Source organism: Anser cygnoides, chromosome 2 (assembly GCF_040182565.1).
Source record: "Anser cygnoides isolate HZ-2024a breed goose chromosome 2, Taihu_goose_T2T_genome, whole genome shotgun sequence".
Classification (NCBI taxonomy): Eukaryota; Metazoa; Chordata; class Aves; order Anseriformes; family Anatidae; genus Anser; species Anser cygnoides.
This window is the reverse complement of record NC_089874.1, coordinates 33981753-34192750: the sequence shown is the minus strand read 5'-3', so window position 1 is coordinate 34192750 and position 210998 is coordinate 33981753. Positions and strand designations below refer to the sequence as shown.

Sequence of the window (210998 nt, the reverse complement as noted above, 5' to 3'; positions counted from 1 at the left end):
TGTCACTGCATAGCACGTTCCTGTCCCTTTTCTGTCTTTTGTGTCAGCTGTAGGTTTCGTGTGATGGGCTGCATCAGCCAGCTAAAATAGATGAACATTTTTTACAGTTAACTTTCAGGTGGATTAGTTCTGATTTGGCTCATGTCATGGCCAGCGACTGTTGGTACTAGCAGGAAGGAGGTGGCAGCAGAATGTGGCTGGACAAAACCAGCCCTTTTCAGGAGTACCCGGCTCAGCCTGCTTTGCACTGCTCATGAAGTCACATGCAGAGGATGCAGATGAGCTGATTTAATGATGGATGGCTGCAGAAAGGAGTAATTCTGCTTTCCCTCACTTCCAGGTTGCTGCCTGCCCCAATCCTGCAGCTGTGTGGTCACAAGGTGGATCAGTTCAGCTCTCTGGCCAATGGAAAACTCATTATTCTCTGAAGTGTAATTTTTCCACCAGATTGACCAGCTGACTGGAGTCAGACAGGCACCAGATCCAGTGTAAGGGGTGTGAGGGGAGTACACGTCCAGTGGCTGCAGGCAGGATCACCTTTTTCCAGCAGCCTGCTGTCAGGTCAGCATAGGCAAAAGGCCGGGCTGCTGCTGTTGCATACAGAGGACAGACAACCCAATGCCACACTGGTGCCGGAAGCGGCTGTTATGCACCTCTGCACCCTGACATGGGCTGTGCACGTCTGCACATCTTCTGCTACCTCTGTGATCCCAGCTGAGTTGGTTTAAGAAGCACAAGTGAGGAGAAAAATATTTTATTTTTTGTAGGGTTAGTTACATGGTTAAGACAGCTCCTTGTGAGGGTGGATGAGTGGTGGAGCTGGTCCCTGAGACATCTGGACCTCACAGGTGGGACAGGGGGACAGCTTTCTGCAATGTCTCCGTGAGAGTGGCTTGACTATAATGCCATTTATTGAGACTTTTAGGCACTGGTGAATTCAACCTGGAAGAGCAGGTCAGCGTTTTTTGTAGCTCTGAGGCAGAAGATGTGTGCAAGCGGAGCCCCACCTTACACTGAGGGCTCTGAAGGACACAGACAAGAAGAGTCTGGCAGCAAGGGAGCGACACCTGCACCACTGCGAGGGATCAGGCAGGGGTGAAACACAGCGCCAGTAATTGAAGGCACTGGGTTCTCGATGCCTGCCTCCTCCCTGCGCCAGGAGTGAACGGATCGGCTTCTGGCACCGAAGGCTCCCTCCTCAGCTCTTCCAGGGATTACCTGAAGGACTGCAAGCCAGCCGCCCCCCGGGACGTGCCGCCCGCTCAGCAGCGCGGAGGCGAAGGGACGGCCACCTCGGGTCCCCCGGCAGGACGTGAGGGGACCCCCTGGCCCCCCGCAGCCCACCTCCGACCCCAGCCGGTCCCAGCCCGGCGCCGGACCTGAGCGCAAAGGAGTTAACAGGACTTTCTGCCTCTTCCTGCCCGCTCCTCCTCCTCCTCCTCCCCATTACCTGCACTTTATCACCGCCGGAGCCGCGGCGCGGGGCGGGGGCGGTGAAGGTGGAGGGGGGCCGGCGGCTCCCCCAGCTCCTGCCGGGGCTTTGCCGCCCGGCCGGCGGGGCCGAGGCGTGCGGGGGCCGCGGGGCTCCGCGCTCCGCTCCGCTCGGTGGGCGGGGGGCAGGCGGAGCGGGGCTGCGCGCCGTGAGCCCGGCCGGGATGCGGCATGGCTGGGGGCTCCGTGAGGATGCCGCCGCCTCCGCCGTGTGAGGCTGCGGAGCCGGCCCGCGGCTGGAGGAGCCCCGGCGGGGGAGCCCCCGACCCGCCGCCGCCGCCGCCGCCCGTGCAGCTGCGGCAGAAGCTGCGGGAGCTGCCGGCGCTGCTGCGGAGCGGGCTGACGCTGCGCAGGAAGAGCGCGGCCGCCGCCGGCCACCGGGTGAGCGGCTGAGGGAGGATGGAGGGAGGGATGCGGGGAGGAAGGGAGGGATGGAGGGAGCCCGCGGGGTGCGCCCCCGCCGCGGCCTGCCCACCGGGGCCGGCCCGTGGGGCCCGGGGCGGTGCCGTGCCCGTGGGGCCCCGGCGGGGCCGTGGGGATGCGGCGGGGGCGCTCCGCGGGGGGGTGCGGGGGGTGCCCGGGCGGCGGTGGCGGCCCCCTGCCGACAAACGGAGTAGCGCCCGCCGCTGCCCCCCGCGGCCGTGCTCGTCCCTCCTTCCCCTCCCGGCCTGGCAGGACTCGCGTGGGCCGGGCACGTGTGGGAGCCTCGGGGCTGAGGTCGTGGCCTCGAGCGCTCGAAGCTCGGGTGGGTTCTGGGCCCCCACTGGCAGTGAGCGGGGCCGTGGGGAGGGGGGCTGCGTGGGGATCCCCGGTGTGGGCTCGTTTGGTTTGGGGAAGGCTGATGGAACGGCTTTACTGGGCTGGAAAACCAACCCGCTTGTGCTTGGAGATGTATTGCGTGGGACTGGCGTCAAGTCACCGCAAAACTTACACAAACCTGGCCTCAACCCCACCGTCTGGTAGCCGAACCGAAGGGGTTGGCGTCATCCCCACGGCCTTGGCTTCATCTGCGTGGGGAAGCGGGCGAGCTGCCGTGGGGCTGCGGTGCACCGACAGCCACCTCTGTAGGCAGCGGGGAGAAGTCTTTACGATGTGTGTCTGCGCCCGAATCAACATTGCAGCACTCTACCCATGTAAATAAATGCTTTCTCTGCACGGGGAAGTTGTTGTGAAATCTAGCAGGGTGTGAATTTAAAATGAAACTTGCTGTGTGACTGCTTTGTTGTAAGAAGATGTATGTGTAGGGAAGATAAACGGGATTAAGATAGTACGTATTTTTACAGGAAAAGAACTATTTCTGAGCAATGTTTTGTTTCAGAGCCTTCTTCTAGAGTAAGTTACTTTCCTCAGGTGAGTTTAACCCACAGAATAAAGACTAGTCAGTGTGTAGATGCCTGATGATTTTTATTGTTCGGGTTAAATTTTAATCCACTTGGCAAGTGTCCATCCGAACACAGGGCTAAGGGGATTCAGTGAATGTTACATGGCCAAGTCCTTTCTGCCCTAACAGGAAGTTTACTACAGGTGTCCATCTTCCAGAGAAGAGGAGACCTTTTCTGAATTCTGCGTTGAGCTTAATTTATTCTAAAGGACCCCAGGAGAGCAGTGGAGTGAGCCCTCCTGTGAGGAGAAGAGAAGCAGTGCCCAGCAGCTGCTGGTCCCTGTGCTCGTTTGGAGCAGGTCTAAAACACCATTTTAGCACAAGGGATTTGTACCAGTTCAGGGAGATGTTGTGCAGAGCAGGCCTAGGTCGATCATCGTGGTTACTCTCCACTGCTACCGAAAGCATTTGATAAGTGATCACTATGAGCATTTGCTCTGTAAATATTTGGAGTGGGTGAGCTAACACCTCCATGAGAAGCTTGGGTGGCTCCTGGGTCATGCAGTTCCTCAGTCATCCTTGATGAAGCCTTGCTCCTGCCTTGCTTCCTAACAGCTGAGGTTCTGCCCTTCTGTGCTGATGTGCCCTGTTATGGGCTGGCAAATTTACTGGTGGTATCATCCGTAGCTTTGCTTTGCCCCGTGGTTCACCTTGCAAAGTTTTTCTTCGCCTGTCTATCCTGACAGGAGGATAGCTGGAGAGAGTATGGCAAATTTGTGAGCTTGCCTGGAGTCAATCCAGCAGATCTTGGATCAATGGGCAGTGCTGCACGGAGATCCCGCGTGGCTCCAGGGGGACCTTCTGGCTGGTGGCTTGGTGCCATGTGGAGGACAGGACTGCTGTGCTCTGCCAGCTCTGGGCTTCCAGGGATTCTACCTCTCCCCAGGACTCAGCTGGAATTACTCAGCGATGCAGGTCTCTAGTGGTGTGTCATGGGGTGCAGGCAGGGCTGGCAGCCCAGTAGGGGATGTCAGTGTTGCTCGTTCCCTTCTGAAACAGAGTGAACACTTGGGGTGCACGGATGATCTTTTCCACACACATGATTCCCCAGGGAGAAGTCTGGCTCCGTTAGTAGTGCCCGTGTTGATTCCTGCCTACACCCTTCTCCACGTGCCTTTTCCCCCCAGAGATGAAATTTTAGGGGAATGGCACTTTCCATGTATTTCCACTTCATTTGGAGAATAAGTTCAACCCTGAAAATGTCAATATTTGGGACAGGGAATAGATATGTTAAATTAATAAAATAAAGAGCTTTTTTTTTTTTTTTTCTTTTCTTTTTTTTTTTTTAATTATTCTTTTCCTTTTAAACCTGACTGTCAAATTGGAAAAGCCTTAAAATAAGGTTGGGAAAGGGTTGAATAAAACAAATATGCAACAAAGATTTATAATTCCACCTCAGCAAAGTATTCCAGGTTAATCCAAAGTTCATTTTTGGAGGGTTTTCTTTTGCTTGTTTATGAAATATCCATTTTTCCCCCACCCCAAAAAAATTTTTTTAGTCTGATCTTAGTCTTGTGACTTTTTCTTTGTGCCTTTTTTGTTGTTTGCTCAACCACCAAGCTGAGAGTCTTATTTGTCCAGCTGGATTCATCAGGAATGTTGCTCACTTAGGTGAGCTGTTTTCAAATAAATGCTGACCAGCTGAAATTCTGGTTTGTTTAATTTCCTAGAAAAATATTATGACCTGAAGAGGGGGGGTCTCTCTCTGATGCTGACTTGCTGAGGGACCGCCTGCAGTGCAGTTTGCTTCCTCATCTATAACACAAGGATAATCTGCATGCATGCATGCTTGGAGGGCATGGATAATAAAGTATAATGGAAGTGTTAAGGGTGCTATAATTATTTTAAGGATGTACTTCACTGCATGCTGTTAGAATACTTCCTGTGGTGCAGGCGAGGGGGAGAGCACTGAGTAGTATACAAAAAATGGAATAAATTTTGCAAACCAGTATGGGGTGGAATAATATTTTTTAAATCTGTTTAGGCCTCTCAGTCCTTGGCACCAGGCTGTTTGACAACTTGTGACCAGAGATGGGGATAATTGAACAATGTGGAATAAAATAGAGATAAAACAAAGCAGGCATTCTTCTCTCAGTTCAGTGAACCCCAAAACCAAAGTACAGGAGGGCGTTTTTGGCTTTCTGTGTCAGAATGTGTCTGATTTTAATACACTTGAAGAACTTTGAGACGGAAAAGCACCTTGTAGAAAAGCTGCAGCAACCATCCTGCTTGCACTTTCCCAGGTAAATGGGAAATGTGGACCCAGGTAAACACCAATGCTCTATAGTACTCTAGTCATTTAGATAAAGCTAACCTCGAATCCCTCTGTTGGGGAAGCCCAATGCTTTTTTTTAAAGCTCCTGAACTTTGCAGTGGATGTTGGTGTTGTCCTTGACTGTGGATGTTGTTAAATTAGGTCTAAGGGCAGGTCTAGCACAGATGTCTGAGATGGCATTGAAGGTTTGGTTGCAGTTTCACAGGGAGCTGAAAGAGGGGTGGGTTTTACTCCTCTTCCTCTGCTTGGTGCTTTGTTGTTTCTGCTGGATAAAATGGCAGAAAATCATCCAGTCTTTTGCTGTGTTAGTTTTATTCATATATATATATATATATATGTTTATTTATTTATTTATTTTTTGGTGGGGTGGGTGGATTCAGCTGGGTTCCTTGCCTAGTAGACATATTGCAACCCACCAGAGCTTGTGCAGAGGCAGAGGAGGGATGTGTTATGTTGGCTCAGTGTGTCCTACGGAGCTGTTTCCCTCTGCCACATGCTTTCTGAAAATCTTTGGTAAGTAGGAGCCTTCTGTTTTTCCAGTTTGCCTCCTTGAAGCATGTGTTATGTGTACAAGCAGTAAGCATGCGTACACAAGTCATGAACTGGCCTTGCTGTCTTTTCCGGCGCTCAGAAGTCAGAGGGATAGTTACCTTGCACACATACACAGACACATACACATTTTAAATGACCTCTTCTGCTTTCTAGGTTTACACTCACACACAACCAAAACAGCATTGTTATATGTGAGTGGTGTAGATGTTTTTTGTCACAGTAGTGCTGCTGGAAAATCTTCTGTACATCATGGTGCTGCTCTGATACAGTGTTTGATACTGCGAAATTTTCACCATGGACCATGCTGTTTGACTTGCTTGAAACTGAAGAAACACCATGACTATTTTCTCTTCTGAGATCCTGTAATGACTTTTGTGAGGTTCCCAGGGGTCTTCAGCCAGGCATATGTTCTCAGATGCCCTTCACACTAAGAGACCCTAGCTCTGTTCTGAGTGACAGCTTTGCCCTATGTGTATATCAACATGTAAACTGGACGTAAGGCTACAGATTGAAAATAAACTAAGGAGTTAGGGTATGAAAGCTAAGAGTTTACAAGAGTTCAGGGGAGACTAGGGAAGCTCATCGAAGTTTATTGAACATAAATAATCCTCATCAGGCACAGAAAGTTCCCAAGCTGAAAATAGTTGGAGGTTTGGAGGGTATTAGAGAGATCTGTCATATATTCTGGCACTGGCAGCTGTCGTGCTATTGCAGAGAACTCTTCTTTGGCAGGGAAAAACATCAAATTATATGCAATCTGTTTTAATTAAATGAAGTATCCTAACCCCTCTTAGCCTACATTTTCGTAAACTTTTATTTGTCTCTTGTAAGAAGCTTTCAGTTGCTTACCTCATTCAAGTTATTTTCCTTGAATCAGTTCATGCTGCAATTGGGGAAACCATAATGTTGTAAATGAGGTTTTGCTAGGACATTAGAAATTCCCTGCTGGAAATATTCAGAATTTCCAGTACTTCTTTTCATGGCTACATTGTATTGGTAGTTCATAGTTACCCTTTGATTGAGACAAGCATACAGATTTGCCTTGTATTCAGTTAATCTCTCATCAATGACTGACATTTATAGCAGTCCATATTCTTCTTCTTTGAAGCTTTTCATCTTGTTATTGCCAGTGACCTTGTATCTCAGGCTGCTAAGTATATCCTGCTCCTAATATTTTGGTCCTCAGAGTCACCTCATCTACCTGTATGCCATCCTGTTCACATTTGTTTTGACAACGCCTCCTGTTTTATGTGATCAACACATTTCATTAGAACATTTATCCTTGTTTGACCCTTGTTAATGAGAAGGGTAGGAAAAAATTAGAAGAACAATTGTGCTGGTACCTATATTTACACGTGCTACAGATGCTTTACTTTTGGAGTTTCTCCTGCATTAAAAAGATGTGGTGTTGTGGTACTGATTGAAATCAGTGCACAGAAATACTGAATTGGCTCAGTGAATCGAAAGTTTTACTGTCACAGCTATTATTGAAGTGGGCTGATTGATATTGGTGACATTTTGCTTTAAAGCCTTCCATAAGAGTTCTACTCAGTAGCTTAATACCCTGATCATTTTGGCAGTTATTATGGGGCTAAAAATAGTTTCAGTAAGTAGTCTTGAATTTTTTCTATTGTAATCAGGCTTATTATGTATTCCTACTAAATGTATTTGATTAAGATAATTGTCTTTCACAGTATCCTTTAGCCTGTCAGGTCTGTGACTGGTGACACATGAAATGTTGAGTAATGAGTAAAACATCTTAGCGACAGTGACCACAGTAGCTGACAGGGAATTTCAGTGTCTCTTGTGTTTATTTGCATAATAATTTGTTTCATAGTCACTGTTCAGTGAATTACTAAATTGAGAATACTTCTTAATTAGCCCATGTGTTATGACGTGAGAAATTGTGCCTGGCCTTTATTAACTACAGCTGAATGAGACCTAAGGCAAGCCCATTCCTCTGCCCTACAGAGTAACCCAGGAAGCTTTGCAGAACCCAAAGTTATACTGCCTGTGGCTGCCCTGGTACTGGAGGTGCAGCTGGGAGTGTCAGGGCTGGCATTTCAGCTGCTTTCTGGCACCCCTGATGGGTGCAGGTGCTGCTGCCCACACACAGGGAGGAGGTGCCATCGTGTGGCTTTTGCTCGTGGAAGATGTGCAAAATTTCTGCTGAAGCAGAAAATGCACCAGCTTGTTATAGGGTAGGTTCCTACCTAGTTTCCTTTCTCTGTTTTGGCCAGATTGTATCGTGGTGAGTCCCTCTTTGATCCATACTCAGCTGCTATAAAACATGGTCTTGTCTTTAACCCCTGCTGCAAATCGAGCTCAAGCTGAAAGCACCTGGAGTAAATTTTGCCTATGCTTAGTCTTTAAGTGCTGCTTTTTTTTGTTAGTAATAAATTTTTCAGTCAGGGACTGATGAAAATATGGATTGGTCGTGCATGTTTTTGTAATTCTGGTTCAACAAGGATATCCCTACTTTTACTTTCAGCTTTGCCCCTGTTTCTGCAGGACGTGGCCTGTAGATTCTCGTGTGGGATGCTGCATTGTGTGGCTTGGAAATCCATCAAGAAAATTTCTGTATAAAATAAGATCAGCTCAGTTGAAATTAAAAGAAAAGTATTCAAGTATTTGGAAAATTTCCATTAGTGTTGCATCTTGAAGAGAGGAAGGTTTGATTTATAAGTGAGCCGACTGTCCTCTTATATATATATTTAAACAGAACTAAACAAAATTCACTTTGTGGAATAGTATACTTTAGTTTGCTTGGTTGCAAACCTGCATTATTGGATAATCCACACTAGATTTCCTAGACAGTAAGGTGAGTGAACAAGCACAGCACTGTACAATTATGACAGACTGTGTTAAGGTTTGTATTCAACTGTTGTTACTTGTGGCCCCAGTGATTTGAATGCCTTTCTGTACCGGGAGAAAATAACAAAACAAGCCGTGCATTTTTATGCTAATGAAAATGCTGAAAATAGGAGGCAATGGCTTTTTAGAAAGGGAAAATAACAGAAAAGCAGAATATGCCATCTTTTCAACATAACTCATGGAAAGCCATTGCAATAAAACAGATGTTTTATCCTTAATGTAAAAAATTACAGTAACTTTTCACATACTGGAAAGGAAGTTGATCATTTTTTATGTAAACTTATACTTAAGATTCCATATCTTTAAGATGGTTTATGTTTTCCTTTTGTGCTCATTAAACCCAGTTTTCTCAGAGAAACTTGTAAAGCTGGCCATCAAGAGGTGGAGTACTTACTGCTGCAGAGTTACTGTGCCAGTAGGCCCAAGAAGTGGACAGAGGTTGCCTACGTGGTTATATCTGAAGTGTTCCTGTCCATCCATGGTTTCTGACCTTTCCTCAGGCAGGTAATGAGTGTTGCAGTCACCGTATGAAACGATGGGGTTCAGAACATGGACTTCTGGCCTGATTCCTCCCAACTCCTCAAGATGCTAGATGGGTTCTCTCCGTGTTTCTGTGTTGGATCCCCAGGCCAACAGATGCTGTAGTCACTTGGGGATGGGAGACACCTTTTCTAAGTATTGGTTGGGGCTCAGGATGGTGCTGTAGTACAGGAAATAAAATGGGGCACCCTCTAACCCTGGGCAGTGTGAGACTGCCCTGTTTTCGGTAGACCTAGGGCTGTCTTAGGCAGGTTGCCCATGACCTTGCTGTGCTGAAGGTGGCTGACTGCAACTCTTCACGCACAAAACCTAAAACCTCTTTTTCCTTAAGTCTTGCAGATCTCTTAGGATCCATACACATGGATTGATTTCACTGGAGTGTTTTATGTTACTTTTTATATTTGCTGCATAAATGTTATCTATGTACCACCTTTTGATTTAAATATTTTTCATTGTATCTGTGCTTTTGGCAAGAGTTTAAGGATAAAAATGAAGTCACCGAGGCTCTAAAATTAAAAGCCATGGAAGCAGGATCTGAATATTATCCTTTCAGTTTTCCAGGTGTAAAAGACAGTGCCTATTCATAATTGTCATGACGTCTTTTATCTTGGTTAACTTACAGTTTGACTTGGGTTAGTCTGACCTTGTAAAATGATCTACATATGGCTGTTGTATTAAGCTATGGTCAATTATTAGTATTTAAATCCTATGGTATACTTTTTATTTTGATGAATTCCTTTTTCACGAGATATTTTCCTGGAGAGGACACAGCAGGCTAACTGATTAAAAGTCAATATATTTTTTTTATAGTGCTAAAAGAAAATATTCTGCTGATTTAGGAGAAAATCCTTCAGTGTATATAAATATCTACCAGTAGAGACGCATTCATATTATCAGTAATGATTTTCTGAGTTCAGTTTTTAGAACTGAATTAACCCAATGAATCTTAAAGTACAGAACAATTTCTAGTTTGCCCTTTTAATTGGCTGGTTATGAGGAACGAAACTTTCTCCCCCCCCCCCCCCCCCCCCAAATTTGGCTTCTGACTTGAACTCTTCACACTTACCATGCATCACCAGAACACAACAGTTGATCTTTTTGAGTACAAATATCTAATAATAATTTTATTTTCAAAATAAATTTATTAGTAAATATTTATTGTAATGCTGATAACTTATACATCTATAACTTAACTTCCTGATTGGTTATGCATATTTTTTAACAAATCAGAATGGAGTTGTCAATGTGTGAAAATACTTGGAATGCTACCAAAAAAGTCATGACAGCATACCAAGATTAAGATGCCACAGCTTGTGTTGTGCAGTTTAGATACTCTCTCAGTAAACTGAACGCTAAGTACGCCATCCTTCTTGGATTTCTGTTCACTCTGTACATCTAATTCCTTTTCAGAAGCAGTCTGTTTCTCCATGGATTGTATTATCTAAGCAGGTAGATGCTGGAAAGATGACATCAGATATGTGGAGACAAAGAGAGAGGCTGTCCTGTTTTGAGAGTGCTCTTTGGTTTCCTTTGATCGAAGTGGGCTGCCTTTCTGTCCTTGCTTCCTGAACCTCCTACCGCAGCCCTTGCATGACTGTGAGACAGATGGATTGCGAGAAGTAAGGAAAGAAATAGTTCAGAGGCCAGAAGCTTCATTGATGTTTCATTATGGAGTGAGTTTTATATTTGTGTGTGCTTCATCTGCTGGTAGCTTCTCCTAGTGCTGTTTTTTCTGAGCATCTCTGCAGGTTGCTTGTCAGTATTGTTACTGGGACAGTGGAACAAGCAGCACCAAGGAAAGGGCAGTGGCTGTTTGCAAAGATATTACTGTATGTATGGCAAACCATATCCTTGCAGTAGATAGTATGGGGTCCACAGGTCAGTGATGAGGAGCAGCCAATCAGTGGAAGTACTGCATTTCTTTGAATTAAAAACAAACAGAAAATTGAGGTCCAGACCACTTTTGAGCATTAAGAGTTTTTGATGTTGCTCTGTTGAGGGAGAGGGAAGCAGACCAGGTGTTTGGGTTTTGCTTGCTTACGTTTTTTAAGAAGTTAAGCATTTAATTGTGGTTTTCTGGCCAAGTCTGGCTTCGATAGTTACTCAGTGATCCTAAAACACTTTTTGATTTCAGCTGAATGTGGTAATCGTTTACTGTCATAGACTGCTACTGCACACTGTTAAGCAAATGGTATATTCATCCCATAGGTGAATGCACTTTGGTGATGCATAAATTGATCTTTTTAAGTATGGAAAGAAGGGGAGAAAAACAATACGGATGCATGGTTAGCTCTGAAAGTCACAGGACAGCTGTTTGTTTACTGGCTGGCTGAAGGAGTGAGCTGGAAGAATCCATTAGATCTGATGGGGATCTCAGCTCGTGTGCATCCCAGCGCTTTGTTGCAGTGTGTCATTTCTGCATCTCCTGAAGCCACTTGGCAGAGAAAGCAAATCTGGGGTGTGTGGGCTGCCAGGCTGTTGCTGAATCTGTGTTAAGGGATGAACTGAGGCTTGCAGTGTTTGTCAAGGTAGGCCAAGCTCATGGGAGATTCAAGTCCTAAATGAACAAAATCAGAATCCAGCAGTTAGCTGCCAAAGAGGAAAGGTGAGAGCACAAGTATCCCATGCTTCATGTTTTGGCTTAACTGGTAAACTGTAACATCTGTCCGTACCAGCGCTGAATTGTGCTCACTGTAATCATAACACAGGAATTCTGTAAAGTAGTCTTCCTCAGCACTTTGTTTGAAGAAATCACTTAAAAAATATAATAATCCTGCTGATTTGTTATAAACAAATTGAAAACTTAACCAGAATTTGACTTTTGTTCACAAAGAATGGCACTAGCATGTCCAGAGATAGAGCCTAGATACTTTAAAAACTTATCCTATATGTGCCTTCATAAAACTGTAATCTGTTTTCCTGAAGAGTATTTACAAGTGATGAAAAGACCTGTTCTCTTTATACCTCGGTACCCATGTGTATGAAAGAGATTGATAGAACTGGTCAGCCTGTTAGAGTGTAGTCATTCATAAGCTTTGTCTCTGTAATTGTCTTTGACAGCAATTGCTGGAACAAAATACATAAAATGCAAAAATAATAATGGCAGTTAAATGAGTACATCTATTTATATTTTTTTATTGTGTTCAAGAATATGAAGAAGAACATTCAACAGATATTTAATTTCTAGTTTTATCTCATTAAACAGACAGTCCCAAAACAAATGAGATTCAGATTAGTTTTACCAAAGCTATTTATCTAATTATGGCTTTCACTGCACTTGAATGAATGGCTGCAAATCAATAGGTCTCTTAGGTTGCCAGGACATGCATTAGGACTGGTGAGTTTCTGAGCTGAATAGCAGGAGTGATGTTTCTTGTTTTGTTTATTTCCATTGAGATGTCCGTTCTCAGTTCATACAGTGTATGCATTAACTGAGAATTTATCTGAAATCCAGCTTAAAAAGTCTCAGTTATTATTTGCATTTCAATGTGGTAATAAATATTTACATAATGTTGGTAGAAGTTTTATTTAAATAAAATATGATTATTTCAAAGGAAGCTAGTGTAGATATGAAACAGTAGTGGGTCAAGATGATAGCTCATCTGATTGTACATCCACAAATTTTAAAGTTACTCTAACAGGTAACAATAGCCACAGATAAGTTTTTTTCTCTCTCATGCGAGTATTTGGGGCAAATGTTATATAGTCTTCCTGACACGTTGTCTTTTTCTGGACTCAGATAGCTGGAGATACCTTATATTCTGATGGTGGCTGTTACTGTGAACTGCTGTAGATACAGCTGTTCATATTACTCATAGAAATCCAGCCTGTTAATGAATCTGGTTGGTATTTTGGCTTCAGGCTCATCTTGAAACTCACTGTTTCAGAGCTTGAGTGAAGGGTTTGGTGATAGTGACATTACAAGGGAAGGAAAATTAGCTTTTGTTTTCTTGTGTTAATGAAAATGTTTATTTTTGATTGGTTTTGAATATCCCACCTTTAATTTCAGTGACCATTTTGTTCATTTCTCCTGACTTCTGCACAGTTAGTTAAGTATTCTTTTTTACAACTGTCTTTTAAAGATAGCAATCCCAGTCTCTCTAGATGACTATCTGAAAAGAAAAATCTCCTTTTCAGAGGTGTTTTTGTTACCTTGTTTTGAACTCTCTGGTTTGGCAATGTCCCCTTGAACTTGTGATGGCTTGTGCTGAATGTAATATAGATGAGACTGCATTGCTGATTTATACACATTGTGAAGTTTTCTCCCTCTCTCTATCATGTGTGCTTTTCATTCTAAAAAATTATCTTTGTAGAATTCCTGGTGGCATAGATTAGCTCTTCACTGAAATGTCTTCACAGCCGTTCAGATTGCTTTCTTTACATTGATACATTTTAATTTAAAACCACAGAAGGTGTCAGCATTTTTTCCATTCAGTGGGCATTTCCATTTGATATTGATGAACATAATTTAATGTGGAGTTGTCCACATACCTACCTTGATTAGGGCCACATGAAGTTGTTTATAGACTTCTGATTGCGACTGACCAAAATAATAAGCAAAATTTGCTTATCTTGCTACTATGTTTTATTAAAAAGCATTCACCCTAAGATATAACATTGAGACATCTTCCTATTTTCCTGTTCAGAATTGTTTAATCTTGTTCTTGTCCTTCATTACTTTGCTATTGCTTGATCAGTTACAGTATTTTGTCTCTTCAGAATCGACTGCTGTAGCTTCATTAGGGGAATTCTCTGTGTTAGCATGAATCTGTGCTATCTCTTGAAGCTGAGGTAAAACAATAGGGTATTGCTACATAGACTGGCTCTGAACACATGAGAAAAACAGCTAACTTCATATCAATTTTAACCTTGTTACAAAGTACTGTGTCAAAGACTCTATTGTTGTTTAAAAATAATAACGAAAGAAGATTTTGTGAATGGTGAAACTCCTATGAAATGAATGCTTGGAAGGTGCTATGCAGACTGCTAACCAAAAACTTTGTCAAATAATCACTGAGCAGGGCTCTGCAAGAGTATGTTTTGGCTCTGCTACTATCAGTATTTTCTTTAAAAGCTGCAGTGATGGACTAGAGAATATGCTTACTAAGAATTAGCTACCTGTCCAGTAAGTCAAAGAATGGGTGGGGAGGGGGAGGAAAGGAAGTGTTTTGTTCTTTTTTATTATTCTGCTTTGGCAACTTTAGGGCAAAACTGTTATTTGGAACAAAACTGTCTAACAGAAATCAGTTACCAAAGACTTCTGAAGAATGCTGCATTACAGACAACTGTTCTCTAAGCTTGCAAATCTCTATTAAAATCAGAGACATAAAACATCTCTGTAGTGGACTGGTGCATCTAAGAACAAAAGGTAGCTAACATAGCTACATTGCTATTAAAAGTTGTGCTCTCATTAAACTTAAGGTCTTTGAAAACCCATTTGTCAAGGCTGGGGAAAAGGACCTACTTCAGTTTCTTATTAATAGCAAAACACATTACAGGAAAATTTGTGGCAGGATGATGGTAGTGGATAAGGAAATATTACATTCTTTTGTTCTGTAAATAAAATTAATTTCTAAGAAGCTATCCAGAGACAATAATTACTCTTTATAAACCTGAGTTAAAAACTGTCACATGGCATTTAAGAGGTAACAATAAGGTTAGTAAGACTTCCCAAACCAAAAACTTGCTTTATTTCTGTATTTGTTATTTACCTTGAGTTAAGGAAGAAAACTGACTGACTCTTCACCCCTTGTTGTAGCAGTTTCTGGTGTTATCTGACTTTTAGAAACAAAGCTAAATACTGCGGGTCTGTGAGTCATCTTCTGTTCAGCCTGAGCCAGCTAACTCCAGTTTCAGTGTGTATGCTTGTTTCTTTATACCATGACTTTTTCCCTCGTGAGTCAGTCATTGTTATCTCTTGGCACAAATGGAGAAGTTATAAACGTCAACAAGCATGAGGCATGTGAAGAACATGCAAACAAACCTCCCATGTAATCTCCCAAACCCTGGAGTGTTCCCGTTTCTACTGCTTTGTTGTTGATGAACCCATCTGATCTTTTGATCGTATCCTGGTGGATGGAGCAGGGATGTGAATTCCAAGGCAAAATTTGCTTACCAGAAATGAAGTCATCGAGGCCCTGCAGCTAACTTCTGCTGTTGTGTCCAGTGCTTCTAACAGACTAGCAAAACCTGTGGGTTTCAGCATAGCAAATCCAAACCCAAGGAACACCAGGAATGTCTTGATCTCCTCTCTTCGGTGAGAGGAAAAGCGTCTTGATGAGGTGCTCACAAGATGAGGATGATGATCACATCTGTTCTGTACCCAACACTTCCCAAATTCCTGCATCTTAATTTTCCATCCCTGTTCTCTTCATTCCTTGTCTTCACATCAGAAGCATCTGTGTATGTATACCAGTACCAAGAAGGTGCTGAAACTGTTTATTTTGTTAATTTCTTTTGACAACTGGGAGGTGACCAAATAGATATCATACTGCTGGCTTAGGTGAAATTGGTGAAGCCCATGTGGTTGGTGGTATTGAAACACCAACTGGTTTGAAGTCATCCCCAAAAAGCTGGTGTGGGAAAGGATGGAGCAGTGAGTAAACTGATTAAAGATGGTGTATCTCAAAATGATGGTCTCTTACAGTATGTCTGGCAGTTTGCCATCAATCTGCCCTAGCACCAGAGATTAGCTGATGGCTTAGGTGTCTCTGCTACAAAACTGAGGTGGACAGGCTTTTGAGATTGTCATGGCGAAAGGGCTGGAAGAGGCTAAACAGGTGTAACCTACTAGTAGGTGTAACCTACTAACACTAGTAGGTTTTACTTTGGTAGGGCATGAGGCTGGCCCAGGCTCATTTGGTGAACTGAGTAGGGAAAGCTGTTAAGATGTCACTGACGTCTTGGGTATTGTTAGTGTTTATGGAAACGTCTGTAGAGTACGACTCCTAGTTTCAGACAGATAGGTAACGGCAGTGGGGAATTCTACAGTGTATTAAATATTTGTATCATTTTGCTTTCCTGATTTCAGTCAAACTTCACTAACAAGTTAGCATTTTTGTGAACATATTGCATGCAGTTGCATGAAGCAACTTTTAAAGACAGCAGGTCCCCGGCAGCTCCTCTCTCTTTCTCTCCCACCTCAAGCTTCGCGTAGGTCAGAAAACATTTGTTGACTTAAAATTGTATTTATTACTGACTTTTAAATCTGGGTGGGCTGGTAACCAGGATACGGTGGGCAAGGGGAAGGAGGATAACAGCATATTGAAGAGATCAGAGTTGTAAGCGTGGGCTATGATGCAGAATATTAAAGAGTAGGAAAATTAATTCTCGTTGACCTTAGACCTGAAAAAATATGGTCAGTCTAATTCTTTAATTTCTAGGGGACAAAGCATCCATTCAGGGATCTCACCATTCTATGATTTGTCACTCTCTACAGCTACCCAAAAGGAGGCTGCGGTAAGGAGGGTGTCATTCTCTTTTCTCAGGTGACAAGCAGTAGGGTGCAAGGAAGTGGTCTCAAGTTGTGCCAGAGAAGGCTTAGATTGGGTATTAGGAAGAATTTCTTCACAGAGAGGGTGGTTAAGCACTGGGATAGGCTGTCCAGGGAACTGGTAGAGTCCCCATCTCTGTACACACTTAAAAGATGTGTGGGTGTGGCACTAAGGGACGTGATTTATTGATGGGACTCAGTATGTCAGGTTGATGGTTGGACTTGATGATCTTGAAGGTCTTTTCCAACCTAGATGATTCTACAATTTTGTGACTCCTTCTGGTGAAGCAGAAGAAGGTGGGTCAGGTCAGATCTCCTGCTTCACATAGGATCCCGGAAGAGCCTTGGATAGTTGTGCATGTGGTAGGGCAAGGAGGATGCAACACCAAGCAGGACAGGGAATATTTGACCTGCTGCTTAGTCTGATGGTCAGAAGTTCCTCAAATGTACTTTTCCTAGCACTGACCAGGCCTGACTGTCCTCAGGTGGTGGACGTGTGACCCTGTAGAAAGGCGGTGATGTACAAGTTCTTTCCTCTGACTGTACTACAGCATCAGCAGACCATTTTGCTGGCTCCTTGAGGATGTGTTGTTCAGGATATGTTCAGCTATACTTTGGCTGTGAGTAATGCAGAGGCTATTCTACTTTTGTTTTTTTTTTTTTTTATGTGATGGCTTACACAATTGATAAGCATGCTTATGTTCACTTTATATTCTTCTGCTTCTCTGTTATGTGCTCTAATGAGTACAATTTCCTTAAATATAGTTGTACTGCTACCACTGATGTTTTTAGTGGAGGAATGGGATACTCCTCTGAGCTGTAATTTCAGATTCTGTAAGTGCAGGCTCTCGTTATTTCCTCATATATGTTTTGAAAAGGCCTTTAAAAGGTGAACCACAGCTTGCAAGGCAAAAGACAAATGCAGATAAACAATTGAGTAGGAAGGCTACTCACTACAGTTTTAACTGGACTGTGCTAATTCCAGTTAAACATTTACTGTGATCTTCTGATCCCTGCTCTGCTATCATATTCTGGACTTCTTTTTTTTTTTCACTGCACACATTTACCTCTTCTAATGCTAATTTAGACTGTAGCACTCTTCCTTTTTTTTTTTTTTTTCTTTTTACATATGCCTTTGAATATGGGAATAAGATTGACTAGGACGTTCATAGACATCATATGGTAGGACTTCTGTTGGGATGCTAAACTAGATAATAATTGCAAATGCAGTTAAAGGTTAATGAATTCAGATCACTTAATCAGATGTAAAAATAGAAAAATCTTCTAATCCTTTTACTCTCAAACTGGTTTTTTTCCTCATTAAGGAATGAAACCTTTCTTGTAAAGGGGAAAAAAGTGCCTATATGTTTAAAGGGCTCCTAATACATATAAGAAATGAATCGAAGAGAGAGGAGCCCTGTGATCTAACTATCAGATCTTGGTTTTCTGGAGGTTTATTTTGTTTTTTCTTGTTTCTGTTTTGTTTTCCTGAGGGCTGGGAGACTGTCAGGTTTAATGACCTGCTGTGGGACCAGCTGAAGGAAGATATATGTATTTATTTAATCATTTAGAGTTTAGGCTTTGTAAAAATATATTTTGTATATATATACAGTCTCCAGAAATGGTTTAGTGCTCTACAGTTTCTTTCTTTTCTCAAGAATTTGAGTGGGGCATCATTAGAGGGCATTAATCTCACATGAGTAGTTTGTCAAATTTTGTGACTTTTTGCTTAAAGTCAGCTTGGTTGAACACCTGTGCTGTGAAGCCTGATGAGAGTGCTGGCCTTCTCTGATCTGGCTCATACTGTGTAGAAAATAAATGGTGAATGCAGAGAGCCCCCGTAAGGGTTCTTTAGGGAACCCTGGTAAGGAGTGTATCCCTTATCTTTTCAAATGTCTCTTGATGGAGCAAGGTTTTGCCCTTCAAAACTGCTGATTGAAAGGGGAAAACTTCAGGGTGTTGACTCCCTGCTATCAGCTGTAAAATCTCAAGAGGTCCCCAGCCCTAACGCAGAGAGAATGTAATTCCACAGCGCCAAAAGGAAGGACTTTGTCTTTAAGATGTAATTGTGCATTACTGTGAGTAATTCAGAATAATGTAACATAAATAAATGATGTACCCATGTGCTTTAGTAGTATGAAATGTGTGCAAGAAATTGTTATATGAATAAAAAATGAAAATAAAAATGTACTTCGGGAGAAAGGCAGGTAATTAAAGTTAAGGGTAAGGAGTATCATCAGGGAAATCTGCCTCTTTTGGGCAGAAATCTTGCCTAAGTTCAAAGACTTTTGTCCTTGAACCTGTATTTGTGAAGGAGGTCCCAATCTAAAAATGCCTGAAATGTTTGTGACATTATGGGGGTGCTGAGCACATCTTTTACTTTAGTAACTTAATCAGCACTAGATATGTCACTTATATTATTTGGATATGATCTTATCATACTTAACTAAAACTTATATCCATTAAGTACTTGGCATTTGAGCTGTTTTTTCCATGCTCAGAAATTTGCAAGACTCATCTGTGTCTTTCATCTATGCTATTTTCTGGTCAAAGTCTACTGAAAGCTGAATTTACCTAAGCTGCTTTTAGTAGTTCATGTATGTTAAACTGCTATTCATGTTCTAACCCTGTCCTAATGGTTATTGCACACTACATCCCATGTTACTCTAGATACTGTATGTTCAGGATGAAATTACAGGTGAACTGCCTTGTTTTTCAAGTCTCTCCTCATCTCAGTGTTAACAAGTCTCCCTTTGGAGATGGAGTGCACTTGAGTTTTCATTTGTTCCTGCTTCAACAGGACTGACAAACCAAAGGTTTTCAAGCACAAATAATGATGTCATCAAGGTTAGTGTGATCAGGGTGTTTGAGGGTGCTGGTCACAGATCTCTAACAGCACAGGCTGTGCCGAGAGCAGGTGGGGAGTTCCTGGATCTACTTTGCGTAGAAATTGTGTGATTCAAGGGAACACTTCTTGTTTTACATATTTGTTTTGCTTGTGTATTGGATGCTTTTTAAGCTTCTTGTACAGTGAAGCCTTGGCTGCCTTGTGAAACTAAAATAGTAGAACTTCAATAGTTTTTCGACAAACAAGTAAATTACAGCTGTTCTTCTGGAAGTGGTTAAGAACTCCCACTATTCAGTCCATAGCAGGTTGGCACTGACTTGTGCCAAGAGCCACTGTCAGTGAAATTAATATTGTTCCCCAGAGGTCATGTAGCGGACTGTTGCCAACACAAACAACACAACTGCAGATTTTCCAACTGTTAAGATTATAATGTGAGCTCCTTTAATCATAGCTTGTTCACATAGCTTGGAGGCTGCTCTCACTCTTTGCAAATGTAAAAAGTAAGAAAAGCGAAAGCCAATAGTTTTATTCGAGCCCTCAGCACAGTTGATCTTGACCAGCATGTCTCAAAGTGCTTTGAAAAGCAAAGTGGTCATCATTGTTTCCACAGCAGGTCATTTTTCCTTCCCATGCAGAAAGTTGGTACCAAACCAGTGAGAGATGTAGGAATAAGGCAGAGATGCATCGAGCGGTCTGGTGCTTTGTCCAATAGGTCAGTCACTCTGCAAAATCAGAAAATCAGTTTTTGTTAGGAACAAGAAATAAAGATCATCAACGTTTTGTTCAGGTGTCTCAGCTAGCAAATGTAGAACATGCATCTTGTACCTGAAAGGAATAATTGCAACCTATTTCAAAAAAAAAAAAAGTTTGGGAAATTACTTTGAGACCTATGTATGCTGCAGGCAGCGGTAAATGCAGGGCTCTCTGAAATAGTGAAGAACAGGGCCGTTAAAACATACTTCTATATGCTTGTAATGTAATTCATGGACTATTTATGTGCAGCTCATGGGAAAAAAAATCACAGATATAGTCATTTTTCAAATAATAAGCTAAACTGATGCAATTTACTGCAAGTTATTTTCATAAATCATAATGAAAGCACGGAATTTTAACTTTGTCTTTTTGTATGTGAAACATTAAATATGCTGTAGTTATTGAAATCTATAAAATTGTTTCTTTATTTGTAAATTGCTTTTGAATAAATTAAGATTTTAATGGATTTTCTTATTCAATAATATATACTTTGTATTGACATTTTTGCTATTTATTCTGTCAGGATTGTTCACAGTTGATTTGCTGAATATTTGCTAGTATTTGAAGTTTTATTCCTGTGTCTGTGGACAGGCATTCACTGAAATAGCTGTAGCAATTTTAGATATATTTGCCCTTCAGCTGTGTTTTACAACTCTTGTGGCAGAGGTGAGCATCCTTGCAGCAGGGTCATCAGGGCAATTCACAGGGATGCTCCTGAGTCTGAAATGAGGAGAATCGGCTACCTAACTCTGCCGACTTCATCAGATACCACCACAGAGGGAGCGTTAGAATTTTCATCTGCATGATGGGTGTTGTAAGTGATGGGCGAGATGAATCACTTGTTTAATTGATTGTCTGCTTTAAATTTTTATTATATTTAATCTCTGACAAATGTGAGCTGCTGAGGGCGGAGTTCTGGCACCTATATTATCTGCAGCAGCATTGATAGCAGAGGTAGGTCCGTTTACAGTGACCCTCAGCATACCCAGCAGACAAGACCTGACACATTGGGTAGTGTATTGAGGAAAAGTGTTGGTGAAAGGCTAACGTAAAAATGTGTCACTTTCAGAATCCTTTTTTTAAATGCTGGCTGTGTCTAGGAAAGTGTTCACCTTTGAAAAAACTCTAGCTCTGTCTTCTCTGTAGCTTCTTTTGGATAGTGGAGGGTGGTATTAGAGACATCTTTGCATTCCTGTCTTCTGGCTGGACCAACCCAGTTCCCTCACACAACAAGTGCTCTGAAGGCTTTGCTCTTGGTAGTCAATGCATTCCAGTGCTAGAGTGCCCAAAATTACTCTGTGCCCCAGAGGTAGTCTCATGACCCACAAATAAAGGGGAATAATCACTTCCATCCACCTGTGGCTAACTTATTCTTTGCAGGGATACCCTACTGGTTTCAGCGCTCTTTGTCCACTGGGATTACAAGGCCTTGGTACCAGACAGAGAACGCGAGAGACAGAAACCCAGTAGCGCAGGACAGTGGAGAGAGTCAGAGGGCTGTCATGTAGGAAGCTGTTAAATTCTACATGGGTCTGGTGGCTCACTTTGTAATCTCAGAGAATGTCTTTCTGTAGGTCTCAGCTCTGCAAAACCAACATCTGCCAGCCTCATAGAATGGCTGCCACCTTCCCAGACTTTCCCAGCATCCTCCAAGAACCACTAGGAAATTTAATGGGTTTTCTTGTTTTGGCAGGTTGGGCTGATGGCAGGAGAGGCTATGAATAGCAGTTATAATGACTGTATGAAATGCGTCAGCCCTCTCTGACTCTGAAATCCATCCCCCTGAGGAGGCAGGGGCACAGAGGTGACTGTTTTTTTTTCCCCTTTCCCCTTCTTCCCTGAAAATTTATTTGCAGGAACCTCTGTACTATTTGCACATGCAGCTGCTGACCTGCACAGCAATAGTCTGACTATTGTAAGCATGACGATTATTTTAATTTTCAGTCATTCTAAACTTTACCCATACTGCTGTGACAAGAAAGAACAAGGGGAACAAGTGTGACAGTTTAAGTTATCAATGTATAAGCACGTGTTTGTTGGTTTTATCAAGTCAATAACCCGAGCAAGTATTCGCATTAATGAAAACTTTAGATAAGATTTGCATGTCTCAAGAGGTGATGGTATATGAGTTTTAATATAGCTGTTCTGAGAGAGAGGGGAGCTTTGGGGAGGTAAGGAGCTTGCATATATTGTATGTATTTTTTGGGATATTCAGCTTTCCCTCGTTTTTTTTGTAAGTGCATTAACTGAGTTTCTGAGTGCTTACGTTCTGCATGTTGTTAAGCCTTTGTCCTTCTCCCCCACCCCTGTTTATCCTAAATTTGAGAATAGAATAAATTCAACATTTTTATTATATGACTTGCATGTAGAGTAGTACACAGAGTGAGAACAAACTAGATAGATGCTTGTGTCTAAATGAGATGCTGTCTGAAGTCATTTGATTGAAAATAAGAGCTGTACAGAGGTAAAGTGCTTTCAGAGGATGCACCTCTGTAAAAGTGGGGGCCATGCACTATTTTTGATAAGTGATCTTTATTTTTCTTCCACAATGCCATTTTTCCTTACTAATGATGAAATCCTTTACCTTGTTTTTTCCTAAATTTATTTTACTACTGTGTGCTTGTGAGTCAGGCTGCCTGGCTTGCAGAATTTCTTTGCCAAGCTGTTGTGCCATTTTGCCTTTTTTGTTGTTATTTTTTATTTGGAAATGTCATGAGAAAGTATTTCACTGGCAGCACAAGAGATGTGGCAGCAGAGGTACTTTGTCTGCATATGTAGAGCTTTTCAGTCTACATTTTCCCACTCCTGATCTTTATTTCAATGTTTTGCTGACATCTTCATTTAGATCTCTGTGAAGAGAAATTGGGAACATAGTTTATTTATAGTGTGAAATATCCAGTGTGCTTTCTTTTGGAGGCTTCAAATAATTTATTATTAAATTATAGCATGTACCACTTAGAAATATTAATTGTTGTATAATATTTTGAGAATCATGAAAAAATACCCACTTGCTCTTTTGTGGTATACTCCAGGTTGAAACCAAACCGGATGCTGATGTTCTGGAACATGATGGTAGATTACAAAGAACATCTATTGTGTTTATTAAGTGCTAAGGTTTAAAGATAAATAAATACAGTGATATTGCTCAATTTTTACTCTACAGCACCTGTTTTGTACTGAAAAAAGGGAGGATGCTGCTTTGCTGTAAAATGCTGATACTCAGGAAGAGTGAAATGCACTGGGAAGATTTTAGGGAACCTTAATGAATGGTATGACTGAAACTGAAAGTTGGAACACAAATGCTGCAATAAAGTTAGAATAATGAAGAAACACAAGTAGTCAATTAAAGATATTATGCATATTTTAACATTATATAAAACATGATAAAAGCAGTAAAACTGACTTTCTGCTTTTCGTATTTAAAAAAAATGCTCATTGCAAGCATTGCATTAGCATATAAATTTAAAATATTCACTATGTTTTTATAAGAAAGAATATCAAACGTTTAAGCTCTGTTTTTATGTTGTAAACTGTGCTTGTAGCATACTCAGTTTACAATAGCTTTATGGAGTTAGAGGTGAGTTTTTTGTTTTACTGAAATGATGTACTCATGTGAATATGCAGGTGGGAGGTAAAGTTCCCCATTACTAGTGCTGAGCTCTGACACATTTGAATTTTGTTCACGTTAACAGGGCAGAGACGTTAAGGATTTATTAGATGTATTCCATGCCATAGTTCCTTGAACAGCTTTAATTCTGCATAAACAAGTGCTTCCTCTGAGCCCAGCTGTCCCTTCCTGCCTCCCTCCACATTCCACTGCTTTTGCCTGTGCTCCCTCTTACCTGTCTTGCTAGGAACAGCAGAGTGAGGTAGTCAGGATTAAAATCAATCATACTCATTAAGCCAGTTTTAAGCTACCAGTACTTTTGCTTGTTTGAGTAACTGGCTTCACAAACACGAGGGGTAGCCCAAGGCAGAAGGGTGGCAGGGATGGGAAGAAGCAGCTGGAGGTGGAGGAGAGGTGCACACAACCTGTTTGTCAGCAGCCTCGTTTTATGAACTGCATCATCACCAGGAGAGTGGTGGTCTCCTTTCTTGTAAGGAGCATAAAGTTTGTCAAGCCCAGCCATTCCCCACTAGCGGTTTAGCACTCTTCTCTTTCTCTTGAACTGATTTGGTTTCACTGTCAGCATCCTGCCACCGTAGTTGAGGCACAGGGTAGGTATAGAGGAGGTCTGGGCATTTATCAATGGCTTCCTGAATCTGGAATTATCCAGGGCTTTCCTCCCATGACAGGACTGGGCAAGAGGAAAGAGAACAACTGACCCATCCTTCTATATTTTCTTCTGTCACCTTTTATACCTATTCTTAACTTATTTTGGGTAAAGAAAAGGGCTTTGCAAACAAAATTGGCTATTGTGCAGTAAATTACAGTCCTTGCTAGGATATGGAGGCTTTAAAAGTTTTAAAATATCTTGTGCAAAATTTTCTATGCTACAAAAAATTTTTTTAGTTACATTCAACCATACTTAGCTTTTTGGGTACTGGAAAATACAGAGATGCTTCTAAACGTATTGCTATAATGACTGTTGTTGTCTCAGAAATAGGCCTGTAAACCTGAAGTGCATTGCTTGTCTTTATAAGTAATAGCCATTTTCTTGGTTCCCTTTCACTTTTGAGGGAGGCAAGAATGAACCAAGGTTAGTAGGCTTCCCTTTTGTGAAATAACTTATTCAGATTCATGCAAGTATTTTATACAGAAAACAGGCGAGAAAGCACTCCTCTGTTTCCTTTCACTAATGACCCATTTGGGTGCCTCCAGAGAGTTCTTCGGTCTCACCTGGGAACCCTAAATTGCAAGCTCTGCTGATACAGATGTCTCATTTGATAGCTTTTTGACCTTTTTCTGATACACCTAAGTATAGGAAGTTTAAGAAGATCAAAGCAATTTCCTTTATAAAGAATTTTATATTTCATCTTTAATATTAATGTGGGAACTTGTTCCATCAGTTGTTCTTCATTATCCATGGATTCTGATGGTGACTTTTGAGAAGAGCAGTGGGGAAGATTGTTTGCTATGATATTACTTGGCAGAAAGTCAGGCGTATTCTACATTTCCTATGAACGGTATCTGCTGAAAGTCAGCTAGCTGCAGAACCAACTCTGCTTGCTGTGCCTTAGCAACCATGAGTAAAAATCTGCTGCCACATGGAAACGGATTGGGATTCATGACAATACTCGCTATATGCAGCCACCGTCAAACAGCAGTAACATTTCATCTGTTAAACGCAATGCCTATATCTAGTTTCTGCTCAGAAACCCTGTAGAAGTGAGTGATATCAAATGCAAAAATGTGAAGTTGGCCAGGAAATAACCCAAACTGTGCAGTGATTTTTCTTTCCCTTCCCCCCTCCTTGCCTGGAATGACCAAGCACTTGGATTAAATGAGCATTTTACTCGTGCAGAAATTGCTGCCTTCTTGTATTGCACATTGGGGATGGATTATCGGGAAGGTATAGCCCAGCTTACTGCCAGAATTCATTTTCATATCAAGGCTGGAATGGAAATTCACTTATTATTTAGGTGCTTGCTTTGAGCAAATCAAACAATTTTTTGAAAGAAAAAAAATACCGACTTCCATCAGTTGAATGTTTACAGTCCTTTCTATTGTTATTAGGATATTATCATTTTCAGGGTACATAATGAGAGAAAGAAATCTATGTAGGAAAAAAAAATAATTACTTTTTGAATTGTGTAGAGTGGGAGAGAAGCCTGAGGGAAATTAATAAATACCCCTGGTGGATTTTTATTTTTTTTCCTGAGCAGCAGTGTTAGATTTGAATGATTAGTGGAGAGAGAAAAGCACAAACGTATGTTTGTTTTTGAAAGTGAATTTGGATTCGGCTATATGATCATTTTATATACACTATCTCTCATGGTTGGAACGTGAGAACTTTCCAGTGTGAATACTTGTGAAAGTGTATTTTAGGCTTGGATGCTTAAATGCTTTTTGGAAATCCATCTGAATGTATAATTCCCTTTGTGGTCACATTATTCAATTTAGGATTCAGGTTTTGAGCAGTTGCAGAAATCCCCCTCTTAGGGAATAGAAATGATCTCATTACCAGGTAGTCTGGGCTACACCACATGTGTTTCCAAATTTGATGTTTTTTTTTTTTTAGACTATTTATATTTAGGGAAATAAGTCCTGATAGAGCACAGTACTGAAGCATTTATTTAATTTTAAGCACACCAAGTAATCCAATTTGGAATGCACAAAGTACTATGTTAAATTCTTTAGGGACATAGTGATAGTGCCCTGAAACTACGAACGCTCAATTTCTTATATTTATACACAAACATGTTCTTAGAACTGCTTATCAGCATGAGGATGATCATGGGCATGTTTGCAAACTAAGGCCCGATCAAACAGACAAATATATATGAATGTTTTAAGCTGCAAACTGTTAAAATTTGATTGTGTACTGCAAACTTTTAATCCAGATTTTAGTAATACAACTAGTTGAAAAGCTAATTATTTTAAAAACTTGAAATGGAAGTTTACGCAATTTGCTGGGGGGAGAATAACACTGATTCTGCCTGTTCTTGTTTCTTTGAGGTTTAAAGGTGCTTAAAGGTTTAAATCCCCTTATTCCTTCTTCTAAATATTTTACAATCTTAATTAATAAAAAAAAAATCCTTAATTAATAATAAAAAAGCTTTATTTTCTTGCTAGCTTGAGAATACCAGAACAGAAGAAAGGCCAAACTCTTGAATCCTGTATTTGAAATTATTTCCCTACAATTTCCAAGGCCTCTTCTGTAGTGTTAGTGTGACTTCTAGTGTAGACAGGTTGCTGGCTGCTACCACTGTACTAAATCCCAGCAGAGGAAAGCACTTGAATTGGAGCTCCAAGCGCTGTTGCTTTGTGTCTTTCTGAGCATGATGGGGATTAAATTGCTAGCAGATGTATGGAGCATCGCTGATGCTACTGCGACTGCATTGCTGGCAATGGCAGAAATATCAGCAGTTGTTGGAACAGCTTGGGCAGGAGGGAAAGCACAAGCAGCTAGTAGACAACATCATCTGAAGTAGAGATGAAGCCAAATCAAAATCCCACATTTAAAAACTAGGAGAAAATTCAAATGTGTCCCCAAAAGGCATGACTGAGAACATGCTCTGTGGTATCTTTATCTCGTGGTTAGAACGTTAACCAGTTTCTAGGAAATAAATAGGGAATTGCTGTCATGGAGCCAGTTCAATACTCTGTCATATAAAGAACTAACACAATGTCTCACAGTGATGCAATGCCTGATCTTTCAAATGAAGACTGAAAGGTGCCCTCTTTTTAGTACACTTCATCTTGTATGATATGCTGTGGGGGAATTTTTTTCCAAACCCTTCAAAAATCAGATTGTGCTCATATATTAAACTATTTTCATCAATAGCTTTACATGTTTAGCTTTATGTAATGGGAGAGATTCTCAGCTTGTTTGAAAATAATTGTCCAGTTGAAGTGGTATAATTTTAAACCCAGGTATAGGCCAGACTTGGTAACATCAGTCATTTAATTAGATACTGCTTTTAAAAATCTAGCTGGAATTTTAAAAATCTGCTCTGCTCCCTGTGTTTCTAGTGGTTTTAAATATCACAGCAACAACCTTTATAACGTTGCCCAATTTCAGACCACATTATCTGTGGTGTACAAAGATGCGGATCCTAGCAGTGCTATTCCAAAACATTTCCTGAGCCACCTGTCCCAGCTGTGCCCTCCTATCCCATGTAGGCCGTGTCCCCAAGCTGGGCTGCCAGCCCCATGCCCTGTTTGTACTTCACAATCACGTAGTCCAAGGTGCATCTCCCTGTTCCCTCCTTCTTGCTTCCCCTATGGGGAACCTGAAGCTCCCCCTGTGTATACCTGCTCATGTATTACAGAAGAGCCCTCCCAGTGGGCACCCAGCACTCTGGGCCTGCTCCTTCCCCATCACAGGACCAAATGTGCCACCACATCCCCATCTCTTCCCCGCCTCGTGGCTTGGCGCAGATTCTCCTCGAGCTGGCAGAGCGTCTTGGCACAGGCCCTGGTGCCTCTTCCAAGGTGGTTGTCACTAGGGACAATTTGTTCGCTTGATGGCTAATGGATTTGCTTTAAAAGCATGTTTTGGCTCATTCTAAGAGTTATTTGCAAATGTGTTTTGAATTGGTGTTTGTGGTGGTGGTGGGGAGTCATTTGGGAAAAGCAGCCTGTATTTACTAAATACCTTCAGGGAGGAGTGGTGCTTCCTCCTTGCTAGCATCAATAGCAGAGATTACTTTTCTTTATTCTATTCCGGAACACCACTTCTTTGGGGGTCTTGTGGCTCTCCTATGCAATTTCTATTTTCTTTGTAGAATTTCAGGTATGTAGGTTCCTGCCTGACATGCGTAAATGTACTCTCTTAGGCTCTGTTTTTATGCTTGCTCTGGGCTGATCTGGGTTCAGGCTACCACCAAAAGAAGCCGTTGTCCTGTCTCTCCCTCTCCTCTTTCAGGGCTGTGAATTCCTTCTCTCTCCCCTGCACCAAAACTAGCACCATGTGGTTTGAAGGGTAAATTAGAAAACTTTTTTGCTCTATTAGTTTTCAACCTGAGTCACCTTTTACAGATTCTTTGGAAGTAATTATTAGCTCCAGCCATCTTCTGACGGCTGAGTACATGCCAAAGTGGGCAACATGATTTCAGTTTTCATGATGTTGTAGGTCTTCTGTGGTCTGGTGGAAAAAGGGAAAATGCCCTCATGGCCATTTTCTCTGTTTTGTGAACCGACTCTTTTTGTTGCGTGTAGTGGCTTAGTAAGTGCAACCCAAAAGAATGTCTGACTTTGAATTGGAAGTCAAAGTTTTACTGCCTGATGCTTTTTCACTTCATAGGATGTAATTAGTGGCTACTGATGTGTGCTGCATAAACAAGACTAGTTATCTTGGTGCTAGGGCAGCAAGCTCTAGAAAGTGACAAATTTGGACCTAGTCCAGCCTCTTAAAACAGATATGAAGCAGCAAGTGTAAAGGTACCAGTTTCACTTGAAATTAGCACAGAGAGAGCACCTGCAGGCCCAGATGAAACATGACTGGACACACGTTGTGTCTGAGGTACCGGGGTGCGTGCAGACCCAGCTTGGGGGTCCCCCGGCTCCTGAGTGGGTCAGGCTCCCTGCTGCCAGACAGGGGAGCTCTTGCTGCCCTTCTCTGTTCTCCTTCCCCTCGTCTCTACTGACTCTCCTATGCAGCCTTACGCTGGCTCTGGAGCTCGCCCAACACTTTGAGAGCTGCTCCAACTTACTGAAATGCCGTACCTTTATTTCCAGTCTTTTTTTACTGAGTTTTTGCCCTCCTCTTTAGTAAACCGGACTGACAAGTGACATGGGTGGTACGAGGTCAGTGGTGAGAGCCCAGCAGAGGCAGGGGGTCTCAACTCACTTCACCTCACAAAACCAGACCGCTGGGTTGTTGTTCCCACCAGCATCACTGGAATTGGCTTGCGGATGATAACAGCGTTAGCGCCAGCCTGCAGGGAGGGGTGAAATCGATGTCTGAACTTGGACCGTGCTGCTGTAATGAGGCTTGTTGAATGAAAAGCTTGGACACAAATCAATTGAAGCGTCGGTATGTAAGGCTGCTGCAGCATCGAGGTGTTAATGACGTGCCTGCTAGAAAGAGTAAGTGGGGCCAGAGGCAACGTTGCGGTCTTATGACACATTTGTTGGGTATGGGCGAGGGAAATGAGGCTTTTATGTTACACTATTTCTGTATGGGTCTGCTGTTATGCATGGAACTACACTAACATTTTTGATGGGCATGGGAGGGTAAACACTGTTTGATACTTCTGTGATTCCTTGTCACTTCCCTTCCCTTTCTAAAAATACAGTACTATGAATACGGGGGGCAGGGTGGAAAGCAGGTGGCCTTACTGAAATACGGATTCTGTAATTCTTATGGTGTGTGAAGGATGATTTTCCTGCGATTATAATGTACCATGTGTGAATTGGATCCTTCTCAAAGTGAGGAATTAATTATCTTGCCTGCAAGTTGGAATAATGTAAGCAAGCACCACACAATCCTCCTATTGTTCTGCCAGTGCACCTGCACGATTTCTTCTGTTCCAGTTCCAGGCTTCTTTTAGGCAGTGTTTATTTGTGTGTTGTATGGCTTGTAGTGAAATAGAAATTATTGGTAAGCATCAGAGTAGGCCAGGTCACGTCTTTCAACACTGACAAGATATGGAAGTACCATGGTGAATATGGATGAGATAACCTGACTCTTTATGGATGTTTATCTCCAGAATTCCACTGTTAATTTTATAACTTTGAATCAACAGTCTTTACTGGACATCACTAAGATTTTGCCACTTGCATTTTCCAGCAGTAAAGAGTTGTCATTTTTCTTTCTATCTTCAAATATGAAACCTCTCTAATTTCACAGAGCGATCTGTTATTCTCACATTATATAAAAAAGGGAACAGAAAATTTGTCTCTTCTCTGTGCTATTTCATTATTTTGTATAATGGCATTATTTCTCTTGTAATTAATCTCTCCTTTTTAAGGTTACTAATCATAGTCTTTTCTTTCTCTTCTAATCTTATATTTTATCCAAATCCTTTATTATTCCCAGTAATATCATTGTCTGAATCCCCTCTAAATTTGGAGCATCCATTTCTGAGATGCTGTTACCAGTGCAACACGTGGTATGACAAAGGTAATGCTAATGTCCATTAGAGCAACGATACATTCCTAGTAGTCACCTTTTGATTCCTCATTTATCCCAATACAAGGTAATATTTTTTCCCTGTAATTAAGAACTTCATTTAAGAAGAATGGTATTCCTTGAGAAGTTCTATGACCCTAAGGTGTCTTTAGTGAATCGTTAGTTTGTTTTAAGAGGTATTAGGGCCCACATAATTACATTTTTCCCTCCTCTAGTACACACTGCTTTCATGATACTGTTTTTTCACTTCACATTTTGTAGGTTTATCTTGAAACTCTTCATTTTCATTTCTGTCCTTTCCTCACCCAAATAATTCTACAGAATTTGCTTTATTGCTAATCTCCTTTTCTAGATCCAGAGTAAATGTAGCAAACAACTCAGAAGTGAGTTTACCAAGCTTTTTTTTCCTTATGTGAAATGTTTTAGTTGGAGACTTACCTAAACTACTCAGATGACTTGATAAATTCTTCTTACTTATATCGAATAGCTAAAAGACCTAGATTGCTGCTAGGTTTTTTTTTTGTTGTTTTTTTAATACAAAAAGCAGAACAAAATTAAAGCTCTACCAAACTGTCTTACAGACCCTGTCCAGAAGAATTTCAAATCCATACCTGGAAACTCCTTCAAACAAGGTACATGTCAAGCTTCATTTTAATTCCATTTCATATAGCAACATATTAGGAACATCTTTGCTTTATTTCAACCCCTTAGTCATAGTTTTGAATACACTTCTAGATGTGGCCTGCAATTAAATCCAGTTAACAAATTACAATCTCTGTGTTAGAAATTGTTAATTTCTGTTACTGAATTTGCCAGCAAAATTGTTGTGAAGTCTGACGTGAACATACTTCCTATTCATTTACACTATTTTCACAGTTTAACTTATTTTTTCAGTATTTCAGAGTGTGAGAACTCTATTTTTGTACCTCATGTGACTTCACTGTCTCGGATTATTTTTTTATTCCTTGAAAGATTCAAAAACAAAAAAACCAAAAGAGGTGAAACTGTGGCATGCTTTTTCTTTCAAATTAGTTGTTCGTGTTACTGCTGTGTTTTGTTAGTACTGGGAAGAAATGTGAAAATGTATGCCTGAGTTAAACTTGTCAGTAAGTAGTCTGTGGAACCCAGGTGGAACACCTTTTTAGGAAAGATGGAATTATGTCCTGTTTTGATAGACCCATCTGCAGTCTTAAGGTGTAAAGTACAGATAGGCATGGGGGAACCAAAACCTGTAGCCATTCTCCCAGCAAGGTGCAAATGATCTGACCTGTAGCTGTTACAGAATACCCGCAAAGTTCCTAAACAAAATGGAAAAAACCCTATAAAATGGCATTTTAGTATGTATTCAATTATTTAACACAAATACACGTGGAATAATTTTAGTTTCAACTCTCTTTATGGTTTTGCAATGGTTAAGTCTTTCTTTTTCACTAGAATAATTTTTGTTTTAATTTAGGTGCATCTGTTGTTCAAAGGTAAAATTGACACAGTAAAATCTCTGCTTTTCTAGGCAGACATAGTCATCCGGCCCATGGGGGCAACCAGTGATGACAGTAGGTATGGCAGAAGTTGGGGTGCATTTTCTATGAGGCTTTGACAGTTTGCTAGTCATTTATCAAGGGAGAAGTCATAGCTCAGAGGGAGGGAGGGGACAGTGGCAAGGCAATTTATTGCAATGGGAATAAATCCCTGTTTGTTAGTTTTCTATTTCTCTTTCATTCAGATTTATGGAGAAAGTTCCTCCTGTGCTGGAAGAGCTCTCAGGAATATTTTCACACTACAAGCTTCTGACCTGATTAAAGACCGGGTGTACCTTACTGGAATTTGCAGGTAACCCAAGATCATTCATTTTAATCAACTGGATGGGTTTTATTTGTATTTGTCTACCTCCTTATTTAAAAAGAGACTAAATATCTAAGTAAGATCTTGTGTGTGTGTTACTAAGAAACTAAAATATTTGCTTAAAAAAATTAAAAACCTCATGTATTTTAATATTTTTTTCTTATGTCATCTTGTCAGTTTTTAGAAAGCAGTGATGGCCTGCCTGTCTGTATGTCCACTAATTTAATTCCTTACAGTTTCATGTAAAATGGTGTTTATTTTGCTGAAAAGAATGGTAATTCAGTCCTGGTCTGGAGTTATAGAAGAGGTTAATTGGATTCCTAGGATTTAGTTACACAGTGACTTTATTTTTGCATATAATTTATGGAATATTTCAGTAATGAAGTGATTTTCGATTTGTTACGCTACAGAATAAATGCTATTTTTAGTTATGCCAAAATATGTAGGTCTCGATTGTAACACCATTTATTTATATCCACATTTGAGGAAGAAGTTACAATTTTTTTTTAAGAATTAAAAAGAAAAGTTTAACAATCGTGCAAGATGAAGTACATCCTAGAGCAACAGTCAAGGTCTTGCATATATGTTGTGTAGCTGTGTTGCTTATGCCTATGCGCTGAAAGGAGATAAAATCCTGAGGCTAAAAGCTGGATTTTATTTAGTTCTTATGTGTCTTCGGATGACTATATGCAGCACAAAGTGATAAAAATATTTTATATTGTGAAGTGTGTTACATGAATTAGGTATGTAAGGGAACTTACTCATCTAACATGAGTTTCCTTGTTGTAAGTAGGGGCATGCCCCTGAGACTTGCCAGAATAATTCCTTTCCTTGAAATGAATAGGGTTGCCTAAAACAGTAATTGAGACAAAGGGTTTGTTCTGTTGAACAAAAGGATTACCTCTTTAAAAAATTAACACACAAACAAAACTACAAAAAAACTGTTTTATAGAATTTGCATTTTAACTTAACTTTAATTGCATCTTATACTACAGAAATGCTTTGTCTATTTTCAGGAGAAGCTGTGTTGGATCAGAACTGGTAGACTGGCTCTTGGAGCACTGCCCATTTGTTAAGTGCAGATCTACAGCAGTTGGAGTGTGGCAGCTGCTTCTGGATATGGGCATTATATTATCAGGTCAGTGTTGATAGCATAAGGAAGGCTATCAGTTTCTTCTGCATGTGGTAATATTCTTTTTTTTTTTTTATGGGAGAGGAAGAAGGGGAGGGGAAGCAAGTTGATCCATGTTTAGTTACACTTGTTTATTTTACTACCTCTTCGGTAGGCTTACCTCTGTGACCTTTCATTTCATAAATGTCAAAGATGAATCTCTCTTTTTAGGCAAGTTCCTTCCGTTCGCTTTTGCAAATGCAATTGCCTACTGCCAAGTTACAGATAATGTGTGTGTCTCTTTGAGCCTTTTTTTCCCTCTCCTCAACCTCTTTCAGTTTTTTCAGAAGACAGCAGCTGTTTAGTCACTGCAGATCACAGATTTGCCAGATGACTTCTCTAGCAATTAGTGATTTCCCCTTCCTCTCTCTGTTTTCCATAGTTTTAGAACACAATGGATTGCGAGAGCATTCTGCTTCTTGAAGTGGCTGTCATGCCAGGTTCTTCCCAGCTGCCTCCCCTTCCACCCCAGGTTTAAGGGTTTGGTCCAAATGATGTCATTGGTGATAACCACACGGATAACCAACATCTGGAAACCTGAGGGACTACAGTACCACTGTAGTTGTTACTACTTGCATAGCTTAACTCAGTGCATTCACAACCCTGGGGTCTGTGTTACACAATTCCCTTTCCTCCTTGTGAGACTGTGAGGTGCTGAGGGAGACTTCTCTGTGTGCAAGCTGACACTGAGTATACTTCAAGATTTTCTGCTGCTACAGCTACCCTGATGGTGTGTCTGATAATGCGGCATCAGCAAGGATTCAGTGACTCCCCCAGTAGGAACTTGTACTTTTGGCTTTGGAACCTGTTGTTTGAACCCAGTTCAATCCCAGTTATGCCAGGGAAGATGAGGGCTCTTCATATCACTACATTGTCTTACCTGGCTTTATTCTACAGAACCAGTATCCTTGAATTTGTGCAGAGGCTGGGATAAAGATGTGCTAAGCATCAGCTGAGTGGCTTTAAAAGTGGTGAATCTCTGAGTGTGCTATGAATACAATGTTAGACATGAAACTGTTCTAACTCTTTTTCAAACTAGAAAAATTCTATTGTGTTTTTTTTTTTTTTTTTAGCCTGGTGTACCCTTTTAATCTGCATTATTGAACTTTGTTCACCAGTGCCTGGCCATTAGCAAGAACAGATTAGAAGCTAATGGAAATCAAAGCTCAGAAATTTGGCAAGGGAAAGTTTTTTTGTTTTTTTTTTTTTTTTCTTTTCAAGCCAAACCCCCCTAATTCCAAACTGATTTCAAAATTGATTACTCAGCAATCTTAATGCTTGAATCTCAGGAACTTGGAGATCTTCACACTGAGTTTTTGGTATTGTTCTGTTTGGATGTGTTGAATTAATACTAGAGGACAGGGTTGCTTCTATACTGTTTGTGATTCTTTTGCCCTGTGTGGTGGTTCAACTCAGAATTAAAGTCGGATGTAATACAGAAGGTGTTAGGGACACAGAGCCTTCAAATGCAAAAGGTTTAAAGGATATCTTTTTCTTTTCTTTCTTTTTCTTTTTTTTTTTTTTTTAAACAGTGGACAGACAACTCTATTTTCAAGATGCTCATGCTTTCTACCAGTTCTCAGCAGATGAATGTACCTACCTTTTCTGTGAATTTGAGAAAGAGGAAGGCTGGAAGAATGGTGTAAAGCTCCTACTTCAACTACTGCCATTGGCTCCTCCCAGGATTGACATGTGCAGTCTGTAAGTAGGCATATGCAGCTGTTTTAAACTTTTGCTGACTGTTTTGTAAGTGGCTGGCTTATAATGACACTGTTTATGCCACAGCTACCAAGCAAATGAGTCAGCTTTCTTTTCAGGGTTGCCAAACTTTGAAGAGATGGGCTTTTCTGTGATCTGCACTGTGACTAGTATCTGAGAAAGTCAGGGGTGCTAGATAAATGAGGGCACTCAGCTTGGGGTTGTTGAGATACTGTGGTTCTTATGTACTAGTCTGCTGCCTGTAGCTTGCTCTTTTAGCTGGGCAAGTTGCTTTATTTTTTGCGGGTCTCCTCTTGCATTTGGAGGTTTGGCACTAATTTGGCAGCAGACATGTTGTGTAGCTGATTGACTAGTAGACCAGATGCCCTTTTCCTGGTTGAAGGTCAGCGATCAGATGGATAGAGAGGGTGACTAGGAATGTGGTAGCTTCAGTTGTCTGATTTTCAGTTTGCTGTTGTGTGTTTGTCAGAGCCCTGTAGTCTCTCATTGCTATTCCTCATGCAGAATATGCCATTTAAGAATTTTCCTTCCCATATATCTGCTCTTATACCCGACTCTTGGTTGTTAACATACCCTCTGTGCTGATAGAGCTGCACTCTAAACATTGTCTATTTAGAGCAGCTAGAAAGAAACCATACTTGTTTTTTCCACAGTGAGAGGCCAAAATACAGAGGAAAAAAAGACATCAGTGAGGTCTGGAGGCTTGTGACCTCTCATGTCTTGGCAAAGCTGCAGGAGCTGGCCAGCACAGACAAGTTGGGTTAAATTCTTTCATCGTCACTAGCGTGATGAAGCCTTAAACATGATACTTATGTTGTGGAGAATTATTACTCTGGCAGCAGGAGGATTATTTTCTCTTTGATGCCAAAGACAAAACTTTTTTCTGCCAGTATTTTTCTTTTCTACACAGTAGATTAAAAAAACTACATTCTCTCAAATATGTGTCTAACAGAAATCTTTTAAAGGAGTATAAAGGCAAAGTCGCTGAAGTGTCTCAATTCCAGTTACTTAAATTCAGATGTTCAGTCTGAATCTTAAGTGTGGTGAGCTGGCTGAAAAAAATCTCAGTGACTTCTCTATGTGGCTCAGGTCAGAAACTTGATCCCTGCCTGCAAGTCAGGGATCATCCCATATCTCTTGCTGACTGACTTTACCAACAGGAAATGGGCAGTTCTGGTGTGGGGGTTCCCTTGAAAATACATTTATTTGGTCAGCTTGAGTGAGTGTAGACAAGTGACAAGGCTCTAAAATTGGCAAAAACAAGGGGTTGAATGTGATCTTCTAAGCAGATGACTCATATGGGACAAAATCTTTGAATATTTTTGGAAATATAAATTCTTGTTTTCCAGCCTACTATGGCATTAAACAGTTTGGCCTTTCCTTAAATATCGGTGTGATTTCATCCTGATTTCTGTGGGAATTTGTGGTTTTCCTCATTTTCACTGCAAATCAGGTCACTTTTCATGGTTCATGACTACCTGTACAAAGGCTTTGCATCAAAAACACAAACCAGATAGTTTGTATTGATTTGTTACATGAAGGATGCTGACTGGGTAAGAGAATAGATTGAAGACTTTTCAGGTTCTGAGTTAAAAATGTGTCATGCATGGTGACCTTGGCCAGAGAGTTCCCCTATTTTACAGTCTGCTTTGCTATTTCATTGTTCCAGTGAAACTGTCATTTTGAGTGGAGGCTGCTCCCTGCTACATGAAACGAACAATTATTCATTAATGTACCTTTCCAGCTCCTTCCTGCTCACATTATTCAAATTTTAGTCAAAGTTGGATTCCTTTTGGGAACATTGTCACTGAAGAATTATTTTTTTGGAGATTGTGAGGGTGCCTTTTTTAAAATACATGTTGAAGGAGCTGAATTTTAAGTAATGTTATAGTCTCCAGGGAAGGCAATATTAAAGGCAAAGGAGGCTTTTCCAGTTTCAAAATTCTCTATGCCTGATGCAAGTAATGAACTGCTAAAACACTATCTGAAAGGAAATAGATGTGATGAAGTGCGTGTTAGTTATCTCACCAAGTTAAAATAAACCCATATATTCTTTCTTCATGAAGAAAGAAGCGATTCTAAAAACCCTTCCTTGCAATGAGTGTTCATCTTCTCAGTTAAATATATAAGTAGTTTTTCGTACCATTAGATGATTTGTCTTCCTTGTACTTTGATATTTTTGTATTCATTTTTCTGTTGTGTTTTCTAATAGTCTGTACTGTTAGCATTAATTCCAAATGTACACAGGGAAAGAGAAATTCTTAATGTATTAATTAGTTTTCCTGCTTCATCAGAAGTAACCACCTGCTTGTGTAGCAGGAGGCAATGTTGGGCATCTCACAGAATGCCCAGGTACTTGATGAGCTGTCTCCCCTGCAGCTGGTGGGCAGTAGTCCTGCACTTGCCTGGGCTTCTGGGTGCATTGGTGGGTCCCTGGAGTACCATGCACCTGCTCACCCAGCAGCAGCCTGTAGACTTGATTAGACAGCAGCAGCTCTGGAGACTTCCTTCAGCACTTCTTCTGGAAACAGGCAGGGCTCTGGTCCTGCCTTGCTGTGTAAATTTATTTTGAATTTTTATTTTTTGAATGGATTTGTGTTTGTTTCTTGGCAGTATTAACAGTATTTCCAAATAATGCTGGACTAAGTTCAGCAATTAAAATAGTACTCTGCATGCTGAGGTGTGCTTGCAGTTCCCGAGGAAATGCTCCCTGTTGCCCTTTGACAGTGTCAAATTGCCTGTATTAAACATGGCATTGGCCAGGAATCTCCCATGGAAAACAAGACAGGTCTGAAGGATATTTCAGTAGCTTGTGCTAAACTGAGGGCTGCTGTTATTATGTGTATTTCACAACACAGAGCCACTGTAGATATTGCCAGATGAGGTGGGACTGATGCTGAGGCCTCTTGGGGTCATTAAACACCCGATGGTAATCACAGCCAAATTCTACTTGAATAGAAAAGAAGTGAATATTGGCTTAACATGGGAACAAAAGATCTGTATTCAGAGCCCTGCCATGGACTTCCTTGCAGCCTTGAGCAGTCTCTTAGGCTCTCATCCAATGCCTCCTGAATTCTTTCCCAGTGACTGCAATGGCATTGTATCAGACATTTAATCTTTATGTGCTTCTATTTCCTTCTTAGTAAATGGGGGTGTTTATACCAACACCTAATTCCCAGTGCTACATTTCTAGAATGCATTGGGTGCCCAGGCTACTGGAATATTTCCAACGATTTTTGTAATTATTTGAAGGAATGTTAATAGGGGACTCTTTGTCCTTTATATTATATTGTTTATTTTCTTTCCAGAAGTTTTATACTATATTTTGTATCTTCTGTCTGAAAATAATACACATTTATTTAGATAAGTAACCTTTTTTTCTAAGTTAAATTGTTTTTAATGCAAATGTTCAGGATGGGATATTTATTTAGTCAGTATCTTTTGAAGTTCCTGGAAAGCTTTTGCTGAATGCGAATTGCCCTCAGGTATCTTTGGGTCTCTTATTTGCATTGTAGGTGGATTGTAAAGCCAGCGTACAGTACATGTGGCCCTACATCGGTTATTGGAGGTGCTGTCTGGGCACGGGACTTGGGCACAGCTGTATTGCTTCCTCTGTCAGCAGGTCAGGAAGCAATGTATTTGATTTCAGGTGACGCACAGTAATAACTGTGCCTACCTGTCCTGCCTGCCTGAAGATTTAAGGCAAGCATCTCTGCATTTTGCTCTGCTCAAGTGTGCCTATACTGAGCCGTACAGGTATTAGGCTTGTTTGTCTGGGCTTTGTACCCCTTGTTCAGTACTAGCCCTACTAATCTTGGTTGGTCCCTTTAAATAAAAAATTGCTAACTGTCCTGATTCTGTTTCTCAGTATCCATTCTGTCTTATTTTTTCCATTAGCTTGGTTATCAAAATACACTTCCTCTCTGATTCTGGAAAGCTTACTATAATTTTTAGTACATTAGTGTTTCCATAAGTGTTTGATGCACATATGCAGATGAATACTGGGAGTATTTTAAAATAGAAGATGAAGTGATTAAAAGCCCAAGATGGAAATAGCTGTGCTGTATGCTGTTCTGGGCTTATGGCTTATAGCTGTGTCTGTGTACCAAGCTGCTGCCTTTTGCCTCCAATTCAGAAGAACCTGGTCTTCTCCTGGTTCTGAGAGATCAAAGAGATCAGATGTGTAGGTAAATGTAGGCATCTAAAGAGGTCATCTATTTTCATCTCATTCCAAATTATAGAGACCGAATCAGACTCTGTAAACAGAACTGTTTATTTCTTTTGGGTAGTTTATAACACTTAAAGTGTTAAATCACATTTTCCTTTGAATAGGATGGGCAGTTGTGAAAGTAATTGTGATTTCTAAACCAAATTACCATTGTGTTTTAGACATGCTTGCCCCCAAACAAATACATGTGTCATTCTTTGCTTTCTGACCTTAATTTTTTAATTTGGTAAAGAAATTTTTGGACATGGGATGTAAGAACCACAAATACACCAGCTGCATATTCCAGACATTGCCAGCTCTCTCCCTAAACACAAGTCATGTGAGCAATTAAATAATTTAGCCAAAGATAGAAGCTTCTGTTAATACCTGGGATTTATGCTTATTACAGCAGCTGGAGTTTTGCATATCTGCTCGGTTTCCTGGCACACCACACTTCTTGAAAACCATGAAAAGTAAAAATCTCAAGAGTTTTTTTTCTTTTTCTTCCCATAGTAATAATCCTATCATATTGGTATCTTTCTTCCGATTGTTCTGTTTTGTTCTGAAAGGCTCACAAGTGGTTTACTGCTGGGATTTAGACTGTTTTAAAGAAAAACAGTTCTGTCCCACAGCAGCTTTAGTGTGGCTTACTCCATGTGGGCCAGAGTTCTATGACAGCTTCTAGAAGGGTTCTTCCTGCAGCGCCCCATTTTTGTAAAGACAAAGTCTCTCTGTCTTGTGAATTAATGTCAGTGCAACTTAATAGTGTTCTCAGGTGTTGCTTTAGTTTGCTAATTTATAGCTTCTTACGTGTATTCTTTTCATGATTTTTTTTTTTAATATCAAACTTCATATGTCCTGTATTGATTTTGATGTTGCCTGCTTTTATCTACGTGAGGATGCATTCTATTGAAGGTGTTGCTCCACAGTTGAGCAAAGCTTGTTAGCAGGCAGATGGAAAACTCTTTGCTCTGTTGATGGTGTACATTTTAGCAGAGCAAAATATGCATTCAAATAAGCAATGATGAGTCAAAAGGGTCCCGCGTTCTTCAGTTCTTCGTCATGTTTTTATAGCTGAAGAATTCTCTCACTGTTTTAACAATTCAATCAAAAGAGTTCTTGACAGCGAGGGACAAAGAGTATACTCTGTCATTCCTGACACAATTAATTATTGTCATGTTGCAGTCATCTTTTTGATGCAAAATCTCAAAAGCCCTTTTACATTAGTGCCCGTGGCCACATAGTTCTGTGCTTTCCAGGAATCAAAAGAAGTTGAAACAGAATGAAAGAAATAATATAATCTTATTTTTATTTTTAAGGCCTGATCAAAAAATAGAAGATACGGCAGAAACCAATGCTGAAATTCTTGCTCGTCTCACTTCTGCGGTAAGATCACTGCATCAAAGTTTGTAATGATCATGTTTGAAACATTATCATGTTTTGGATCCTTTCAAATTAAAGAGCCAAGTCTTAGTGAGCAGGTGTTTATAATGCAAACTACTATTTTTTGGCACTGAAATGAGGAAGCTTTACGTCTTAGCGTGTAACTTTACAGCTATTAAAATCAGTCCAAGGAAGGATCACTGCTGTCTGTTTTTTTTATAATAAGAACTGGGAATATAACTGGGAAATACCAATTTAGAGGATCACGATGATTTTTCTGCCAGCTAGCTTGCACTCAGATCCTTTTGGTCAAGTGAACATTGGTGTGAACACAATGATGAGCTGGGGGGACAAGGGGAGAGTCATAAGTTCTGAGGAATCTCAGCTGGGTTATTTTGGGATTTGGCTTCCCAACTGTGTTTAGCCTCAGTAAACTCCATCATAATAAATGACACTTTTTCCTTTCTGTGCTGGAATTTGGTGCATCTTGCTTATCATGTAAAATCATTGTTCTAAGAAGACTGGACTTCAGAAAGTTAAACTAGATTCACTTGATCTCATGTAATATGATGACCTAGATGATGGGAGAGATCGTACCATCAGCAAGTCTGCAGGTGATGCAAAACTGGGAGGAATGGTTGATACAGTAGAGGAGTGTGCTGCTATTCAGAGGGGTCTTGGCAGGCTGTAGAGATGGGCCAACAGGAGTCTCTTTTCGCCAGAGGGTAATGCAAAGTCCTGCATCAGGGGAGAAATAACCTTGTGGCCCTGTACAGGCTGGGGGCTGACTGGCTGAAAAACAGCTTTTTAGGAAAGGGTTTGTGGTGGACAGTAAGTTGAATATGAGCTAGCAATGTGCCATCATAGCCAAGAAAGTCAACTGCCTCCTGGGCTGCATTAGGATAAGTGTTAGCCTTCAGCTTAAGGAAGGTGATCCTTCCCCTCCTGTCAGCACTGGTGAGACACATCTGGAGTGCTGGGTCCAGTTTTGGACTCTTAGTGCAAGAAACACATAGACGTACTGGGATGCATGCTACAAATGACCATGAAAATGATAAAATGATAAACGGATTAGAGTATCAGACATAAGAGGAAAAGCTGAGAGAACTGGGAGAGACTGGAGAAGGCTCAGGGAGGATCTTATGAGTGGGTATAAATGCCTGATGAAACGGAATAAAGACAGAGCCACCTCTTCTCAGCAGTGTCCTGTAACAGGACAAGAAGCAGTGGGTACAAATTGAAATTCAAGTAATTCCACTTAGACATAAGAAGAAAATTCCTTACTCTGAGGGTAATTGAACATCCAAAGAGGTTGCCCAGAGAGGTTGTGGACTCTCCATCCTTGGCAATACTCAGAACTCAACTGGCCATGGTCCTGTGCAACCTGTTCTAGTTGACCCTGCTTTAAGCAGGGGAGCAGATCAGATGATCTACAGAGGTGCCTTTCAGTCTCAGCCAATTCTGTGATCATAAGGTTCAACAAACATCACACCTCTAAATCATAATATTAACAAAACTTAGAATTAGTGCTAGTTCTGTTTTCTGTACCTGAGAAGGTACTGAGATGACAGTGAACCAGGCAGGGTGAAGAAGTTTCCATGAAGAAAAGCATGAGGAAAAGAGCTATTTTAAGTAAAGTGAATAAAGTTATATGATGAAACTCTGAAAAAGGGAAAGGAAGGAGAAGTTGTACTAAGTTTCATAAAGGTAAGTGGTTCTGAATGCTCAATACACAACGCAAAATAATTTAAGATGTAAGATTAGAAAATTCTGTGGCCTGTATTCTTTATTTTTTAAATTTTCTTTACATTCAAATTCCTTTTTTCTACTTTTTTTTTTACCCTGACACTAAGAGTGAGAGAAGAAAGAACTCAGAACCTTAGTTTCCTCCCTTTTTAATTTCCTCCATTTTTAGCTTTAATGGAAGATAAAATAGAAAAATACTTGTTGCAAAGTCATATCTTTAAAACAAACAAACATAAAAAAAATCACTCAAAACCTACCAACTCTATAAAACTTTGTCACTATACCTCAAAAACATCACCTCTCAAAACTAGAATAATGTATTTTTATCAGTTTAAGAAAAAGAAGTACTCAACAAAACACATTGACATGCTGAGTTTAAGCACTGGATCTAACTGTTTCTGGATACACTTGAGGAAAATGCGTATCCCTAAATGTGTGAGTAATTGACAGTGAGTTCAGAGTACTTCACATCTATCTTGCAAGGTCAAAACTTTGAACTACATCCTTGGTGATTTCCAGCAACAGGGCACATGTTCAGTTTTGTTTTATTTTTAATGAGCTGTTTTGTGACTGTAGCTAACTAACTGAAGAAAAATTAGGCAGTTGCATTTCCAGATGGCCTGAGGCCCATTCATTGCCACGGTGGTGTCAAAAAGACTGATCTTTTTTTTTTTTTTTCCTGCATTTTCTGTCTTTTCAGAAAACTCTACAAGCTTTCACAACGCTTTTCTAGTCCAACCCTAGGAAGAAAAAAAAAAACCACCACCCACACAAAAAAATTGAGATCAGAGCAGAATCCTTCAAATATTAACATTTGTGTATGAAGTTCTCCCTCTAAGAGAAAATGGCATATAATATGGAATATTGCTCTCCCCCTTTTCCTCCATCCAATTGGGTAGGATCTGAAATACTCTCTAAGACTTCTTTATGGAGAGCCTTCATGTTTCTCAAGACATTTTGAACCCTCAACTTTCACTGTTCCACAGAGTGCTGTCCTCACCAAGGTATAGGTTCTCAATATTTTTGGCTGACAGCCTTAGAATTTGTGTTGGGGGAAAAAAAGAGTCCCGTGAGGAGGAACAGGAAACCAAACATGAGGTTCTTAGCCATGACTGAAAACTTGTTCACACTGTCTTGCTTTTTGGCTCACTGAATATCCTTGTGTTTTCTATAGAATCAAACCACTCTTACTTGAAGAATCTGTACTTCAGAATCCTGCTCACAATACTCTTCAGACTAGCATTTCAGAAGTGAAAAACTTTGTCTACAGACCAGCACTAAAGCAGTTGGAGATTAGATTTGACTTTTTAATGTATTTCTAGGTATGGAGGTTCAAATCCCAACAGGGAACAGGGCATACCAGCCTGTTGATACTACTGTTTCTCCTACTTTCTCTTTGTTTTTCTTGTAATGGACTGCAACACTCTGTATCAGGTCAGGAGGATTCCTCTGTGTCAGGTTTTCTCTTTTGCAGATCAAATTCCCAAACTTGCAAAACTAAATTGATTGTGAGGATACACCCTGAGCAACATTGGAAGTATCTGTGTGCCTAAAATAGAAATTACTGTTTTAGCGTCTGAAAGGGCAGGGAGAACTTGTAAGCATGCATGCGTGTAAGGTCTAATTTTTATTTCTGTATCCCTGTAGAAGCTTTTGTTGTTGCAAAATGTGGAACTCACTTCACCTAAATATGTGTGACCATATGGCAGACATCTACATCTGATCTAGTTTTCCAAGGCACTCCATACAGTCAGTAGAAATAGGTGTTTTTAGGATGCTGAATGTGTAATTCATTTTGGAAGTTTGCTTCTGTGAATAATAATCATTTCTTAGGCTGCAATGGTAATGTATTTACTCTGTATAAAGGGACTATCGCGTGATTAGCATAGACACAGGCACTTGCAAAAGTTTGGCAAATTCCTTATTCCACCTCTTTTTCTTTACTGTGGTCTGTCTGTCTTTGTTGGCCTTTCCCTAATTACTTACTCCCTAGTGTTCTTTGTTACCAGGTGTTTTTTCTTTTGTATAACTCCACTTTTCGTGTTCACTGCACAATTTGACATTTTTTTGATGATTCAGCCTGTCTCAAATGATTAGTTAGGGAAATGCACTTTTGGTTTCAAACAATGGCTATTGAGATCATAGAAGATAATAGCGATAGCTGTGGCAAATGATGCCAAGTCAGTAGGAGTGTAGGGGAAAAACTGCAGAGGTTTCTTTCTCATCTTAATTTGTGCATAAAGCATGCAATACAGCTCTTTGAAGAGCAGAGTATGATATAAAAGACAAGAAATTAACTTGCTGGGCTCTCATTTTTTCTTTACGCTTTGTCCTGCAGTGGAAGAAGCAGAGTCAGTGAAGGTAACTGAATGTAGCCCATCAAATTTTATGCTCGTGTCATATGCTCCATTACAATGAGGCACTGACAACATCGAACTTAACCTGCAAGGACAGTTGACATGGAAGCAGTGTAAAATGCCATTTGAAATAGGTTTGCATTGGATAATCTTCTGAACAATGAATTTTTAAGAAAAAGTACTGATTGTTCCTGGGTTTAAAGAAGCATTCCAGAGCTGTCATGCATCCCACGTCACGTCCCAAAAAGCAGCTTCGTATTCAATGTCTTGTTGTATTGTCTGTTAAAACCAGAGCACTTTGGGATGGCTATGAGTGCTTCTCTGCAATGCTGTTATATCACCTTGTGATAGTATAGAAAAGAATATCAGGGTGTTAATGCAGTGCACTTGGGAAATACAGTTTCCTGGTACTTTAGATAGTCACCCAGGTACTACATTTATTTAGAGTCCACCAAACTTTCGTTTCTTAAGGTGCAAAGAGTGAATTAAACTCTTTTTCAAAACCCCACTGCTGAGCGCTTTCTCTTGCAGGATTTCATTTTGAGATTCCCTAAGGATTGCCACTTTGTATCTAGATCTGAAGCACACTGAGGTATGGAATACTTTCACAAAAGACTGCTCTAGACAGAAAAAAGTAGAGGTGGTATGCACTCTCCACTAGATGCAAAAATACGCACTCTGTGATAAAATGACCAGATTCCTGGATAAGAGAAGAACAGTATAGGATCACCATAGAATGGCTCAGGTTGGAAGGGACCTCAAAGACCACCCAGTTCCAACCACCCTGCCGTAGGCAGGGACACCTCCCACTAGATCAGGTTGTTCAGGGCCCCATCCAACCTGGCCTTGAACACCTCCAGGGATGGGGCATCCACAGCCTCTGTGGGCAACCTGTTCCAGTGCCTCACCACCCTCTGAGTGAAGAATTTGCTCCTAACCTCTAATCTAAATCTCCCCTAAATCTTTTAGTTTAAAACCATTACCCCTTGTCCTGCTATTATCTGATTGAGCAAAGAGCTGTAGTCTGAATGGCTGGACAACCAGACAGGTTTAAATCTGCTTCTGTGGTGTGGCTCAGAGGTTCACAGCTGACAAATTGTACTCTACCTGGAGGCTGGCAACAAGAGGGTTGCTGCAGGGCTGGTGTTGGTCCTGTTAAGTGTCTTTGTCAATGACCTGGAAGAGGTGATGAAGTCTTGCTTGCTCATGAAGTTTGCAGAGGAGACCAAGTTGGGGACTGTATGCTGGAAAGCAGGGCTGCCATCCAGAGAGAGCTGGACCTGCTGGAGAAATGGACCAACAGGAACCTCATGAATTTCAGCAAGAGCAAATGCTGAGTCCTGCACCTGGAGCAAGCTAGCCCCTTGCACAAGTTCAGGTCAGGGTCTGCCTGACTAGGGAGCAACTTTGCTGGAAAGGATATGGGAGTCCTGGTGGATACCAGTGAGCCAGCTGTGAGCCCTGGCACCAAAGACAGCCAAACAGCATCCTGGGGTGTACTAACAGGAGTATAGCTAGTAAAGTGATGGAAGTGATTATCCTTCTTTAAATGGCATTCATTAGACCATGTTGAGATACTGCATGCAGTTCTGGGGCCTCAGTACAAGAGACACTGACAACCTAGAGCAAGTCCATTGAAGGTTCGCCAAGGTGTTTAGGGTTGGAATACTTGTGTAGTTAGGAGAGGCTGAGGGAGCTGGGCTTCTTCAGCCTGGAGAAGAGAAGGGTTCAAGAGGACCTAACGACAGCGTGCCAGGGCCTTTGGGGAGCATATCAAGGAAATGAAGCTGGACTTTTGGATTGATTGAAATGAGAGATTCAGACTGGATGCAAGGAAAGAAAACTTCTCATTGTGAGGACACTACAACAGTGGAACAGACTTTCAAGACAGATTGCATCCTCATTGTTGGAGGCTTTCAAGATTAGACTGAGAAAAATCTGAGCTACCTGGTCTGTTCTCATAGCTGACCCTGCTTTGAACCAGCGATTGGACTAGAGACCTCCTTAAGTCCCTCCCAACCTGAATTATCATATGATCCCTATGAAAACATCACCCCAGCTCCCCAGGTTTCACACTTGTGTGACTTTTTTATTATTATTATTTTTATATATATATATATATTTAAGAAATCTCCATCTGCCATTTAAAGGTAGGAAGATTCACCATATAAAATATAATTTGTATTTAATCAAGCAAACATAAGTGGGTACTTATGTGAATAATTTTGCTCTTTCTTATTGCAAAAAGAAAACTTAGCAAGATGTGGTAATATGGTTACAACATATACACAATGTTCTCTTTTTGACTGGAATAATATGTCTGTAAACATGTTTTGGTAAGCTAGCATTTAAGCTGAATCAGTCTTGACATCTGCATTGCTACTCAAAACAGGATGCTATTTAGACTGTTTGCTTTGTAGCAACAAGCTACATGTATAAACCATTTTTTTTTGTATTTAATATCTCAATTTATTATGGTAGGCATAGCTCTTGTTTGAATATATGTTTTACTTTCAGTCTAGATTATTATCTGCAATGTGACGCGCAACTATCGATTTTGTCAAACAGGCAGTAACTGAAATCCTATTAGGAAGAAGTATGATAATGTGTGGCATGTGTGCAGTGAGGAATGAATGTTGTACGCAGATTTCCATCGGTGTAATGATGCATAGGAATTGCATGTCCAGCAGAGATGCCAAATATGCTTACGCTAAAACAGACAAAAGCACATAGATTATGAAATCTAGGGGCACCAGGCAAAACCAGAAGGATGTTCATCAGTACCAATTCTTTGTGATTTGTGTGAATCCAATGAGAGGGAGCTCAGACAGGGTGAAACCCTTTGGTGAAGGAACGTTTGCTTAATATTAAGACTAGAGGGACATTTTTTCCTACTGTTCCAACTTTTGTTTTTGCTCAGATCAAATTCAGTGCTAGCTGCACACTTGGCCTACAGCAAAAAATTAGATATTTTGAATATTGTGGAGAAAATACAGAAAAACTGTATTATTGCATGTGATATTAGCACTGTCTTTCAAACACTTAGAATGTACTATGTTATAAGCAAAAGTAATACTGTAAATGTAATCGCTGGATGGCACAATGCTATTTTTTCTTCTGTTTTTGAGAAGAGGGCATTTTTCCAATTCTATTTGTTTGGGTTAATTGGAATGTTTATAACTGTTGCAGATTGTAGCGTCTCCCAAGGCTAATCTTGAGATAACGTATTTTTAAAACACTAAAAGATAAAGAAGAGACATCAGTGCACTGTTTTGTACTGTCAGTAACCTGGGAGAATAGACCAGGACTGGGGCATTGACATTGGTACCTCCTGCTGAGTTTAATGAAGGGAGAGATGTCTGAGCAGTTTAGCCAAGAGAAATTCTGGTGTTGTTATTCAGAAACAACTTGGGCTTTTATTGAAAATCCCACTCTAACTCTGGATAGCATGCATGTATCATTACTAGTGTATATTAATTGCTGCAAGTAAGCACACAATTTGTTTTGCCAAAAAAAACCCAAATGTTCTTTCCCATTATACTTGCAGTTTGTGCTTACATTAAACATGATTAACAGTTCTCCAGACATGGGAATGAGTGTACAGGAAGGAAGGAAGGGAAGGTAATACTGCCAGCTTGCACAATTGTACTGGAAACAGGACGACATTTAAGAAATCTGTGGCACTGCCTTCATATTTTCCTGCTTGGAATGGCAGAAAACTCCATCCCTCTCCAAGGGGTAGTATCAAGGAGTAGAAAATATCCTTGTACCTTGCAAAGGCAGCAAAAAACCTCCCTCGTCCTTTGCCATAAGGGAAGGAAGTATGCAAGTAGAGGAAGGATGTGGCCTCTGGTATGACTGCTTTCTGCTCCATGTAGAGCACGTTCCTGGGTGGCTGCTGTGTATCTGATCAGCAGATGCAGGGGTTACCATCGTACTGAGAGCTCCTGGGCAATTTTGTCTTCTCCTAGTAACCACTGCACTCTGTCTTTTTGCTCAGACCAATGTAAGATTAACTGTTCTGGGTTCATGTTTTCAAACTTTTCTTCTGAGTGGTGAGAGTGGGATGTTGCCAGTTGTTAGTGATTGTATTACTACAAGGACTCTTCGTGGGACTAATGCCTTATTCTGACCATGCCCAATGTCTTGCAAATGATGTTTTAAATTTCAGATGCACTCAGAAACTGTATGCCAAAACTTCTGCTTCAGAATAGTGTTGCGCTGTGCATAGGTCTGCTAGGCAAGATGGCTGGTATGCAGTGCAGGAGACTTTGTACAGAGAGATAAGACAATCCCTAGAAAAACAGTTGGAGGGTCCCAAAGTTATTTTGTTAGACTAAGGACAGGCTGCCTTGGGGAATGTGGGAAGGTGAAAGAAGCTGCTAGGCGTACAAAAGAGCCTGAGAGTATGGATAGGGCAGAGGAAGGGAAGAGTTGTGGTGTACGCAGGAGAATATCTGGGGTGCTGCAGGTCAGATGTAGAACACTTGAGGCAGCTGCAGGGGGGATAGACGATGGCAGCGAGAAGTGCAAAGCATAAAATTAATGCATACTGTGGAACTTTACTGATAGAAGAAGGAACAGACCTACAGAGGGAAGTGGGTATAGGGCTGAGCTGGGTAATGAGACTGTCTGACAGTGTAGAGATTATAGAGAAAATAAAGGGAATGCAGAGGCAGGAGGCTGAGGAAAGGAGCTGGCTAGCATGGCAGGGTTATTTCATCACAGTCTAGTAAGATAACCTGTAGATGTGGAAACATTATAGCTCCTATTTCTGCCTGTTCATTTGAAGCTCAATATTGGTCCTGAAATACTCAGTCGTGCTATTTGGAGAGGTTGTTCCCTCCTGAAGGCTCCAAAAACGAACTTTGGTTATATCCACAAACCTCAGCATGGAAAATGCACCTATGTTGGAGTCGCACAAAAGTCCAGCATTACAAGTGTGCTCAGTAGAGGTAGAGCAAACATTTAACAAGGCAGGGAAGAAGCTTTAACTGTGTGCTTGTGAAGGAGATATGCTGCACAAATAAATTGCAGGTCAGACTACTGAATTGCCCACCTCCCTAAGGAATGTGAAGTATTTACATTAAATTAAAGTTAAAAAAAAAAAAAAGACACAGAATTCCCATCTGAAGAAGAAATAGATTTGCTAGAAAAAGTGATTTAGTTTCAAAATTATCTGCATAATTCTGTGTGCAGTTTACTGCTCCAAAAGCTTGATAGCCTGTATCTTACCAATGTTGCTTTTTTTTTTTGTGTGTGTGTGTGTGTCTGTTTGTTTTACTATGTATCGGTAACAATAACCATCATTTGCTTTCCTGGTATTTTAGGTACAGAGGGAGCTGGCTGCTGTCATTGCCTTGAAAGCAAGGAAGTCAGGTGAGTCAGATTGGACTTTAGAGGGGTTTTTATAACATTGTTCCCTTTTCTTATTGAAGTATTTGAATTTTCACTGCTGTCTCATTAACATTGGGAAGCAAAGATAGCAGACCTCGTTCCTCTCTCACTGGAGAATCTGTGTACACAGCACAGTGCAATTACTGTGAAGTTTTACTTCCCCTCACTTGTCACATCTAATGGCCTAGTTGATAAAATCTGAACGTTATGGTTGAATTGAACTTGGGTCTCTTTCTGGCCAATGTCATCTTTATCTCTGGGTTTCCACTTTATAAAAGACCAAAAAAAAAAAAAAAAAAAAGATAATTTTCCTGTGTTTGCTTTTATGGCCCTGTATCTCACGCCATCTTTGCTGTATTTTACCTGCCCAGTCAGATGAGTTTATTTATCCTAAAGCAAAAGGCCAACTTTATGTGTTGAGAACATGCTTTCCTGAAGACTCATCTGGTACATACAGAGGGCTGTAAAGGCAATTCTCTGTTGTCAAGGCAGTAGAAGGGAAAAGGCAAATGGATTACTGAAAATCTCTCAGAATATAAGCACTACATCATACGTTGGTGATACAGTGTAAAGAAATACTGAGATACATGGTCATCTCAGCTTTGTCAGGGTTTATCAGCACAACCACTTCCTTGGCTGTGCCTGAGAGTTTTAAAAAAAAAAAAAAACTACTTCACCAGAGTAAAGAAACCTACTTGACTCAATACAGAGTTAACTCTCCAGTGTCTACACCTGTAGGATAGTTCATCTGCAGACAGGGCGAAATGCCTGTGGCAAAGGGAGAGTTGAATGTATTACTAGAGTAAACCAGAGGTGGAGTCGACTTAAATTATTGGCATGTTTCCAAAGCTGTTGAGGTCTCTGGGGCTATTGTTATGAAGTATCTCTTGTGACTTCAGTGATTTTGCTAGAAGTTGAGATCACGGATCTTGGACTTCGAGCTATTTTCTGACTTGTAACCAATATGGTGTCATACGATCTGTATGTCTGTCTATCTGCTGCTTGCAAGCACAGCACAAAAGTTATTATACGCAGCACACTCTCTACACACAAAATATCTTAAACTAAAGACACCAGAAGATGTGGTTGGCATATCTGAAAATATTTCCATATGCAAATGTAAGTATTACAAAAATATTCCAGATAGTGTGATGCCTGTTGGTCTTGAAATAGAAGTACCCATAGGTTACATCCATTGTCATCTGTAAATGTAAATCCACAGAAGGTAATCATAAATCGAAGCATGAATTCAGACCTGAGCTGCTTCTGTGAGTGTCACAGCTTTGCTTCTGGGCCTGCTATAGTAGTCCACAACATCAACACCCCTCACCTGCTTACCCTCACCTTGTGTCACCCCAGTCCCACCTGAATGTTAATGGCTGAACATGGAAATGCTTCTGCTCTGGTTTAGTGCAGAGCAGAACAGGTTATTTTAAGGAAGGATTGGAAGATTCCTTTTGTTTTGCCATAAAATATGTTAAGAGAGTGGTTCCACGTACCTTGCAGTTAGCCATTATACAGCTCCAAGAAATCTCTGTCCCTACTTCTCATCTTCAGTTGTGTCGGCAAATATTATTACGGCTACTGTTAACAAACAAAACCTTATTCCCCAAACAAGTTGTCTTTAACCTGAATTAGCATCTCATTTCCTTTCAGTGGATGGCTCCATAAGCAGTTTTGTCAGTACAAAATGGGGGCAGCTGGGTCGGGAATGAGCTGCAGGAGAGTAGGTAGAACACAGTGAGCAGGTAGACATATTTTAGTTAAGAATCACAGCCTTAAATAAACAAAGATCCCTGTAGAGCTGGGAAGTGCTGACCAGGCTTTCCTAACATATTAATGTAAACACCAGCAATATCGGTTTAGATCTGAATAAAAGATACCTCTTTAGTCAGTTTAACTAGCACAAGCTTGTTTTTGAAATTTGCATTTCTTTATTCCTCATCTTGGACGACTGTAAAAAAAAAAAAATATATGGCTGCTTGAGCAGGCATAACTGTAAGGACTAATTTAAGTTAATGCCTTTACTACAGTAGGAGTGAAGTAAATTAGGGTGGTTGATTATGCTTATTTGTGTTATTGCTGATGGTTAAGTTCACAGCATAGCAGTTATTGTGAGCAATCAGGTTATGGTATGCCGTGCCTGGTGAAGTGAAGCATATTTCACAAAGTACTTCTGGAGCTAAAAGCCACAGTATCTTTCTAAGATATTGTTCTTCTAACCTTGTCCAAGACTCCATATAATTCCAGGAAATAAACCAACACAGATCAGACAGTTGATTTTGGCATTAAAAGAGCGGCACATGGCTATTGGGCCAGCTGCCTTGGTTTGCTTCCAGGCTGGTGTGAATAATACGGGTGCCAGACTTGTATGCCCTGGGTTTGATGAGGGCAGGCTGTGGGCATCGTCCTACCCGGCTGGGTGGAACCTGAGTGCTGATTTTTTTTTTTTTTTTTTTTTTTACATCAGCGTCCGAAAGCTTTCCTAGAGGTCTGCAGCAAGAAAACCAAAGCTGTTGTGCAGAAATTCCCGTACTGCATTTTGATGGCTCGGTGTTTTTTAAATTACAGTGTTTCAAAATGTTTTCCCTGGACAGCTGCTTAGCACTACCAGTAAGAGCAAAAAAAAATATGAGTATTTTCCTTCTTAATATAAAGACTGTGTAATACGTTTCTAAATTACTTTAATTTCTGAATATACCTCTGCCCTTAGAGAGGCACTTTTCAGTGATTTAATTGCATTAGAAAAACTGGCTGATAAAAGTTTTAATATTGCATGTCAAGGACTATTGTAGTAATCACTGGGTTGCATGGCATGAAAAGTGCTATACAAGCACCTCAGCTTCCTCTGCAAGAGGTGAATAGGGTCCAACCACTAACGTCTGCTGTGCTTGGAAACATTGCCTTTGGTTATCAGGGTGAAACAAGCAGTTTGTTTTTATTGAAATGAAGTTTGGGCTGCTACACAGTGCTAGAAGAGATTTGGTGTATGAGAAGCAGTAATTACAGCTATTTAAGTTCTTGGGTCAGAATGGCTGCTTCAGCTCAGAGATTTAGATGCTGTCCGTATCTACTGACAAAATGCTTTGAAAAACAAGGTAGAGCCACGAGCCTGATGTGGGGTAGGGCAGAGTGTCAAATTCGTGCTAGCACAGGATCTGGCTTGATGGAGAATGTCAGCTAGCAGAAAATGAAGCCTGTAGGGCGTGGAGGAGAATGCTTTTCCTCCAGAGGTATTCTTTAGTCTTTATTGTGGGGTGGGAGAAGAAGAGAAGAGCACAAAACTGACAGGTGGCTGAAGGAAAAATGCAGAACCTGAGGAATGAAAAACTTGTATGCTGTGAAAAAGACTTCCCTTTTCTTATTTCAAATGAACACTGCACATATACCACTCCAATAGCAAGGTGAAAGCAGATGGATAGGTACTTGAGAGCCCTCACGCAGAGGGAAATCAGCATCAGTATTTCCTTTGTAAATAGAACTAAAAAGTGGGGTAAAATTGATGTCTGTAATCCTGAAGCCTTGATGGAACTCAGTAACACTGTTGACCAGAAAGCACATTTATATTTCACTAGAATAAAGCTCTCATGATAAGGCTGACCTAAGAGCGGAAAATGAGCTTGTGCACTTCTCTGTGGCTTATAAAAAATGCATTAAAAATGTTCTTGGTTAACATCAGAAATAAATAGATTAAATGCTGTCAACCTCAATTTGGTAACTGGTATTGGGGAAGCAAATAACTGGAGCAGAAGAGAACTTTGTTTTTAGTTGCAGGCACTTGGCATTAGAATTGCTTTGTTTACTTACACCTTGCTGGTTTCTGATCGCTTCCACGAGTGTGCTGGAACACATGTAGCCTCTGTTCTGAAGGTTTACAAGGGTTGGCATTTATCTCAATTGCTTGTCATGGCTCATGACATGTTCCTTATGTGTTACAGACGGTGGCTAAAACAAGGAGAAAATGCAGCAAACAGCCTAAGGCTGGAGACTCTAGCCAGTGGTGTAGCTACACAGGTACATCAGAGCTGATCAAAGTCTGTCAGGTGGATGCTCTGAGCTCGAGTTAATCCTGTCAACAAGCAGGAAGCCTTGCATCTCTGTGCATGAGCCTAGCTGCACTCCTGGCATTGCCCAGCAAATTCCTTTATATCTAAAGGAAGCAGCCGGCAGGGGGTCACTTCTCCCTTCCCTGCAGGGCAACCGCAAAAGCCCTTGCTCTTGCGTGCATTTTTGCTTCCTCTTAAGAACGTGATTCAGTTTTGCATAACGTAGTTAGATACTTTTTGGTCATACCATTCTTAAATTGACAAGCAATACTGATATTTTTATTTTTTTTTTTAATTTTGTTTATGATAATATGACTTTAATATATTAAACTCTATTGAGATCTCGTGGATTGCCTCCCCCTTAATTCAGATTTACATCTATGCGTATCCACCCTTCCCCTTTATTTTTGTATTGCTTCTGTCAGAACTCGGTTGTCTATGTGGTGTGCTTAGTATTTTTATATTGGGGCAGGCAATTCAATGTGAACCAGTCACTAGGCTTGAGCTTTGCTGACATGAATGGAGAGCAAGCTGTGAACAGCTCTTCCTTTCTCTAGCCGCAGTGCCACCTCTTGAGCACGGCTGTCAGAGCTGTTTGCACGGCTGTACTCGAATGCACTCCAGGCAATGTCAGCCTGGTGAAAAACATGCAAGCAGCCAGGCTGGGTCAGGTTAAAAGTCCATCCAGCTCTGATCCCGCTGCGAGTGATGACTCGAGGATGCTTAGGGCAGGGAAACAGAACAAGTACAAGCAGTCCTTCTGATGTGCTCATTCAGCATCCACCAGGCTGTGGTAGAGGTATCTTGCTGTACCCACACTGTTGTGATGGGCAGCCCTTGGTGGACCTTCTTTCCATTAATTTCTCAAATCGCTTTTTGAACCCACTTATACTTCAGACCTTTTTCACATCTTGTGGCAGTAAGTCCCACAGTTCATGTGTGCAGTATGTGAAAGCATATTTTTTCTTAATTGTTTTGAGCACATTCCCCATGACCCTCAATGTGTTCTGATACAACTCTTTGGTTATGTAAAATGTTGAATAATCCATTCCCAGTCCATCGTCATACCGTTCGCTATTTTGTGCCCTTCTGTCATAACCCCGATGAGCTGTCTCATTTCCAGCCTAAAGCACTAGTCATTCCTTATACTAAATCTCTTCCATTAAAACTGATAATCTTTGCATCGTCTTTTGTTATATTATTTTGAGATGGGGCAACAAGAGCAGCATGCAGTATTTAACATGTGGAAGCACCCCAGCTTATGCAGGCAGGAGTTAATACTGGTGTTAAAATGGCATTGTATTTTGCAACATTTCAATTAATTACTAATCCTCTTCATTTTTTTTTTCTTTTTTTTTTTTTGATCCCTGTTAAATGTTGAGCTAATATGTTTTAGAAAACCAAACTGTTCAAAGTTGTGATTGAGCACTGCTTGTTGCCCTCATACAGTTACATCTGATTTTTCCAACAGGCATTATTTTCCATTTGTCAGTATTGGATTTTATGTGTGATTTTTCCTCCCAGGTACTCAGTGTCTTTAGATCCTCTCGGCAGTTCTGCACAGATGGCTTTAGACCTGACTACACTGAGAAGCCTGTGTGCCGCCAGGCCATGTTGGTTTGATGTGTGGCTTTGCAGCAGAGCAAATTGGACAGCTTGGTGCTTCCAGAAGGGGTGCTCCTGCTCACCTTGCCCTGAATGTGGGTGTGAAGAGCTCACACTTTGTCAGATGTGTGTGCAGTGCTGTTCTGCAGGGCTGAGAGGTGCTGGAGTTGGTGCAAAGCAAGTGTGGCAGCTTCTTATCAATGGGGTGGGGAGGTGGATGTGGGAAGGAGCCCAGTAAAGCGCCTTTTGGCAGCATTGAGCTGTTTTATCAGCTTACTTAACTCAGGAAGCTGCGTCTTGACCACTTAGCCCTTTTCATAAAGTAGCACGTATCACTGTGAGACTTCCTAGTAACTTTCCTCCACAATAATTAGAAAAAAAAAGTCAGTTTATGCTGTATGAATGTTCTATGTTGTCATTATTTGCTTGTAGAAGAGTTGTTATATAGATCCAGAAATCCTTAAGAATTTGAATTAGAGTGGTACACATACTTGAAAATGATGTTAAAAATACATCATCCAAGGTCACCAAAGAGTGGAGAAGTTCCGTATTGTGTTTAAATCTGGAACAAGTTAAGTACCCTTTGAAGACACAGGTCTTGTAAACAAGTAAGATATACAATACCTCTGGTGTGAAATGGGCACAGTTTATTATCACTTTTTTTTCTGCCATTGAAAAACCTCAGGGACTGGAGGAACTTGTTCCCATTCACAGAACAAAATGGCAGTCATGTGCCACAGATGTGTGCATTTTCCCTTGTGGAAAAATTGAGAGAGAGTTTGAAAGGTAGGGAAAGGTTAGCATACAACATTGATATCAAAAATATCGTGCTGCATTTGTGTCCCCTTAGGTCTGTTGCCAGTGGGTTCATTTACCTGATTTTAGTAAGACTTTATTTCATTACAACTTTCAATTCCACTAACCATCAACTTCTTGAAAGCACGGGTCAAACTTAGCAAAATATGTAGAATAAGATGGAGTTCTTCTGCAACCGTTGTTAGGCCGGATATTAGGAGAAATTTCTTTACTGAAAGGTTTGTGTGGAATTGAAATGGGCTGCCCAGGAAAGTCATTGAATCACCATCCCTGGAGGTCTTCAAGAAATGTGTACATGTAGAACTTAGTAACATGGTTTAGTGGTGGACTTTAGTTAAACGTTGGACTAGATGCTCTTAGACGTCTTTCCAACCTGAATGGTTCTATGGTTCTGTAATTTATCCTGGAGAAATAGCTGCTCAAAATCAAAGTGCATGAGTGTCGACCTTTAGATTGGGCTCAGTAACTTTACCTTTACTTTTCCCACTCAGCCTAAAAGTTGTACCTGGAAACATAGTCAGTGATATTTTTCAAGCTACATTGTGTTTTTAGGATTTTGTGCCTTGAAGGGAAGTAATCTTGTAGGCAGGCAGCACTTCAAGAAGATGGAGTCAGGCTCCCTCTAACACTGGTAAGTGGTGCTCTTTGTGCTCTGCAGCCAGGAGCAGTGTGGGACACGCATAGAGCGTGGGTCAGTGACCACCTGGTTTGTACCACCCAGTAATTTCTGGCTTTTGTAGTTTCAGAATCTGGGACATCATTATTTCTGCATGATTTATAAGGTGCATGCGTGAAAATGAGCAATGCAAAATAGCTGCATAGATGATTGATGTTTTGCAAATGCACAGTAAGAGATTGCACAGTAAGGTCAAAATGAAAATAATCATGCAAAAAACGATTCTCAGGTGAATTTTTTTTTTTTTTCAGTCCATTGGGAGAGGCATTTACAGAGTTCACAGAATGTATTTGTTCAGAGTCCTCTTTGTTTCCTGTTCCTTTCCTGGCCATGCCCGTAGGTTATTTCCATGGAATAGAGAGTGAAGTTTCACTTTGCGCCAGCCTGCTCTGTCACTCTCCCTCTGTGTGTGCCCGTATCTCCTTGTTTGAACAGTTCCCAGCTCCCTTTCTCTCCATGCCTGTTTATCATGTGATGGACTCTCCTCCACCCTTCCAGCATCTCATTTCAGGCAACATTGTTAGAGATGCACTTGGTGATGCTTGATTTTTTTAAAATTAATTTTAAATATGTTGATGAGAATAAATGTCTAAAAACACTGGGTAAAATCTTTGTGCATTCAGCTGTTGAATGGTTTTCCTTGAGCTCCTATTTCTACAAAGAACATCGCTTATGTAATCCTACATTGTTTGCAACTCATTTTCCACTTCTTTTCTCCTTGGTAAAAAATTATATGAGGTCATATGTTCACAAAGCATGTGTGAAATGTGGCTTTTCCTTTGTATGTGTTACAACATGCCAGGAAATGGAAACCAAACCTCCCCGGCCAGGTGAATCAATGGTGGCTGGTTGTCTAGCAGGAAATGCCCATCTTGTTTAGTCAATGGTTTTACAAATCACGGTCTTCTAACACAGCACAATCTTGGATGACATACGGACCTTCAAAGTCAGATGAAAGGGTTCAGTTCCGATAAATAAAATAAACAGAAATTTCTAATAAAGACATTGTACTAGAATGTGAAAAGAATAGCAGCAAAGGCTTATGGCCTTATAGCTTGACTTGGAAAACACTGGTTGCTCTACTTGGTGCACTCATTCTTTAATTTACAATGGCTATATAACACAGCGGGGAGGAAGTCTCATTTAAACTGAGGTTTGTCCTCCCATGGTCATTCAGATGCAGTGAAAAGGGACCGTGACTTAATGATGTGTGGTACAGAAAGATCAAATCTACATCTGTCAGCCTCCGTTCTTACCAGTCTGGTTTTGCTCTGTTTAGATTTGATTCCTACCCTTGCTGTTATCTGTTCCTTTTGATAAACTCTGCAATGAGAGGAAATGTTTTTTTACATAGTTTTCAGGAGTCCTGTTTCCTATTTCAGATCTGAGAAATGGCTTGTAGCACTAAGACCCTTGGGAACTTGCTTTTCTGGATGGAAACTAGATGAGCATAATGAGCCTCTCTGCAAATTCAATATTAGTTCTATACCTAAGGTCAAGGAGAAGTTAATGACCATTTTTTACATACTGAAATCAGTTATGAAACTGACATTACATTTCATGTTTCTGTCATTTAAAAAAAAAACTGAATTAATTTATATGAAATTGATTTAAACTACAAAGCATAAATATCATGACTCCCAGATTAGTATTTGAGAGAAACTGGCATCATTGTCACTTTTGCAATAGTTCATTCCCAAATTTATAAGCACCTTTATTCCATTCCATGTTTGCTGTGCCTTTTTAGGTACAAAGGTGATGAACAAGGCTGTAAGCTGGAGACTCTTTAATAATTTTTGCATTTTCTTTGTTTCTTTAATTAGCTGATTTACTCAGCTGATTGCACAGCTGTCTGGGCAACACCCCCCCAAGGGCCTGCCAACTGTTTCAGAGATATGTAGTGTACTCAAAAAAGGGAAATCTGTACAATGATTTGCATATATATATATGCAGAAATAGTGGGAAGGAATGAGAAAGCTCAAAGGCAATTTTTGTATTGCTAATAAAAGAAATCATGTTAAGGATGAGCTTAAAGAGCTTTCTCTTTTCAGTAATTTCTGGGAAAAGATTACAGTTTCATGGTAAATAAGGAACCAATTCTCAGATGGAGTGTTTTATTCCTGGGATTATCGCTGTGTTTTATATGCAGCTTTTGGAGATTTCAGAGTTGTTCAGTGCTTGTTGTTTTTCCCCCTTTTATTTGGTAATAAGACTAGGAAAACACAGCAGTATGTATGAAGATCTGGTCTGGCTTAAAGTGGTCCCCAAGACCTGAGATTTGTAAAATACTTACTTGCTGCTCATCTCCTTCCCACCACTCTAGTGCCATGTGTAAGCTAGAGGACTTTTTTTTTTCCCCAGTTGTATCAATTGGAGCTATTCATTTTTTCCCCCACTCTGATAAATTAATAAACATCAGCAAACTTGACACTGTCAAACAGCCCAGAGCTGCCATAGTAACCAACCTCTGCAGAACCCACTCTATACCCTCCATGAAGAACAACAAGGGATATCACAAGCTCCATTGTTCAAAATAATAAAGTTTTCAAAAAACATGAAATGGGCTTAGAATCATGTTATTTTAAAAAATGCCTTTTTTTTTTTTTTTTTTTTCCTGAGAAGCTTCATGCTAGAAAGTTCCTTTGGAGAAAAAGAGGAGAAAAAAAAAAAAGAGAGAGAGAGAAAAACAGAAAGAGAAGAAACATGCCTCTAAAAAATTTGGGATATAAGAAGAATGCTAGAAGTTGTGAACTTCCCAAGAGCTGATGATAAATCATCTGGTGCAGGCTGCTGGTAATTCAGAGCATTGGCTTTCCCCCTGGGGAATTTTCTTGCAGATTCCTGAGGTCTTTTCAGCAGTGATGGCTTGACAGGGCTGGAAAAACAGCCTATAACTATCCAGCAGGGATGAGATGGTGAAAATCTGCTGGCTTGTCAAATAGAATTCTTCTCTTCAGTAGTAGGCTCTTTACCAACTGCCCAGGTGTTGCCTGCCACCCATCTGCAGAGGGCATGTAGATGCCCTTCGTTTATCAGCTAGGAAAAATAGATCCTGGTCCCGTGGTTGGGCAGACACTGACTTTGGGGGCTGAAGCTGTTGGTCACACTGATTTTGGGGGCTGAAGCTGTGGCAATGCCAGCTTGCATGATGTCCTCTCTGCTGCCTGCTGCCAGGGTGCGCCATTCTCAACCAGGGCATCAAACCCAGACTAGTTTAAGGTTGCGGACCCAGGCTTATGGCTGTTCAGAGAGGGAGCAGCAAGGGTGACAGGGTGCGGGACAGCCAGCAGTGATGTGGAGCTGAGTGTAGGGCGAAGAACAGATGTCCCTGCCTGCTATGTCGTGCTGTCCAGCAGCAAAATGGTTAATGGCGGTGGCGTCCCCTCTGCAGCGTTTAAATAATTAGCTCTCGGAGTTCACACCCTATTAAGCCAAAGGGAGGAAGTTCACACCTCTCCTGGCGGTATTGTTCTGGTGGGGCTGGCTGCAGCGCCGATAGCGCAGGGGTTTGTCTGGGGAAGGTTATCTGCGCTGCCAGAAGGGGTAGAATGAAGAAACTTCATTTATGGCAGAGGAAGAAAGCCGTGCGGCTGCACAATAGAGCAAAGCCTCTGGGAAGATTGTAATGCTGTGGGTTCCAGGAGTTTTTTTTTTATGGATGGATTTTTTATTATTTTTTTAATTGTCCTTTCTACTTTCACTCAGGCAAAAGATTCTGCTGTTTTGCGTAGCACAAAGTACGCGTTGTATGATGTGACTTCTAAAGATCTTGTGCATCAAACACAATTTACCTTCAAGTCTGGGGTGTACAGAGCAGCATCTTGGGGGGCAGCACACTGTGCAACGCTGAATCCCCTGGCAGTGATGCTTCTGTAGGCACAAGAAGGCGTTGGGGGTGGCTTTTGGGACCCCGCTGCACGCCAGGTGGGTTAGCAGGGAGCCCTTTGGCATGCCTGCGATTCTCCATGCTGCTGAGGGAGATGAATCTTAAACCTGCTTTAAACTCTGTAGCATGGCCATAAAAGCAGGGGAGCACTGTGGGTCAGAAACGTTGACACAAAGGATGTGCTCGGTTCCCGTGTCAGCGATGGTTGTGTTCCCTTTCCCTTCTAATCCCCTTGTGATGGCTGACTTTGCTGACATAGCTAGTACATGATTTACTTTTCCTTCTTATTTCTTTGTTATTTTTTTCTGCTGATTTAATGAGCTGAAATCAGATTGCTAAAGGATAAAGCTCTCTCCTACAAGAACTCTGTACTCCAATGTTAGTTTTATAGAAGAGTCCTCTAGCTAGACCTCAGCTGTGGTCCACAGGGACTCAAGGAACTCAGATCAGATGATGCCCCTTGTGATCCTGAAGTGACCATAGCAAAGTCAACATCCTGTATTCCCTAGGCTAAATTGCAAAAAGACACATTTGAACTGCACATTAACAAGCTAGTGCTCATTTAACGTCTTTTTCTTTCATTCATGGTGACCTTTCCCGTAGACCAAAGGAGGAGAAATGCTGCAGGTAGAAAAGGGAGCTGGTCGCTCTACGTTTGTATACAGATCAGGGTAGACCACCTTTTCCTTTCCCTTTGTGTTGCTGCTTTGTCAGATGTGCTGGAGCATTCGTATCATAAGGACAGAAGCAGGGTTTATGCTGGCAGCAAAGGCAGTGGTTGGCCCAGCTCCAAAATTCACAACTTTTTTGCATGTACACATTACAGTTTTAGGGAGCTGTCCCAGAATCAACACTTGCCTGGGAAATAATTTCCCATCCCACCCTAACCTTCCTGTCGCTTTTCCTACAGTAGAATTTGCAACGCCAAGTCTTTTTAGTCAAAAATTTAAGGCCAACTGAGAGTAAGTGGGAAATTATCCTTAAATTCTTATACTTTATGGCTGAACACTTATTGCATGCACAGGGGCCCGTTAGGGCAGTGCTGAGGCCACAGCTACAGGTTGATTTCCTGTGTGGGAATTCTTGTACACATAAATTTGTGTACATCCCATGTCATGGGATATCTGTGAGTTGACACTTGGTTAGGATGCAGGCTGTGTACAGAGATGCAGCAGTTTGTATCGTGTGTGTGTGATGACCCGTGGAATAGGAATATGATATTCCTATAGGAATATTTTAAGAGATTTTTTTTTTTTTTATAGATAAAACATGTAATAACCTTTTCACAAAGAAACCAGGAGAATATAATTAAGGCTTGTTATTTGCTAATGTGGCCACCTCGGTTCTCAGGGTACTGTATTTTTGCGGTGGAAAACAAGGTATTAGATGGTATGATTCCTTCAGTATTACTCCCTGGATGTAGCTAAAGGATTCAAACTGTGGTTGGTTCTTATGTGTTTGTGTAAGAGACAGGGAGGACACAACAATGAGGTCTGTGATGGAAATTTCATGAAAAAGAGGCTGACTCTGCTCCCTCCCTCCCAAGAGGGCTAGGAACACATCACTGTGAGGTCTAGGATTATTTTTTTTTCCTTTATGAAAATATTTACTGGTTCTTTTCTACATTCCTTACGCAGTCTAAACAACACTGAAGCCAGGGAGAGCTGGGTTTGGATTATGAACTTTTTTCAGCTTTTTTAGAGCTGAGCTGTGAAATTGCTGGTTAAAAAACAAAACAAAACAAAAAATTTTTTTTTTTTTTTTTAAATCATGGGTTCATTTAGGGTATGTCTAAACTGAGGCCATTTTCTCATCAGCTGTAAATTTTCTCATGCTAAAATTGTTCAGCTCCTGAGGCTGTCTGTAACTGTGGAGGCTGCGGACATGCACCCTCCTCTTCTTTGGGTAGCTGAAAGATGTGATTCCCCACAGCCACTGGTGCTTGCTGTTGTCACCAGTACTGTCCCCTCTCTATTCACCAGCCAAGGTAACAGCTGTGTGCTCTTTCTCTAAGGTCGGCTGGTTCATTTTGGTCGAAGTGGGTCTGGGCACTGGGCAAGGGCGGGGACACCCGTAGCAGATCGACAAACAGCTCGTTATCAGCCACCAACCTTTTCCCCATCACAGCTGGTTGCAGCATCCCCACCTGCTCAGGCTTGTGGGAGAAGCTGCCTAGACCTGTGGAGATCACCTGGTCCCTTAAAATGCCATGACTAGCAGCCAGCGTCTGAGGGGATGCTTTGGCCGTCAGTGGCTAGAGCAAAGTGATTTTAGGAGAAAGCAGGAAAGTGAAAGGAGAGTTGGGGAAATGTGTTTCTTCTGACACAGCCACAGACTTGAGCAATTCACAGTTGCTCAGACAAATGTATTTTTAGCATTCATTACTGCCTTCTGGCATTGCAACATTCCTGCCTCACGCCTGTTGTTCTGAGTCACGTTCAGCACATCTGATACCCTGAATGCTTCATGCCCTGCAGCTCTGCGAGGAGGAAGGCTGGAGCTACAAGGGAAGGGGCTGCACAGAGCCCCCGGCATTGGCATGGCTGCACGGAGTAGGTTGCCTTGAGAAACCATGGGATAGGAAAACAGGGGCCAAACAAGGATTTTGAGGCTGGAGCTCCAGTTATGGCTTCACTGGGTTGTTACTTTTCTAGCAGTGTCACAATCATGTTTTGGTTTCATCTGGCTTTAAAGACTACTGTGATTTAACCCCAATTATAAGTGCTTTGTGTTACAACTAGAGATTAACCCAGTGTTTTCAGCATTCACCCTGAATTTTAGAGGTTGGCTGGTGAAATGGTGTCAGCAAAGCCACTAGTCCAAATTTGTATCAGACTTCTGTTTTCTTTTGATAGTGGATTAAAAAAAACATCCTTGAATAGAATATACTGTGTTGACAAAATGACTTTTTTTTCTCTTTTTATAATTGCATCTGTATTACTTTTTAAAATTATTTTTTAATGGTATAACCGTGCAGGGAGAAAGAAGAAATGCAACCTCTATGGCATAGCAAAATCCACAGATACCTTGCAGCAAAAAGAAAATAAATGCATATCCTTAGAGTTCAAGAAGAGTCTAAAGGTACTTTTCGTTTAAGCTGCTGGATACTGCTTGAGGTTTAGACTGATTTTACCTCCTGTCTGCAGCAGACTGAACAAGCCAGATCTCATGGATCCAGTTACTTGCATCAGCTCAGCCATGCTAACCTGGCTGTGTCTAAAGGTTCAGGGTAAGAGCTCAGGACAGCTTCAGTGAGGGTGGCTGATGAAGCTGGGATTGCTACCTGTCAGCCCTTCTGCTGCTGCCTGCACAGTGGCTGTGTTCATCAGCCACGTCCTGGATGCTCAATTTGCAGACACAGTTTTAAGGCAAAACAGGACCAGTGATGCTTGTCCTCAGACGCAGTGCCACAAGGGGTGACAGCAGGTTGATGACCAGCACAGATAGCTGGGGGTGAAGGAGGGAGGAGGTGAACAGGAGGCAGCACACAAGTGAAGTCCTCCTGCCCATCCCTCAAAGCCTTGCAGTGCTCAGGAAATGGATCCGCAAGCTCTGCCACTTCAAGGATGCTTTTGCTGTTACAGCTATTACGGACAAGTCATTTAGTGTGTAGAAAAAGGACAATGGTATTTGAGAGTGGCGGTTATAAGAAAAGGCACTTCTCACATGTTTCATCGAGTCTTACCTGACTTCCCTGTCGCGTGTCACATTTCAGAATGGCTGAGGCTTGCTGTCCCCCCACCAAAATATTGCAGGTGGGAGTGTTGACTGGAAGGGCTTCTACTTGGGCTCTGTAGGTAGGTTTACAACCTGTAGATACATCTGTTTACAATATGAAAGTCTGATGTGTCCCTCCAAAAGTGGTCCATGTTTCTTAAGCTATAGATAAGCTGATATCTCTGATTCAGGCCCTTCCACAGTTTACATGTCTGATCTAAAACTTTTTTCTTCAAAGTCTGGCAAAACTCGCTGGTGTTAAGTGGTGTTAATTGAGCTAAGCTACAGATTTCTCTTATTGTGCTAGCAGCAAATAATCTTCAATAGACGGTCTTCTGTTACCATTTGTTTTTGGAGATGATTTTCATGGATAGTGGTGGTATTTGAGATTGAGATCACTGCTTACATAGAATTTTCCAAGGTTGAGATGAGGGATAAATCCGGTTATTTTGTTTAGTCTGAATTAACCTTCTGCAATAAAATGAAAATAAAGGGATGTCTGTTTTTCATTTTTCATGAGTCATCAAGTCTTGTTGTAAGATACAGAAAAGATGGGAGTTTCCTTAAATTGCACTTTTTTATCAGGAATAATGTAGCAGCAGGAATATACCTATTCAATACAACATTTTAGTGCTTTGGTAAAATGAGGTATATAGGTGTCTGTCTAAAACCACTCAATGACTTAATTAGAAAGCTAAATTTGGAACCATGTTTGTTGAATGGTCATTGTGTTGATCTAGCCTGGGCCGTGCTGCTTTGGGCTTCTTGTGATTAGAACATACCCACTTCTAATATATTCTTTCTTTCTTATTTTAGCAATTCATCAAAATGAGGAAAACAACAGTCAAGAAAAAAGAGGGCTAGAAGACCTCAAGGATACCTCTGATGCTCAGGTAAATGTATAAGTTTAACAGCATCTCAGAGACTTTTTCAGATCTACAAGTTGAAGGATCTGTTTCTGATAGCTCTTTAGCACTGGGAAATGGATTTCCCTCAATGTTCTGAGTGGGGAGCCCATAGGAAGCAGAAAGTCTGCTGGATCATGTCATACGTGACTATTTAGAATAAGATTGATGATCACCCTGGGAATTAATCCCATGATGTTGAAATCGGACAGCATTTTTAAACTCTCTCTGCTCTTTCTAGATAATACGCATAGCACATACCAGATGTGAAAATAAAATGAGATGTGTTTAAGAGGCAAGGGCATATGACATTTTGATTGAAATTTAATCACTGTAAGTAGACATGCAATAAAATGAGGATACTTAAGAGTCACTTGAGTATAAGCAACAACCTTTTTTCTTTCCTTCCCTAACTGCCCTCATTTACAACCAAAGCATGCTTCTAGACATTACTCAGAAGAAATTTAACTACATTCTTGAGTATTTTACTGTGGGATTTCTTACCCCTTTTGATTCTGTGAATCTTTTTTGATTAATCTTCACTTCATTCAGTCATTCAGTTCATGCATCCAAACTGTGCAAGTGTAACTGTATTAATCATTGTACTGGTACTGATTATTTCTAATTTAAAATTGATTTCTCCCATTTTTGACTCTTTTTTTTCTTCTGTGCCTCTTGAAAATCTTATATTTCCCACCAGTTGTCACCTTTTCTTCTCCTGACACATACAGCTTGTTGTTCCTGCCTCTGATTTCGCTCTTTACATTTTGCCAGCTAGGAGGATATGTGTGAGAGGCAGGATTTGCACTGATGTCTGAGTAACACCATTCTAATAGGTACAAGCCCTGCACCCATGTCAGCAATACCTGTATCTTTCTAGAGGTACAGGCTCTCTTGAGCACTGTGAGTGCAGAAGAGACTGCAGACACCTTCCGTAGCAGACCTGGATTGTGGCAGACACCTTGGGGATGCAGGCACAAGAGCTGGGGACCATGTGGACATACCTCTTGTATCAACCTGGAGCTGGGACTTTTAGCATAGTCTTCACAGTAATACTTGAGCAACGTGTTCAGAAATGACCTTTGCTTTTCTGTTCTTAATTGCAGCAAGTCACTAATCTGTTTTGAAAAGAAAAAAGTGTAGGAGCCCTAAGGCATGAAAATTTTGTTACCTGACTTTGATTCCTAAATGACATCAGCGTGACAAAGAGGGTCAGTCCTCTTAAGCTCGTGTGTGCACTGATATCACTGCAAAAACATCTGGCTTACTATTTTCCTTTCCATGTTTCATAAATGGTCTGTTTTACTTGATGTTTGTAATGATTATTTTAGAGAAACACTTGTTTGCATTTATATAAGAGATATTAAAGGAAAGACTACAATGTGCACTCAAAGCTCATGAGGAGACAGCTAGTAAGTTTGCATAGGCAGATGACCAAAAAAACATAAGAATTAATTGTTGGTATTGCTTTGCTCAGCTCTTATTTGGTTGTAAATCAGCTTCTAAAATTTGCAAGAATTTGAAACACATTTAAAATTAATTATTAATTGAACAGTTAACAAAAGTGTTGAAGAGCTCAACTGGGAGGAGAGCAGTGGCATTGTCAAAGCAACTGTAGCTCTAATTTGTTCATCAGTCCCATAAAAATGACATTCTGCAAACACTGAATACAGTTTGTGTTAAGGGTGTGGATGATTTTTTTCTCTTTAGCGAGACCATGCAAGTGACTTGGAGCGAAGCAAATGATCTGTCTAGACAGTGGTGTATGGTTTTTAGTTTTCAGGTTGATCAAAGGTGAAGCCTCTAATAATTACATTGTTTTCAAAAGATGCAGGCAAAGACAGAGGTACAGTGGGGAAAAAAAATCTCTTCTGTTAACAAAGTTTCAGGGTGTGGTGCCTGCTCTAAACTCTACTCTGTTAAGCACAGAATTGCCGTGCCTTGGAGTTAGGTTACAAAACTGTTTGAAATGTGGAGAAAATTCAGTACAGGGATTTTTGAAAGTGAACATGCCATAAACAGTGTGCCATCCTGTCATCATGGGGATGTCTTAATTCACCTCCATATCGCTACCAACATATTCATTTATGGCTTTTGCAGAGGAAATATTTTCCAAGGGATGTGCTGAAAAAGGAAGTGTATTGTCAGCATCTTTCCTTTCTCAACCTCAGTAGCGATTAATTCATCTTCTTTACATTATTCTGTTTCAAATATTCCATAAACACCTTTAATTATAGTAGTTTTGTGTTGTGAATGGTAGTAATGCCTCACTATAAAGCTTCTACATTCTTCTATCATTCAGGAAGTTAAAGCCAGTTAAAATATGCAACTTCATAATTTTCACCTTCACATAGGTTAGTACTTGCATCTCTGCTGATATACATGAATCAGAGGACTAAGCACAAACATTTGAGCATGCAGGATTCTGGGGGTTGTGTGCCTGCACAAAATACAGATTGCAATTGCATTTTACAAGTAGGATTTCTGGTCTTTACCCTTTTGCCTAACAGCTTTAGAGGTATTGCTTGAAAATTAAATTTATATTGACAAGTGAAAATGACCAGTAGTATGAGACTAACAGTATCTTCCCAACCAGCTTTTAGAAGCTGTCATCAATTAATTAGTTGAGCTGGATGGTTTCTTATATTATTAAGGAGAAAGATTTATAGTGGAAAGTCAGTATAATTGAGGAAAATGGATTTAAGAGGGATTTGTATTTTTGTTCTTAATTATGAAAAAGCATATTTAGACTTTTGTGTTTTAAGTGTTATTTACTCCCAGAGCCAAATATATATACTTAACTTGATATTACCCTAGTTTTCTCAGAAAATTTTAGTTGACTTTTTATCCTCCAGCAACCCAATATAATAAATGTATTTTTCCCATTCTTTACAATTCTTTAAAATAAAAAATAGCTGGGGGAGTAGGCACATGCTAAAAAGCAATGTCTCTACTTGGTGGTTATTTGAAGCAGGAGGATAACAGGATTCTTTAAAGAAATTCTTAGTTTGAATACAGGCAATATTTGTGTCAGGGATAATGGGTTTGTGTCTAGTGTTACTTCTTCCGTGGGATGCTCATCCTTGTATAAAAAGCAATAGTATGTTCTGCCTGAACACACAGTGAAGGGGGGTGAGGACCACATGCTCAAAAAGTAGCCTTTCTCCAGGATGTTTCTTCCAGTTGAACATCTGGAAGCCAGTTGTTCCCTCCAAAGTGAAATCCCTCTTCCTCAGCTTAAAATAAGAGTTTTAGCCTTTAGGCTTTGCTTCGCAGGCTGGAGATCAATACTTGTTCAGCAGATTGAGCGGGGCATTCTTGTTGGATATCTGACATTTGAAGAATGGGAACCTGTAACCATCCATGCCTCTTTTAGATCATGGTCTGACTTCTCTGGGTGCAACGTAAAGGTTTGAAAAGTACCCCTACAGTAGTTATAGCCCAGATCCAGAGAGGCTGCAAATCTTTACAGTCCCAAAGCCGTAACATTTTGAGTTGTCCTTAGCCTACAAGCCTGCGGGAATTACAGCACACAGATGTTACACTCTGCTAGAAGCATCCATAAGCCATGAAATAAGCTGGCTTGGCTCTAGCTGATGTCCCCACATCAGCCAAATCTGTTATAATGGCCTAGGCTCCTTGTGTATATTACTGGAGAAAAATGTGAGTTTTAGGAAACAAATCATTTGTCTATTTTTAAATGTACTGTAAAGTTAAATAAATAAAATTATTGCCCTTCATAGGTACCTCTTCTATATTGATTAAAGAGTCTGGACAACTAGTTCATTGTATTCTTCTACATTCGATAAAATCCATCTCACTCCTGATCTGCAGGTGATAAGTGTGTCAAAGCTGGTTAATAAATCCATATCCTTGATTCAGGATATCAGGATCAGGAGTTAATCTCATAGAAAATGTAAGGATCTTCAAGTCTGGCACTGCAATTCCTTATTTTTTTGGTGGATTTCAGACCTTCATACCAGTGCTTAGGTTCCTTATGTGAAAAGGTTGGGTGCCTCAGGAGGTTGGGGATGAAGCACAGAACATGTGAAATACAGGCTGTATCCCAAATTCTTTCCTTCTCCAGAGCACAAGTCACTGATGCAGTCTTATGAGGAGATTCATCCAGACTGGAGGAATATAGGCATGTAAATTTTTTCTTTCAAATAATTTAGTAAGGATTACTCTCTGGATTCAGTAGGAGAACCTATTTATTTATTTATTTATTTATTTATTTATTTATTTATTTCTATCAGCATTAAAGCAGTTACTCAGAAAGTGAGTTCATTACCCTCCCCAGCTGAAGAACTTTTAATCCACATTTCCCTCTTCCCTGGAAAAAACAGTGGACTATAAGATCAATAGCTTGGATGGGCACACACACACCTTCAGCTGTCATAGACAGGAGTTTCTCATGGCCGGAGGACCAGGGAGTGTGTGGCACTATGGGGTGGTGGTCAGTACATCCTTGGGTTTTGGTCCTGACTGGCAAGATGTTTTATGAATTTTTGAGCAAACACTGATTCAGTAAAACTCAGGATGAGTAGTAGAAAGACAAGTGTGGAGGATAAAGATTTATTTGCAGATTGCCTCTGAAGTCATATAGCAATAGCATAGCTGTACCACATGCCAAGGCATATGCAGTGCTATCAGGAAACATCTGGGCTAATAAAAACCGTGCAGTATCATTGATCCAGGTCTTAATGCAGAGGCTATATCCACGACCAAATCATGGATAGTAATATTAGCCACTGACTTTGCAGTGAGCAATTTAGCCTGTCAGCTGACTTTCTAAGGCAAGGGTCTGGTATACCTGTGTGTAAGCATGAATCTGAATTTATATATACAACATTGTTATAAAACAACCAGTGTTGTATATTATGGTGAAATGCTATCAGCATAGCTTTTATAACTGGCAGAATATTAGCTAAAAAATAGTTCTAGCATAGTTTTAAAATCTCATTTTCCTTCCTAAACAGAATTGGACTATATAATTTGGTTTAAGTAGAATAAATAAATGTGGCGCAACTTTCTTTTAACTCTTACAGCTTGCATACATGAAAAATTGGTGGAGCTGGAGCGATGGGAGTCACAGCCTGTTATTTTTAGGAGTGACTGTGTTGCGCTTCATTCTTTTTCCAGGGCTGTTCCTGGCTAACTTTCCCATGAGTTTTTAACCTCTTGCGCTTGTTCTCTGATGTAACAGGAAACAGGCTGACAGGAACAAACAAAACACAGCATATCAGTCGCACACATAGTAGCACTTGATTTAGTTAGCCCTGCCTTCGTTCCTCCAAAGTAGACACATTTGGAGGTTCAGATGTGCCTCAGCTCTTCTTGAGTTGTTTCCCAGGGAGCAGCGATCCATTTGTGTTCAGCGAGCAGCACGGAGTTGCAGCAAATATGATCAAACAGATGCATTTCTTTTAAAGTTGAAATTTTGTGGCAGTGCCATGTCCTGGGATTGTGGATTTAAGTATCTGTTTGCTCTTTCTCCCACCCTTAAGGCAGGGGTTTTGTGCAAGCTTCAGGAAAGAGATGACATTGGACGGATTGAACTAGTCCAGAAGCTGGCACGAGAAAACTGTCAGTTTTTGCAGGCGGATAGAAAACAACCAGAGAAGGCTGAACAAGTAAGACATTTCTTGTTTGGGTTTTCTTGTTTGTTTCTGGTTGGGGAGGGAGATTTAGGTCAGTAAACTGAAATAGCAAAGCTGATGGTCAGATTCCAGGACACACATTAGTCATGGGGATACAGCTGTTCTCTTCTGTCATTTACATTTCTCTGAAGTGCATTGAATTCAATAATTGTCAGCACACTTAAATTATTATGTTGTCAGTAACAGTCAGTTACTATTATTAATATCTTATATGTGATGAAAAAGCAGATTATTTCAGGATGCTTAACACCAAATTGTTGTTAGTGATTATGAAATTCTTGTCCTTTTTAGGATGTGTTTATATAACACATAAGGTATATGAATGCTTAAAGTATTTAATTTGTCTTAAAGAAAATTGCTTTGCTGCCTTGGAAAGAAAAATTGGCTGGGGCTTTTCAGTGTGAATTAAAAAGGACAGGGAATTCAGCAGTTTCATTAAAAAAAAAAAAAAAAAGTGCTTTCAACCAAAAGTTATACTAAAGAAAGCAGTATTCTCTTTAATGCTCCTGAAAGCACTTATTCAAATGTTAATAACTGGATTTGAAAATGCACTAAAACATGACTACTCTGCTTATAGCACAATGTATCCTAATTTTGTTCTCCTGCTAAAGATTTCTGTTCTGATTGCATATTCAGCTAAAGGTGCCCAGGCTAATAACTGCAAGAAACAACAAAAATCCTACCTTGTCCTCACGTATCTTGCTGTAATATATGTGTAATTTCTTCCATTTTCTACTTGCTGGACAGCAGAAGAAAGACCTATGCTTTAGAAAAGAATTACTTTTCAGCTCCTCTGCAAGCTCCTTCCTACTGAAGTAAGGCTGTACAAAGGAAAAAGAGAAAGATGAAATCGTATTTCGGAGCTTCATGCAGTTCTGTTCAGCAGTGCATAAGGTCTAGTCTTATGTAGTTAAATATGTAATTGTATCAGTAGGTGCGGACAAGGGAGGAGAGTAATTAGCCAGGTGCAAATCCCTGAGATTGAATTGTTCCTCAGCTGATTCACTGGCTGTGGACAGCTGGCAGAATTTCCATATATCTATAAACCGTATCAGCAAAGTGCAATTAAAAGTTTAGGAGCTTAAGCAAAGAAGATTTTAAACCAGGAAAGGTTCCTAATTGTGTTTTGGGATTTTGAAGCAAGATTACAGGCTTTGTGGGCATAGGGGAGAAGGGTATGTTGGGACAGATAGTCCGAAAATTCAGTAGTGTTTTTACTGCTTACTCCAGTCGCTGCAGAGCGTGGTGGGGTGTCAGCTGTGGTTTTGCAGCTATGCAGATTACAGCACAGCTCTAAAAATGGAAAAGAAAGAGGCGCTCAGCTTTTCTTCTCATTTGAAAAGTATGATGCTTCGCAATAGCTGCTATTTAGGACATGAATGGCTCCAGTTTAGCAGCAGCTCGAGCAAGCTGCTCGTATTCTTACTGGGTGGTATAACGCAGCAGTTACTGCTCTTGGGTAACGATATGCCTTTAGACCTTTAGGTGCAAAGAAATACAAAAGTTGCCTGAGAGCCTTTGCAGCCCAAGCACAGGTCATTCCTCATATGCCCTTTATTTCTAGCTGGGCAGCATCTTATAGCTAGCACTGCCAATAACAAGTTTCGGTGTGCTTCCCCCCACCCCGTTTTGCACTTTGCTGGCTGTGGGGTAGGTGGTGATGTGACTTTTACCTACTGGCCTGGCAGCCCATGCCCAGCTGTAAGGGAGGCTTGCAGCCCTCAGAGTGGGGGCTAAACCCCCAGCTCACTGATTTCATTAGGAATATACACCAGAAAGGCACTTTTGAATGCGTCACAGGCTTCTCAATTTAGCTTACTCAAGTAATTTACTGCTGCTAGGAGAAAAAAAAAAGCCTTGCAGTGGTGGGGGCAGTGGGAGCTCAGGTCACGGACGTTCAGGAAGATGTGAGTGTCCATCCCTTCCTCTCCCTCCCTTCCCATCCAAGAGCTGCTCTGGCGCATGTGGCAGGATTTAGCTCTGGGCAGAGTTTGCTTCTGCAGGCAGCTGTTCCTGCTCTTCTCTGAAGAGAAAAGCAACAGGTTATTGCTGGGAGTGCTGCCGGTCTGTGGGCTTCTGGAGCTCACCCCCAGTCCTGCTGCTGTAGGAGTGATAGCAGATTCATTGGCATCGGCTTACTGCCCAATCCCTGGTTCTCAGTCGAAATGTTAGAGGAACAACATGTTCAGGGTGTGGTGTCCTTACAAACTGATGTGTAGCATGCCCGTCTTTCCTTCTTTCCTTCTTTCCTTCTTTCCTTCTTTTTAAAAAGTGTTTAGCTTTCTCTTAGATTGCTTTCTCAGAAACACAGGGTAATGTGCACTCTCTATAGGCAGCAAAACGGAGCCTCTTGGCATGTTCTCCACAGGACCCTCATTTCTCAGCAAGCATCTCTGCACTAAAGCTTTCACCAGCATTCCCTCCTGGTGAGCTCAAGCTGCGCTTTCACGGATGGTCTGCCTTCCTCAAAGGACTGCCGTTCGCTCTGTAAATGCAATGCATGAGCATCCCGCGGGGCCCCTCGTTCAGGATGGCAGGAGCCGGCCGGCTAGGCCTGGGCCTAAAACTGCTGTTTCCTAGATGGCCGAGGGGGAACTGGGGCTCAAAATGGAGTTTTGATTTGTTGTCCACTGGGAATATGGAATAGAATAATGGAATTACTTTGGTTGGAAAAGACTTTAAGATCACCAAGTCCGACCATCTGCCTAACACTACCAAGTCCATCATTAAACCATGCCCCTTAATGCCACATCCACACATCTCTTAAACACCTCCAGGGAAAGTGACTCCACCGCTTCCCTGGGCAGCCTGTTCCAGTGCCTAACCACCCTTCCCGTGAAGAAGTTCTTCCTGATATCTAATCTAAACCTCCCCTAGCACAACTTCAGGCCGTTTCCTCATGTCATAAAGTGAAAAGGAAATGTCTGATGTGAAAAGGAGAAAATGAAAAACAAAGAACCTTGAATGGACTGTTAAAATTCTGAATATGCCTACTTCAAGTCTAAGTGGACTATATTCCACCCCTTTCACTCATGTAAAAATGTCAGGAAGATGGAATTGTGGCTCCTCTCTTGCTATCCACTGTGTTTCTAAAACAAGTCTTTTCAGACTAGTACAACCTCTCACATTTTTCTGTCAACTGAAAAATGTGGTGCCCAACGAATCCCATAGCTTTTTCCTGTAAAATGGATTAGGTGCTGAGCTGCTTGGGGAAATTAACTTTGTCTGTCTTTGTAGCGCTGAGTCTGATGTGGATCTAGTCTGTGGCAGGGCTGGTAAGCCCTCCTGTGGCTCCAGTAACTAATGACCAACTTCACCTGAATTTGGGAACAGAGCTTCTTGAGTCATGTAGGGAAGGTAAATGACAAGTGGGGAGTCAAAAGAGCCTAGTCTTCATACAGTGCAGAGGTTTTGGGTCAGATATACCTAACTGTCTTTTTCAAGCTATGATGCTGGGGGCTGTGGTCTGTGGCCTACAAGTGGGCAGGTGAAGCATGGATGATTTTGGGCTACTGGTTCAGAATGAGGTGAAATACAATTATTTTTTCTCAGAAAAAGCAGATGATCTGGGAGAGGGGAAATGTGTCAGCTGGGTGGTTCACAGGAGGAAACATCTCATTTAGGAATTAGAGTGGCAGAGATAACAGATTCCTTGGGCTCGGATGTGTTCTGGAGGGCATAAAATGGGGTATATATATCTGCTGATTTTGTACGTGCTTACATTTTTACTTCATAATTTAAACATACAAGTCAGAAAGTTCATTCTACTTTAGTTTCAGGTTTGTGGTATGTGCTATCTTTTTTTTTTTTTTCTCTATAATTTAAAAAGTTTTGTCCACAAGCTCTATTGTATGTGAACTGCTTATTTGTTTCTGGCACTGCAAGCTTGTTATGACCAGGTTAGACAGGTATATTGGAATTTGAGACACTTCTGCAGCACAGTGCCAAACTCCTCTCTGGTGAATATAGTGTTTGCAAAACTCTCTAACTGTAATAGTGCTTACAGACTTGTCAAGTAAAACAAAAACTAATTTATAGTGATTTTTTCCCATTCTCACTTGTTAATGTGTTAGAATAAGGTTCTTAATTAAGGCAATGAACCTACCATATGTGTTAGGTTTCCTAAACTTCAGTTTTGCTAACGAGTAAACAGTAGTAAATAAGCTTCTAAATAGGCAGATCAGCTTCTTCTCTGAGATGTCGCATTCCTACAAGGTAAAACTGTTGATAACCATTTTATTTTATTTTATTTTATTTTATTTTATTTTATTTTATTTTATTTTATTTTATTTTATTTTATTTTATTTTATTTATTTGCCTAAGATGCACAGAAGTTATTTTAATTTCAAATGTGGGCTAGACTAAAAATAACTATGCAAGCTTGCAGTTGTAATTCTATCATTACAAGCAAATTGTGCTCATAAGCCTGGGAAAAATGAAAATGGGATATTTGTATTTTTATGTTATCTAAATATTTCATTCCTTTAAAATGATTGCTTTGACAGAAAATAGATGAAAAATCTGTATTGAAATATTCAGCTACAAAAAGTCTACTTTTTTTTTTGAGAAGTTTACTTCTGTGTTAGCATCAGTTATAATATAGAAAACAAGCTCTGTACGTAAAGCTATTTGAAATAATTTGTCATTGCTTTTTTGGTCAAGTGTACATTTGAGATGCATATGCATCTACATTATATCTTCTTTTGAACCTTCTTTTAAGCAACTACAGGCTCACTTAAATAATGTCTTTGTAAGGGACTTGATGCTATTTTTACAGTATTTCCAGTTATTAATTCAATGAAGTGTTGAACTGATTAAGAAAATCCCATTCGTTTATAAAGTCATTGTCTTAACAAAACTGTAAAAGTGTTGTAAACATCTTTTCACCTCAGCAACACGAGGAAAATATTCTCTAGGTTATACTGTTATTTTCATAGTCAGATGAGAATTGCAAATTGACACTAATGTTCAAAGAAAATTGATGATTCTCTAATGTGTAGAGACCAACTGAAGAATAAAAATCCATTTATTCAACTGCATAAATTATATTCTTATCTGGGGCTATTTCAGTACCTCAGTGCATTGGTGGGGAGGGAAGTGTTTCCTAAATCTGGTAATCCCTTTACAGATTAATGTATGTATTAATAAGAGTTACACGCTGTTTAAAAGTATGAACGTACATACAGCTTGAAAGTATTGATTCTGTGACTTAGCCAATTCAAGATGAAGGAGCTATATCATAGCAAGGCAGGTACATTTTCAGAAGGACAACAGATATTTAAGGACAATTTTGTTAATTTACTGGGCACTAACTTTTGTAATCAGTGGTCTCATTAAGAAGACGGATGATTTGCTCACTGAAGCAGGTTCGTGGTCGTGGTCGTGCTGAGGCTGTTAAAAGGCTTACAAAAGAAGATTAACGATTTAGAGCCTGGGGTTGTACAGATTACTCACAACTGAAGAATTTCTTGAGGAAATTCCAGCCATGAGACATCAAGGTTACTTTAGGGTGCACCTATCTGTCCAGCTGGCCGCCTGCAAAGCATGGAGAATGAATGTCAGGACATGCCCAGAGCTGCAGTGGTCATTAGCTCGGCAAAGCAATGTCCTCGCGCTGATGCAGTCATTGGTTTGGTTGTCAGTATTCAGGGCTTGGAAGAAAAATATTCTTTAAAACAATATATCCAATGAAGTCTGAATGCAGAAGGTGACTGAAATCTGTGCTTTACTTTTTTAAAAAAATCATCACTGCTTTTGTTACATCTTCTCTGTCTGGGGTAGATCGATTAGGTGCCTTGAGTGTAGATTTACTGCTTTTGGCTCCCTCTTATTATAATGGAGGTTATTTTGTATCTGCAGCAGAACTGTGGATCAAATGGACATAACAGCGATAGCACAGTCTGTGTTTGTGGGAACTTTTGTGGCTTAAATAGAGATGAGATGGTATAGATATCTGAAATCATTGAAACGGAAGGAATTTAGCTCTTTTCCTTCATATCTCTTTGGTCCTACAGCGTTAGCAGAGGCAACTGTACCAGGGAAAGATGTTTGCAATTTTGACTTTGTAGACTTCAACTAAAAGCCAAGAAAAACAAAAAAAAAAAGTCAATCATTGAGTCAGTTTATCACTCTGTCAGTTTATCGCTCTGATTAAGAGTAAGTAGTTAAGAGATAGGTGCATGCTTGCCATGGAGGTAACCAGAAGTTCAAGTCTCTGGTCTGAATGAGGAGGAACAGGGACACAGATTAGTTCTGTCATGTTCCGGAGCATGTCCTGTTCCTGAAGGTTGATCCTTCATCTGCTGGAATGAATACGTAGCCCCAGGTGATCACCTGCTCCGGGTAAGCCAACCTCTTTATCTTTTGAGAAGAAAGGACTTCTGCATGTCCTAGGATCTTTTCAGGGTGGAACAGGCACAGGCATCTTTTTGAAACGGAAAAAGGTGAACAAAGATAAGGAAACTGCTCAGATGTGGAACAGGGATTGCTTGGCTGCTAGAAAAAGTTTTGTTTCAGTCTGTTGAAAGGCTTTTTTTTTTTTTAATAAAAGTATTTTTATATTTTTATTTACTATATGTTTTTAAGAGAACTTACTATTCCTTTTGTTAAGTCTGCTTAATGTGGCCCACGTTTTGGATGATAACGCCCAATTGCCAGCTGTGCATAGAGACAGTGAGGTGGTAAGGTCCTTCTTCCTGTAAAAATCCCACAGTGAGGGGATTCACGCTTGTGCTCACATGATGTGCTGTGCGTGTAGGATGGGAGCATGTGCAGGACACTGGGAAACTCACTCTTTTCCTTTGAGTCAGGTCCTGTATTCCCATAATACTTTCTTTCCTCCAGATGCTTGGCCTAGTGTTTAAAAGAAAAGAAAGCCTAATTTGTGCCTCTTTGATTTATTCTGTAACATTAAAGGACTTTGTATAGAAGGAAATTCCACACGCACATTTTGCCTGCTGGGCTTTCTTTGGTGCGGGGCGATGACTCACTTCTGCATGTGACAATAGCTTAGCTAATGGGGCGGAGGGGGTAAAAAGGGCAAGTGGTATCCCACAGGCTAAAACTGAATGCTGGGAGTCCCAACACTTGGATTTTATTTTTGACCCTATTGGTTATTTAATATGTAACCTTCTCCAGGTCCTGTCCCTTCTCCACCTTTGTTTACCCAGATATAAAATGGGGTCCTGAACAGCAGGACCTTGAAGGGGTGCTATAAAACCTGCAGTAGTTAGTGTTGATGGATTGCTTTGAGATCCTTGAGATAGGGTTTGGGCATCCCAGCAAGCTGAAGGCGGGCTGGACTTTGAGCTGCTGAGGGCCAGGGAGGATATATCTTACAAACCCGAGCAGGACAGCAGCGAGGCCAGCAGCCGCAGTCACTGCACAGCCTGGGGTTCCTTAGGCATCGCTCCAGCAGCGGTGCCGTCGCCAGCAGTCCTGCCCCACACCCCGTTCCCAGCCCTTTCTGGTGCTGCTTCGTGAACAGGCACGGGGAATAACCCTGCTGAAAAATAAAATACATGAACCTCCCTGGTGGGGTTATTTTTCAATTGGATCAGTTTCCTACATGGCACAGGGATGGGGGTATGGGGTGGGAGCAAGATGCAGTGACTGAGACGATCCTCCCTGGCGAAAGCTGCCCCGCTGCTGACGGCAGCCTCTTCATGACACAGAGCTTGAATACGTTCATACTGTTTGGGTTTGGGCCCTCTGGTTATGCACCCTGGAACTTTTCCTTTTTGTGAACTGTTTTGAAGTTTTATCCATCTGCATAATTCCCAAATCTTTTGCCAGCCCAAAGCTTTGTAGCGGCTGGCCGTATTAGCTCTTATCCTTTTCTTTATTTTGTTCCCAAGACTCATTATTACTCATTTGTGTAGAAACAAATTGCATGAACCACTTACCTGCTTATGTTTCTAGACTGTCCAAACACATAAAATCAATGTCATTTCTTTTCCTTTAGAAAAGTAGAGACTACTAGTTTATGAAATCAGAGCACCCACTGTAATGTTTTCCACATCTAAATTTACTGTTTTGTCCCTTTGTTTTTATGATCAGTGCATCTGATGACATTCCAAATGTTTTCTCCATTTTTCTGACTCATGACATAGGTAAATTCCCAGTTATGCTGATAATACAGTGGGTGTATCCTGCCATCTACTTCTGTACAATTAATTCTATGCTTGTCCTGGGAACTCTACGTAGGAGAAGTGCCTGGATTTCTCAGTCAGATTAAGGGGGTTTATTATCTAAATTCAGGAAGACTAAAACAAAAAGTTGCTAGTGCTTTGTATATGTACCATACAAACTTAAATCAGAAATTCCCAGCAGTTTTTGAAGTTCAGGAGTAGTAGTTTTTTCCTTCGCCTTTCAGTGATGCAGAGCTTTTGAGTCACTCATTGCTTTACTCTGTTTTCTCTTGGAATTGAAACCAATCAAGGACATCTGGCTTTGGCTCACTGGCTCACAGTGTGGACCTGGCTGAGACAAAACAGTGAAGGTAACTGGAAAACTGTTGCCAAGCCAGAAGTTGATGGCTGTTCACCACATCCTCCTCTCTGGAGAGCATCTGAGGTTTGGTAGCCTGTCCAGAAAACATTCATTTAAAAGGATTCAGGACTTCTAGTCTCCTTTAAAAAAAAAAAAAAGTGTATATATATATATTATTTATTTTTCCCTCCCTCTTATTCTCACAAATATATTCAAGAATAACCTTCAGCTTCACTGACATGGAGATTTGGGCCAGTAATGCTAGTGTCATTAAACAGGTAAACATGTTTCCTGCAGACTGACAATGTTTGTACATGTCAGTCTGCTCCTGTTTTGAACAGAAATTGCACCAGAACACATTCTGCAGTAAGAGCTGCCCTCACAGAAGTCGGTGTGGTTCCAGTGGCAGGATGCCCCAGCCTAGGTGAGGTCTCATTTGATTGCAGGTACTGCTGTGCTGGCACCACAACCCTTCCCAGCTACCAGAGCAACCTATCTTTCTGCAGACATCTGACAGCCTGTGTCACGACCTCACTGGAATAAATGCCATCAGCACTTGTTCCTGCAGGCAAGATCACCTGGAGCATGCTGGCATGAAGACTCAGCCTTTCCATTTCATTCAGCTGCCTCCCCTTTACCAGAAGTCAGCCTATTTGCATCAAGGGCTTTTTGGAAAAAGGGCAGCTCAAAAGTGTATGTCACTGCCTCCATTGCTGAAGCCTTCTCCCTCCTCCAGAGCAAGAAAGGAAAGACAACTTGACCTTGCATTTTTTGCATTTTTTTTTCTACAGGATTTATTTATTTGAATCATGATACAACCCTAAAATCTGCAAATCTTATCCTTTTGCTATAGCTCTTCTGTCACTCACTGTGCCTGTCTGCATTATAAAACTTAATTCAGCTCCTGCTGATGTTAATAGGTGTTTTTCAGTGAGAGCTGGGTATAGCCCTTGGGGTATAATGCTCCCATCGCCTTGTAGCCTTGGAAGGTGGTGGCATTTTGCAATATGTGCTTGACACGGTCACCTGTGGAGAATGCTGATTCGGTAGCAGTTAATACACCACTTGCATTCATTTTTCTTGGTTGTATGTGGCAGCTCAAAGAGCAAAGGAATGAAAACCCAGGCGATTAGTGGTATTTTTGCTGACTGTCCTCCTTTAAATCAAAGCAGGTATTCCCCTCTCCTTCCTTGATTAGTGTTCCTATTGCTGTGTGCAGCACCTTCTGTATTCTAATTCACAGCATGTAAAAATGAGGTCTCAAGTGCATATGCATGGATTTCATCTTAACTACCCAGTGAAAAGTTTAAATTAGATGTTTCATCTGGAAACATGAAATAGGGTTTGAAATTAGCAATGACCTTGCAGCCTTCCTCGAGTTTACTTTCTGATACCACGTGGCAAGCAGTTCCCAGCTTTTTGGTCGCTCAGTGGAAGGGGCACATCAGCATAGCGAATACTGCAATATGTGGGAGCGACAGGCAGTGCTGCTTGAAGGAAAAAGTACTTTAGCCTCATTCGGTAACTTGGAAAATAATAGAATGACCTAACACAGGAAGATCACGAATAGCATCAGGTATTTCCTTTAAAGGCTTACTGGAGAGCAAGCCTTAGATGGATTTCCAAACTCTCTTCTGAGGTAAGCCCTGAACAGGTGATGATAGTGATTTATACAGCTTTGCTTGGTCAAGGAAGAGGCATAGAGCCCAAACCCCTTTGCTGGCTGTGCATCAGCTCTGTCCCCTACACATCTGGCTGACTCTGCTGTCTCACTTGGAGCAGCAGATGGAGAGCACCAGCCCTTCATTCTTCACCGTTTTCTCTGGGAGGTGATGGGAGCAGTCCTGGGCATGCTCTGTCAGGAGCAGCAGTTCTGTTTTGCCAAGTGCTGGGAAGAACCAAGGAGAATCTGCTCTTTTGTTAGGGTAGGGAACTAGCACTGAGTGTGAATGTGCATCACCTTTTTGGTTTGGTTGAAATATCACAGTTCCTCTTCCCTTTTCAGAGGTGCTAATACAATATCACTTCAGACTTTTTTAGCAAACACTTTTGTTATGGAAAATACGGGATTGTTCACCACAGGAATCTTAAAAATATATACGTGTATAAAACTACAATAGTTATATCAATTAAGTGCTTGTAAAATATGTTGTTCAGCCATATTTAGCAGGCTAATGGAGAGAACAAACATGGTCAGGGTCAGGGGAAAAGACCCTAATCAGAGTTGGCTGGAGTGAAGAGGACAGAGTTTTAATTCTCACATGCAAAACATTGCTGTTTAGGTTTCAAGCTAAAAAGCAGACACATTCAGGTTTCCTCGTGTGGATGGCACGTGGCTGGAAAGTATACTGACACTCTGGCTTTGTCTCCCCATCTGTGCAATTTGAATCTTTTCAGTGGAATCAACAGATTGATTCAGTCTGTCTAAATAATCAGTCTGTACACAGTACCTTTAGCGAGCTAATCATTGTGCTATATTGATTTTTTTGGGCTCCCTAGATTCAATGAACTTGTTTAAAATAAGCAGGTAGCTTCTAAACAAAACTCCCTTTGCAGTAAGTTCTTTAGTCCCATTCCCCACAGAGGCAGAAGCAAGCCTGGGGTGGAGGGTGAGGAATGTCCTGCCTGCTTTATTGCTGGCATCAGAAGATTTTCCAGAGGAGTTTGAGCAGTGCCTGATGCCCTGCTGGGAACCCAGATAATTGCAGATGATGGCATCCTGCATCTGAGACCTTTCCTAGGATTCCATTAAGGATGTGGCAATTTTCCTCCACCAAGGAACTTAGGGTGCTCATGGTCCCTGGTTCTCTCTTCTGTAGAGATGTGTGCCAATGTTTGTGCATGCTGTCCATATTTATTCATTAAATAGACTGCAGATCTTGCCAAAAGCAAAGATGATTGCCTACAAGGAGTACTTATGGAACCTTTTTATTCACACTATAGAAATAACCAATTATTTCCCACAGTCTCAGTTTAACACAAAGAAGCTGCTTTCTCCTTGTGATCTGTCTGTTGTGACACCCCTCTCTTCTTTATCTCTTCAGATCATACCATTTTTTCCTCTAGGAGTTTCTGAAAAGTTTCAATCTCCTTTCCAGTTCTTCAGAGCAAACCTGAATCTCAGGCTTTGCGTTTGAGACCTGCACAGACCTTTGTGCCCCTACCTCAGGGACGTCAGGGCTGTGAATGTCACCTTTCCCTGCTCTCTCCATCCAGTGCCTGCTGCTGGAAGAAGCGATACGTGCAGGCTGTCCACTGGGCTGCCGTGCAGATAACCCTTTGTAGGTACACAGGGCCATAGCTGGCTCCCTGAGGAGGAAGGGCTGGTGGTGGAGCTTGGCCACCAGGGGCTAGGACCTCAATCAGGTACTTCCTTAAAGGTGGCCTTCATTTTTTTTCATTTTTTTTTCAGAGGAACAGCCATAGCCTTCATTGCAGGAGACCTCTAAAAGTTGACTGCTTTTATTCAATTTCGGACATTTTCCTTGCAGTAACCTATGCAACCTATGCAGTAACCTATGCTGGCACTGGAGGAACACATTCCAGTCTTACAGCAGACAGGTGGGCACCTGCACTAGTTTGTGAGGGACCCGTAGCCATTCATAAAACAGAATTGCTCTGTTTTTGCAGAGCCCTGGGTGGCTGTTTGTAACTCCTCTGCTCCCAGTAACTCCTCTGCTCTCACTCTTGCACCCTTGGCTGTTACAGATGCCTTTATGTATTCGTACAGATATGTCTCTCCCATGTTACAAAAGTTAGTTTTCTACTGTGCAGGGAAAAAGGGTATAATTCCACTTCACCGTTTCCTCTGCCGGCAGCTGTTAAACTCCAGCTAATATTTACCCGTTAATCAATTGACACGTACTGTTTTCATTGCAGTGACATGAAAATAGTAAATATTTGTATTAGACAAAAGCTATATAGTAAATCATGCATATGTCTTGTTCAAAAATGTTATTAGTTTTTAATTTGTGTGATGTTCAATCTGTAGTAAGGATCCCATAAGAATGGAAATAAAAATTACAATAATAATAAAAAAGCAATTTAGTCATCAATTATTGTAGAAAATCATGTCTTACCTGCAGTAAGAAGAAATGAACGTTTGGCTTTCCAGCAGAAATACCAACAAGCTGTAAAAGTTGGCTGACCATTATAATGTGAAAATTAACTATAATCTCACAAAAAATTGCATTTGCAATTTTCCTTGTAATTCATTAAAGCTGCGGTTTCCTGTGTTCCAATTCTCTCGTGCATGGAAAAGATCTGCGTCATATAGTTGGGTGCCCAGCCTCCTTGAAAAAAGATCCTATTGATTAAGCACCTAATAATACTTCCTATTGTGGCTAGGCTTCATTTTGGCAATTTTGCTAATGCAGCACAATTTGTAGTATCAAAATACCCGTATCACTTTTGCTTTTGTAGCAAATAATTTGTTCCAATCCTTTTTATTTTTTTTCCCTTCTGATTTTCCATGCACATGTTAAGTGCTTGCTATAGCAAAATTTCTCTTTGCTACCTTAGACAATATATTTAATGAACTTTATCTGTATTGCATTGTTAAGGGCAAGGAGCTAACTCTAAATAGACTGGGGCTTTTATGAAAATGAAAGCCACGAAGAGTTGCTTCATCATGGGAAATTGCTGCCAAATGTCGAGTGAGCTCTTGCTTTCCTGGCAAACACAAAGTAGAGAAACATTTTCATTTATAGACCCTATCATCTTGACATTCTGCATCTTGACTTCTATTGCTTTACCACTTTTTAGTATATGAATGTTTTCCATCAAAATGGATTGTTATGAATACACATATTTAAATAACAAATGAGATAAAGATACAGATAATTAGAGGCTTAGATAATGCTGTATAGAAACATTTTAATCAGATCAAAGAAAAAAATGCATTTTACTTTTAGCATAGTCTGTTTTTTAATAAGCCAAAGCCTAAAATCTGATGAATTGGCAATGATTTTGTGATATGATATTCAGAAAGAATGCATCCTGAATACCAAATGAATGAAAGTTACTGTGGACTATCATTGCTGTTTTTCATTTTGACCTTGAAAACTGGGTTAGCTTTGTATTCTGCGCATTGCTAACCTTGAAGCACAAGCAATTGGAAAAACAGTGCTGAAGGTTAGCAATACTTTTGCTACAGTTATCATAGGGGAACAGTTTATGGCGCTGGAGGGGAATTGTCTTCAAGGTCTCCGAACAGCCTGAAAGTTCTGGTGATGACAGCACTTTCAATTATCATTATCCTAAAAATGTCCTTCCGTTCTAGTGAAGCCTCACGTAGCTAAAAGGAAAGGTGACTAGAGGCCGGCATTAAGTAATGTCACAAGGATGGACACTCCTGAGAAGCTGCTAATCAAACCCTTTTGCTGCTGTGCAAACATATCCACATTCAGCACAGACGTATGACAGCATGAAATATTCCTTGGTACAGCATTGTTATGGTAGGGCAAGTGAGTAGCTATGTGTAAAGGTTATAACTCATATGCCAAATAACTGCCCAGAAGACGAAGGTCTTGCACTGGCCCAGTGCAAATTCTGAGTGTAGATGAAGAAATGGGTTTGCAGAGGGATACTTTCCTCTGGGATAAATAGAGGTATAAGACAGAGGGGAAAAAAAAAAAGTCCTAGTAGATCTTTACGAACATTAGACTGTGATCACTTGCATGTGATCACTTGCATTTCAAGGGAGCAGGAGAAACCGTAAACCACTTCTGTTTCAAATCATCTGAAATTAAGATTCATTTTATTAAGAATCTAACATAAGCCTAGTGTTTTAGATACATAAGATTTATAAATTTTGTCATTTTTTTGTTGTTGTTGAATTATTGTGGGCTCTGTCTTTATGATTGCAATCTCCTAATCCTCCTATGGCTATGTTAAAATTTAAGGCATCCATAAGGCACAAGTCCTTCTGACCTAGTGCTGTAGTTATGATGATGCATAAAATAAATCATTGCAATTACTGAGGCAGTCTCAAGCACTTAGTAAGTCAGGCAATTGCTTCTTGAAACATGACTGAACTGAAGAAAGGATCATTAGTTATTTCCCTGGAGTACTTGGATATTGTAACCCTCTCCACAGGGTTCTATTAGAGAGTTAAGACCTGGTCATTTGTTCACACATCTCATTTTATCTTTCTTTTCCTCAAATCCTCTCTGACAGCTGAAGAATTCTAGAGCATGTCTCTTCTTCACCTGTGGCATCTCCTTACCTGTCAAAGTTCAGGTCAAACAGCAAATGGCCAACCGGATGGGAAGGAAGAGCCCAGCAACGGCAAAGAAAACAGGTTTAAGAAGTTATTACTGGCATGACTTAGGACATAGGGTGACTTTCTGAGACATACAACTATAAAAATAACTTCCTGAATAAGGAGGAAGATGTTAGGTGAGATATCAAGTTTATACACAAAAAGAGTGTAAAACTGTATAAAGATATATAACTTTTGTAAAGCTATGGAAGTCAGGAAGGAGTCTAATCCAGTAATGGGGAAAGGGGGTCAGAATCAGAGGTACATGAGAGTATTTCTTGGGTGCTGTCATAGGTGTTGGCAGTGTCTGGGGACTTTGTGCTATGCTGTCTGGTGGCGATGGGATGTGCTGTGAGGAGGAGAATGGGATCAGGAGAAGATATTTGTCAGTGGACACTTGCAGAAGCTAGCAAGTGGCATTGTGCTATTGCTCTCTGTCTCTTCTTACAGGTGACACAACTTCAGGTTGCTCAGGAGGTCAAGAACAAGGAGATATTTTGAGGGAGGAGGAGAAATCCAAGGGAGATTGCTCAGGAATCTGGTGTATTAAAAGGATGCAGAGGGAGCCTTTTTGGGGCACGATAGTAGTTGGAGAAACCACAATCGGAGCCCAGAGACTGATGGATATTTAGGTGTTTTGTGGATGTGACTGGCAGTAGAGGAATATGGTTTGAGGGGATTGTTCTGGAGAGAGCTATCTTTGTCAAGGGTTGAGAGGAGAGGAGGCCCCCTCAGGGAGAGGCTGTATGTTAGCTGCTGATAATATCAGAGCCTGGAAAAGCATGCAGCAGCGTGGTTCAGGACTGATTCAAGGGTAGATCAGATGTCCTTGTTTTGGGGGTGGCAACATCCACGAGAAGGGTGGGGCAGATGGCTGGAGGCAGTAACAGCTTCAGCTGCCCAAGTGGGATGTGCTGATGCTTGTCTGTGAGCTCTTCACTCCATCAGGAAGACTTTTTTCTAGTGCTATTGTGAATGGTCTCCTGGTGCCAAGGACCAAAGTGACGTTGAGAGGTACACTCCACCATTTTTCAAGTTTTCACAGTTTTGATTGAGGTGCATCCTAGCGAAATATTATTATTTTTTTTTCCCAGTATTCCGTTCAATTCTAATGACCGATCCAGTTAAATTATCCCATGCAAAAATAACATTTTGAATTACTTGTACCAACTTTTTGCAGGAGGGACAGTGCAATCTAGACCCTGGGGTTTCCATGCATGTTCCTCAACAAAGGAACATTGTGAGGACACACGGGCTGTCGTATGAGTGTTTACTCAAGATGCCTTGCATCTCATTGCAGATACCACGTGATTTACCAGTTGCCATGGTAACTATGCATTTTTCCATTCCATAACTTGAATAAATGTTGAGATTGCCTTCGGTATAACTAACTTACCTTCCTCCTATAGTTGGACACAATTGCATTATCTAAAGGAAGCAGGGAGGAGACTCCCAACATTCATACTGAAACACATTTTTAGAACATATAGTTAGTTAAGAAGCAGATGCATTATTCTGTCTGGAACAAAATAAAAGTAACTTAATATCTGATTATTTAAAATCGTAAAACAGGAGAAATATAAAATGTTGCCTCAATGGGATAACTAGTATTGTTCTATATTTTTCTGTGATTGTTATTTTTTGTGATGTTTTAGATTTTTTCGATACTTTAAAATTTAATTAATTTTATCATTTTAAAGTATTATTCTTTACATAGGCATACAAGAAAGCATTTTTTCTCCTTTTCTTTGTTGTAAACTTGCAACAAAATTTCTTGCTTGTGTGTTGTAACCTTCACTTTTGAATGAATTATTGCTCACAACAGCTGGTTAATTGTTAACCTGCTCTTACCCCCCCTCCCCTCCCAATTCTTTTATTTTATGCTTTTTGCTAAATGTGGACAACAAATCTTCTAGCAAAGGAAAAGAAAATAAAAAACAAAACCTTTATTTTGCCCTTGTTCATGTATGTAACATTTTTTTTTTAGATCTTACATGGAAGCAGCATGATTTCTCTCATTTCTGTAGTAGACTGTGTTGAAGTCAGTGAGCATTTTATCCCATGTAATAGATGCAGAATCAAATCTCCTGTTATTAGATGGAAGGATTGAGCTTTATTTTTCCTTCTACCCCATTTTTCCTTTCTTTTTGACAGCCTCCTTGTGTGTGCTCTACACATTGCTGTCTACTTAGGATACATTATCAAGTCTGCAAGTGATTAGAGGCTTATCTATTTTTGAATGATTTAGATGCGTGAATTAATTAAGCAAGAAAAGAACTATTATAAAGCATTAGTAAAAAGAGTGGCCATTCCAAGCTATTTTGGGGGGAGCTGAAACCATCATCCAAACCCAAGAAAATTATATTCATGGTGATTCATCCTTTTTTTTTGAAATCATAGCGTTATATCCAACTTTGTTGGAAAAAACACCAAAACACAGGATATAAACTCTAGTTTGTGACTTTTGCTGTTTGGCTGGAAGTTAAATAAATTGGTTTTATTTTCAACGTTAGCTTTGAATTCTTTTTTTTTTTTTACTGCCTTACTAAGTGCTTTTTCACGCTCTCTGTTAGATGCTCCTGTTAAATGTCAGTGCATTTGAGAGAATTTTGAAGTTGATGAAAATAAGCTCAAGCTTTATTTAGTATTCTCATTTTTAGAGATTATCTTTTGCAAGGTCTGAACCAGGTACTGTCCTTTGCTGAGTATTCGACTGTGAGAAATCAGCTCCTTCCTTCTGTGAGCACAGGGGCTTCAGAAAAGGATATGTGCCTTACAGTGATAAATGTAACAAACAGCACCTCAGTGTAGTAGGCAAGTTGTAATCTTCCACGTTTGGATTTCTGGCTTACAATGTGGATAGCATACATATTTATTTTTAATAAAAAAAATGAATTACATCTTTTTAATATTATTATTATTAGAATAATAACATTGTCAACATTGAGACGTGCTATGGACCTAAGGTAAGAGAGAAAGGTTTCTCTGGTAGACAGTGACAGGATGTCAGGTTTTTAAAACAATATTTTAATTCACACCAAGTATAAATTGGAGTGATAGGCAAAGAAAGAGATTAACAATCTTGTCTGTTTGACTTAGAAGCTGTAGGTACCCAACACTGGTAATTAGAGCACTGTAAAGCTGACAGCATCATATATTTGCTGCTATATCTCCTCCATTCCTTCAGGAGACCTTATTTATTGCTACTCCCATTATAAAGGTTGTAAAGCCTTTGCACATGTGTCCTTACCAAGGTGAATATTAGTCTACAGTAATAAATGCAATCAACTAATATTAGTTATCTTCCGCAGTTTTCATGGCTGTGTGAAAGCTGCATGTGGACTGCCTTAGAAGCTAAGTTCCACCTCTTCTGGATGTTAATCAGTTTGTTATCTAATTCCCCTTATATCTCAGTAATTCGTAGAATTTCACCCTTCTGATGTCAATATTATTCTCAAGTAGAGCTTCTGTATATCAGTTGTCTTTGGTTTTTCTTTCCCTAAGGCACATGGTAATAGCAGTACATAGTATGAATCTTGGGGTATCTGGGTGAATTCTGCAGTTCTTCCCTCTTCCTAGACAAGCAGTACTTCAGTCAATATGTTATTTTCCTTATGCATTTCACTGCAGCTCTAAGGCTTAAGCATCTGCTGCTACAGCACTGGAAGACACTCGTGTCAGCAGCTGGCGGGTTGAACTTTTGCTTCAACTCTAAATGCAAGGCAGAGATTGCATCTGGTGCTAGGATTTTTGTCCTGTAGGAAGCCTTACATTCTCTGGGAAAAAAAAAAAATCCGATTCAGGTGAAAATAATACAGTTGCAAAATTAGAGGAGAAATAGAGGTTTAATTCTCCTGCCATGTACTCTGGAAGCTTTGGGACCAGGTCACGCAGGCTCCAGCTCCAGGAGCAGTGAGCGGCTGGGGAATCCAAAGCCCTGCCTGCCTGGGGCATGTGGCACGCGTGCTGGGAGGCTGGCAGCCTGGTTTCTCTTCAAACTGACATGTCCTGGCAGAGTTTCAGTTCTCGGGAATCCACATTTTTTCAGTCAGAAAAAAAAGTTGTGCTGGAAAATGTCCAGCCAGCTCTACACCACCACATTCATCGCAAGGCAACTGGAAGAGATAGTTGGCATCTGCCCCTTTTATTCTCAAGTCACATTAATTTGTCCTGCTATATTGTAAGGTGGTTTTTTGTTTGTTTGTTTATTTATTAGATTGTTTACAAATACACGTGCTCTCAGCCTCCAGACTCCAATTCTTCTATATTCTGGTGTTTTTAAAATAAGTGCTGCCCTGCTGTCTGTGAGAGAATGGTAACAATATAAATACTGTCTAATGCCTTTTGTCTTTCTCTCAGTTCCCCCCTCCTCCTTCTACTTTTTTTTTTCTTTTTCCCCCTCATCTTTTGTATGGTTACAGAGGGAAGGTCTCCTAGGTTGTCCTTGCCGAGGTGGCAGCACTCTGTCAGGCTGTCAAACTTATCTCCTAATAGCTATGAAGAGTGTGTGCTCAAAGAAAGGGAAAACCGAAATGCATAGCCTTCAGTTGTCTCAAAAACACATTTTTCATTACCCAACAAAGAGGTGTGGAGGGTAAGGCTATGGTATCATTACTTTGGTGGTTGTGACACCAGTAATGCTTTCTTTCATGTTGTTTTAGTAGGTATGATCTTTTTCCTACTTTAGAGGTATTGCTTCTTTGTGTTGAACCCCAATCCATAAATATGTTTTAGCCTCAAATGGCAATAGTCTGAGGTAACAGGGGCCAGACAAGGGTACAGAGAACTCAGCTTGGATTTGTTGTTGCTAACCTGCTGTGGAAGGCACCTTTTCTATTGCTCCTTTTGTCTTTCCTGAACTGTACAGATTTTTATGTTTTTAAGTGGCCTACACAATGAAGCCCCAATATTGCTTGCAGTGGGACCACTGATTGAGCTTGGGAACATAGGCGACTGAGGCTTTTTTGCCCCAGGACCTTCCTGCTCACATAAGGACTTGCATTTAGCAGTGCCCTATCCCCATGAGCGGTTTCTTTCTTCTCAGTGATAGGAAAAGCAGAAATAATCCTACTCTCAGCAGTTTTGGGATTACAGGCAAAAATTGAGTTCCTTGATGTATGACCGTGTAGGGATATTAATCTTTTCCCTGTTGCCTGTTGTCTGTCATCTCTGTTTTACCAGCAATATCCTTTTGACCCCGCTACAAGGGTAACTTGTTATTAACGTTGTCTTTGCAGCAGACGCTCAGTATGCAGATGACAGCTCCAACAATTTTTGTTACAGGGCTTATTCGGGGTGTTATTGAATGTGATACTCAAAATTAGTTTCAGCAGCAAAGGATTTTTTTATTTTATGTATTTTTTGTCAAGATGTGCCTCGTGCTTGTTTCCCCATCACTCGCAAAGTGGAGAAATTCAGAGCAGGTTCTGTTCAGCAGAGTATGGGCTCTTTGTTGTGCATTGCTGAGACAGATAGCTCAGCATGAGGCCACCAGGAAGTTTTGATATGATCCCTTTGCTGGGCAGATGGTGTTTGAATCATTTCAAGTGTTTTGTAGTTTTACAGACTGGTCAGAAGTTGCCGAGAGTTAAAATGAAATCACTGTATAAGCCATTTTAATTTTTTATTAGTGGATTTCTGTTTCTCCCAGTATGCTGTGGGTTAGCACACGGCTTCAAAAGCAGATTTAACACCTGCACAAAGAAACAAAAATATTACAGTACAAAGAAGAATGGGAGAAAAGTTCATGAGATGACAAAAATAATAAAATGCAATGTGAGTATTCTATGAGCTATACTTTAGAGTGAAATAAAATAGCATAACCTTTTGTGCATTTTTTTTATTTGTAAAAATGGTTATATGAAAAGCTGCTTTTGATATTCCTGCAGTCCTATGAGGCAGTTTTTCCCTTGAAATTTGGAAAAAGTGGCGGTCATACAACTGACTACAAAATAGGCAGTCCCATTTAAAATGTTTCCTGCTGTGATATTTTAAGTAGAGGTGGAACAGTAGCTATGTTTTATTTCTATCTTTCGAGAATAAAGAAAGACTGCAGAGAAAATATTTACTGGTCTCCTCCTTATATAGCTCAGTTAAGATGTGCTGGTGACTTTGAAATGCTTTTCTCCTGCTGTAGTTGAAAGTGAATCAAGCCTATTAATGGGGATATTGGTCTCTCGAAACTCAGTGACATACTGCAACACGTTCTGAGATGTATTATCCACAGAGATCAGAGATACTGTAGTCCATCTCCACTTTAATTGTGATGTGTTCATTTCCATTTTCCTGTCAGACAACAAGGGATATCCTGTAAAGAATAGGGCCATTTTTGTACATCTATTTGTACTTCGGTGACTTTAAATCTAAATCTGCACTCTCCACAGTAACAGATTCAAGGGAAAAACATAGCAAAGTGTAAGCAGGCTTTGGTCTTTGATAGATGCTGTCTGAAAGAGTATCTCTTATAGGAGAAGCTGTTAATAGGATGGCCTTTTTTTTTTCTACTTTCTTCTATATAGGTAATGTAAATAGGTTCGTATCTTATAGCTAGGACTAATTTCATTGTATACTACTAGCATTTGCAAATGCCTCACATTGTGAAAATCCATTTTCAGTTGTGTATGAGATTGTCAAACCTTATCTGCTTGTTCTGAAAGGTGTCTGCCTCAGATTTTAATGAAAAATGTAGCCAACATGGTTCAGCGGCTGCTAAGAGTGAAGTTAGATGTAAATACCATTTTGCTGTGCTTAAAAAAAAAAAAAAAGCTGAAGTTTCTCTGAACAGCTCTTATGCCCTTGTACTTCTGAAGTGGGATTTGAAATCCCTTTGGGGAATAGTCTTTGGTGGTTTTTTTGGTGGTGGTGGTGATGTTTTTTTGCCATCTTCATGATTATCCACCCCAACTGGCCAAGTTAGAGGCCAAAACCCACAGTTTGCACATGCTCTGTAAGGAGTTTCTAGAGCTTTGCAGGTTAATATCTGAAGGTTCAGTAAGCTCTGAGCATGCTTCAACCTGAGCTGTGAAGGGTTTTCTTCATAGCCCTAGCTCTCAGCAGGTAAAGCCAGGACCTACTCGTAGGACATGATGAGCTAAAGCAGCTCCAACTTTTTTGTGTCTGAGGTAGTTCTCAGGGAGTGGGTTCGGGGACTCTACGTCACACTGCAGAGATGTGCTTTCAGCCTTGGCACTGGGTAAAGCAGACAAAGGCATTTTGTCTGAGCTTTGACCCAGGACGACTCCTTACCATATGTTGAACAAGACAGAGCTGTAGTTGGAACAGGGCAGAGGTGTGTTTTTTTAAAGTATTTTTCAAAGGAGCTAAATTAAAGAATAACTACTGTTTCCCTGGTTTTGGACCTGATTTTTTTTTTTTGACCTTGTTCTGGTAACTTCTCTTTTGAATGGGTAATATGTGCCAGGAATTGATTACAACTAAGCAGAAGTCTACCTGTCCAGGAAAACCATCAGTCTGCTTACATGAGGATCTTGTTATTTGGTGGCTTTTGGCCTGCTTTTTCACCTACTTGAGCAGCTTCCCTGCACTTCAGTGGAACCTTCTTTACCCTTGTGTTTCCAAACCCCTTCCAGCATTTCACATGTCTCACACAGAAATATTTCCACGTGGGCATGGGACGTGTGCAGGGAAGCTCCATAGGTTTGCTGAGGGAGACTCCTTTTCAGAACACAAACAGCCCTGGGAATCCTTCGTGTTAGGCTTTTCCTGTGCCTCTCAAGGGCATGCCCAGGCACCAGCATCAAAAGAAAAGAGGCAGAAATGATCAGCATTATCTGATTGTGTTGAGTCAGTTTTACCGAACCGTGCTGTGAAAACAAAATGTTCCTGCCCTCCTAGAGAAGGCAGTATCTCTGTTATTTAATGTGATTTTGAAGCAGATAATCTGTGTAAAGTTTGCTTTGTTGCTTATTGCCCAAAGATTCTTCTCTTTGCTTTTGCTCCCTTGTGTGGCAGCAGGAAAATCTGTACATAGGCTGGATTTTTGGTGTTCCATTAATTTTATGGATGCCTTTATTCAGTTTCTCTCTTAATTTCTGTGTTACTTTACCCACTGAAATCAACAATGTGAGAGACTCTCTGGACCTGGGTAGCTCTGGATCAGGTCATTTTATTAAAAAAGCAGGTGTAGAGATACAGAAGTTGTTATGTCATTGGGACGTGCGTATTTTTCCTTGCTAGCTGGTGGTGTTTCAATATAACAGGTGCTTCATTAATGGCTAAAGTGAATAAAATATTTGCGCAGATTTCCTGTCCTGTGGAGGAGTTATATCAAAATGAAATTTCTACTGAAAGGAGCAGGCTTCTGAACAGCCCGTGTCCGTTGCAGAGCACTGTTCTTTTTAAGAAGGAGTGGGCTGCCAAGAGCTGTTAGGACGTACAGTAGCTTTCCAACTCTATTTCTAGCAGTGGATGTTTCTAGTAGCTAGAGGGGAGGCAGCACATTCTGTGTGTTGGTTCCTGTTTCGATTAATTACAAGTCCAAACTAAGGAATTTAAGAGACACAGAAATGTCCTTGACTGATATCCAAGTTATTGGCTGCTTTGGTCACAGATCAGGTTTTTCCATGCCAACTGCAGAAAACACGGAAGTCAAGAGTCTTCCCTGATGAAGCTGGCACACCAAGGTTATTTGCAACGCTGTCATAGGTACCTCTGCTTTCTTCTACTTCAGCGGTAATTCAGAGGGTCATATTCCTACCCATGCAAAGCGTAACCTGCACAAGTTAAGGCCCGCTAAGCAGGAGTCCCAGTGTTTCATTCCAGTAAGCGTATAAATATTTATACCACCCCAGGCTTCCTTTCATGCTGAAAAAAAAAAGGTAGTGCTTGTCTGCTGTTAAAATATATTACCCGGGAGATAAATGGCCTATCTCCGTAGGAGAAAGATAGATGAGAGCACTGGAAACTTGACCGTAATAGTGGTCAAAAGATCTGCCAAGTCCAGAGGGCTTTCCTGCTTGCTCAAAGTGCCTGCCAGTAAGTAGCATAGAGGTTGATAGTGGTGTGTTTAGCTATCAAGAGGTGAGATGATTAATTAAAAGCTGTAATAAATGTGAAATAAACATTCCTAGGATGTGTGTAGCGTAGGAGCAAATGGTGCTTTTGAAGAGAAAACTGAGGTATGGGAGAGTCTGGGCAAGTGACTTGCTCAAGGCCACGTACAGAGGGAGACAACGATTAACCTCTACAACACCTCTGGTGTTCTTCACTCTACTGACGTGCCTCTGCAAACCCACAAATGCAAACATAAAAATCCAAAGTAAAGTAAATGCCAAGTAGGCAGCATCAGGAGGCTCTGAGCTGAGGTGCCAGTGTCACCCACCTGAGCCTGAGCTGTGATTCTGCCACTGAACTACAGCAGTGCCCTGGGGTGGCCTCTCATCTTTCCACCCGTAAAGGGGGAGAGATGGCAACCCTGAGCTCCTGTGCTCCTTCGAGGCTGGTGCAGGCTACTTAAGGCTGTGTAATGGTCTGGAAAAGTGCTGGCAGGTTTCATTGTTAATTGACAGTATGATGAAAATGTCACTTGAGTCAGCATGCTGACTTTTAGGGACTCAGCTAGGGTGCTGTCTTGCTCTTCGATACACGCTGCTGTCACTTGGGGGCCCCTGGCATCCTCGTCCTCATCTGCCACTGGCTGTAGATGGAGCACGCTGAGAGCAGCCTGGTTGTATTCCAGCAAGAATTAATTATTTCACAAACCATTCAGGATTCCAATAAATGAAGCATGCCTTTATGTCGTTTCAGAATAATATCGGTAGTGAAATCAGAACTTGTAAAACTGGGAGAATACATAGCACTTGTCTTTGTGCTTTGCTTTGTTCAGGTTAATTGTTGTTGCTTGCAGTATGATTAAAGGGCCTGGCTGAACACAAAATTATGTCATGCATAAGTAGGGTTTTAATGAAGCAATAATTCTTCCCTTAAAGTGAAATTATTTATAACAGATGATAGCCAAATAAAGAAATTCCCTATCCCTCCCCTTTTATGGAAATAATTATTATACGTAATGAAAATCCAAATTGAACCTGACTGGCCTTAGTTTTGCACACTTTTTGTCCTTCCTGATAAAAGGGGTTGTTTTTTTACTCTTCCTTGAAATTGATAAAATGGGTAAGGACAAAAAGAAGAGCCTTATGAAAATCTCACCACTGGGGTGCTGTATGTAATTAATTTGCATATAGTTTTATATTTATAGAGGGATTTTTTTGGGAAATAATTCTGCTTGGTGGGATGTTAAAGCAGGAGCACTGTCTCCCAGAACAGACCATTGTAAACGTCCTTTCAGTACAATATAGCTTTCGCTCTCCCTGTGCTCGCTGTTGACTTGCAGCCAGCTGCTCCTATATGTAAATGGATATGGATACGCTTAAAACCCATTCCCATATAGATGCTTTGGACGAACACAGCAGCATCCTTTCACATGCGTGCCCCATATATGCTGCAGTTTGCCATGTCAGTGAGCACAGGGAGATGAGTATCGGGGCTGTCTTAGAGGATGCCAGAAGTAAGACAGAGAGAAATGGAGAGATGTATCTATTTGTATAAACCCCCTTGTTACTATATGGCTTTAATGCTCTGATTCTTGTTCTCGCGCTCCTCTTTCGCCGCCTCTTTCATTGCAGCTTTTCATATATGTAGGCAACAACAACAACAAAAAAAAACACGTCTGGTGAAATGGAAGATTACAATTATGCATCAGTATTCCTGTACCGTGTCTTCTCAGTACTGTCCCCTGGGAGCGTTACAATGAATATCTGACATTAATTGGCTCGGTACCTGTATGTCTGACCTTGCAGAAATTTCATAGATCAATTCTACGTGTTGTTTACTGATAAAGAAAACTTCTTCAGGGCAGGGGCTGCATCTTTGGACATGCCTGCACCCACTGACAACCAGAGGTGGCAGTCAGACTAAACCGGGTCTCAGAAATAAAATGATCGGAAAGGGGGGGGCAGTAAAGGGGTTTCTCTCCCTTGTGCTGCCAAGATGTGTTCCTCAGCAAATTTCAGGCTACTCGCAGTCTTGGTCGCTGCTGGGTACTGTGCACTTGACACACCCGTGCAGCAGCAGCAGCCTCCTGCTCGGCAGGGCCAGCCGCTTTGGGTGCTGGGGGCAGAAGGGGCCGGGCCCTCAGCCGAGCCTCAGCGGGACCTGCTGCCTGGCGGCTGGTCCCCGAGTTAAAAAGTTGCCCTAAAAGAAGGAGGGAGGGTTGCCCACGAAGCGTTTGGAGAGGGGCTTTTGTTGCGTGCCTACCCCACCGCTTTTATTGCCTTTGTTTCAGGGCGGGAGGGAAGCTGTGCACAACGCACACAGCCGGCACCGGAGCGCCGGGCAGCCCTCGGGCTCCCGTCCCCTGCTGCATTGGGCCGCTGGAAAATTAAATTTACCCCACCTCGGGGGCACAGAAACCCCACATCCCCCCGGGAACCAGCGCAGGGCGCTGCCCCAAAGGGACCCCCCGCCCCCCGTTAACCCCATCCTGCCATAGGGGCCGAGCCCCTCGGGCGGGCGCTGACCGCGACCTTTCCCTTTTTTTTCTCTGTCTCCCCCCCCCTTTTTTTTTTCTCTCTGTGTCACGGCAGGCGGAGGATGGAGGCGGCGGCGAGCGGGCTCGGGAGGAGGCCGGCGCGGCGCTGGTGCTGCGGAAGGTGTGGTCACGCAGCCCGGCCCCCGAGCGGCGCGGGAGGTAAGGACGGGGCTGAGCCGGGCTCCGGGAGCGCTGTGCCGGGCCGGGCCGGGCCGGGCCGGGCTGAGCCGGGCTCCGCTCCGCTCCCAGGCGGCGGCGGCCCCCGGCCCGGGGCGCTGCGGGGCCGTGCGGGGCCGTGCGGGGCCATGGGCAGCGGCAGGGCGCGGGTGCCCGAGGCGCTGGCGGGGGAGCGGCCGCTGCCCACCTTCGACGTGCCCTACTTCAAGTACATCGACGAGGAGGACGAGGAGGACGAGTGGAGCAGCCGCTCGCAGTCCTCCACCGAGGATGACTCCGGGGACTCTCTGCTTTCCGACAGGTACGTGGTGGTGGCGGGGACGCCGGAGAAGATTTTGGAGCATCTCCTGAGCGACCTGCACTTGGAAGCGGCGCAGGACAAAGACACCGGTAAGGAGCGAGCCCCGACGGGACCCCCGGCCCTGGGGAGCGCTCCCGGGACGGGAACGGGGGGGAACGGGGGGGGGGCGGCCCCGGGTACCCGCGGCTGGAAGCCGGCTGCAGCCTTTTGGGCACCCGCCGTGCAAACCGGGGGAGCAAAGAGAGGGCAACGAGAGCCTGCGGTCACCGGGAGGCGCAGCTCAGCAGCAGGCGGCTTGTGCATAGCTTGCTGTTCGCGGCTGTAACCGCACAAGATGTGCCCTGAGCCCTAAAGCATCCCCCGGACCACTCGGTGAGCGCTGCAGCCTCGCTGTGCTCCCCCCGAGTGCTTCGGCACGTTTTCCGTTTCATAAAGGCGGCTTCTAAATTTTCTCATACGCCAGGATAACGGCGTGTGCTGCCTGATGCTTTCTACTCGGGTGTCTTCAGCCGGAGCCTGTAATTTGTTCCAGCCTGGAGCAATTATTATATTGATCGGGCTACTTGACATGCAGTTTAATTTTCAGCTGGATCGCTTGGCTATACGCACAGCTTGCTGTCACCAGGGCTGCTGTGGCAGTTTGTCAGAAGTGCCTGCAACATGCAATTCCTAGCTAGTTTGAATGGAAGTGGCCGGGCTGCTGAGACTTGCAGAGGTCCCAAAATCACCAGGCTGGTGAGATTTGCAGAGATCCCAAATTCTGAAGAGCCAAGGAAGAGCTGGCTGGAAATAGAGCCCGGCGTTTGGCCGTTCCCAACAGGGTTAAAATGCATACTCCTGATGCCTGTATATCTCTCCCTCTACAAATGAGATTACCGAGAATAAACACAATTTAATCCTTTTAAGTGACTGAAAATATAAATAACATCTGTGATTCCCAGAGGAACGTCAGGACTGGGTCCTCAGAACAAGCCATTAGTTTAATGTGGGACAATAGGCATATTCCTGGCAAAGATGAATGGATGCCCCGAAGAAATATATAGAGTGTCTGGTGGCGATATTATTATGATATTCCTCGTGCTGCTTTTGTCTGCCTAGACATTAATATTTAGTGCAGAGAGAGGCTCTGATTGTTTCGCTTCCAGAGATGCGGTCAGTCCAGCTCTGTGATTTACTTGAGCCAGCTCTTTGCAGCGCAGTGAGGGTCCTTCGTTGACCCCTTAAGGTCAAATGTTGGATGCAGAATAAGTTCCTCCATGAATGTTTATCACCTGCACATTGACGGACATCAGCGACCCGCCCTTACGGACTGCTCCAGCTTCTTTTGTAAGCTCATAATCTTGCCAGAAAACAATGAGATTTTCACTAGTGTCCTACATTATATTTCAGGGGTTTAAAATACAAAGCGCTCCTTACAAAAAGCATTAGGTGCTGAACGTATCCTCACATTTACTACCTTTTCTTTTTTTCCCCTCTTTGCTCTCTCTCCCTCCCATCACCGGGAGGCAGTTCATAAACCTGTTCTTATTGTTAGGGAGAGGGGCTGGTAAAGTGCCCTCCAAACAAATGCTAAAGCCGCTACTTGACTGGTTGTTAGCAGATGGCAGTGTATTTAGAGGCTGATTGGCTTCTCCTCACCTCTTCGTGCCTTATCACATCTCCTTTGAGAAAGAAGCAATTAGTTCTGCTGTGTCCAGGATTAGCTGGATCCGAGGGATGCAACAAGGTAGTTGTGGTTTCTTTTTTTTTTTGCCACCACAAGGAAGTGTGGTAAACCTTGCCCGGTGGCCCTCCAATTTCTTGTGTAGTTTGTTTTTTTTTTTTTTTTTTTTTTTGTCTGGCTTTATTCATCTGGTAATATAGAATGTCTTCAAAATAAAACCCTTCAGGAGTTATGTTTCCCAGTGTTTGTGAGGTGGGTGATGGTTTTGATCAGTCTGTTCTGCAGACTGGGTAGCAACTGATGTAAAGGGGTATGGGATATTGGCTGTATAGTGAGCACATGCACATCTTTGCATGTGCACCTGAAGGCATCCTTCTGCTGTTTATCTGCTTGGATTTGCTGTCCTTTGTAGGTAATTTTTGTAGTTCCAGGCAGGCCCATCTCAGAGGATGGTTGAGTTGCAGGGTCCTGTAAGTTTGTGTCTTCACAGGCATGGCTTTATGGAACATAAAAGGACAATGTTGTTGTACCCAGCTGCTGCTCCCGCTGTCGGTTTTCCAGTTGCAGGATGACTTCCTTGGCCTCCTGTTTTCCCTGCAGCCCCCAGCCGGGTTTGCTTATTTGTGCTGTATGGAATATGGGAAAGAGCAGTGGTCACATATGCTTGTGCATATGGGGCTGTTGTTCTGTTTGACCCTTTGCACTGATTCCCAGGGAGGGGTGTTCTGCATGTTTTCGTTCCCACCTTTTGTATAGCAAATGATAAGAGCAGCTCTCAGTGGTCATAACAGCAAATATCCTCTGTCCCCTGGGGCTAACGTGGTCACAGAGCACCGCTTTTTGTAAACACTGACATGGCTGAATGATGCTCCACGTATTGCTTCCAGCCACACTCCATTTCCTAGGCCAAGTCAGCAGGTAGCTGTTTGTTTTTTGCTGGGAGATTAAAGGGGAGCTTTGGGGCTGGTCTGGAGTAAATTTAACTGTGGGCCAGCCCAGGCCTCAAGGCTCCCTTCAGCTGCCACTAAAACTGTAGTAAGATACCTTAAAAATTCCTCTTTCACAAGAGCTGCCAAAATAAAGAGTTGGGGGCACCTTCTCTCACCCAGCCTGAAGAGATTGAACACTGTTAACAGCAACTGAGGATGCTAAAGGGACATTGCAATGTGCACACTCAGACTAGCCTGTAGCTCTGATGACTTCTGCTGGCAAGGATGTCTTGAAAGCCTGAGGTCTGCAAGACTCTTCAAACTTTTGTACCTAGTAACTGGTTAATGACGGGTTTTTGGAGATGTCTATATTAGGCTTATATGTGAGTTTCTCTGGCATCATCTTAAACTGGGACTTGTAGTTTAAGATGATGCCACAACAAACCTACAGTCCTCCATCTCAAAGGGAGAAAGTTTTCATCTCGTTGAGTTGCTATAACCTGTCATGTACCCCCAAAGAAAGCTGTTCTTTTTGTTTCCTACTGTGAGAGAGCTGAAAATTTTTCTGTTTTTGTAACTAACAACTTTTTTGAATCATTTCTGATTGTTGGAGTCACTGGGGGTGTCTGCTGAGTGCATAGTTTAGAGGGCAGTTGGAAGTTTTAAGAGTTGAACAGTGAGGCCCTTCGTATATGTCAATATCCAGGCAGAAAATGCTAGGCATACCTCCTGGCTAATCCTCATCAACGATGAGGACTTGAACGAGTAATCTCTGAGCGGCCAAATCTTAGCGTCTCAGGATCTCTAATCCCTTCCTGATAACTACAACACTTTAAAAATTGTTGTCTTTTCCTGCAAAAGCTTTTCTTTCCTGGACATGAGCAGCATTTCCTTCCCTGGATATTATCTCATCTAGTCTTTGATTATCCTCTGCCTGGTTGCTATTCAGACATACCATCCTGCCTCAGAGTGATTGCATTCAATGTTTGATGGCCTCTGGAATGACCCAGTGCTGGTACTTCCCCAGGCCTGCCTGCATCCCACGGGCCATTTCCCTCCATCCACTGGACCATCTCTCTCAAGCAGCTTAAGCTGAACATTGCTGAAACAAAACATAATCTCCCCTCATCATGTCAAATGACACTACCTTCCTTTTAACTGCCTACTATGGGATTCATTTTTGGGGAGTGAGTAGGGAGAAAAGACTGATCAGTGAAGGTCTTTGAGGGCAAGAAGCAGTGGGAGATTTGTAGAAAGGATGTAAAAGAGGAATGGTGTGACTGGAGCAACGTGATGGTGTCCATCTTAACTGATGGATCTTTTTAATGGGCTCAGTGAAAGGGATTGTGGCGAGAGGAGAGGCATGATACTGTTGTCAGATAGGCTATTGCAGAAATTAGGATGGCAGGTGAAGAAGACCTGGAGAAGGGTTAATGGGACAGAAAAAGAGGATGAATCCTCATGACCTAGCTCAAATAGGTATGGAAAAGTGTAATCTGAATGTCTTCAGAATAGGAGAGGAAAAGAGTAATGACCTTTCTACCATGCTGTGCCATTTTATTTGGGGCTGTAGATGGTCCTGGGATTAGTGGGAACTCTCTCCTCACACAGAAGCAGTTGCAGATTTCAGATCATAACCTAGCATGCATGAGATGCTCTCAGACCATGCCTTTTTGTACTGGAAGTGCTACCTTATTTAGGTTACCTTTGTTTAATCCATTGCTTCTACACTTGGACCAAATACAGTGCTTTGATGTTGGGTAAGGCACCCTCTGAGGAACTGTGTGTGACGTTTTAGGAGAATGGTACTTACTGTCTTATACAAGCAGATGTAGTCAGAGAGCTGCTAAATGGTCCTGCCAAAAAGGGTTACAGCGCTGCCTCTCTCAGGTATTGTCATTTATTTAATAATCCTAGAAAAAGTCTGATTGCTTGTTGTTTCTTTGTTGTAAAGAATGCTTTTGCTCACTGTGCCTTGTTCCTGATGAGTAAAAGGTGTCGTAAAAGGTGTACTCCTGTGACTGCCACAAAATCAACATGAATATATCTCATGCATGGGGACTAATGTCAAGGAGAGTAAATATTTGCCTAACGGTTTGTGATCCGATTTTCCAGCTTTTAAGATGGTGAGAATAACAGTCTGCTGGCTGTACCTCTCTCTAGTTATTTGTACTGAAATGCTGTCTGTCATCATTCTGACTGATTTTGTAAACTTTTCCCCAAAGTCTTGGGAAAAGTGGGTGAACTGAGGTGACTAAATGCATATTACTGCCATGCCCATATTGAGGAACAGGAGTTTAGCAGAGTTAACGTGCAAGGAGCAACGTCAGTGTGACAAGAGCAGAAAGCTGAAGCAATCGTTTATCTCGGTGTTCAGTGCGAGGGAACTCGGGGAGGTTCCCGGGCAGGACCATTTCTTCATGCACAATGAGTCTAAGCTGTCTCAAATTGAAGTGTCAGTAGAAGTAGGTTTAGAATAAATCAATAAAATGAATAGTTACAAATCACTGGGATCAGACGTTACTCCCCAAAGACTTCTAAAGGAACTCAGATATGAAATTGCTGAACTCCTAACAGTGCTGTGTAATCTATCATATAAATCAGCTTCAGTGGCAGAGGAAGGTGGGAAATGTGATGCCAATTAAAAGAAATGGTCCTATTTGGGGAGCATCTAAGCAATAAGGTTGTCATTTTACCAATCCATTATTCCAGCATAAACTGACGCTACAGCTGAAAGCAGCGGCTCAGTCTTCCACAGCCACTCGTTCCTGCTGCCGCACTGATCCCTCTGCCGGTCCAGCCTTCTATGGATCCTGGCTGACACCAACCCAGGAAATACTAAATTACTGGTTTTAAGACTGATCATTTTCCTGATCCACTGAATTTGTCAAAGGTACAAGTTTTGTCCCTGCCACAAGGGAGAGAGCTGCACAGAGTGGGAAAGAAGTGAGGGCAGCAGGAGGGAAGGACCTGTCCCTCTAGCAGCCGCACTTACTTATAGGAGTTGAAATTATATGCCGAACTGCAGCCTCAGATTATGGCTTTCCACTGGGAAATTGGGTAGCATTACCATACAAGCAGAAGGAAGAAATGCATGCAGGTTTATGGTGCTGAGGGAAAGGAAAGAGTAACTTGTCAGTGATCAAAATGGAGAGAAGTTGCTGCTGGAAACTGGGGTGCTGCTGAGTGTGAGGTGAAAACTGAGGTAACAGAATGCACTAATAATGTTAACTGGTTGAGGATCTCATGATAAATGAAGCCATGCCTTCATCTTTGGTGGCCATGCAAGGTTATGTACTTGTATGCCCTATTACCCCTGCCTCTGACTGCCTGTTTGAGCAGTCACATCCTACCGTAGTACTGACAAGCTTTGCTGGGGTGTTTCTGCAAGGTAGGTTAGATCAGGAAGCAGATCCAACTCAAAAATAGCCTCATGAAAGTAATAAGAATTGGGCAATGTGGCACTGGGAATACGAGTTGGGAGTGGGCCCACTCAAACGAGCCCTGTGGCTGAAGAAAGATAAAAGGAGTAAAAGTCTGCACAACTGGGTGATGAAATTGCAGATGAGATTCAAGTTTGATAAATGCAAGGTAATGAATTCTCTAACATGGAGAAAAGGAAATCCTTATTATCCATATTCAGTGGAGGTGCTGAAATAGCAAGTACCATGCAGAAAATAGGTCTTTGGAGACAGTGTCGATAGTTCTTGGAAAATTTTGTTTAGCATTGATGAAAAAGGAAAATGATATTTGGGGCAATTAGGAAAGAAGACCAGCAAGAATCATAGTTACGCTATTGTATAACTCTATGGTATGTATACTATGGTTCCTTCTCTCATGGCTCAGAAAGGTTGTAAATGAACTAGAAAAAGCATGAAAGGGCAGCAAGGGTGAGTAGAAGTATAGATTAAATGTATCAGAGACTAAATAGTCTAGGGCTGTTCAGAATAAGAAAGCGGTATCTGTAAAGGAGGGGGTATGGTGCAGTCTATAAGACCATGGTTTACGTGGGGAAGGTGAATATGGAAAGATTATTCATCACTTCTTATAATTAGGAAGTGTTTTGTAATACAGTGAATTTTTTTGTTTTATAACTAGCAAGGAGCTTGTTGGTGGTGGTTGGTTTTTTGTTTTGTTTGTTCTTTAATATGATGCACAACTAAACTGTGAAACTCATTGTTGCGAGTATTTTGTGGAAACCAAGGTTTGGAAGGGTTTGAAAACAAATAAGGCATAGTCATAGCAAAAAATCCCAAACTGCAGTGATGTGAATATAACTTCTATTCGGGAAGTCTACACTGCCAGTTGCTGGAAGTTTGGAGGGTATAATGGAGAGAGAATGACAACTTGGTATTTGTCATTTTTCTGTATTTTTTTGTTGTATTTTTCTTCCTCTGGACATCCTCTATTGGCCCCTGTCCAAGACCTGTTTCTGTTTTTTGGGGATCCTTGATCTGACCAGGTGCTTTGCATGCAGCCCGTTGCAGTTTGCAATCAGTGGATCAGAATTTAAGGTTATATATACATTATAAGGCACTGGTTCCTGCAGCTGGTCAGCTGAGCAAGGTACCAGCTCAACTGGCAGCAGAGGGTGAGCAGTTTTCTGCTGAGTGTGCTGAACGGCCCATTGGTGCCTGGAGCTGGGACCAGGGAGGCAGTTGCCCTGGGCTGGGACCAAGGCACTGGCTTCTGCTCAAATGGGGAGACGTGACATCCTCCATTGGTCCACCTGGTCACCGTCATGTAGCCCATTCTTCTCTGATATTCTTGGTTTGACCTCGGGCCAAGTAGATGTATCGTCATAGGAAACTATCTTTTTCCCTTTTCTGGGGTTATTTTCTGCCACATTAGTGAGCTGAATCAGCCTGCAGAAGGAGTGTCGTGTCTGGGATTCACTACAGACAGCGTGTCACACGCTGCGGTGCCTAGGCTAATAGGAAATGCCAACAAGGGGAATGTGTCAAAGACACCGTCTCCTGGCAGGATTTTATGCAGTTATTTCTGGGAAGTGAGGATGCAGAGCCTGAAAAAGGTTGTTGCTTTTTTTGTTTGTGCTCAGGCACTAGTTTAGGGAATTCTCTTGGAAAGGCGGATAATGATAAATGCTGCTCCTGGACTACTGCACCGTTGTATCCAGTGAGGTCTAAAATCCTCTGCCCTCTGCTCACACTGGGCAATGTCCTGCTCATGGTGCTGTGGGCAGACACTTCTGTCTGCTCCCTCGTTTCCATGAACCCAGCCTTCCTGCTGCACGGTTTCCTGAAGTCAGCCTGGGAATGATGCACATCCTGTTGTCTCAGCAGTCAGGGCTCTCTCTGTAGAAGCTGGTGGTATTTTACAGTTCATCACCTCAAACAATTTTCATAGGGTAAGCCTACCTAGCAAAGCAGACACTTGCAAGGAAGGAAGGGAACTGAGGGTAGCCATCAAGCAAACACATGGTTTCAGTGTGCCCAGGAGCACCTAGGCACCTTTTGGCACCTCTTGCGCCTAAACAAACTTTTAGTACTCTGTGCACGAATAGCTCTGGTGGGAGACAGTAAGGCCCCAGCTGTTTCATGTATTTTGTGTTTGAAGTAAATTAGATCATAATATCCTTAGTTTCTCAGACTTTCCCCTCTAATTCTGTGGTTTATTATAGCTAGTTTTCACCTTTTGCTATGTGAGAAAGTGATAAGGAAACACCATGAAAGCCTAGTGTGAAATAATTTATTATGAAGATGTACATTATAAGTACTGTAAGGGGGCTTGATAATCTTTGCGATATAAGTAGAAAGGAATTGACAAGCACAGGTCTAGCAGGAGAACTTTTTAAGGGTGAATAATTTTCTTCCGACAGTGAAAGATGCTCTTTTTCTTTTTAAGTTGTAAAAGGCAGAATATGTTAACTCGTTGTACTGCGGAGTGGACTTGGATTATGTAAACATTTTGGTGAGTTACCTGTGAGACAGGTTGCCTTGACACTGGAAATTTGGTAAGATTTCTGGAAAACCAAGTGTGGTCCTAAAGAGTTTTAATCAGATCATTTTTGCCCTAATGTCATTGGAAGTCTAGGTAATAGAAATGAATTACCAAACCAATGTTCCAATTTCAATGAATTACCAAACCAATGAGTAAATGTTTCAAATGTATGGAAGGACATGTGGTCATACGTATCTTCAAATTAATATATGCATTACGTAGCTGAGATTGTAGAGGAACGTTTGTATATTTGAGAAATATTCTTTTGGAACTTTTTTTCAGAATAGTACTTTTGATCATTGTTGATTGTCTTGTGTTGTTAAGCCAAAAAGTGAGTATGAAAGGGATAGAAAAATTCTTACACGATTTTATTTTATACAAGTGCTTGTATTTTAGTGATGAAAGAGTAGTAGAGGTTGCCTCTTAATGTACTCCTTAGCTTGAGTCCTTTTCAAGTAATTCAAGAGTGGCTGGTCAGAGTCAAACCTAGCAGAAATAAGTAGTGTTCTCAGATCTGATGGTTAAGACTGAGGGCCATATGGGCAAAAATGAAAACCGAATTGCTGCACAGTGTTGGTACCAAAGAGATCTCTCTTGACAAGGCAGATGTCATCTTAGAACGCCAGCCAGTTGGGCTGATTCCGTTTGGCTTATATGCTGTACAGAAGGTCTGCTCAGTTTGACAGCTGCAAATTTGGAGGCAAAACATGCCAGATTTCTTCTGTTGCAACCCATGTCATGCCCTGCAGATGCAGACCAGAGTTCAGCCCCGTTAAGTACACAACACAGTGCAACATCATCTGCCGTGGCCATCCTCCATTATCTGTCAGCTGGAGTGAAGCATGAGCCTTGTCCCCTGGGAGGCTGGGCAGAAGGAGCAGAGGAGACAGGACCATGTCCTAGGGATCCATAAGGATGTCTAAACGAAGAAGGTCAACGCTGATGTGGACTTGATGCAAAGATGCAGCCAAATGGCGAGATGAGTCTAAACTGTGCTAACTCTTACTAGTTTCCTGTCTACTTGGGCTCAGTTCCCCTGCAGCAATGGATTTAAACCACCAATGAGAAATATATGAAAGGAGGAGAGGACAGTCCCTACAGTGAAGCTTACATGACTTTCTAGGTCCTCTCAGCCCCTACATACAGCCCTGTCTTCAGGTTTTCCCAGAACGTGGCTTATGAAGTTGACTAGTTCTAAAACATACCCAGTTATCTCGAAGCTACTGTTTCCACTAGAGAAGAAGCGAGACATGATTAATAAGAGAATGTCTCTTATTGCAGCCACCTATTTGTTGGGGGTGGTGGAAGAGTGAAGTGTTTCTGTAAGTCTGAAATAAAATAAGTATTACTGACCCTTTAAGGAGCAGCAGCAGATTGTGTGTGGGTTGGCAGGTTGTTTAACAGTGAGAGTAGGAACTGGAAAGGCAAAACCAAAATATCAGCATTGCTGCTTCTTGTGTTGTATCTGCACATCCTGTTCCTTCAACAGGAGCCACCGACCATGCAGTTCTTTGGGAACCCCAACCACGGTGCCCTTCACCACAGGTCCAGCATCTTCCTTCAGTATTTACTCATCCTCGCCGCTTAGTGTTGTCCTCCTTTCCTTCCTTCCTCAGGCTTTTCATTCTCAAACCCTGATCTGCAGCCTCTCACTGCTGCAGACTGCTGAAAGCTGAATGATATTTTCAGTGCTCTCTTTGTGTGTTCCTCTCCCACATCACAGCGATTCACCGCCTGCCGACATAAGTAGGGGTGTTTGTACATTAATGACTCCTGTCGTGCTATTAGCACTTTGTGTGATGGCTGCTAAGTAGAAAGCTTGTCTGCAGAACAGAGCAAAGCCCTCCTTCCTGAGATCTGCCTCTGTGTAAAGCTGTAGATCTTGGATACACTTCTCTGAATGATTTTTTGGGGAAGATGACTGCATAGGTGGGGGAGTTTTCTTGTAGGAATGCTGAAAACATAAAATCTTGAAATGCTTGCTGCATCTTTGAGTTCAAGAATACAGTTCATGCACTGTCTTCAGGCTTTGAATTCCAGTGTTTCCAGTGCTCAATGTCACTACAACACAATGATTTTTTTGTGAGATTAACATTTTCTGAGGAATATAAAGAGCGTGTTCATTCCCCGCCCACGGGGTGGAAGGATGGATTCACTGGCAGACTGAAGACCTGTGCTTTGAGGTTGTGTGTGAAAAAGCTGAAAGAAATCTGTTCTTCAAAGCTGCTTTTTTCCCCTTGTGAACTAAATTTACTCTCATGCTGTTAATTCCTCCTTCCCCCGCAATCCTCCTTAACATGCCCTCAGTTCAAACAGTTTCACAGTATTATGGAAGTAGCAGCCTTGGTCTTTTCGTGAGCAGGACCAGGGCTGTTTTGGACGATAGCCAAACTACAATTATCATTACTTTACTAAGCTACCTATCATACCCTCTGTTATTACCATTCGGTGATACTTTGTTGTACAGTATGCTGATGCAGTTGTTCTATTTCCAACCGTTCACTTTAGCATTTTCTGTAAATCTCTGTGCTCAGAGGACACCCAGAAAAATTAAGAACAAAAAGCCATGACCCAGGACCTATTTGTGAGCCATTAATTGGAACAGATTTCTGGTTATTTCCGTATGTGTAGTGCCTGATGAGGCTTTCTGCGGGCTCTTAAGACCTCCCTTAATAAGTGCTCCCCCCGAGCTGGATTACAGCAGCAAATGCCTGTGCTTGTTGTATAGTTGAATAAACACTATTGCATGAGAACTCTTGTCTGTGGGATAGGCATGCTGGTGCCAGAAAAATAGGTTTTCACCCCAAGTAACGCAGCTCCATGGTGGTGGCTGCAATGTCCCGATTCTGACTGCTGTTGCTTCTCTGTTTCGCCCTCCACAAAGTTCTGTCCTTGCTCTTCCTATTTCCTTTGTAACATGCCTCGGGTTATGAAGTGTAATGGAGCTCGGCTGTGCCTTGCGCTAGCTCTGGCTGGTGCTCTCTCTACCATGACTGAGTTAAAAAAAAAAAAAAGGGGGAAAGAGCAGCTGTGACAACAGTTACTTACAGCCACATTGGCTCATGCTGAATGTGGTTGGCTGGTATTCTGATCTGGTTTATGTTATCTTGCTTTTTTTTTTTTTTTTGTTTTGTTTTGTTTTAATGGGCAAGCCAGAAGATCAGCTATTGGATGTAGGACTAGATGGTTGTAATTGGAATAGTTTAGTGAAAGCTGAGGTGCCTGTCTAAACAGGAAATAATGGAACAAAAAGCACTTTGCATAAATTCAGAAACTTTACGAGCTTACATGTTTCAGTTGATGCACAATGCAGGCTTTAAATTGCGACAGCTTTTTCGGAAGGAAAGGCTTGATCTGGTTTAGTATCTGCTGGGATATATAGCGCCTTTTAAGGGAGTCTATGTGGTTGGCATTGGAGACAGTTCTGCATGTTTTTTTAAGACAATTTTGATCCTTTCACAGGTTGAAATAGGAGTAGAATTACACCACTTTGGCAGCCAAAGGTTTCTCATGATGTGTCAGTTGTACTCATGGACTATAGCTGCTTCTGGCAGAAAGCTTTTCAGAATAGCATCAGTTACTGCAATAAAGTAAATTGGTATTCCCATCTCTCAGATGAGGTGAAAAATACCTATTTGAGTTGTAGCTGTGGCAGTAGCTCATATAACGTCTCCTGAGTCAGACTGAGATTGTGAGATGACCTTGTCTCAGTTAGAAGTGCTTGTGAGATCTTTCCGACACCAAATCAGTACTCTGTGTCTGAAGTAAAAATGTGATGGCTTGTTTTCAAGGGCACCGAGGGGAAAGAAACTGGGGGGTGGGAGGACTGGAAAAAATAGATCAATGCAAATAAAATGGCAGCATTGATGGATCTAATTTTGATGGAAGCTATAATATAAAACTTATGTTTCCTTGTGGCAACAGTTGGGATGAATTGTGATTTTATTCCGTTGCTTGAACTTCAGTTTTGATGGAGATATAAATTGCCAGAATTAGGGATGTAATCATGGAGAAATCATGCTGTCTAACCCAGGATGGCTGGAGGCCGTTATACCTCACCTTCTATTGCTTCTCAGTTTCTGTCCTGTTTTCTGCACCCTGCGTTCCCCCATGCTGTTATCCCTCCTCCTCCTGCCCACCAGGCCCTACCGATTCAACAACCTGCTTTTCTTTAACCTCCCCCGACCCTCATTTCTTAGGATTTGTCTCTAGGAACTGCTACAGCTACAAACAGAAATCCAGATACTGGTTTTGTTCTTTCCCAGTCGTGACTTCAAAGCCCCAGCATCAATACAATAATGAAGCCTTTGTTGGGTTTCATTCCCCACCCCAAAGCGAGCCTTGTCTGTGTGATTTTGTTTGTTGTTACTGTTAGTACAGCATACGGGATGCACGGCCACAAGCTGGAAGCAGCAAACAAACAACGGCAGAAAACAGCCACAAACAAATAGCATTTGTAAGATCCTCTTGTCACGGGTTTTTCCTTCAAATCCTCAAAGCAGCAGTGAGAGTACAGTGATGTTTTGCATGCCCCAAAGCATGGAAACCACAAATAACGGGCAAATGAAAATATTTAGCCTCTCCAGGTGACTGCATTTTTACCCTGTACTCTGTTTCCTCCACCTCATTTCCATCCCGCTACGTGCTGCACTGCAGGCCCCTTGCTGTCCTCTCTGCCCTCTGCGTCCCATGGTCCCCCTGCCCTTTGGCCACCTGAAGCTTGGCATGGGCAGAAGCCCCCAGGCACATACATGGAGTTTTTGGGGTCTGGATCGTCAGTCCTGGGAGGGTTAAGGAGGAAAGGACCCTTTGCCTGCGGCCTCCTTGTGTAGCAGCAGCTTGTGCTCCAGGCTCTCCCTGACTCTGTGGGGACCAGGTTGCCTGCCCAGGCCTGCTGGACGGGAGGGTCTGCACCAGCAGAAGCACGGCGTCTCCCCATGTGTTCCCAACCCCTTCAGTAATCCCAAATATTTCTCTTCTCTTGCAAAGCGGCACAAAAGCATTTTCCTGAGTTCAATGTGGTGTTGCTGGCTTAAGGGAATTTTTCCTACTCTCTTCAGTCTAGCGGCCCCTCTCCCTAGGCAAAAGTTGCAGCACATCTCATGGGTTGCTTATGGAGCTTCTGTAAATATTTTGAACGGTGTTTTTTTATTCTTTTTCTTTTTTTTTTCTTTGATGTCTGCATGCAGATTCTGTTAGCGTTAATGAGTCTGATCTTCATATTCAGTTGAGGGTTTTGACATGCGGATGGGCCGTAGGGCATTTGATTTAACATCTCAGTTTAAAGGACTGGAAATCTGTTTAGGGAATCCAGGTTAGTAAAATGCAGTTTGGGAAGTTAGAACTATGTACTTGATTACAAAGAGTGATAAATATTCAATAATAGTGTTCTAAAAGCATCTGAAAGACGTGAAAACACCATCAGCTTTGGAGGAAACTGCTGTACTGGGTTTTCTTGACAAATGGAGAGTATTCAGTGCCTCCTATAAAGTATTGTCATGTAGAAGAACTTAACAGCAAAGGGCCAGAACAGTTGCCCAAAGCCCCGTTATTTGTGGGATTAGCAGAAGTGCCTGCTTTTTTTCTGAAGTCCTCCAGAAGAAGGGGAGTCCTAGGCATCAATCAGGGCAGAGAGGCTAGGGAGGTCCATCATTAGACCACTTATAAGCTCAGTTGAGGTCAATGTTTGTGAGGATTTGGCTTGTGGACTCCTGGGATATGTGAAAGGAGTTAGTGTAAAATAAGCCTGTTGTCTGTGTGCTGTAGGGTTATTGTCGCTTCCAATGGGAAATGCTTACGGTCACTGAAATGAAACCAAACGTGGTAACTTACAACAACCACCAACGTCAAGGCAGTGAAGAGCATTGGTTAGAAAACCCCCACTTTGTGTAACCAACTGCAGAGAAAGGCAGTCTACGTATTCAAACCCCAAACTGAACAGAAAAAGGGCAGCTTCTGTATTTGTCTTAAAATAATTAGGTGATATTAATGGTTTTTGGATGTTATTTCAAATGGGAAGTAAATGCACCACTTACCCTGCTAATCTGTGAATCCAGAGATTCACAGGTTTGACTACTCATGATTTATTTACTTTTTAAAATTCAGACATAGTTATGTACGTGATGATTTATTCCTCCATGTAATTGGATACAGTGATTAAATGAGCTTGCATATTGTACTTCATTGTCCTTCTGGGATGTGGACTGCTGTGTCTTTGAAACAGCAGCTCCTAATAGAATTGACTCCAACTCCTGTATATTTACTGTAACTGCTGATGTGTTTCTGAAAAATGATTTGGAAATCTTCTTTTAAATGTATGTTTTTCTATAGGAGGTATTTAGCTAGCTGAAGAGATGTATGTAATCCTCAGAGTCTTCCTTTAAGATGCCTTGCTACCTTCTCCTGCAGGGACTTTCAATAAAAGTAAACACAGGCTCACTGCTATATAAGCTGAAAGAAGCTATCAGCTACCAGGTTGTGCCCGTGGACAAGTGCTTGCAGTCTTTTTAAGGAGACAGACATCATGTAATTGGTGATCTTCTGTAGAATAACTAAGAATGATATGGAAAGGATATTGCTTCTTAGTGGAAAAAAAAAAAAAAATGGATTTTTATAATTGGCCTTAATAACCAACTGAATAAGTAAAGCAGTTTAATGAGGGAAAAAAACAACAAAACAACAAAAACAAACAAACAAACATAACCACAGCTATTTGCAGAAACAAATGCAGGAATATATTGAGTTGTTATTTTACATATATATGGGTATTCATTGTCTGTGGCTGGTGCTATGCAAGCATAAAGTAAGAGAGTGCTCTGCCCTGGGAGTTTCTAGGCTGCACTAAGGCAAGACAGCAGCCTGGTGCAGCAGAGATGAGAATAGCAGCAACAGGCCGCCTTGTTAGAGAAACTGGGATGGACACAGTTTGCAGAATTTTAAATAAGGAGAATATCTCGGTGATGCTAGTAGTCCCAGTGCTGGAGATAGTATCTTTTAATCAAAGAAACAGTCCTACCAGGAGCAGCTTGAGGCAGCATGACTTCATCTCTTCTGACTGAGTTGTTTCATGTCTGAAAACATAGCTGTGCTTACGTGCAGCCTTTACTTGAATGAGAGAATAATTTGACTCCCTCTTTCTTCTACAGATGGACTTATTTTCATTATTTGTAGCAACTTAGTATCTTTGAGAATTTGCTGCCTCTGTCCCAAATTTGGTTGAAATTTGTCAACAGATTCAAAAGGTACGGAGGTAGGGGAGAGCAAGACTGACAGAGAGCTGTACAGACAGCTCACTTGTGTGAGCCTTGATCATCCCTTAAAAACAATGAAGAAAAAGATATTCTGGAGAAAATCATAATACATTTAATGTGTTGTAAAGGTGTAGAAGTTGTGCTGTTGTTTGCTGATTTGATTTGAGAAAAGTTTGGAAATTTGAAATTGAAAGGCGCTTTGCATTGGGTTCACTGTCTGAATTTGATAAATTTGGTGTTGACAAGCAGGGCAGGAGTGAGGACCCTGGGTTTGTCATCTCAGCTTTGGCGAGTACTTCCTGCCACAGCTGGTGCTGCTGCTGAGCCCTTGCATGCCTCCCCTTCTCTGCACACTGGAAAAATAAGGCTTGTGTGTTTTGCAAAAACCATCCTGGCACTTCTGGACAAAAAGAGCTATAGAAACGAGAGATGGTAACAAGTGCTAGTCACTGCCAGCTTCTGTGGTGGTGAAACATGGTCAATGAGCCCATGCTCATGGTCAATGAGCCCACGAGCAAAGAGGCCCGGTTTAATGCAATATCATATCTATTATTGTGGTTCATTATTTTTGTCTTTATCCTAAACACTGCGTTAGATTCAAGTATGCTTGTGCAGGAAGGTACAATTTGCATCTCAGCCAAGGAGACTCCTTTGTACCCCATGAAAGTCCGCGGAACAGCTGGCAGGGCGGATGAAGGGGGAAACTGAAAAATTTCTACAGGACAGATAATGTATCTCTTGTATTAGATGCTTTACAGGTTGCGCATGAAAGATAGTGTCTCAGAAGACTTGAAAAAGAAGGGTACAATAGAAAAAACTGTCTTACAGGAGTGCAAAGTTGTGTTTATCTAAGAGTTGTTTTCTGTCTGTATTTTTTTATAACTAAGTTATTAAGTAACACTAAAAAAATCTGAAATAATGGCAAACGTGAGTATTCACCTTTAGAAAATCACCCCACTGGATTTTCGTCAAGTAATTGCTTAATATCCCCACTTTCTAACTTTGAAGAACCACGTATGGAAGTAGCCAAAAGTCCATGCGCAATAACACAGTTCTGCTGCTGCAGGGAATAAAGTAGCTGTGCAGGTATTTTAATGCTCACAAGCAGCTGTGCAGCAAATAATGTCTATTCTTCTTGTGTCTCACCTACCCCTGTGTGATCTTTAAACAGTGCAAGAGGGAACCTTTTCTTTTTCTTTCATTCTGCTGTCAGGACAAGGTTGTACTGACCAACTCTGTAGTATGAAGTTGTTAGATATTCTTACTACACATACAGACTATGTACAAGGCTTTTTTATTTCTCTGTCTTCCATTATAATTGTCAGTAATAATAAGGAGAAAAGCTGTCTTTAATTACATGTTAACCACTCAATGGAATGATTTGGGTGTCTCAGTATTGCAAGTGCAATTTCAGGTTCATAATTTAAGGACATATGTATGCAAGCCTACAATTAATGTAAAATTATGATTTAACACCACCATCATGACACATATTGGGGTTTTTTGGAACCCATTCACTGTGTGGGGAGGCAAACCATGGCTGCCCTATGAGAGCTCTGACACTCAACACTGGGGTTTTTTTCTGTGGAGATGTGTGCATACACCAGTCGTGCTGTACCTTTTTCCTCCATATGGCAGAAGATGTTGGGATGTGGGTAACTGTGCCCGAGGCTCCGTGGCGGAGGACCACAGTTGCCAACGTGAGACCCTAACCTCATCTGAAACCCTATATACCAAACATGTCATTTGACCCAGTGCATTGCTATTTGGCGTGCTGGAAGAAAAATCTGTGAGTTATCTGTCCGTTAGTCCCGAACATGTTATTGCCATCTTATGCGGAGGCTTGGACCAAATCCCGCAGTTTTCATTTGGATGCAAACACTATCATTCCCTTTCTATGCAGTTCTGCCAACTCTGTAGAAGCCAGGATCTTTTTGCCTGTGGAGGCTTTGTCGTTCTCCGCGTCCCTGAAGAGACATGGTGATGTTTATTGCACGTGCTCCTGTGCCACGTGTTGTGGAGCTCGCACTGCTTAGCATATTTATGATAATTTGGGTCCCAGGGGCAAACAAGATTCCTCTTATATCTCCTTCCCCAGGCTGAAGCACAAAGAAATTTCCCCATGCTTCTTTGTAGGGGGAAAATAATGGATCAAAGTTTCTTGCTAAACACTTTTCAAAATACACAGAGCAGATCTGTACATTTCTGTTCCCTCCAGGGACCTATTGCTCTAGCTGGTATGGAAAGCAGTTAGCAGCGGATGGTGGGGCTAAGGCTGCACACTGAATTCTGGGCATTGCACCTGATCTGCAAAGCTTGAGAGGTGGCATTTCCACGTGCCTTTCGGCTTGTTCTTTACCCATGTGATGCTCCAGTGTGGAGTGTATTCTGATCCCTATGTTTTACTTGTCATTCTAATTGACTCGACTGGATATCGTCCAAATGTAGTGGTTTTTAGAGCCTGTCATTAGATACTACATTTAAAAATTTAGGTGGCAGTAGTAGTTGAAAATACTGCCAATTAGGATTTTTTTTTTTAATTACTCATTTATTATTATAGATGTTGTACTGGGGACATGAAGAGAAAATTTGGGTTCTTATTCTAGGAAATGTCTTTGAAAATTAGGCCCTTTTAAAGTAGTTCAAGTTGCAGACTCAAAAATGAAGAACTCCCAATCTCGTTTTTAAGATGTGACAATATTTATGTATTTGATATGAGAGCAGATCTGAAGGTTACTTTTTCCGCGCAGTAGGTTTTCCAGTCTAGCTCTTGGCCCCCTGAGGCGGTGACAGTGGCACCTGGACATTGTGTCATTGAGGATTGGCTGGAGAGGCTGGCATCTCTTTGGGTGCCCGGAGGTGAGGGTGGGGGCAGGGATACAAAGAAATCCAGGTAAAAGAGAAAAAGTAGAAAATTGCCTCACAGTTGCTTGTCTGACTTTCACCAAGACAAGTGGGTGACGGGGGTGCCAGGCTGTGTGCCTGCTGGAGGTGAAGAACAAGCGAGGACCATCCAGTGTGCTGTGCTGTTAGTGCTGCATGCCCATCTCCCCTGCCCCATGAGGCAGCTGGCTGCAGGCAGAAAGATGAAAGGGAACTATTAAATCTTTTATCCTCCATCCAGCTGCTCCAGGCACTCCTGGCCTGGCTGGCTTATTAGAAACAATCAATGGAAGGAGAGGATGGTGTTTTTTTTTTTCCTCAAGTACTTCAGGAGACTGGAGAGGCGAGCAAGGACTGGCTGCTTTCTGCAGCTAGGCTGGTGGGAATACCTTGCACATACTTTTAGATATCTCAGCCTGCTGTCAATTGAAGTTTCACTGCATGGAAGGCTTGAGTGGTTTAGTTACAATAGTTAAGGGCTTTTTATTTAAAAAAAAAAAAAAAAAGTAACACTATCTTAGGGTGAGAGCTATAGGCAATATTTCTAATACTTAAAAATGTATAAGGTGTAGTGGATTTGTTCAATAACTTCAAATAACCCAGACCATTATAGCTGCACATTAATCACCACGGCTCCATCCTACCTGGAGGGGGGGAAAAAAAAGCTTCAGATTTCAGATGACTATGTGAAAAAAATTAGTGCCTTATTAAAGCTAGACAAGTTGACATTTGCTCTGTGCCTGTGGTTTCAGGGCTTTTTGTCCCTCTAACAAAATATGAAGCTGCTCCAGTATGTATGATAGCAGCAACTGGAATGCAACTTCAGGAGGATCTTTGACCTTACCAGACAGAATGTGTTTGATTAATTCTGCAGATGTTAAAATACTGCCAGAAATCACTGGGAGGTGACCTTAGAAATTATTCCTAGTTCTGATTTTTGTGCTCTAATAAAAATTCTGGTTGTATAGGTTAAATATCTTGCCCTTATATATTTTCTTTTTTTAACCTAACGACAGAAATAAATGCCTTGCTCTTTATTCCTTTGCACATTGATTTCTCAGAGCTTCAGTGGTTAGATGACATAACTACTATAATTGTTTTAATACATTAGCAGCAAATTATATATTGACCTTTATTTCTCAACGTGATTTTCATTTTTTTCTTCAAGCTGTGCCCATAGTGGCATAGCATTTCTGGAGTATTTGATTTTTGGATTAAGGGCTAATCCTGTGAGGTCCTGAGTGCCACTGCCGTCTGTTGAAGGCAAGGGGGATTTGGGACTACTCAGCGCCCTCATCATCATGAACGGTATCTTGCTAGATCAGATAGTAATGATAGCAGTTTGCATTTACTGTTTGTACTCAGGGACATCCTGACATTTTTAGTAAATTGCTGTGGAATTACAGAATATTGAGAAACTTCTATCTTTAAAAGGAGTTGCCCTCAAATCGTTTTTCCATTTCTGCAGAACGAGCAATTTTCTGATTACTAGCTACAACTTGCTGGACATGCATTTGCATTGCTGAAAGGTTTCAGGGCATTACATAGTATTATGTGAACCAAAGAGACTACATGTAGCAGCTTCTGCCTTGAGGTGTGATTATAATTTTTCACATTTTATGGAAGGGAGAAGAGGGGTGACAAAAAATTTGTCAAACTTAAGAGCTTTCAGCACTGAGAGGCATAAAAACTTGCAAATGCATTTCTGTGGCTCTCATCTAGTTTAATTTGAACTCAGTAAGTGCATATTCAAAATAGCAAAAAATGTCTGTTCCCTACAGAACAGTAAGCAATCAGCATCCATTTTACTCAAGCATGGGGATTTCATCTGTCTGTTTGCCCAGCTGTAACCCTATCTCATAGGGATGTTTTTCTACAATTGTGAGAAATATGAGTTTTAACTGTTTCTGAGCATTATGGTATTGCTAATCCCATCTATGAGTATTTTATTTAAAAAACAATAATAATATTTTTTAAAATCCCACAATTTTCTGGTGTGTGTCTTGAGGTCACAAGATACATTAGGATTGTTGAGTCCAACATTTCAGTCATACATAGGAAGATATAAAACACTGAAGGATTTTTTTTTTTCTAATATACTCAGTAGGATGAGCCTCACTAAATGCTAAGGAAAAGTGGCTGGTCATGCAAGGTAGGGATGACACAGTGAATGCAAATGAGAACAAATTTTGAAATTGTTGGTGATTTTTAAATTCAGAATTCTGGTTAACACTGATTAGTTCATTAACATAAGGAACTTGACAGGAGATGTCCATATGCTCATACCATTGTCTATATGCTCATACCATTGTCTTTGCCTGCCATAGTCACAAATAAGAGATGGCATAGATGAAGGGTTACAGCTGCTGTAATTTCTTTTTTTTGTGTGTGTATGTTATCTAAAACACATTCCACCCCCCCCATCCCCCCCCCCCGCAGTGTCCCCCACCCTGCCGCAACAAGCAGCAAAGAGGTCTAATTCCTGCATGAAATTTAAGAGTTTGCATTGATGTTTGAGAAATGTGTGTAACCCCAACTAAGAGTTTATGTTGCTGGAGTTCCTATGCACTGCCCACCAAATACATCATACTCAGGTTTTAACATGCCTCAGGATGAAGAAGATTTTCTGATCTCTTCCTGTTTGATACATTTCTGAGAATGAGAGGTAAATTGAAGAGTAAGGGCATTTAGCCATTTCCTTGGCTTGGAAAGCTGAGCGTTTGGAGAGTAATACTTTTAATCCAAGACATGAGTTCTTCACCTTTTTGCTTAGTTCTTCATGTACTCATAGTGAAAGGCACAACTGCATGAGTAAGGGCTGTGAACTTGACACTGTAAAAGCTCATTAAGAGTAGTCTTAACTTATGAATTAACTGTGAATTCCAGAAACTTGTTCTTTCAGGCTTTTTGGCTTTTTTTTTTTTTTTTTTTCCTCTGCATTCTCCATCTAGGTTTGGTCTCCTCCAGCAAATCCTCAGAGAAAGCTGAACACCTACTTTGCATAAAGTGGAAAAAGACTTGCTTTCCAGTACTTTATCTGTATTTTCTTGTAATCCGATTTAATGTGGAATACAGGTCTAAAAAACCCTTAAATCTTTCTATTATTCTTGCACAACCATTCACAATGGATTTGTACAGTGCAAAGTGAAAGAGATTTGTGTTCAGAATGGTGATAAGCTTTACAAAAAACTACATTAGTTGTTTTTCTTTACAGTTTAAGATTTCACTATTACCCTCTTAATAACTAACAGTACGTGACAAACAATCTGCAGATAAAGGGATAGAGTCTACAGGCACAGAGCCTGTATGTTTGTACCCCTTTATACAGAGCAAGTTACTTTTTGTAAACCATGTAATTATCAGAAACAAAATTATGCATTGTGTATTTAAAACCTTGTTGGCCAGATGTTTTGCATAAATGTATTTTTTCTTAATATTTAAATAAGCATGTAATAACAAATAAAGAAAAATGGAAACAGAAACACCATAGGGTAAGAAGAATGAGATGTGAATAGTTGCTTTGTAAGCTCAGATATGAAAAGAGAAGGGTTCTTGTCATCAGGGCAATTGGTTTGGTATGGAGATAGGAGGATGTGTTTGGCTTATTTTTCACCCATATTTTTTTCTTGGAAGCCACTGAGAAGCAGCAAAACAACAACTATTCAGGATGTAACAGGGTGATCAGAAAACCAGGACAAACTGTAGTTTGTCATCAGGTTATCTCTTCTTGTGGGTATAAAGCGATTAATGACTCAGTGCTGGCATTAGGAGCAGTTATATCTGGCTTAGGTGGATAGGGTGTCTAATATTAGCAATAGGTGTACTCTGAATAGTTTGATATATTGAACATATTCATAATGTAAATATGTATAGAGTATATGTCTGGTGTTCTAGCTGTGATGAAGTGCACAAGTGTGTTTAAACCCATGCTAGTAAATAATATATGGACATACAAATTGATAAGGTAGTTAGGTGTAGCTATCTGTAGCACTGGTATATTTCTCTGCTTCTCCTCCTTTACTCATTTTATGTGATAGATAAAATATTTAATTTAATAAAAATAATTTAACTTTTATTTCATTTGACAAAGACATTTCCTTTAGATTAAGTCTCTTTCCACATTTCTGTAACAAGTTATTAACATCATAATGCTCCCCTGATGCCTTTTACCACTATGCTAGCTTAAGAAAACGTCCAAGTCTGAGAACAGCTTACGCGTCTTGGACATGCCAAAGACATTAAGTATACTGCCTGTACTGGTTTGCTAAAGGTGTACCACGGAGGGTTTCTGGCTACAGCCCTTTATTAATGTCTTTTCTAGGCCTTGGTAATTGATACCCTGTCTAGAGAAGACAGTGGAGAAGAGAGAATAAAATTTGGTGTGTAAATCCATGTGAGAAACCCATTCTACACTCCTGCCATTTAAAATTAAGCATATATAAAAAATATGCCCTCACACTGTATTAAAATATGTAGAGTTGCCCCCTCAGAGAGAAAGGGTATGATCTGTTTAGGTAAGAGGGCACATGGAAAGCAGCAGGAAATCCTCTGATTTTTTGAAGGACATGGGAATGTACAATTGGGTGTTTATCCAAATATATGACCATTTACTGTCTCTGGGACTCAAGATCCCTGTTCCCAGCCAGATTGTTGTTGCCATTGAATCCCATCACTGTACACATGCAGTAATGCAGTACAGCTTTAACTTCTCTTGTAGATGTCTTTTCTGGGTCCTCCAGTTGCCAACTTAAAGCAAAAGTTCTCTTGGATATCCACGTGCATCAGGACATCCCATGTCTATACACTGCTCTCTCCATCCCTTACCCATCCTGAACGTATCTTGCAGAAGGACTTGGTGCAGAAAGTCTGGAAGAGGGGTGCTAAGAGCTGCCAGTAAAGTTGGTGTCTATGCTGCCTTTTTTCACTTGGGGGAAGACACACAGCCTGTGAGAACCTGTCTCAGCAGAAGCTAGTGTGAATTGACTATTTAATAACAAATGAGCACAGTGCACTTTTTGTTGTTGTTGTTATTATTTTTATGCCTATGGTAAGATGCTGAGAGCACATGTTCAGTGTGGTGAGATTTACTGCCTAAGGCTGCCCCCAAAGAGCTGCAAGAGCAGTAGCCCATTGAACGCATGCTGTTTCTGTTGTATGTCTCAATGAATCTTTAAAATGCTTGAAATTGTCTTTGAAATGAAATATTCCATAGCTGTAAGCTGACTGCATACTTTGTAGTGATTGCTTAAGCAAATAAAGGTAAATTGTGAGGAATAAAGAAAAATTAGATTGATAACTAAAAGAAAATGATTAAATAAAAAATTAATGAGGAAGAGAAATTAAAAAAATAGCATCACAGGCTTTTGTATGAAGACTTTTCTTCCAAAGGCAGCTTTTTTCTTTTTCAACTATTACTGTACATTTTATTCTCACTAGATGCTATAAATACCAGAAAAACTTCTTCTATGAGAAGAATAGGGAAGGTGGTCACAAATTTATGCAGAAACTGGGACATAGGAAAGTTTAAAAGCTGAGCTACTTCACTGCCATTCTGAGTGGGTGTATGGTGCACTGTAAATAATTAATGATGACTGGAATTGCTGCTTTTTTTTTTTTTTAACTCTTAAATCAACCATGACTAAAAAGGAAAAAACAGGAAGAATTGTGTTCATAATTATTAGATCAACTTGTACACTTAAAGCCCTTCCTCTTGAAGTGTACTGTTCTAAGTGTCCATTAGGAGCACAGAACAAATAATTTGCTGTGAATAAATTGTCTCATGCTTAGACTTTCTCTCTGTTTGCAGGTTAAGACCAACAAATCAGTAATTGAGAGCACGTTAATCTTCAAAAAGTATTTGAGAAGTCTGCAATTGTTTGAGTTGAAGAGATTATTTTTGAAGAATCAGTGAACACTTAGATTTTGTGTCCTTGCTATGGCATATAAAACCATATTGGAATTATTTTAAATTACAGTGCATTTGAGAAGAAAATACAGAAGATAGGTACAGTGAACTGTACATATCTGTACTTCAGGGAAATACATGCAAGTTAGTACAGATGTTTTAAAATATGAATATTATTATAAAGTCCTTATGTGATGTCTGGTAATAGATATTTAATCTAGCAAAAGCACTTTCATTGCTTACTTGTTAAGGTAATTTAACAGATGAGTGATGCTATTAATGGACCACATGTATAATCTAGACTTTTTTGTTCAAAACGTTCCTTTAGGGTTTACATTTCTAAACAAGTTCAGAGGCAGTTTGAAGAGATGCAGCCTATACACAAACTACAGGAATCATAATGTATTGAATTCTTAGCATTTCCTCTGTATTAAAAAATAGAAATAAAAATAATCACTCTGTGACTTTGCGTTGGCTGAGTGGTATACCTTATTATGATAAAGTCATTAGAAGCTAGAGACTGAACAGATAGAGGTATGTCTGAGTTGAACAGAGGGCTTAGAAAAAATTGTGGGACATCTGAAAAAATAAACAGTTTTAATTGTCACTTGTTTTAAAAAGAATTGCATTAGTAATATCTATAACACAGTTTGTGCAAAAAGTTTAAGCAAAAACTCGAGTCATAGCAAAACCAGCCTTTCTTCCTATCCTAACGCTTTGGGATTGGAAAAGAATTGATAACAGACATCTGGAAAACACATGATCTGGTATTAAAAATAAATTTTTATATTGGTATTTTAACACCAGTTAGTATGATAAAGTCACACTATTTTGAACAATTCCTCAAGTTCACTGATTAGCAGTAAAGTTTTTCTTCAGCTAGTACTTCATTTCTTTTCTGAATATATGACTATGTATTGCTGAAGCTTTGGCATCACCTATATAGAATAGACAGTTGTGGAAATAATCTGTTGTAATTGCATCTTTGACTTCATGAGTATCACTGCACATAGTTTGATCAAGAACTAAAATGAGAGATTAGATGTGGTGGTTGGCTCCAGGAACAACAATTTCAAAATAAATGTTTGTGAAACCTCCAACTTTAGTAACTGCATTGTATCATCCAAAAGACATGCAACAGAATGATTAGATGGCCTTTTAGATAGAGAACAAGCTGTTCACAACAACTTTTTCATTTACTGAGAGAAAATTTTCGTTTTATACAGAGATAATACTTTCCACAGTTTTTAAACAATGTTGGTGAAATATAAAGAATCCACTTGTTTTATTAGTGAGTACAAGGAGCTTTAGCTATGCATCTTCACATCAGGAGTCTTTTAAGAACTACTGGGCAAAAGGCATTGATTTAGTTACATTATTATTATCTTTTTTCTTTTTTTTTTTTTATTTTGAATTCTGTGCTGACAGGGTGGGATGTCATTAGGCATCCATTCATGTGATATTCACATGATATCTGGCTCTTAATGATACATGGATGAATTTTTCTTGCCATTCTGCACCTCATCTAAGAGGTCAATTTACTGACAAGGAGGTCCAAGGCAGCAGTGACTGAAATTGGCCTAAATTATTGTGAAATTACAGCCTTAGTATGAAAAGCTGCCAGGTTGCTCTCAGTTACACGCACACAAGCACTAGCTTGGACTGGACCAGATCACAAACAAATAGCTAGGAAACCAGCATATGGAAATGAGGGCACAGCCTTATCTTTGTCCTGTGAGGTGTGTTTTGTCCTTCAATCTTTACAGCTGTAAATCCACCACTTAAATCACAACTGAGTAATTGGTAACAATTAATAACAACTACTATTAGTTGTTTTTTGCTCTACAATAAATACTTCATATATATATATATATATCAATAAAAAGTAACCGGAATTTCCTACGTTACCTGTCAACCTCTGCATATGTTCTCATCTAGTAAAGCAGGTGGTGCAAAACTGATTTCTTGTTAAAGGGAGCACAGGGTATTTGCTGGAAGTCAAAGAAATACAGTGAGCACAGACTCCTCAAGTTTCAAGAAAAAATGCATTGTTTTGTCAAAAACAAACGAACAAACAAACAACAATGGTCATTTTTATTTTGGGTGTAAAATGACTGGCATAATTCTCACATCTGTTTGCAGAAAATTAAAAGATTGTGTTGTTTGTGAACAAAATAAAAATTAATTCTGAGATCACACACCATGTATGAGTGATTAAGTAGCACTGGAAGCAAAGTTGTTTGAGTTATAGTGCAGTTTTCCTTGGAAGGGACCTCTGGAGGCCATCTGGTCTAACCCTTGCTTAAAGCAGCTTTAGTAAGACCAGGCTGTGGTGCCCCAGCAAGCTTTGAATATTGTTGATGTTGGGGGTTCTGCAGTCTGTCTGGGCAACTTGTCCCTGTGGTTGTCCATCCTCAAAGGGAAAAAAAAAATCCCTTTTATCTGTGTCTGATGGTTTCCTTTTGTCATTACATTACATGCCACTGGCACAAGTTAGGCTTTATCTCTACCCTGCCACTGAGTTGTTGAAGACTACCACAAGATTCTCCCTGAGCCCTCTCGTCTTAGAGGAAACCTAGTTCTTTCAGCCTTCCCTCTTGCGACTACTGTGTGTAGTAAAGGTTTGGAAAAATCCTAAAATTAGTGTGGCATAGGAATGAGGAATGGGAACGCTGCTTTCATGTCTGAATTGGCAGTACTGCTTGTCCTGACAACCTGAGGTCCTACATTGCAGTGGGTAGAAATGCTTTGTCAGCAAGTACCTTCAGGTCATTGTAGTAACTGATAGAAACCATTTGGAGGAATGTCAGAAACAAAAAATAACTTGAATAATGTAATTAAGTAAACCACAGAGAAAATGTCCCAGCACTTACAGTGATTCACAAAAGATTTAACCAGCTAAAGGTTTCAATATGCTTAGTTCATGCTTCTCAAACACTATGCCTACATGTTCATCACAGTACATGGCAATCACAGTTTTCCATCTTCTATTATTAAAAACTTGTCTTGTGAGATTTTAAAACAATTTATCTGGTGGAAAGGTTGCTTGGCTGGAACCATCCAGCAGAACCAACCAGGGTGGTGGTGTTTATGATGAGGATTCTTAGTGCTGAACTGTGGCTTATTTTGTGCATATTCCTACTTGTTGGCTCTTTGAGAATTGAGGATGTGATAGTTAAATAAGGATCTCATCTGCAGTGGAAACATACTGTTAACTGTGTGAAACAGTCTTCAAATCAGTGATGTATTCTGGTATTCTTTAGGCTTTTTTTTTTTTTTTTTTTGAGTTCCTGTTCCTGCCATGCACACAGGAATAGATAATAGATACTGTCTTCTTCCTTTCAACGATATATTGTACCTTATTCTTTTTTGTCTTCCTCCACAGAAACTCTCCTGGATGACTTCCTTCTCACGTACACAGTTTTCATGACGACTGATGACTTGTGCCAGGCACTTCTGAGGCAATATCCTTTTAAGTGCTGTATTAGCAGGCGTCACACAGTGACACCTATGTTTGTATACTGCCAGGCCTAATTCATAACAACAATGCAAACGCTGTTTTTGTTTAAGGCTATATAAATCTTCATAACTTTTACAAAATAATATTTAAGATCAGGTTAAAACATACCTAGAACATAAATGTTAATTCTTAGAATACCTGTGTAATATACTTCAGGATATGTTAAGAGGAAAAAAAACGAAGAAGTATTCAACAATGTCTGTACCTTTTGTCATTTTCATACAACATATAAATCATTTTGAGAAAAAACATTTTTTTTCTCCTATTTCCAATTATTTCCATAAGCTATGGTGTATTGCTTGAATGATCTTGTAGATACAAGATGAACCTTCTTTTTTTCCTTTCTTTCCTTTTTGCCATGAAAGCATAATCTTTTCACTTAATGAAAGAAAGAATAGTGGAGGGACAGGAACAATGTATAAAGTGAGTACTTTCTGTCATTTGGTATTTCTGCTTTGTGAATAGAGAACAATAGTGGAAATAGATTCTTTTACTCCCCCCCCCCCCCCCCCCTTTTTTTTCTTAATAGTGTTATTTCTGCAGATAGTATAATTTGTGCAGGGAAAAAGAATTGACTTCCTCTGCTCAGTTTTTTTTGTTGTTGTAATGATGCATTGTCCCCCTTCATACAGACATTCACATTGGCATCTGTGTGCAGGACAAAGGTTCATTCCCACTTCTACAGGAAAGATATGACTCAACATTGTATAACTCCTTTTAAACTGTTTTTAACTTTTTATAGACTTCTCTCTCTAGTATAGAAAGGAAAAAAAATCATGTTGACACAGGGGATAAACTAACATTTCTATCACTGAGTATTTCATTCCAAAAAGTTGAAATTCCTAAAATTTCAAAGAGGATAAATATGCATTTAAAACTGAACAGTTTAGTGAAAAAAACCTTTCATTACTAAACAACAAACAAGGTGATTATGAAGTCTTCTCTGTCACTTGATTTTTAAGTTTCAGTGAACCTTTAGTATATTTTTCCCTTAACCTACTGTACCTATTGTGCAAAGAACTATCAAGGGAAAGAAGATGACTCTGATGTATCCTGTAGGAAACGAAAAGTTTTGCATTTGGTTTCTCAGTGGACTTCTCTTTACAAAGACTGGTTACATGAAGATGAGCATTTAAAACAATTTTTAAAGGTATTGAAACACTTCCTGATGCATTTCAGTGTTGTTTAATTACCATGTTTTGTCTAAAAAGCCCCAACAGCAAAAATTAAAAATGCATAATTTTTCATATTTAAATTTTGTTCTTAATGTCTCTATATAAAGTGTTTTATGCATGTCTCGCCTTAATGTCTTAGAGGTAGTCATGTTGAACATGCATCTGTTATTCATACATTCAATATGAAAAACATTACTTTCAGGTATGAAACTTATAAAAGTACATGCAGTCTAGAACATGGGGAAAAATTAGGAAGGTAGGAAATAAAACTGTGAAGTTGTGAAGGTTCCTTAGACACACTGGTCTGCCAGAACAGGGTCTACAGTCAGTATTCAGATGATCACGGATGAAGGGCAAGTTTTGTTGTCTTTGTCTGAGGTACTAGGAAGAGTATAATGCTATTCCACAATGTTTGTTTATTGAGAACAACGCAGCTTTATGCCTTTTTATTAAATAAGATTCTGCCCTTCTTAGCAAGGATCTGAGTACCAAAACTTTATAATTGACTCGTGGATTTGCAAATAGCCATGTCTTCACTGGGCGAAGATCCATAAGATCTAGCTGATAGTTTGTTGGTTTTCTTCCTCTTCCTCTTCCCTCTCCCCCCCCCACCTTTTTTTCCTGCTGATAAAGAAGAAAAGAAAGTATTTTGAGAGAATTTGTAGGACTGATCTTTCACCTTTCTTGAAAACTCTGTCTTGTAACTGGAGATCTTCTTGAGGACCTTTTTGCTCTGTTCAGTCATTCACTCAAAAAAATGAATGTTGAACTAAATTTGAAGAAAGTCTTGACTCAATTTAAAATGTCTGCATGAGGAAAAGTGAAAGAGAACATTGAATTTGAAAGTCTAAGTAAGTCAAATTATTATCATTTTAGATGAGTGGTGATGGTGTGGTATGTTCTCAAGCTTCTGAATGGATTCTTCAGAAGTAATTCACATTTCATGTAACAGCCACAAGTGCCATTTTATCTTTCTGTTTGTAGATTAATGAGTTCAACATTTTACTTTTTCACTTGGTGTTGATAAAAAGAGTGCTTCTCTGAAGACAAACTGAGCATTGGACTAGCCTGAAAATTTAAATAGGGACATTCTCTGCTGATGGGTCTTGCATAAAAACGATGAAATTTATTTCAGTAGGCTAGTGCCTGAATTGATTTAGACTACTGATGTGACACCTTAGATTTATTTTTGAGTTATCAGATGTTTGCAGATACTATTTTATTTTCTAGACGATATACCGGAATGTGCTAGATGATGTGTATGAATATCCCGTTCTTGAGAAGGAACTGAAGGAATTTCAGAAGATACTTGGGATGCATCGTCGTCAGTAAGCATTGATTATATTTGTGATCAAGTCTCATTTTATATAGAGTGTAATTTATTTTTGTTGGCATCTTGCTGGAATTCAGTGAAGATAAGGGGATGAGTGATACAAGTACTGTATTCATTTTTACAATTCATCTTTTCTTTAAAGTAAAGCTAGGTTATTCCATTTTATCTGATGTTTTTGGGTGACGTGTGTTGTTCTACAATCGCTCCCATCAATTTTGGTTGTGATGATTTCCAAGTAAAGCAATAAAGTGTGGAAAAACTGGCAAAATGTAATTCAGAACCAGCAGTCTTTGACTTCAAATGATGCATTCTCTCTCCTTCTCTCCCCTGCAGTATTGAGAAGCAAATCTCTTTTGCAATGGTTGTGTTAGGGTTATTGTTTTACTAATAATTACTGTATTTGTGAAAGATATTTCCTCAGCACCTTTTTCTAACAAATGGAATAATTTCTGTGATTTGTCCTTTTGGGAAATGGAAAGAGCTGTGACCCTGGATGCCACTGGTATCAGTGTCCTCTGGGAACTCACAGACTTTCTTTTTTCTGCATTGACTTTGCAACTCACAGAAGAGTTTTCTGGTTGAGTCAGATGCCCTTAGCTTTCACTGAAGGAGCTCTGTAGCTATTCTGTGGTGAACATTTAACGTTAAAAAAAAGCTTTTTTGTGTTGTAAACTTAGATAACTAGGACTTCCTAATCTTTGGATGGAAAGAATGATTTGGATTTTCCTTTTTGTTTCAGCACTGTAGATGAATATTCACCACACCGAAAGGTAACACAAGCCTGATTCTTGCTGGTTGCTAGCTAACTTACAATCTCACTTTCTTTCCCCCTCCCTACTTTCACATCTGTTCTTGGCATCTCAGTTGAAAGTGATGGGTGGCCAAAAACATGACAGGTTGCATCAGTGAGGCTAGACCTGCAACATTGCTTAAGGATTATTTTTTTTCTGCCAGTGTAGCCTAGATATCAATTGTGTGAACTAACCTGCAGTGGCTGTGACAGTGTTATCATTTTAACAACACGTCCTGAAATGTCAGTGTTGAATATTTCAAACAACAAAGGTCTGGGAGCACATCCTGCATGGCTGGATAGATGCAGCAAACCTGGGCAAACCAGCCTGAGCACAGGTGTTGACTGCAGGTGGCAAGCAAACAGAGTAAAGGGGGATTTGTTGTGACAGGGACAGAGAAAGAAAGAAAGAGAAGAACATGGATTTGTCTATTTAACCAGAGGTAAAAGATGCAACGGGAGAATGTTTATGTATGAACTGTGCAGAGGTGAACTGCTGAGCTAGTGAAGTCTTCTGGACTGAAGCTGTAGTGTGTAACAAGCTTAAAATGTTACTGTGCAAATGTAGAAGGCAGAACAGTGGAATTGCTAGCTAGGCTGATTGGTACATAGGAAATGTATGTAAGAATAAATGCATAAGAAATGAGCTCTGTGCGTGACTACAAATAACCTTGAAATGTCGAGGCTGCTAGGCCTAGGCACATCTCACTTCCTCAGAAATTCCCACCTTTGCCATTATTTAGTAAGGCAACTCCCAGATTACTGATCCAGGAAAGGGTGGGTGGATTTCCTATACAGAAACCTCTTGGACAGATGTATGTGCTGAATGCTATATTCTGTGAATAACTGCTTTGTAAAGGGCAGGAATGCAGAGAGTCATTGTTGTATCTTTTTTTTTTTCCTTTTCCTCCCCCACTCCCTCACAGAATAAAACCTTTTTCCACCAGTTCAGTCTAAAGGAGAGCTGGCTGCAACACAGAGGAACCATGAATGAAGCAGAAGAAAGTAAGTATGACTGAAAGAGTGAGGGGAAAAGCCTAGTGCACTGCCTTTAAATGTCAGGGCAAAATTGTTTCTGAGTAAGGGCTGCCTGTAAGGTACACTTTCTGAGATGTATAGCTTCTGAACAGGACCCTAGGGCCACAAAAGAATAAAGGTTTGGCTGTATGAAGATTGCCCTTCTGCCTCCTGCTTTGCAGGGTTTCAGTGGTGGGATGATTCCTCAAGGGCTTTCCCCCTGCCCAGTTCCTCCAGTGGTTCTGTGACAGGCCTGTGTGTCTCATGGGTGAGGCAGCCTATCCACCAGACGTTATTCCTGCTCTGTGTCATGGTTTCGGTCTCTTGACTGAGATGTTGGGTGCAGGAGGTGAATGAGCCTGTCAGGTTAAGTGGGGCAGGATCTGCTAACTCTGAGAGCTGGTGTAAGTTCCTTCTCTCCTCAAAAACCTTTGCTTGTGTAGGGAGAGCTGCCACTACGCTTTAATGTCAACCATTTCAAAATATGACTTCCCTTCATCATTGGTAATGCAATAATAAAGTGAAGCTGTCACCGTCCCGTAATGCCTGCAAGAGGAAGGAGGCAGAGAGAATAACACCATGCACATGAGCAGAGAACAGGCAGAAAGACCCTCTCCTGGGAAACATCGCCCTTTAACAACAAATCTTTATTCCTCCTTGGGAACAAAACTCCACAAGTTCATGTTGAGTCAAGATATTTTTAGTGCTCATTTGTGACATGGCAAAAAACCAGCTCCATTAGTGCCAAGTCTTTTTCTACACTATGTTCTGCTGATAGATAGCCTCTTTCTGTGCCTTAAAGTCTTCTAAAGTTAATTTGAGGTTTAGGCTGACGAAGCTGCTTCTAAAAATGTAATTTCTAGATGAGAACACCCACATTCATTTTTCTTCTTAAAAAGTCTGACACAGCTCATGAGTAGGAAAGGTACTGGCACAAGAGAGGGGACAGACCCCATGGCCATAGGGACAAGAAGAGTAGGACCCAGCAAGGGTCCTTGCTTTGCTCTCTCTCCTTGTGAGGATGAGCCATGGAAGACGCTGGGACTGAGGGAATGAAATAGAAAAAGTGGGGCTGGGGAGAGGAGAGAGAGATGCCTGGGTGTGACAGAGGGAAATGGTATGGGCTGTGGAGTGCTGTCAAGAGATGGTGCTTGTAGAGGATGGGTTTGTCCAAGCCACACCATGCCTCCTGCCCTCAGGGGCAGAGGTCAGACCAGAAGCATTTTATCTCCTAATGTAAGTGTTACCTCTCAGGATAGTTTACAGCCCATGCCCACAGCCTCCTGGTGGCATTCCCTCCTGCATCTCACTGAGGGGCAGCATAGGCTCCTGAAGGGATGACATGGTCCATGCCCATAAATATCATGGATTTGTGGAGGGGAAGAGGATCAGTACAATGGTTGTTCTCAAGGACCTGATTTTGTGGGTTGGTTCAATGCTAAATAAAAGGTATGTCAACAGCTCAATTATAAGTTAATATATTGCCGTCATCTTCCCCTCCCAAATGGCAGAGGTGGAGATTTCAAACAAATTCACTGTAGGCAATGGAGGCCAAATATTCCTGTCAGATTTATTTTTTTTCTACCTTGTAATTTAGAGTGCAGTTTGATGTATCTATCTTTTCACTAGTTTTATGCATTCTGAAGAGAGATTCTAACACACGATGAGCACCTGATTTACTGTCTGCCAGCAGATATAGGTTAAGAAAAAAATTATAAAATCAAATGACTTTTCTTCCCCAAGGTTAAATGTTAAGTTCCTCCTTCCTTCTTATCTTCGTTTTTCTTTTCTACAACACAAAAAAGATGCTCAGTAAGATAGAGTTCTTAACCACTTCTGGCATGGTCTCAGTTAATGACAGTGCCTTGAAGCCATGAAGATTTGTACAACAGCCAAAATTGCTACATACATTAGTCAGTAAAAATACAACATTTCTGGAGAATAGTATTGTCTTATACTGTCATGGTAGCAGTCTGTCTGCAATAAGCACTTAAGTAGAAGAAAATGAAAAGTTTAAGCACTTAAGTGAGTAAGGAATCCAGAGCTGTGGCAATTCTCATTAGCAGATGTCATTTTTGAAACATCTGTGCCAGTGTACAGGTCTGTTTCCTTTTAAGTATGGCAGCTGTATTTCAAATATCTGGCTACTGCAAACTCAGAGAAAAAAAAAGTAAACCTAAAATTCTGGGAAGCAGAGGGAGCGTACATCATTTTCGTAGCAGAAACAAAGTACTGCTTGAGCTGACCACAGCATTACCAGTGGGAATCTCCCTCCCAGAGCCTAAACAACTCTTGGACTTCTGTGGAAGTTTTGAGCCCAGGGAATTTCTCCAAACCAGTCCCTTTTATGTGTGCCGCAAGTGACTCAGGGAGAGTTTCAGAACAAATTGAAGTGCTGTTCAGGCAGCCTCTGCTGGTGCTAAAATACCCTGGCAGTGCATGTAGTTTAAATGTTTCTTGAGGAACCTACTGCTCCAGGTGAAAGTGGAGGGGCAAAATAGTTTCTGCAGCAGAAGAATGGTGATTTATCTGAACCTAAAAGGAAGGGGCAAAAGGTGGTAACAGCTGAGTTTGCAGAGAAAATAGACAACAGAGGAGGTTGCCTGCTATGCATCCTCATGGTAGGAGCTCTTGAGTAGGTGTTGCTGACATGCATCCATGGAGATGCATCTGTTTGTCCCTGTCATTTCCCAGGAAGAGGGGTTGGCAAGGGGGATAATGGTAATGTTTGGTTCTTAGTTTCATGTCCCTGTTGGGCAGGGTGAGGGAGCAGCCCTTCCTGCAGCTGGGGCATCACAGAGGCTGGGGCTGCAAGGTTCTCCCCCCCGTTCTGCTGGGGTCTCTGACTGCTGCTGATCCTGCCTTTCTGCCTTCATGCAGTGTTCTGCCGTGTGTATATAACGGAGCACTCCTACGTCAGCGTGAAAGCTCAAGTAACCACTTCAGCACAGGAGATACTGAAGATTATAGCGGAAAAGATTCAGTACCCAGAGGAGGAGCTGGCACTGGTGACAGTCACGTTCTCTGGCGGTAAATAGCATTCCTTCATCCGATTGTTCACCTTGTAGTGCATCACCTTAAGGGAGGGCTGACATTTTCTGGTGCAAGGATACAGCTTTTCCTGCATGGGCCCACAGCTGGGTGACCAGGGAACAATGAGGAGCTGCGTCCCAGAGTCGTTCCCATGGCAACAGCTCATTCTTGGGCCCTGCCGGATGCGGCGTTTCCACGCTGGGAAGGGAGTGCAAAGGACTGTCCATATCTATCAGTATTACAAGATATTTTTTTTGTTCCCCACAGATAAATCTACTTTCACGTCTAAATTAATTTGGAAGGCAATGAGGCATGGTTTGCTTTTAAAATATAAAAGGGAATAGCAAATACTGCATGTGTGGCTGCTTTCTTATTTACAGCACGGGGAATGAATATTCTCCAGGAGAAAGGAGGGAGACATGTATTTGCACAGTCAAGATACTGAGAGCAATCTAGCAATATTTTGTAGGTAGTCTTGCTTATGACTGACATTTTTTGCCTGTTAGTTCAGTGTTTCTCATTTACCAGGAAAGGCTTATTGTCTTTCTGTGGAGGATCAGACTGCTTGTGGGCTTTGGGACCAGCCAAAAGCCAAGATTTTGTTTGGTGTCTGTCAGGCCTCAGAATCACTGGTCAGGTTGTTTTCCTCATTGTGGTAACTTTTCTTTGTCTCTTATTGAAAATAAAGGAAGCAATGTAACTGGATACATGGAAAGGACAAGCTGGACCGGCAAAGAAGGGCTAAGACTTGAGAATGCCTGGGCCATACTCTCAGCCAGCATTAGCTGGTGTTGATTCCTTGAGACAAAGGGCAAACCTGTAAAGATATTGCATTCAGTCTTACTTCTTTGAAATATAGACAAATGCTCGCTTGTTCTGTTTATTTATCTGATTCAGAAGTGGAAGGTCACATTTTCCTCCCCCGTGTCAAACACAATTAAATAACCTTTTTTTGCAGGGATTTGGTGTGGGTGGCAAGGAGATGGCACCCTGCCCTGGCAATCAAGAGCCTAGGCGTGGAGCGGCCACACGGGAGCATTACATGTAGGCGTCCTGGCCAGCTGGGTTACATCACTTGCAGATGTACTCGTTTTACCCTTGTGTGTGCCCAAACTTGAGACCACTGCATTTTACAGCACTGCTGCCATTATTCTTCAGGTGTCGTGCTCCTGGTCAGGAGCAGGGCAAGTTTTGCTCTGATAGTAATAAATCTGGTGCTAACTGCCTATTTATCTAAAGAAAACCAACAATTCATAAATAATGAAACGTGCTATTATCTCTAGACCGCATTGTTTCCTAACAAAACCACAGAAAAGAAGACATTGCCATTTGGCTGTTCAATAAGAAGTAATCATTAAAATGCAGGTACAATAGGACTGTCACTTGTACATGACCATTGTAATTTCCAAAATGCTGTTTGGTCACATGGAACAAATTAATTGGAGATAGCACAGTTTCAGTATCCTTGTTCCTATGTGTTCTCACTTGTGTGCTGTGTGCAATAAACAGCAGCCTGACAATGCTTTATTTTTTCCTTTGTTTTTCACTGTTTGTGTGACTCAGAGCTGTCATCCGCCATCCACTTGGAGGGCAGCAGGCTGAGCATTGAAGAACATGTTTTTATTGTACTCTTTAAATGAACAAGCAATGTCTTTTCATTCAAAATTACCTTGAAAGGACATACTGGTAGTTCAGCATGAATGTTTCTGGCATCTGTAAGCATGGGAAGGGGAAAAATGAATTGTTAGTAATGATGTTTTGCACTTGGACTCCTGTTTCTACCCCTCCCTCATGGGCCATGAAAAGTCCAAGGTAGCTGTCAACATGCTTGTAGTGCTTTTGGATCTACATTAATACAGTGACTGTAATCAAATCTTATGTCAGGGCTCCAGAAGATTACTTGGAGCCTGCAGGAAAAGACAGTTTTCCTAGGGCATGAGTGTTTAGCTGTGTTCTGTTTTCTTTTCTTTTTTTTTTTTTTTTTTTTCCCCACACACCTTTCTCTGGTGCATCCAAAATTGCCCAGAGCAGAACACTGCCCAGTGAGTGGAGAAGAAAAGTCCTTTCTCTTTGCGGCCTGTTTGGTGTGTCCTGCTGGTTACTAAATAAATTGCTATAGGTCTTGAGGAATAATTTCTCTACATAAATTGATTAACAAGGACCTTTTTTTCCCAGTTATTTCTCTGCTCTATGGGTTGAACCGCTACTGATGAGATTTCTACCCCTGTTCTTTTCTGCCTGTGACACACAGCAGCTCAGTCTCTTGAGGATGAGACATGTTGCTTTAACTGAAGTCACTGCATTTGTGGTAGAGTCACTGGGTTGAAATGAAATGTTCCCTAATGCACAGGAGGTTAGACTAGAAAATGTAAGGGTTTGTTTATATTCTGTCCTGTGTGAAGTCCACACTGAAAGCAGGTTATGGAAGATTTTGTGTTCTAGTCCACCATCAGAGACATTTTTCTTTTATTATTCTGAATAGTGTGGAGATGATGAAACCATGCTTGGTATATGTGTGTTTAATGCTTAGTTATGTTCTAAAAAAAATATGTGGCTTTACAAATATGTTTGTAAGGTTTTTTCTCATATTTATATGCAGCTTATACTCCTTTTTCTGAAGCTTGTGTGTTTTGTTTTCTATTTTTAAAGAAAAACATGAACTACAACCAAATGACTTGGCCATCTCAAAATCTTTTGAATCATCCAGTCGTATGTTTGTCTACCGAAAAGATCTGACTGATTCTTTGGTAAGGATGTGTATTTTTACTTCCAATTTTTTATGTGTCTGACTCCAGATCAAGGGCTTCCTATTCATTTAAGAATGTGTTTTCAGTACATGACTTATTTTTCAGTTCCTTAGTGAAGCTTACTAAGCTGTTCTATACCTGGAAAAAAAATCTTGCATTAACGGCAGTTATTTGACTGAACAGTAATGGAATTTGTTCATCAATTTCAAATATACCAAAGCTTCTATAGAGCTTAAATCTTTCGATCTACGTCAGCCTAGAAAAGCTGGCTTGTGCTTGTACAGGGCTGACTGAGATGAGGATTACTTCAAAGCTCATGACTCCATTTTTTACCCCTTGTGCTTTTACGATACATAAAATGGCTAGTGTAGAGTTACAGAAGGTGGAAGACAAACTCTACAAACCTACAAACGTGGAATTACCACATGTAGATATATATGTAGTGTGAGTTTTACCAAAATTACTAAGCATCAGTGTGACCACAGTGTTGTGGCATCCACATGGTTATTTTGCATCTGGCGGCATCTCCTTTTCTTCCATTTTCTTCAAAAGGAAGCTTTTGTCTGGCTATCCATGTCTCTGGTGCTAGGGAGGGTAGCGGGTTGAAGAGTAGAAGTTCTTTCATTCCCTCTGTCCTCACGAAATGGGATTGAAAAATCCCTCTCCCTGTGCTTTCCCAAAACCTCAGTGAGGCAGGAACTCCAAGATTTAATATTTTCTGCTAATTATTCATATACTTTGAGGAAAGTGCGGGGACAGTATTGCATCTGACTTTCATTTGTTGTCAGCACAAGTACCTGTGCATTCATCCTAGCAATGAGAAATGTCTATTTACATTTTGTTGGATCAATGTGCCCTGAAGAGCTGACATGCTGATATCATTGTAATCTGTCATCCCCATTATCTCCAGCATTCTAGCCGCCTCTAAAAATGCTAATATTAAGGAAGGGTTTCTACTACAGACAGGTGACAGCCAATCTAGTTTCATTAGTTGCATAATAAAAATTGCAAAACTTGCTGTAACTGTCAAAAATATAGCACCAAAGTAATGGCTTAACTGATAAGAATAATCTTTCATCTTGGCAGATGGTTCATGTGCCAGGTTTCAGACTGATGAGATAAAAAACCCAAGAGAAATACAAACCTTTGAAAATCAGAGCTAATAATGGAAATGTCAAGTGACCCTTAATATTGGCAGTACCAGTGAACTCCACAGTGATAACCTAAGTAACTTTTATGAATCAGGACCTGCAGTGTTTTACTGTTTGTTGGCAACTTCACTTGGAGTAAATTATGTTGAATTTATGCTGTTTGTAAATGTATGTGGATTGGCAGCAAGTTTTGTATATTTATTCTGAAGCTGGTGTGTTTGCAGAATGATTCCTTTACCTTGTAATATAAAAATTTCCTGGTGTCAAAATTTACTTTCTTGATAATTTCATATGTTATATTTACGTTATGTTCATTACCTGTTTGGTCAGTGTTCCACACTCATAGTTTAGAGAGAATAAGAGAATGGGAGGGAGAAATCCTAATCCAATGGGAAATCGTTGATCCTATTGACCAATTCTTGTTTCAGGCTATTTATTAAATAGGCTATAACTCATTGATTTTGATTAGTGTGGAAAAAAAACATCTCAGTGCACTTAGAAGATTACTTACTCAGTCAGCTCTGTTTTGTACCTTGGTCTAACATCTGTTTCATTGTGAAGCTTTTGGCATTTGCTCAGAAGTTTTTGTTCTTGTCAATTATTTAGAACCCATTTGCTGAAAACGAGGAGTTGCAGCAACGGTCTGTGAGAATTTTGGGAATCAACACCTGGGATCTTGCCTTAGAACTAACAAATTTTGACTGGAGCCTCTTCAACGCAATTCATGAGGTGAGGAGCACCATGCCCACTTCCAAGTACATTGTTTTCATGCAGCAGTATATTGCTTTGGTGTCTTGATATTGCACCAGGATTTTGGAGCATTGGTATTCCTTGGTTCTTGGTTCACTGTCATGACAATATGATGTCACAGTTCTCAGCAGTTGTGGTATTGAATCAGGTCCAAGAGATGCGTTGTGATCCTTGATACTGCAAAAGTTTGACAAAGGTTTGTAACTTCCCTGTGGTGGTGCATCTCATGTTCCCTGTATACATAGTGGGTTTTATTGAAACTTGCCTCAAGAGAGTAAAAGATCACGATTATTCTCTAAAAACTATCTGTATGAATGTGTTGTGTATGCAAATTGTCCTTTGCACTCGACAATATTCCAGTAAATACAGGACTCTATGAATAAGTGACCTTGATATCGCTTTAATCACAAAAAATATATATATATAAAAAAAAAATCACTATTTCAGCAACTTAGATGTTCACATTACTGCTCTGGTTAGGTTTCAATGAGTTAAAAAAACACTGGGCAGGCTTTATAAAATGTCGTAATATTCCACTTCAGTGCCCATCGGGTTGTTTCAATGACTTTGATAGGTTCTGCTGTGAGCTTCTGAGTAAAACACACAGTTAACAGTACAAAATGTCACTTGAAAATATCATTCAGTGAAAAGAGTGATGACTTTCTAAGAAAGTGACTGGGAAATTCCCTTGCCTCTCATCAGATGCTTTCCTTGATCTTTCATTTCATGTTCTTTTACTCAGGTTAGACACTTTAAAACCAGAGCTAGTCAAGATTTTTTTATTTATTTATTTATTTTTTTTTTTTTTTTTTTTTGCACAGAAAGCAAGACCCATGCTTCTGTTCATGAAAATTTGGCCATTTTTAGCAAGAAATTGGAGTAGAAATTTTTCAAATTCTGCAGTGCTCTGGGATTTGGTTGCTTCTTCATGCTGGAACAGAAGTGATGAGATTCAGAAAGAGACAGATTAGTTATGTCCTGTATCTTCCTGAAACTAAAAGTGGAACTGCAGGAAATCTTAAAAGAAAAGTACATCTTGCAGGACTTCCAATTCACCTGAATACTGTAATAAGCCTCTAGACTGCTAAGCCAAACCTGAAAACTGAATCATTTGTGATTGGCTCATGGACAATAAAAAATAGCCATTTGTATCCAAATCTTGTCTCAGAAATATTTGTCGTAATTTTAACTTATTTATATGTAAATCATTTTTGTATCCCTAATAATACTGACAATGTCTTCCAGCAAGAGCTCATATACTTCACATTCAGCAGACAGGGCAGTGCTGAAAACACTGAGAATCTCAGTCTTCTGCTTCAAAGATGCAACGAGGTCCAGCTTTGGGTTGCCACTGAGATACTCCTCTGCAGCCAGCTCTGCAAGCGTGTACAGCTGGTCAAAAAGTTCATCAAGATTGCTGCCCAGTAAGTTACTAAAGTTGCAACAAAAATCCTTGAATTCACATGCTTTATATATGTATATATATAGGGTGGCAAAAGAGAATGAGGTGCAAAGCAAAGACAAAAACCTGATTTGCCATCCTGAGTTCTAAGAGTGTAGTAACCATACCTAGATAAAACACTCCATAAACAACAACAGCAAATACTGGCTAAAATTCGATGTGGTGGAGTGTATGATGTTCAAATCTTCCCCAGCTACTTAGCCAGTGTATTTGCAGCATCAACTGCAAAATCCATGATGATGTAGGGATACCTCCTTTCTTAGCAGGGCTAACCTGAGGAAATGTGTTACAAAACTGTTTGAGCAGCCACACTCATTCTCCAAAGACTACAAGAAAACCAGAAAACTGTTTTAAAGGCGTACCCCTAGAGAGGAAACTGGCTGCAGTAAGCTGTTGCCCCATGCAATCCTGTTTGGAATACTCTTAATTTGTTGGAACGGGTGGAGGGGAAGGGAAGAGGAGGGCAGAGGTTCTTCACTAATTAGATATGGCATTCTATTCTTGCACTATTAGTAAGTACTACTGGCATTTATTCTATGCCTTGGAACAAAATACAGATATACTATACACAGAGAGTTCTTCTCTCTGTAATTATTCTTATTTTGGTAACCAAGGGACTGGAGCAATTTAAATATGTGCAACCATTCTTCTTGCCTCTTTCTCCACTTGTTGGTCTTTTGCAATATTTGAATATGCATGTTCATGGAAAATGAATAATTTTTTCCCCTCGTCGACTGGGTTGATTTAATTTGCAAGGCAGTTACATACAAAAGGCTGTTCTCTACTGAAGCAGTGCCTTTGGTGAAATGAATTTTTCTAATCTAATCTAGTGTAACTCATAAATGTGATTTGATTTAGGTTGCAAGTTCTGGGGTATACAGTAATGCTTTCATTTTCTGCCTTATCAATGGCCAAGTTTGGTCCAATTACGTCAAAACCGGTTGGTTCTGTGTGCCTTGCTTGCACCACAATAGCGTTAATTTGCATTCCAAGAAAAGTTTCATATCTGTCCCGCATGAATAGGGATATATTTGTCTCCAGACTAGAATGTTTCTCTATGTGAATTAATTCTGTGTCTGTTAAGTGAATAGTCGAAGTTGTGGAAACTACATACAGTTGTCAGTAAATGGAAGACAGGCTCTCCCAGTGCACTGGAGAAGCACCCATCAGATCAGTTATGTCAAAATCTGCATATTGCTATGCAAATAGGACAGTATCTAGTTTGCTGAGGTCTTGTTTTAATCCAAAAAGCATGACAAGTTGGGGTGGAGAAATAGTGTGCTATGCGCAGCCACAAGCCAAGCAGCCCTGCTGTTTTGTTTATGACCAAGGCAGAGGGGTAGGGAGCTGAGAGCAGCTCTGACTGCTCCCTGTTTTCTCTTTTAACTTAGTTGAAGTTAAGTGAGAGATGTGCCATCTAGAGATGGTACGCCATGACGAGTGCAAACTTTATACAAACTTGTAACAAGTGCCAGAGAGTTTCCAGTCTAAGGCCTTGGCATGTGCTTTTCAATGGTGATTAATCCAGTGAAGACAGTGGATTCACTCATACCTAAAATCATCTTAAGAGGATTCTCTCTTACACACACACATCTTTTTATTTCAGGATTTAAAATTTCCTAATGGACTAGAAATAAGCAGGGGCCAACTGTATGTAGTGAAACGTCAAAGAATAGAGGTATCAAGCAAATTCCACAGGAACCACTATTGAAACCAGTGCAAACTGCAACTAATTTATAGGGACATGTAAATTGAACATTAATCAGATTTTCAGACAATAAAAATGATGAGGGATTGCAAATGCATTGGAGGATTAAAAAAAAAAAGAAAGAATGATCTAAGGAGTCTAGTGGCATGTGCAAACAACAGTGGGATGAGATTTAATTTAGATAGATGCAAAGTAATTCAGCTAGGGAATGCTAATACTGAGCTGAAGAAATAACGGCGTGATTGTAAAGAACAGTGCTGTGACAAAGGTCTTTGGGTGATAATAGATGACAAATTAAAGACAAGGACAAAGTGTGACGCTGTTCCAAGTAAATATATTTTATATTTGCTTTATAACTGCATAGGAGAAAGATGTAAGAAGTTAGAGGTGAAGCAGTAATTGTGCTTCTCCTTCCTTTCCCACTGTCTCACACATCTCCTTGGTAAGAAGTAGAGCAGGGGGAAAAGTTAAAATGAATTACAAAGAATTCAATGAAAGGTAACAGCAATATGGAGAAATAGATTGCACTCCGTGACCACAAGGAAAAATTGAAGGAACCAATGATGTACAATTTACAGAAAAGATGAAAGAGGGGATGAAAATATTTATAATACAACACAATAGAGGTCAAGGAATTATTCTGTATGGTAAAGGACAGCAGAGAGTAACTCGAACATTGAAAAGGGAAAATTACTTCTGACAGCAAAGGAAGAAAAATAACCTGCCAACAACAGGGTTGATGAGACAGTGGAACGTGTGCTAAAAAACTTCTTAGAGACCACATCACCTAGACTGCAGGTGGCCATGATAGGACATTTAATGAGTTCATTATGTGGAAGCTGATTGTATGTTAGTGCTGAGAGTTGAAATTGGGCTCAGTAACCTAGGATACCTGTGCATTCCATTTATCTCTTATTCTGAGGACAAAAAATCAGAATACAGCATTCATATTTTTATTCCACAGCTGTAAAGCCCAAAGAAATCTGAATTCATTCTTTGCTATTGTTATGGGTCTCAACACTGCGTCTGTCAGCCGGCTGTCTCAGACCTGGGAGGTAAGACACATCTTTGTATCTTTTAGACCCTGTCAAAAACATTTCTCATCTATGTTGTGTACTGGTGAATTACCTTTTCTTCCTAATTATTGGTTTTTCATGCTGAAATCTAACAGAGGACAAGTGCCACTAAAGAAACTTTACTGTGACCTGAAGCCGTAGGTACACAGCCATTCAAATAAAACAAAATGTGCCTTTCCAGAGCTTTTAAATAAGAGCAAAGCAAGGAGATCTTACCCATTTGTGGAAGAGGGGTGTGTGTGTGGATGGGGGGGGGAAGTCAGGTGCATTATCTTAGCATTTTAAGTATATGTCAGAACAGAAAGTCTTATAAGATTGGTTCTAAACAAAGCATACATTATTATGGAATAATTTCATTTATTCAAGGTATATATATCTTTGCTGATGAAACTAAAATGGAGGAAGAAGTCATTTAATGTAATAAGCAGAGAAATTTCATCCCTTGCCACCCACCTAGCACCGCCAGTGGGCAGTACTCAAAAAACATGAACCTGTAACACAAAGTAAAAAAGAATAGCTGTGATCTCCTTTGTTGCAGATGCCCTTGAGCACCAGCAGCTGAAACCCAGTGGCTGTTGAAGGGTCACAAAGCTATCTAACACAGTCCAGTGCAGTCTTTCCCTCTTAGCTGAAATCATGCATGTGAAAACATCACCGTGTATGTCAGTGACATTGGCATGTAGAGAAATGAGGGCAATGACTGCTACTTTGGGATGGAGTTTACAGGAACTTGGATAAGCAAGGCTATTTTAAATAACAGATAAAGCAAAAAATTTAGAAAAAAAAAATACACACCTGAGGACAACAATACAGAAATCCCTTGTTTCTCCAGCTCCTAAAATGCCTTGCCCACCAGGGAACATTTGCCCTTGCCTGCTTTTATGGGTTGACTTCATCCCCTTTCTTTGGGCTTTGGTAGGAGTGTGGAAGGGACTAAATACAGGTGGCAATGGTGTAAGTGTCTCCAGCCTGCAAGCACACAGAGCTCTCTAGTGTGGTGAAACCCCTCTGAAAATCAGGCGCCGCAGATGTTCTTCTCTGGGAAGAACAAAATGTATTGCTTGTCTGAACAGGGAGTGCCTCTGCATATGTATCATTGTAAATATGTCAAGTTCCTGTGTGTAAAATATTTATGAAGTTGTATGTGTTTTTTATAAAAATTTACTGCACTGGAAATTTCAAAAGCAGAAGGTTATTTGCATTAGTAATGTGACTTCTAAAAAGTAGAGCAATGTTTATAAATTAATTATAATTACTTACACATGTAAATGAAGCCACCTAAATTTAAGCAACAATTTACACACTAAACTATATTGGTTCTGTGCTTGAATTCTTAAACAAGTAATATACCCTGAGCATATTCTACTTTTTTTTCCACACTATGCAGTGTTTTAATGAGCCTAAGATTCACTGATTGAAGATATTAAAAATGTGCAATTGCAATTCCACATTCAGTTATCTTAGCATTTTAATCGTACAGCTCATCCACTTAATCTTAATTGTTCTAAATCTCTTTGGTAGTGTCATTGTGCCTGTTGGGGTTTAAGTACACAGGCAAGGCAGGATTTGTAGTAAGGGGATATCTGCTACTGGAGCTAACCAGTGTAGTTTGGAAAAAAAAATACACAAACATTCAGGTTCACACACCTTTCTTCAAGTCTGAAATACCAGCAGCAAAATTCAAATTGAACAACAATTGCTTTGAGTATGAGGTGAATCCATTGATGCATCTTAGATTGTGGATGCTTGTAGAATAGAGCAGGCATTAGCATATAGGGGATGAAGGAAGAAGTTATGTTGTACCTGAGCTCCCAAGGAGGGCATTTTGTGCAATTCCCTGTGGGATTAGGATGAGACCTCAGAGATGGGGTACTCATTTTTTAAGGGAAGTTCTCGTTCTCTGAGAGCAGCATGGAATACCATGGGTAAGCACCAGGGCGGTGTATTGAACAGCACTGAGTGTTATGCCTATTCATTTCCAGAGCCCATAGTTTAGAGAGAGAGAGCAATTACAAAAAGAATATTTAACCTGGTTGTGATTACAGAATCTGAATCCTCAGTCAGTGCTACTATTTCTGTCTTGATAAATGCAACAGATACGGAGGCTGGGCAAGAAAATAAAAACAGCTACTAACATGCATTTTTTTGTAGAAGAATGGTGAAGGTGTGGAGGTGAGGCTGCAGGCACAGATGTTATGTTCAGGTCTGCAAGTAGGGTGTTTGGAGCTGAGGAGCAGAGGCAACTGCCTGAGGAAGTGCAAAGAATCAGTCTCATGGAAAAAACAAAACAAAACATTTTTCTACCTTTTTAAAATCAAATGTTCTGTTTTTTTTTTTTCTCTGTGTTCCCCACTTCAGAAAATTCCTGGGAAGTTCAAGAAACTTTTCAGTGAACTGGAAAGCTTGACAGTAAGTACAGTGATAACAGCCCAACAGAGTTACTTGTCTTTACTTGCCATCCTTCTTTGTAATTTATTTTAAGACCTCCTGTCATTATCTGGAGCTGGAACTTGGTTATGTCACATCTGAGATTTTCCATAGGCCACAAAGCTCTCCAGAGCTCAGAGGTGGTCTCCAAAAAAGAAACAGGCCCTGTTCCTGACAGCTGGAGGAAAGGCAGAGAGAGGCAAACACATTGCTAGTTCACCAGTACCAGTTTGGAAACTGTTCTGTTGCTCTGGTGGTTAATCGTCCTCTATCCAAAGAAATATGCTGCAGATCAGGAGACAAGGAGGATAGCTTTAGAAAGTTAAAAAAAATAAAATAAAAAATCAGAGGCTTGGGATCTTTGTCACCATTATCAAAGCTGAGTAAACAAGCGTTTCCTCTGGCTGCCAGGGAGCTGGATGCCTGGTGAGATCGCTGCCTAGCGCGGGGAGCATGAAATCCAGCCTTTAACAATTGTCATGCTTTTGCACTTTGAGTCCTTTATTAATTAACATGTTTTCAAGATTGTCTGTGAGCTGGTGTACAAAACCGCTTGTTTATAGTGGAAACCTTGATGAGTTTTTGAATTACACAACACCACTGAAACATAGTCTCTTATTTTCTTTGACAATGACCAATATGTTCCTTTGATCCGAGCTTAGGGAGTTTTGTTTCTTGGTTATTGGGGGGAGAGGGAGCAAGGAAGGAGGTGTTTTGCTTTTTAAGAAGAAATTAATTGGCAATACATTCCGAAGGTATATTCTATGCTAGAAAATAAGCTGCAGAGATTTTGATAATAGAAATTTGTGGGGAGATCATAGAGCAAAGTGAATCTGTTCTGCAGCTTACTCCATTTTTAGAACTGTTTCATCTGGAGGAACATAATTGCTTTTGTTGTTTTCATTGTTTACATTTCCTGTTCAGTTTAGTAAGTCACCTAGTTTAGAAAACCTTTATCTACCTCGTTTCCCAGAGAAACCTTTTTATATCTAAGTCATGTTCAGATCGTAAGCTGATAATGGATTTAGAATTGCTCTTTTTATAGCCTATTGATTTTTCTCTCTATTACCCAAATGGTTTTGTAGGACCCTTCTCTGAATCACAAAGCTTACAGAGATGCATTCAAGAAAATGAAATCTCCGAAAATTCCCTTCATGCCCTTACTTCTGAAAGGTATTGTTGAAGCTTGTCTGCTCTTTTTTTTTTTTTTTTGTCATGCCAGTGCGTGTACAGAAATTTGTGATGGTTAGTTAATATAATTATAAGGTGATTTTTCCTTCACATGGGGTTATGATGTGTGTGGCAGACACGAGGATACCTACAAGATAGCGCTCAGTCTTGATAATAATAAACACAGCTGCTTTTTAAGATGGGGAAAATGGCAATTTTCACACAGGTTTCCAAATGGCAGTGCTTTCCCCGGCAGGCATGGGCAGAGCAGCCTGCGGTGGCTGTGGTCGCGTCCCCTTGAGGCTAGCAGGCAGACAGCAGTGCCATGGGTCCTGCAGCCTGCATGCACGCAAGAAGCCGGGGTCACGCTGCTGTTGGAAGGGTTTGCCTGGCCTCCTTGAAGCAAAACTGGCTGGTGTTACTGATTTTGTAAAGCTACGGAGAACAGGATCTACCCACTCCCGCTGTCCTGAGTGCAGAAGGTTGTCAAGCCTCCCGTAGGTCTGAGAGATGCAATAAAACGGCTTGCTTAACACAGTGAGATGGGCAGCTAATTCAGTGGCAGGTATTTCAAATACTCCATTATCTCAGCGTCATTAATTATTAATCGTCTTGTCTTGAACATGACAAATTCATTTGATTAGTCCTGTATTCTGAAAGTGTTCTTGTTAGGCTGTTTATGCTAACCTGCTACTGCTGCAGGTTTAAAATGTTTGAAGACAGTTCTCCAAACAAGCTGGTGACAGTTTGGGAGCCATAAGGCTCTTTGCACGCATCAAAGGAGTTGCATAAATTCCGATAGATACAATTATCAAGACTTCAAAAGAAGGCAAACATAAACAAGTAACGTGTAGCAATGATGTTTGCTCAGCGCTGCAATACAGGATATAAAAGCGCACAGGTTTTTATAAGTGCATTCATGCAGCGTGCTCTCATGTCTCTAAAGTGTGTTGGATATAACAAGGAGACTGCAAAACGATAAAGTAAGCTTCTTCAATACAGTGATCCATAAGGAGATGTTGTCCAAGTTGGTAATTCTCAATGCATTGTACAGTACATACGACTACATTCTGCATCAAACATGTTTGTATTAAAATTATTTACAGGACCAATAAAATAAGCATCAATAGCACAGAAATCATTAATAAGTCAACAAATTACTGTATTTCAACACAGGAGGAAGGAAAGTAGTTTCAAGAAAAAAATTACGATCAGTAAAAATCTTTTGCTAATTATGAAAAATAAGTTCAGAGTGTCCTTTTAAAGTTAATTAAATTTAAATGCAGAGCTCCCTTATAGCACAGACAGCATTAGAAAATCAGGCAGATTTTTCAAATATGCAATAAAATGCTGTGTTGTACCATTACAACATAGCTCAGATGCAATTTTCTGCTCCACTGAATTTATCTAGACTCTTAGTTGTTGGCCGCAAAACAAATTTCTGTTCCTTCCACCCTGAGAGATATCCATTGCAGTCACAGACTTAAAAAGCTGTCTGGAAATTTCTGCTTCCAGTAGAAGTTCCTCATTAGAAGTGACATTTTTTCACTGCACTGATACAGAGACAAGTAATGCTTGCCTGCCAGCCTGGTCCTGAAGCTGTGTCCTTTCCCTGTCCTTTTTCCCGGGTGCCCCAAAGGTGGAGGAGGTGCAGATGGTCCTGTTCCCTCCTTCCCCTCTGATTTTTTAGGGTCCCACCCAGAAGCAGAGAGGAGCTGGAGGCATGCCCAGTGTATCCCCATGCTTGCCCCACTTGCTCAGGAGTCCCTGAGCAGATCCCGGCTCCCCAACACCCCGCAGGCAGAGCTCTGCCTAATGAGTCCCAGCCTCGGGTTTCCGACCTCATATTGAGCCATTAACATTTCCATTCTAAGCAATTACAAAATCTCCCTCAGGCACAGAGCGAATCTTTGAAACAAAAGGAAATAAATCCGGTTGGCTGTTTCGGGGTAGGATGAGGGAGATGGTAAAGCAACCCCCTGTGTCAGCTGCAGGTTCCTGTCCTAAACCCACCCGAAACTAGCTCTCAGCTTGGGGACCAAGTGGACATGAGAAGGAGTCCTGGAGATGCACACAGGGAAATGCTGAGATGTGCAGTTACACTGGTGTACTGGAGGTTGGCACCTCAGCAGAGAGAGAGCTGTGACTTATGAAGTAGTGGTGTCAGAGTCCCATCTCGTTAAATCAGTGCTGGCTGCTCCTGGTCCTCGTGGGTACACGTGCATCCATGCAGTGCGCAGCTAAAGCAGGAGGGAGGTGATAAGGGGGTATGGATGGTGGTGGTGGCCCTGCTAGTACTTTTGTTGCCCAGAAGATGCACCACTGGAGGCAGAGCTTCAGTCCCCACGGGGAGTCTGCCCATGACCTCGGGATTTCATGTCAGAGGCAGGTATTGCTTCGTGTCATAGCAGGCATAAGAAAAATGGGAAAAAAATGACCTCCAGTTACAGTTTTAATTGTAATCTTAACCTCACAATGTTTGTTTTGCCTGATTTTTTAATTTTTATCTTTTTCTTCCCCCTCCAGTTCATTACAGTGTGTTCAGTTCCCTTCCTGGATACAAATATAGACCTTTTCCTTTTCCTCTCACTGACCTTTTTTTACCTTTGCAAATTCTCTCCAACAATGCTGTGTAAGAGTCTTTTAACTCCCTAGGGTTTGCCTAGCCACAATGCTTACTCCAACCTAGGCTTTCAGCTCCAGTTTAGTCGCTTGTGTTTAGCCTCACTGGCTGGCCGCTGCTGTAGTCCACATCTCTGTGGGGACTTCAGAGTCATGGTGCCCAGTGAAGAGAGATGAAGGGGTGTCAGAGCTGACTCCATGCCTGGTAGCTGTGCCCCTCTGGAGCTCTGGGCTCAGGGACAGGCCAGCCCCAGCCTGGGCACAGCTTTGGGTAGTGTGGCTGGATAAATCCCGAGGGTGCAGAGAACAGGAAGAAACCTGGGCTCTCAATTGAAAATCCTCTTATTACCATATGTATGTAATGTCTCTCATTATGCCAAGCTTTTGTTCCCTTTTTGTAAGGTGTTGTGGCAATCCTTAGTGGGATATTTTCCTCTTTTTTTTGTTTTTCTTTTTCTGTTCAGTCATTTTATTTCTTCATATTGAACCACAAAGCCATGAAAAATAATTCTTTTCCCTTACTATTATTATTTTTTTTTTCAGATGTAACATTCATCCATGAAGGAAATAAAACATTTCTGGATAACCTTGTTAATTTTGAAAAACTGGTAAGTTAATTTTGTCGTTCCTGTTTTTCATAGAAATTCTCATTCTCTTCTTCCCTTTCCCCCACTTATAAGACTAAAAGGTTTTCTTGTGAGTGAAAGAAGAGGAAGTGAACAGAGGTTAGCTCTGCTGCTTCAAACAGCAAACAGGATAAAACAGCCAACAGTTGAACCCCCCTGCCTCCTTCCTCTGCTCCTCTTCTCATTCCTTCCTCCCTGCTTTTGTCCTGTAAAATAGTTAAGCCAGTGGTATCCATCGTCAGTGCCACACAGTCCACTCAGTTCCTTCCCAAAGAGACCTGTTCCTTTACACCACCTGTGGACTGTTTCTCCTCAGTTAAGTTCACCAGCTTGAGCTCTCTCTGAGTTGTTTTCTGTTTTCTCAAGGCACCATAGAAAAGGTAGGTCTAGTTCAACACTAGTGCCTGGTATGCTAATTCCAGGGATCTCAAATTAAAGTAAAATTTTTGGTCTAGGTTAGATGATGAAGATACTAATGCCTAAAATGTGAATTAAACTGACTCTACATGTCACTATATTAATTGTTATATAGAAGGCAACTTAATAGCTTTGTATCTTTGTGTACATCTACTCTAGACATGACACCTATGCTGGCATGATATTCCAGATGGAGTTTTGATTTCTTTCATTTGCTCTAGTTCTTTCTTGATAACACTTCTGTAGCACTGAAAACCATAGCTTACACATCAGAGCAGTGTTGGCATGGAGAAGCTTTGATTTTGTTTGGCTGGCCTATTTGATCAAGAAACCAAAATGTTCTTCCTGGTTGCTCTAGATGTGCCATGGGACTGTGAGTCCAGATGGTTGTTCCTGGGGAATTGTTGCTACGTATTTTCTCCATGTGTTTACACTTGTTCAAGAATGAACATGCAAACAGGGAGTTATTCATGAGCTATATGTTGAACTTTTTTTTTTTCCACATCCTATCATAATATACATTGTCTTTCAACCTAAAAGCGGATGTAGACTTTGTCTTTTGAACCTGAGATCCTCTGTTCTTGTTTTCTTTTTGATTCTTGTACCTTTTCTTGTTGCAGAGTTTAGGAGACCACTGATTTACATTTAATGAAAGGTTTCCTTGTCCCAAGTCCATTAACTGTTTGACCTTTAGGTGTTTGCATAAAACTCATTAGCATGTTCTTCTTCATTGCCTCTTGGAAGTACATCCAATTAACATGTAAATTAAACTAGCCCTTGATGCACAATAATTGTTACTGAAATCCCCCCACTGGCCCATATATTAATTTAGTTGATATGTAGGATATGATTCTTATTTCAGTCTTAGCCAGACCTTGTTGTTTGTTTGTTTGTTTGTTTAATGTCACGTATACATTTAATGCATGCTGGGCTTGCTTGGTAAGATTTCTTATCCTTCCTGTCTCCACTGTGTCCCCAGAGGTGGTGGGATCTTTGCTAATTGACTTGAGTGAGCCAGGATTTCACCTTTTTGATGCAAAAGGATAAATGGGCATCTTAAATGGGGGAAGAGTCTGTGATGGTGGTGGGGTGAAGGTTGCTAACACTGACACTTCCTCCAAATTGTTAGTCAGATCACGCCCTGGGGAACGTGTTGTCTCATGGTTGTCCCAAGCCCTGTGTACATATGAATGCAGACAATAGTGCAAGCTACAGAAGTGGAAGCTTAGAAGAAATTTAAATAGGGGCGTAGTGGAAACTCAGACAGTATATGTATCACACTGGTTCATTTGGATTCTAAGGTGTTTAGTCTCTGGGCATGAATGTACTAACAAGACGCTTCACACATCACCATGTATACGTCCATGTTTCTTTTTTACTTGTAAAGGCTTTGTCCCAGTGAAGAAAGTCTTTTCTGGTGTTTTATTACTGTGCTGAGCACTTTCTGACCGCTTGAGAAAAATTAGGGTTGACATTGACTCCTGCTTAGTTTGGGTCAAGCTGCAGAACCTCACCTGCAAATTTGCTGTTGCAGAAAAAGAAGAAAAGAATCATTCTACCATAGCAGATTACTGCTTTGGGGAAGGAACTTACTCACTGTCATAAATGCGTAGAGTTTCTGCTTATGAATTTCAAAGCAAAGACGGTTTATTATGTCTTCATTTGAGTCAGTACTTTTGAAATATTTCAGGTCTGCATTAAGCACTTGACCTGAAGGAAGACTTGTTAGTCTGAACCATTGTTTTTTCCAACAATATCAGTAGGTTTAATAAAATATATAATCTCTTACTACAGTCCCTGCTTATTTTATATTCTTAGGCCATCATGACCACAAAATCCTACCATGACTGAACTTGATTTGACATGACATGATTGCAATGAAGACAAAGTTAATTCAAAATATAAAGAAAAGAATTTGCAAGGAGTAGAAAAAGAAATGATCTTTTGTCTTTGGAATGTTACCCAGTAATAGCAAAAGTTGAAAGGATTGCAGTGGTTTGTTTAACTTGATTTTGGGTAAACTCTACAATAGAGTTAGATCACTACTTAGTTCCATACACTCTTCATCTATAAATGAAAATACAGCCTTATATCGTTACATCTGAAGATTTACTGAGCTGTTTCACTGAATTGTGGCTTCAATTTTTTTTTTTTTCAGTAAGCAGCCATCACCCATATCTTAACAATGACATGTCTTAGATACACTTCAACAAACTCTAATACAGGTCAGTGGCCATTACCATTTTAGATAATGCCATCTTACATAGTATCTTCAGCAGTGAGAACTGTACATGCAGCTGAAGAATTTCAACCTCCCACACCCCCCAAATATCTCTACAATTCCCAAGACTGAGCTTTTGCTATCATCAGTTAAAGGAGTGCTAATGATTCTAGGTAGCTGGGAGGCTGAAAACCCACAAGAAATGTGTTATTCATCACACTAATGGTACGCGAGCATCTGTTTAAACAGTCAGGAAATAGCATTTACTTTGCAGATGAATAAGCTGATTTTCTGTATTACAATTGGATCCCAGAGAGTTGGAAATGGACAGAGGCTCTAATTGGGCTAGTAAAGAAGAGAGATTTGGGATTCTGCTTTAATAGAGTGTTACACAAATAGGTTCTTCACCACCAGAACATCACCTTCAGAAGCTATCTTGGGATGGACCCCACACTGACTGACAAAAGAAGCAGCAAAGAATGACAGTGTGTGCGCTAAGGGGGGTTTCTCTTCTAGAAGCTAGATTCAAAGGGTATCAGCTAAAAATTATGAAAAACATTCCATGTTTCTATGTTAAAAATATCAGAGCGGCAGCAGTGGTGGAAGTTGTAGCTTTCCCAATACTCGCACTATTGACCATGAAGGACATCTCTTGGGAACTTCATTATAATCGGTGCAAGAACATCAGCACAAGAAATTGCGTGATTGCATGGCAAATGAAGCACAACACGTAGCAAAAATATATTTTAAAAATTGATTCACTGAATATGAAGTTTCCATTAAAGCTGTTTTTCCTGTGATAAGCTTTCCTGCGGAGGAATTCTGTAAGCTACTCTCTGAGCGTTGAGAGATGAGCTGTTCTATGTTATTCTGATCTTAAACATATTTTGCTGAGGACAGGTAATCTGTTCCGCCTCTGTTTATTTTTGAGGGAGATGTGAGAACACCATCAACAGTTTTGCAATGAGCAGTTAAGCAATTTGCTTAAATTAGTGATCAGATTTGGTGAGAAGTTGTTGGCCAAATTCTGTATGTTTTCACTTTTCTATCACTAAAGCAATTAAATAAATAAATAAGAGTAATGCCTCAACAAATGTATGGGTGAAATCTAGTGAAAATGAGTATACTTTGCTGACTTGTACTGAACAGTTCCAGTTTTCATAGGCTGAAGACCTGAGCCTGAATGAGAAACCAGACTTAAACCTTTTATTTCCTCTGCGTAATCTAAGTGAACATCCAAAATTTACTGTACCTCAGAAGAACAGTAAAATGGCAATGTTTTAAATAAATGCCGTATCAAAGTAAACCATATATCATGAGTTATGATTTGTTGGAACTGTAAAATGGATAGATATTTGTAACTAAGGGGAGGAAAAATACTTGCAGGAGTGTAATAAGAAGCACTGAAGAGAAATCTCCCATGTAGCCTGAATTTCCTACCTGCACTACCATGATATTCTTCCAGTGAATGGCCAAGGAAAGACGTTTTCAGTACTTGTGGCACTACTGTATGGCAGTTGGCAGCAGTCTTTCAGATGAATTATGATTCTGTAACCAATGATACAAAGATGGCTTTAATTATTCTACCATGAGGGAATCTGAATATAAATAGCTGCTGAAACGTTGTACATGGCCCCACGCTAAATGGGAAGAAGTTGACAACTACAAATGCATCTTTCTTAATCTTTCTTACCTCTGATTTGTGGGTTAGAAAGAAGAATTAAAGTTCAAGTTTAAAGATATTTTTTTGTTCCAGGATCAATTGAAGGTGAATTCTGGAGTCAAATCTTGAAGAACCATGCAAAGCCATCATTAATGCTTTGTTCAGACCAAAAGTCAAATTTTTTACAATGGTATTCCAAATTTACATTTCATTTTTCCAGGACTTCATTTTCTCAGAGCATTAAAATCTTTCTTCTTTGATTGGAAAGCCCAGTAAATTAAAAAATACATCATTCTTAGAGGCACATAGGGGAAGACTGGTTCATTATTACTTATGTTCTTCCGCAATGCAACTTGCTGTTCTAATTACCTAGGAATGCTTTTTGTTCCATATTCTATAGGCAGGTATTTTGTGAGTGTGGAAGGTTCCAAGTCATTTACTGTGCTTATACTTTGTTCTGCCGAATGGGAAAAAATTCTCCTTTTGGGGGGCAAGAGGATAATATATTCTTGTTAGCAACAGCTTTTTTTAAATGGTGTGCCATTCTTTGGAAAACGTCTGTGGAGATGTCAGGGTGCTTGCTCTATCTGGGATGTAGGCTGTTGTTTTTGTATGTTGGTTATCATACTGCAGAAAACTGCCTAACTGATACCAGGACCTGCTCATGCTTGGCAGTGTATGGATATATGCTGAGGTTTTGGCTGGGCCACAGAGAGCTTGCAGCCCAATTAAACAACACGTGGATACAGGAGAGGTTGCAGAATATCGGAAGCCCTGGACAGTGCACTAAAGACTGGAGTTGAATGCAGAAATACCCAGCTAATCCACACAACTTCCCTCCTGTAGCTTTTCAGTTTAATAGAAGTCACGGGAACAAAGAATAAGTAATTGTACGGCTGTTTTTCATCACTGCTTTCCACGGGCTCTTTGGGAGTTGTTCTCATTTAATCTGTGCAATACCAATAAAGACCTCCTCAACTAACTTTGTTTCATCATATATTACCACTGAGCCAGAAAGCAGGGTAGCCTTTCTGTTGTTCCCCCACTGTCCTCTTTTACTACTTTACTACAGTTGATTTTTGCTTTACATGGTAAGGCGAGGAGATTTTTCAGGATTTTCTAATGACAGAAGCCATCTCAGATTTTTGCACTGATGTTTTATCTGTCTTGTCTTTGCAGCACATGATTGCAGATACTGTTCGATCATTGAGACATTGCAGAAATAACCAGTTTGGTGAGTAGCCAGATTTCCTACTTGGTTTGCCTTTTTACAGACTTGAGGGTGATTGTTTTTTCTGTTTTGTTTGTTTTCATCCTTTCTTTCCACTTGCTTTGCTTTATTTCAGCAGCAAAACATTGCCAGTTGTTTAAGTAACTGGCAAGAGGGGATGTAATTTTTGGAAGGCCAAAGCAGCAGTAACCATAGTTGGATAAAGTTTTACTTTATAAAATGTTTGTAGAGCACTTCTAGATTTTTTTTATAAAAATGATTTTCCTGCAAAAATTACTACCTTCCCAAAATACTGGGAACAATAAAACAAGATACAAGTATAGATGTGCAAACTACACTTAATAAAGGAGGCTGCTGTTTCTCCGTTTCCCAGCTATAACTCAGTTACCTCAGTTTGTTCTGGAGAGACTGACACCACAGAAGCATTAGACACCAGAGGATCAAACCCTAAGGGCCCATGTTAGAAGACCCCAGCTTGCTTTCCTCTGCTGCTAACAGAGGAGGAACCTTGTTTTTCTCCTTCTCAGCAGTTCTCGTTCTCTGCAGAGAGGTTAAACACAAGAGGGGGGACAAACACCACACTTCTTTAGGAAGTGGTTAGAGCCACTTTTAAGCCAAACACGCTGAACATGTAATTTACTGGGGCCACTAAAACCTCTTTTCCAAAGAGCTTCAGAACTGTACTGTAGCATGAATGTGGGATTTTCATGGTTAGGGAGAAAGTTTGAATCGTCTTCTTTGCAGCTGTATTTTCAGCAGCTGGCAGCACAGACTCTGACAAAAAAAAAAAAAAAAAAAAAAGTGGGTAAATACATTTACCTTGGAGAACTATAGGTACTATTAAGATTTTTGAATACTTTTTTTCTATAAAATTACTTGCATATGCACTGACTTTTTTAAAAAAGAAAGGTTGCTTACTATTATGGTTTTTGTGTTATTTTAATACATACAGAAAGAAAGAATGGAAGAGGAAGAATGACACACTTTTTTGTTTTTCTTCTGTTAAACCAGAAACTGAAGGAAATAATGATTAATCCAACCCATATCTCTATAAGTTAGAATGCCTTTTATTTGGCATTATAAAACGGTAGCATTGGTTCCTTATAATGAGGTGATTTTTTTTGCAGCTTCTTTGCAAAGCTTTCATCTCATCTTTGCTTTTTTTAATTTTATTTTTATGAGTGGTTTTGTAAGTGTTGCAACATAAATCTAAGGTTAATACCTGAGATTTATCATATAATCTGGTAGTTTGAAATGCACGATTGTTATTTTATTTTACCACAGACTTGATTTATTGTGAAGCTGGCATTAAAAAGCAGCTTATACAGATATCCCTGTAGGCACACTTTTTTTTTTTTTTGGTTAGATTCGTTTAGGCATGAAATGAATTCACTGAATATTTATTGAGACTTTATGGACAGTTTCCTTTTCTAGTGGGCTTATTTTGCTCTCAGGAATGTGAATCTTTCTACTGCATCAACTCCCAGATTGGCCTGAGAGCAGCAGGCATCTTACTATAGGAAAGAATTCAAACAAAGCCAAGCAAGCAATATTATTATTGTTTATGAACTGTATCATGTCTAGTAAGTGTCTTTCTGGATCAGAAGCTGATTAGGTTTCAAGCAAGACTGAAATTCATTTTTAATGGAAATAATGCTTTTATATCCTGAAAACAAATAATAGCACTTCCAAAATCAGGCAAGGCAGCCTGAACAAATAACACAGTTGAAGTTTTTTGTAATTTCAGGTGTTAATGAGAAATACAAATGTTTCTCAATACATGCAGCACAGCTGCTGTGATCTATTCCCTAGGACCAGAAAGGTCACTGATATATTCTGACACAGATTTATCACATTGTCCTGTCCACATTTCTGAAGTCAGATAGGGGCTCAGAAATAGCTCCTAAAAATAGCTTCCCAGGAACACCATTAGCAGCTGCATTCAGAAGCTGCTGCTTTGACATCCCATGTTACTTGCATAGCATCAAATAGCGCTCAGTAGAAATGAGTAGGATGGTTGGTTCCTGGAAAGGTTCTCATGTAGCTGGGAAGTGTGGAAAAAAGGATGATAATGAAACAAAAAGAGGGAGGGAGCATGCAAGTTAAGCTGATTGGTTTGGGGAGTTTTAAGGGTTTTCTTCTTTAATTTATGGTAATGTTATTAAAAATTCCCTGAGGACAAGGACTGGAACAGAGCTCTTCAGCCTTCGCCGGTTTGTCAGCAGTCAGCAACAGAGGGCAATGTCTCGTTGTTTCCTCTGGCTGTCTCAGTAGCAATGGACTTAGCTTTTCCTTTTCTGCCTCTGCTGTCAATGTCACCAGCAATGCTGGAAGGTTTCACAGGCAGTGAGTTCCCGAAAACTCATGCCAAGCTTAGCAACTGTAGCAGAAAACACATGCTATTCAAGCCACCCTTGAACATGCAAGTTGTACAGCTGATTCCTCTTGCCATATAAGCTCCCATGAAAGAGCAGCAAGACTGTTATTAGGCAGAAATCAAAAGCATAACAGATGAAAACCCAGGGGCCTGCCAAAGCAGCTTTGAAGTACTTCAGCATCCGTCTGCTGCACTGTTGCCTTTCACCTGCTCCAAAGGAAATGACTGAGGGGCCTGCTGTCTTACCTATTTGTGCTGAAACTGTGTAAGAGTTACAGGCTGGATCACCCACCCATGCTTGGGGTTACCTGTTGCTCTGCCAGAGCAGCACGAGGGAGCCCTTGCACTGCCCTGGCAGGGGACATGCTGCACATGCTCCCAGCAGGAGCACATCTTCCTCTTGGGAAGTTCAGTGTCTTGCCACCCGCCTACCCCTCCTGCTACGCCTACATGCATGCTAGCTGGCTGGTGTTGTCTACTTCTTCCTTCCTCCTCCCCTTTCCTGTATCTGTTACCTCATGGGTTGCACTGAAGTGGCAAGTCCTTTGGGTCGCTGGCACGCAGAAATGAGCAGCAGGCAAGGCTCAGCTCTCTGATTCCTTCCCTTTCTCTGTCCCGTAGGCAATGAAGTTCCTTCGAAAGAGCACCACGAACTGAAGCCATACGTCCACCACCTGCATGTCATCGACAACCAGCAAGCTCTCTTCGAGCTTTCTCACAGGATAGAGCCGCGCGTGTGAGCGTACACAGCTTCGTATAACCTTGTAACTGCAGCACTTTGAATTAAGTGAATGTTTATGCCAAGCATGTTGCTTCCCTATATGAGAACAGTTTACTGAGTTTTATCAGTAGCTCACACAACATGCACAGGAAAATCGGGCAGAGCAAGCAAAGAAGCTGCTCACAGAGCTACAGGGCAAGCTTGGTGCCGTCCCCGCTCGTGACCAAGCGGAGCAGTGTTCTTTGAGCTCAAGAGCTTGGTTTCTGTGAAAATATTGTTTGGTCCAGTGTAGCTTTCAATGCAGATTCTGCCAGTATTAGAAAGGAAGCGTCGTGTCACAGCAGCAAACCATTGCAGCAAGCAACATGAAGCAAGGGGGTTCGCAATTCTTCGCAGTGTGTACCTCACTAATTCAAGGTTGCCAAAAATACTGTGCAATCCAGGCAGCTCCCCTGCGTCCACTGGAGCATTTTGTTTGGGATAACTGTGGACAGCCAAGAACTGGAACATAAAAAGGCAGCACAACAGGTGAACTTCAAGAGTGTGTCACAATTTGGAGGTCAGTAAACAGTTGATACTGTAATGGTCCCTTAAGAATCTGCTTTATAAAACACACTGTAGGAGCCAATCCACTTTTGTTGCAGTTTCTGGACACAATTGTTTGTACACAGAAAATGCGTTACTTTCTTCCTTTTCATTTATCTCAGATTTAGTACTAGCTTCTGCAGCTGAAGAGTTATAGACTGTTACGGCAGGAGCTACTTTTTTTTTCAGCTTGTATTACACCCTCCTTTGTGTCAATTCAGAGGCAATGCCTAGGCTCACCTACATTCCTAACTAACCTTCTGGAAATGCTCTGTTTCAGCAGGTAAAATTTCACCTAACTTGCACAAGCTTCCAGTTCCTAAAGAACAGCACTGTACACCCTTCAGGGTACCAGTGTAACGACCTGCATACACATCAGGCTGTCAGCATTTGGGTCCCTTACTGCTTCTGTGCACCTCACATATTTTCCTTAGCCAATTTTCATGTAGTTAATAGTAGTACTTCTGGGCACATACTGAGGCAGCATTTCTAATGTCCTGTCTACAGCTGACCTAAATCTACACACCACTGTCACCATAGCTCCGGTTTTCAGCATGAAGAAGCTACACAAAATAATGTGTGCTGCTCTGCCTGGCACTCGCGTTCATACACAGACTTGCAGTAACAGTCCCTTTGCAGAGCAGGAAGGTGGATACGTTGCACCACTTTGCCCGTCTCTATCCTATGTTTTCCACATGAGGAAGATTTCCAAGAAGATACTCCTTTACTGAAATGTGGATCTACTGAAGTAGCATGCTCTTCATCATTGTGTTATCTCTGGTTTAAAGGGATTTTTAAAAAGCAGCTTTAATAAGTAGTCTGTGGGGGAAATCTGTAGAATGCATTCAGTTTTCCCATCTGTGAAATATTGTATAGATCTATTGTAAAGGAAACAGATGTTTCAGAAATGTATTTGCTTGTACTTTGTTATTATCAAATACTATATGATTTTTTTTTTTTTTAAGAAAAAAAATCTTCTTTTTACCCAGTAAAAAGAAAGAAAAAATAAACTCTTGCTGGCCATGGAGTAAAAATTTCCTATGTTCTTCTGTAGATGTGACTGCACATACTGTAAATAAGTCTTTTGTGCAAACAGACCAAAACTGTTCAGATGAGGATACTAGCTGCAGTGGACTCCCTTTTTGCAGTGTAAGAACACAAACCATGGGTTGAATTTGCTTCTTGTTCTGTTGCAGTTCTTCCTCTGGCTCCAGCATTCCCTGAATCCCCACCCTAGTTGCATTACCTGCATTGTCTGCTGGTTTTTGAGCTCCCCCTTGTGAAATCTCATTACTACGACATTATTTTTAAGAGCCTGCATGTAGACCTGACTGCATGCATTAGCACATATGTTATAATGTTATTCCACAAGTTGTTCTGTTGAAATCTGTGGGAGAGGGAGCATAAGAAAGTATTTGCGGTTCACTGCATTCAGCTCTGTGATAGTTTTGGTGGTTAATGCTGTTGAAGCAGCAGCAGTGCCAGAGAAGAATAAAGGAAATGGAAGAAGGGAGGGGAAAAAAAAAATATATATATATATATATATATATAAAAAGACAACTGCTCTGGCTTTGATTTTAAAGTATGCTAAAGCCAGCTTGAAGGCTCCTCACTGCCAGTTCAAACTGGCTGAAGCAAATTGTTGGGTAACGTTGTACTGGTGGGCTTCGAGCCAGCCTGAGCATTTGCTTTCTGCACCACTGTAACTTCATACTGAATCGGGTGTTGTCTGTCCCTTACAGCTGGCATGAAAACAGTTTGAAGGCACAAAGCCAGCACTAAGCATGTTATCCAAGTTCTGGCTAACTGGACTATTTTTTAAAACTTTACGAACTAGTGTTCATAGTGGCCTTTATTATTTGAATATGACTTAATGGTCTGAGGGGCCGACTTTGGTGCATCAATTTCACATTGAAAATATGGGTCTTAAAACTGTTACCTTGAAGGAAAGGCAAGTAGCCCAAATAATATGTCTAACAAACAAAAAGGCCTGTCAAAGTCTTCCTTCAACACCTAAAGTATTGCAGAGCTGGGCTTCAGACTGGCAAGCACTTTGAAGGTGTGGTGGGAGGAGAAACAAACCCTGTGAAAATGCCAGGGGCACTACATAGCCTCTCCTGGGGTCCAGCACAGGTAAAACTGTGATTTTTGAACTGTTCATCCTTGCCTAATAGCACATTTATGTTACGTGGATAAAATCCATGAATCCCGTAAGTTCAGTATATCACAGTCACACCTGAGGCTAAATATATCGCATATTTTCATGAGTAGCTAGGAGGAGTAATTAGACAAAACCACGGAAAAAGCCAGGTCACTCTGTACCTTTGGTGTGTGATTTTGCTGCATCAAATGTAGATGCTTCCATTACTTGTTTGATTCTAGCCCCATTTCAGATAGAAGTTAACTGCATTTGCATGACACTGGCAAAAAAATAAATAAAAATATATTGAAACAATAAGATATGCGGCTGTAAAATTACAAAGAAAGATGTAAATACTAAACATTTTAGCAGAGTAATATTTATTTGCATAGCCTATTTATTGTCATCTTATTACACTGTTAAGAAATACTGGGATGAAGTCAGTGAGCTGAGGTAAGAACACCTGCCTGTTATGTTCTCTCTGGGTGCCATAATGCTGTCAGCTTGCATTAAAAGTAATAAAACAGAAAACCCCAAATCAAGGTATTTACCTAACTTCTCAGGGACTACAGCTAGTAGTTATCCACCGCTATGAGACCTGGTATGTATGAAATAATCTGATTTACCAGAATCAATGTTGCCAATGTTTTCCTTTTCATATTTCATGCTTGTCTGCCTCTGTACATATTAATTGTGTTGTGTATTTATGAGAGCTAGTAAGCAATAATTTATATGTCAAAATGGCCAAGCAATACAAGGTTAAAACTTGTAGAAGCAACTGTTACATTTATCTTGCATTTTCCAGTGTTTTTTAATATTGCTTTTCAAAATATAAAAACTACCTTAATGAAGACCGGGCTCTGTGCCTTCCTGCCTATCACACATCCTTTTTATTCCTAACCAGAATATTTTATGCTCATACTTCTTCAGTTCTGCAGCCCCTCCCTGTGTTTGTGAGGTGGATGCAGTGTGCGCCTGGCTTGGGAGCCTGGCTCCATTCAGAGCCACTGGTACCTCTCTGGTTGGTGGGTCTTGCTAATGCTGATAAATAGTAGGTGTTTTCAGAAGCAGAGATTATATTAATGGGGTCTCAGCTGTTCCTTATCGTCACTGCACAGTCTAAGAGGGGCCTGGAGCCACGGTGAGAAGTCCCTGTGGGAGAGGGTAGGAGTACATCTATCTTCAAATTCCCAGGAGTCTGCTTATCAGCACTTGATCCTCTTAGTGAGGGGAGCAAATGCTCTCCCCTCGCATCATTTGTCCCTGCTACTGCTTCTCTGGTTTCCTCTCCCTTCTCTCAGCTTGTCTGGAGTATGAAAGTCAGAGACTGTGATGAGCAGTGAGTGCTCTGTAACGCATCTGAGGCTTGTCTGCTCCTTCCATCCATTCCACTCATAAACTGTAGGAACCACTAGGTCAAACCTGGCTATTTCACACACAAATAACACTTGGTACCTATGGTGTGATGTCTGTTTGAAGTGCTTTGTAAACAGGCAATACTGCATCCTCTAAGTGGCTGAACCTTACCTAGACTTAAACTTGATCAACAAAGTGTGTGTGCCAGTGTAACAGCTGAGAAGGGTGTGTAATAATTGCAACTGGAATAATTGAAACAGTACAAGCCCAAAATGTTGACCCAGTTCTATAACAATATTTAAAGACTTTTCCATGCTATCAGGACCGTGGAGATGTGTAGGACCTGTAGGACGAGTGCCTCAGCTCCAGCTGTGCCAGAAGAGCCATAAGAAGAGGCTGCTGCACTCAGCAGCTGATCTCCAAACGTGGTTCCTTCAAACCATCTTGCTGAACTATTAAGGCAAGGGATCCCTTGTTCTTGTTAACCAGAAAAGTGCTTCATTAGCAAAAACTTGTAATTTAAGCTGCCGTGGGAAGACAGGAGGAAGCAGGTGGGGGCAGTTTGCTGGGGTGAACTGTACAAAACAGGACTTATCTGTCCTGAGGTGATTCCCTCTTCTCTGTCTAAGAAAGAGCCAAGCCTGAAAAATAAACCTGAAGATTTGTTCTGTTTCACATCTCAGCAGGTTTCCCTGCCACACTGGGCACCTGCCCTGGGTCACGCTCTCTTCTGCCATGGGGAAGGCAGCTGAGCACACACACAGCACAGCCCAAAGCAGCAGGTTAAACAACACCTCCTCGGGCTCCAGCACTCTACCTTTACACCTCCTACAGTGACCACCATGTCACGCTGACAGCACCATGCACAGGTAGCTACTGTAATACCGTGAAATACCTGTGGTTTTATCAGACCTCAGAGAATCACACAGTGCAGTTAATATATCAGTGGAGGCCTGCAGACACAGAGCAAATAAACAATCTTTGAAGCAAGGAGAGAAATATTCTCCTCTGCTTTCCCTCCAGGCTGGGGGAAGGCTGGTGGACTTCATAAGACCTTTATAAAAGTCCTGAAAGCCTAGAAAAAGTGAGCTTTGGCATGTGCCTGGCCTCGGAGGTCAGGGATGATGCAGTCTGCATGCTGGCTTTTAGCTTTCACTGTCATTTTCACTCCACCACCTCGGAGGACTGTACTGCCAGTGATTTGCAGAGGCACCATAGTTCACAAATCACCCCAGACCCTGCAATTTTGGGAACTGGCTGGGCTTCAGCATTATCTTCCATCCCTCTCCTATCCCAGGCAGACTATGGAAGGAGGGAAAGGGGCATCATCTTGAAAGCCTCAGAAAGCTTCCTTTGCTCTGAAGGGTGTTACTAACTCTTTCCTGGTCCTGCGTCTGCAGGGGGAATCCTCAAGTTAGAGGTAATTCTTGTCCTTACCATTGATAAAAACACAGCAAGCAGAGAGATAGCATTTAAGTCCCAGGATGAATTTAATTTGGGTCTCAGGAGAGAGAAGAGCCATTCAGGAGGCCACATAAACCCAGCAGGTGAAGGGGAAGCTCTTTGTGATTGATTGCACCTGTACATCGGCCTGCTTAAGTTGTTACCTTGTAGGGAGAAGTGGAGAATGCAGGGTTTGTGTGTAAGCAGTTTGTGTGTGGACTAGCTGTGGTGTGCCATAAGGTCCTGGCGCTGTTAGTTCCTCTCCGTAAGGTTTCAGCTATCTCTGAAGAAAGGAGTCAGAGCAGTCCTGGGGGTGCTAAGAAATACTGATTCAGCAGTGATTAGAATAAAATTTGGTAGCAAAACCAAAGTTACTTGACCTTCTTTAACTTACAGAAGGTTAGATAGGTACTTGTCTAAAATGAGTAAGAAATTAAGATTTTAATCAGAACCAAATGAGCAAAATAACACCAAAGGACAGTCACTGTGGTAGCTTCCCTTGATCAATTTAAATGATGACTTCTGTGGGAAGATGGGATATGGACTGTACGAAGTTTGGAACAGGTTTTCTTTTTGTCTTGCACCTGAAGTCTTGCAGAAAATTGTCGAGGCTTCTAAAATTTGAGCAGGTTGGGCTCTTGTCTTGGCATCCTGCTGTTGCTCTGTCACAGGTGCAAGTCCTTTCCTCTCCACAGGAATATGGGTTTGATGGGAGCATTACTTGTCATGGGGACGTGACACTGGCAGAAGTCACCCGTTTAACCTAAGTGGTGAAGTGCCCCTTGAGAGAGGCTCCACCAGCTGTGACAGATGGCTTGAGAGCACAGAGCCATGCTTTGCTGGAGGGGAATTTACCAAGAAATATAAATAGTGATGATTCAAACCTAGGGATGACAGCGGATGATGAGCATCAAACCCCAGATCAAGCAATTCCACACTAAGTTATACAAGCTTTTAACAAATGCTTGTGAGAGCTCTCTTTTTTTGCAAGGTTTATCTTGCTTGATGAGTAATTAAACTGCTGCTGAGGCCACCTGGGCCTGATTCCTGCATAGGCTTGCTCCCACAAAGTGTGCTGTCAGTGGAGGTGGCTAGTACAGACTTCTGTTGAGGGATCTTTCCTGGCAAGAACTAGACAAGAAGCTGCCAGCACCATGTTTTATGAAAAGACAGTCAGGGTTCTTACAGGGAGCATCTTACAGGGAGCACATCATCATTTTGACCAAGGAGAGGGCTTGATTGGCGTGGTTGCTTCCAGCAAAAGCTGCTGCCAGCTTGAACAAACTTTTCCTGCAGCCAACCTGCTCATAGCTGTAGCTTCTCTTTCAAAAACTCAGATGCCATTGACATCTAGTGGTGAAATCCTGTGCCTGGAGAGCCAGTTTATTGCATTAAAACTGCCTGTGTGATCTCGAGGGACTGAAGGGCATAGTGCAGCCGTGAGAGGCTCCTCTGTCATCTGTGTGGTCCACTGGCCTCTGTTTATTAGATCTGTTGACTCAGATTCCTGTTTAAGTGGATTGATGCGATTATCTGTTCAGCCTTTTTGTGCACATTTCCCCTTGGATTTAGTTGCTAGTTTTTATGATGAGAGGGCACATTCACTTAGGACAGATGCTAATGGGAATAAAGACCTCCACCTCCTCATCTGCCAGTAGCCCCCCAAGTCAGCATCTCACCCAAAGCTGCTGGCTGTAACATGAGCATTTGGTCTGGGCTAGCTTCTCCAAACACGCCACAGAGTTGTCTGCATGCATTTGACAGAAACAAGCAAATTCCCAACCTGCTGGGTTAATAGCACAATGCTGAGTTTGTTGTTTCATGTAAGTAGTGGTTTTGTGAGCCCAAGGAGTGTTTTTGTTGTTGGTGCTGGTGGTTTTTTTGTTTGTATGTTTTTTGTTTTTGAGGAAGGTGCTGTTGTACATGTGCTCTGTTGGTGGTTGTCGGCAGCTATGTTCACCCAACCTTTGAAAAGGAGGAGGTTGAACTGTTTTGTGTAGCAGTGTTGGGCTTTGATCCCAAATACAACGTGCTGCAAACGTATCGTGCTGTGAAAGGAAAACAGGTTGCTCCTGATTTCAGATCTCTCAGGTGTCTCTGTCAGCAGGCCAGAAGGCACAGCCCTGCTGGGTTGTCCCCTGGAGCAGACATGGGGCAGTGCTGCACCTGGGGTTGTTGTTTGGGGTTGGTCTGCAATCTCTGTGCCATCATGGGTTATGTCCTCTTCATTCTGGGCACAGCACCCCAAACTCCCCATTTCTGTAGTGCCCCCATGTGCACAGCTGGGTGAGGGACTGAGCACAGCTGGGGCCAGCCAGCTGGAGCTGGCGTATGGTGTCACAGGGAAGCTGCAAATATATAAGACAATGGAGCATTTGGGAATCAGTTGTGTTACGAGTTGCTGGTTGGAAGCCAGTGACTACTAAAAGGAGTAAAACTCAGAAAAGCTGAACATCTCTGCTGCTGGTCAGTGACAGCTGCAGGTTGTAGGGACTCTGGGAAAATCTGAATTTCCCCCAGAATAATAACCAGATTTTGGTGTGACTTGGGGACTGGGAGCACTGCAGTTTTATCATACATTTATCATTTAGTTATGAAGAAGCACAATGCCACTGCTCCTGAGCCTGCGGGCTAAGCCAGATCATGAACCCGGGAGATGTCCTCGTCTCAAGGCAATCCTCCTCCTCTATGTAGTAACCCTCTTACTAAAAAAACACACACACAACTTGTTAACTCTATTCTACCACTAAAGCCTGCAGATCATTATGGGATCTGCCCAGGGACTAGCTGCTGTGCTGTTGTGACTGTGGTCACAGCGATTGTCACTGCTCAGCCTGGGGCGGTGACAGGGGCTGTTAACACTTGCTCTTCCCTGAGCTCAGGTGTTTGTGAGCAGCAGATAAAAGAAATGTTAATAAATCTTATTCACTTAGTGCCATTTAGAGGGATCTGAAAGCACATAAAAATGCTACCTGGCTGAAGTCCCCCAGACAGCATCAGCAGAGAGAAGTTACTGTCCCTGTTTCACACACACAGCAACTTAAGAGAGCAGCAAAAAGGCTTGGCCAAGATCTTACGGAAATCATGATCTAGGTTTAGGTTGGAAAAGATCCTTAAGATTATCACATACAACTATCAGCCTAACACTTCTAAGTACATCACGAAACCATGTCCCTAAACACCATGTCTATACACCTCTTCAACACCTCCAGGGATGGCATAGGTCTTCCCCTCGGGACTGGAAACTCAGCCAGTGTCCAGCCTGGCCAGTGAGCTTTCCACATCTGCTGCTTCTCCAAAGCCCACTTCCACTTCCCGTGGCTGGCTGATGGTTGCTCAAGTAATGTACTCTGTGACAAGCCCAAGGAAACAAGTCACTCTGAGTGTAGGAAAGCTGATGTGCATAGAGCTAGATACCACAGTCAACAACCACAGACCTGAGGGGACATTTTAGAAGCTGGAGAAAGGTGGAGCACCTTTCTCAGGCTCCTCAGAGCAACCCTTTTTAGTAGACAAGGAGCCCCTCTTCCTGGGGACTGTTTCTTCTGTTTCTCCTTGCTTGCTACAGGCATGGCCCCAGTCTTCACCCTGACACCTTTCTCAACAGGCTGCTACTAGCAGGAGTTTACTCCCTGGGCCTCCCACTCTGCCAAAACAGCAACCAGATCTTACTGGCTTGGGTTTCATTAGTATATAGTTTAATGGTTTTATTTTTTCTGTGAATATCTTTGTTAAGGGAGGTTGAAGAGAGGGTTACTTTTGTATTCCTTACATTGCAATATCTCAGGCTGAATGCCAGCAAGAGCATACTGTGACCAAAAAGCAGATAATTGGCTCTAGGAAAATCCTGTCCTGTCTTGTGCAGAGGATCGCACCATCAGATGATTGGCAGAAGAAGGAACTATAAGACTAAATTCTGCTTGAGTTTTGTTCTCCTTTATGCCAGCGATCATGTTTGTAGTAACCTGAAGTGCTTGTGGGAGCAAGAATTTGCTGCTGATACAATTGAGGGAGAACAGGAAGCATTTTTAACCTAGTTTCTAAAGAAAAAATGTCTCATTTGCTTGCTCCGTCTTATCCCTTGTTAACTTTCTAGTACTTGAGACTCATTCATCCAAAACTGAAAGTGTAATGAAGGCTTCAGAAATAATTATGTGCCCGTGGGGAATGTGGAGGGCAGCTGGGAGAGATGCAAGGGAGTCAGGCAGGAAGGTGCAGCACCGCTCCCCAGCCCCTTGGCTCTGCGGCGGGCAGAAAGCCAGCTCATGCCCAATGCTATGTTAGCTCGTGCTTGGTGGAAATTTTGCAGGTCACAGGAATCGGTGTGTGGGCACGTTCAAGCAAGGTACCATTAGCACACCTTGCTTTTCATCCTGAAGGTTTAATGGCTGGTAGAGCTGGCAAGGCACTGATGAACCAGTTCCTGATTTTACCTAATGTTATTGCTGATGTCCTAGTGTTAGTGTTGCCCCATTCCTAGCTGACTACTACCAGTAAAACTACAGTGCCATTCAATATTTGTAAATGGGGTGTGTATGTCTTTTTTTTTCTTGCTTTCTTGCTTTTTATGTCTTCGGCTGCTGTATGGAGAAGTGGAAGAGGGAACAGAAATTGAACATCAGGGGAACAGAAATTGAACGCCAGTCCTATTTCTATCCTGGATATTTCACAGTTCAAAGACGAGTGTTTGACTGCCATACAGCATATTTTCTGACGGAGCACAACTGCTTTAGGGCTCCCAAAAGGAAGGATCCATGGAGGTCTTAAACCTTGTCTGGCTCAGCAAGATGATACAATCTGAATATAACAGAGTGGCACCGATCTGAGGCAGAACAGTGGTTATGCAAAGCAGATAGTACTGCAAGTATACTTTACTGCAACAACATTTTGTGCTGGCTTTTAATCAATAAAAGGACGTTTCTAGTTGGAGCAGGTTGGATGGGAATCAGATCAAGTTTCCTGCCTTGTTTTCAAGTAGTAACATGGAATTGAGCTTAAGCAATGTGAACTGATATTTGTCTGGGGTTGTTTTGTATATATTTATTTATCATCTTCTCACCCTGTTGTGTAAAAAAGAAGCAAAAAGAGGGAAAAATCTATTTTCAGGTAGCGCTCAATGCTGCCAAGTGGAAGAGGAGTCTCGCAGCGCCATCTAGGGGCTGCTGTGCTCAGGAGAGTGACGGGGAAGTTGCCTCTAGCTGGAAGCTGGCAGTGTGTTTTAGCTGCTCTCACCTTGCCAAAAGCAGTCCCAACAATGGATAATAGCTTATTACTGAGCCCCCCTCTCATAAGGGGGAGAGTCATAAAATATTGGAGAGATGTGCTGTCAAGGGGTATGGGCATATACCTGCAATCCCTGAGAGATCTTGGGTAAGCTCACATCTGAAAAACATATGGATAAGTATTTACTAGTTCCCTAATTTGTGTGCAAACAAGCAAAGAGTAATCTTAGTTGTGGCAGGCAACTTGACCAGACTTTGCTCCTCTACTCAGTAGCAGGGTTTTGGTACTGAATGACACGTTTCTCTCCAGGAAAGGTAGTCCTCACCTCATTCTGCACTTGTTTCTAGGTCCTGGTTTTTCAGGTGTTTTGCTAAGCACAAAATTCATTTGTGGGCTTTGCTGAGCACAAGGAGAGTCAAAAATCATTTACGGGTGAGGTGAGTGTCTATGGCAGAATTTGATTTGGGGAAGTGGCATCATCACACAGTTCTTCTGAAGCGAAAGCTTTGGAACAAAGGTATCACGTCAACTGTAACTACAGCAGCATTGGTGGCAGGGATGACTCTGGGTCATGTTGATAAAGCAGGAGTGCATAACAACACAGTAAGACACAGGCTTTTGGCATTCTAGGCCCTTCCTCTGCCACTGCAGAAGCTATTTTAGACTCTCTTTTTTACACATAGATTATTTTTCCCACTCTAGGTCTCCTTCAGAGAGGAATGGTGTTTGGGGTATTTTTGATAACTGGTGCAATGTCTCTGAATAGGGGTAGCCAGCAGGTTTCCGAGGGCTGCTGGAGATGTTTCCCCTTTGTTTTCAGGAGCCTCGGTGTTCCCAGTGCCCACGTCATGACCAAAGTACTCCTGAATACAGGTGTGCTGGTCGTGGTAGGAGAGTGCAGATAACATGTTATAATGAGTGTCACACTGCTTTCAACGTGCTTTTTATGGTTCAAGCAGAATTCCTATTATTACCAGAAATGTAAGGCAACATTTTGTGAGGTTACACACCCTCGATTAATCTTAAAAAATGAATTGGAGAAGTAGCCTCCAGTAGTGAGGTGTCTATTCTGTGAGAGTCAAACTCCATGAGAGGAAACATTTCATCTTGAGTTTAATGTGGGATAGACTGCAGCTGAATGAGAAGGAAAAAAAAGAAAGGTTCATTTTCTGAAGTGACTCGCTGCATGTGCTACTGAACAGTCAGAAGGAGTTTGTCAAACAGAGCAGCGCAACAATGACACCTTCTGTAAAACACTAGAAATGTCATGTCTTGCCATTCAGCTTCTGCCTTGGAAATTTCTAACCTAGATGTTGGCAGAGAGCTGCTGATGCAGCTTCTGAAGCAGACATCCCTACAGAGAAGTGGCTTTTCCCTGCTGGGCTGCACAAATGTGCCCAGGTTGACAAGCCATAAGCTGAGGCTTGGTGGAAAAGGGAAACCTGCAAAAAAAAGATTAGAAATGTTAGAACCTGTTCAGCATTCCTAACCCACTTTTTTTTTTTTTTTCATTTTTTTCCTATCCCAAGACATGCTTAACCAAATGAGTGAGAAGCTGAACTCCTTACCTGAAGGATTTCCAGTTCACAGTGTTCATGAGTGCCCCAACCCCATGTTAGAGGCACTTGCAGACAACCTGTTAAAAATATTCCACTGCATTGTATTTCCCAAATTAATTCGTTAAAAGGACAGAGCACAAGAGGGAGCCAGACTCTGCATCCTGGTAAGCTCTTGGCTGTGTGCTGGGCAGGGGCAGAGGAAGCCTGGGCTTTGTTCCTGTGCTTGGAGCCCTTTCTGTGTTTGTCTGATCAGTGCCTTCAGCCTAAGGTGCACAAAGTCCTAAGGTGGAGCCTCCAGGTGGCCAAGGGAGCAGCCAGCACTGATGCTGGAACTAACTTTGAAGCATCTGAGATTTTTAGGGATTTTAGTTTTAGCTGGTGTGCCTGAAGTCACTGTTATAGCATATGGCAGTTAGGGGTCGAACATCTACATCCTGAGCCTCAGTCCAGCATCTTTACCACCGATCAGCCCTTTGGCAGCACTGCAGCTGAAGTGACCCTCCACACCCTCTGCTTTCTTGAACGGCATCATGGAAGTCCTTATCTGCCGCTTAGCATCTCTGCCATGTTACTGGACAAAGCATGAAGACCTCTGTTTAAGACTGGAAAATTAACTGGATTCCTACATATTTGGTGTAGTAGCTATCAGATATCACAAGCTTAATCTGAGGGTTTGATGCTTTAACAGCCACCTGCAGGCTGCTACAGCATGAACACAGCCCTCGATGTGATACGCAGTGCTTGTACAACAGGCGTGCAGTGCGCATAGTTCTGGGTACACAAACGTTGCAGTGCAGCACCTCCACCGTGCAATGGGCATCAGAGCTGCAGGGACAGCCCCGCTCTGTTAATGCCAGTTCTTCCTTGTACACTTGTTATAATGTTCAGCCCATAGTCACTAACTCTTCTGTCAAGGCAGTTAGGGTTTCCCTAATTTCAGGAGAGCTTGACCAAGAACTAAGACTCCAGTCTATGTCATACATCCTCAGGAATTTCTGCAGTGTAACCTGACCAAGTACAGTGGTGCTAGATCTTTATTTTATTCATTTATTTATTTTTATCTGTTTACCTTCAAGATAATCCTTCTGAAACTGACAGGTTGGCACAATTGAAATGTAGATTATTTAATGATTTAACTCATGTGTATTCAAATTCTTACCGACTGTGCTTCATGGTGCCCCAAGTAACCACGTGTCCCTTCATGCATCAGGTGGCATGAGTCAGATTTTAACTCTTCCTCCGTGACCTGCCCTCCTTTCAGTGTGCCAGGTATTACTGGGGTTTAAGCTGAAATAAAGCAGGGAGGAGAGCATTGTTTGAGTGGTATGTTGTGTTTGGCACATCAGATGCAATGTCAGGAGAAAGTTACTACAGCGCCTGCTCTCTGAAATTTAATATCGCATTGGCTTTAAGTACCAATCATAGATATATAGTTGTGTAGGTGAGCTAAGTTGCTGGCCAAGCCTCTGTTGACATTGGTGACATTTGTATTCCAGTGCATTTCAGATTTTACCCTTTTACTGCAGAAATTTAACTTTTGAAACAGCTTATTTGCATCTTTTGGCTATATACCCATGCACCAGCCCATTGCCTCCGAGATTTTGTATTTCCCACACCTGGCAGTCGATGCTAGGCCACCCTGGGGGACAGGCGAGGTGGTGGGTGGCAGGTCTGACAACCCTCAGCATCAACAGAGAAGCAACATGAAGTTTTCTGGGGGGCTTTCCATTTGTTTTGGTTTGGGGTGGTGGTGACACTTCTTGAGAAACATTGTAGATATTGCACGCCCCAAATCCCTTTTAGGACCAAGTGATGTCTGTCACATTCTGAAATTTCCCCAAGACATACTATATTTCTACCTAGATGTATATCTCTCCTCTCCAAATCCAGCACACGCAGGCACTTGCACATCTCTTATCCTAATAAAGAAAGGGCGATCTATTCATAGGAGACAGCCGGGTCGGACACTGGGGCTTTTTGTTTGTGCCCTGCGGGGTGCCTGATTGCTCGGCAGGGGTACACATCCACTCCTGCACGTAATCCACAGTGTGCAGTGTCACCAAAAAAGAGCATTAATTAAAGGGTGTCAGGAGAGGAAGAAAAAAAGATAGTTTTTTGGGGGGGAGGGAGAAAGCAGGGAGAATACATTTTTTAAGAAGGAGGAAATAAAAAGAGACATTTTGTGGCCTTTTCTAATTTTTGGAGGGATTTTTTCTTTTAGAATTGCATGTCATATCTTCACATCTTCCATGCAATTTGCCAAGGCAATATTTTCAGGCAACACTGAAAATCGAACAGTTTCTTCTAGTTTATTTTCCGTATTAATTCAGCACAAATACTATTACGCACTTTCAGATCCAACCTGCTACACTCTACAAATGTCAGGCACTGGCAGTAGGAAGAAGCAGCAATATCTGGGTAAAATTTTGCCTCTTTTCAGTAGAGATAATTGATTTGTGTTAATCAGATGCTGTGATACAAAAACTTGAATTTCATCTCACTGCATAACATACAAACATGTATACGTCTTCAAGGGATAAAAGAATCAAATTAAACAAGTGCCTGCTTCTCATAATGTACCATGAGTAGTTTTTTATACAACACGGCAAGTTTGCTAAAGAACAGTATCAACTCCACAAATTAGATTACCTACAAGTAAACCAGAAAGTTAAAATTACTGGGATTAGCTCCTTCCCTGAACAGTGGAAAACCCCAGTGCTCTCTGCATGGAATTGCTCAGTAGGGTTGAGGTTCTCTCTCACACCCAGCTATGATCTGAGCAGCTTGGGCAGTCATCGGGCACCCTTCCCCTGCCCTGGGGGAAGGAGGGCAGCAGGGGAAGAGTTATTTGTTTTGCTTTTACTGGTTTTTCTTTTCCTTCCCCTTCTGTGTGGTAGTGCCTCTCACGCTACCCTGAAACAGAAGATTTTCACCAAGAGATGTCAAAATACTCTGTGGGAGTGTGTCAGGATCACAGCCACTTTCTGCATTTTCTTTAAAACTTTTCAAAAGGTTTTCTTATTCTTGTTTCCAAGAGTTTTATTTTAACACAATATCTATACTATTGAGTATTTGGGTTAAAGCTAGGTAATAATGCTACCTTTTACCTGCAGTTTCTGCACTGTGGACATAATTTCCTTAATAAATGTGGTTGCAGATTTCAGTGTTGCCAGCAACAGTGACATCAGGTTTGCATTAGAAAAATACTTTTCTTTTTCAAAATCCACTTCTTTCCATTTTTCCCCAGCCCACCATTATAGTACCAATGAGATGCTGAATACCGATTTCTTTGTTAAACATATTGTTCTGTGAACAGTGAAATTAATGAAACCTGTTTTTAAATTGGTGATTTCTATGTTAATTTCTATGCTTTCTATCTCTCTGCATATCCACTGTGACAGACCCTGCTTTTCCCCCCATATACCAGTTTACTCTCAGCCTCTCCCCCCACTGTCCACCCTCAGCACTGACTCTCCTTCTGCCCACCTCCCCCAGGGCTCAGCACCCTCAGCTGTTTGCTCGGACAGCCACAGGCTACGTCCATCACAGCTCAGCCCTAGCTTGGCATGTCCTGCTGCTGATGAGGTGGACCTCACTTGACAGTTCTTCAGGGGAAAGGAGAAGATGTTATCTTGAGTCTTTCCCTTCTCTTCAGTTGCAGCTCTTCAGAAAATGTATGAGAAATTTGTATATCAAGTTAAGTTGCAGTTGGCTGAAGAATTCATGAGTTAGGGCTGAGTAATTCAGCAGAAAATGGATGATAGGATTGCATCAGGCTCCTTTCTTTAGAAAACCGGGCTGAAGTGACTTGGGAAGCCCAAGTCCAGAGGAGACATCGACATATGAAGAGCATTTGAAGAACTGCTAGTGGCATGCTGAATGAAGAAAGTAGATGAGTAAACTGGGGGTTGATAGTGTCTTATGTTGGTAATATAAGGGAAATTTACCATGCAGAATGCATAATCCTTTCATGGTGGGAAAAGTGAGTGAAGTTGGGTTGGGTTGGATGGTTACAGACTCACTTTCGGGGGCTGCTGGCCTCAAAATCTGTTTCCTTTGTACAGACTCCTTTACGTCCTGAGCAGTCTGTGATCAAAGTGGTCAAATGGTTAGGAATAACTGAGTTTTTTATTGCTATTCCCACTGAGAATTTGTGGGCATTTTTGTAAAATCTTTCCTACAATTTCTGTGAGTCCAGTTTGCAATCATTTTGGGGAAGGCATCATTTCATCCAGGCACAATTTTGGCTGGCTGGAGGAGGTAGAAGCCAAGTTTTCTGTTGAAATTACTGTAAGAAAAGGATCTTTCCCATGTCAGACACGCTAATTTTCATCCTTGAACCTCCTCATGTAGAAAGAGAGCATAGAGTAAGAGAGGCCAATCAACCTGAGAATTTCCCTCTTTGCTGTTTGCAGAATTAGTCCACTAGTAACTCTGACAAAGTGTGCCAGAGCAGCTCTGCATGCAAATCCTCCAGAAAACGTCCATGGGCACTGCAGGCTTCATAACCATTATGAAGCAAGTAACGTGACATGCCTAGTCCCATGTATACAGTCTGCGTTATTGCTTTTTCAACCTTCTTGCTATAACCTTGGTTTTGCACAGCATGCTCCAAGGATGCTGGTACAGAAGCAGTCATAAGTCATGATAGTTATATGTTTTATTCAAGTAGGTGGACGGGCAGGAGGAATAATGCCCAATGGACAGGAGGGTTGAGACTGGAAAGGTTAAAGCTTTACTATTAAAGCTGAAATTCACTGCTTACTTACACAACCTGATTTTGGTAGGGCTTTCCCAGAAAATATTTATTTCAACCCTAAAACCCCTAAACATTTCCTATTACATGCATTCATTAGTAACAATAAAACAAAAAAATAAACTGTGGCAGATCTTTTTTTTTTAATGCACTTAATTATGTAGCTGATGTAAGTTGCCTTAATTTCCAAATCTAATCTGCATAGATACAAAGATCATGGAACAATCTGGAGATTTGTTCTTTAACCAAGAGGAAAAAAACAACAAAGGGAGTAATTAAACCACAAAAAATATATACAAATAAGATAGTATCTGACAGAAAACAATGGGGAGCATCTTCCTTTGCATTTTTTTTAATGGTGTTATTTAAAAGAAAGGAGAGAAAGAAACAAAAGTCACTAGGAAATATATGAGCATTGATTTTCAGCTTTCGATGCTAGCAAGGTTGTCTTTTTTGTTTTTATTTTTACCATGTGTTTTTCCATACTTTATCATTCTCTGTTCTTTAGCTATACTTAAAAAGGATTAAAAGATTCTTCAGAGCTGCAGAATATGAAAAAGGTACATCATTAATGCATCCTGGAATAGGCAACATTAGGTGTGTAGATAAACATGTACTAATATAAGCACTAAATTATATTGAAGGTTATGTGGCCACCTGTGAAATACTGTATTTGTTGTAATTGGGATATTTATATCTTTATTTTCTCCGAAGAAAAAGAATCTGAGTGAGACATCTTATGAAAAAGACTTCTGGGTTATGGAATAGTAAGGAAAAAATGCAGTAGAAACAGGCAATATATTTTTTCTTCACTGTTGCAATATGGCTTAAAAAATGAACAGGGCCTCTTGGGAAAACAAAATGAAACAAAACAAAACAAAATGAAACAAATAAACATACAAAAAAAACCTGTTGCAGAAATGTTTGATTCTTAAAAGACATCACAACATTGGTGAGAAAGCACTACCAAGGTACCATGTGGAAATTGTAGTGCTGGAGCGATGTTAATAAACAGGACCAAATCAGTATATCTTTAGCTCACATGGAGACTTCTGAGGTTATAATAACACAGTAAGCTATGATATGATATAAATGAAGAAGGCCTTTGCTATTTTTAAGAGTGTAATAATGTATGTCACTGAAGGTATAGTTTTTTTAATTTCCATAGTAGACTAATAGCAAGGTGTCTCTCAACTGTAAAAATAATAGTATTTGGAACAGCACATGGCCTATTGGTTGCCTAAACAGCCCTTTGAACTAGAGCAAGTTTTAAAATAAATTAATCAGCCAAAATGATGTAAGATTTGTTATTGCTCTGCAACCCCCTCCAATCCTCGTTACTCCATTCCAATCATTAATTAGCCCAACTGGGAAAACCAGGTGCTCCCCATACTCTAAATGTGTTGAGATTCTACTTCCAGCTCTTAGATCTCATTATTGTCTTTGATTGCTTGTTTGTTATCACAGTTCCACAGAGGACTGGACACATTCATGAAAGAGAAATCCATCGATGACTGTTACATGCATAGAAACAACACGAGCTGCCAAATGTCCCTGAACTAAAAATGCTTTGGAGGTAGGAAAGTTTTAGAGAGAAGCATCACAAATTTGCTCTGTCATTATACTCTCTTTCTCATTTCTGGTGCTGCTAAAGAGATGATATTGGGCTCATCATTTTGCTTTGATACATTCTAGTTGCTCTCATAGTTTTTCCTATAGGTATTTAAAGGCATTTTGTTGTTGTTGTTTTTGTTTTTAAATATAACACATTAGTTTTTTTTTTTTTTTATCTGATTTGCTGATTGAATATTTAGGCAGTGCTCTCTGGCAGATTTGACTAGAGGGCACTTGGGCACTTCTTTGACCACTATGAATATATCACTTCAGGTCTTGAATCTGGGAAAGCAGAACTGTAGGCAGTGTTTCAGTAAGAAAAACAGAATATAACTTCTCTAAAGGTATGTGACAGCCCTTTCTTGGTATACACAAAGCTCACACTGTCTTCCCATTACAGCTATCAGAGATAATTTTGCTTAGAACTGCATAAAATATGCATCTTAGGGGAACTTTATTTAAAGAGCTGTGTGTTCTCTCTTGATAAGCATTGTGTATGTTATGTATGTTTTGGGGTGTGTAATCCAGTAGTCATTTCTGTGATCCATACAAACAAAATACACAAACCAATAAGATAACTAAACCTTTAATTACTGTAATGTATGTACTGAGCATTTCTCCTCCTCCCCACTTCCCTTCGCCCAAACCATCCTTAGTTCCCCTGGGCATCATCTACCAGCTAAAGCATTGAATCCGTCACAGCACACTTAAACGGCTGCAGGAAATTTGTTTTACAAGGCTGGTTTTAACTGAACTACCTGCTGTGCACCACATTGCTACTGTTTGTGAAATGAATGATGGGAAAAGCAAGTCTGTGATTTCATTTGTTCAGACCGATTAGTCACACGTTGCATATGGTATCATTTGCTTGTCACTTAATGACTGACCAGCCTGCCTGAATCATTAGTGCGGCAGTGCAATGAAAGGAAGACATAAACATAATGATGAGCTCAAGGAAGTGGAGTGCTGTTTTACCTAAAAGAAATGGTGCGCAGAAATCCAGCACAGCTGCAGGTGCTCCGACGACAATGTGGGAAGCAGTTAGCTTCCAATTTAGCAGAAAATTAAGAGCGAAAAAACTGTTATTTGTGAGAGAAGATACTCATGGCAAGCAATCATCCATGCTCTATATCCACAAGATGAGCATTCAGCTGTCTTTGTCGTGACTTAAAACAATTGGTATCTTGGGCTGCATTCAACACCAGATTGGTGCTTATTATCTGCAGTTTATTCTTTCTTGGGATATTTTGTACCCCCCCTCCTTTATTTTATGGTTAATTTGCTTGCTTGAATGTAAAGCCATTTAAGCTGAAAAATCTGGATTGCGGTTCATCATTGTGCCAGTGCTCTGAGCTGTGTGATGCAACATAATTGGCAATTTTCAAATTCATAATCCATTTTGTTGCATGCATACATACACACGCACGCACACACTGCCACCCCATCTCTTCAAATTGGTAAAAAAACAAGATTAGAGCATGTAGATTCCTTCAGTCAAATAGCATGAATCGACAAGAGGCATGTTTTTATAAAGTTAACTAATGAAATTCTGCTAGCCAAGACAACATCATTCCCAAAGAAGAACTAGTTTTCTTTTCCAAAACCTCCAAAGAATTCACAGTTCTGAAGTGTTCTTATCTTTCACCAGGCAAGGCTTCCACCAGCTTCAGCAGGGCTTCGTATTGCACAACAAATCTCAAGTTTTTAATTATGTCATTTTTAGTGATTTTGGTAGCAGGTTACTGAGTTTTCTGGGAAGAAAAAGCATGTCAGATGGAAGGACTGGAATTTTGCGTTGAAAAGGAAAATGTATACATTTCATACATATGTATACATTGTACATACGTTTCTTAAATATGTGACAGTTTATGCTGATGCATATTGCTATTTGTTCAGCAGAACTTTAAATTCACCTTATGTAACAGATGCTAAAATACAAAACAGTGAGAATTCAGGCCCAGAGTCCTTCTGTAAATGCATTTTGTTTTTCCTCTTGTGTTTCATGCCTGCCCTTTTTCCTCAGAGAAACTTTCACTTCTCTGTGCTTGCTTACAGAATTTTGAGGCCAAGCGAGTTTCTTTCTCTCACCATCATAGCTTTAATATATAGTGCTGGCAGGCTTCCCCTTCCCCTTCCGTTTATTGCTTCAGGAGTAACTTGGGGTTCTAAACACAACTCCGTCCTGTCTGAGCTTTTGTTTTTTACTACTTCCTTGTGCTCCCTTTCTGTTCTCACCAGCTGGCCATGGTGAATGCTCAGCTACACTCTATTTCCCTCTGCCTAATAGCCAGCCGCTTCTTCTGCCAATTCTGCCCATGATCATTCCGGTTTCTCTCTATCCCTTTCCAACACTCCTGTCAGCTTGCGGCATCTACTTCATTAAGCTTCATATTCTCTGGTTTATCAGCACTGAAGGGGTCTTTATGGTGCTGGGGCAGAAATGTCCTTAGTCCACCAACCATTTGCACACAGTGTGGGATGTGCCAGATCTCCAGGATCTGCCAAATCGCCTACCTGGCAGGAGATCACACTGAACTGTTTTCCTGTGAGCTATCTGTTCACACGCAAACCTCTATATCTGAGGTTAGTTTCACCTAAAATTGATAATATCATTATATTTAAGCCAAAGTATTTCAGTAGGTTTCATAGATCCATACTTCCCTTGTTTGAAGACTTACAGGATTGCTCTGTTACCTTCAAATTCACAAGGCCCATCTACTCCAAATTTCTCTGTTTTCTGGCTACCTCCCAATCTGTTCTTCATTGTGAAGACACTACAACCTTTAGACAAACGAAGGACACCCACAGTGACTAGTGTCCATGTCTTTCAATAGCTGAGTACTCAGAAGAGAAATAGAAAGTTAGCAATTGCTAGGGGAGGAACTGAGCACAAGCCAGAAAACATCATTTTGCTGCTCTGTAAACTACTGGTGCGCTTGTGTCTTGGGTACTAGTTAAAAATAGAAAGTGTAGAGAAGGGCAACAGAAATCCCAAACTTGAGACCAGGATTTTCATCTGAGAAAAGAGTCACCAGGACAGAAAAAAAGAGTTCCATATGATTGTTAGCTATGCAAATTAGTCTGAATTTTGGTCTTTTAAAACAAATACAAGGCTATATATTTCAACCTAGCACATGGAACATTTGTAAGTAATTGCTGTGAAAATCAAAGCAAGAATACTTTGCAGGAAATATTAATGGAGGAAAAGGTTATCGCTGCTTATAGGTGGTCAGGGTATGGCCCAAGGCTCTGGAAATTTGTGTTGAACACCAACTGGGAAGTTATGCTGGGAAATGACCACACTGTATGTACTTTCCCTGCTTCCTCTGTTCCTTCTCTGGCCACCCCGATCACTGTCTGAGGCAAAACACTGAACTGGATGTGCCTTGGATCCCACCCAGTACACCAGGGTCTACATGCCCTTACTGCTGCACAGACCAAGCACAAATACTATCAGCACTTAATTTTTCCCCTGAATTTTTGCATAAAGCAATGTGATGTGACCTGGCTGGCCCAGTGTCAGACTGGGGCTTATGACAGAGTTCAGCACAGAAAAGAAAGCTAGCTCTGCTCCTCGGTGTAGCTACCAGACTATCTTTTCTCTTGGGAGTTCAGGGATGTAGATCCATGCACAGGGGGCATTCAAAGGATGGAGAGGTTATGAATCAGTTTTTTATGTCCATTTTTATTTGGAGGGCATGATGGAAGTGTGTAACCATGGCTTTCCTAGCAAACTTCAGCTTCTTGCTTCAAGAAGTTTCATATAATGTGGATATGCATGCAGTTGGTTGTGTCTCTACCTGTGGCTGGAGCAACATTTTACCAGACCAGTGCTCAGACGTGAAAAGAAGTACAGCACTGCACTCAGGAACAGCTCCTAAAACTGTTCAGCTATCCAAACTTAAAGGAAAAAATATGACAATGTTGAAAATCTGTCTTTGTGATGAGCATTTGTAAATGTGGCAAGGTTAATTCTATTAAAAACTGGCTAACCAAATGGTTGTTTAACCCAAATGTTATCATTGTAGAAGTTGTAAAATATTTAATCGAAGTTGGCTTGTGCTCAGTTTGTGAGCTTTGTGTATTCAGATGGTGAGGTGCAGTCCCTGCATCCTAACTGGCAGCAACAAACTCTCACACTGGCAGCTGCCTGTGTACAATGTTTCATATTTAAGAAATATTTTTACAGTTGATTTATTTACTCATTGCATTGAGAATATCTCTGGTGGCAGAGTTCCTTTTAAAAAACAAGTTATTTAAACAAGCAGCAGACTAAGCAAAAGAAACCCTGCAGGATCTATAGAGCGTCTTCAAAATCTTCATGAGGGGCCCTTCTGATCTCCTCCCCCAAACCCAGGTAGGAAACAACAAAAGCTATCTGTAAACTTCCCACAAAATAACAAAATGGATTCAAAAGAGAGAAATAAAAGTTTATGGTTTAAGTTTTTGGGGAAAGTATTTTGATGTTTTTGTTTCAAACTTTATTCAGAAGTGAATCTGAATTTAAATCACAATAGTCAGCATACGGTCTCCCTTTCAAGTCCAATGGTACAAACCAATTAGTAGTTATCAAAATAATTCTGGTTTGTTCTTTGTCCAGTTGGAAACGTCCACTACTCAAATGAGGACTTCTACTCTCCATCCCCCCTCTTCCATCCCCCAAATATTTCTGTATTAATCTCTGGTTTTGCCTTTAAAATCCATATCTTTATCTTCACTAAAATTGTTTGATTAACACACAAATAATTATTTGCCTGTCTCCAAGTCCTCAGGCCCTGGCTTTCAAGGAATACAGACTCAAAATCAAGAACACAGCGTGTCATACCAGGTGTACCATTTCATATCCACTCGGATATGAAAAATAACCAGAAGTCCTAATGATGAGCATCTCTTAATCAAGATTTGTTCATATGTCAATCAGGCAAGTAGTAACTTGTGCTTTGTAATCTGTAAACAAAGATAGCTTGGAAATTCATTTCTTTCTCCAGTCCCTATCCCCATCCTCATGAGTGTGGTTCTGGGGCAGCCAGCAAAAGAAAGTGACCACATGTAGGTCAGCTTTACATCTGGTGAACTGATGTTCTAGAAGATGTTGCGGTCGTAATTTTTCTCTAAGGGTCTGTTATTTTCATTACCTATAAATCTTCTGCTTTTAAAAGAAAGTCATTAAGATTTGTCATTAATGTTTCAGAGAAAGTGTCAAGGGAAGTAAATTGTTGGTGTTAGAAATATCGTTTAGTGATCAGGTAAGCTGGCTGTAATGTAAGTTGTAAAATTTATTAGATGATCTTTTATTATTAAATGATCCTTAAGGTCCCTTCCAACCCAACCAAAAATTTGGAAATGCATTTCTTGATTGGGTTTGATTAAAGGGCTTAGCTTCTGAAATTGAGGAATCTTCATGTGGACACAGCCACACAGGAACTAATTGGCAGGTTTTCAGCTTCAGTTTCTAAGGAATCATGAAGAAGAACAAGAGAGAACAAGAAAATTAAACTGATAAAAATAATTAATTAGATTTTAAAGTTAGTGCAAAATAGAAGGACAGAAAAAAGAGCTTAAAAAAAAAAAAGATGATGTGGGGATGAATAAATGGAATGCAAGAGATGCCTAAGGGAATAAATGCACTTACCTCTGTACCAAACTAAATTGTGAGACAATGCAATTTCTCTTAATTTCAATTGCTGTAAATAAAACAATGAAAAGGCATACTTGTTTATCACAATGAAAATGATGGCAGCATTCAGCAACATTTGGACCATCCAGTGGAAAAAAAAAAAGTGTTTTCTTCTAATATGGTTACTGTGAACTTGTTTTTGCTTTCCTGACCAAGGAACTGTGAGTGATATTCTGTTCCCCTACTAGCAAGTAGTAGGAAAATAGCTTTGGATCAACTTTCAGTATATTACATACCCACATAACCCATCCTCCTCTCACATTTAGACAAAGAAACAAGTAAAATCAGTGTGTACATTTGGAGCTTTGTTTTTCTTTTATTTACTTGATTTTTTAAAAAAAGTCATATGGAGATTAACACTGCGAGCCAGCATGAGGACCAAACAAAAACTAGAAAAACAATTACACTGCTGCTGCTGGCACTCCTGTACAATGCTCAAATTGCATGGTTGTCAGTGCTTCCTGCCACATTTTGTTTTTTGTAAGCCACTTTTGTCTTCAGCTAAAAGCATTAGTATATTTTGCATCTATTCCATATTCTGTACCATTGTAATTGAAATCTTTTGTAAAATAAAAATTAGGTATTTGAATAAACCTCTCAAGCATTGAAAGTGCTATACAATAGGAAGTCATTATACACATGTATTTCTATATTCAGTCTAATTCTATAGCTACATGGAAATATCTTACTGGGTAGCTCAGGGAAGTCTCAGTCCACCAGACACAGGGTAAAATGCCAGCAGCACTGAAGCTATTCACCTCATAATATAGGAAAGTCCTTACTAACTGTGCAGCCTGGTCAGTAAGCCGTCCTCCCAAGACCCTGCAGAGCCCAAACTATTTATGGCCAAGACATCTGGATTCAAGAGCTATCCTGCTCTGGAGGCAAGGTGTTCATACAGTACTGTCTGGAGGTACAAGGTAGTCCATGCATCTGTAGTGCTTATTAATAGTGTTTCTTTTTATTAGCTGAGAAATGTGAATGAAGAATAAAAAAGTGGTAGGAGATTTAAAAAAAAAAAAAAGGATTGGCTAGTAGCGTATGGTTGTCCACTGTTATGTTCCAGAATAAAAAAGAAATGCCACGTTTATCTGGGACACAGGAACACTCTGTTAGATACCGGTTAGAGTTCTCCACTTCTAATAAGACATCCCGTACTGACTTTTCCTGTTCACCTATGTCAGTGTGAAGGTTGAAGCTTGCTCACCCATTTCCCAGGACTGCCTTAACCAGTGGGTTACAGCTCTTTTATTCATACAAATATTTGTATTTATGCAGAGTGGTACAAAATATTTACATGCTCCCAGAATAATTTATAAATGTGTGGCTAATGCATGCTGCTACTAAGGATGAGAGAGGTAGGGGAAATCCCAGACTGAGGAGAAGGGCTTTAAACGAGAGTTTCCATTATTCTGGGGTTAGTGCACCAGTGACTGACCTCCTGAGAAAAAGGAGAAGCTTTTTCCTCCTCTTATGTGAGCCCAGTGTTTCTTTTCTTTCAGGAGTACCCAACGTGTTTCACTACAAGCTGAAGGGAATGTTTCAAGTCTGATGAAATTTTTGCCTGTTTGTTTCAATGAGGAAAAATAAATAAACTTGAGCCAAACAGAAACAAGTTATTTACACTGCCCCAGCCCTGCATTTGCTCTGCTGCATTAGTTTACCTTCTCTCTTAAACATCTCCAGGAGTCAGCCTTTACATACGTATTTCTGAAAACTAAATTGGTGTCGTGGAAGAAAAGAAAGTTCAATCAGCCTAGGAACCTTTCTGTGCTACAGAGTGATAGCATCCATTTCCACTTCTGCAGCCACATTCTCCTCATTTTCAGAGGCAGAGTTGCAGTGAAGTAATTGAGATGGAAAAGTTGCCCCTGCTGTGGCAAAGAAAAGTAAAACAAGGCTCCGGGAAAGAATAGTAGTTACAAGATAGGGATTTTCCCACTGAGTAAATTGGTTGTAGGAATCACATGGCTCCATTGTAAACGTCCCCAAGGCAGCACCCTTCCTGGTGGCTTGCTGTTGTGAGTCAGCCTGGTAGGAAAGTGAGCCTTGCAAGGAGAGGTGAGCTAAGCAGTCATTATACTCCTTAACTCTCGCTCATTAGTCAGAACTATGGGGATTTAACTCGACCTTCTTCTGCAGCCGTCTAAATTCTTACCTTTAAGAATTTGTCTGAAGAAAAATCTCCCTCCCCGCTTCTGAAGATAAAGTCACCAAAAATTGGTTAAAAAATCTTTGTTCTGCTCTAATGTAGCTGTCTTGTGCATTCTCAATATTTGGTATCAAAGTGTCTTCGGACCTTTCTTGGTCCCTATGAGAGTCATCAGGAATTAAATTCTCCCTGCACTTTGTGGGAGTGTAAATTCAAGCTGGCTTTTACATCGCTGAAGGTATTCTGGATTTAAAGCAGGGCCTTTTAGAGAAGGCTGTAATGACAGATCTTTGATTCATTCCTACAGATCCTACCTGATGAGCTGCAGACATTGTGAGTGTGGCTGGGACTCAGGAAACCTACATTTGCTCATAGCTCTGCCACCTCAGCTCAGCCTCCTAGGAGGTGGCTTATTTCATTTCATGTGACACACCTTGTGGAAGAAACGATGATACTTATCTCTTCTGTGAGGAGTACTGAGGTCTAGAGATAAGAGATAAAACGTTATGTAGGTGCTGCTAAGAATACATGAAGTTAGGTGGATGATGTGAAAGTTGTTAGTGAGAATTTCAGTGTAAATACTGGTTTATGTTCTTTCTCTTTTTAAATCTTCACGTCAGATGTCAGAGAGGAAGAAGAAAAGCAAATGAACTAAACTATTACAAGAACTTACTTTAGTTTAGCTAGTTATTTAGTTATATAGTCACATATCTATTATGTCTGTCTGTCTGTCTGCCTATCTTTTAGTTATATATATCTACCACTACACGGCCTCAGTGGTGTAGGTCTGTAATAGCAACAATATTGTTTTAGGAAGCCATTGACTGTCACACTGCATGGCTTTCCATCAAAAACCATTATCTGACAGAAATTACATAAAAGAAACAATGTATTTTGTACAAAGTCTTTACAATAGATAATGTGTCAAATATATGTAACGCAGTAGGACTATATAGAGCTAGACATGACTGATGAATTAAAAACTACCTATAAAATAATTTAAAAGTGAGTTTTCTTCCATATGACTAGACCAAAAATAGATCTAAACAATGCACTGAACTAAGGGAAGAATTAATTAGTAAAGTTGGTAAAGCTTCAGCAACAAAGGGTGAAGGTGCCTGTAAAACAATAATACAAGTGGTCATCTGAAATTGATACTGATACATCAAATGCTATATGTGTTGTAACAGATGGCACACCAAGTGCAGTTGATGTGAATGTAGGGTTAATTGCAGTATTTGAAAAAGCATTTGGACACCCATATTTGGCGTTTCATTACAATGGACATCAACAAGCCCTGGGAATGAAAAAAGCAAAGCTTGAAGAAATGAGAAAATTGCAGCAAAAATAGTAAACTTCAGTATCTCGTGTGCACTGAGCAATCACCAGTTCCAAATACATTGGAAATAATCAAATTACTGTATTCAGGATTGGTGAAGCATAGCAGTATATGGTGGTTTAGCCTCTGGTGTGCAGCTCAATATGCCATTTATTGTTTGGAGAGAGACTGCACATGGCCTCCAAAGATTAGAATAATTCACAACTGCCTCATCATCAGAGGCTCATGACCTAATGGTTTTGTTTACTTTGATTTGCATTTGAAACACATACCAGAATTCTCAAGGACGTATGGATTTCGGGATATTGATATACTTACCCAAGCTGTGTTTGGAAAGCACTGAGTACTTCAGGACGCTGTTGACAGTAATGGAAAATTGTAAAGGATAATAGTTTCTTTAATTCAATATTTCTCAGTAGATTTAATCTGTTTTGAAAGCAAATAATCTAGTTTACTGCAAATCTAAACACAATTGATTCAAAATATTTCAGAGCTTCGTTTTCCTGAACACCTACAAGTTGAAGGTGGCTTCAATTTTCAGTCAAATTCAGTTTGCAAAAAAAAATAATCAAACGCAGGAAATAAAAATGAGTGATCTGAGAACCAAGTTAGGAATTCTTAAATGGGAAGCACCAGTGGTGAAAAGGGTCAATCCTGAAAATAAAATTCAGAACCTGAAAATCCCTGACAACTTGCTCTAAGACAATGAGATGTTTGTAACTCGCTATGTCATTATTTGTGGAGCACCATATCCCTGAGAAGTTATTCTTACCTATGCAGTGCATAAAATTTGATACAAGAAACTTTGAAAGCTGAAACGTGTGTGGCATATATCTCACTGAAAACAGTCAAGATCAAGCCAACAATTACAATGCTTCCCACAGAAATGTGAAATGAAAAAATGTTCTCAGCCAGAGAGGGCATGCTGGTCTTATAGCATCACTTGATGTGTGCACAAACAAGTTTGTTCATTCAGAAGATCCTCCTGCTTTGAGTTGTATCTTCCTGGTAATGGTTGCAGCTGATTGGGAATTTTCATCAGAGGATATCAAGCTGTCAGGATATGACACCTTGAAACAGCACTTACCTCTGTGGCTAAGGGACACCCAGATGAGATTTCCGTCTCTGTCTCATTCAATAAGGTGACCTGACCTGATGTATGTCATGTGCCCTGTGAGTGCCCTTCTTACCTGGCTAACAGCTACTCCTCGGTATAGATAAAGCTGTTGAGGGAGAGGGCTGGTCTACTGAATGGGCAAGAATGACTCCAGAGCACCATCACATGGCACATGGAGAAGGAAACCACCTCTTTGGGTTGGTTTATTCCACATATATATACTTAAACTGGTTTGTATGTTTTGATCACTTTGGGCTTTGTTCTATGGGCACAGCACAGAATGGGATTAGCAATTTTTTCCCTCTATGGAAAGAAAGTTCAAGAGGGGAAACAGTCACGAGACTCATTTGTAAACCATTCCTTGTTCTAACCCTGCTGACTTTTAATTCACGGGAAGAATTTTTTCTTCCCAATTTTTTGTTTCTTATAGATTTTATCTATTTTTTAGGTTGTACAGGAAATGGGTTTACAGCAAAAATCAGGCAAAGAAGGATTTCAAGATGCTGAACACCCTCGCAGGTCTCTTCCTGGCAGGTGATGATGAATAAAACAGGTAAGGCAGTCCAGCTTCAGACTCACGTGTGGGAGCAATCTCAAACAGCATATCCTTTTATGGCTACTAACTCAACCAAATCTTTATTTTTGATGGTGCTTCTGTTCCTAGATGATAAAAATCAATCAAAAGGATATAATTACTTTAAAAAAAAAAAAAAAAAGCCTGGGGCTGTAGTGTAGTTGCAGTCAGAGCTATAGGACTATGCAACTTTGCTGTGACTAGTGACCATGTAGTTACTGCACCTGGCACTGTGATAGTAGCTAGTGCTGGGGACAGGAGTAGTGGTGGCTAGCTGGGGAATCCTGACAATGGAAGCCTTCATGAAGGCTCTTGGGAAAATCTCTATCTCCATGTACTTTGCTTTTCCAGTGGAGTTTGTCTTATTTCCTTTATGTCACTTCCTTTCCATAGTGACAGTCAAAGGCACATAACCTGTCATTATTTTTAAGGCCATTAAAGCAGTTTCAGCAGTATTAGGCAAATCTACCTACAAACAGTGACTTTATTTACCAGAAAAATGGTTTCTAGGGAAACCTCTTCTCTTTTCAAATGAGAGGGAAGAAAAACGTGCTGTTTATTAGAATGGCTCACAGCAGACCTGACACAGGTGAGGGTCTCCCGTGCATTTTCATTACAACCTTGCTACTCCAGAGGTGAAGACGGAGCCGTTCTGAACACTGTGCACGGTTTGAGGTGCTGCCCCTCAGCTTCATGATGGCTCTTTAAAGAGGTGCCATCCTGACCACAATCCTCTCTGGTTAATACAAGTCTTTTCAACAGTGATGAAAAGAGAGAAAAACATAAGACAAGAAAACAGCAGCATACACCTTGTTTACAAAGGATTTAACAATGGATTCAGTAGTTAACTTTGGACTTTTTTTTTTTTTAATAGTTCTTATTTTGATGACTACGCAGATTTTCAAAGCAATAGGACAACACATTCTCCATCCTGTCTCCTTCCCAGGTTCCTCACCACCCTTTTACTCAGTCAGAGATCTTTCTCTGCCTATTGCTGAGTCGAGGGAAGACATAGAGGGGTGAGAGGCATGTTGTGCCCAATTCTCCGCAGGACACGGGCACACAGCTGATGCCTTGTGAGTGATCCTGGCTCTGCCTAACACCCTAACGTGCACATGGGGCAAACACACAGCCACTGTGTTCTTAATATCTCCTCCTACAACATGGGGCTCTCCTCAGACTCACCCCTACAGAGGAGCATAGGCAGCAGAGGCAGACTCCCTGGGCAGAGGCATGACCATAGCATCTCCTGGTTTCCGGATTTGACATCTCCCTGGCCCTGAATGCAAGGAGATTTTTAGCATGGAGAGCAGCAAGGCTCTGGGACAGCCACTCCCAGGTGCTGTGGGGCTGCAGAGCCAGACCTGAGTACAGGCAGGGCTTGAGCACACTAAAGCAGGAAGGTTTGCTGGAAGATGGCAGAAATCAGTCACCACAAAGTCCTTTCCAAACCCACTGCCCCCCGCCCCGAGATCCAAAAGCCCTGGAGCTCCTCAGCCAGGCTGGTTGAGTTAAGAACTGCTAAGCAATCCCAGCTCTATTTAGCTTGAGAGAGATTAAATTATGTTTCTCACTTTATTTTAATGTATTTAATGTTTATTTCTATATGTGCATGAGTACTTAATTTAGCATAATTATTGAGATGAATTGCAGCTAACATTACAAGAAAATTGTAACTTGTCATAAAACAAGTGGGCCATATTGTAACAGAGCTGTTACCACACATAAATGCTCTGCTAGAATAGTTTAATAACACAAATAAATCCACACTCCCCAACATGATACTTCTTAGGAATTTGATTAATTATTAGGAAGCAAAATGGCTAACAAAGTAGTATATATAAAAATATCTTCTCACATCAGTAAGATTGTAAATTTTAACTCTATTGCATGACAGCAAGTGTAAGCAAGAATTACACACAATGCAACTAGCTGAATGAATTAATATGCCTAGGCCCTTTGTTGCTAGAAATACTTTGCTCTGTATTATAATCAGCCATTGTAACCGTGCTCAGCTGCAATTTAAGTTTCTCCTCACAGTTTCATAAGTGACAGGCTAGTGCTTGAGCTCCCAACAATAAGCCTCTTCACAGCTTTCTCCATGTGTCCAGGGCCTGACCCTTGGGATCAGCATCTTTTCCACCTCATGGGCAGCTCTGGGTGCAGAGGCTGCTTTCACCTCTTCTCCAGCTCTAACTCCTGCCAACCACAGCCCTGCCCCTTTAGTCCTTAAGCCCCTATACGGTCCTTCCAAGTATAGTTGAGCCACCCAGTTACATCTCCTCATGGAGTCTAAGGACCCAGAAGTTCTGACCGGGCTGTTGTGGTTTATGGAAGACTTTCCTACATGGATTTCCTTGGGGTGATTTGCTCACTGACAGGCAGGAAACCTGAAGCAGACTCTGGAAATTCAGCCCAATCTCCTCAGTGCCAACCAAGTGCTTGAATCACAAAGCCCATCTTTCTTCCTCTCACCTACCATGAAGCTGACGGGGGTCACACTGCTGCCTTGGCTCCTGGACCTGTTGTGCTGGAAAACGACACTGGTGTAAAGTCTGTGCAACAAGGAAGGCTGTGTCTTTCCAGGTGGATTAAACCAGGGCATCAGTGACAAAGATTGTTATCACATGGTTGTTTATGCAGAGCCTCGGTTGGCTTTGGCCGCTATTTACAGAATTGGTGGTCATGCAACCCACCTTCTCTCTAAGGAGATAACCAGAACATTGACACAGAGGTTACCTGGATGTCTTAGCAATATGTTATTTTCCCTTAACACTAAATGTAGCTCTAACCTTAAGTTTTATCATCCAACATTCACAAACCAAAACTCATAAAACTGGCTTAAAAGTTATGACTTAAGAAACAAAATGTCTTTCAGCTTTGTATTTCCTTTCCTCTTGGAAAATGTGGGTTTAATTTAGTCAGAGTTTCATTCTTTTCTTCCAAGAAGAGAGGGCTGAAAGTTTACTTCTTTTTTATTTTAGTAGGTGCTTCACATTAAGTAATCATATCAAGCTATTGAGCTACTGCATTAAGTAAATTTCTGTTATGGAGGAAGCTCTGAAATCCTCAAAAAAGATGAAATAAGAATTAATAGAACTGGCACAAGCCACATGATACAACTTCTTTGCCGTTACCAGTCTGACAGCAGGCATACAGATTTATTTTCTCTAATTTTAATTTTTTCAATTTTATTTTGTGGGCTGATCAAGCCCACTAGTAAAATGGGGAAAGCACACAAAACTGTGTTTATTTATTATTTAGTTAGTTGCAGAGACACTTGCAAAAAGTCACCAGTACTTTTGCCAAAGTAATGGCTGAAAAATAGCCAGTAGCCGCCCAGATTTGCCACTCGAGGTTTTGCTGCTGGGTGTAGCTCTCTGCAGGCTGTGATCATGCCCCTGAAGCTTCTGCAGATGGGAATGCCATAGAGTCATTAGACCCAGACAGTTTTCCAAACCATGGAGGACGCCAGCACTTTTCTTTGGCATTCTATTGCATGGGCATCTGGTCTTAGTGTTGCTAAGTGGCTGATTTCACCAAGCCAGTCATGTGTCTCCACATCATTCATTTAGTCCAGAAGTGGAGAAGGATAAAAAAAAGCATTTAATAGCAAAAAAATTACTATTATGGGAAACAAAATCTCCCCTTTCAGAAGCCTTTGTGTTCATGTAGGAAAGCCAGATTTGTGATTAAAAAGATATTTTAAATTAGCTACATTTTATTTCCTGCACCTCTACTGTTAGGTTTTTTGTCTCCATATGTCTAGCCAAAGTTGTGGGAAATTATGGTTTTTGAGTGCAGCCCCAGCTTTATTTCATGTGTGCTTCATTGTGAACTCAGTGTACAAAACCCTCTGACATGCATACTGAATTTCACCTTTAGGTGCTGTACACATATACTAAAGTAATGTTGCATGTGTCAGTCTTCAAAAAGGTTTAACGGAATGACTGTTCAAGCTGACTATTTCTGCCGCAGCTGTGCTTTCTGCTGCAGCTGGGCTCAGGGCACACCAATGCACATTACAACAGCGCTTGCCCCAAAGTGTTTTCAGGCCTGATAGACAAGGCAGGGGAGGAGGAGTATGTTCCCCGTTTCCAGCATCAGGCCCCAGGATTGATTTTCATTAAACAGGACCAGAACTTCTGGAAGAGAACTGGAACTTCACCTCTTAGGTCAGATCTCTGGTTTTGTGCTATTGTCCCACAGTTTTTGATTAGAACTCTAAAATCTCAACCCATTGCTGCAAGGAAGAAAAGCATCTTGTCATAAAAGAACAATTCTATCAAAGCTGGTGGTGGAGTTTTGTAAAGGACCTGTACTGATGTTTTCAAGGCAAACAAGAAGAGACACAAAACAGCAACCCTGCCTAGGCAACTGCATATTGAAAAAGATTTCTCTTACATTTTGACTACATGGGTCTGAGAATTCATTATGAATGTTACCTAGAAGTGATTAGAAATAAAGAAATCACTGATGACAACAGGGTAAATTTGTTTATATTTTTCTATATTTTTTCTGCATCTTCTATATTTGGAGGTCAATTGGATATACAAGGAACTTGTACCAAAACAAGTGTTGATGTAGTATATTGAAAGTCTTGCATTGTAAGACAAAACTATGTTGATGCTTCTTTTCAAAGAAGAACTGATCTTCATGGGAGCTCAATAAATATGTCACTAGATAAAGAATGACAACTCAGCAAGATTGAAGACAGATGGTGTCCTGGAAAAATGCAGTATTTCATGAATTAGGATAGTTCCTCTGGAGTACATAAGATTAAATTAGCTACAGCACCAGATCCCAAAATATAGATAGCCCTCTGCCACAGTGTTATAACATGACCGAAAGGTTGATAAATGACACTTGGAAAAAAAAATGTGATCGTTAATGCAGACAACTTAATGAGATCACCAACTTTGTTCGTGCAGTGAACCAATCCATATGAAATGTTGACCTAACACAAAAGATTGCCAGTACCTCCTTGGCAACATCCTAAGTGCCTCATCCCTACTCCCTGCTCTGCAGTGCCCTGCCTAACTCAAATTCAAAGTCATGGGGTCTCCTCTTCAAGGCACTTAGGAGCTCAAAGTTACCTCAAAGTTCAGGATCGTCTTTCACAGCTCCTGAGTTCCAAATCACATTTCTTCATAAGACTGAAGTCCTCAGTACAGAGACTGGGACAAACCTTTCTCAGTTGTAAAACCTCTTAAGGACGTTTCAAGGACCCTCCCAAAATGTTACACTGCAAAGTTCTTGAATGAGGATAAAAGAGAACAACTAAATGCATGTGACAATCATCCATTATGTTGCTTCATCATAGAAGTGAGCTTAGGTAAGGGATTAATGGACCTTTGTAAGAACCTATGAAGCACGGACTAAGGGTGCTGCCAAGAGCTATGGGCTGAAGCTTCATGGATTGCACTGGTCCTGTGTCTTAGATCCAAAACATACTCAGTTTAACACGTGCTTCCCTGGTCTTACATGGCTGGTTCATGACTTACAGGTGTAGAGTCACATGTGCTCTCCCAGCTCCTCCCAAGCTCACTCTGGAGGCCTTTGTTCACATGAGCACAGAAGCCAGCAGTTCTCCATTCCCACGCTGGTGAAACATTCACCCTTCCAGACCCCTTTGAGTTCTGGAGGCTGTTTTTCTTCCTTTGAGCACCCATGGCCAGGAGAGCAAATACACAACCCTCATCTCAATTCAAAACTATCATTTTTCTCTAGAGATAAAAACTGTGTAGGAAAAGAATTGAGCAACAGGAGTCTGTCTATGGCAAAGTTTTGCAGCCGCACCACAGATCATATAGCAAGATGTCCACAGTCACAGACAGAGGATGCCCATACTTCAACAGTCATCTTTTTCTCCACAGGTTGAGACAGAGAAACAGTTTAATTCTTTTAACATGCCATTAAAATTCTTTTGATATCATGTATGATCCTTGGACCTTTCCTGGTAGCATCCTTTCCTGGTAGGCATTTTCAGAGAGGTTTATCAGGAATTGTTTTTAGTCTTTTTTTTTTTTTTTAATGAACAGCCCTCTTTAAACTATACCAGGATCTTCACCCAACACAAGCCAAGATCTTAATTTCAGGGCAGTTTCCAATCTACAATTCCATTATCTATAGCTATTTGTCAGCAAAGCAGTGCCAGGAAATCAACGTGAACTTTACATTGCTATAGAGTCACTGATTCACTGGCATGCCTTTGGTATTTGGTGCATATGGCTAAAAAAAGAAATGGATTATACCTCTTTGGATGTCTGGGGACTTGTTGAAACTGCAGATGAGATTCTGTGTCTAGCAGGATAAGGTAGAGTATGACACAACCTGCTCTGCACCAGCAATCTCAAAAAAGAAAGAATTAAGTTAAATCTAGACATATGCATTGTGAAAGAAATGAAAGTAAATTCTTTTGGTCATATTCACTGAGCTAGAAGGAGGTCAAACCAATGTCTGTTAAAGCAGCAACTGCTGCTATGATAAGGGCCACCACAGAACTGCCTTAAGCCAAAAGGAAATATGTGGCAATATGATTTGATGCGTTTATGCTATACCTTGCAGAGCATATCATACCTCTAAGCTAGGCTCTTTAAAAACAACACCATCATCAACAACAACAACAACAAAACTAACATCTCAAACCCCAAAGATTTCAGCAGCCTGCCAGCAAGATCTTGTTTTGGAAAAAATAAATAGTTCATTTCTAATGCAAGAGTAATGGTGTATGCTAACAACAGGATAGCTTGTGAGACGAGGTACCCAAATATATCTGCAGCTTTGCTGGTGCAAGGAAAGGCCAAAATTAGCATCTGGCCCAACAAAGTTTCAATAAGACAGAACAGTGTGCAAATCAGGAATTAAGTTCCTACCTATAGATTTTGCTGCTTCAATGGTCTTTAAAAAAAAGAAAGAAAGAAAAAAAAAAGCCTTAGGATAGCACTTGCCTCTGGCTCTCTGCACTACTGTCTCTATGCCGTTAAACTGAGCTGCCTTTCCCTTGTCTGCTGATACCGGTCTGCATCAAAAAGAAGAGCTGGTTACTCTTCACTGAGCTTTCACAGACGTAGGTTTCTGCCAGTCATGCTGTGGCTGCAGCTGAGCTGGGTGAAGAGGCCCCAGGTGTAAGAAAAGAAGTGCAAGCCCTTTGAAGCCCTCTGCTCTTAGAAGCAGTTAGACTGTAACAGGATGTTTGTCTAGACTCAGGACACATAGGCAGTTACCCAGAAACTGCACTGAGATGAGCTTGACTGAAGGCAGGAAAAGCATCTGCCCCAGAAATAATGAACTGAATGGGCAGAAGAGCAAGTGAGAAGTTTCAAAAATGGTGAGGAAACGAGAGGAAGATGAAGGAAAACTTCTATTTAGATTTTAAAAGACCTTCAGACTCCAAATAAGTAGGGTTTATTCATGCTTCCAAGTGTGTCCCATCCCACATTTTTAATTTGTTCAGTTGACAGTGGCTTACTTGCCATCTGGAGAACTCTTCTGAAAAAAAAAATAATAAACTGAATCTTCTGTATTTTATAGTCAGTCACAGTGATTTTCTATCATCATGGCCTGTGGGCCACAACACCACTGGTTGTTCTGCGGGTCTTCTCCAGGATCTCCCCAACATCAGCATGCTGTGCTCTGTACTTTGTGCTAGCACTGGCTGGATCTGTAGGAGTCGTGCCTTGCCCTAGTTTGCAGACTGCAGCTGAGTTATCACTGCATGGCACCAGCACCTACCTGCTCAGGGGCTTACAGGACCCAGTGAATGGCTGGCGTGTAGGAGTTCAGCTCATCGCCACCCGTGCTCCAGTCGTCCACTTTGCTGTTAACCTGTACCGTGGGTGCAGAGAAGTTCATGATGACTCTAGGCAAACCCAGCTTGGGTCCTACCAGGCACATTAGCTTATGTCTGAGAGTGCTGTGCAAATGCCACAGCGCTCTTGCAGAAGCCAGCAGCCACCAGCAGTGCTGTGGCTCTGAGCCCAAGGCAAGAAGCTTGGCCAGCGCTTCAGCCTGGCAGGGTGGCTCAGCTCAGCCTCAGCCCTGGCTGGGCCCGGAGCCACGTGGCTGTCACTGCTTTGTAATCCTGCTTCTGAGAAGGGACTTGAGCCTGGGTCAGTGCAGCAAACATGCTGGTCCTGGACCCGATAGCCTTTACCTGAGCCAAAAAAGCATGAGAGGATGAGGAGTATCACCCAAGCTGCCATGGCAGCAGCTCAGGTCTGTTGTAATTTGGTAATCCAGACTGCCTGTTTTTTCCCACTCCCTCATTCTCCTAAAGAGTTAGGAGAAAAGCAACCTGAGCAAGCTAACATGCTGCTCAGTTTCAGTCTTGGCTTGCCCTGGTCCTTCTACTATTCTATTTCTCCTTCTGCACATTGGTTGCTCAAAGAAAAGAGCCTTTGCTGAAGCCAGCTTTGAAAAGCCAGTGCCAACCTGTTTTTGCTTTGAGCCTAAATGAACAAATGAATAATATAGTTACACAAGACTGGCAGAGTGCCATCAATCACACACAGTAGCACTGTTGTCTGGCACTCAGCAGAACTGGCAATGGTGGCTGGAAAAAATAATAAAGACATTTATATTTTTATTATGGAGACATCAGCTGAATAACATCCTAGTGATGTACCATAATGCCTTGTCCTTATAGAATCAGCTGTCAAAGGAACTCAGAAAGGTCTAGGCTCTGATAAAACAGTTAGTTAAAGCACATTAGTATTCAGCAACCAGGACAATACTGAAGCAAACAAACAAAAGCCTTATGGCCTTTGATATATGACCCCATCTCTCCCTCACTTTTTTTATTTTATTTTTATTTTTTTCAGTATTACTTACTTCCTTGCTTGTTATAGCTGCTAGCTGCAGCTATAGAGGTAGCATTCCTGGTTTTATCTTGGCCAGTTACTGTGAATTCTTCATCATACAACAATAGCTTACACAGTGTATGGCAATGCAAAGTATGGCTGTTCTGAGCCATGTTACTCAAATCTGAGGTACTGAAGAGTATGAAAACATTCAGGCTTGTTTTTTTAAAAAACAAAACTTGTTCGAGGTAAAAAGTCTTAACTCACAAAAAACTTGAGGCTCTTTGGTATAGGAATGACCTGAAGCCATAGATGAGCTCTGATTGCCTTTGACAGAGCCAGAAGTCAAACTCATGAATCCCTTATCAGCAAGAGTCCCTTGAGTTTTCCAGGCTGAAGGTCAGGGCTTTTGCTTGCTTCTTCTCCAAACAGCTATGCCCCTGACCCACATTAGTCCTTTGCTTCTTCCCTTCTCCTTTCCTAAGGAAAAGAGGCACAGTGGCAGAGACATCTTCCTCTTTGTGCAGTCAGAGCTTCACCCTTTTTCCAGCAGTCGCAAAGTGGAGGCAAAACTCCACTCCTAAGCAAGGACAGAGGGGCCTGTTTCTCAGGCATGTCTACCCCAGGAGATGGGTCCTGTGTTGCAGCTTCCTCCTAAAAGCCCTGATACTGTTATATGCCTCAATATTCACAGATCCATAGTCTGGGCAGCGTGTGGGCTGGGGGCATTCACCTGCTAGAAACCATTGTTCCTCTTGATAACGTGTATGTAAGGAAACTCATGAGATATAAGGTCACGCTGATGGAATGAAAAAAAGGGGGAGGAGGGAATGGTACCCGAGAAGCTTTATGTTTTTATTATCTTGCGCAGCTGTTGCTCTTTGTCTTCCTAATGTTGTTGATCTGCCTTTGTCTTCTTAAACTGTAAATTCTTCAAAGCGGGGCTTATTCTTCATTCTCTACGTGTAGAGGGGGTACATATTGCATCTAAATAGCATTTGTGATGTGGAGGAACACAGAGTCCTTAAGAGTATGCAGTCTTGCCTGCCTTGAGGTTATCCACATTTCCATAAAATAGAATGGTCTCCATTTCTTGTCCTAAGCTGTAGATTTGTCCCACATATTTTGCTCCAGGATTTACCTTTGACATTACTGCATTTGCATGCACAAACACTTTGCAAATTAAAAACCACCAATTTCTGCCCTTCTAAAATCTCTTGTGGGAAGTAAAGGTTTCCAGTGCTACCTGTAATTTCATAAAAACCTCTGCCATGGGCCCCCCAAAAAATAGAACTTGTTTTGATATTTAAAAACTGAAAAATGCATGAGAGAACCTAAATAAGAACAGATAGGAAGAAAGGGTTAATTGCCATGAAGACCAGCATAATCCTGACCTGCATTGATTGCGGTAAGGTTTTCACTAGCAAACAATTAGCAACGCCTACACCAAATAAAATGAATTTCTAAACAACAGGTAGTAATAATAAAATACACTCCTTAGCCAAGAGTCATTAGAAGGTAGAGAAGGATTATCCATAAAGAGAGGATTAGAAAAAAGAGAAACCCCTGATGTAGCAAAGGGAGCCCCAGCAGGCCAGCTGGCTAGATTGAGGTAATAATCCTGCATTTCTTCAAAGAAATAATAAAAGTAAAAAGAAAGATCAAAGCCAATAAAAGAACCCCTTCACATGATACAGTGTGCCATGGAAAAATGCATGTGCCTTTTTAACAATCATTTCTAACAGGCAGACAAAGAAGAATCAGCAGTAGGGTTCAGTAATATTTAAAGAGACCTAGGAACTGATAATGCCAGTTTTATACCTGTGTAACTCCACTGGTTTCTTGATTTATACCAATATAAGTGGGAGGAGAATTTGGACCCATACTGTACAATACTGTGTGCTAGAGGACAAGTTGTTGTTTGCTGTTTTTCTGACAGTCAGGGGGTGGACAGAATGAACTAATAGGTACTTCTCTCTCTCTCTCTCTCTTTTTTTTTTTTTTAGGATTTTTTTTCTTAGAAATGTTTTAGATCCTGGTTATTTTCTTGCCTCAGCAGCAATCATTGTTCCACCCTCTTCGTGCTCTGAAGGACAGAGTGGAAGTTTACCTGGTTTCACTGTCACCTCAAGGCTTTTACCAGCTTTCCCTGGCGCAGTATTACCATGGCCAGGTACCTCCGCAGGGGGATGGAGTAATTCAGGGACGGGACCCCTTTCTGCAGCCAAAGCTCTGTGTCCCAGCTAGGATGGCTGAGCCAGATTCTCAGCGTGATAAATTAGTTTATGAGGCTCTGCTATGGGCTTAGCTTGCCTCTGGTTTCCACAGGACACATTCTAGCAACATCCAGGGACTTACACCAGCAGGCAGAGAAGTTCAGCCGTGAGGATTTTTTTTAAACATGCGTCTCAAAACCAAGGTTTCCTCACATGAGTTTTGGTGAAGCCCAGGTAATATACTCAGTCTGGGCCACCGTGGCTAACATTTTCCACGTGGCTCCCCTCATTCTGCCCGCTGTCACTCGTAACACCACCAAGACCCAGCACAGCGTCTCGGGACGGTACATGCCTGGCGCTCACACCTTCGTACCAAGCCCTTTTGACGTTTCACAGGCCAGCTGGCCACCAACCCAACCTTCTGTAACCGAGTGCGGTGTCGGGGATGCCAACGCTTGGGCCAGACCGTGCCCTTCGGCTTTGCTCCAGAAGATGGCGGCATTGCAGCACGGAAGGGCGGCAGGAGGGAGCAGGCCGCGGGGCGCGGCTGCTCCTGAGGGGGGACCTCGGGGCGCTGGGCTTATTTTTTCTGTTTGGGAAGGTTTTGTTTGTTTGTTTTTTTAATGTGAGTCTGAAGACCGAAGTGGTGAGACAGGTGCCAGAAAATGCCATTATGCATGGTAACTTTACCTGGGTGTTCCTGGTTTCATGGGGGAAGAAGTGATATAGTTAAGGAATGCCTGTGGAAAAAGTAGTTGAATCATCTCTTTCTTGTACCACACCTCTCACATGGGGCTTTGACCTAGAAGAGCAGGTCTGCATCTGCCGTAGGTCACTATATAAGCTGTGAGAAGTATGAATGGATCGTCTCCCACCCCACAATATCCTCCTGATCTCTCCTTCTCTGCATGTGTTTCCCAGTACTGTCCTCAATCGCACGGCAGCATCTGAGACAGTGAAAGCAGCTGAAGCTACTGTCTCTGCCTGCTTGTTGCTGCATTGCTGCTGAAGATTGTTGTCCCAGCAGCCTCACTGGTAGGTCCTGTATGTGAGCATCCATCCCGGCCCGGGGCAGTGAGCCCCACACATGGCAGTGGTTGATGGGAGCTGAGTGGACTGTAACTATTGCAGCACCTCACCTGTGGGGAAGCAACTTCTGAACAAAACTGGGCAGATGAATGTTTCCCAGCAAATCCTCTCACAGCACACACCCGTAAGCCTGTGCAGCACTGCACCCCATGTCTCCTGCTCATATGAGCATATGCTCAGAATTAGGAAAAAACCTGATAGCTTCCTTCAGCTTGTGCCGTACCAAAATTGCACAAGTCTTTGAGTTTCATTTGCTTTCATAGCTCTTGTTTTCAATGAAGAATTAAATTAACATAAAGTGCTAGTGAGAACATGAGTCATCTGGGTACACTGAGCTGAGTGATGGCATGGAGAACTGTAACACAGGGCTTTAGAAACGTGCAGGTTGCTAACACCAGTGAAAGTCAAAACAGTGTCCCAGTCCTACCACACAGCCTGGGCCACACCCCAGAGCTGAGAGGATGCAATGCCTGGCCGTCACCATGCTTGATGCTGCCCTTAAAAAAGAACAGCTGCCACTGCAGTAATGATGCTATGCTTCAAGATTGTCCTTGCTGTGTGCCCAGAGAACCACAAGCACAACAGCCATGCCAGGAACAGCACACCTTTCCTCTCCCAGCCTGCCTGAGACCTTCACCAGAATCTTCTCCAGGTGGATTGCCTTCTTACACCCCCATTCAGACGCACAAAAGGAGAGGGCAATGCAGGGAATGAACAACTCCAATCTCAAGGGAAAAGCTTAGGCACAGTCTCAACATGGAAAAACTTCCTGGAGATTTCCTCCCACTCTGCTCCCTCCTATGGTTTCTCCTGGAGGAGGGGGCAACCAGGCCCATTATTTATTTAACACCAGATTGTTCAAAAAGAGGTTTGAGCTGACTGTATAAAGAAAAGTAGGTTTCATTACCTATAGCGCTTCACATTTCAGAGGAGCTTGTATTGTTACGCAGTTTGAATTGTTTGACAATATAATTATTATTATTAGTCCATAATGTACACTAACAGGTCTGGTGGTGAAAGGCTGTATATTAATGCACAGTAACTATGTTTCTCTGGAGGGGGTTAAACAAAACTGTAACTAGGGTCAAAGCTATGCCTTTACTTCCATCTGCTAGAAACCATACAAAGTCACTTAAATTTTAATTACAAATTAATCAAACAAAAATATGGCACATTTTGCACTGGAGGGGCAAAATTAGCTACTAATTTTGTAGCTAACCAAGAAATATCTAATATGCGAATGGTGTAATGTTAAAGATTAGTGTAGTTTGCCTTTGAAAATGCACCTGATAAGAAGCTTGAATTTGAACAGAACACTAAAAACCAGGAAAGAATGACATGGTCCAGTGAACTAATTTTTACACCTTCTCTCTTTCTGAAGCTTCAGATAATTTCCTGGCAAGAGCTGCTAAACCAATATTTTTTTTCTTAGTGAAGACTGACAAGTTTCTGGAGCTCTTCTATAGCTGCAATAGTTTCTGGGAAGGAGAGATAAGCCCTTTCCTATTTGCCAAACAATGATGGCAAACAAAGCAGTATTCTACAGGAAGCAAAAGGCTTTTTTTTAAAAAAATGTGTTTTATTTGCTTGGCTCAAGGTAGTTGCCTGCTAGACCAACAAGCAAATACATTATGTTCACATTTCCCTGTAACCCGTGTTTCAGCGTAAAATACAGGCATTAAAGTAGAGGTGCAGAACTCATTTCAGAGCAATTGGTCCAGGTTTTTTAATATAAAAAGATTTTTTGTAGTAATAGTGATGGAACTACAGCATGCTAATAAGAGTCTTGAAGGCATTCCTTGTACCTAGACCTACAACCTAGACTAGGATTATAACTTACAAAAAGTTCATGTCTTGGGAGATGCAACAACTGGGTGTGGTGACCACAAAGTGTCATTCCTTCTTACGGATTATCAAAAGCATAAAAACATAATGCTTGCTGAATATAAGTGGTAACCATCAACTAACTAGTGAAACTCACACAGATATGGACATGTGGCAGAAGATGGGGATAGTAACTAGATGTGAGTCTAACAGATGGTCAGTCAGACTCTTGAAGGATCTCTATCAAAACCTTAGTGAAAATTTACTTTTAGGAACAAGCTTATATCTAGGCCAATACAAACTTTAATGCCTCCTAATCTGTTCAATACCCTGTTTAAAGTATCATTTGCTTCCCTGCATTAGGCAGGCTGCATGCACACAACCCATTTCTTCTGCTCCAGTAGAGCTGCTACTCATGCTGCTTTGGATTGTGCTGAACTCCTTAGGCAGACATGACATAGGTTTGCCATTGGGGACCACCTTGTGCCTTCAATGTTCAACAAGCTTTGTTGTAAATGCATCTTAGCACTGCAAAGACCAGAGAGAAAATGTATGGCAACTAGTGATGGTTGCCCCTTCAGGTAGGTGGTTATTCTGAAGGAATCTTCCTTCCTGATGGGCTCTCCTGTGAGCTAGCATAACTCCCATAGATTATGTAGACAAACTTGAGTTTCCTGAAATCTCTGCTTTGCTGGTGACAAGCCATTCTGAGGAGATGTAATCCTCCTGCTGTGGCTATCACCGCCTCCTCTTTGCTGGGATGTGAGAACTCATCTTCTGGGTCTGCCAAAGTCCCACTTTTTCAGTTCAGCTCTATCAGTTACGCTGTTGAAGATGAAAGGAGAACTTCTGCCAAGAACCTACGGGAGTAGGAGGGAAGGGCACTGGGCTGATGCATTTCTGAACTAGCAGTCACACAAACCTGCCCCCATCCTTCCATTTGCTATGCAACTACTCTTTCCCTTGTGTGAAATTTCCCTTGTTTTCCATCCTTCCTGTGGCACATGTCCCTGCAGAAAAAAAAAAATAAATCAGGCTCCTATTGCTGTTTGCTACGGAATGTTAGGAAAGGGCTCATCTTCTGTCCTGAGGGATTTAGTGGATTCTGTGACTGAGCTGCCACTTTTGAAACAGGAGCTTCCTGAGGGAAGTGTAAGCAGTGATCTGTTTCTCCGTGTTCTGCCAATCAACCTGGAGATATGCTTTTTAACTGTGTTGCCAGAGTGCCTTCAGGCCTTATCTCGTTAGGCTCCGTTTCAGCATGTAGGAGGTATTGTCCCTGTCATGAGGATCAATCTGAATAACTTGACGTATGTAATGCTATAACATGTAGCCTACCACAAAGGATACATAACTGTTCTCTTCAGGTTTTTACTTGTGTCTAAGTTTCCCTCAAACTATTTCCCTATCCTATCTGTTCCTCTGTACTCTAGATTCAGCCAGTAACCGCTGCCTGATGAGTTGCTCAAAAACACGTGCAGTGTCACGTGTGTGCATACGGGAGAGGTGTCACTGAAGACATTTGAGCGTTATTATTGCTGGGAAAAGTTTGGTGGTATCAAAAGGCTTCCCCTACCCTGCACATTCATCCCATGCTCCTATGGGGGATGTGTGATGTGGGAGTATAGATGAGGTCATGACTTCTCCTGAGTCTGCCAATCTTCTTTGTTCTTATTGCAACCCTTGTTGCATCCCTGCAGGAGAAGGGGACATATTCATTTTCCAAACTGTGAAAGACAACAATTCAATGGGAGGACATTCTGGAGCCAGGGTTTGGCCCCCAGACAGTGTGTAAGAGCTTCTGTCTGTTTGTGGGGGAAAGTGGCGATTCCCCCATCAATCTTTTGAATTATACTTTTGGTAAGGGCAGGTGAGAGGTATGTGCAATTCACTTAATTACTACCTTACCCTCCTCTGAAGCATGGAGCAAGCTTTATTTTAATGAGTTCACTCCTACAACAACTAAAAAACAAAGAAAAAAAAAAGAGTTCTTAGCAAATGACATAAGGACTCTTAAATATAGAGTACTTTCCTAATTGTATGGTAGTATAAAGCTGTATCTCTGTAATAGATATGCCCATAAGTCTTCGGACTAATAAATTAACTGTTTACTTTTACTAAAGATAGGGTCTGGTCCAGAGAGTCTTTGCACTGATACAATAGAGAGGATAATTCTAGTCATCAATACATAGAAATAAGAAGAAAGGAGGCTATTCCTATAACAGATTTTTACATTCTTGACTTCCTTGAGCCACTGACTTGTGCAGGAAAAGATCTTAAAAATACAAGGAATTATGGGGAGTTTGGTTTTGTGCTTTATGAGACAAGATGGAGAATCCTACTGCACTCTCTTGTTTTAGTAAAAGAAAGTACACCCACAATTTCCCACAGGATTCTGCCCACCATTGATGTCAGTAGTGTGTACGGCAGCTGTACCCCAGGTTAGGTACAACTTGGTATCAAAAGAAAGTCAGGTATTAATGACGTTGCAGCATGACAGACAGTATCAAAAGATTTCCCTTGCTCCATGCGTCCTCTCCTTGTCCCTAAGAGGGAAATCTTGGTAGTTTAGGAGCACAAATGCAATCAAGACATCTTGAATCTGTGACTCTTCCTCTCCTTCCCACTTACCGATCGGTACATCGACATACTCTATTTTTCAGACTGCGAGTGATGGTATTACTCCTTAGCACCAAACACCAGGCACTGATTAGGTACCACTTAGGCTCTTGCAGGGGCTTGGGCTTCTTGCATTCAGTGCTATTAGCACCTTTCAAAATTTAGTACTAAAACGTTGTTAAAATAACAGAATTTTGTAGTGGTTTTGTAAGAGCTTTCTGTTTTATCTCGAAAGTGAAAGTGATCACTGGAGGTGCTTACAGCTACATGGGTATAAGTTGGATTTAAATTAATTTCTACAGTAGACAGTATTTTCCAGGTTTTCTATAGTAGAATGTAAATTCTCTTGATCTGTACCACTTCTAAATGCAGAGGATAAAGTTCTTTAACATGCACCTGAGAAGTTAAAGTTATGAGATTTTGAAACTGTATTCTAGGAAAATGGCATTGGAAATCCTTTTACAGTGGATTTCAATCAATGTATTTAAATAAAGAGTATGACATGGTTGACTATAGAAGCAGGGAACCGAACACCTACTTTTCAAAGCCTGCATTTCTAATGAAATGCACTGCTTCTTGATAAATTTTCCTGTGCTGTGAGAAGACTTGTTTGGTCCTTTAGCAGATGAAGAGTGAATAAAGCACAGGAAAAAGTTAATTTGAATTACGCTAGTTGCACTTTGGCACTCTCCTGACCTGTGCTTGCAACACATGCTCCAGCCAGTGACAAAATGTAGATCCAACACGGGCGGTTGTGTCTACCAGACACTGAGCACTAGCACAAGTCTCAGTCTCTCCAGTGATAAGAGAGATGCTGGCACATGCTTTTTTTTTTGTGCTGTGGCTCTAGCCAACTCTTGCTGAAGGAGGGTTTGTGGCTCCTTGCTGAGCTGCAGAAGTAGCAACGCTCCTTGCTGATGGGAAAGCCCATCAGGCCACAGTCATAGACTGCACCCTCGACAAGACACGGGATGCCTGGCAATGAGCCCAGGTGTTTTGCATGAGTAGATGATACCTCTCGAGCTGGGCGAGGAGCTTGTTTTGGCCCACATGGTTGTAAAAGACTCAGGTGGACGGGGCCAGAAGTGGAAGGTGACTGGCCAGATTGCTGCAGATCCCTGGCAAGCCACCCACTAAGCTTTGCAACTGGCAAGCCACCCACTAAACCCATAGTTATGGATGCTTGCTGGGGGAGTTATTGCTTCAGTTCATTTGCAGGTGGCAAAAGAAGGGCAGTATTCCCAAAATAATTGCAGGCTTTCAGTGAGCTGCAATAGGGCCACTGAGGGCACATGTAAGCCCATTATCTGCTTCTCTCTGCAGAATGCCGGCAGGAAAAAACCTCGCACAGATGCTGTACAGGTGTTGGTGGAAGGTTGAGAGAAGTTTATGGATGCTTACCCATTGCCAGCATCAAAGTGCCACGAAATAATACCTGAGATACAGATTTTTTTTGCATGCTGGTAGTTTTTTGCCATGTAATTCTTTGGGGCATGATGATAAGCTTGAATTGCAGACATCCAGCTAAAGGTTTTACAATGCCCTGAGCAGATGTGTGGTGCTGGCAGAATGTCACTCAATGATCCTGCCCAGCCTATGAGAAGAAAAGGGGAAAGTGTCAGTTATGCTGTTTTTGTAGGCCAGAGCCAGCAGACTGTGGACGCACCTTGAGAATTAAGTCCACATCCAGGAGAAGGAGGGAAACAAGGCTGTTCCCACAAGACAGGGCTAAGAGGAGAAGCTGCATTAGCACAGGTACCATTTTTTTCCCCCCTAAATTAAAGAGGTATTTGAAAAGCTGGGTGAGGGCCAATGTTTCTTACTACTGAGTATAGTCACTTCTATTCCAGTTGCTGGAATTAAATGCAAGCCATTAATAAAATGATTTTACTAAGAGACTCTCTCACACACAGAGAAGCATTTACTGAGGAATAGCCCATCTGCCAGAAAATAAAACACACTCAAATAGACAAAAGCAACGCATTCCCTAAGTAACTGGAGATCTGGGAGAGCAGAGTGCTGTGGTTCATGAGGCAGTATACTGGTCATCCTTCTCCCCTGCTGGCAGGGGAAACTGGGTGAACTGGGGAGCTCTCGTCTCACACAGAGCTCTCTGAGACAGGGCAGTCTCCAGTGTGAATTTCCATCTGGCTGCTATATCAAGGTGGGAAAGTGGTGGCATGGTCCAGACTAGGCTCGAATCCTCTTAGGTCCCAAGGGATGTGCCGCTTTGGCTGCCAGAGAGGAGGAGTACAAAGATCTGTGTTCTGCTTTTGTGTTTTCATCTCCCACTTCTCTTCACCTCCAGGATCTGTGCTGCTGTGGCCTGATTTTCCAGCTCTGGTTTACATTTTGTCCAATCCTCTCTGGCATGTTATCTTGGCTCCTTTTCCTCTTGCTGCATAGATTTAGTACATGGTGCACTGATAGCAACTCCTGGTAATAAATTAATCTCCACTTTCTGTTTAGTGGCTGTGAAAGGCAAAATGGCATCACATAATGAGGATTTTTTGAGGAATCCAGATGGCGCAACACTGTGTCACAGGAAGGCAAAACTTTTACTTTCTCATGCCTTACCCGTTGTCTTTGCTTCTCTACCCTTGTGGCTTAGACATGGATGATATGTCTGTTTATTATATACTATTCAATGTGCAGTACAATTTGTAATATTCCATTATTGCTTTCATACTTTATTTTTCCTGTGTGCCCTCCAAGAGGGGGCCAGGGAAAGGAAAGGGGCAGATTTCAGAATGGAGAAACTGCTTCCTTCAGCTGAAACGTACATAACTTGGACAGCAAAAACTTCTTCCTTTCTCCTTTCACTATATTTTCAGCAGTAGTGTGGAGACGGTGTATTCAGAGGCAAACTTACACTGTAAGTGACACAGTATATGATGTGATACTGCTAGCTGCTATTAAGTGTAGCTAATGTGGGTTGAAGCTGATGAGTCCTCTAGGTAGATTCTAGGCATACTATGTAAAAGAAGTGATTAAGCCTTTCAGGGATTAAATGAACTAACACAATAGAGGCCACCTGCCAAAGTGTTGCTCATATGAAATGCCATTGCAAAAATTATATCAAGAGGAAAGAAGAGAGGCTTTCCCAGGAATGTCAATACGAGCACAAGACCAAGACTGAAACTGGTTTCCGATGTAGAAAGCAGCAAGGACACTTGGCCTGAATGGAAGCTAAAAAACAGAAAGTAAACTCTGAGGTTGGGCAGACAACTGGATGGGATGGGTGGACTGGAACTGTGCAGAATAAAATAGTCCAATTTTTTCTTTTTCCTATTTTATTGCAGAAATGACTCTGTAAGTGCACTGTAAGTAAATGGGAATGCACCAAATAAATACCTATCATACTCCTTCATTTTCTACTTCTCAGTGAAACAAGCTGTAATTGCCTGTGCTTTCAACTCATTGCTTAAATCATGTAGGTAATTTCTAAGCAAGATCCAGAAGCAGAGGAGAAAAATCCATTGAGTCATGATGTAACTGAATTGAGGGAATCCTTATGTCAGGTTGTAGACTTACTTGCAAAACTTCAATATTGACTCATGTATTTGAAACTGAAACTGAACTTGCCAAAAGTACTGAAATAAGTCTGAAGCATCCCAAGAAGTGATGAAGAGTGACAGCAGATTGTCAGAGGAAATTTATGCCAGGCAAACTTTGGTTAATCTGGAGTTTGCAAGCAACAATGATCTTTAGCAGGATTTACCGAACTGACAAATCAGCCTCTAAAAGAAATAAAAAGGATGACAGATCATAGGGAAAAGAATCAGGAAGAGAACCCCCTAGAGAATATGGATGAAATGGGACATTGCCATATGCTCCTGGCCTTTTTTTAACCCATGGAAAAGCAGAAGGGGAAAGGTCAGATGCTCCCAGCTCACATGATACAAAACAACACTTCCTCTGAAGGGAAAATCCAAAGCTCACTTCTTCAAACAATAAGGCTCATTTGTCCCAGATGAATGGCTGGGAAGGTAGGGGAGAGAAGGGCATTTCCCCTAGCCAACTGAAATGGCCTAGCTCTGCTGATGCTGAAGAATTGACCCAAGGAGGAATCAGCTAGTATTAACGCAACTCTGTCAACAGGCAGTTTGGAAGAAGCCATCAGTCAGAGAGGGCTGAAACACATCTAAAAATTACTAAAACTATCTGACATATGCAAATATCAACAAGGAAATCTAGGATCAATGGACTAATACTACCAAGGACTAATATGTGGCTGCCTACCTTGACCTGAGAGTTGTAGAATTAGATCAAGACAAGAATGCCAAGGATGGTCCCACAAACTTGGAGCGTGAATTTTTATGTATTTTTATTTATTTATTGCTGCAGCAGTAGTGTACTAGAAAGGAAAATACCTCCTGTGAGGATCATGGAAACTGATGTTCATCAACCTTGTGAGTACAGCTGGCTGGCCAATTGTACTGGAAAAGGGGGAAAGGCGGTACTAACCTGGTTCATCTACTTGTGAATGACTGGAAACAAAACATCCGTTTACAATTTGAAAGAAGAAAATGAAATTTTCAACAATGAAATCTTTACTGGTGACCCTCACACACCCTCAAACCTCAGTACAGCTGTTCTAAATAAACTACAGGAGAGCATGGAGAAGACTCTCTTACTATTCAGGTTGCTATTGCAGTAGAATAACCTGAGGCATCGGTATCAGATGGTATGGTAAGATGACGCAAACCTTGCCCTCAGCTTCACCCACAAACCAACTTGTTGCAACAGCAACCAGGTATGAGGAAAGGTTTTGAGATGGGTGGGTGGAAATCAAAGTTGTAGGACCATTTGTGCTCATGTTCCTGTGTCAGCTACCACTGACCCACACCCTGTGCTCGGAGCACAAGTCACCACCACCATCTTCAACACTAGCTTCGCACATTGACCTTAGGCAGTTCAGAAAAATCCTAGTTTTTGTATGCAAGTTAAAGTTATGTTTCTGTGGCTTATTAAGAGAATACATCATATTAAAAACTGGGTTCAAGTTAAGGCCGTTCAGCATCTGTAGCTCTTTGTAGACAACATTTGAGAGAATTGCTTTGTCCTGGGCACCGTTCATGTAGCAATGGTGTGTGTATTCATATAGCTATTAGAAACTAAAACAGAAAAAATTAAAGAACCAAAACCAGTGATGGAAAATGTCAATGAGTTAATACTCAGGCACACAGCTCCTGGAAAAGCGTGACCACAAGTAAATCTCAGATTTGTTGTTTTCTTCTATACCTTCTGAGATGATGAATTGCCCTGCACAGCAGAACAGATCTTGGCCTTTCTTTTACACTTACTAGAGGATTTGCAGAGCAGGAAAAGAGGATTACAATTCCTCTCAGCAGAAAGTAATCCTTTTAAGGTAGGTATGTCAGCATTCATTGAGAAGTGTGGGAAAGTGCATGCTACTTAAAATGCTTGACAGGTCTCAGAGAAATGTGGTGGCAGGAAGATAGGAGCGAAACCCCCAGTCGTGATTACAATGGCCCCCAAATTAGGGACTGTTGGAGGGGGCAGTGAAAACAGAGCTCAGGAGTGACAACTGATTTTTGTGTTTACCCAGCTTGGTGAATTTACAGCACTAAAGTCCAGAAGTATATCCTACAAGGGTATCTATTCATTTGAAACAAACAGCAAACAAATTTCTCATTTACAAGGCCACTTGTAGAGATGGCAGCCCTATTCTGTAATTTTACTGTGCATCTGCGTGTTACTAAGGTGGTCCACATAAACTGATAGAAGTGCTATTCTGGATACTTATTCAGAGCAGCTAGTAATTCCTTCAGTCCATATCTGTTCCATTCAGGAAGTTATAGTCCAGTTATAATGGTCTCACTGAGCCTGAAATAAAACTTATTTTATGAGTTTCATTATACAGTTTAAGAGTCTGAAGTCCTGGACTGAGACATTATTGGCAATGCTCTCACAGGACGATGAGCAGGGTCAGAAGCTATTCTGGACCTGGTCATTGCAAAAAAAATCAGGTTTAATATACACAGCTGAAGGTAAAGTGTACCTGGAATCTGGCTGAACCTCATCTGAGCAGCTGACGAGATTCCACTGGCAGGGCAAAAACATGAAAGCTAGCGGGGATTAGAAAAACAAACTTTGAAGTAATATAAAAAGAGATACAGAAAATGGGCAGGTATTCAGTGACAGAAAATCCACGCTGATAAGTATTTGCAGTGCCACCTCAGACAAATTAAACTAAGGGAATTTTC

General features: G+C 41.1%; 1 protein-coding gene across 3 annotated transcripts; it reads left to right on the top strand.

Moving 5' to 3' along the window:
- The first annotated feature begins 484 nt into the window (after nt 1-484).
- On the top strand, nt 485-162260 carry RAPGEF5 (Rap guanine nucleotide exchange factor 5). Of its 3 annotated transcripts, XM_048070208.2 has the most exons (27): nt 485-1872; nt 31527-31577; nt 32669-32775; nt 33804-33925; nt 35491-35659; nt 41204-41270; nt 50701-50749; nt 66330-66406; nt 71926-72051; nt 88011-88157; nt 98434-98537; nt 98857-98945; nt 126833-126911; nt 127973-128117; nt 129373-129470; nt 130215-130245; nt 131192-131270; nt 134163-134312; nt 136965-137062; nt 138820-138942; nt 140209-140387; nt 143098-143188; nt 145568-145618; nt 146722-146809; nt 149972-150036; nt 155535-155589; nt 158585-162260. In XM_048070208.2, exons 1-27 carry the CDS (start codon nt 1663-1665, stop codon nt 158701-158703), a joined length of 2769 nt encoding a protein of 922 aa, XP_047926165.1. In that variant the 5' UTR covers nt 485-1662; the 3' UTR covers nt 158704-162260. The 3 variants fall into 3 exon arrangements, with proteins under 3 accessions (XP_047926165.1, XP_047926166.1, XP_047926168.1); XM_048070209.2 differs by lacking the exon at nt 88011-88157 and having other exon boundaries at nt 492-1872; XM_048070211.2 differs by lacking the exons at nt 71926-72051; nt 88011-88157 and having other exon boundaries at nt 492-1872.
- Nucleotides 162261-210998: the final 48738 nt, after the last annotated feature.

Coding starts and splice junctions, on each gene's coding strand:
- RAPGEF5 (XM_048070208.2), top strand. CDS start 1,663: ATGGCTGGGGGCTCCGTGAGGATGCCGCCGCCTCCGCCGTGTGAGGCT. Junction 98,538..98,856: donor GCCCCCGAGCGGCGCGGGAG/GTAAGGACGGGG, acceptor GCTTTCCGACAG/GTACGTGGTGGTGGCGGGGA. Junction 143,189..145,567: donor GGCTGTCTCAGACCTGGGAG/GTAAGACACATC, acceptor TCCCCACTTCAG/AAAATTCCTGGGAAGTTCAA.